The 261,837-nt window shown below is 41.5% G+C and overlaps 5 protein-coding genes across 13 annotated transcripts; 3 read left to right on the top strand and 2 right to left on the bottom strand.

Annotated features, from left to right (window-relative positions):
• Positions 1 to 18,570: 18,570 nt before the first annotated feature.
• On the bottom strand, positions 18,571 to 112,228 carry HOOK3 (hook microtubule tethering protein 3). The gene is made up of 22 exons (XM_082680324.1): positions 112,085 to 112,228; positions 103,349 to 103,434; positions 83,251 to 83,323; positions 80,302 to 80,352; positions 78,595 to 78,727; positions 75,232 to 75,299; positions 68,057 to 68,119; positions 66,752 to 66,835; positions 60,045 to 60,208; positions 55,668 to 55,808; positions 53,842 to 54,043; positions 49,126 to 49,236; positions 48,280 to 48,367; positions 42,007 to 42,076; positions 38,554 to 38,694; positions 34,119 to 34,206; positions 29,414 to 29,448; positions 25,112 to 25,194; positions 23,924 to 24,024; positions 22,573 to 22,677; positions 21,674 to 21,745; positions 18,571 to 19,056 (listed from the first exon to the last, which is right to left on the bottom strand). Exons 1-22 carry the CDS (start codon positions 112,139 to 112,141, stop codon positions 18,916 to 18,918), a joined length of 2,157 nt encoding a protein of 718 aa, XP_082536450.1. The 5' UTR covers positions 112,142 to 112,228; the 3' UTR covers positions 18,571 to 18,915.
• A 313-nt stretch (positions 112,229 to 112,541) lies between these two features.
• Positions 112,542 to 139,956, top strand: RNF170 (ring finger protein 170). 7 transcript variants are annotated; one of them, XM_082680343.1, is made up of 8 exons: positions 112,542 to 112,682; positions 115,893 to 116,022; positions 118,127 to 118,196; positions 127,303 to 127,378; positions 129,035 to 129,143; positions 132,704 to 132,777; positions 135,822 to 135,932; positions 139,672 to 139,956. In XM_082680343.1, the coding sequence occupies exons 5-8, from the start codon at positions 129,074 to 129,076 to the stop codon at positions 139,939 to 139,941; spliced, it is 525 nt and encodes a 174-aa protein (XP_082536469.1). In that variant the 5' UTR covers positions 112,542 to 112,682; positions 115,893 to 116,022; positions 118,127 to 118,196; positions 127,303 to 127,378; positions 129,035 to 129,073; the 3' UTR covers positions 139,942 to 139,956. The 7 variants fall into 7 exon arrangements, with proteins under 7 accessions (XP_082536469.1, XP_082536470.1, XP_082536468.1 ...); XM_082680344.1 differs by having other exon boundaries at positions 127,300 to 127,378; XM_082680342.1 differs by having other exon boundaries at positions 118,127 to 118,270.
• Positions 139,957 to 146,540: 6,584 nt separating this feature from the next.
• On the top strand, positions 146,541 to 151,757 carry THAP1 (THAP domain containing 1). 2 transcript variants are annotated; one of them, XM_082680337.1, is made up of 3 exons: positions 146,541 to 146,890; positions 150,238 to 150,433; positions 150,975 to 151,757. In XM_082680337.1, the coding sequence occupies exons 1-3, from the start codon at positions 146,820 to 146,822 to the stop codon at positions 151,347 to 151,349; spliced, it is 642 nt and encodes a 213-aa protein (XP_082536463.1). In that variant the 5' UTR covers positions 146,541 to 146,819; the 3' UTR covers positions 151,350 to 151,757. The 2 variants fall into 2 exon arrangements, with proteins under 2 accessions (XP_082536463.1, XP_082536462.1); XM_082680336.1 differs by lacking the exon at positions 146,541 to 146,890 and adding an exon at positions 147,107 to 147,765.
• Positions 151,758 to 192,712: 40,955 nt separating this feature from the next.
• CHRNA6 (cholinergic receptor nicotinic alpha 6 subunit) lies at positions 192,713 to 207,390 on the top strand (the record flags this gene model as incomplete). Of its 2 annotated transcripts, XM_082680240.1 has the most annotated exons (6): positions 192,713 to 192,791; positions 194,449 to 194,588; positions 203,245 to 203,289; positions 204,011 to 204,120; positions 204,222 to 205,200; positions 207,259 to 207,390. In XM_082680240.1, 6 exons carry the CDS (start codon positions 192,713 to 192,715, stop codon positions 207,388 to 207,390), a joined length of 1,485 nt encoding a protein of 494 aa, XP_082536366.1. The 2 variants fall into 2 exon arrangements, with proteins under 2 accessions (XP_082536366.1, XP_082536367.1); XM_082680241.1 differs by lacking the exon at positions 203,245 to 203,289.
• A 13,030-nt stretch (positions 207,391 to 220,420) lies between these two features.
• On the bottom strand, positions 220,421 to 236,078 carry CHRNB3 (cholinergic receptor nicotinic beta 3 subunit; the record flags this gene model as incomplete). Its single annotated transcript, XM_082680572.1, has 5 exons — positions 235,932 to 236,078; positions 233,791 to 233,835; positions 224,421 to 224,530; positions 222,986 to 223,868; positions 220,421 to 220,555 (listed from the first exon to the last, which is right to left on the bottom strand). Exons 2-5 carry the CDS (start codon positions 233,815 to 233,817, stop codon positions 220,421 to 220,423), a joined length of 1,155 nt encoding a protein of 384 aa, XP_082536698.1. The 5' UTR covers positions 233,818 to 233,835; positions 235,932 to 236,078.
• Between the last annotated feature and the right edge of the window lie 25,759 nt (positions 236,079 to 261,837).

Genomic DNA, 261,837 nt, shown 5'->3' with positions numbered 1-261,837 from the left:
ATGCCAATAAAATGGACAATCTGGAAGAAATGGACAAATTCTTAGAAATGCACAACCTGCCAAGACTGAATCAGGAAGAAATAGAAACTATGAACAGACCAATCACAAGTAATGAAATTGAAACTGTGATTAAAAATCTTCCAAAAAACAAAAGCCCAGGACCAGATGGCTTCACAGGCGAATTCTATCAAACATTTAGAGAAGAGCTAACACCTATCCTTCTCAAACTCTTCCAAAATATAGCAGAGGGAGGAACACTCCCAAACTCCTTCTACGAGGCCACCATCACCTTGATACCAAAACCAGACAAGGATGTCACAAAGAAAGAAAACTACAGGCCAATATCACTGATGAACATAGATGCAAAAATCCTCAACAAAATACTAGCAAACAGAACCCAACAGCACATTAAAAGGATCATACACCATGATCAAGTGGGGTTTATTCCAGGAATGCAAGGATTCTTCAATATACGCAAATCTATCAATGTGATAAACCATATTAACAAATTGAAGGAGAAAAACCATATGATCATCTCAATAGATGCAGAGAAAGCTTTTGACAAAATTCAACACCCATTTATGATAAAAACCCTGCAGAAAGTAGGCATAGAGGGAACTTTCCTCAACATAATAAAGGCCATATATGACAAGCCCACAGCAAACATCATCCTCAATGGTGAAAAACTGAAAGCATTTCCACTAAGATCAGAAACAAGACAAGGTTGCCCACTCTCACCACTCTTATTCAACATAGTTTTGGAAGTTTTAGCCACAGCAATCAGAGAAGAAAAGGAAATAAAAGGAATCCAAATCGGAAAAGAAAAAGTAAAGCTGTCACTGTTTGCAGATGACATGATCCTATACATAGAGAACCCTAAAGATGCTACCAGAAAACTACTAGAGCTAATCAACGAATTTGGTAAAGTGGCAGGATACAAAATTAATGCACAGAAATCTCTGGCATTCCTATATACTAATGATGAAAAATCTGAAAGTGAAATCAAGAAAACACTCCCATTTACCATTGCAACAAAAAGAATAAAATATCTAGGAATAAACCTACCTAAGGAGACAAAAGATCTGTATGCAGAAAATTATAAGACACTGATGAAAGAAATTAAAGATGATACAAATAGATGGAGAGATATACCATGTTCTTGGATTGGAAGAATCAACATTGTGAAAATGACTCTACTACCCAAAGTAATCTATAGATTCAATGCAATCCCTATCAAACTACCACTGGCATTTTTCACAGAACTAGAACAAAAAATTTTGCTATTTGTATGGAAACACAAAAGACCCCGAATAGCCAAAGCAATCTTGAGAACGAAAGAAGGAACTGGAGGAATCAGGCTCCCAGACTTCAGACAATACTACAAAGCTACAGTTATCAAGACGGTATGGTACTGGCACAAAAACAGAAAGATAGATCAATGGAACAGGATAGAAAGCCCAGAGATAAACCCACGCACATATGGTCACCTTATCTTTGACAAAGGAGGCAGAAATGTACAGTGGAGAAAGGACAGCCTATTGAATAAGTGGTGCTGGGAAAACTGGACAGGTACATGTAAAAGTATGAGATTAGATCACTCCCTAACACCATACACAAAAATAAGCTCAAAATGGATTAAAGACCTAAATGTAAGGCCAGAAACTATCAAACTCTTAGAGGAAAACATAGGCAGAACACTCTATGACATAAATCACAGCAAGGTCCTTTTTGACCCATCTCCTAGAGAAATGGAAATAAAAACAAAAGTAAACAAATGGGACCTAATGAAACTTAAAAGCTTTTGCGCAGCAAAGGAAACCATAAAGAAGACCAAAAGACAACCCTCAGAATGGGAGAAAATATTTGCAAATGAAGCAACTGACAAAGGATTAATCTCCAAAATTTATAAGCAGCTCATGCAGCTTAATAACAAAAAAACAAACAACCCAATCCAAAAATGGGCAGAAGACCTAAATAGACATTTCTCCAAAGAAGATATACAGAGTGCCAACAAACACATGAAAGAATGCTCAACATCACTAATCATTAGAGAAATGCAAATCAAAACTACAATGAGATATCATCTCACACCAGTCAGAATGGCCACCATCAAAAAATCTAGAAACAATAAATGCTGGAGAGGGTGTGGAGAAAAGGGAACCCTCCTGCACTGTTGGTGGGAATGTAAATTGATACAGCCACTGTGGAGAACAGTATGGAGCTTCCTTAAAAAGCTACAAATAGAACTACCATATGACCCAGCAATCCCACTACTGGGCATATACCCTGAGAAAACCATAATTCAAAAAGAGTCATGTACCAAAATGTTCATTGCAGCTCTATTTACAATAGCCCAGAGATGGAAACAACCTAAGTGTCCATCATCGGATGAATGGATAAAGAAGATGTGGCACATATATACAATGGAATATTACTCAGCCATAAAAAGAGACGAAATTGAGCTATTTGTAATGAGGTGGATAGACCTAGAGTCTGTCATACAGAGTGAAGTAAGTCAGAAAGAGAGAGACAAATACCGTATGCTAACACATATATATGGAATTTAAAAAAAAAATGTCATGAAAAACCTAGGGGTGAAACAGGAATAAAGACACAGACTTACTAGAGAATGGACTTGAGGCTATGGGGAGGGGGAAGGGTAAACTGTGACAAAGCGATAAAGAGGCATGGACATATATACACTACCAAACGTAAGGTAGTTAGCTAGTGGGAAGCAGCCGCATAGCACAGGGAGATCAGCTCGGTGCTTTGTGACCGCCTGGAGGGGTGGGATAGGGAGGGTGGGAGGGAGGGAGACGCAAGCGGGAAGAGATATGGGAATATATGTGTATATATAACTGATTCATTTTGTTGTGAAGCTGAAACTAACATACCATTGTAAAGCAATTATACTCCAATAAAGATGTTAAAAAAAAAAAAATTAGGAACACAACTTAAAGAGTTTCCTCTGGGCTAAGATTTATAGTCTTGTCCCTAAGCCTTTCAGTCCCTTTTCCCCAATACAAGTAGGGTCCTTTTGCAAAAAAAAAAAAAAAAAAAAAAAAAAAAAAAAAAAGTCTATTAATTAAAAATTACAAATTTAATATACTGTCATACTCAAAGTGTCTAAAACTTATGTGCCTTTTTTTCACTCAACAATTATTTCTGCGATCTGTTTCTATTATAACAGATCTAGATCCTCTTATTGGTTATATAGCATACAATTGTGTGACAATGACACATTTATCTATTCTCCAAAACATGAATATATAGCTGGTTTCCAACAGTTTGTCCTTCCAAAAAATGCTGTGAATTGTGATAGCTATCACACACAGTGCTTACTATGAGTCAGCCACTGTTCTCTTATTTCACGTGTATAACTCTCTCACCCTATAAAGTGGTTACTACTATCATCCTCATTTTACACAGGAGGAGACAGAGATAATGAGAGGTTAAATAACTTGTCCAAGGTTACAGAGTCAGTAAAGTGGTGCAGTTAGAATCTGAACCAGGTGGTCTGGCTCTGAAGTGTGTGCTCTCAGCCTTCTAGTACATGTCTTCTGATGCCATAAGCCAGAGTGAACCCAGAATGTATCATGAGAAGCAGCAAAAGGATGGGATATCATGTCAGATTACAAGGCTGTGACTTCCAACATGTTTCCCCCCTCCCCCCACCTTTATGTCTCTCAGAGTCCCCACTCTGAGGGAAGCAAACTGCTATGTTGTGAGCTGTGCTATAGAGAGGTCCACATGGCAAGGGACTGATGTCTCTGGCCACCAGTAAGGACCTGAAGCCTTCTAACAGCTATGTGAGTAAACTTGGAAGTATATCCTCCCCCAGTGCAGCTTCAAGATAACTACAGCCCTGGCAGGCACCTGGACTGAAGCCTTGTGAGAGACCTTAGCCAGAAGCACCAGCTAGGCTGCACCTGCATTCTTAAAAGAAACTGTTTTTCTATGCAGCCAACTTTGGGTTAATTGTTATGTAGCTATAAACAACTAATATAGAAAAAATATAAGGTAAAGGAAAGTGGAACAACCTTTTAAACAACTGAAAGAAAACACCCAGTGAAAATTTCTTTCAAAAATGGTGGCAAAGTAGACATTTTCAGATATATAAAAGTTGAAAGAATTCATCATCAGTAGATTTTCAGTACAAGAAATATTGAAGGGCATCCAGAAGGAAATTATAAAAATAGAATTCTGGATCTACACAAAAGAAAAAAGGCACCATAAATGATAACTGTAATGGAAAATACAAAAGGCCATTTTTTTCTTATTATACAATTCTCTTTAAAAGATAATTCACTGCTTAAAGTAAAAACAAGAATGTATTGTGGGCTTATAGCAAATGTAGAATTAAATTGTACTAGCATAAAGTCTAGAAGGATGAAATGGAAGTACACTACTGAAGGTTCTTATGCTATTATACTTGAAGGAGTATAATATCACTTGAAATTAAAGTGTGATAAATTAAAGAAGTATACTATAAACCCTAAAGCAACAACTAACATAACACAAATGAGTTATAACAAATAAGTCAACAAAGGAGATAAAATGGAATCATAAAAAATACCCAATTGTTCCAAAAGAAGGCAGAAAAAAAAAAGGAATGAAGAATAGAGAGGACAAATAGAAAATAAATAGCAAGAAGGTAAATTTTAAACCTAATCAGATCAATAATTATACTAAATGTAAATGGCTTAAAGACAGAATTAAAAGGCAGAGATTGTCAGGTTGGATAAAAAGAAAGACCCAATATGTGCTCCCTACAAGAAATCCACTTTAAAGACACAAGTAAGTTAAAAATAAGATGAAAGAAAAAGTACAAAGATGTAAAAAGACATATTAACATTAATTAAGAGAAAGGTGAAGTGTCTATAACAATAACAAAGTAGATTTTAGATTAGAGAAAATTAGCAGAGATAAAGAGGATCATTTCATGACAAAGGGTGAATCAATTCATCAAAAAGACATATTGAGTATAAAAATTTATGCACCTAATAATAGTTTCAAAATGGATAAAGCAAAAACTACAAGCAGAAATAGACAGGTCCATAATTATAGTCAGATTTCAACATCTCTCTCTCAATAACTGATAGGAAAAGTAGATAGAAAAATCAGTAATGTTCTAGAAGACTTAAAGCGCACTCTCAACTAACTTCATCTAATCAACATTTATAGAACACTCCAGCTAACATTGGCAGAATTCTTGAAAGTTCTTTTCAAGTTCACACAAAATATTTACCAAGATAGACATTATCCTAGGCCATAAAACAAATCTCAATAAATTCAAAAGGATTCCTGCCATACAAAAAATGTTCTCTAACTATGATGGAATTAAATTAGAAATCACTAACAGAAAAATTCTTGGAAAATCCTCAAATCTTAAAAAGTAAATAACACACTTTTAAATAACCCATGAGTCAAAGATGAAGTGAAAATGAAAATCAGAAAGTATTCTGAACTGGATGAGAAGAGAAACATAGCATATAAAAATCTGTACAATGCAGCTAAGGTAGTAATGAGAAGGAAATTTTTAGCACTAAAGGCCTATAGTAGAAAATAAGAAAGGTTTTAAACTAATAATCTCAGTTTTTACCTTGAGAAACTAGAAAAAGAGCAAATGAAAACTAAAGTAAGTTGAAGAAAGGAAATAATAAAGATCAGAATGGATACAATTGAAATAGAAATCAAAACAAACAAAAAAAAAAAACAGAGAAAATTAAGTAAACCAAAAGATAGTTCAAATGTATCTCTATGTGCTAGCATGAAACTGGAAATTAAAATTTAAAAAATACCATTTACAACAGCATCAAAAATAAAGAAATACTTAGGATAAATCTGACAATAGATATGAAAAACATGTACACTGAAAACTATAAGACACTGATGAGAGAAATTAAAGAAAACCTAAATAAATGGATGGAAAACTCAATATTAAGTTATTCATTCTCTCAGTTGATCTATAGATTTAATGCAATCCCAGTCAAAATCCCAGCAGGTTTTGTTTTGTAGAAATTGATGAGCTGCTTCTAAAATTCATATGGTAGGTAATGCAAAGGATCTAAACAGTTAAAACAACTTTGAAATAGAAAAAAGATGGAGGGTTTACATTACGTGGCTTCAACACTTCTTTAAAGCTGCAATAATCAAGATGGGGTATTACTGGTGTCAACATACAGATCAGTGTAACAGCCGACATCCAGAAATAAGACTCATAAAGAGAACTGATTTTCAACGAAGTTGTAAAATGCATTTCAGTGCAGAAAAGATAATTTCAACAAATGGTGCTGGATCATTCTATATGCCTACCCCAATAAACAAAAAAACCCTACAATCCATACCTTGCACTGCACCATATACAAAAATTAAGCCAAAATCGGTAATAAGCATAAATGTATTGAACAGTATCTAAACCTACCATGGGACCCAGCCATTCCACTCCAGGTGTTCACCCAAGCACATGCCCATACAAAGCTTCATTTGTGACAGCCCCAAACTGGAAGCACTCAAATGCTAATGAGCAGGCAAATGAATAAACAAGCCGTGGCATATCCACACAGTGAAATACCACTCGGCAATAAAAAGGAATGAACTATGGATACACATAATATGGATAAACCTTAAATAATGCTGAGTAAAAGTAGCCAGACAAAAATGAGTACATACTGCAGGATTCCATTTACACAAAATTGTACCCTAACTACACAAAGTAGTCTACAGCGTCAGAAAGCAGATGTGGTTGTCCAGGGATACGGGTGGGCGTAGAGGAACTGGGAGGGCCTGGGGCAATTACCAGGGGGCCTGAGAGAACTTTCTGGGGTGATGGATATGCACATTATTTTGATCGTCGTGATGGGTTCATCATGAGTATATACATCTCAAAAATTATTAAACTGCACGCTTAAAAGTATGCAGTTTAGGCCCTCCCTGGTGGTGCAGTGGTTAAGAATCCGCCTGCCAATGCAGGGGACACATGTTCGAGCCCTGGTCTGGGAAGATCCCACATGCCGCAGAGCAACTAAACCCATGCGCCACAATTACTGAGCCCGCGTGCCACAACTACTGAAGCCCGTGTGCTTAGAGCCTGTGCTCTGCACCAAGAGAAGCCACCGCAATGAGAAGCCCGCGTACCACAATGAACAGTAGCCCCTGCTCGCCACAACTAGAAAAGTCCACGTGCAGCAACAAAGACCCAATGCAGCCAAAAATAAATAAATTTTAAAAGGATATGCAGTTTAAAAATTAACAATAATTCATTAATAAAGACAGGTCGAAGATATGAGAAATAACAGCATGTTTGTATGTTAATAGGAATGATTCAGTAGAGCAGAAAAACCTGAAAATGCCAGACCGGGAAGTGGGGGAAATCTCTGGAAACAAGTCCTTTAGGAGAAGCCATCGTACAAATGGGGGGCTTTGGCTAGGAACACGGAGAGTTCATCTCACTACACAGAGACGCTCATATTTTGGACAATTCCCTTAAAATACAGTCTCAGAAATTAACTGCCAAAGTAGGGAGTAGAAACATTTTAGAGCTCATGTTACAATACAATTAGATACCTGTTAAAAGAAGTGCGTGTTTTTGTGGCTTCAAACTTTTAGCTTTTGTTCACAGTGTAGTTACGTACCTGGTGCTTCTGTACCCCTGTGGGTGTGCTTGGCACAGGGATTAGAAAACGGGGAAATATCCTGATTTCAGGAGTATGATCTTCATGGCAGAAGTGTTACTTCTCTCTGAATCCAGACAATGCAGCTGTGGTAAGTGGGTCATTCCTCCACTGGGAGGTGGAGGGTCAGCCCCTTGGATCTGGTCTTATCTGTGACAACCCTGACAAATAAAAGAGAACTGATGCTGTGCAGTTTCCGAGGCTGGGTGCTGACGAGATTTGGAGCTTTCCGCAGGGTTTCTCAGCACTCCTGCTTGGGGGAAGCCAGCTGCATCTAGGAAGTCCCTCTCCCCCGTGACTCCACTGTGTGTGTCCAGCTGGCCACATCGGGAGGTTGTGTGGGGAGCGGCCTGATCACTCTTGGGCACTCTGTCCACCCCAGTCTGGGTACCACATGTGAGAACAGTCTTCGGATGACTCTAGTCTCAGCCATCACCTAGCTGGGAGCGAATGAGGGACCCGACAGAGAGCAGCTGGGGCTGTGCCCAGCCCCGGGAGAGCACATCATCGTTAAACCCACGACACTGTGCAGCAGTCTGCACTGCAGGAATGACCGGAATGGCGCTCGAGGCCGACCGGGGGCTTCTGGCTGGGACACACTCTAGGTGGGAACTTTCCTGTGTTGTGCCCCATTTGATCACACAGCTATTTCAAGGCAGCTGCTTTAATTTTTGTTATTTACCTACCTTCTCATCCCCTTCTCCTTTGCGTCAACATTCAATACCCAGGGCAGACACTCAATAAAGGCTAAACTTAATACGGTTACCTCCATACTAATGAGTGAAGAACATTACATTTCTCTTTCTGACATTAAAATGTCATATTAAATGCAAATTAAAGTGGGCACTATTTTGGTTACGTGCATACTAGGTTTATTTGTTTTTAAATATTGGTGCTAACTTCACTCTGGAATTATTTTAATGTGAGTATAATCGATTTCTCCACTGCTGCTGCCACTTTACGTGACACTGAAGATGCCATATTTCAATCATGTCTAGGGTGGAGGTGGGGGAAAAGGGTGAATTTTAAGGGTCGACAGGCAGGAAAAGGGGCATCTATGGCTTAAACAGGGTGCTTCAACAATAATGCCTTATATTGTGAAAGAATGTAAGTACCTACCATTGGTTCTTGCTGGACTGTCTGTGGTAAGAGGGGAGAAGCCATGTTTACCTTTTATCCCTCAGAACTTTGGACAGTCAGCTTACACACATTGTGAACCAGCCTAAATCAAAACAAAACTTATCCTAGGTACTGGGAAGAAACTCAAAGACTATTCCTGATTTACAGCCAGTCAGCGGCATAATATCTAAATTGACAGGACAGTATGGCAAGCGGATGGATACTATTAGACAATTATTAAACATGCGTTTGTACGGCCTAAGAGCAGAAAAAATCTAAGCTGAATTTTTATACAAGTCTTTATTTACAACTTGTATGACAACTGTACACTTTCTGCAGCCTTGAAAACATTTTTGTACTTGAATGGGAAAATATAGTTTGACCAAATCTTAACTTTATTCTTCATATACATATACTATATGCATACATATAAACATATACATATAATTAATACCATAACAAGTTGGCAGTCATAAAATTAAAATGAGTAAGTGATATCAAAAGGAAATACAATATAAGATTTCAAAAAATTAAAAATCTGTCTTCTGGTGATTTCTTGGACTTTATGTTTTTGCGATTTTGGTGAAAATTTCTCACAAGTCATTTACCTCAGAAAAATAGTGAGAAAACCCACAAGTCGAACACAGAGTAAATGATTGGTAAACTTGGTAAACAGATGGAAAACTGCTTGGATGCCATTTATGTACAATGTTGTTAAAACTGTATTGATTCCATTTGTGAGGTGAGAGAGAAATTTAGAGTTCCACGTGGATTTCCTTTTTGGATTATGACTAAAAATGAAATCATGAAATTACGAATTCAATAGTCAACCAGAAATAAGAACATACCTAGCAATATCCTTTTTACAAAGGCTAAACTGCAAGGTGGATAACTACAATGTCAAATATCAAACTAACAATTCACAGAACAATCAGTAATACTTAAGACATGAGTATAAGGCTTTAGAGCTGGGATTGTAACCAGTACAACTCCAACTCCAATGTACTAAGGTGTTTTCCAGCTCATCTGAAAAGTTTAAAAAATACTATAGGAAAAAGAAGCCTCTTTCTATCCCCAAATCTTTGATAGAATTTGTTAATCAAAATAAGGCAAATTATTAAATTAGATATGTTTGAATTTTACCATTCATTACACAACCAGAAATTGAGTGTTATAAATGGTGGGGCAATTGTCAAAACATGAAAACTGCAAAACAAGAGTAAACCTGGAAATTATTCTTCTGAGTACAAAGCTTTATGAATTACACATAATCTGTAAACAGCTAGTGACAGCAATGGCATTTCAGTGCATCTGAATTTTAAATAACTAAGGCTATTAAAAAAACCAAAAGCCTACTATTAAAAAATTTAAAAGCCCCCAAATGATTGATTGGCATTTGTGTACAGTCATTTCCTGTATTTATACTAGCATGTTCTTTCTTATTTCAAGCACATTGAAAATCTCCCTTAACTAGTAAAATGAGTCTCTGTAGAACACACATTAGACCACCATGAAAATAATAAAACAAACTCAAATCACACCATTTACTCATCTGTACTTGAATAACAATAAGAATTTCATTATATTTGCTTGGAATTTGACACTACTGGATCAAGTCTGCTGCTTGATTAAAAAATTTAAAAACGAAGAGGAAAGCATCTGACTTCCTAACGGGATAGTTTTCACTAAGTACCAAGCTGACTCCAAAGAGTTATGATTAGTCTCTTACATTCATTAAAAGATTCAAAGATGCATTTGTGTAGATCCTTTTAGTTATGTTAAGCACTTTAGTAATAGGCCAAGTCAATTAATAAATCTTAAAAAAATGTTTCATTAAGTTGCTGGAATAAAATCTTTGCTTCATACATTAAACTTAATTTGATTCATAATCTAAGTAATTAAGAGCAAGAAACTATGAAGAAAATCAAAGAAACTATTTGGATCTTGATAAACCTTTAAGGTAGAAGATGATCAAATGTGATTTTAGGGGCAGACACAAAAAAAACTGTTGGCAACACTCCTTAGATCTATTCAGATTTAAAAGTAACAGAATAGGGCTTCCCTGGTGGCGCAGTGGTTGAGAGTCCACCTGCCGATGCAGGGGACACGGGTTCGTGCCCCGTTCTGGGAAGATTCCCACATGCCGCGGAGCGGCTGGGCCCGTGAGCCATGGCCGCTGAGCCTGTGCGTCCGGAGCCTGTGCTCCGCAACGGGAGAGGCCACAACAGTGAGAGGCCCGCGTACCGCAAAAAAAAAAAAAAAAAAGTAACAGAATAGAAAGATTTAAAGGTAACAAAACAGAGGAATATGATGTTTATCAACTTTTACTTGTAAGTAAGTTAAGCATTCATCAGTTTCTGCTGGATAAATGTTAGAAACTATGTATCATCAATTTTAAAAGACTACTTAAAAAAGGAGAAAACCTGAAGATACTAAGTTATGATCTATGAAGTTATTTAATAATATCACTTAAAAAGTAAAGTGCTAAGAATCTGTTTAAAAAATACATTGAAAACTAGTTTCAAAGAATGGGGTTTTGATTTTTCCAGGGTCTTTAAAAAGGGCTGGTATTAATTTTTATAAGAAAAATAGCTTTCTTTAACGATGCCGGTAAAATCCAAGAGTATCGTAAGTCAACTGAATATCTTTATTTTGTCCTTATTCTCTCTTTGGGCACCACAGCACTGTCAAAAGCATTTTCTGCAAAGATGGAAATGTTCTATATCTGTGCTGTCCAAAATGGTAACACACTTTCCACGGGTGGCTTCTGAGCACTTGAAATGTGGCTGGCGGATTGGGGAACTGAATTCTTCACTTTACTTAATTTAAATTAGCACATGTGGCTGTGAACTGGCTAGTGAATTGGACAACGCAGGTCTAGAATCTACTCTTAACTAGATTAACAAGCAGCCAACGGATGCTAAAGACATTTAGAAGGTGACTTACCCACTTACCATTTCGTCCTTGTGTGTGAGTGTGACTGTGTGCGTGTGTGTGTACAGGTGTGTTTCATTTTTATTTTTTTACTCGGGGAGGATGAAAGTGGCCCTTCCCTCAAAGGTCAGAGTCTAGCCTTCTCTATTTGTGCTTCTCTCTTCTAGGTGACCTGCCCACGCCAAGCATACCAGCAGAGCAGAGGGTAACGCAGAAGAAAGCACTACAGAAACTTTTCACACCATAAAAGCATTTCTCTCATCCAGAAACGCAAAATAAAAAACTTTAAGAGAAAGTTCTTATGAGCAAATCTCCCTATTCTTTGGCAGCAATCATCTGTGTCAGTGTTTATGTAACAACAAATATCTCACTCTCTTTTGACTAGGGTTGGAATACAGATATACTCAAGTACAAGCGGAGGAGTCCTGACTCCTCAAAGCATCTCTTAAAAGAATCAGCTGAAAACTCTGCTATATTTGAACTTAAGAAAACGGCCAAGTTCATAAAGCATACGTTATAGTAGAACTCAGACTATTTTTGTAGCATCCTGCCCTTGTTAGTGTCTGCCTTTTCCCATCACCTCACCCCCACCATTTTCCAGATTCTTGGACTTCACAGCTCCTGGAACCTGGCTTTGTTTCTCCTGTGTTTGAGTACATGCAATGTTGAAGAAACTATGAAAGTGAAGGACAGTTTGCAGATTTGTATTTTAGGAGACAGGTAAATGGCAGGTAAGAGCATCTTCTGATTAACCAGAAGACTGTTTACTTTGTATTAATGCAACTTTTGTTTTCAACAAAAAGTTTTAAGTGTGTCTGCATTTGAGAGAACTTGGCTTCACGAGTACTAACTTATGAGTCTTATTAATGTGAAATATAAAATGTAATTCATGCCTAGTAGCCCTAACCCAGCTTCAAAGAGAGTTCTAGACTTAGAACTTCAGATCTGACTTTAAACATTTCAGGAACAGTACATAGCCTATTTATTTGGGCAATCTTTTACATTTTTCTTAGTGAGTGTTCCAAAATAAGGAGAAGATCCCCAGTGGAAAAGATGTAAGTAGAAAATGCCACAGAAAGGTAGAAGGAAAATAATTATCTAATATTAGTAAAGTGCTGTGAATCTTGCAGTAAAGTATAAATAATACATAAGTGACTAGAAGTAGTAAATAATATTAAGACATTCATCTCTAATAGTGACATCTATAAAATAAACACCCTATAGATTGTATATACAGTAATCACTGTCCATAGGTTGACAAATACACCGAGAATAAACATGAGTTCCTTTTATAACTTTTACAATATCAATGCTAATCAAATTATTTTCCTTTGTCAATTTAGAGATCTCTAAGGCAACGGTGCCTGCGCAGAAGTCTCCCACACACATTAAAGCCTCAGCATGCTTTGCTAATTTTCTTTTTCTCACTTTGAGATGGCTCTTCTCATGATATTTAATTATTCTTTTAAGCTCTGAGTCAATATAATTTAGGATATTTGATAGCCCCATTGTCCTTAAATTTTGAGGGTACGGACACCTTCTCTGATGATTTCATCTGCAGACCCTAAACATCTAATTCAGAGCCTGGCAGTGATGTATTAGGTATATAAAGGCTCTCCTTGAATACACACACACACATATGAAGTCTACTCTTGTCTTCATTTTTTTTTTTTTTAAAGAAGATGTTGGGGGTAGGAGTTTATTAATTAATTAATTTATTTTTGCTGTGTTGGGTCTTCGTTTCTGTGCGAGGGCTATCTCTAGTTGTGGCAAGCGGGGGCCACTCTTCATCGCGGTGCACGGGCCTATCGCGGCCTCTCTTGTTGCGGAGCACAGGCTCCAGACGCGCAGGCTCAGTAGTTGTGGCTCACGGGCCCAGGTGCTCCGTGGCATGTGGGATCCTCCCAAACCAGGGCTCGAACCCGTGTCCCCTGCATTAGCAGGCAGATTCTCAACCACTGCGCCACCAGGGAAGCCCTTGTCTTCATTTTAAACAAAATTTTCTGTGGGGCTACTACGTATAATTAAGGGAGACATGGTTTGCAAACCAGACACAGCAGCGGACCTAGATAACTGCTAGGAAGTTGGTAGTGAGTTTCAGCCACCACAGATTTCTTCCCATCTCATCAGATCATCCTATCCTCATGGCTTTAAATGACTATCTTAGATTTAGTAATGGGTTAACAGTTTCAAAATGAAAATAGATGCTTTCCCCTCCACTCATAAACATGTACAGTTAATACTGTGTGCCCAGTTAATGTCCACTGAAGGGAAGGACAATTAGAATATAAATTATTTTTTGTCTGCTCTTTTTTATTGAATGATCATGTAATAAAATCAGGAGATTTTATGTGAACTATTACCTTAGGAACATTTGTTAAGACAAGTATAGGTTTAATAGTGTTAGCACTTCTATCTGCCTGGATATTTGTTCAAAATTAGGCCTCTTCTTTTTCCGATAATCGATTCTACTCACTAGGAATGGATCTGCCTTGACAGCCTTCGGTTACTTTCCGATTTCTAAGTTCACTTATATACAGCATACAAACCTACCTCACAGAATATTATTGGAAAATGTTAGAAAGCAGAAAAATACTGAAGAGAGACGTAATTGCTGAAATAGAATTGTTAGGCAACATCCATAGACCACAACTGCTAAAACTCATATACTTGCCATAATTAGCTTCGGGTCTCTTATTTCTCAAATAAACTAATGTCCCTTTCTCTATCATTTTAAGTGCAGTGTGAAGAATTCAAGCATACTTCAAGATAACATTAAATATAAGTTTTAAAGTTTTTATATTTATAAATACATGGGAATTGGATTGATAAAAGGCTGTTTAAAAACAAAATTATGAGTACGTATTTTCCAAGAACATAATCAGTGATTTAAAAGAGATGGATGTCATCATATTTGTGCTGTCCTTCATTTTATAAAAAGGGAGATAAATATTGATACTTCCGTGATTTAGGGGGATGGGGAGGGGCAGAAATTAGCTGTGTCGGTAGCAAATTAGTTTATGTTTTTTAGGCTTCTGAGAAAGAAACAGTATTTATTGCACAACTTTAGAACAATAAAATTATCTTGCTTAAATTGGACACTAAAATATTTTCAAATTTTTCCATAAAATAAACATATACCAATTATTATTTAAATATGCTTTATACAAAGTAAAAAACTGGATGACAGATACATTGAGAATGGCCTCCCTCATATAAAAACTTCATGATACAAAATATTCGAATCATTATAGTTACAAAGAATTAACTCTGAAATTGCTTTCTAAATGTAGTGAAACTGGGTTGCACATCTACTAAAATAAGCTGCCATTTTGACAGTTGGGACTATAGGAAAAGAGATTATCATTATTGAACGGAAAAGCCCTTTTAACATATAAAAAGGGAAAAATTTTAAAACATGCTAAAGTAATTTTCAAAGATTCTGAGATCCCATCTTATTTTGTTCTGTTCAGTCCTTCCTACCCTGTAAGGGTAGGACTCCTGCTCACTGTTAAGGAGTACAATCCTGCATCAGTTCAACAGCTATTTCTAGGCAAAGAGTCACTTTGTAATATAAGGATAAAAAGTCAAAACATGCTCCCATAGTTGAATGAACAGACAACAAGAAGCATGTTGTTATTCTGCCCCTAGCAAAAAGCAAGATGCCAAGCACCTTCCTCTCCCTTTAGGATCACAGGTTCTTATCCCAGTAGCTGTAAACTAACTAGGTTTACACTATCTGTGGGTTGTGGATGCTTTTTCAGATAAACCTCATGTGTTCCAACTGGGGAAAAGTGTAACACTCCTGGAGTCTGAGATCTGGATCACTGGAGATTAAATGCAGGGAGCTGGGATAAATTCAAAAATTTAGAATTTTATTTCAAGTAAATTCTTATATCAGAATAGAGATTTTCAAGTTTTCAACATAGTGTTATCTTTAAAAGATGAATGCTTGTCGGAGCGCAAGAGACACTACAAAATATTTCATATCATTAGATATGAATAAATAAAACTGCAGTTGAAAAGGAAGTGTGAGTAAAATAGCTCAAAAATAAAATGTACCTTTTCTTCAACCTAAATCCCCCTTCCCCTCACAATCACTTACTGTTGGTTTGTTTGCACAGCACCGGTTTTCATGCCTTGCTGAAGACTGCTGATATATATGGGCTGATGTTTCTGACTGGAAACATTTAGCTCAAGTTTGTACAACTGAGCTTTTATCATACAGACAAAGCAGTAAGACCGTAACAAAATAACAGCAGACAGTATTATCCTTATTATAATGAATCATCTCATTAGCCAATTTTACCAGGCTGGGCCATCAAACAGAAATAATTCAATGCTGATCAATTTTAGAAAATGGAGCCTTTGTTTTGGTACTTCTTTTTCTTGGTTATTATTAAATAATCAGACAAATACTAAAAAAGGTATGATCGAGTTTTTGCAAGTTTTTTAAAGATACGTACAGCTGTATTATGTACTCTCTTTTTAAGATGCGGTAAGCATAATATTTGCTGGATTTTTTTTCCCCTTTACAAACTTCTTAAATACACACTGCAGAATATAAATTTCATGCTTTTGTAGTCTTTAGTTATTAACTCTGTATTTTCTCACCCTGGTTAGAGGGAAAACAGAAAATAAGCTTTTTGTTCACAAGAACTCAGACAGGGGGTGATGGCTCAACCCCAACCTTAGCGCACTAACTCTGTGCTGACTCCACAGTGTGCCCAGCGTCATCGCCAGAGAAAGAGAAATGGAAAAATCCTGTCCAAAGCTGAGCAAAGGAAACGGGGTCCTCACTGGGACAGCAAAGTTCTATTCCTGACTTTTAAGAAAACATCACAGAATGTTTAGAAATAAAGTTTCTGCTATGGAATGAAAGCAATATACTAAAATTTAAACATACTGTAAAGGTGAGTGAAACTTACGAACGTAAGCACCAAAATAATGGCATGCTGAAGAAAAATAAGACGGAAAACTTCCTTCTAAAAGCTTGGCACTTTCCTCTCCCATTTAGAGAAACATATCTGAGCAGAGGGGTGGGTAGGAGACCAGGACTGGGACAGTAAATAGAGAACTAAAATTAAAACCTCTCCTCTCATGGGATATAATCCATTTAACAAACAGCTCATGGACTCTGATTTTCATCTATCTTATTTTGCAGCTATATTTCCCAATAATTTTAATTTTACCAAGGTGAGTGTTCATGCCCTGTTTTAAAACTGTTGGATCCTTACTCTGATTTGTGAAATAAAGGGACAGGGAGGGGTGGAGGTGGGGGAGGGTTACCCATCTTAAATCATTTTTAATCTTTCATTGTCAAAACTTTCTATGTTGATTAGGTCTGCTTGCCCTCCTGAAACCCCACGATGCATTCCACTCACTGGTTCTCTCCATTACTACTAAGTCTTCCTGCTTTTCTTCTGACCAGGCAGAAGCACTCACACTGAGCTCAGACTTCTGTACTTAATGTAAAAAATTAGCACAATGCATGGAGTCATTTCTGTGTATATTCTAATACCTTTCTTCAAGTACAGTTTCTGAGGACAAATGAAAACACCTAAAATAGTGTTTAGGTCAATTTCTTATAAAAAAAAGGAAATAAGGATTTAAAATCAAACACTGGAATATAGGTTCTGAAAATTCTTGATTATGTTTAGCTTGATTTAAAGTTACTCATTTGTATTTAATACACAAAACTAAATGAAACCTGAACTTCTAAATAGCAAGTATATGAAATAAAATCTTCTTAATAGGTGACCTATCCAAAACCGAAAACAAATAATCGACCTAGTTTCAGTAAATTTTTGCTTTACTGGGCTCTGGGCTATGGTGCAAGAAAAAGGCTGGAGGGGAACTGAAATATAATTTGGGGCCAATATGGAAAGTTAGGCAGAGACATTTCATGATCAAATGAATGACATTTTGCATTTATATAGCACCTTATATAGTCAAAGTGCTTTACAATCATTATTACTTGACAGCCATTCATCAATGTAAATAAACATAGTTTATAATCTGTCAACAAATGTAAGCACTTTGGGGCAACCAAATACCCAAGAGAATCTACTCAGTAGCAAACTCTTAGACTAGTACATAGAATTAAGAAAAAATACGACAGCCACCTGTCATAACATCAGACACAAGAAGTCACTTATTGATCCTAACGACTGATACTAAGATGTTAAGTATTAGGAATTATTGAGAAATAGCAGGTTTTATGTTAAGGAATAAGTAAGACAAATGAGGTGCAAGTCAACAAGGAAATTACCCCAAAGGTAAGGCCACCTATGACTCATAAGTATATAAAAAATACATCTTTTATATACTTTTATATGTGGAGGGCAGTTGCAACGAAATGTCAGCCCATTGCTAGAATCTGATCCTCAGTTACTGTGATATTCCAAAAAAAGAAGAAAAATGAACACACTGCCTGATTTTTTTTCTTCTGTAACTTCTCCCCAAATAACCTAACCAGTGCATTCACTTCTGCCAGCAAATAAGATAGTAGGAAATAATGAAATTCTATTTATGTTTTAAAAATAGTTTCCAAATCTTTGGACAAATTTAATTTCCTATAAAACAATGTGAAAACTCAGTTTTTCCCTCTAAATAGTTCTATCAGGTGCCTTAGGTAAGATCTGATTAGCACCTCTGCCAATGTATTTATGTCTTTGCAAAAAGTGCACTTGCCAACCATTTTACATAGTAAGTATGCAAGTTATTTGAAGTGCATTTGGAAAACAATTGAAAACACAGATTAATACATCATAAAAAGATTAATTCCCTTTAAACAAAGACATTCTTAGAAAGCATGGTAACACAGAGACACAATAAAGAATATAAATTGTATATCAATTATTGGCAGAAAATCTAATTCATTACAAAGCCTACACCATTGGGGAAAGGACATTTTCATACAAAGAAAAGTACTACACTAATATACAACACTTTTAATTCGGCATTTAAAAATTTTTTGGCACATTAAAAGGAACCAAAAGGACTACAAAATAAAGGACCAAGAAACTAAAACATTATAGATACAGAAGAGAGAAAGTCCTCAAATGGAAAACAACTAAATACATGAAATACAGACAAAATATAAGCTGGCTGAATTTCCTGAAATGTTATATGTAACAGAAGTATGCTTTGAATGCGGGGTGTTTTTTATTCTAATGGCAGGACTTGTCTACCTTGCTGTGGCTGGCTGGACGTGGCCCGGGTAAGACCTTCTCGTGCTGGTGGCTTGTCTCTGCCTCGCCAGGAATGACTGCCCCGAACCTGTACTAGCAAGTCTGTCTTCTGCCGCCTTTTTATGCAGAGTCATTCCCTACGTAACACGGAAAAAAAGTAATCAGTGAAAAAATAATGGAACACACCCTCACAAAAGAAAATTTCATCGCGCAGAATTTGTTACCTGACGACATAAGGCACAATTAGGAACGTTCACTCTGCTCATGATAGATTAAAATCTTAGAGACATTTAAGTTCCAACAATTAGGTACAAATCTTTTGGAAAAATTAAGGCTGAATTTTCTGAATTTACAATAACCCAAACAATAGATTATAATAGAGATGGATCTTTGGAATGCATCGTCCATACTCAATCATACATACTTCCCTTTCGAATCAAATGCATAAAGTGATTTTCCAAGAAAAAAAGGGCAATTGATTGGTAGCAGTTGATTCACGTGGGGATATGGAAATCAGAGGGTTTAGTTAGAATAGAAAACCACAAAAGCACTTGTTCTTTCTTAGGGTGGAAAGTCACACCAGGTATAATACATACCACCACGCTGCTTTTCTTCACAGGCACACTTGTTAAGGGAAGTTCCTGACGGCTGGCCCACACAGCGGGCCCAAGGAGCGCAGGGGTCCTTCCCGAGGACTGGAGAAGGAGGCCTACCCGCTTAGAAGGGGGACGAGCCCACCTGCCGGGCCCAGGGCACCTGAACGGGAGGGAGAACCTGTGGCGCTCTCTAAACGCGGAGGAGTAAACAGTGAGGACCCCGAGTAGATCCGGTAAAAAGGGTTTCGGTTCTCATTTAATAAGCTAGCGAAGAACCCTGGCCAGAGAAGCAGGAAGAACTGGGAGCGGCAGCTTTGTCTCACCGGTGATTGGAAGCGAGATGACGGGAGGAAGCGGACGCCGGCAACAGGGAAGGAGGAGAAACAGAGCCGGGAGAGAGGCGGAGCAGGCGCCAGAGGCGCTGGGCAAACCCGCACAGAAGGCAGAAGGCAAGACAAACCTCCCAACTCCCGTCAGCTCCAAGGAAACTGGGGTCATGGCTCTGCGTTTCAAACAGACCCCAATGCACAACATTCTCCACTCTCCCCACGAGAAAACCCAGGATGTGCTTTTTACTCAGTTTGGAATTAAAGCATTTAAGGATCTGAATAAAATGGACAAATCTGTTAATTTGGCTACATAAATTAACAATTATATTTTATTTAAAATATACCTTTTTAACTTTCATATTCTAAACAACTTATTCAAATTCTAGACTCCCCTTCAAGATCTCAGTATCCATCATGAGGCCATTCCCTGAGATACTTAACACCTTTTCCCAGCACTCACCATCCTCACTTCCAGTTCGGTTGTCTGGGATGCAGAACTTTCTGAATGTATGTATGAAGCTGTTACCGGCTACCCTATCTGAACATAACTTGTGTGATCCTACTGGGAGTTATTCCTTCACTCTCCGCAGAGCTGAAAACTAGGATTCTTCTTTAATACCACGTCACAGAATAAATCAGTTTTGTTCCATAAGAAACACAATATGTGAAGTCATAAAAATCAATCAGGTATATGAAATCACTAATACGGACTGAGGGGCAGAGCTCCCAGATTGCTAACATTAACCTTGAAGGAGGACGAAGAGAAAACAATGTGGGTGAAGTCAGGACTAGTTCCCAGAGACCCTCCTTAAACACAGGTTTTTCTTATTTTTTACATTTTAATTTTCAATTAATCTATATTTGTTAACAGTAATGGTAATGTAAACCCAGTATGATTTCCTTTTTTGTTTTTTAAAATTGTGATAAAAATCTTAAATATGTAGTACCAAGGCAAATATAAATGTGGACATGTCATAAAACTGTATGAAATTTTGACAAAGTTCAAATCACATTATTAGGAGACCTGGGACATGAACCTTTCAGACACAGTATCAATTATAACGGTAAAATGGTATAATTTACAATTGTAATTGTAAAACGGTACTGTGCCAGTAACACAACTACAGGGCCAGAGGGGTACGATGAAAGGAATCGGGTCCAACTTCCTATCTCAGGCAGCTAACGCTTTGAAAAGGCGGAGTGGTCTTATTGGGAAGAAGAACAAAGCAGAAAAAGAAGAAAAGGTCTAAGAAAAAAAATATTGAAAAAGTACAGCATTCTTCAAAATCCATAGCTCTTCATATCCAGAAAAGTCTTACTGAAGCCCAAAATGCTGATAAGCATTTATTTTCCCCTGCAATACATTTAAGATTTTTTGTTGTAAAATTCAATTTCAAAACCTTCAGCTGTTCAGGGTCTAAGACTGTGAACATTTACCAAAACCTGAGAGACAGTTAAACTATTTTCATTACAAGTACCGCTCCTGCAAAGGCACTGAAATAGTACCACAAAACAAAAGCTACCGTATCTGTGTTTAGATATTATTAAAGTTCCTACCACCCGAGAATAAAATGGTCCTGAGAGACAGAAATCTTTCTATCCTCTAGGACAAGGATAATGATGTGTCCACAATGTTCTAGCCCCGTTTACGGTGGTTCCTGTATCTGTTGTTTGGCCCTAAGATGAGCATTAGGGTTTTGTTAGTGTGTGTTAGGACAGTAATTACTTTCAGATTCATTTGGTAGAATTAATTCTACAGTAAAGGGAGTATAATAAATGATACATATTCACTGAATTTCGTAATATGTTTTGATGTGTTATTTTCTTACCATATTGTACCAGGCACTAACAATATATTTCTCCTCCATCTCTCTTTGACTCTTTGTTTTCTCATATTCTTTCTAAAAAGCAAGCACATGTAAGCATGTTAAGATGAAAAACAATTCAACATAAATAAAATACTCACAATAAACTATCTAAGTTCACGGGCACAACTCTACAGTCAGCTCTCTATATCCATGGGTTCCACATCCACGGATTCAACCAACCCCAGATCGAAAATGGTAAAAAAAAAAAAAACAACCAACCAAACAAACAACCAGGAAGTTCCAAAAACCAAAACTTGAATTTGCCACGCATAGGCAACTATTTTTTTTTAAAGTATGGATATCTTTTTTTAAAATTAATTAATTATTTTTGGCTGCGTTGGGTCTTCGTTGCTATGCGTGGGCTTTCTCTAGTTGCGGCGAGCCGGGGCTACTCTTCATTGCAGAGCGTTGGCTTCTCATTGCGGTGGCTTCTCTTGTTGTGGAGTATGGGGTCTAGGCGTGCGGGCTCTAGAGCGCAGGTTCAGTAGTTGTGGTGCACAGGCTTAGTTGCTCTGCAGCATGTGGGAATCTTCCCGGACCAGGGCTCGAACCCGTGTCCCCTGCATTGGCAGGCGGATTCTTAACCACTGCGCCACCAGGGAAGTCCCCATAGGCAACTATTTACATAGCATTTACATTGCATTAGGTATTATAAGTAATCTAGAGATGGTTTAAAGCACATGGATGATGGGCTTAGATTTTATGCAAATAACCACATTCACTACTTTCTACGAGGGACTTGCGCATCCATGGATTTTGGTAACTGTGACTCGTGGATGTTGAGGGACCACTGTGCACAGCAAGGCTTCTAGAATCGAAAATTTAAAAATCAAATGTCTTATCATATTACAGTAAACTACCTCCAATGAATAGAATTGCCGATCCCGTTCGTGGAGCTGATTTTTAAGAGCTTGTATTTCTGGTGCTGCTCCTTGATTTTGTTTAGGATCTAAAGTACGGATAACCTGCAAAAAGTAATAAAAGAAAAACTTTAAAAGTCTCAAACCCAAGGAGTGTAATATCTAAGGAAGCAGTCATTAAAAAAAAAGATAAACCTTATGAGACTCAAAAGTTATCTTACGTGGACACTTTAAAATCTGAATGCATAAAATGATATCCAGTTGTTACAATTCTTAATTATATAAAAATTTAAAATTATGTGAAAGAGTCAGTGATAAGAAGTAATTCTGGCTTGAAATTAATCACACTACAGCAGACACTACTGACATCAATCTTCCCTTTTCCGTTCCTCTGACTTGGTTCAGGGGCCTCTGCCTCTGACCAGATGTGCGAGGATGGAGCGGGTCCCAGTGGTCCACAAGCCCGTCTCTGTGGTCCTTCTCCTTTGCCAGACGCTGGGTTTACACACAGCCTGGTGACACAATTCTAGCTGGCCCACCAGAGGGCTTCTGGGAAGGGTCTTTGCTTTTTGGCTCAGCAGTTTTACTATCAAAAATGATCAACCCCATAGAAAACTTGAAAGAGCAGAACAATAAAAACCCATTTCCTTTAACCCGGATTGACCAACTGCAGCACTTCCACCTTTGTCTCATGACACATGACCCTCAAGCACTTCAACACGCATCTCCTTAGACTAAGGACATCCTCCCACAACATCTGTAAGAAAGTGAACCTCTCTATAAGTCATCACGATGCAGCCCAAATCCACATTTCCACAGGTGTCCCCAATCCAGGATCGCTGCATTTGGCAGGGAGGTCCCTTCGGGCTCCTTTACAGGAGAACAGCTTCTGGTGTTCCATGATGCTCCAGTGCCTATTTCTGCTTTCATAATGTGGATTCTCATCCCAAAGTCTGGATTTATCTGATGCCTTCCTGAAGGTGTTACTTAACTTGCTCCAGTAACCTCCTTTTCCCTGGGAACTGGAGCTAGGCCAGAAGCCCTGAGCACTGCCGACAGCAAGGCTCATCTGGAGACAGAGGCGGGCCCTCCCGCCAGGCACAGCCGATTTTGATAATTAGGCAAGGTGGGGCTGCCACTCATTTCCTACATAGAAGGGCGAGTCCCTCTTGGTAACGAGTAAGTAACCTGGGGCTGGGGCGACCTGTTTTGATCACGGCCTCTTGCTCTTTTTGTCGAAAGACTCCTCGTGTCCTTCTGTGTGAGAGGTCACCGTTCAGGCACTGCATTTTGAAACATCAGCGAAACACAATGAGAAAGTGCAGTGAGAGGCCCACAGACTCACACTTACACTTTTGGCTTTCTCTAAGTATTTTTTATATCTTTCTTCCATTTGCTTCATTTCCTCTTCTTTCTTCCGTAAAGCTTCTTGTAATTCTTCAATTTTTAAGGCTATCGGTGAGACAGTAAAAAATTAAAAATTTTTTAGACCTAACAACTTGAAAATATTTCAACTGACAAAATAGTAAACAGCTTTGAGAGACTGTTTTGTCTATACTTATATATAATTTTATTTTTTTAAATTCACAATTTTTTTAAACAAAAAGCTTTTCTTAGAAATAAACAAAAACTACACTATGGAAGTGCACAAATTAAAAAGTATTCATGGATGGCTGAAGGGATAAACAAAATGTGGTCTATTTACACAAATAGTTGATTATTCAGCCTCCATTCTGATACACGTTACAATATGGAGACATTATACTAAGTGAAAATGAAAGCCATTATGTGAAGTGAAAGAAGCCGGACACAAAAGGACAAATATTGTATGATTCCACTTATATGAATTACCTAGAAGAGTCAAGTGCATAGGGACAGAAAGCAGAACAGAGGCTACCAGGGGCTGGGAAGAGGGGAGGAGGGAAGTGGTTAACAGGTAGAGAGTTTCAGTTTGGGAAGATGAAAACGTTCGGGAGATGAACAATGGCTGTACAACAGTGTGAAAGTACTTAACATGTCACTGAACTATATACAATGGACTGGCCAAAAAATTCGTTCGGGATTTTCATCGCAACTCACGGAAAAACCCGAACGAACTTTTTGGCCAACCCAATACTTAAAAATGGTTAAAATGGTCATTTTTATGTTATGTATATTTCACTACAATACTAAAAAAGTAAAAGTCTGTGTCCTTCTCCCACATCCACAGAGAAGAATTGATAAAGTCAAGCTACAAACGGGTGTAAATATCAACCAAAGGAAAAGTCTGGCTGACTTAATGACACTGTGAAAAAAATTTCATAAAATATGCATTAGCATCCATCGTTAAGGAAAAACTCACAACTAAATTAGAAATTTAAGAAGTACTGTAAAGATGATTATGTGTGTGTGTGTGTGTGTGTGTACTCTTTCTGTGAACAGGGCAAATTCCTTAATTGCTAGAAAATATAATAGGGCCTATTTCTAAAAAAACCAAATTTTATTTAAACTCATCACTAGCGCTAACCAACTGAAAACTACGCTAATTGGGAAAACTCACAGCTGTTGTTGAATCTCGGCTCAAGGTCCTCGATGATGGCTCTCTTCTTCTGCAGCTCATTATTGGCCTCATGCAGCTTCTCTCTGTAACAAAAGATGTTAACACTCTTACCTACCACTGTTTTGCATTTTTTCACTTGAAATGAAAGATATAAATTCTTTCTTTATGGGATACACTAGCATAGCACACAAGTGCTATGAAACAAAGATGAAAAAACTAATCCAACATAAACGTATTTTCTAAATGACTAAAAAATAGAGACAAAAATCTCAGAGTTTGAAATAGTAGTCATTCTTTTATATAAACCTGCACAAGAGGTTAGAAATAACTTAATGATCTTTATTGTTTCTAGGAATAAGGATATCGTAAACATTAAATTTAAAACTTTGCTGAGGTTTTATAATGCAAAACTCTTGCAAAAAAATTGAAGCTCCTAAAATAAGAATAGAAAGAACAGTACACTCCAATAAAAAAGAATAAATTAATGGTACATGCACCCACATGGAGAGATATCATAGAATAATGTTGAATAAAGTCAGACACAAAAGGATAATACTATATGATTTTTTTTATATGAAGTTCAGAAAGTGGCAAAACTAACAAAGGGTGATAAGAGATCAGCAGTGGCTAGTCTGGGGATGTAATCAATTAATTAAAAGAGAGAACAAAGAATCCTGGGGTGTTGCTGGAAACATGCTATTGATCTGGGCTACCTGCCTATGTAGGAAAACACTCATCAAGCTGTAGACCTAGGAACTCAGGATTTGTATACTTTATTGTGAGGTATATTCCAATATAAAAGTAAAAGAATGAATGAACAGAAGTTTTTTCCTAGTATTTACATAATGTGTAATTCTCTATACTATTTAGTGCGGCACTCTGTAATACGAGAGGGAAAAAAGGCTGCAAAAATTGGAAAATACAGAAAACCACGAAGAAAAAATAGAGTACTTTGTTATATCTATTTCTGGTCTTTTCTATGCATAATACTTTAATAAATCTTTGTTGAGGGTATACAGACACACACACACACACATGCAGACATATGTTACACAAAATAAATATATACAGTTTAAATAAGAAAAACTAAGCCCAGTGAAGAAAAAGGTTAAGAAATAAAAATTATCCCAAAACCTTAAAAATGCCATGTGTTCCCATCTCTTTCCCAGCGGTAACCAAATCACGGATTTTAACCGTTCTCATGACTTTCGTGACGGGCCTCTGTGCATGTTCCTGAACACTACACATGGCTTAATTTTGCCCTGTTTTTACTTTACACATTAATTATACTGTATGTACTGTTCTGTGACTTCCATTTTTTACTTAACATGCTGTTCTTGAGATTCATTTATGTTCATGTGTTAGCCCTGGTTTATACCTTTTTACTGCTGTACAGTGTTCTATTGTTTGAATATATCCCAATCTATTTATCATTTTACAGTTGGTGATATTTGTATTGTTTCTGCTTTTCTGTGATTAAAAACAATGTTCTTTCTTGTTAAACACACAACTTGTGAGGAAAGAAGTGTGTCCAGACATTACCCAGCGCTCTTGAGCTCCTATGTTGTTTCTACTTCTGGCCATGAAGGTATGGATAACTGTTACTGGACTTGCTCTCCTGCTAATAACAAGTAGGAAGCTGGGCAAACTATGTAAAACAACTGTTTCAGAAGGTGGACAGTAAGCAGTACAAGATTCTGATCCTCAGAGAAAGAAAACCAGAGTGGGAACCCCTATGATCTCTCTGGCTTTCTGTCTGCAGTCAGGAGGAGATCACAGGAAGGGTGTGCCCATCCCCCTGAGCTGAGGACAAAGAGGTTAGAACGTGGGGAGGCAGATGCGGCTAGAATTTTTGGAGCACAGAGTAAGAGATGAAAGAGCTATGTAAGAAAAGATCACCATAAATTGGCATATGGGTGCGCTTAAGTGTTTGGATTAATACTAAATTGCATGTTTCTAGGAATGGACACCACGAGGTTTGTCAAGGGACAACTACAGAAGAATGAAAAATTACTGGGGCTCTGAGAGGGAAAAATCCCAAAAGTCCACACATTTGAGTTCCAACTAGTCAGAGTTGTGTTCTCACTGAAACTGAGACATTTGGTAGGGACCTCGAAGTACAGAGCTTTTCAGCTGGGGACAATTTTGCCCTCTTGGGGCTGTCTAGAGATAATTTTGATTGTCACAACTTAGGAGGGTGTTACTGGCTTCTAGTGGGGAGAGGAAAGAGATACTGCTGAATATCCTACAATGCACACAACCACCGCCTACAACAACAACAAAAAGTCATCAGAGGGAAATGAATAATAACTAAATAAACTACCTTATAGTCACTTTTTAAAAATAAATGTTTGAAACTGACAAAAAAAACCCCAAAACCCCAATGTTCTTTCACACTTTCTTCTAAATGTCTCCTGGTAAACATGGACCACAGCATCTCTGGGAATCTAGGGTATACATAGAAACGTAGAATCAATGGGTCACAGAATATATGCATGTTGCAGTTTACTGAATAAACTGATGTATATCCCTACCAGCAGTGGATGAGAGTTACCAGCACTCAACATCTCTGGCAATAGTTAGTATGTCTGATTCTTAAATTTTACCAATTTGTTGTGTGTAAAATAGTCTTGTTGTAGTGTTAAATCTGCACTGTCATTCATCTTTTGAGATGTCTGTGGGCTCTGTGGTAGGCTGAACTGTGTCTCTGAAAAAGATATGGTGAGGTCCTAAACCCCAGAACCTGTGAATGTGACACTATCTGGAAATAAGGTCTTTGCAGATGTACTTAGTTAAGATGAGGTCATACTGGATCAGGGTGGGCCCTAATCCAATTACTGGTGTCCTTATAAGAAGGCCACGTGAAGATGGAGAGAGAGGTTGCATCTATACACCAAGGAATACCAAGGGTTGCTGGCAGCCACCAGAAGCTAGTAGAGGGGTACATGGAACAGACTCTCCATTAGAACTTCTAGAAAGAACCAATCCTGCTGATAACCTGATTTCAGACTTCTAGCCTCAAGAACTGTTAGAGAATAAATTTCTGTTGTTTTTAGCCTTGCAGTTTGTGGTAATTTGTTATGGCAACCACAGGAAACTAATACAGGCCTCATCTTCACTAATAAATTCTTTTTGATGAAGATTTTTACCATGTAAATGAACACAGAACAATGGTTAGACAGTAGTTTTATGAAACCACAGGTATTCTATTATCTGCAATTAAGGGATGGGAAATGAAAAAAGGACAGAATTCAACACTAAATTCTCACTGCAGGTAACCTCACAGTGGCTGGAAGGTGATAGGTGCTGTTCTAGTATTTTAAGAACCTGCCCAGTGATAGACTTGCCCTAGGAGCGTCTCACTTTCCCATATAAGAAAGGAAAGAAAGAAAGAAAGAAAGGAGGAAAGAGAAAGAAAGAAATTAGGATAGCACGCAGCAAACTGCCAGACTATGGCCACTATGGTACCCAGGATGACTGTTTACCACAGTCTAACCCTGTAACGCTCCACCAGGCTGGCAATCCATGGGCACCCACACTCAATGTCTGCAAGGACAGAGTTTTGCCAGAAAGTGATAGGAAGGGTTACAGCAGTTACTGGGTGCAAGAAAAATTACAAAACACTCCTAAACATTGTCAACCTCAGATATGGAAGAAGGTTTCTTCTTCATGAGAAAACAACTGTAATATTTAAAAATTTAATCTTTTAGATCAAAAAGTCATGTTCAGGTATGTTTGCAATTCAAGGAAATGTTTGAAAAGCTGCTACTGATAAGCTTAATAATACTTTAAAACATTTACATAAAAAGGAAGCTTCAGCTGGCCAGACTCTAGAGCTGGAAAATTCAGCCCATGGCCCGTTCCTGCATAGAAAGCTTGGTTGGGACAGTCACAGCTCTGGTTTACATACTGCCTGTGGCCGCTCTTGAACCTCAGAGCTAAGTGGTTGTGACACAGACCACTGTCTGCAAAGCCTAAAGCAACTGCTCTCTGTTCCTTATAGAAAACATTTCTGACTGCTGATCCAGAGGGTCCCACACTCCTAACTGGGATCATTAAATACTATCGTGAAGACATAAAACCCTGGAATATCACTTGAGAAAACAGTTCTAACACAGTAATTGTTTTGATTTGAGGACCTGGGGTGAAGATGACCCTTTAGATACTATTAATGTCTCCTATAATCTTCTATACCTTCAGGGCTACCCATGCCACTGCCTAGATACTCTGTAACCACCAACACAAAACACTGATGTTTCACTGGACAATGTAACAATGAGCCTCAATAGCTTTTATACTTACAGATGTTCTTCAAGCTTCTTTTTTAGAAGAACTGACTGAAAATGGAAAATAAAAAAATAGTTTATTACTTAACATTTTAACTAATAAGCTAATTTTAAAAAATTAAGAATATAGTAGTAAATAACTGAGTGAGCCCTCAGTAAGTTCTCTGGTCAAAGAGCTGAAAATACACAATGTACCCAAGTTTATTTCTCTTTGATAAGGGAGACAGCAGCCTATAAGTGATAAAAACGATCAGTATAAAATACCCATAAACTGTATGTCTGAATTCTCTATTTATAGTCAGGGAAATGAATAAAAAAGCCACTTATGTACAGACCTAATATTCCTGGATGCAATAGGCAAGTAGAACTCTAATAATAATAGACGGTCCCTAAGACACTTTTTATCTGCTATATTTTCCTTGCATCATGGGATCAACTTCCGTAAACACTTACTGAATTAATCAGAAGTTTCTGATATGCACAGGTTGCAAACAGTTTATGTGACAGGATAGGAACGTGAAAGATGGGATATGCACAGCATTTAATATGCTGGAGAATGCAGCTTTGACTGGGTATTTAAAAAAAGAGTCTCCTGAGAAGCAGGAGATCAGAACTGACCTAAAATAAACAAAGAATAACGGCATTCCATACAGGACCACCAGGTTTCATAATTAAACTCAACGCTTGTAGGGTACACATTACTAATGAATTCTGTGAAACAGTTCACGTTGAGATAAATAGTTACATAATTAATTCAGCCAAACCCAAATAATACAGACTTAGGAAACAAACTGTCCCATCAGTCAAGAGCAGCACGGAGGGGAACATACCCGTCACACCGGGCTCTTCCATTTTCAGTCCCCTGACTTGATAGTGATTACTGTCATCGCTTATTCGAGCCCATTCTGACACAGCTCTGGAATATTCAAATGCACTTTTTTGCTGAGTATGTCAACTACAGCTAGGTTAGTGGACCACAATGTCCTCTACCACTGCTTCCCCCAAACATAGAGAAAGATGATAACCCTGTTGACTTTTTATTTTTTAATAAATTTATTTATTTATTTTTGGCTGCATTGGGTCTTCGTTGCTGCATGCGGGCTTCTCACTGTGGTGGTTTCTCTTGCGGAGCATGGGCTCTAGGTGTGTGGGCTTCAGTAGCTGTGGCTCGCGGGCTCTAGAGCGCAGGCTCAGTAGCTGTGGCGCACGGGCTTAGTTGCTCCGCGGCCTGTGGGATCTTCCCGGACCAGGGCTTGAACCCGTGTCCCCTGCATTGGCAGGTGGACTCTCAACCACTGTGCCACCAGGGAAGTCTCAACCCTGTTGAATTCTGATTACTGCTCATTCCTTCTCCAGTACAGAGGGTAAAATGAAAATACTTTAAAAAACACCTTAGCTTTAATTGTGCATTTCTGTCTTGATTAGGCTCTAAGCAAAATTAATTTTTAAATCTGAGATAATATATAATAAAATGATTATGTAATGAGCAGTTAATATGCCAGGCACTCACTCAAGTTTATCATGTGCACTGTCTCATGTCAACCTCACAACCGTGAGTGATACCAGCCCCATCTCATGGCTGAGGGAGGTGAGGCTGGGGAGACATTCAGGGGCTTTCCAGAGGCAGATCCCAAATTAAAACCCAGGCCTGCCAGACCCCGGAGTCTATGCACAGTCTTCACCTCCACTGAAGCCTCTCCAGTGGAAGACTGTTACTCATAAAATGTGGCATCAGGAGGCCAGACTGTGACAGCAAGCTAGCTTCAAAATACTTGATAAAAACAAACTAGTTATAACAATGGGGGTAGGAGCGGGATGGGAAAAAAAAGGAGCAGAGTTCCTTTTAGCCTGACTGGTTAGGTTTTTGATATCCTTTAAGTATCTTAATTGTAAAGGGCATAAACCTATAAGTAATATTGGTATATTCCTTTTGCATAAAACTCCTGTTAATTTAAAATTTCAACCACATCAACTATGATGGCAGATAATGTATAAATCAAAAAACTCTTCAATATATAGAAATGAATAGGAAGCCATACTTACAATAGCCTTGAGCAGAAACCATGCCAAGAGACAGAGAGGACATATTAGTATGAAGCAAACACAGCAGCCAATAGAAGGAACGATTTAGTAATTCATGAACAGAAGTAAAAGACACGCATTTTTTTTCAAAAATGTACATTTTTCTTTCTTCTATGGTCTCCTCATCCTGTCTTGTTCTCTGGAGTTTTATACACTGTGGCTAGCTCAAATTATCCATATGCCTGGATATAACAATGCTTTTCTGCTTCCATGCTAAAAATAAATGACATAAAAATAATAATAAAAATGTGCAAATCACGCTACTCTGACTTAAGGTCACATGAAAGGACTGTGCTTTTGATAACAGAAATGGGCAGAAATTACGTTGTTCTTTAGAGAGGATCAATTCCATTTGGCAGGCTGCTTGCTCTGTGCATTACATATTCCTGAGAAGCAACACTGTAGGTTGGGTGAAAAGAGAGGCGACAACAACATTGAACACCTGCCGTGGGAAGAACCACACGTCGTGGGTCACACTTTTCTCCACATTATGCTGAGCCCGCCTTCAGAATGAGGCAAGTTTCTATCTGAATCTTTACAGAGAAAACAGCTCTGAGAGAATTTTCAAGAATTTAGAGAAACACATCTCAGCATCTGAGCAGTCAAATAAATTGACTAATTTATGCCAATAGCACTTCTAGGCCTGGGAACTCATTTCTGAAATATGGCCTCTTAAAGCAATGACACACAGCATATTTAATTAGATTTGATAGCCACAGTGATATCTAATCAGGTTATGTAAAAAACTGTTTTACAGAATAAATACCTTTCTGTATGTTTAAATATAAGTAAGAACAGCAAGTATAATGGTTATTAGAGTCTAACACTAAGGTTGAGTGGATACTGATGTTTCGCCATTTTTACTTCCTAGGATCTGCACACCCCTCCCCTCTCTACCATAACAAACCAACAGAAAGTCTCCTCAAAGTTTTCGAGACCAAAACGAAGTCTACATTTACCTCAGTTTAAGGGACCTAGTGATTTCACTGAACTAAGAAATGTTACCCGCTTTGGTTCACTGCTAAGACCCTCTTAGTTTTACTAGTATTTTCATACACGAATGGTGGTTTTGCTTGTGATTTAGCATTCTGGATAAAGGCATGCTTGAAAGTAAACCATGGTATTTCAAACTAGTTCCATTTTAATAAGGGGATGATGTGGTTTAAATGTTGGTGAGAATTTTAGGAACTGGGAATCAATGTGGGGATCTAAGAAGAACTACCACCACATCAGAGGATAAATTACAGCCCATCATCTCAGAGAGCACGCTGCCAACATAAGCCAGATGGGTGCATAAGAAACTCATAAAATTAGGTCACCAGTGAGCTTTTTATACCTCACACTCTCAGGTTTTAAGTAATATGCTGTTTTGTTTTTACACCCTCTTACGTTACTAAGGCTGGACGGAACTAGATGTGTCTACAGTTTTGACGCTGAGTGCCCCAAATGACTCTAACAATGAAAACAACCAAATAGGTTTATACTCAAAAGCCAGAGTTACTCCGGCAAAAGGAAAAAAGTTATCAACTGACTGAAGCAAAGATTAAACTTCAGTTGTTATCCCCTCTTCACACTGGTTTTGAGCCCTTTTACAGGAGCAGCTCTAGTGTATACAGCTCATTAAATGTAAGGGATTTGCAAAACATGATTGATTTACGCCTGCATCAGAGCCTGACTACTATGAGCTGCCCCAGCTCACTGTGTGGGGCGGTGAGCATGGCGAGGTGGGGAGGACCCTGTTCCCGCCTCGGCACACTTACTCTTTTCTAGGTGAGCGCCCGCCAAGCAGGCAGGGCTAGGGCAGAGGGGCAGAGTGCTAAGCGAATATTAAAATAGGGCAGTGAGCTTATATTTGAGAGAGAGAGAGAGAGAGCGTGCGCACAAGCAGGGGCAGGGGAGTGTGTGTGTGTGTGTGTGTGTGTGTGTGTGTGTGTGTGTGTGTGACAATGTGCGTGTGAGTGTGTGTGTATCTGTGTGGCGGGAGGGGCAGGGGGAGAAAGCGGGATTCATAAACCTAGAGATGGTAGCATTTTAGAAATGGCATTATTTTCTTTTTCTTTTTGCGGTACGCGGGCCTCTCACTGTTGTGGGCTCTCCCGTTGCAGAGCACAGGCTCCGGACGCACAGGCTCAGCGGCCATGGCTCACAGGCCCAGCCGCTCTGCGGCATGTGGGATCTTCCCGGACTGGGGCATGAACCTGTGTCCCCTGCATCGGCAGGCGGACTCTCAACCACTGTGCCACCAGGGAAGCCCGGCATTATTTTCTTAAAATCAATTTTACAACAAACATTGCTACTTGAACATGTTAAGTTTCTATCAGCATTTTTTTTTTTTTGACCAGAGGGAAAAACCTATACTCTGAATACTGAGGTGAGCACATGTAAAACATAAAACCCCAATTAATTCTTCAGCTGATAACTACAAGTAAACTTCTAATTCCCAGCAGGATGAATCTGAAAGAGACAATAAAGTACTGTCTGGTCCTTTTTATAAAGAATGTTAGTAAAAGGAAAACACTGTTTCTTTTCTATAACCACTATAATTACAATTATTTTGATATAGACCATCAAATAAAAGTTATAGCTTTTCTTAACATTATGAAACTGTTGGACCATCACTGGTACATATTAAGACTTACATCTTCTGCCTTTGAGCCTTGATCCTGTAAAGATTTTTGCAATTCTTCAACTTGTGACTGTACTTCTAGAAGTCTTTGATTCACCAGCCTAGAAATCAAAGGTACATTAATTTTCCAAGTTCTGACTAAACTTATGCCTTTTGCCTTAGGTTTTCACATTGGTTCGAGAAACAGTATAATGAGAAAAACAAAGTCTCATGTTATAGTCGTAGTAGCTCACTTTTCTGGTTGTTTTTTGTATTGCTTAAAATGTCTATAATGATATCCAATGCAGTGTTTTGGTGGACACATTTTGTTGAGCTGGTATATTTATACACATATATTTATCTGAAATTCACTTCACTATAGGTTTGTTCAAACTGAGTGTCAGGCACCACACTCAGCATAGTGCTAGCAGACCCTTGCACTCGAATTTAGTGGGGAGACAAAATGTAAAGAAATAAAATACGAGCTAAATACTTCAACACAGCACACAGAGGTACACACAGGAGTGACGGCTGCTCAGAGAAGCTAGGACTGCACCTAACTGCGTGGAGCAGCTGGGCTTCACTTGAATGGAGACCAGACAGTAAATAAAACGCTTATGTGGTTAAGGGTGGAAAGGGGATTCAAGACCGAGAATTCAGCATGTCCAAAGCACACAGAAAGGGAGCGGGTACAAAGAGTTCAGGAACTGTATGGCTGAAGACCAAGTTATGAGGCGAAGGAAGGCTGGAGATGAAACCAGAGGAGAAAAGGAGAGGCTGGGACACCCCTCTGAGAAATGCAAACGTATTTTTATTTATCCTATAATCGGGCCTAAAATTTTGTTGGGATGGGAATAGCCCAGCCAGCCTTTAAAAATGCTGATTCTGGAGCTCAATCCCCATAAATTCTCTAGAACATTAGGATGCAACATTCAGGGGACCAGTAGGTCTTGGACGATGTGGAAGGATCAGACAGTGTTTCAGAAAGATCACGCTGGTGTGAAAGTGGAGGAGACCGTCTGGGAAGCCCCACCGGGGCCGGCACAGTGATCACGCCTCCCCCTAAAACAGAAGGGGGCAGAGGCGGGGTGCACGGAAAATGCAAAGGAATACAAGGAGCAAAAAGTAACTCAGGAGTCCGGTCTGAGCTACCAAGGACCATTTACTGAGAAAGGGAATACAGGAAGAGCAGGCTGAGAAAGAGGCACAAAGGACTTCATTTGGTATTTGTCGAAAATGAAGTGATGAGAGATGCCTGTCGAACAGCTGGACACCTGCACCTGAAGGCCAGCGGGAGGGCTAAGCCGACCCTCCAGACCCAAGAGCCGTTCGGCAATGACTGAAGCCACGAGCATGAGTAACAGTGGCCAGAAAGAACGTGAACCAGCTCGGAGGAGGAACAAGAGGGGCCACGGCAGACCACCAAGCAAAGGGCTGAAAGAGGAGCCTCGCCCTGGACAGCAATCCAAGGACTGGGAGAGACACAAGCGAGGGCTGTTCCTGAAACTGAGAACAAGTCTGCGGAAGGGGAACCGATCCACAATGAAAACAGTAAAGAGGCGAGGAGAGATAAAGTCCTAACTGCTCCCACTGGACTGGCTAGTGAGTACTTGAGTAAAAGCCAGATTGCTCCCAATTAAGGACAAAACAGGGCAATGAATATTTAGAATCCAAATAGCCAAGAAGTTCAGTAAGAAATTTTTTTTACTCAACAAGTGACAAGAAATTCTTACTGTAAACCTCTAGGTTCTATAATTTAGTGAGAATCACAGTAAAAAGGCAATAAATCTATAATAATAACTGATGTTTTTCACACAAAGGAATCTGTTTTTTCACTCAGTGAAAGAATTATCTGAAAACTCATATTCAATATGGAACAGAGGTACATAAGTACGTTGCTGACTGTAAATTTGTTTAATTTTCTCAGGAAGCAATATGAAAAATATATCAAACTATAAGGCTATTTCAACTATCCATCTTAGACATTTTTGAAATTAATCAGTCAAAAAATATTGTTACTAGGTGGAGGCCATCATAAATGTCATAAAACATAGTCTAACATATCGATTAAGGCATGGAGCATACATGTACACACACATGTATGAACCTATAAAAATATATCTAAATATATACGAAAATATTTCAACTACAAAATAAATGAGGATTATAATGCTGACCTCATGGGGTTGTTTAGAAAACTAAGTAAGATAATATATAAAGGGTGTGCACATAGCAGGTACTCTATAAATGCCTCTACTTTCTTTCTCCCCCTTCAAGGGTTTAGTTAATCAACATTTTAATCCAAGTCTAATTACATATAGTTGTCAAGGGGGTGTAGGGAGAGGGTGAGCTTGAGATCACAACCTACTCTGAGAGGGAAGGGAAGGAGATCACGCGTGCTTCCAGAGAGCTCCCCAAGCCGTTCCAGTACGGCTCCTCTCTCGACCCTTCATGCCTCTCCTTACATTGCTTGAGTTCAACAGGTGTTACAGATTTTAACAAATACCAACTTGTTGGGAAAACTAACTGGAAAGGACTTTGGAGGTTTACTACAAACCTCTCCTTCTAAGGTGACATATGGTGGTGAGCAAATAGTATTTAAGGTCGTACAGTTATGAGACTAAGTAGAACTGAAACTCTGCTTTCTTGGTGCTAACCCAGTGCTGTCAAAGAGTAAGAGGTTAAGGTACAGACCAGGTAATGTAAACACTTACTAAACTCAGTAAGAACAAACTTATGATAACTCACTTAAGAGTAAAGCATCCTGTGAGGAGAAGACAGGGAAAAAAACGTTTTATAAATGTGGCAGAAGATAAACTGGCAAGAAAGAGGTTAAGTAGAGGCTTTGGAGTCTGGTAGCCTGGGTCTCAGCCCAAATTCCTACATGTGTAAAACTTTAATAAAGTAAGACCGCATGTTTAAAACACTTAGCACAATGTTTGGAACAACGCTGGAACATGTTTGGAACAGCAGTTTAATAAATGTTAGCTGCTCGTATTACTAGTATTACTGTTACAGATCATAATACCCACAGATGGCTATAATCTAAAGGTAAGTTATCATCAGTGTTGTAATTTAATAAACAAACACAGCTGTGAATAACAGGGATTTAGGAGGTAACCAGTCATCTACATGCACGAGTCCTCTACGAATGACAGCTAGCTGTTCTATTTTGAAGGAGAAAGAGTAATAGCTGTAAGGTCTGTGACAAACAAGGCAAAGTGTTACAGAAAACGTTGTAGGTGTTGATTCACTGATAAGAAATTAGTGTTGGGAGAAGGCTCTCCCCACTAAGATGCTAAAAGACAGTGGAGGCCAAGGATGAAGGGGGTAACTCAAGGTGCCCTCACCATGGGCTCTGCATGACTGCCTGCTGTTTTCTACAATTCCCATTCCTCCTCCTTCTCTTTTTCCACTTTTTCTAAGTATTTTAAAAAAGTATTCATTATCTATGCTCCTAAGAAATGATATAAAAATGTCTCCTTACATTTATGCTTAATTATGCTCTAATAATCACCCTGGTATTTACAGTGTGCTGATTCTCCCTCAGCAGCTTTAAAAATTAAAGTTACAGGAAGAAGGGTAGGATATGTAAAACTATCGTAACAATTTTGACTCTCAAGACTGACTCACACCTGGGAAATGCCAAATCAATCAGGCAGAATAAGCAAAGAATCTGTAATATCACAAAAACTGTGAAACTATTTATAAAATTGTCAAATCCCTCACAAATCACAGAATATCACAGCTCTAAGAAAAAGAAAAGACATCATAGGTCTGGTATTTAAGAAACATTTCCAAAAAGGAAAAGAATGAGAGGATTGTCACAATAAAACATAAAAGTAGCCCTTGCCAGCACAAGCTACTGGTTTAAAAGTAGTTTGGACAAACTGCCTACTGCAACACTCTTAAAACTTACAAGCAGAAAAGTGATGTTTTGTTAAATTTGCAGATTCTAAATTCTCAAAATAATTGAATTGTTCATAAAATGGATGACTTCCTATCAGAGTCACAAGAAATAACAGATTAAAAAAAAAAAGCCCTATCAATTGAATCATGATGGATCCTACTGTTTTCCTCATACCAGTCAATTCTTTGAAACATTAGCTTGTAAAAACAGGGTAAACTCTACTAATATAAGCATGACTATGAAGTAAAATTGTCTCGAAAGACTGTGAATAAATCGTGACTTTTTTTAATCCTCTAGTTTTAATTAGTGATTAAAAAGGGAAAGTGGTAGGACTTTGGTATCATTTTGCCAGAAGACAAGAGCTAAAGACGGGAATGCTATTACAGAGAGACTATACTTTTGGGCAAATTTGCCCGTAAGTGGAAAAAAGTACTCTTGAAATGAAATGGAATAACACACTTTCACTTTTCAAACCACAACTCAAACCTTTGTTTAAGGGAATCAAAATCAAGGTAAATAGAGAAAACCGGTGTCTAAGCTGCTGCCACATGCCTCCTACCTGTTCTCTGTCTCCAGTTCATTCTTGCGTAGGCTGGCATCATCTAGAAGGCTCTGCAATAAGGCGATTTTTTCATTGTCTGAACCCTCTTGGTTAATTTTTAACATCTTATTCTCATGCTGAAGACGAATAAGTTTCTCCCTGAGAGCAGAAGAAAAACAGATTAACGTAGTTATCAAAATCCAGCTATGCACTGTTATAGATTTAATACATAGAACAGAAATGAAAAACAAAGTACCTGGAAAAAATTTAGCTCCTGTTGTAACTGGCTGAGACATTACATTTCAGGTCTTAAGCACTTTCTTTTTAGAATGGACAATCTGAAGATAACAGAATCCCCATACAGCATGACTTGTAATGAATGAGGTTTCAAAATCCTATTTCCTTTCTGATTTAAGCATTTAAGCTGTGAATGATTTAAGCACTTAAGCTGTGAATGCACCTATGGTATTTGTTCTTTGATTCTCGTCAACAAAACATCATCTCTAATGCTATGCTCTTACATTACCAATAATTTGGTGGCAAGATGTAACATTCAACGAAGAATGCCTTCAAGACATGCAGTCCATCCATTCCTGTAGATACGGTAAACCTGTAGTCTTGTAACAAGACAGATTATCAGAGCCAGGTTACTGGACTGCATTGTTTTGGGCTCTTTGCGTGATGCCAAATGCTTACACTGAGGGATGCTAAAAGCAACAGCCACACAAAAATTGCCACTGTGAATACTGCAGGGATGATATAATTGAACATTAATTCACATGACAATATCATTGAAGATATACGTCTTGAAGATAGAATTCGTCCTTTATGTTAGAGAGGGTCATCTCTAGAGGGCCGCATGAAGAAGATATTACTATCCATACCAGATGCTATGAAAAACTGTGCTTCTCATGGAAAAAGAAAAAAAAGCGAATATCAAACACAAAAAAAACATTCTGCTCTTATTTTGTAAACACTGTAAACCTTATAAAATACTTTAACTTTTTCTATTGAAAAGATGAGAGTCAAATCTGTAACCCAACTCAAGCAGTTACACAGAACTTGATATATTTTGTAAATTGAAAAAAATGACTTCATCATATTTGTCAATTACAAAGTAAAACAAGCTCATTGTAGGGTGAAAAAAAGATAAATGAGAAGAAAATACAAACCCTCCATAACCCTGCAGTGCAAAATAATTACTGTTGAAATACAGCCTTCTAACTTTATGCATACGTACAAACATGCAAACACTTGTAAAAATGAATCTTACAGTACCTGTTACACTGGTATCTGCTATTTACACTTAACTTTTCACAATCTTTTCATAGCATTAAATTTTATACTTTAATATTTTAAATGACATGTTAAAGTATATAGACGATCATTATTTAATTCATGCCCAATTATTGGGCATTTAGATTATTACCAATTTTGAACTTCAACATGTTATTAATGATTAGCTTTATAAATATCCTTTTGTGTATATCCTTGGGTATTTCCTCAGAATTAATTCTCAGACAAGTAATTTTTCTGTCAAAAGATAGGCACATTTTTTAGACAACATACACATTCTGCCAAACTGCTCAAAAGAAAAGTTGTACAACCACAAGAAAAAAAATTTTTTGGTAATTATGTGTGGTGATGTATATTAACTAGACTTAATACGGTAATCATTTCACAATATACACACATAGCAAATCATTATGTTGTATACCTAAAGTTGTTACACAGTTATATGTCAATTATATCTCACTTGAAAAAGATTGTATCACTTTAATCTTTTACTCCTAGTTTATGAGGTTTCCAATTTCTCCACACCCTTAACATCAGTGAAAATCATCACTTTTAACAGATTTTTGCAAACTGGAAGAGCAAATTTCATTATGCATCAAGAATACTGATCCATTGTCTATATATACATTGAGAAATTTCATCTTTGTACTATTTCATTTTCTTGATAGCTCTTCTAGACATATTCTAGACACAGAGAATTTTTTTTTTTTTTTTTTTTTTTTGCGGTACGCGGGCCTCTCATTGTTGTGGCCTCTCCCATTGTGGAGCACAGGCTCTGGACGCACAGGCTCAGCGGCCATGGCTCATGGGCCCAGCCGCTCCACGGCATGTGGGATCTTCCCGGACCGGGGCACGAACCCGTGTCCCCTGCATCGGCAGGCGGACTCTCAACCACTGCGCCACCAGGGAAGCCCCACAGAGAATATTTTAATTTGTATTGAGTAATACTCAATAAAAACCATTTTATTTGTTGAATTTTTATCATTGTTCTTTTGTCTCAGAACTTAAAAATCTAACTGCATTACCTATAAGCTTCCTTAAAATTTGTTTTTTGGACATAACCATTTATTTATAAATATTCATAAAAATAAGTGTATTTATTCATTCAACAAACTTTATTGGTCCAATAATAAAGTACCATGTCAGATGGCAGAAAAGTAAAAGGTATACAAGATGCTTCCAGAATTGGTGTTCCATTATACACCTTTTGTCTGTCCTTCTTAAACAAATGCCAACAACAAAAACCTTTGTCTTCATTTATTCAGTAAGTATTTCAATGCCTATTGCAACTTTCACAGTTTATAAAACTTTTACACAACCATTATTTTAGTTAATACCTCCAACGATGTTATGAAGGATCAAGGCTAGTGTCAATTTAAAAAGGGGGCAAATTAGCCCGAAAAAGGTAAAAGCAATATTCAGGATTACTCATTCACCTTCTGATGGACAGCTGGTGCCTCCCTATCAATTTTTCATTCTTAAACATAAAGCCAGGCATATATTGAAATAAATGGAATATTTTAAATGCTATGATTAAATACAAATGTAAGGTACTACCGAGGGAAGAGTAGTAGAGATGAGGAGATGCTTCCTCCTGTCTGTACATTCTGTCTTTCCCAGACCATCCCCTGTACTGGAGTAATAAATCTTAGAGACTAATTTTTTTTTTTTTTTTCTGTATGTGGGCCTCTCACTGTTGTGGCTCCGGATGCACAGGCCCAGCGGCCATGGCTCATGGGCCCAGCCGCTCCACGGCATGTGGGATCCTCCCGGACCAGGGCACGAACCCGTGTCCCCTGCATCGGCAGGCGGACTCTCAACCACTGCGCCACCAGGGAAGCCTGGGACTAATTATTTTGCAGGCTGATGGCTAAGCATAACCTTTGTCTTTGGGCCACGTGGTTTCACTGCTAAATGTCTGCTGAGGATGCCCAAGCACAGATATATTAGTTTACTGAGTATATGTGAGACACTGTCCTCCCAAAGAGAGAAATCAAGTCTCTGTGGGGACAGCTGAAGAAAGCCCCTAATATCCTAAATCATGGACATCTAACCTCGAGTTCGCGTTGAAAGTGTTAGCGATAAAGAAAAGGAACTGGTCCTCTATACCACAGAGTAGTACGTTTTCTCCAAGAATATTGTGCAGTGTGGCTGTGACCTTCACCATCTCCTTACCTGATTTCAGGTGTGATGATCTCTGCTGCCAGACTATCTGAAGATTCCTGACTTCCCAGAGGCATTAACCCTGTAAACAAACAATCATGGGTGCAAGGTTAAGAGAGGGCACAGCTACCTCCTTTAGTTCCTATATGAACTCCTACTTTGAGCATTAATTTTAACAGCTAAAATCTTTAATTCAAGTAAAAAACCATGTCACACTTGCCTTACATGATTGCCTTACAACATTATTATTATATCATTTTAACACTTTTTAAGGGTACAACTGAGTGGCACTAAGTCCCATGTTGGCGCTAAGGCACTATGTTGTGGAACCATCACTACTATCTATTCCCAAACTCTTTCATCACTCAAAACGTAAATTCTGGAACCATTAAGCAGTAACTCCCCATTACTTTCTCCCTCAGCTCCTCGTAACTTTAATCCCAATTTCTGTCTGTCTAAATGAATTTGCCCATTCTAGACGCCTCACACCAATATTAGTCCTTTTGTGTCTGGCTCATTTCACCTAACATAATGTTTTCAATAGTCATCTATGTTGCACCATTTATCACAACTTCTTTATATGGCCAAATAATATCCCATTATACATACATATCACATTTTCTTTATCCATGTATCTGTCTATGGACACATGGGTTGTTCCCACCTTTTGGCTATTGTGAATAATGCTGCTATGAACATTGGTATACCAGGATGTGGTTGAGTCCTTGCTTTGATTCTTTTGTATATACACTTCGGAATGGAATTTCTGGATCATATGGTAACTTTTTAAAGAACCACCAAACTCTTCCGCAGTGGCTGACCCATTTTACGTTCCCACCAGCAAGGCAGGAGGGCTCCGACTTCTCCACACCCTCACCAACACTTGTCACTTTCCTTTCTTTCTTTTTTTATAGTAGCCATCCTAATGGGTGTGAAGTGGTATCTCACTGTGGTTTTGCTTTGCATTTCTCTAATGACCAATGATGTTGAGCACTGTTTCATGTGCTTACTGGACATTTGTATATCTTCTTTGGAGAAATGTCTATTCAAGTCCTTTGCTTGTCTGTGAACTGCAAAGGACTTTTGCAGTTTCTTTTTGTTGTTGAATTGTAGAAGTTCTTTATACACTCTTGACATCAATCATCTATCAGATAAATGATTTGCAGGTATTTTCTCCCATCTTGTGGGTTGCCTTTTCACTATGTTGATAAGTGTTCTTTGAAACACAAAAGTTTTTAATTTTGTTGAAGTCCAATTTACCCATTATTTTTGTTGCCTGTGCTTTTGGTATCAATTCCAAGGAATCACTGCCAAATCCAACATCATGATGATTTTCCTCTATGTTTTTTTAAAATTTTATAGCTTTAGCTCTTACATTCAGGTCTCTGATCCATTTTGAGTTCCTTTTTTGTATATGGTGTAAGGGTCCAACTTCATGCTTTTGGATGTGGACATACAGCTTTCCCAGCACAATCTGTTTGAAAGACTTTCCTTTCCCCCACTAAGTGGTCTTGACACTCTCGTTGAAAATCAATTTATTGCATATGTGAGGGTTTATTTCTAGGCTCTCTATTCTACTCCATTGGTCTATATATCTGTCCTTATACCTACACATACTGTTTTGATTACTCTAACTTTATACTAAGTTTTGAAATCAGGAAGTATGAGTGCTCAAGCTATTATTTTTTTCTTTTTCAAGATTGTTTTGGCTATTCAGGATCCCTTGAGATTCCATATAAATTTTAGTCTGGGTTTTTCTATTTCTGCAAAAAATGCTGTTGGTATTTTGATAAGGACTGCACTGAATCTGTAGGTTTTTTTTTAATATAAATTTATTTATGTTATTTATTTTTGGCTGCATTGGGTCTTCATTGCTGCGCTCAGGCTTTCTCTAGTTGCAGTGAGCGGGGGCTACTCTTGGTTGCGGTGCGCGGGCTTCTCATTTCGGTAGCTTTTCTTGTTGCAGAGCATGGGCTCTAGATGCACAGGCTTCAGTAGTTGTGGCTCACAGGCTCTAGAGCACAGGCTCAGTAGTTGTGGCTCACGGGCTTACTTGCTCCACGGAACATGGGATCTTCCCAGACCAGGGCTCGAACCCGTGTCCCCTGCATTAGCAGGTGGATTCTTAACCACTGTGCCACCAGGGAAGCCGCCTGTAGATTGTTTTTGGTAGTACTGTCATCTTAACAATATTAAGCCTTAAATGAACATGCGATATCTTCCCATTTAGGTTTTCTTTAATTTCTTTCAGCAGTGCTTTGTAGTTTTCAAGGTACAAGTGTCTCCCTGGTTAGATTTATTCCCAAATATTTTATTCTTTTTAATCCTATTGTAAATGGAATTGTTTTCTTAATTTACTTTTCATATTGTTCATTGTTAGTGTATAGAAACGTAACTCATTTTTGTGGGTTGATTTTATATCCTGTAAGTTTGCTGAATTCATTTTATTAGTTCTCAGAGCTTTGTGTGTGTGTGTGTGTGTGTGTGTGTGTGTGTGTGTGTGTGTGTAATTTTTAAAGGGTTTCAACATATAAGATCACGTCATCTGCAAACAGAGATGATTTTAGTACTTCCTTTACAATTTAGATTTTTTTTTCTTTGTCTAATTGCTCTGGCTAGAAGATCCTATACTACATTGAACAGAAGTATAGAAGTGCTGGTCGCAGGCATCATTGTCTTATTCCTGATCTTAGAGGAAAAGCTTTCGGTCTTTCACCACTGTGTATGAAGTTAGCTGTGGGTTTTTCATATGGCCTTTATCAAGTTGTAGAAGTTTCCTTTCTAGTTCTCCTCCTAGTTTATTGAGTTTTTTTATGATGAAAGGGTGTTGGATTTTGTCAGTTGCCTTTTCTGCATCAGTTGAGATGATCATGTGGTTTTTTTCCCCTTCATTCTATTAATGTGGTATATACTACACTGATCTCTATGTCTTTCCATATGTGAGTTTCATGCTGTTCAATTACAGTAGTTTTATAGTAACTTTTGAAATCAGAATGTGTAAGTTCTCCAACTTTTTATTTTTTAAGATTATTGTTTTGGTTATATAGTGGCTCCTTCGTTTTTTTATATAAATTGTACAATCAGCTTGTCAATTTCTACAAAAAAGTCTGCTGAGAATTTGATTGGGATTGCATTGAATCTTTAGACCAATAAGAAGAGAACTGTAGTCTTAACTACAGTGCTTTTTCCAACATCTGAATGTGGAATGTCTTTACATTTATTTAGATCTTTAATTTATCTTAGTAATGATTCATAGTTTTCAGTGTAGAAATCTTGCATTCCTTTGTTAAACCTATCTCTAAGCAGTTTATTCTTTATCATACTATTATAATTTCATTTTCAGATTGTATACTAGTACTACATAGAAATATAATTGGTATTTGTATACTGACCTTGTATATTGAGACCTTGCTGAACTCATTTATCAGATCTATGGTTTTTTACATCCTCTTTTCCTTTCTGGATGCCCTTTATTTCTTTTTCTTGCCTGACTGCACTGGCTAGAACCTCCATGTTGAATAGAAGTGGCAAGACTGAACAGCCTTGCCTTGTTCCTGATCTTAGGGAAAAGCATTTAGTCTTTCATCATTAAGTATGAGGTCAGCTGTAGGGTTTTCATAGACGTCCTTTACTAGGCTGTAGAAGTTTCCTTCTATTCCTAGATTGCTAAGAGTGTTTATCATGACATTTACAAAACAGAAACAGACTCACAGACTTAGAGAACGAACTTATGGTTAACAAAGGGGAGAGTGGGGGGCGGTGATAAATTAGGAGTTTGGGATTGGCAGATGCAAGCTACTGTGTATAAAACAGATAAACAACAAGGTCCTGCTGTATAGCACAGGGAAGTACATTCAATATCTTGTAATAAACCACAATGGAAAAGAATACAAAAGAGAATGTACATAAATGTATAAATGAATCACTTTGCTGTCCACCAGAAACTAACACAACATTGTAAATTAACCATACTTCAATTAAAAAAAAATTTTGAAAAAAGAATGTTTATCATGTATGGTGCCACCTACTTTTTCAACTTAATGATATAACATACCCAGCCCTCCACGGCAGGCATATATAAGATATACTTCATTCTTTTTAATGGCTCTAAAGTATACAGTTGAATGAGAATGCCATTCCTGTACTGCTGAACTTTTATGTTGGTTCTAAATTTCACTATTATAAATGATGTTTTAGTTCATAGGGTAAATTTTCAGAGCAAAAATGCTAGCTCAAGGATATATACATGAGGGACTCCCCTGGTGGCACAGTGGTTAAGACTCTGTGCTCCCAATGCAGGGGGCCCGGGTTTGATCCCTGGCCAAGGAACTAGATCCCACATGCATGCCACAACTAAGAGTTTGCATGCCACAATTAAGGAGGCTGCCTGCTGCCACTAAGACCTGGTGCAACCAAATAAATAAATATTAAAAGAAAAAAAGGATATATACATGAATAAGGTTTAAAGGTAATAAAGAAACACGTGAAAGCTTACATAAGATGGCCTCCCTTTTCTTGATGATACAGGACCTAAGAATTAAAGCATTAAGGTTCAAGGCTAGAGTCTCAAAATTTTGGGAAAACTCATGTAGAATTGACTAGAGATACATGAAAGGACTACCAAGCAGCAACAAGGATCCAATTATGATCAGAAATCATTTGTCTTTTGGTGAGGACAGTCAAGAAAGATGTATAATTTTCTCAAAAGCAAAAATAAACAAGTGGAACTACCTCAAACTAAAAAGCTTCTGCACAGCACAGGAAACCATGAAAAAAATGAAAAGGCAACTTACCAAATGGAAGAAAATATTTGCAAGTCAGTTATCTGATCGGGGTTAATATCCAAAATATATAAAGAACTCATATATCTCAATAGCAAAAAAACCCAAACAATCCAATTAAAAATGGGCAAAGGATCTGAATAGACATTTTCCCAAAGAAGACATACAAATAGCCAACAGGTACATGAAAAAGGCTCAATATCACTAATCACCAGGGAAATACAAATCAAAACCACAATGAGCTATCACCTCACACTTGTTAGAACAGCTATTATTAAAGAGACCAGAAATAACAAGTGTTGGTGAGTATGTGGAGAAAAGGGAGCCCTTGCGCCCAGCTGATGAGAACGTAAATCGGTGCAGCCGCTATGGAGAAGAGAGCTGGGGTGTGGGGGTGGGCTAAATGGGTGAAGGGGGTCAAAAGGTCCGAACTTCCAGGTATAAAATAAGTAAGTCACGTGGATGTAATGTATAGCATGGTGTACATAATAATACAGTATTGTATATTTGAAAGTCACTAAGAGAGTAGATCTTAAAAGTTATCACAAGAAAAAAATGTTTTTCAACTATGTATGGGGACAGATGTTGGCTAACTAGACTTACTATAGTGACCATTTTGCAATACATACAAATATCGAATCATATTGTACATGTGAAACTAAGAGTATAATATTATATGTCAATTATACCTCAGTAAACAAGAAAGAAAAGGAAAAAACCAGAAAGATACATAATTTTTTTTAGCTGGCCTTGGTAATCTGGAGTACAGAATAAAACTAATTAGGGCTTGAAATAAGTCAAGAGGATAAGGAAAGACAGTGGTGATGAGAACACAGTTGAAATGGCTGGTATGCAGGCTGGGTGAGCTGGAAAAGGTGGTGATCAGTAGACGATCAGCAGAGACTACAGAGGGGGCTGAAGGTGGATGGAGCAGATGAGCAGGTTTGGTAGAAGCAGTGAGGAGGGGAAAAGGAGGCTTTTGTTGGAGTGGGAGTGAACAGAGGGTGAAGCTCTGTAAGTCAGCAACCAGGTCCTGCATCCCTCGAGTGGTAGAAGGTAAACCCTCAGCTAAGTGCTGCTCCTTTCCTGTGAGAAGGAGAAGGTTTCTACTTTGGATGTTAAGTCCCTTAGTGAATTGATACCCACCTCACATCTCAGCCGAGAAAAATCACTGATGTATAAAGTCTGATACACTTCTAAAGAGGTCACTAAAAACTTTTCAGGTGTATTATTAACAGAGATGATTTAACAAATGTTTATGCTTTTGATTTCATAAAACCCAAACATTTAAATTTAATTAAAATTAAAAAGTAGGCAAGTAAATCCAGTCCCGTAACTACAGTCATAAAATCTGGGTAACAGTTCAAAATCTGTATCAATCTCATGGCCTCTTTACCAAATTCAAGTTCTCGTCTTTGGCGCAATCATCTTAAAATGAATCTAATATTTTTCCTGATACTATCAGAAATAAGTAACCTTGCTTGGGCTACTGAAATGTTGCTACCTTGAGTTGTGAGTTGCCCTTCTTGAGCCTGAACACAACGAAGCTCTTCGATGGTTTCCTTCAGAGAATCCCTTTCTGTTCTTAACCTCTGGAGGGACATTAAGAATGAGGAAAGTTAGCTTCAAGCTTTACGAGTTTACTCATCAGTGGTCTTTGCCTTACCTAATAGAATGATAAACAGTGGTGAACATGGACATGTTACACTTTTTGACCTTCTACAGAAAGATCACAGAAGGAAACGATTACACGATTTTTTTCCCGTTTAACAATATTGAGTATCTACTACGAGCAAGGCAGGATCCTATCAGTTAATCATAAGAAACAAAACCACCTACTCCATCTTTAACAATGAGTACCTTATTATGTAAATAACTTTCTTTTCATGAAACATAAAAGATCAAACAACACAAGTCATGACAAAGTAAAAGTATTTTAAAAAGCTTCAAAATATGCTGAAATATTCATAAATCATGTATATTCATAAATCACGACAAAGTAAAAATATTTTAAAAAGCTTCAAAATATCCTGAACAACAAAAAGAATTGTGTCTTCATATAGAAAACAGAAAAGCTACATAAATTTCTAGAAATTCACAAGTAAGACAAAGGAAAAGAAGCAACAGTGGTAGAAAAGTTAAATATATTAAAAAGAAATTAGAATAGCAATCTTTTATTTTAGATCTATTTCTGAAACACAAATGTAAATCTTTTATAATTAAAAAAAAGATCTCAAATTTTCAAATTTATAAATAGAAGCAGAAATTAATGTAGGCAAAACATGAATTAAATATCATTTTCTTAACCTCAGCACTGCTCAAAACCAAAATACCTAATATATATACTCACATCCTTTTCTTTTTGAAGACTGTCAACTTTTTCTTTTAGCCGCTTATATTCAAAATCTAATTTATCTGCTTTCTTCGATTCTTCAGATAATCTATTTTGCAGTTCTACTACCTGTATAGAAAGGTACCATTAATTTTTATAATTTGAAACATTAGAAATTATTATTATTTTCTACAGATCTATGAAAAGTCTCTACAGATCTATGAAAAGTCTCTCTACAGATCTATGAAAAGTCTACAGATCTACGAAAAGTCTCTCCCCAAAAAATACTCAAAAAAATACACATGATACGGGAGCCTAACCCAATGGAGAGAACCAGGTACAAAAATCTGCCCAGATTCTATGGGTTCTAAAACCAGATCATCCAGAGGAACAAATGTTCAAAACTATGAAAACCTACAGGACTTCCACTTCCTGTAACACAGGAAACTGCAGTCTGGGAACCCTTTTAGCATGAAGCAAAAGAAATGCTAGGGGAAAAGAATACAACTGCCTCGCTAGGCTTATAACAAAGTAAGGGAAATCCTCAGGGGTTAAAAGTGGAGCAGGAAGTTTGTGAGGATGCTATGGGCAGTGTGAGATGCCACCTGGCAATACCAGGAACCCAGGCCTTTAAAACTATCGGGAGACAGGCTGCTGTTAAACTACCTCGGACTCTAATAAAAGGTGGTGAGTCAGTAAACAGGTAGGTTAGGAAAAAAAAATCCATCAGCTGGCAAAATCAATAAGGAAACCTGCCCATCTTAAAGTGAGTGTTCTGGGCTTTAAAAAGTGTAACTTGAAAATGTGTAACCACAGCCTGCAAATGCATGGATTTATGCTTGAATTTTTACCACATGCCTTGTCTGGCAAATCCTAAGGCAAGCAATTAATTTAAAGTCGTCCTGATTGGTAATGCTGTGGAAAATCTGGCATAAGAAAAACATACATTGTCTGGAGGAACACAACCTCAACCAGGTCCCCAGTATTCCCAAAGGTAAAGATGAGCCAAATGACAGAGCAAAATCTAAAATTACAAAAGTCTTAAAGAAATAATACACTATGAACAACAGTCAGCAGAAAAACATTAACAGCACTAACAACAATAAAATAGTAGAATAAGACCTCTAAGGATTTCAAATTGGAGTTACCAGACATAAAATACTAGGTTTAATACTTTTAAATAAAGAAATCTAAATTATAAAAGGAATAAAAGACCACCAATATGATCAAGCAGGTTTGAAAGAGCACCCAAAGAGAAACTGCAGAAAGAAAAATATTATACTGAAAAATAAAATATATTAAGCTCCAGATCAGAAACAGATAGAGAATTAGTGTATTACACTACAATAATTGTAAGTGCAGATTTCTTTTTTATTTATTCTGTTTGTAATTCACTGTTAATACTAAATCTGATGTCCTTCATCAATTCTGAAAAATATTCAGCCATTCTTTCCTTCAAATAATGTCCTACAATTCTTTCCATTCTTTCCTCTGGAACTCTAATTAAATCATTTCTTATTTTAATTTTATACCCTTTAATCACATTTATAGTTTCTTTGGGCTACATTTATTTTTGGTAATTTCTCAGTCCAACTTTGTTATATGTTGAAAATTTTCATAATGAAATGTTGGGAAAAAATGTATTCACCAAAAAAAACTTGCCAGACATTCATGGTGTACAGGGTTGCTCTACTAAAACTTCTCTAATTTATTATATTAAGCTAGTACAATTTTTTTTTTTTTTTTTTTGCGGTACGCGGGCCTCTCACTGTTGTGGCCTCTCCCATTGCGAAACACAGGCTCTGGACGCGCAGGCTCAGCGGCCATGGCTCATGGGCCCAGCCGCTCTGCGGCATGTGGGCTCTTCCCAGACCAGGGCACGAACCCGTGTCCCCTGCATCGGTAGGTGGACTCTCAACCACTGCGCCACCAGGGAAGCCCGTAAGCTAGTACAATTTTGATGCCAAAATCAGAAGACAAGGAAAGCACGAGATAGAAAACTTTAAGTAGACAAATCATAGAGGCAAAATATTCCAAGTAAAATGAACAAAGCAAATTTAACTATGTGAAACCACAAATAAATCTGCTATGACTAAACTAAGTTTATCTCAGGAATGCAAGGATGCTTTAAACATAGAAATCCATTAATATAATTCATCAGATTAATAGAAAGAAGCAGCAGCATAGGAGTCTCTCAATAGGTGTAGCTGATTAAATTCAACATCCATTTAAGATAAACACCTGTGCAAATTAGGAATACAATGAAATTTTGTTATCCTGATGAAAGGTGGCTACAAAACCTATAGCAATCCTTACAATATACTGGTAAAACATTTAAAGCACTGTGTATGAAATCAACAAGAAATGGTTGCCTATTATTATTGCTTCTATTAAAGGCTGTACTAAAGGTCAGCCATGTTGATTAAGAAGAAAAAAAGGGTATGCCATAGAAAGAAACAAAATGGCTTTTATTTGTACAAAATATGACTTCTGCCAAAAGAACTAATAGACATTATTAGAAATAATATGGGTGGGCTTCCCTGGTGGCGCAGTGGTTGAGAGTCCGCCTGCCGATGCAGAGGACACGGGTTCGTGCCCCGGTCCGGGAAGATCCCACATGCCGCGGAGCGGCTGCACCCGTGAGCCATGGCCGCTGAGCCTGCGCGTCTGGAGCCTGTGCTCCACAACGGGAGAGGCCACAACAGTGAGAGGCCTTCGTACCGCAAAAAAAAAAAAACAAAAAACAGAAATAATATGGGAATTTGGCAAGATTGTAAAATCAACATATAAAAACCAATTTAATCACATAAATGAGCAACACATTGAAAATGGTATCTTTTCTTTTTCTAACTGCATTTACAAAAGCAACCAAATACATAAAGTACTAAGAGTAACTATAATATAATATGTGCATGATATTTATAAGAAAATTATAAAACTTAATTGAAAGACACTGAAGATCTAAATAAATGGAAAGATACTATATTCATTGATAGGAACATTTACTGTCATAAAGATGTCAATTCTCCCTAAACTGATCAACAGATTCAATGTAATTCCAATTTCCAAAGATTTGGGGTTTAAAGGGAACGGAAAGGTCCAAGAATAGACAAACAATTTTGAAAAAGAACAGGGTGCGGGTATCTGTACTACCCAAATATCAAAATTACTAAAGATCTATAGATGATAAGAGAGTGTTTTGGTGTTAGAGTAGACAAACAGACCAATGAAACAGAAGAGATCGCCATAAACAAACCCACATATAACATGGTAACTTTAGATATATGATAAGATAGAATTGTAGGGCACCGCAGAAGAGACTGATTATTAAATAAAAGCTGCTAGGTTGACTGGTTGTCCACAAAGACGAAAAATATCAAATGGATCCCTACCTCACACCCTATATGAAAATCAATTTCTTGTGGATTAAAGACCTAAATGTACAAAACAAACTTTAAACCTCTGTAAAGAAAACAGAGATTAGTGTTACATCTTTATATAGGAAATGACTTCTTAACTGAGACATAAAAAGCACAAATCATACACCTGAAACTAACAAAACACTGTAAATCAACTATACTCCAATAAAATTTTTTTATAAAAAGCACAAATCATAAAGAAAAAGGTATTTAAAGTTCATCATGTTAAAATTATCAATCTCAATAAAAGTAAAAGGACAGGTCACAGACTGCTAGGAAATAAAGGCAACATGTGACAAAAGATTAATACCAGGAACAAATAAAGAACTTTTAGAATCAATAAAAGAAATAATCCAACTTTAAAAATGAATAAAAGATAAAAATAGGCAGTTCACAAAAGAAATGTGATCAGTAAATATATTTGCAATTAGGGTAATGCAAAGTATAATCATAAGGAGACATCATTTCAAATCCATCCTTCAACTGGCAAAATTTCAAGTCTGATAATACTATGTGTTGGTGATGATGTGGAGCAACAAGAATTCATACAAACTGCCTGCTGGTAATAAAATCACAGTGGAGGACATTTGGCAATATCTAATTAAATGAAGACTCTCTAAGGAAGATATTCCACATAGTTGTAAAACTTCCACACATGTATCGAAGAGGACATGTTCAGTACTATTCACAGTGGCCTTTCTTGCAATATTAAAGAAAAAGACAAAACATCCTATATGTCCTTCTCCAGAAAAATGGATAAATGTGGTATTGTCACTCAACAGGATACTACAGATTGGTACAAGTGAATGGGATAAAGCTACAACGATCAACAAAACAAATCTCACAAATACCACTGAGCAAAAGCAAATCGCAGAAGAGAACTTTCACTATATCATTATATAAAGTTTTGAAATGTCAAAAGTGTTATAAGTTTTTAGGGATACACACACACATATATGTATGTGTGTGTGTATGTACAGGGAAGAATAAAGAGATGCGTAGGCACAAAACCCACAAAATAGGCTAGTGGTTACTGCGATGAGGAGGGGGAGGGTGTTTTGTTTATTAAGCATGGATATTTATTGTATTATTTTTTTACTTTTGTGTATTTCTCAAGTATTACACAATAAATTAAAAATAATAAATAATAAAAGGATCTGCTATAGAGACCAACCAATAAGCCCTGGATAAGAACTAAGTTTCATAGGTGAAAAACCGAATACCATGAAAACAAGTCAGTGGACTCTGATAAGCCAGCATTACACTGGAGAGCTCAGCTGGAAACGGCGTTAAGAAATTGTGCTGCTCTCCTTACCTGTCTCTTATACGTCTCGAGTTGACTTCGAGCCGCGTTGGCTTTTCTCAGCTCCTCCTCTAGGCTAACTGTGTTCTGCATATACATAGTATTCTTCTCTTCTAAGAGTTTAACCTGACGCCTCAAATCACCAAGATCTTCTAGCTTCTTTTTATATGATTCCACTTGGCCTTCTAGTTTAGACACTTTATCAGAAGAATGTCTAGAATGAGATGGGAAACCAGAAATCACACACACATCCGCAATGGTAAGCTGCTGTAGGCAGTGCTAAACCAAGCGGATTGCCAGGAAGTAACACGTTCTAATGAAATTATAAGACCAAAGGTGAGTCCAGCTTAGTTTTTTGTGCAGGTTCAAAAGTATGACCAAAATTACAGCAAAATTTATAATAGACAACATTATAAAATTTAAGGAATGCAAGTAGGAGGGGGTAGCCAACAGAGTCACATGTAGCACAAAAGCAAAATGAATTGTACACTGTCCAAATAATTTGGCAATTAGGCTGTTATTAGTGACCAGAGGAACAGCTGTTTTGGTGGAGCAGTGGGGCAGGCAGTGGTGAATTTTAGTGGGTTAAGGAAAGAATGTAAACTTTACCTTGTGTAATCTAAATTTGTTCTGGAGGGAAGGAGAGAATAATAGGTCTCTCACTTTTTCTAAGATAAGAGGGATAGAAACATATAAATGTATGCTAAGGAGGCAGATTCAAATGTGAAGGGAAATGACAACTGATGTAGCACAGTCCTTGCAGAAGCAAGAAGGGTTGAGACCCAGAGCATTGAAGGATAGCACTGGACAGGAGGACGAGTAACAGGTCTGCACTCTAGAAGCAAAAGAGAAAAGATGGGCGCGAATGCAGGAGAAACAGCACATGGAGGGTCCATAGGTCATGGCCTCGTTCCTCAGTGCAGGAGACAATGTCATCTACTGAGACTGAAGCACAGGAGAGGTGTGGTGGGGTCAGTCAGGTGAGAAGAGTTATGAAAATACATAGCAGCTATGAGAGAAACGGGAGACAGAGCAATCTACGGATGAGCAGTAGAACAGTGGACCAGTGCTAGGAGCCCACACGGATGGGCAGTAGAATGGTGGAAGAGTGGGAGGAGCCCACACGGATGGGCAGTAGAGCGGTGGACCAGTGGGAGGGGTCCATACGGATGGGCAGTAGAGCGGTGGACCAGTGGGAGGGGACCAGTGGAGAGTAAGATCACTAGTCTGCAGTAGGACAAAACTACCTCACTGTGATTTTCCCTGTTTGTTCTCAGCATTCAAAGAGCAAACGCATAAAACATAGATGGTTGGAATGATCCAACAGAGGATAGATTACACAAGCAGAATGGTGCAGAAACAAGGTGGCAGGGAGTGAGGTGCCCAGTGAGAGAACAGTTGAGTCCAGCAAGGAAATGAGCCATGTGTGTGGGTGTGACGGTATCCGAGAAAGAGGAAGACCAAGTGACTGAAGGACGCAAAATTAAAGAACAGGAGTAGTAATGAGAAAAGCTCAGAGCTACGCAAGTATGAAGTGGTGGCCAGAGGTTAATTTCTATTTAACAAACATTTATATACAGCACTTATTTGCCAGATACTGTTCCAAGTGCTTACAAATATCACCTCACTTAATTCCACATGTCAGTCTGAGGTAGGTATGTGTGTTATTTCCATCTTACAGATGAGAAAATGGTTCCATAGAGGTTGACTAAACGGCAGCACTGGGATCTGAACCCATCTTCCTGTGCTCAAAGACCCTAGAGTTTGTAAAATCGGTGGCAGAACTGTTCTGGGGGATCACAGGTGTGAGATTCTACAAAGATGGGAAGGTTGTCTACCTAAGAACGTCTATTTCATCTTTTAGAGACTGAGCGTCATCTGCCAAAGTGGTCAGTTCATCGTTCTGCTGCCGAAGTTCAGACATCTCCTTTTGTAACTCTTCACAGCGTATTCGATAGTCATCTTTGGCTGCTTCAAGTCTGTAACCGAAACAAAACAGACCAAGAAAGCACTATTTACTGTCTAATAATTCTCCTTAGAACAGGAAAAGTAAGTAAAAAACATGAAAATAAATTCTTCTTGGATTTGTCTCCTACTTTTGTGACCATACACTGTATTTCCAAGTTTTAACTATCCTGGAAACGGATTCTACTGCTCCAAGACTTGCAGAAAGGTAACAACGGATCGCCATTCCTCTACTCAGAAAGTTAGACGCCAAAATATAGCAGCTATAATTTATTTAAAGTTTTATTTTCAATGATGAAATTAACACATATTCCTTTTGAAAATTCACAAGATGCAGAAAAGCAAAGAAGATAAAAATTATGCATTGCTCTAGACAGATACCTACTGTTAACATTTTTGGAGTATAACTTCCAGTCTGATTTCTATTCATAGATCTTTTCCCCCCAAAATATGGATAATATTGTTCCTAATTTACATTAATTTGTTTTGTTTAACATACATCCTTCCTTTGGATTTAAAAGATTCTTTCTCATGTCACAAATATTTATCATTGATTATTTACTTTTTTTTTTTGCGGTACGCAGGCCTCTCGTTGTGGCCTCTCCCGTTGCGGAGCACAGGCTCCGGACACGCAGGCTCAGCGGCCATGGCTCATGGGCCCAGCCGCTCCACGGCATGTGGGATCTTCCCAGACCGGGGCACGAACTTGTGACCCCTGCGTTGGCAGGCGGACTCTCAACCACTGCGCCACCAGGGAAGCCCTATTTACTTTTAATTTTATTTATGTAAGTATTTAATGTACAGAAATTCTTAATTTTTATGTAATTCAATTGATGAATCTTACACTTCATAGTTTCTACTTCTTTTAATTTTTTTTAACTTTTTATTTTATGTTGGGGTATAGCCAGTTATCAATGTTGTGATGGTTCCAGGTGCCGAGCAAATGACTCAGCCATACATATATAGGTATTCGTTCTCCCCCAAACTGCCCTCTCATCCAGGCTGCTACACAACATTGAGCAGAGTTCCCTGTGCTCTAAAGTACGTCCTTGTTGGTTACCCATTTTAAATATGACAGTGTGTGTACATGTTGATCCAAACTCCCTAACTATCCCTTCCCCCCACCCTTTCCCCCTGGTAACCATAAGTTCTCTAAGTCTTTGAGTATGTTTCTGGTTTGTAAATGAGTTCATTTGTATCATTTCTTTTTAGATTCCCCATATAAGTATAGTTTCTACTTCTAATGTGCAATTAGAACTTTTTTTTCCTTCTAATTCTTTGTTTTCTGTTAGTATTTATACAGTTTCATTTTTAACATTAACGTTTTCAATTTCCCTGGAATTCATTTGGGTATATGATGTAGTACAGGAATCTAACTTTTCCTGCCAAAATATCTACCAACCATTCCAAAACTGTTTAACAAATAATTTAACCTTTCCCTATTGATTAGAAAATGCCATCTTTATCACATTACGTATTTTTATATATACTTGGACTGGTTTCTGGATCTTCATTTGTGTCATTGGTGTCTATTTTGCTGCACTGGTACCAAGCTATTTTCATTAGTATATTAGTACTTGGGTGTGGCCAGTATTCCCTCATTATACTTTGTTCTCAAAACATTTTGGGAATCTCTTGTTCATTAATACTTCTAGATGAACATAAAATTTGAATTGGAATCAAGTCCAAATTATATAAGTTAAGAAAAAATGGCATTCTTACAATGTTCCATTAAAAACACCTAAAAATATGTTCTCTCTCTCCACACAGTATTATGTTTTATGTATAACTTAGAAGTTTTTGTCATCTAACTCCTTCATATTACTTAATTTTTTTTTTTTTGTGGTACGCGGGCCTCTCACTGTTGTGGCCTTTCCCGTTGCGGAGCACAGGCTCCGGACACGCAGGCTCAGCAGCCATGGCTCACGGGCCTAGCCGCTCCAGGGCATGTGGGATCTTCCTGGACCGGGGCACGAACTCATGTCCCCTGCATCGGCAGGCGGACTCTCAACCACTGTGCCACCAGGGAAGCCTGTACTTAATTTTTTTTTTTATTCTTCACTTAAATACTTATAAGTGGAAGTTTTTCCTGATGATACTAACTAGTTATTGGTAAAAAAACTTATGACCTATGCAGCAGTCTTACATTACCCTCTCCCTGTTAAATGTTTATTGGTTCTAAGAACTTCTGAGTTAATTCTCTTATATTTTCTGGGTGGACACACATATTATCTACAAATAATCATCGTTTATTGATACTTTTTGTCTTCCCAATATTTTAATCTCATATCTTTTTCTTATTTCATTTTCTAGAAAAGTAATAACAGCGAAATCTTATATAGCATCTATGTGCCAGGCAATATTCTCAAAATACTTTATATATATTAACTCATTTAATGCTCACAAAAATTCTAGAAGGTAGATAATACTATTATACCATCTTATAGTAGAGAAAATGGAGGCATGCCCAAGGTTACACAGCTAGTAAGTGGCAAAGCCAGGATTTTTAGAATGTCTAGGAAAATGTCAAATAATAGATTAATACTCATCCTCATTTCATTCTTAACTTTACTGAGAATTTCATGTACCAAGCTTATTTTATATTTTTCTTTCTCCTTTACCTTATGAATTGGGGGAGTTATAATACATTTAATAGTTACTGTAATAGATTTAATAATACTCAACAGGTTAACAATCCTGGGATAAAGCTTACTTTAGTACTGGATTGAATTTGCTACTATTTTATTCAGGAATTATTTAAAGAATACTCATAAATGAGATGTCAGTCATTTGAAAATAATAGTAATAAACCCATTATGTTAATATAGACAACATACTGTTTATGAAAAATAACTCTATTGTCTAAAACTAAAAAACGATGAGGAGAGTGGCAATATTTTTTATATTCTGTGACTCAAATCATCTGGTTTAGTAGAAGACAGCTGGGTTCCCATAGGTGTTTCTACACTGGTCTGCTGTGATGGTTTTTTGGCTGCGGTATATGAAGGAGGTCCAGCCAAGCACAGAAATGCAGTTGGAAAAGAGAGGGCCCTGAAGACTCTCTGAGAGGGTCCTCGGATCACACTCTGAACCACAGGTGTAGACCATAGGGGATGGACTGTTTGTCTAAGGTTTCTGAGAAGACTAAGAAAATTTGTTTATTTTTTCCTGTCAAGGCCAAAAAAAAAAATGCAAACATTTCATGGGGAAACAAAGGACTGAGTCACTGCACAAGTAAAAAAAACCTAATTGATATTTAATTTCTCCCAGTTTTGACACTGAAAATCTATGGTTGGGTAAGAAACAGGCTAGGATATGTTTTCTAGTAAATCACAACACAATATTTTATCATACTGCCAAGTCCTTCAACTTTGGGGTTCTATTTTGTCTTGCAGGACACCAAATTTTTCCTTTTCTTCTTTTCCCTTTCACCATCCAATCGCCAATGGGCCCTCTTCCTTCTTTGTGGCCTTTTCCTCTCCCAGAAGATGTGTCTGGAAGACTGCCCCTTTACATCAGCTCGCCCTTTAAATAGGCTTGTCTCTATAACCCACGCACCTGGCCTTTATTTTGCGTTTCTTTAAACTGTGCTCTGGAAAGGGCAACAATCTCTAAATTCCGTGCCTGTTTATTATTTTGGCATTTGGTCCTTTAAGAAGATACACTTTCTTTGAATTCCTATCCCTGCAGTTTGTGATCTAATTTCCTTTTTTGTTTTAAAGTAATTTCCGATTTTGAGTGAATTTAATCTTTGCAGCGACTGCTCCAACTCACCCTCAGGCCCCTTCGCTAGTTCTTCCTCTGTCTCTGAGTTTTTTCTCTGTCTGCCTTTACTTGCCTCAGAGTGCCTGGCAGGATGGAGGTGGGCTGGTATTTGCTTCCTTCCTTTCACTCACAGTTATTGTTCAGTTGGGGCATTCTGTCTGCAAGTCATATTGAGGGTGAGCATTCATAGATTTTCCTAAATGAGCAGTTATTTCATGTCGTGTGGGAAGACTTTTGGGAAGTGGCTAATTGCACAGCCTCCCTGGTCTGCAGTTACCCGAAAGTCCTAACACTATATTCTTAACTTTAAAAGACATTACCCTGTGCACCGCAACAAAGAGTAGCCCCCGCTCGCCGCAACTAGAGAAAGCCTGCACGCAGCAACGAAGACCCAACCCAGCCAAAAATAAATAAAATAAATTTATATATAAAAAAAAGACATTACCAAATCTAAAAAAATGAGATCTGAGTGAGTTGTCCCTTACCGGAATGTTTCTTCTTGGAGCTGTTCTAACTGAGTCTGGAGCTGCAGATGCCTTCTTCCTGCTGGACTGTTAGGATCTTCTATAGAATCAGACTGATTCAGCCTTTCCATTAATACCTGATTCTCTGCCAACAGACTACTTTTCTCCTCTTGCAATGCTGCAACCTGTTAGAATATAGGAAGACAGTGTTTATTTTCTCCAATTACACTGGAATCCGCATAATCACTTGTGAATTACCATTACGAATTAAAGCCTGTTTTTAAAGAAGTACAAGCAACCTCCACTTAAAACACTGACATTATTTTGGAATATTGCACAGGCAGAGCAGTACGTAAGAGTAAGCAAGAATTCATTCTTTATTTTACATTTGAAAAGGTAATTCACCAAAGAAGATATGTAATGGCAACTAAGCACACAAAAACATACTCATGATTAGTCATTAAGGAAATGCAAATTGAAACCACAATGTTATATCCATACACTTACTCCCACTAGAATGCCGAAAGTCAGAGAGACTGGCTGTACCAAGTGTTGGTAAAGATGAAAACAGATGGGAGCTTCACACACCTGTTCAGCACGTGAAATGTTCCACAGGCTGTGAGAAACCGGTTCGCATTTTCCTAAAAAATTAAACATGCAACTACCACATAACCCAGACATTTTACACTTAGGTATTTATTTACCAAAGAGAACTAAAAGCATATGTCCACACAGAGATGTAGAATGTTTATAGCAGCTTCATTTGTAATACAGAAAAACAAACGTTGACCACTAGGTGAATGGATAAATAAATTGCAGCACATCCACACAACAGAATACTATCTGACAAACAAAAGAATTAACTATTAATACTGATAACATGCATGAATCTCAAAATAATGAAAGAAGCCAGGCAGAAAAAGAGTACACTGTGTATGACTCCTTTCATATGCAATTCTAGAAGACACAAGCTAATCTACAGTGACAGAAAGCAGAGCCGGCACTGGAAGAGGATTACAGAGTCATGAGAACTCACTATCCTGATTGTGGTGATGGTTTCGCACGTTTATACATGTCAACATGCATCAGAACTGTACACTTCAAAGATGAGCAGTTTGTTGTATGTCAACTACATCTCAAAAAACTGTAAAAACAGAAGTCACCTGCCATTTCTGATTCTCCCTCTCCACCCCCATTTTCTTCCAGTTGGGCTATTGCCCCACCATCCTCAGGATCAGCCGACCTTGGCTTCTGTGGCTCCCAGGACACCTCCCTCTCCTGGTCTGTGTGCCTCCTCTTTACTCCAGTCAAGCCCTCTTCACCTCCCTGCCTCTGGCACACGCATGGCTTTTCCTTTCTAAATACATTGATGGCTTCCAGCTTCTGGGCTGTCAACATAATTTATCCACTGACAGCTCGCATGTTTCTATTTCCAGCCTGGAACCCCGCAGTGGGTATCACGTCCAACTGGAGGTCCACCAGGCGTCTGAATTTAACCTGTCCAGGTGGGACTCTCATTCCCCCACACCCCGCCCTGCCCTCCCACTGTCTTCCCCATCTCAGCGATGCTAACTCTGTCCTTCCACTTGCTCTGGAAGGATCTGTCCCATCTCGTCCTCATACCCACGCCCACTCTTTCAGCAAACATCAGCGGCTCTGCCTTCAGACGGATTTCAACCACTTCTAACCGCCCCTCAATTCTGATTTAAGCCAACCTAATTTTTTGCCTGATTATTGCGAAGCCCTCTGAATTAGTCCCCTTGAGTTGGCCCTCACCACCCAGCAGCCACCATAATCCATTAAAATAAAACTCGGATCACAGGACGTCTTTGCTCACAAGCCTCCAACGGCTTCCCATTTATTTACGCAGCCTGTACCAAGGCCCGTCAGGCCTCTGCAGATGGACTCCTCTCCCCAGGCTTCACTCCTGCTGCCCTCACCTTCGTGCTCCCGGAGACACCAGCTGCCCCGCTGAGCCTGGATGAGCCTGGATGAGCCTCGCAGGAAGCCTGGGAGGCCGCTTATCCACCCTCTAGGATTTACTAACTTGCTGCCTCCCCGGCGGCCTTTGCTGACAACCCAGTCAGAACTAGTTCCTCCCACCCCGTGCCCTCGCCCCCCCCGAGTCCCCCTTTCTCTAGAATACTTATCAGCAGCACACAACAGACCGTATTCTTATCCTGTTCACTGTCTGTCTTCTTTATCGCGTTCAAGCACCTTGGAGGCAGGGATGTTTTACCCATTTCTGTGTTTTCCCCTATCTTCACTGTATTGACAGCAGCTAGAACAGTGGATGGTCTGGAGTGGGTGCTCAATGTTTGCTGAATAAATGAATGAGTCTGAAATGCCAGCTCTCTAACTTGTCAGATTTCCATAAACGCACGAGTCTTTTCTCAGAGTAGAGTAGTAGCTCAATTCCGTGCCACTGGTCTATTTCATTCATTTCTGCTCTTTCATTCTTTTTAAAATAAATGTTTAAGGCTTTAAAATTTAAAAGCTCATTTCTTTGTTAATAATTTCTATCTTAAATTGCACTTTGGTCAGAAAGCATGATCTAAAGACACAGATTCTTTGAATTTTATTGGGAATTGCTTTATAGCCTGGTATGTGGTCAATTTATATGAAGGCTGAGTGCATAATGCAACACCTTAATACCAGACTCATCAGACCAGCAAATGTTGCTAAAGTAATTTAATTCAATATATTTGGCAGAAATCCTTTTCACATACACAGAAAAAGGTGTCAACTACAAATTGGTACTTGCCATCTGCCTCAACAAGGATTAAATCATGAGCTGCTGCAGCCGCTGACCTGTAACGCTCCCTGAAAGGAGTTCAGGAAGAGATCAGGAACGAGGCCCCCCGTGCTCTGGGAAAACTGGCAGAACAGGCCTTCAGATAGTTAGATATTTTCAGGAGAAGATTTTATGAGCCCAATTCTTGCATCTCCTCATATCTAGAAAAGCACTAAAATCATCAACGGTGACAACTGCTCCTCGTGACTGGCAGCCACCTTCTACCAGAACGTGTGCTTCACTGCACGCACCCTCTTCACCTAAATCACATACATACTGACCTCCATCCCACCACTTTGGAGCAGTTCCTCAGAGCTGAGATGCTGTCTCCTGGGCTATTGTCCTCATTTTGCCCCAAAGAAACCTTAACTCACAACTCTCACGTTGTGCATTTCTTTTAGTCAACAAGAGAATAATTAAAAATAATACATAAACACAATTTAAGGAAAAAAAAGCAAATAAAGCAAAGGGGCTTATAATGGAAAGCTACAGTTTCCCATTGAGTTTTTCTACTTCCAAGAGACAACTAGGTTTTTTTTTTTTTTTTTTTTTTTTGCGGTACACGGGCCTCTCACTGCTGTGGCCTCTCCCGTTGCGGAGCACAGGCTCCGGACGCGTAGGCTCAGCAGCCATGGCTCACGGGCCCAGCCGCTCCGCGGTATGTGGGATCTTCCCGGACCGGGGCACGAACCCGCGTCCCTGGCATCGGCAGGCGGACTCTCAACCACTGCGCCACCAGGGAAGCCTGACAACTAGTTTTAATGTTCCTAATTTTATTGTTTTTGGCTGTGACTTGACATCTCTCAATAACATGTTATACCCACTATTTCTTGATTTATCAACCTTACACATTATCTAGTGACTTGTCTCCTCTGACATGTGAAATTAGAGCCACTTGCGGCATCCCCCGTTTCCACAAATAGTTATGGCACTATTCCTGCTCCTTTCACTGGCCACCTCTGCAATTTTGAACAACTACTCATTGACTTGTTTCACTCCATCACGTGCCCACTCATTAGCTCACTCAGATACTCATCGTGGGTCTACCATGTGCTAGGCACTGCTGCAATTGTCCAGGTGCAAGGGATACCACGATGAAAAACGCAGAGACAGTTCTTATTCTTATGTGTTACATATTCTAAACAAATCATCATAGTAAATATATAAACAAGGACAAATCATATTAAGCAAGAAAGTAAACTAATAAATACATGCAAGACCTAGAGTGAAAGTGCTCTGCAGAAGGTTAAAGCAAGACTAAGAGGAGGGGCTTCCCTGGTGGCGCAGTGGTTGGGAATCTGCCTGCCAATGCAGGGTACACGGGTTCGAGCCCTGGTCTGGGAAGATCCCACAAGCCACGGAGCAACTAAGCCCATGAGCCACAACTACTGAGCCTGCGCTCCGCAACGGGAGAGGCCGCGACAGTGAGAGGCCCGCGCACCACGATGAAGAGTGGCCCCCGCTCGCTGCAACTGGAGAAAGCCCTCGCACAGAAATGAAGACCCACCACAGCTAAAAATAAATAAATAAATAAATTTATTTTAAAAAAAGACTAAGAGGAGAGGCTGGAGGACGACTGTAGGCTGGTGACCGAGGAACTTCCCGGGGAGGCTGAGGTTAGTACTGGGCACACCTAAGTGCCCAGTGAATATTTCATGACAGATAAACCACGTGATTTGGAGCTGAGACTGGATGGCGAGAAGCGGCCGGCCGTGTACTGCCGGTGCTCCCTCGTGGTGAGACGAGAACACGGGGGTCCCCACCGGGCCCTCACCGCCCTGCCTCGCCCTGCTTCTCCTGCTCACCTCCAGCACCCGCATCTTTACTTTCATAACACTGCTTCTCCACAGGCAGGGCTAGATGCTGAAGACCAGTGACGTTCACATCGCTACCTCAGAGGTCACATCAGCACGCCTGTGTTACGACTGCTTTCTGCAGGGCTGAGTGTGTCATGGCGCTGCCACCAATCTCCTCATAACCTCTCTGCAGCCCCGCCACTCGCTCTGCGATCTGTTCACACCAGGGACTGGTAAACTCTTCTGTAAGGAATAGGGCAGTGAACAGCTGAGCCTTTCAGAGCCACAGGTCTCGTGGCAAGTCCTCAACCCTGTCTTTGCAGCGTGAAAGCACCAGAGACAGCACATCAAGGAACAAGCCTGCCTGCACTACCACTTTACTCACGAGACAGGGCCGGCTGCAGTCTGCCAATCCCAGTGTACGACTTGAATGTTACACCGTCAAAGAGACTATTTATATCCTGCTCATAAAAACAACCAACTCTCATTTATCATTATTGTAAAATACTGCATTTGTGTATAGCTGAATTTTAGAATCTGAAAAGCAATTAACAGCACTTAACCTTATGACTAGGTAAATATTATTTACTACATCACCCAGAAAGTGTGCTCTGATCACATTTCTTCCTATCTGCATCCAAAGCAATGACCAACTCTTACGCCTTTCAAGGTAAGATGCTTCTAGTATAAAATATCACGAACCCTGTGTACCTACTACACAGCTTTAACAAGTATCGAAACATGGCCAATTATGCACCTATCTGGACTTCCATCCACTCCCCCCTCCTCCCTGATTTTGAGGTAAATCCCAGACAAACAATTTTATTTCTTAATTTTCTGTCTTTTAATTTAGGAGCGATTTCTTCAACTTTATTTTTAACTATTCTATTGAATTTTTTTATTTTGACAATTCTATTTTTAGTGTTTCTTGATCTCTGATTTTTTCTTTTTAAAATAGCATCTTGTCCTTTTTTTTTTTTTTTTTTTTTTTGCGGTATAAGGGCCCCTCACCGCTGCGTCCTCTCCCGTTGCGGAGCACAGGCTCTGGACGTGCAGGCTCAGTGCCCCGGTCCGGGAGAATCCCACATGCCGTGGAGCGGCTGGGCCCGTGAGCCACGGCCCTGAGCCTGCGCGTCCGGAGCCTGTACTCCGCAATGGGAGAGGCCACAACGGTGAGAGGCCCGCGTACCGCAAAAAAAAACCCCAAAAACAAAATAAAAAGAAAAATCTTTTCTACTACCCCAATTTCTCCACTTCCTCTAGGGCTAGTTTCCTGTTTATCTTGACCCTTCTCTTTTTTGTTACGCAGATTTTCCTCACATGTAAGAATCGGTTTTCTGTAAATTAGGGAATCCAGAAAGGTCAAAATGAAAAGGGCCTTACCCTGCAATATTAATACTCGGTCTAACCTCCTGTACTTCTGTTTGCTTAACTTCTTTAGAAGAGAACCCTCCGATTGGGAAACCAGCTACAGGTCAGGGTATCCGCAGTGGGTGACGGGCAATGGGGCTGAGCTCTCCTACAGAAGACCCCATTACACCTCGCTGCAGCCTTCCACCAAGCATGGGGCTTCTCTGGGGTTCAGCTACAGCAGCTCCCCCCCCCTTTACAGGTGTTTTTGGCACTGCATTCTTTACTCCTTTTAGGCCGTTTGGCACTTTATCCAACTGCCTTTTGGCCTTCTGAGGTTGATGATGAGCAGTGGTGTGCTGTTGCTGGCTATAACCGAGCCACTTGCTAAATATTCGGGAGTCTGGTGAGCCGACTGTTAAACCATTAACAACCTGGAATTGGTCGCTGTGACAGTGTTTATACTGTGGAAATTGGAAAACGCTACAAATCAGGGCTTTTAAAAATCTCCCCCAGTCCTCCTGAGAGCCGATCTCTCTCCTCCTTCTCTTCTTTTCTTGTGGGCTTATCCCATTTTAAATTCATTTATTATGAATTAGATGGGGCTGTGAGAAGGAAGGAAAACTCTGACCTTTGTTCAGTCTGCACTCTTTTTCCAGGCTCTGTTTCCTTTTTCTTCTCAAACTAGGGCTGTGTTACAGCCAAACTGTACCGCACGTGGGACCCAGGGCACATGGTGGGACGCAGAGCCGTGCTGCAAACAGGTGGTGTAAAACCAGATCTCTTACCTGCAGATCCAACTCATGGCACCTTTGAGCAATTTCTTCCTTGGCCGACAAAGCTTCATTCAGTTCCTCTGAAGTTTTCTTCAGCTGGGTAGAAGCAAAGAGCTACAGTGAACGTCGCAATATGACGTGGCAACAACTAATGATCGCACATGTACAATACAAAACTAAAACGCTTCCCCCTGTTCTTTCTGTGGGGCAGGGAGAAATCAAGAACCCTTCTGCACGAGTCAAAAGAAGGGTTTCTTCCAACTGCAGACATCTTTTAGTCCTGAGTCTTGTCTTTTCTGTACTTGGAAATTGGTTCTTTCCTCATATCAAGTTTTCTTATACATCTCCTAGGGCTACTTGGTTCTTGGTAATGTTGATTCTGTAATAACTAAGAAATCTCACCTTGGTAAAATATATATGTGCTAGAGGAACAGGGGTTCAATTGTTAAAATAAATAGCTAATGTATTTCAACACAATTGTTGTATGGTTTAAAAAATATTTATTCTCTCGGTACTTAGCAGTCAGGATATACGGCCAGAGAGATAGGCAGCTGGATTGGTTTGGATTGAGATTTTGCCCGGGAGAAGGTATTAAGGTAAGAGAATCGATTATATTGACAAAATCATCACAGTAATAGACCATGAAGTCTAGGCCAGAAAGAGAAGGTAACTGATTAAAGAGATGATGAAATGCTTAAGCTAAAGTATGAAGTGGGGAGATTTCCAAAAATAAAATGATGATGTTGGCAGAAGAAAGAGGAGTAGGCTTTAGGCAGGCAGAACAGTAATGTTCACCGTAGAGTCAGCAAAGTGAGGAAGAACGAACGTAAGATGATGGGCTGTCAGTGAAAACCAGACAGTTCACTTCTTCACAAAGATGAAGGGTAGAGGAGACTTCTTCAATTGAAGAATAACACGAAATAAAAGGTAAGATATCTTTTGTATTATAAATAAATCACAGGATTAAATGCATGCCATTTTCCAGGACTGCATCTATTGTGTTAAACGTGGCATACAGAAAGATATCACTAATGGAAAAAGAAAACATGACTAGAAAACATGAATTATACTAAATTAAAGAGGTTAATTTATTTTAAAGTGGGCTGTACAATAATATGTTAATTACAAATTACAAATTTAATTACAAGTGTGTAATATCCATTAGTAAAGTGGCTTACGTTCTTGAATTTTAGGTAAAAAATAAAGAATTATACCAATATATTTCATAAGCAATTTCAACTGAAACATCCTTTTCATTAATATCTAAAGTTCACCCTTTAATCTCTGCATGGATAAAAACAATGCAAGATCAGGTACCTGGCGATCAAGGTCAACATAGGCATCATTCCCAGCAGAGACAGGAGACTCTTTACTCATCAGCTGAAATTAAGATTTAAATGATTACAACCACGAGAAAAAAGTGACATTCTATATAATACACTTACAACAACAAACATGAACACCCAGCTGCCACAGAATTATAAAAATTACAATGAAATCACAAATGTAAAAGGAACATTTTCCTATACATCGAAGCTCTTCAGCCTGGAGCTTTGTTTTGCTGCAGGATTAGCCTTCACTTAAAATCACACGTGTAATTCTGGTATGCATTTTCACAGCAGGGCCAGTCACGAGAGTCAAGTATTACTTATTCTTACCACTAAAAAGACAAGTCTTTAAGTTAAAATGTGGCTAAATATTTAAAATATTGACTTTTCAGTAAGAAAAATAGTAACACTAAGTAACTATTTCTGAAGAATAAACGTGGGTCACATCAATATCAGCCCAAATTAACCGCTAATGTTCAGTGATGACACGCACATACACACGAATCTAGGTCTCAGCCTCTCTCACCCTTGTGTTGCACACAGAGAAGATCCAGAGGGTGTGTGAGGGTTTGGGGAGAAGGGATAAAATTCTGACTGTGACAAATGTCAGGGGCAGACTCAAATGTCCCAATTTTCTCCTGTTTCCTTCTTATGCTCTGTCTGAAGGACAAAAGAGAGGGACAATTAGAAACGTGGGGACAGACTATTGAGAGATCTTGTAATTTCAGCCTTCATCCCACTCTCTAAAGAACTGAAATGTTATGCTCAGCTGTACCTTCTTCTCTGCATCAGTGGTTCTCAACACTGACTGAGAAGTCCCCAAACCAACAACACCAAACCAACAACACCAGCATTGCCTAGGAACTTGTCAGAAATGCAAATTCTTGGGTCCCTGCCCAGATTTACTGAATCAGAGACTCTGGGGTTAGGGTCCAGCACCACACACTGAAGTTTGAGAACCACTGCTCTATATTAATGTCATGAGAAGAGTGAAGGTCCCTTAGCATTATTAGGAGGGAAAAAAATCTCAGAAAGAGTAAAAGAATACTGACTTCAATTTTTATGCTTTTATTGTAAGAATGTTAATAAAAAGATGTTCAAAAGATTTTTCTTCCAATTAAAAAAATAACACCCAAGGTAGAGAAGATAAAATTCAGAAAAAGTACAAAGAGAAAACACCCATTATTCTACCATCCAGAAATAACCACGTCTGTAATTTTGAACTATTCAAGAAGCTACCTGTGCCATGGGTTTCACACAGCTCAAGTAAGAAAGACAAATACAGTGTCATGTGATGACAGACATGTGTGACATGTGTGACAGACACTCAGAGAGGAAGGATCTAATTCGGGGGGTGCGGGGGGGGGTAGAAGGGAGTAGAAGTATTTTCTTCCAGTCCCCATTGTTACATGTTAGTTCTTATCATAACACAGCAGTGGATAAAACCCCTTGAACACAGCCTCCTCCCAGTCAATCCCAGCTAGGATGTCCACCTCGACGAGGTTTCCAGGTCCTATACCTCCCGACTTCCTCCCTGGTTTTCACTGACAGCCCATCATCTTACGTTCATTCTTCTTCACTTTGCTTAGACTCCACGGTGAACATTACTGTTCTGCCTGCGTAAAGCCTACTCCTCTTTCTTCTGCCAACATTGTCATCTTATTTTTGGAAATCTCCCCACTCCGTACTTTAAGTTACGCAGTTCATCATCTGTTTAATCAGTTACCTTCTCTTTCTGGCCTAGACTTCATGGTCTATTATTGTGATGACTTTGTCAATATAATCAATTCCCTTACCTTAATACCTTCTCCTGGGCAAAATCTCAATCCAAGACCAATCCAGCTGCCTATCTCTTCTGGCCATATATCCTGACTGCTAAGTACTGAGAGAATAAATATTTTTTAAACCATAAAACACAATATATAGTTTCCAGTCTCAGCTGGGCCTTCAAAGTTGCCCCCAAAGTGCAGCTATGCTTCCCCAATCAGCAGTCTCTTTGTTCCCTTTAGAGATTATTCCAAACCTTTCCTACTTCTCAAACCTCACCAACTCCCCACTACTCTTATCAGAAAACCTTGCCTCCAGGTAAGAAATTCCCCAATTTCCTGTACCTTAACCTACAAAATTGGCAGCATTCATACCCATCTTTTCCTTTTTCAATCTTGTTGTAATACACTCTCAACCCTGTCTCTTCCCAGGTTCTCAGAGACCCTCTACTAGTTATCATCCTCTCTCTTGTTATCTCAACCTCTATCTTGCTCTTTCCTGTGGCTTCTTCCTATTAGCATTTAAAAAATTAAAAGACTACCATTTACTTGATTACCAATCACATTTCTCCAAAGAAGATAATATACAAATGCCCAACAAACATATGAAAAGATGCTCAACATCATTAATCTTTAGGGAAATACAAATAAGCCACAATTAGAAAACACTTCACATCCACTAGGATGGCTAATATCAAGAAGATGGACAATAACAAGGGTTGACAATGAGGGAGAGAAATTAGAATTCTTAGCACATTGCTGGTGGGAATGTAAAATGGTGCAGCACCGGTGGAAAACACACCTGTGCTGGCACTTCCTCAAAGAGTTAAACACAGAATTACCATGTGACCCAGAAATTCAATTTCTGGGTATATACCCAAAAGAATTAAAAACAGGTGCTCGGACTTCCCTGGTGGTGCAGTGGTTAAGAATCCACCTGCCAATGCAGGGGACACGGGTTCGAGCCCTGGTCCGGGAAGATCCCACGTGCCGCAGAGCAACTAAACTCATGTGCCACAACTACTGAGACCACGTGCCACAACTACGGAAGCCGCTCACCTAGAGCCTGTGCTCCGCAACAAGAGAAGCCACCTCAATGAGAAGCTGGAGCACCACAACGAAGAGTAACCCCTGCTCACCGCAACTAGAGAAAGTCCGCGTGCAGCAACAAAGACCCAACACAGCCAAAAATATATAAACAAATAAATAAATTTATTAAAAAAATAAAATAAAAACAGGTGTTCAAAACAACCCTGTACACTCAGGTTCACAGCAGCACTACTCGCAATACCGAAAAGGTGGAAACAACTCAAACGTCCATCAAATGATGAATGGATAAACAAAATGTGGCACACCCACACCATGGAATATCACTCAGCCACGAAAAGGAACTAAATATTGATACATGCTACAAAATATTCTTGAAAATGGTAAATTTTATGTTATGTGTATTTTACCACAACAGAAAAAAAAAATCAAAGTCAACTACACCTGAATAAAGACATACAGACAATCATCTTACAAAAGCCCTTCTTCAATTCCATAATTCTATCCAGCCACCCCATCCTCCTCCACGGCCCAATCAGTCACCAAACCTGTTAAATAAAGCTCTGACAAAGTTCAAATCTGTCCACTTCTCTCCACCCAGCCGCCATAACCTAGTTCAGGCTTCCATCGTTCCTCACCAGATAATTACTAAGGTCTCAACTGCTCTCCCTTTTCTAGCCTTGTTTCCTCCAATCCATTCTTCTCACTGCCTGGATTTTCTCAAATACAGACTTCAGTGTATTTCCTCCTTAAAAAGCAATTCACTGGTTTCCAAAATTCTTTCCACAAAGCTGCTCGGCATCCTACTGGCCTTAACGCTCTTGCCTTGCCTCCAGCACCCACACCTCCCGCGCCTGCTGAGGCTTCTTCCGACACCTCCCCGCGCCACGCGGCTGCCTCCTGGACCGCAAGTGTGTGCCCTTCCTGACCTCTTCTCCTCCTCCAGTGCTTAGACGAGACGCCGCATTCTCTGAGAACCCTTCCCCAACATCCCCATGCTGAGGGACACACTCTTTTGAGGTCCTACTATCTTTTCCCCATCACGGCACTTTTCATTCTGAATGCTTTGGATGTATTCGAATTGCTCGTTTGGCCACTCTTCCCTTTAGATCACACTTTGTGAGACAAGAGGCCATGTCTATCTTTTCCATAGTTGTATCCTGAAGGCCCTCCTATAGCTCCCACTGCATTCTAGGTGCTCGATAAGTATTTATTAAATAAACAAAATGAATATGCACGTAAAATGTACTGCGTTAGTGAGTACCGGCACCATCAGCACAGAGTAGGTGTAGATAAACGCTTGCCAGTACGATTATCACCATCTAACTCTCTATTTCAGATTTCCTCAGAATAAATTCCTAAAAGTGAAATTACAGGATCAATGACAGTAAGGCAGAACAGTTAGTGGCCCCCTTATTGTTTTTCCTGTCTTCGCTTAGTAATAGAATCCTCAAATTTTGGCTGGGTCCATGACCACCTGGAAAAAAGACCACATTCCCCAGCTTCCCTGTGTGGCAATGTGAGTAACAGCTGGATCACAGGAGTGAGAATTCCTGGAAGTTTACTAAGAGGAAGTGGAGAACCTTCCTTCAGCCCTGCCTGCTGGCCGGAATGTGAATGTGAGGGCTGGAAGCCAAACAGCCACGGCTGACCACGGAGTGGGAATCACACATTAGGGATGGCAGACAACAAGATGCAAGAAAGCTGCGTCCCTGATGCCTACGGAGCCAACCCATGACCACTTGAGAGCAAATTAAACTCATATCTTGCTTGGCTTACCATCGTTTTGTTAGTTTACCCTGCTACCATCAGCCCTGACTGACAAACGGATCCTCTCCTAAAAGCTCTGCTGTGTTGAAATGTCCTGTATGATAGAGAATTTGGCTGCTCCTTTGCCCCCAGTGCCTGGGAGGCAGCCGCTAAATCTCTGGGATTTCTCTGCTGAGTGCCTTTGTTATTCATGGTGGGTCCCTAGATAGTTTAAGCTAGGAGATGACTCTGGTTGGGGGCTGGTGACGCCAAGAAAACCAACTGCATATGGGAGGGTTGGGGCTTTGAGCCACTTGATACCAGCCTGGCCTCTGGGGAGGAGACAGGGGCTGGAAATTTAGTTCAACCTTGTGGCCAATGATCCAACCAATCACACCTATAAAATGAAACCCCAACAAAATGCTGCACATGAAAGCTCAGGTGAGCTTCCCCGGTTGGCAGCTCTCTCTGTGTGTTGTCACACAGTAATGTGCTGGGAGGGTGACATGTCTTGATTCCACGGGGAGGGGACAACAGAGACTGAGTTCGGGACCCTCCCAGACCTCCATTTCGGGGGGTGGGGGGTTGGTTCTGATTCGTATCCTTTTGCTGTAATAAACCGTCACTGTTACTGAGTTCTATGAGTCATTCCAGCAAATAATCAAATCTGAGGAGGTAGTGGGAACTGCTAGATTCACAGTCAGTTGGTCGGATTTAAAAGGAAATGCTTCATAGCACAGGGAGAGCAGCTCGGTGCTTTGTGACCACCTGCCGGGGGACAGGAAGCGGGGGTGGGAGGGAGACACAAGAGGGAGGAGATATGGGGATACATGTATCCATAGAGCTGATTCACTTTGTTATACAGCAGAAACTAACACAGCAATGTAAAGCAACTATATTCCAATAAAGATATTTAAAAAAATTTTTTAAATAAAAAATAAAAAAAGTAAAATAGGGCTTCCCTGGTGGCGCAGGGGTTGAGAGTCCGCCTGCTGATGCAGGGGACGCAGGTTTGTGCCCCGGTCCGGGAAGATCCCACATGTCGCAGAGCGGCTGGGCCCGTGAGCCATGGCCACTGAGCCTGCGCGTCTGGAGCCTGTGCTCCGCAACAGGAGAGGCCACAACAGTAAGAAGCCCGCGTACCGCAAAAAAAAAAAAAAAAAAAAAAAAAAAGTACAATAAAAAAGGAAACACTTTATCTTAATTTGCATTTAGCATTTTTCATGTTTGTCTGTTGCATTTTTTTCTGTTAGTTACTTACATTCTATACTATTTTAGTTCCCTTAAAGGTTTCTTCCATTACTTCTATGATTAAAAAATTCTCCCATCTTAAGATCACTTTCACTCTTATAGTTCTATGTCTGACACCTGATGGAGTTCAGGACATGCTACCCCCAAATATGGCAGTTTGGCATGTTGAATGTTTCAAGCTGAAGGAATTTGAGAAACAGCAGGGACAGGAAAAATTTTCTGACCTTCCTCTGAAGCAGGTCTTAAGTCCCTCACGTGAGAGGCACCCTCCCTATGCTCAGAGGAAAGGAGTATCCGTATCTCCAAAGTCAGAGGGATGCAGAAGGAATCCGAACAAACAGGACTTGCTGTTTTTCGCCCTATCACATTTTTCCACGAGATTTTCCACTTTTCACCAAATCCAGCATCAAAACACTCAGGTTGAAACACCTCTTTGGGCTTCCCTGGTGGCACAGTGGTTGAGAATCTGCCTGCCAATGCAGGGGACACGGGTTTGATCCCTGGTCCAGGAAGATCCCACATGCCGTGGAGCAACTAAGCCCATGCGCCACAACTACTGACCCTGCGCTCTAGAGCCTGCGAGCCACAACTACTGAGCCCACGTGCCGCAACTACTGAAGCCCACGCACCTAGACCCCGTGCTCCGCAACAAGAGAAGCCACCGCAATAAGAAGCCCGCGCACTACAAGGAAGAGTAGCTCCCGCTCGCCGCAACTAGAGAAAGCCCACGCGCAGCAACAAGGACCCAACACGGCCAAAAATAAATAAATAAAATAATTTAAAAAAAAAAGAAACACTTCTTTGATCTTCATTTCTTTATGAAGCCTCCTGTGTTGTGTAAAACTTAAATACATTTGTATGCTCTTCTATTGTTAATCTGTTTTTTGTTTGTTTGTTTTTAACAGAGGCTGCAGCTAAAAACTTGAAAGGGTAGAGGAGAAAAACATTTTTCCCCTCCTACAGTTTCAAATAAATATTCATCTAGAAATTGCCTTGAGTCTGGCTGGAGTTGAAGACCCATTTCCTTCCAAATAAGAAACCAATACTTAAGTGTGAGGCAGACTGCTGGTTTAAGATAGATATTATTCATAATGGCTTTAGGAATTAGTCTACTATTCCTAATTCATTAGAGCATTAAAAAAAATTAGGAATTGTTACGGAATATCTATAATTCCAAGATAAACATTTAACGTTTAAATAAAAATGAGACAAGCTATAGCATAAGTGCGAAGAAAAAAATTCTCAAAAAATGAGTAGGAGAATCTCTTTTTAAAATTTCTACTTCAATTACTTAAACTCACGTTTGCTCCTTTAACTTCTCACAAACTGTAAGCACAAAGGTCCAACATACCTCCTGGATGGCTGTCATGACAACGTGTTGCACAGATTCCTCCATCATCATGATGGCTTGGATGTACTCTGAAAGTAAGAACAACCTGGAATGTCAGTGTTCAAGTTATAGACAATCAAGGGAGTAAAGGCTAACACTTCATGAATTCTGAAAAGAAGTTTCCTGTGTTTTGATTCTTCCTCGGAATTCCTCGTATATGGTTAAATACATGTGTCATAGGTAAAGTAAAGGCTGAAAATCACATTATTTATCCGTCCTTAAAAATAACTGCCCCCCCCCCATAAAGTTGAGGCTACAGCTAAAGGTCACAGGAATGGAGGATCTCGGGAATGTAAAACAATGAAACGGTACAGCCTAAGGCCAGAATGGAAAGGACTCTGTATTACTGTTCCTAAAATCTAAAAATCTTTCACATTATTCTTTGCTACATGTTATAAAACTTTGATGTCTGTGTTTTATTCTTATGTGACATCAAAGTATTGAATTGTGTATAATTTCTACCTTAATATTTTCTACAATTAAAAAAAAAAAACTTAGGGATACTGAGACCTGCTCAGGACAAAGAATTAAGGTGAATTTAAGATAGAGACTGACGCTATAGTTAAACACTGTGTAACCCTGGGCTTTAAAACAATGACCCAAGTCTCTAATAAGCTAAAGCATCAATTTCATCCACCTTACCCTCACCAATGCCGAAAAAGAGAAGGCTCCCTTAGCCGTTCAGAGTGCCAAAGTTGAAAAAAAAAAATTCTGCCTTCTAAATAAAGCCCTGGAAGTAGTTTTCATTATTTTCAAATCCAATAATAGATGAAAAAACAGGTATTAAGCATAAAAAATCAATAGGCCAGCTGGATTTCAACAAATACGTAAATATATTTTAACAAGAAACATTTTTTTTGAATTTTATTTTTTTATACAGCAGGTTCTTATTAGTCATCCATTTTATACACATTAGTGTATACATGTCAATCCCAATCTCCCAATTCATCACTCCCCCGTCCCCACCCAATAAGAAACATTTTAAAACATAAAGTCATTAGGAAATTATAGCCTCAACCTGCCTCTCTCCACTCTATACCCAAAAAATCACCAAAAAAAATTGTCTCAGCACTCTAATATTATATGAAAGAGTCTTACTGTGCAATCGTTACAGTGACCTACTGGCAAGAAACTCATGGATTTGGAATGCCAAACTGTAGTCCTTTGCTTGACAGGTAACTTGTTTAAAAAAAAAAAAGAATTTTGACAGCACTATTAAATTACGACATTCTGGTTGTTAATGCCAAAGCTTTTAGTTAAACAAAGCATGTTTTTAAGGAAGTACTGTCGTAAGGATGCTTGTACCCAATCAATGATGCATATGCAAGTGTACACAACACACTTAAACCACAGGCATCGTTCTTAGGCCCAAAGTAGGAATACTGTGCATGATAACTTAACCACTTTCCGGTTTAAAAAAAAAAAAGAATCCCTTTAGTCTGAGCTGAACTTTTTGTTTGTTTGGTTTGTTAGTGAGGAGCGTCCTACGAGCGTTGGGTGCAAGGCACCAAGCACAGAATTCCCAGGCTACAGAGCAGCTGGCACAGCCGGGATCGGAATGAAAGACTGTGAACATGGTGGGGAGAGGCAGTGGCCCAGTCATGGGAGGAAGACGGACGACAGCCCTGTGGGTGTGAAGGGTGTGACGGGGGACAGGGGGCGGAGGTTAGTCAGGTGTGAGAGGGGAAGCGTTAGTTAAGAAGCGGTGTTGCCACGTCAAGGCCCTTCCCCGCGAACACCGTAAAATGCTGGATGATAAAATGATGATGAGAACCACGTTAATGTACTAGTTTTGAAAAGTTAAAAAAAAAAAAGTTAAATCTTAAAAGTCCAAAATCCAAGTACGTATGATTACTGGCAGATCCAGGAGGCAGTGGAGAATGAGCTAGGCTACGCCAGGGAGTCTGTCCTGCAAAATGAGCGTCTAGGTCCAAAGCCTACAGCTCAGCTCAGTACAAAGAGCATTTAGTTCTAATGTGGGAGACACGTGTTTTTGTCCTCGCTAGCCTCTCACGAGCAAGAGATCTTGGGCAAGTCAAACAATACTCAGGAGTCTCAGTTTCCCAATTTGTAAAAAGTGCTGTTTGTTCTGTTAACCAGGCAGGAGGGAGAACTAGGTAAATATTATTTTTAGTGCATTTTTACTGCTAATCTCTGCTTTTTCAAATACACCACCACTTACGTGCCCCAATTTGACAAGTCAGATAGCCAAGAGAAATGCACGCTGAGCCAACGCCTCACTTCTAGGAACTGAGAAACAGCCTCTAAACACAGAGCCCTTGTGTCTGCGGTGCGCTATGGGTTGCGAAGCAAACACACACACCGTTTCACCGACTCCTCACGACGACCAGCTGTCGTGCCCTCCCTCTGCAGACGAGGAAAGAGGCCGGGCCCCCAGGGCAGTGACAGGTAACACTGGGCAACTCAGAAGTGCATTTGATCCAAGCTCTCTGCTGTGTTCCTGAGACCAGAGCATGCCCTCTGGACAGTGAGAGGTTAAAATCCTGTTCAAATTTTTCATCATTTATGTAATTTTTAGGGAAAACCTCAAGCCAGGTGTTACAGAGAACACTTGGTCTGTGTGAGAAGCTCAACAAATATTTTGATTGTCTTCCCATAGAATGACGGATATAGGTAACATCCTTGCCTTCTCCTATTCACACCCTGTAATAAATAATGAGCCAACTCTTAACAGCTATACATCTCCAAGAGCTGATGAATCTCCTAACAGAATAAATACATAAGAAATTCTTATCTGAATTCAATGAACTACATTAAATAATTTTTCATCTGCCTTTTAAAGTCAAGGGTTCTACTTAGAAATGCCCACCCCACTCAACTGCAAGTTCCGTGAGGGCAGGTACTATATTGGTTTTGTCTGACACTGTGTTCCAAGCCCCGGCATGATGCATGAATTCAGTAAATGTTTATGAAGTAAACCCTTTGCACTTGCAATCTAAAATATCGAACTTTACACTCCTATAGCTGAATTGACTATTATTAATTAATTATTAATTAATTTGGCTGGACCTTGTCCAATTAACAGTAAATTTCATTACATTCAGTGTAGTTAAAAATAATCTACTCAAAGAATTATGCAGTCTTGCAGAAAGGGGAAGAACATCATCATAATCAAATTTATTCTAACCTGTAAAACTCTTTTCAGCTTGAAAACAGATTACTAGCAAAATCACAGAAAATGGCATACTTTGTGGGTGGCCTTAAGATGTTGTTGTTTGTACATGGGATTTATATATAAAATATACAATGTGTATTACTTTACTTAACTATTTTACATGCATACACTAACGTCAAATAAATTACCTTGCTTCTGTTCACAGTTCACAGCACAGCCTAAAATGAGTTGGAGCATCCTTCCCAGCTCTGCGGCATCAGAATGCTCCCCAATAAGGTTCACATCAGGGAGAGTAAAGTCATTAATTTGCTGCCCTAAAATCTGGACAGAGATAAAAACATGAGAATTGCATTTACATCTATATGACCAAATAAAATACTTGATAGAGACTAGTTTGTCAGAAACTCACTGTTAAGAGCAGAGCAGTTAAGCCAATCTCACTCCCAATTTCTACTTATACCTCCCATACATAAATTATAACTATCCTGAGTCACAACAACTTAGTCCCTCATCTGGTATGTGGTATGCACGCTGAGCAAAGAAACTGAGTACTACTGACCCCTCCACCTCCCCAGAAAGACTGGATGTGCACTCTCCAGAGAAGTAGAGCCTGAGAGCTTCTGAACCAGGGGGCACCAGAAAGAGCAGAAGTTAAATATAGGTTCATGCCCACAACAGGAAGACTCCCCTGGCCACCTTCACTCCATTTGACTCTAAAATACTGATAACAAGACACCCACATAAGGAAAGAGAATGGAGGCTTCCTTCATGGGGAAACTGGCCCCAAATGAAATGACACATTTAGACAAACGGGTAGGTTTCTGTCTGATAACCCTACAGTGAAAAAAGAAGATCCTAAAAGCACAGAAGCAGGATGAATGTGGCTGTAGTGTGATGGGTAAGGAAAGAGCAGGGAAAGAGGAGGTGAGAAGGGTCATGTGGCATCCGGTGGCTCCTCGTAAGAAGTATGGATCTGATTCTCGATGCGACAGGAAACCATGGAAGATGACTTGGAGGATGAGAGTGACATAAATTCTCCTTTTTAAAAACTCATCCTGGCTTGAGAGTGGAGAATAGACTGTAGCGGGGCAGAAGTGAAATCAGGGCACACTCCGCGAGTTATCTAAGCAAAAGCTGGTGATGGCTCGGTACAGGGTGGTGGCAGCAGAAACAGAGAAAACTGTATTTTGGAGATTTAACTATAGGTCTTGCTGATGATATCAAATGAAGGAAGGACTGCAGGATGATCTGTAGGCTCTGGACTTGAATAGTAGGGCGGACGGCAGAGTCACACACTGAGGTGAAGACAGATAACGTAAGTACAGATGTAGGTTTAAATGCACGTAAGCTTGTCGGGAAAAAACAGTAAGGAAATAACACAGGTGTTTCTAGGCTATGTTGCGTCCACTTGGTATCTGTGATCATGAAATTTAAAGTAAAACTAGTTCCACTGCCTGATTTTTTTCCCCAGCGATATCCTGACCGTTCTGATGCAGACTCAGAGGATAAACTGAGTTAATCTAGGGGTAGGGGTTTGCCAAGGAATAAAATGGAAGTAGGCACAGGACTTGTTAGAAACTATGCATGGACTCTAAACCACCTTCACGAGTAAGGGAAGAAAGGAGAGAGTTAATGGGCAGCAGAAGGGAAAGTTCAACATAAATGAGTAACCACTCACAAACTATCCATATTATAGTGAAAAAGATTATCTAGTAAACATCTAATAGCTGGTGAACCAGCTTTTTGAACCAACATCTTAGAGATCATACAATGGAAGATAAAGCTGATTATTAATATTAAGGTAATATTTCCTTTACTTGAAACTACTGTAAAATATTGTAAGATTAAACTATCCTACAGTAATACTTCCAAGCAGAATGATAAAAACTCCTTACCTCATGATTGTAATCCAGGATTCCTTTCAAAATTTTCTTTAAATTGCTTATCTGTTTAAAGAGAGAGAAACCAACTGGGTAAAAAGCAATCACAGATGAAAATATAGTTTAACCTAAAAAATTTCTGAACCAACTAATCATTCTTGTTAATCATAAAGTAAACATAAAAAATAAAATTCAACAGTACATTTGAATTACTATCATAAAAAAGACTATCAGTGGCTTAATTTATTTGATCTAAGAGATTTATAAAGCAAATTAAGTATCCAATTATGTTAAATTTTCAATGTTCTAACCACACTGACAAAAATTCGAAGGTAACTGAACAAGACCTAACAGTAAGATTAAATTATGTAGATCTTCTGCATGGAAAAAAAAATGTATCATCCTTAGTGAAGACTTGAGCTCAGTGCTGTTTTACCCAGAAAAGTAGAGTTGCATGTTACATAGAGGGTAAGTTCTAAATTTAGAGCATTAAACAAAAATTACAGTCAAAATTACCCTTGGATATCTCCTAACACAACCTACAAATCAGGTAGTCACCTATGAAGGAATGATTCCAAATTCCTCCATGGTCAGAAAAGTGTTTTCCTTCAGCTGAGACCAAGTAAATATTTAGGAGCCATAAGGTTAAAAAAATACTACTGCATCTTTAAATGTTAGTATAACGCTCAGCATTGCCAAGATACTTGTGCTATAAAAAGCATCCCAGTAACAAGACAGGATGAGGGGCCAACACTCACTCAACTCCAGAGCGCAGGCTCCTGGTCATGTTACCTGGGTGAAATCACGGGCAGAATTACCTGCACTATTTACTGTAAACTTATTTTCTTCCCTTTTTTTTTTTTGACCCAACTCATCTGGCTGAATTTGCGTTAAGTCATATGCACACACGATATGATGCTGTTGATCATCTACCTGGCTGTCCCCAGGTAGATGCTCATAGTTGAAGATGTCCTAGGACAGAAGACTGTAGGAGTGATAGCTATCAAATAAAAGATTCCACAGCAGGGGGATCCAGTGGTTAATCAAAGACATACTTATTTTTAAGGGAGAAAATAAACTGAAAACTTCATATTAAAAAAAAAAAGAATCTCATAAATAAAACTAACATGTTTTGTATGCCTAAAAATTTGGAGACACGGAAAATATATAATATACTTTCTCTAGTTCTAGGGTGTTCAATTTTTCGTATTATAACATTTTAAATTAGAAAGTCTTAAAAATCAATGTTTTCACTTAAAATGGTAGTTTATTCTCCACTGAAAAAAGCTACAAATCTTATAATTAATCAATGGTATCTTAAAATCAATCTTAAAATTGAAGAAATATAATTGAAGAAACATAATATAGGATAAAATATAGAGAATAGGAATGCAAATCGGAATGGTTACTTTCAGTTCAGAATATTAAGAGTACAATAAACATTTCGCTTTCTCTCTGTTACTGCCTTTGCCACCCTGGTGACACTGAAGACCGTGTGGATTTACGCGCACACTGTGTGCACGGGCGTGGGACACGCAACTCCCTCTTGTGAAGCAGCAGCAAACATAAGCTGATTTAGCAGCAAGACTTTAAACAGGTTATAACGTTAAAAAGCCATCACTTTTATTGCCTGTTCTTGAAGGGTTATTGAGAAATTAAATAGCATCCATTCACTCTAGCTTAGTGAAAAGGAGGAATTAGATTTTGGCAGACCCAATATCTAGTCAGTGAGTAAATATTTTCCTCAAACACGTGTTTTATGGGGAAATATAAAGACAAACCACGCTTAGCTCATCTTAAGTCCAGGGGTTTCACACGCTCACTCACTTGCACTTCGGAGTCCCTACCAATGTGTATTAAAAATAAATGGCTCCAGAGTTTTCCAAGCTGCCAGTCATGACCACAGATCAAGGTGGTGTAAGGAAACTATAGAGATGGAGAACAAGTCAGCGGTGGCCAGGGGTTCGGGTGAGGGTGGTGTGGTTGATGGGAGAGAGGCTCCACCGGACACCTGGCAGGGATGGGGCAGCCTGCATCGCCGTTATGTGAGTCTACACGCTGACAGGGCCACACAGGGCGGCGCACACACACAGAAGAGTGTGTGCAGAACGACTGAACTGTGAACACGCTGTGGATCGTATCCACGTCGGTTCCCCAGGTTTGCTACTGCATTACAGTCACACAAGATGTCAGCCCTGGAGAAACTAGGGGAAAGGTATGTGGAACTTCTCTGTACATTTCTTTTCCCAACCCCTGTGAATCTATAATCGTTTCAAAATATAAAGTTAAAAAAATAATTTACAGATGGGTTGCAATCTATATTTCAAAAACTAAACTAAAAACATTACTGCATTAAGTAAGGTTAAAAACGTATTCAACTATTCAGGAACATGCAGTTAGGCGGGTGGGAGGCTGCAGTGTAAACTGTGTTTCTCACTGTGGGTTTCCATCAAAGATGCTTGGGGAATACCGAAAAATAAGGCTACTAGGAAGGAAATAAAAATAATCCATTCTCTGAGTGTTCTGGACACAGTTAATAATGATCAGTATTTTCTCATTATTAATAACAACACTAGCAACTAACATTACTGTCCTAAGTACATTATATGTATTAATTCATTTATCTCTGTGAGGTAGATCCTATCACAATCCCCATTTTACAAACGGGAAAACTCAGGCACTGAAAGGTTAAAGACTTTCCCAGCGGCTGTGAGTGGCTGGGCTGGGATGTGGACACAGGCAGTCTGGCTCTGAAGCCCGAGCCCTCAGTCACTATGCTTTACCAACTCAGACTATATCTTGGTGAGCAATTCCAGGTTACCCCAATCTTCAATTCTAGATTATTTCACCAAAGGCTATCTAAGTTTCTAAAGCTCACTAGACACATCAGAGCAAAAGTCAACAAGTATTATATACACCCAAGTAAAAGGTTAATTAACAAATAGGAAAATAAAAAGAAAATACCTTTAGCCTCCAATTATCTCCTACTTCAGTTTTAATTCTGTTTAGCCAATTTTCATCAAAATATGCAGGATCTCTGCAAATAAGAAAAGGCTAGCATGTTAATATCATGTAGCTTTCAAGCTAAAACAAAACCAAACACACACACACAATTGAAACCGGTCCTGTATTATCACTTAACTGCAACAAAAAGAGGTATTTGACACACATGAGCCACAAAATAATACATGTACATGAGATCGAATGCAATTACAGTAGAAATCTCTAAAATCGACTGTTATCACTCATTAAAAAACATAATTTTATCAAAAGCAAGCTAAAAGGTGAAAAGTGATAACATACAATTAATACATGTTTTTCAAATTATACACTAATCTGGAATTAACATAATTAGTAGATACCATGCTAATATCTAAAAACAGTCAAAATCAATGACAATTGTTTTATAAAGGCAAAGGACGTATATTAGGAAGAAGGTTAAAATAAGCTTTTCAGTTAATATTTCAATGACTTCCATCACCTACTACTTCAAAGGTCACCAATAATGTTATTAAAATTTCAGTTTCTTTAAATAATATAAACAGAGAACCTGTTTATGTAATACTAGACATTAGACAAAGTTGGATACCATTTCTGTTTGCAGAAGCCCTAAATCTAAGATAACACTGGTGTGGACAAACAAACTGAAACAAGGATAGACGCTGAATATACTTATGCTTATTTTTCTTAGGAAAACCTCCAAAACTTCTATAAACACGAGAAAGAAAAAAAAAAAAGGTTTTATCCTGGTATGATAGTCGCTTTAAAGTTCCTGAAATCGATGCTCTAAAAAATTAAATTATTTGTTCAAGACCACAGACTGAACACCTCTGTCCTGCTCCAGCAAGTGCCAAATCCAAAGATCTTTTCATTACACAACAACCTCCGTTCACTCAGAAAACATAATGGCAACAAGGGAAATATGTTAGGGGAAAAAAAATCTACATTTCAACTTACACTGTCACTCAGACTGATAAATACAACCGCTACTAAATTTTGGTCAAATTACCTTTAAATAAAGTAACCTGCTATGTAGAATTTTAAAACTTTATTATTAAGAAAAATATACATACTTAGGCATAAGAATTTTTTGGTAGAATTTTTTAAATTAATTGCTTGATTGATTAATTAATTAATTAATGGCTGTGTTGGGTCCTCGTTGCTGCGCGCAGGCTTTCTCTAGTTGCAGCGAGAGGGCTACTCTTCGTTGCAGTGCACAGGCTTCTCGCTGCAGTGTCTTCTCTTGTTGCAGAGCACGGGATCTAGGTGTGTGGGCTTCAGTAGTTGTGGCTTGCGGGCTTTAGAGCACAGGCTCAGTGATTATGGTGCACGGGCTTAGTTGCTCTGTGGCATGTGGGATCCTCCCGGGCCAGGGATTGAACCCGTGTCCCCTGCATTGGCTGGTGGATTCTTAACCACTGCGCCAACAGGGAAGTCCCAAGGCATAAGTATTTAGGAAAAAAGTTACAGCTAAGTTTTCTCTGTAGAAATCTATTAGGATTATTTTTGAAACCTGTATCCAAGTTAACATGTTAACTTTATTGTCTATTTCTCTACTCTTAAATTTTTAAAAATTGAGATATAATTCACATACCATACAACTCACCCATTTGAAATACACAATGCAATGGATTTTAGTACATTCACATCACCACACTCTAATTTTAGAACCTTTCCACCTTCCCCAAAGAAATCCTGTATCCATTGGCTGTCACTCCCATTTCCCTCTCTCCAGCCTCTAGAAATTACTAATCTACTTTCTGTTTTCATGGGCTTGCCTATTTTGTACATTTCATATAAATGAAATTATACACTGTGTGGGGTCTTTTGTGTCTGGCTTCTTTCACTCAGCATGCTTTTAAGGTTCATCCCTGTTGTAGGACGTGTCACCACTTCATTCCTTTTTATGGCTCAAAAACATTCCATTTATGGATACACTACATTTTGTTTATCTATTCATCAGCTGATATACATGCTTCATGTGGGTATGTTCCTAGGAGTGGAATTGCTCGGTCCCGTAATAACTCTGTTTAACATCTGAAGTGTGACCAAACTGTTTTCCAAAGCAGCTGTACCATTTTACACTCCTGCTAGCAACACGTCAGTTCCAATTTTTCCACAGCCTGTCAACATTTGTTATTATCTCTCTAAAAAGTTATGCTCATCCTAGTGGGTGTGAAGTATTATATTATCTCACTGTGTTTTTTAAAAAAAATTTTTATAATTCATTTATTTTTATTATTTTTTTAATTTTTGGCTGTGTTGGGTCTTCGTTGCTGCGTGCGGGCTTTCTCTAGTTGCGGCGAGTGGGCCTCTCATTGCAGTGGCTGCTCTTGTTGCGGAGCACGGGCTCTAGGCGTGCGGGCTTCAGTAGTTGTGGCGCATGGGCTCAGCAGTTGTGGTGCACGGGCTTAGTTGCTCCGTGGCATGTGGGATCTTCCCAGACCAGGGCTCGAACCCGTGTCCCCTGTGTTGGCAGGCAGATTCTTAACCACTGTGCCACCAGGGAAGTCCCTCTCACTGTGGTTTTGATTTGCACTTCCTTAATGACTAACAACGTTGAGCATCTTTTCATGTGCTTATTGGCCACCTGTATATCCTCTATGGACAAGTCTATTCAGAGTCTTTCCTGTTAAACAACTGAATTGTCTTTTTATTATTGAGTTGTGAGAGGTGGTTTTTTTTTCGGTTTGTTTTTTTTTTGTTTTCAGTATTCAGGGTAAAAGCACCTTATCAGATATAAGATGTGTAAATAATTTCGCACATTCTGTGAGTTATCTTTTCACTTTCTTGATGGCATAATTTGCAGCACAATGGTTTTTAATTCTTGGTAACGTTCAATTTATCTATCTTTTGCTGTTGGTATTATATCTAAGAAGGTTTTGCCTAATCCAAGGTCAGGAAGATTTACTTCTATGTTTTCTTCTAAGATTCTCACAGCTTTAGTTTTAAATTGAAGTTATGATCCATGTGCATAGTGTACGTAAAGGGTCTAACTTCCTCCTTCTGCATGTAGATATTCATACCCATCTATTTTTGTTTTAAGCTTCATCTAGCTTCTTTAGTCAAGGTTCTTTTGCTGTTAAGTCAGAGAAACTAATTTGAGCAAAACTGTGCAAAAAAAGGGAACTTACTGGAAGACCACTGATGTATGTTATGGTACATAAAGATAGCTGGGCCTCCTTGAGTAGTGAAATTAGGATCTGCAAAGCTGTTAAGAATCCAGACAGTACTCCCCTTCTGACTTTCACCTTTGCTTCTGCCCATCTATTTGTTTTCTCTCTGAAGACCAACTTTTTCTGTTTCTCCACACAACGCTGAAGAGAGCCACACACACACTCCAAGTCTTCACCATGCCAGTTCAAGAAGATAGTTTTGAAGACCAGCCATAACTCAATCCCAATTCTAAATTCCCAGGAAACTCCAAATAATACAGCTACAGTCTGTTTTTCATCCCTAGTCCGATTGTATGTGACCAAAAGGATGGAGAGCCACAAGTAGGACACCCACAACTTCAGGTCTCAGAGAAAGGGACTCCTGTAAACTGGGCAGAGAACCCCCCAAAAGTGTCCTCTTTGCTTAAAACCTCTTGTGAAAATACATAATGCAAAGAAAAACAACTTAAGTGAATTCTACTGAGATATTAAAGAATTGTTATAAAAATAGCTCAGAAAGTAAAAAATATTCCATATTTTTAATAATCAAAAAAACTGTAATCTAAAAATCATAATCATTGCCAATCAAGTAATAGTCTTTCCAATCAAAAATGACAATCATAAGTAGGGCAATCTGTGAGTCTGGTGCTAAATGGGTGATGATTACCCAAAGCCAAAGGCACTGAACTTACTAGCTAAGTGGAAATTCAGGGCCACACAGCTAAAAGATACTTATATTTCAACAGGAAACCCCTTAACTTATAAAAAAGAATGCTTTAAAATGTTTAAGAGGGCTTCCCTGGTGGCGCAGTGGTTAAGAATCTGCCTGCCAATGCAGGGGACATGGGTTCAAGCCCTGGTCCAGGAAGATTCCACATGCCGCGGAGCAAATAAGCAACCCTGTGCGTCACAACTACTGAGCCTGTGCTCTACAACCCGCAAGCTACAACTACTGAGCCCACATGCCACAACTACTGAAGCCTGCACGCCTACAGCCTGTGCTCCGCAGTAAGAGAAGCCACCGCAATGAGAAGCCCGTGCACCGCAATGAAGAGTAGCCCCCCACTCGCCGCAACTAGAGAAAGCCTGCGCGCAGCAACAAAGACCCAATGCAGCCAAAAATAAAATAATAAATTTATTTAAAAAAAAATTAAAATGTCTAAAATTATATACTCTGAGAACTCCAAGATTATGGGATACTTCATTTACAACTTAGAGCAACACTTCTTATGAATCAAAGAACTCAGAAAAATCTGAATAAAGTATTTCAAACCAATCACTATGATACAGTTTGCTTCTTGCCTAAAAGATGACCACATCAAAGCCTCAGAATGTGCCTGAGCTGGGCGGGAAGACGACAAAAGACAGCCATTACCACCATGTACTCAGCACCAGTAACCTGCCAACCATGGAGCCAGGCACTCTGCGTTCACAGTGACACTGCCAGGAAGGTATCGCTGTCCCCATGGTACGCTGAGCAATATCAGACTCAGAAGTTAAGTAATTTCCCCAGGTTCAATCACACCGTTAAGTGGCAGAGTTGATGGTACTGTCGCTTTTGTTACAAGAGATCAGCAGAGTTCAACACAAAACTGGTCCTAGCAAACACCACCAAGGGCCTGTGGCTAATTCTCTCCTTCCTGCTCAGCCATCTAGTCACAGAGAACAAAGACCCACATCGTTCAAGATGTTCTATGGTCAACAGGGGCAGGTGTCTGTCTCATTCACCACTGTCTGCCCAGCACTTCACGTCTGACGCACAGCAGTTCTCATTGATACCTGTGCACTGAAATACATTTGGAAGGTGATAGCACTTTTATTTAATAAGCTTCCAATCTGCTACTTGGGCGGAACACAGCAAGAATAGTAGTCCACAAATCTAAACTATGACACAAATTAACCTATCTATGAAACAGAACAGACCCACAGACATAGAGAACAGACTGGTGGTTGCCAAGGGGGAGGGGGTTGGGGGAGGGATGGAGTGGGAGGTTGGGATTAGCAGATGTAAGCTTTTAGACATAGAATGGATCGACAACAAGGTGCTACTGTATAGCATAGTGAACTATATTCAATATCACCTAATGAACCATAATGGAAAAGAATATTTAAAAAAAGTATATATATATATATATATGTATAACTGGATCACTTTGCTGTACAGCAGTAATTAACACAACACTGTAAATCAACTATACTTCAATTAAAAAAAAAAAACAATAGTAGTCCACAGCATTCTTCCATTCAATACTTTTCCTAGTCATGAACTTGACTCAAATATGCAGGCATCTAGCCATAACTCTGTTTCGCTAAGTAGTTTACAATTTCAGCAATGTTTTCTAAGTACCCCTTAATAAACGTTCTCAGGCTAGGATCAAACAGCATAAAGGTGATTTTCTCCAACATATTAACAGATTATAGTTCTGCACAGATACGTAAATGACAAGGGATAATCTTACTCGGAATGTTCTTCATGAGCCAGAAACCATCTTTAGCGTCTTACTATGTCCTGACTCCTGTTAAGGAAATGACACAAACCAGCCACAAAACATATGAAGCCATTTCCTCGACTTTCCCAGCACATCTATTCGGCTGTAACTTATGCACCAGTCATAGCTTAAGCTAAAGGAAAAGCCCATTGATTTTAATCCGTTAACACAATTCCAGGAATACACTGTCATCCTGCAGTCAACTGCTTCCACAGAAACCAAAAAATTAAATTTTATTTCTACTGCTTAAATTATTTAAGTACCATAATATTCTTATTGAAGTCCCCCAAATTAAGATGGGGTCCGAAACAAACACTGTATTTTGACTCAATTTCTTAATATGACATTTTTATTAGCAAATGTTACTATTTTTAAAAATAGATACGTTAATTCTTAGGTCTATTTTCCTTTTTCTTTTGGCCGCGCTGTGCAGCATGCAGGATCTTAGTTCCCTGACCAGGGATCAAACCCGTGCCCCCTGCAATGGAAGCTCGGAGTCTTAACCACCGGACTGCCAGGGAAGTCCCTCTTAGGTCTATTTTCTAATCATCTTTTCATTACCTAAAACAATCATTTTGGTCCCCTGCCACTAAATGGATATTCAAGAGTTGGCTATGACATTTATATTTCCCATCCTTGATGACAACAAAAATAAAGCAAATTATGCTTTAGCCCCTGCAGTGTTAGAAAGAGCAACAGAGGCGCAGAGGCACAGGCTCTAAACCAAGGGCAGGCAATCAGGTCCCATAAATAAAAAGAGGCATTCCACCGCTGTCCGCAGCTTGGCCTTCATTTTACCTCTTTTGGTCTCATCTACTTTCTTTTTCCCTCTTTCTTTAACTCTGAAAATAAAACATAATGGCACTTAGAGGCACAACTACTTCTGATCTTGCTCTTTCAATCAATATGCAGTTGTGGCAGAATAAAAAATATATTTGCCCTCTGTCCCTGGATCCTGGTGCTGAGCTCCTAAAACCCTGAGAATTTCCTGAGTGATGGGGTGTCTTTTATAACTCATCATGAGCTCTTTCCAGCCACACCGGAGCTTATGCTAACAGGGTGATTCACTGTGGGACCCACAGACAGCTTCAGGACGAGGGCTGGTCCCAGAGGAATTTTCAGCCCCACCCCCTGACCTCCAGGAAGGGACTGGCGGCGGAGTTCAAACACGTGGCTAACGACTTCACTCATGTCTCTTTAGTGAAACCCCCCAATAAAACCCTAAACAACAGGGTTCAGAACTTCGGGGTGGGTGAGCACATCACTGTGCTGGGAAGGCAGTGGGCTCACGGGGTCCCAGAGCTCTGCGCTGCCTCTACCCCACACGTCCCTGTGCATCTCCTTCATGTGGCTGTTCCTGAGTTGGATCCTGTACAATAAAAATGTAATCATAAGTATAGAGCTTCCCTGAGTTTTGTGTCATTCTCGCAAATATCAAACCTGAGGGGGTTCATGGGAACTCCTGCATTTGCAGTTGGCTGGGCAGAAGTGTGGGTGCCCCACGGACCCCATCCATATCTACCTGGCGTCTGCAGCGGGGACAGTCTTGTGGGACTGGGGCCTTAACTGCCGAGTCTGCCCCGAGGGTCAGAATCAAAGGACTGTGACCTTAACTTGTGGGTCTGAGCTACTTCAGGAAGCTGGTGTCAGAACATCGAGTTGGTATCAGGGAAACTGTTGATGGAAAATGACAGAGTGGTGAACTCTTCTTGGAGATAAAGGATAAAAGAAGATAAAAGTTGCTTTCTTTTCATTTCCAAGTTCATAATTCCATATTCATTCATTTAGCTAGCATTTACAGAACACCTACTCTAGAGCAGGACAAGGGGCTCTGGGAGGTAAGGGCGGCGGCGATACTGAACAGGTGGTCAGGGTGGGCTAGGTGGAGAGGCAGACAGCGCTCAGTGGGGACTGGCAGCTGGTGAGGAAGGGCAGCATGTGGACATCTGACTGATAAACATCCGAGGCAGAGGGACGGGCCACGCACGATGCCCCCAGCAGAAGGCGTGTGAGGACGAGCAGGGTGCTGCTGTGGGAAAGAACGCCAGCAAATGAGGTCAGAGTTCAAGAGGGAAGAGATATGGGAACATACGTACGTGTATAACTGATTCACTTTGTTACAAAGCAGAAACTGACACACCATTGTAAAGCAATTATACTCCAATAAAGATGTTAAAAAAAAAAATGGAATGCGGTCTGAGTGGTACCAAGGGCTCAGGTCACCTGGGCTCTGATACATCACTGTGAGTCCTTTGGCTTTTACCCTGAGTGAAATGGGGCACCAGTGCAGGGCTCTAAGCAGAAAACCTCACTGTGGCTGTTGGGTTCACATGAGACTCTGGGGCAGGCAACTACAGAAACACCGACACTGGTCAGGAAGTTACCAACATGATATGGGCAAGAGATGACGGCAGCCAGACCAATATGGTAGCAGTAAAGGTAATAATTTTTATCATAAAACTTTTTTACTCCTAAAAATTCCACTATACATCTGTGATAAGTAAGGCACTTTCCTGTGCCTTACTAACCATGGTTCTGATACTACACCTAACATAACAAAGAAACACTCCCAGAATACCACCTAATACTCAATCTGTATTCAAATTTCCTCCATTACATCCTTGAAATGTCTTTGTTCACACAAGATCCAAGCTTCATGCATTGCATTTGTTTTTGTTTTTGAAACTGTGGTAAGAACACTTAACATGAGCTCTGCCCTCTCGAGAGACATTCAAGACCAGAGTACAGTGCTATGAACCACAAGCACAGCGCTGCACAGCAGGCCTTAAGGGCTTATGCATCTCATGCAACTGAAACTTTACACCTGTTGAACAGCAACTCCCATTTCCCCCAAATCCCAGCCCCTGGCAGCCACCACTTCACTCTGCTTCCATGAGTCTGACCACTTCAGACACCTCCCAGAAGTGGAGTGGTGCAGTCTGCCCCCTGGGACTGGCTTTCTCACGTAGCATGACGTCCTCCGGGGCATCCACGCTCTGCACGCGGCAGGTCTTCCAGAAGAACCACATGATGCGTTTGGTCAGTGTCTTTCTCTCTGGACTCTGTGATCTAGAAGGATCCACCCCGTTCCTTTCTTCTCTTGACATTCACTTGCTGAAGAGACCAGGTCAACTGTCCTGTGAAATATCGCACTTTCTGGATTTTCCTGATCCTTTCCTTGTGACTCAGTTTAACCTATTCCTCTGTCCTCTGTATTTCTCTGTAATCTGGAAGTTAGATCTAAAGGCTGGATTTAGCTATATTTTAAAAGTGTAGCCTTCAGTGTTTCCTGATGGGTTGGATGCAGGATGTGGAGAAAAAGAAAGAGAGGTTTCAAGGTCTGAGCAGCTCAAGGCCAGAAATGCCAACAACTGAAATGAGAAGACTTTGACTGAGTGGGTCTGAGCAGAAGACAGGGTTTAGTTCTAGATACGATGACTCTGACATGTCTTTTAGACCCAACTGGAGATGCTAAGTAGACAATCAGACAAGTCTGGACGTCAGAGGAGAGGTTCACGCTGGAGATAAAAATCTGAGCGTCCTTAGGATACGGATGCTATTTAAGGCTAAGAGACTAGACGAAATCACTGAGGGGGTGAATGCAAACAAAAGAGAAGAGGGGCCAGGCCTGAGTCCTTAAGCTCTGCATCCTTAGGAGGGAGCACAGGAGAGCGAAACCAGCACAGGAAATGCAGATCATCCAATGAGACAGGAGAGAAACCTGGAAGGTCACAGTATCCTGGAGGCCAAATCTTACTAAGTGTCAGAAGGAAGTAATAAGCAGATGAGCATCTGTCCTTTGAACGCCGCTGCCAGTCCAGACGAGGACTGAGAACGAGCATTAGCATCACAACAAGTGCAGTTCTAACATGATGGTGGGGAAACCGTGACAGAAGTGGGTTTAAGGGGGGGTGGGGGAGAACTCTGAGACAGATGCTGCACAGGCAGGGGAACGGGAGCAGTGGCTGACAGGAGTGGGATCCTGAGAAGTCTGTTTAAAGACAAATAAGCCTGCTTCCCTGCTAGTGGATATGACCCTGCAGAGCAGGCGAAGCCGTGGGTGCAGCAAAGAGGGGAGAACTGGTAAAGCAAAGATCTTGAGTAGGTGAGAGGCAAAGGGACCCAACAGACAACGTGCAGCCGCTGACTTTACGACAGGACTGCCCCCAGCACAGCTCGAAGGCGGTAACGGGCAGCGAGGTGGCCACATTGATGCCGGTGGGGGCAAACGTAGTCGGGGAGTCAACAGAGATTCTCTTGTATGTGTTTCAACTTTCTCAAAAGTAGGCGGTCCCTTACCTTGGAAGGTAATCAGAGGAGAGAGTGGGGAAGTGGTGCTGAAGGTCTGCAGAAAGGACAGTGGGGGACGGTCACCCGGAAGAGGGGTAGTGAGAGGGCTGGGGAAGTACCAGATGACCAGGGGTTCACACTGGGAAATGTAAAATGAGACGCACCAGCAAGTCTGTGTCTTTTCCAGCTCGGTTCAGCCGCATAGGTGAGACGCAGAACTGGTGGGATATTAGATTTAACCAAGTTGTGGTTTAGCTAAAAAAGTACAAAGAAATAAAAAAGGGGCAGAGAAGCTAAAAATGTACACAGGGAGTGATTATGACTGACCACGGAATTTCAGCTGAATAAGAGGAAAGAAAGAGGGGAAGGTGAAGGACAGTGTTGAGACCCCACCTGCCCTCGAGAACGGAAGGGTGGCTGGAGATGTGCGGTCAGAGAGAGTGAGATGGAAAGAGAGGAGGCAGTGGTCAGACGGCGGGAGAGAGCAAACCGAGACCACAGAGGGTCGCAGATTACTGGTGATGATAAGCCATGGGGTATGACCTCGAGATTGAGTGGCTGAAACTGGGTAGAGGATGAGACCAAAGTAGATGAGTCAAGGAGTTGACAGGCAACGGTCTGAAGGACCATATCCAAGTCCCCAGGAATTTCAGCAAGGGTGGTACTGGAAAGAGCAGCAGGATGCCTGGATCCAAAGCTGCTGAGAAACGAGAGGGATGATGTCATAAGACTCAAAACTGGGGGGTGTTAGGGAAGATGTGAGGGGAACGGTCTGGAAGCAGCACTGAGGAGGCACCATGCTGAGCCAAGTGGTACATGAAGAAGAAACAGCCTTACTTAGAAGCCTGCAGAGGCAGTGCTGTTACGGGAGAAGAGGATTCTTTCAGGCCCGAAATTGATCAGTGCAAAGCAGTGATTGTTCTCTGGCAGGTGTACCATAGGTTCACCAAGAATCACAGGTTTTACAGCATAAACAGTCAATTCAAGTTCTTGTTGTCTCACATAGAACATGCCGTGCTCTCCAAAGTGGGTGCTGCTTTGTAAAAATCTTTACAAAGGCTAATGTTAATTTTCTTCAAACCAAGAAGTAGAAAATAGGAAAGAAAATTCTATAAATTTGAGTTTTGATAATATTAAGAGTCCCGCTCCCTAAAAACTTAAGGGTCCCCTCAAGAAAATGTTTTCATTTTGTATTTGTTGATATATAGATGTAAAAGGATAAACTACATCTTAAGTGTTTTCAGTGCCTGATCTATTATTAAAAATTACTTCAATGAACAAGAATCTAATCATCCATGGATGTTGTCTGTCCAGTCATTAGACAGTTCAACATAATCAAAATCCTGAAAATATGGGAAAGGAATCTTTGCAATAAATAGTGCAAAAAAAAAGAGACCCTTATATCATACACAAAAAGTAGTAACTGAGAATGCGTCATAGACCTAAATATAAGCATTAGAACTATAATACTTCTGGAGGAAAACAGAGGAGAAAATCTTAGAGACCCTGAGTTTGGTAAAGGTTTCTTAATACAATTTAAAAAAAAAATGTGAACTTAAAAAAATACATTAAATAATAAGTATTTAATAAGTAAAACTTTAAAAATATTTGCTCTGCAAAAACACTATTAAGAAAATAAAAAGGGAAGCCACAGGCTGGGAGAAAATATTTTAAAACATACATCTGAGAAAGAACTTGTATTTAGAATATATAAAGAACTCTAAATTTAATAAGATGAAAACAATTCAATTAAAAAATAGGAAAAACCCACAAAACACAACGAAGGACACTACATAATGATCAAGGGATCAATCCAAGAAGAAGATATAACAATTGTAAACATTTATACACCCAACAGAGGAGCACCTCAATACATAAGGCAAATGCTAATAGCCATAAAAGGGGAAATCGACAGTAACACAGTAATAGTGGGGGACTTTAACACCCCACTTACACCAACAGATAGATCATCCAGACAGAAAATTAATAAGGAAACACAAGCCTTAAATGACACATTAGACCAATAGACTTAATTAATATCTATAGGACATTCCATCCGAAACCAGCAGAATACACTTTCTCCTCAACTGCACACAGAACATTTTCCAGGATAGATCACATCTTGGGTCACAAACCAAGCCTCGGTAAATTTAAGAAAACTGAAATTGTATCAAGCATTTTTTCTGACAACATTATGAGATTAGAAATCAATTACAGGAAAAAAACTGTACAAAACACAAACACATGGAGGCTAAACAATATGCTACTAAATAACCAAGAAATCACTGAAGAAATCAAAGAAGAAATAAGAAACTAACTAGAAATAAATGACAATGAAAACACAATGACCCAAAGCCTATGGGATGCAGCAAAAGCAATTCTAAGAGGGAAGTTTATAGTAATTCAATCTCACCTCAAGAAACAAGAAAAATCTCAAAAAAACAATCTAATCTTACACCTAAAGGAACCAGAGAAAGAAGAACAAACAAAACCCAAAGTCAGTAGAAGGAAAGAAATCATAAAGATCAGAGCAGCAATAAATGAAAGAGAAACAAAAAAACACTAGCAAAGATCAATAAAACTAAAAGCTGGTTATTTGAGAAGATAAACAAAATTGATAAACCTTTAGCCAGACTCATCAAGAAAAAAAGGTAGAGGACTCAAATCAATAAAATTAGAAATGAAAAAGGAGAAGTTATAACTGACACCGCAGAAATACAAAGGATCATGAGACTACTACAAGCAACTATATGCCAATAAAATGGACAACCTGGAAGAAATGGACAAATTCTTAGAAAAGTACAAGCTTCCAAGACTGAACCAGGAAGAATTAGAAAATATGAACAGACCAACCACAAGTAATGAAATTGAAACTGTGATTAAAAATTTTCCAACAAACAAAATTCCAGGACCAGATGGCTTCACAGGTGAATTCTATCAAATATTTAGAGAACACCTAACACAGATCCTTCTCAAACTCTTCCAAAAAATTACAAAGGGAGGAACATTCCCAAACTCATTCTACGAGGCCACCATCACCCTGATACCAAAACCAGACAAAGATATCACAGAAAAAGAAAATTACAGGCCAATATCACTGATGAACATAGGCGCAAAAATCCTCAACAAAATACTAGCAAACAGAATCCAACAACACATTAAAAAGATCATACACCATGATCAAGTGGGATTTACCCCAGGGATGCACGGATTCTTTAATATACGCAAATCAATCAATGTGATACACCATGTTAACAAGTTGAAGAATAAAAACCATACAATCATGCAGAAAAAGCTTTCGACAAAATTCAGTACCCATTTATGATAAAAACTCTCCAGAAAGTGGACACAGAGGGAACCTACCTCAACATAATAAAGTCCATATACAACAAACCCACAGCCAATATCATCCTCAATGGTGAAAAACTGAAACCATTTCCACTAAGATCAGGAATAAGACAAGGGTGCCCACGCTTGCCACTATTATTTAACATAGCTTTGGAAGTCTTAGCCATGGCAATCAGAGAAGAAAAAGAAATAAAAGGAATCCAAATTGGCAAAGAAGTAAAACTGTCACTGTTTGCGGATCACATGATACTATACATAGAAAATCCTAAAGATGCCACCAGAAAACTACTAGAACTAATCAATGAATTTAGTAAAGTTGCAGGATACAAAATTAATATACGGTAATCTCTTGTATTCCTATACACTAACAATGAAAGATGAGAAAAAGAAATTAAGGAAACAATCCCATTTACCACTGCAACAAAAAGAATAAAATACCTACGAATAAACCTATCTAACGAGGCAAAAGACCTGTACGCAGAAAACTATAAGATACTGATGAAAGAAATCAGAGATGACACAAACGGATGGAGAGATATACCATGTTCTTGGATTGGAAGAATCAATATTGTGAAAATGACTATACTACCCAAAGCAATCTACATAGTCAATGCAATCCCTATCAAATTACCAATGGCATTTTTCACAGAACTAGAACAAAAAATTTTACAATTCGTATGGAAACACAAAAGACCTCGAATAGCAAAAGCAATCTTGAGAAACAAAAATGGAGCTGGAAGAATCTGGCTCCCTGACTTCAGACTATAGTAATCAAAGCTAGAGTAATCAAGATAGTATGGTACTGGCACAAAAACAAAATATAGATCAATGGAACAGGATAGAAAGCCCAGAGAAAAACCCACACACGTATGGTCACTTAATCTATGACAAAGGAGGCCAGAATATACAATGGAGCAAAGACAGCCTCTTCAATAAGTGGTGCTGGGAAAACTGGACAGCTACATGTAAAAGAATGAAATTAGAACACCCCCTAACACCATACACAAAAATAAACTCAAAATGGATTAAAGACCTAAATGTAAGGCCAGACACTATAAAACTCTTAGAGGAAAACATAAGCAGAACACTCTTTGACACATATCACAGCAAGATGTTTTTTGACCCACCTCCTAGAGTAATGAGAATAAAAACAGAAATAAACAAATGGGACCTAATTAAACTTAAAATGTTTTGCACAGCAAAGGAAACCTTAAACAAGACGAAAAGACAACACTCGGAATGGGAGAAAATATTTGCATCTGAAGCAACTGACAAAGGATTAATCTCCAAAATATACAAACAGCTCATGCAGCTAAATATCAAAAAAACAAACAACCCAATCAAAAAATGGGCGGAAAGCCTAAATAGACATTTCTCCAAAGAAGACATACAGCTGGCCAACAAACACATGAGAAGTTGCTCAACATCACAAATTATTAGAGAAATGCAAAATCAGAACTACGATGAGGTATCACCTCACACCTCAGAATGGCCATCATCAAAAAATCTACAAACAGTAAACGATGGAGAGGGTGTGGAGAAAAGGGAACCCTCATGCATTGTTGGTGGGAATGTAAATTGATACAGCCACTGTGGAGAACAGTATGGAGATTCCTTAAAAAACTAAGAATAGAACTACCATGTGACCCAGCAATCCCACTACTGGGCATATATCCAAAGAAAACCATAATTCAAAAAGACACATGCACCTCAATGTTCACTGCAGCACTGTTTACAACAGCCAGGACATGGAAACAACCTAAATGTCCATCAACAGAGGAATGGATAAAGAAGATGTGATATATAAATATAATAGAATATTACTCAGCCATAAAAAGGAACAAAATTGGGTCATTTGTAGAGACATGGATGGACCTAGAGACTGTCATACAGAGTGAAGTAAGTCAGAAAGAGAAAAACAAATATCATATATCAAAACATATATGTGGAATCTGAAAAAATTGGTATAGAGGATCTTATTTACAAAACAGAAATAGAGACACAGATGTATGTTTGGATACCAAGGGGGAAAGGGGGGCGGTGGGATGAATTGGTAGACTGGGATTGACATATATACACTACTGATACTACGTATAAAACAGATAACTAATGAGAACCTACTGTATAGCACAGGGAACTCTATTCAATGCTCTGTGGTGACCTAAATGAGAAGGAAATCCAAAAAAGAGGGGATATATGTATACATATAGCTGATTTACTTTGCTGTACAGTATAAACTAACTTAATATTGTAAAGCAACTATATTCTAATAAAAATAAATAAATAATAGGCAAAAGATTACAGCAAACAGGAGAGGTTGTGGAGAAAGGGAACTCTCCTACACTGTTGTTATAAGCTGGTGCAGCCACCATAGAGAACAGTATTCTAAAAATATCAATAGAACTACCATATGATCCAGCAATCCTACTCCTGGGCATCTATCTGTAGAAAACTCTAATTGGAAAAGATACATGCACTTCAATGCTCACAGCAGCACTATTCACAATAGCCAAGACATGAAAGCAACCTAAATGTCCATCAACAGATGAATGGATAAAGATGATGTGGTACATACATACAATGGGATATTATTCAGCCGTAAGAAAGAATGAAATAATGTCATTTGCAGTAACACGGATGGACATAGAGACTGTCATACTAAGTGAATTAAGTCAGACAGAGAAAGACAAATACCATATGATGTCACTTATAAGTGGAATCTAAAATATGATACAAATGAACTTATTTACAAAAAAGAAACAGACTCATAGACGTAGAAAACAAATTTATGGTTATCAAAGGGGAAAGGAGGTGAGGGGGGGATAAATTAGGAGATTGGTATTAGCAGAGACAAACTACTATGTATATAAACAACAAGGGCCTACTGTATAGCACAAGGAATGATATTCAATATCCTGTGATAAACCATAATGCAAAAGAATATGAAAAAGAATATATATGTATAACTGAATCACTTTGCTGTACAGCAGAAATTAACACATTGTAAATCAAGTATACTTCAATAAAGTGTAAGTAAACATAAAAATTTTCAAAATTCCTATATTGATAAATGAAAGAATACACTGTTAACAGTGTATAATGATGCCTTTAGCTAACTGAAATAATACCAACAGCTAAAATTTCTTGTAAGCTCACTACACTCCAGGTACTCTAAACATATAGGTAGTTTCCCCAACTTACAGATAAGAGAACTGAGGTACAGGAAGGTTATGGGCCCAAGGTCAAGCATCTATCTATTAAGGGACAGCCAAGATTCAAAGGCAGATGTGGCCACAAACTCCTAACCCCACCTGTGCCTCATTGGCTTGACCCAGTGCCCGCGGGTGGGGAAGTGTGCGGACGTGAGCGTGTGGCCACCAGCGTGTGGACACGGTCTGGCCAGCCCCCCCTCAGAGGGCCCCATAGTCCCAGGGATGTCCCAGATCCCAGAGTCATGGTGGGGCACTGGGCTTGCACACCCGGAAATTAAAAACAAACAAAAAAAGATTACAGCAAACAATTCACCAAAGAAGATATATATATGTATGCATATATATATATATATATATATATACAGTAAATGTATATAAATACAAGAAACACAAGAAAAGATTCCCGACATCACTAGTCATTATAGAAATACAAATAAAATCTACAATGAGCACCACTAGACGGCCACTAGAATGGTTATAATTAAAAAGAGCAATCCCAGCAAGTGCTGGTGAGGCCATGGTGCAATTGGAACACTGACACGCTGCTTGTAAAAACATAAATGGTACGTCCGCTTTGGAAGCAGTTTGGTAGTTTCTTAAATATTAAACTTACACCTGCCACATGTTGCAGCCATTTCACCCCTAGTTGGAACTTCACCCCAGAGAAATGGCAGCATGTGTCCATACAAAGATGTAGACACTGATGTTCACAGCAGCTCTATTTGTAACAGCCCCAAACTACAACAACCCAGGAGTTCCTCAGCAGCCGACGGATGGATGGATTGTGGTATATCCATACAATGGAATGTGCATGGACTATATTAAGACAGGCAACAACATGAATAAATCTCAAAATTTTATGTTGCATGAAAGAAGCCACACCCTCTCCCTCAAAAAATAAAACATACTGTAAGCCCATTTATGGGCTTAAATGAAGAGATCTGCTATTTCTCTCAGCATCCACACTCTACTGGCTTTCCCTGTGCCTCTCTGGTCCCTCTGCTGGTAGATGTTCTAACCAACAACTAAATGTCAGAGTTCTTCAAGGCTCAGGCTACACACTGTTTTCTTCTTACCCTATACTCTTCCCTGAGTGATTTAATCCACGCTCATGGCTTCAATTAAGAAACACCCAAATTGATATCTCTGGTTTGGACTCTTCTGAATGCTAGCCCTGGGGAGACAACTGCTAACTTAGAAATTTTCACCATTTCTCTGTAGCGCTTGTTATACTAGCAGTTTTGTTTCCTTGGTCATTTAACATCTGCTTTTCCCCAGGTTATAAACTCTCTGAACACAATTACCCTGTGGACTGTGGCTCATCCTTGCATCACCAGTGCTGGATGCAGAGTAGCCGTTCAATAAACATCAAACTGACAAAGGAGGAAGCTTCTGTGAAGCTGTTATTATACAATTATTTAAATAGACAATATAAAACAACATGAATGAATCACACAGACATTATGTTGAGTGAAAGAAGTCAAACACAAAGAGTATAAACTGTATGATTCCACTTATAAGAAGGATGGTGTAGAAATCAGAACCATGGCTATCTTTGAGGCAAGGGGTATTGATTAGGGAGGGGCATGAGGGGGACCATTTGGGGGCTCAAAATGTTATATAGTTCAGTCTGGGCGGCGGTTACATGGATGTGTGTATACATGTGTGCATATACATACAATATATACATACTACACACAAATTAATCACTTCTTTTAGTATGCTTTTCGGTCTACATTATACCACAACAAAATGAAAAAGGAATGCGTTTTGGGAAAAAATGTAAAAAACTAAATATTGATAAGAAATATGCCCACAAGACTTTCGTAAATGAGAATAACCACTCTGCAGAACATAATGCATGTTATGATCCTGATTTGGTAAAATAATATATTCATACAGTCTTTCTTCTGGTTTCTACAATAGAAATCCTACCCAAACTAACAAGCAAAAAATTCATTTAATGACACATACCTGGAAAGCTCACGTAGCTAGGCCCACTTGCCCACAAATAATTTTTATTAAGAACTGCACTGAAACTCTCTAGACCAGGGGTCCCCAACCCCCTGGCCGTGGACCGCTACCAGCAGGAGGTGAGTGGCAAGCGAGTGAGCGAAGCTGCATCTGCCGCTCCCCATCACCCGCATTACTGCCTGAACCATCGGCCCCATCGCTCGCATTACCGCCTGAACCAACCTCCCCATCACCCGCATTACCGCCGGAACCAACCTCCCCATCGCTCACGTTACGGCCGGAACCAACCTCCCCATCACCCGCGTTACGGCCGGAACCAACCTCCCCATCACCCGCGTTACCGCCTGAACCATCCCCCACATCGCTCGCGTTACCGCCTGAATCACCACTCCCCCACCATCCATGGTAAAATTGTCTTCCACGAAACTGGTCCCTGGTGCCAAAACGGCTGGGGACCGCTGTTCTAGACCATTCAAAAGCTAAACGTTATGAGGGCACCACTCAAAAGTGTCCACGAAAATCACAAGACCGCTCTTCTCTGTGCTAGAACCCGGGCTGGTCAGTTTCAAGTTAGCCTTCTTGAGCTCTGCCAGAAAGTCTGCATGCCTGTATGTCTGGAGAGATGTAAGGTGCAGAAGAAAGGTACAGCAAGCTATAGTTTTCAAGCATGAACCGCCAGTGTGAAAGGCAGGTAGATTCTCTGAAATGCAGGCATTTGAGAAGCTTCGAGACGGGCAGCTCTACACAGCTCACTGCAAGGGGAGCAACGGCAAGAATCCTTTAGCAATGATACTGATTCTCAACAGAGCTGCAGGGAATCTCAGCAAGTCCCATGTAAGTTCTTTAGTGTCTCAGGCTGACAAGGGCTCAGGGCTTCAAAAGACAGAAGTATCCCCCAAATCACATCAAACTTACTGACATCTTAAATTCACAGGTAATCCTCTATTTGAAAAATTCCTAGGTCAAAAGTTGAAGACAGCCATACAATATCAATTTTACAACTATTATGTTTTCACCCTGCCTCTAGGTGGAGCTTACACTGTGTGTGTGTGTGTGTCCGTCTGTCTGCAGACGGGTGTGGGGGGAAGCAGCAGGTAACAAATAAGCAAGCAAAATACGTGGTATACGATATGGTGTTACCTACTTCTGAGAAGCATACGGAAGGTTAAAAGCGAAACCGAGCACAGGGCATGGCTATCGCTTATTTTCTAGGGGTGGGCAGGGAGGGCCCCGCTGGTAAGACAACGTCTGAGCAGAGCCCTAAAGACAGAGTAAACCTCTCAGATCCTTCTATAATGGCAAAATCTGGACGCTAACAGGAAAATGTCTGCCAAGCTTACACTGAAAACCACAGGAAGAAAGAATTCTGCTGAAACCGTTGGAGTACTGCAGCAATTGCAGCCCTAACTACCCCTGCAGCCGGTCCATCTGTGCCTAAACAAGCACAGGCTGCCGGAACCACCTGTGCTGCTCAGTTCTCGGTCTCCGCGCAACACGTGTTTCATGCGAGCACTGTATTTTTTTGTCCATGTTTTCAATCTAATAAATATCCAGGTATGATAAGATACAAAAAGATAAAGCAATTTATTCTTACATCTTTTGGAGAACCTGGGCCATCACAACCCCATTCGTTAAATCTTCCACGGTCTGGCATGGTGCATCCACGTTAAATGTCTGGATCTGGAAAAAGGAAATTAAAAAAAAGGAAAAAAAGATTCCATGGTTAACCATACAGAAGAATTCTTAGACGACTTCTACCTCATCTTGGGAGTTGAATACGTTTTAAAAAGCAGAACACTGTGAAATGTGTTCCCTCACGGGAAGTTTCCCGCAGCTTGCTATTGCAACTTTTTCCTTGTGGTAAAAGAGAGAAGGTGGTGGGCACTGGACGGCTTCCCCGCATTCACCCTCCTCACAGATAATCATCTAAGAAAGTCACGGTACCGTCATCCCCTCTGCCAGTGACTGGCTCATGGGTGCACAGGCAAAGACAATTTGGACCAAACAGATGCAAACAGAGGCTTACTTGGGCTTCCGGGAAAGAAAAGCCAACCTCCCCTTGGTGTGAATAAACATGCTGGTTGCTTCAACTGCCACGAGCAGTCATCTTGTTGACCGTTAGGATGAGGCCAATGCAGTGGATGGCAGAGAAGAGGAACAGAAAGAACGGGGTCCTTGAGGCCAAAAGTGAGCCACTAAACTAAAAATCTTGAGGCCTCCTATTATGTGAGATACATTTCTTCTTTGTGCCTGGCCAAGCTGAGATTTCTTTTACTCAGAACCAAAATATCTTTATACAGATGTAGAAATCACACAGTTAGGTTAGATATTCAGTTCATTTTGATTTTCAATGTATTATGAATCAGAACTAACGTAACATAGCTGAGAATTAGTAGAAATTATTTCTGAGCAAGATAATAATACAGCTGAGCCAGCAATGATTCTACTCAGTAGCACAACCAGGACTTAGAAGGCAATAAATCACTGAGAGTAGATAGACGCAAGCCATGCTCTGCAGTTTATAGGTTGTAAAATGGAGGAGTATGGGAATCAGAAGAAGAGATAAAACAGGGAAGAGAGTAGAACGGGGAAAGACAGGGTTAAAGAAAGAAGCATCGTTGTGCAAAACCTCTCAAGTCACGTTAGGACTTCATCCTCAGAGCAAGGAGAGAAAGCAAAGGATTCTAAGCAGGAGGGTGAGGCCATGAGATCTGCATCGTATAAGGATCACAGCAGCTGCAGTATGAAGAAAGGCTTGCAGGGAATAGGCAGGGAGACCTATGTTAATAGGTTTGTATGTTAACACATGAGGTCAAACTAGGTAATGACAATGGAAACCCAGCAAATAATGGTCAGGGGACCATCTGCCTTCAATACATTTTTACTTACAGGGTTATATTCCTAGAGGTAAATTTGCTGGATCAAAGTGTATGAACGTTTTAAGGTTTTTGATAAATATTGCCAAACTGCCCTGAACAAGTGCTGTAGCAATTTACTAACAGTTGGTGAGCGTCCACTTCTCTGTGCCGTGTCATCTATCAAATCTTTAAAAAAAGAACTATTAACAAGTGCTGTTAGCAGCTTCTTCATATTTTTGACAGTCTTGTGGGTTGAGATGGTTATGGCGGCGGAAACTAAGGAAATGGTCTTAAAGATCACATAGCAGGTGGTTTCTACTTAGGTGTCTACTTGGGAGAGGTAATGAAAAGAGGCCCTTGCAGGCTACCCCCTGACACTAACCTTATACATGCAGAGGTTCAATATATCCTTAGTAACTGAATAAATGGACCAAATAAACATCATCTGTAGGAAATGATACTGAATTTCACTCCACACTCTCTCCAGTCGCCTCGTCAATAACAATGTAGTTTGAAAAGAAATAAGCACCCATTTTCATTTTACAATTGCTGAATTCATCTCTTTCTTGTAGGCTTAGAATGAAAAAGACCACAGGTGAGGGCCACACCTCACTCATCTCTTGATCACCAACCTGGCCCGGAACAGCCCTCACTGAACACGCTCTGCATGTAAACTAACTCCATCCCCAGCTTTGCTCCTAATCTGCTGGCTGTGTGACCTTGGATATGCCACTTTACCTCATTTCATGTCAGTTTTTCAATCTAGAAATTGGGAAAAATACCTTATGGAGGGGTGTGTTGCTTAAAGAGAAAATAAATGGACATTATGTATTTGTAAAAGTCTTAAGCAGTAGTTCCCAGACCTGGGTGTACACCCGAATCATGTGGGAAGTTGAAGAAGACTGGGAGTCTATTTTTAACAAGTTCATCAAATAATGCTATGTGGCGGGGCACTGGTTTGGCATTTGGAACCCTCTGATCCAAAGGGTTCTGATCCAAACCCACTACCAAATGTAAAGGATGAAAGATCAGAAAACTGCCTCTGGCCAAGCATAAGGAAAAGCTCAATAAAGCAGGTAATTCAATAATGCAAGTAATTTACTTGTAAGACTCCATCTGTTTCTCTCTTGGGACTTAAAACTATTTTCATTTTGATTTTTTAAATGTGGCTTCCAAACAATTATTTTCTCTGAATTGGCTCTTGAGGTAAATAGTCGCTCATGAAGGCTAGAGGATGTCCACCTCTGCTTTGAGATAAAGGTAAAGCAGATCCCAGAGAAACTCTCTCTATGGAGTTTCCTTTTGAGGCGATAAAAATGTTCTTGGAATTAGACAGTGGTGATGGCTGCGATCATACTACAAAGCACTGAATTGTGCACTTTTAAAAGAACTTTATGGTATGTGTATTTTAATTTTTTAAAAAATCTCTCACCTACCAGTTCTCATAAATTCTGAGTTAAAATCTACAGGGTGTTTCAGGAGAGCAGTAAAAAAAAATTTTTTTTTAATGTACTTATTTATTTTTGGCTGTGTTTGGGTCTTCGTTGCTGCACGCAGGGGCTACTCTGTTGTGGTGCGCGGGCTTCTCATTGCGGTGGCTTCTCTTGTTGCAGAGCACGGGCTCTAGGCGTGCAGGCTTCAGTAGTTGTAGCATGCGGGCTCCAGAGTGCAGGCTCAGTAGTTGTGGCTCATGGGCTCTACAGCACAGGCTCAGTAGTTGTGGCTCACAGGCTCTAGAGCATGGGCTCAGGAGTTGTGTGGCGCATGGGCTTAGCTGCTCCGCGGCATGTGGGATCTTTCCGGACCAGGGCTCGAACCCGTGTCCCCTGCATTGGCAGGCGGATTCTCAACCACTGCGCCACCAGGGAAGCCCAATAAGTAGAGTAAAATTTAAAGATAATTGCACTTAACCACATTAGGGCGTGACATGCTGCTGGAAGGGTCATAACCTCTCTTTTAATTCCAAGGAGCTCTATTAACACCATCCAACTTCCACCTCACCTTCTCCCACAAAAGCATGAGAAGGGTAATGCATGAGATCATCTGGAATTACTACCTCTAGAGTAGTGATTCTCAACCAGGGGCAATTTTGCTCCCTATGAGACATTTTTAGTTGTAACAACTAAGTGGGTGCTATTGGCATCTAGTAGAGACCAGGATGACAGAGCAGTGCCCAGAACAAAAATGATCCAGCCCAGAATGTCAGTAATGCTAAGGTTAACAAACCTTGCTCTGGAGCAGTGGTTCTCAAAGTGTAGGCCTCAGGCCACTAACAGCGCCACCTGGAAACCTGTTAGAAATGAAGACTACCAGGCCCTAGCTCAGCCCTACTGAATTACAGACTCAGGAACTGGGGCCTAGCAGTCAGCATTTTAACAAGCCCTCCAATTATGCTGATCAATACTAATGCACAGGAAACATTTCTTAGTGTTAAACTGAATGCAATCAAAACATAGGTGAAGTTTCTTGTCCAAAGCTACCCACAGTTAGTAGGAAGCAAAGTCAGGATTTGAACCCAGGTGGTCAAATTTCAGAACCTATACTCTTAACTAACATGTCATATTGGCCCTCAGTTGAAAAAAAAAAAATTAAAGCTTTAAAAAATATACATGCTTTTGTATATCTGATTCCTTTATTCCTCCATTAGAGGACCTAAGAGTTAGGAAGGACAGAGAGAATGGAATGGGGGAGATACCACCCCAAAAATTATACTCTCCCTAATTGTAAACGCCAACATGCCATTTTACAGGCTGTTAAATATGAAAGTTACAAGGATATGTTAATGTTGCTGGGTTTCCCAGAAGAAATGTACTGAACCTGTGTGGTCATGATTCTTGCTCCACTTAGCTTCTTGCCATTAGTTGGCGGCATTCCAGATTCTTTCTGGTTTTTCAGTCTCTTAAACCTAGGAAAGAGCAATCTTTCCACGTACCATACAAGAAATTAGGCTTGACAGGTGTAATAGGTAGGGCAGATTTTTGCGTCCGGAGGCTCAGCGGCCATGGCTCACAGGCCCAGCCGCTCTGCGGCATGTGGGATCTTCCCGGACCGAGGCACAAACCTGTGTCCCCTGCATCGGCAGGCGGACTCTCAACCACTGTGCCACCAGGGAAGCCCTAGGGCAGATTTTTCCTAACAGGTAAGAGTACATTTTGACTCAGAGGGTGGGGAGAGAGGTTAAGAGTGGAAACTTTCCAGCACATCCTGCTGAACTTTCTTACTGCATAAACTTTGATTCGGAATTTAAGCTTAAACCATCTTCCCTTGGTAGGATGATACTTTGTCTCTTAACAAGCATTCCTCTTTCAACAAAAATGGGGAACATTTGGTTCTTGGGCTAGTAACCTTTCTGATACAATAGCAATTTATCCAGCATTTGGGACACTGAGATGTTCCACAGAAATGAATTCTGCATAAGTGGCTAATAGGCATCCCTCTAAGTGCCTGAGTTGTTATTTTAACCATTTCTGGTGGAAGAACTTCTAATATGTACTATATACCTCTGATCTCAAACTAAATGCTGTGTAGTGAAAATAAACTTTTATTTGATATTCAGGATCATAATTATGATCTTCGGTAACTGAATGTGGAGGCTCTTGATGTATACAAGGCTGTCAGCTCAAAGACTGCCCAGGCTGAACCTTCACCTCTCTGGTCTTCTCTGTCACTGACAGCTGCCTGCATTTTGCTGAATGTGGCAGTTACCTTCTCACTGGCTGTGTGCAAAGAAACTGCACAACCAAGTTGGCTAGAACTTTATGCAAAACAAATTATTCTAAATGGGGGTCCTTTCTTAGGAATGTATAGGATACATTTTCCCCCCTTACTTTTGGTTTTGGAATTGTGTTCAGCATTCATCTGGCCTTCAGCTATGAGGGGAGCTACTAGAGTGAATGCACATTTTCAGCTACCACAGACACGTTCCACATGAACATTTATTCTGCTTTTCTTTTTTAAGTATTAAAAAACATGTATTCTTGAACAGTGATTTGGATGGAAGTAGTATTCTGAGAAACTTTTTTTTTTAAGGATAATGAAGCTATTTTAGTATTATTTAAAATAAGAACAATCTTTAAACCGTATGAAGTGGGCAATAGGGGAGAAGCACGCCTTCCTGAGAAGGGTCCTCCGAGAAGGGTCTTCTCAGGGGCAAAGGCAGCAAGGGTGGGTGGGCAGGAGAGAGTGCAGGCCTGGACGTCAGCGGTGCTTCCTCGGGGCAGGCTCTGCAGGTAGGAGAGGTGGCTCTGGGGCTTGGCAGCTCCTGGCTGTAGTGGAGGGAGCTGGCCTGGCGGCCCGTGCCAGTGACTCTGGCAGGGGTAGGGCAGGGGTCAGCTGAGTAAAAGAAATGTGGGTTTGAGTGTCAGGAGGAGGTGGCCTTGGCTCTCAGGACTCAAGGGGGACGTCAGGCTGCAGGAGGCCCAGGCCCGGGAGTGCTGATCCGCCCCCATCTCTCCAGCGAGGCTCTGTGACTGTGCCCTGGGTGGGTGGGGGGTGGGGGGGGCCTCACAGCAGGGTGGGCGGCAGGTAGGGAAGGCTCAGGCAGGGCTGCTGTCAGGCCGGGGCTCAGTGTCCTCTTCTCGGAGGCGCTTGCACCCGGAGCAGATGCTTCTTCTCAGAGGCCCCGGCCTGGGCACAAAGACAGGGACCACTCCATTCCTCATCACGGGCCGGAGGAATGGAGCCGCCCAGGACAGCCTGGGCTCGAGGCTCTCAGACCTGAGAGGCCCGTCGAGCCGCCTTTGTCCTTCCTCGCATCGGCTGAGGGCCCTCAGCGCGGTCTCCTTGGCACAGGGGTCCAGGGACTCCTGGCTGGGCGGACACGGGGACAAGTTGCTTAGGCTTTCAACGGGGGCAGTACGGGTGTCCACCAGGCTCTGTCTCCTGTGTGGCAGGAGAGGCGGGCGTTCCACTGGGACCTCATCGTGAAACCGTTGCCATGGCCGGAAAACCCCAGCCCCGAGGGGGTGCGGAGGGGCGGCCCGCTGGGAAGGCGCCTCCAGCCCTGGGGCACCGAGGACCCGCGGACCGGGTAGTACTTCCAGTTGCGCAGGGCGGCGGGGAGCGGCCGCCTGCTGCGGAACCAGAGCCCGTGATCCTGGCAGCAGCGGCGGTAGCACAGGATTGGGCGCCCGGCCCGGCCCATCGGGAGGCAGGTGCCACGGGCGGCCCGGTCCATGAGAACCATGGGGACCGGCGCTTCCGGGCGTGGGCTGGCTGCGTGGCCTTGGCCGTGCCCAGATACATGCTCAGGTAGCTGCCCATGCTCGCGGGTCAGCGGGGTCAGACCTTCGACGGGCTTTGGCTTCTGGGCGGCCCCGAAGTCTGTAGACGCGAAGCTTACGGCGCTGAGGCGACTGTTGGCACCGTGGGACGGTTCGTGGGGCGTCGAAACCTCTGGGCACGAGGTCCTGCGCGCACCAGGCCGGGGCCTCGCGGACTCACTCGGGGCCTCGCGGACCCACCCGGGGCCTTGCGGACCCACCCGGGGCCTCGCGGACCCAGGGCCTCGCGGGGCACCGCTGTGTTCTGAGCACAGGGGATATTCTGCTTTTTATAACTAAAAGAACAAACCCAGCGTTTAACCTCAACTTTATTTTGAAACATTTCAATGTACAACGTTTTAAAATGTTTCCAAATTTTAGAATTGTATACCTTTGTTTGGACTCTGCCCTCCAGTTTTGTCATTGATAATCTCTTCCCCAGAAATTTTCCTGGATGAGCCTTCCAGTGAAATTTCAAAAAGCCTTTTTTTCTACAAAACCAGACTCCTTGACCTCTCTCTATAGCTGATAACCTGGATTATCTCTATTTTCTTAACATTTTACCAGATTTTAAATAGATGTGGCCATAGTGTGCTTCTGTTAGTACCCCTTCAAACTTCTCTCTGTGATTCTTCCTCTGTATTTTTATTAGCGTTTCTCACCCAAATAACTGCACTGACCACCACCTTCTGGCAGATGCCCTTCAAACACACCTCTTTGTTTCCGTGACTCGTCTTTCTAGACTTTAAACAATGTAACCCTACTTCAGATTCAATGTTTCCTCATCTTTGCCCTCTTGCCTTTTTTTCCTAGCACTGAAGGAGGTACAGACTCAAAAATGCATATCTTCAGATCCTCAATCTTCTGTTTACAACCTCTGCCAAATCCATTCCTTCCACAGTATCAAAGAATGTGGTAATTCTTTCCTTTATCTCTCCCCTACCTAGTCAAACTTTGGCCACATTATGCAGCTTATCTGTTTCTTCTCTTCTCTAAAATGCAGCAGGGGAACCCATTTCCCCACTTAAGTCGGAACCCATTACAGTTGTAAGCTGTATGTTAACTATATATTATTGCAAACGATTTGAAATGCCAAGAATGCCCTAATACAAAAGTTACTGAATAGATCAAGCTCTATCTACCCTTGTACATATTCTGTTTCAGAAAACATAATTTGATTTGTGTCATAAGCCAAATTGTGAAAATCTCAAGACTATTTTCATTATGTTTGTTCCAACCAGCCTAGGACACTGGCCCTCTCAGCATTCCACCCAAATGTCCCCACACAGGGCAGTGATGTCTGTACTCTAGGGATCTAAGCTTATCGCCCAAGGCACCGCTAAACTGAATCTGTTTGGCATCTGTCTTACCTTGCACATTAATACAAATGCTGTAGTCACCTCCCTAAATAGATTAGTGCTGCATTCTAAAAGTGGTATTTAACGTTTTAGCAATGAGTAAAACGAAAGCTCCCCAAAGAAGCACCAGGTTTATCCTGTAGATACACACACAGGCACAACCCTGGAACTGACACCGCACTTAGGGAAACACACAAGCTTGGGTTTTACGTCCACCTGTACAAGAGGCTGCTAAAGGCACGACTGTTGGCATTAGAACGGAACACATATTTACATGCACATGTGAGAATCTTAGTAAGCATTTGATAATTTAAAATTAGAATGGCATAACGTTGCCCCCCAAATGTCGAGTCCCACTACACCTTCCAGACTTATTTTCACCTCGAACACCTTCCCTAGGCACCTCCACGCCGCTCACTTTCTCCTCTCCTATCGCGGAGGCCGGGCTGCGGGTCCTTCTCCTACCCTCCGCCCTCCCGGCAAGCCCTCTCCCCCCGCGCCCCGCGCCGCTCGCCCTCCAGGGCTGCGCTGTCCCGGCGAGCGGGACAACAAAGGCGGCAGCGTCGGGCCGGGGTCTCGGGTGCCCCTCCCGCCCCCCGGAGGCGCGGGGAGCCGCCTGGTGACAGCGCCGCCCGCACCCGTCCTCGGCCTCCGCCCGGCCCCGCGGGCCCCGCGAGTTTCCCTCGGACCCGGCCGGGCCTCCCGCCGTGGACTCAGCCCGCACCGGCGTCCCGGCCCCCGCCCCGGGCCCCGGATGTGACGGCACCGGCGCCCTCGGCACCCGCCCGGGGCGCGGGGAGATCCCAGGACGGCGGCCTGGGGGAGGGGGCCTCCGGACCGCGTCGCCACCTACCCAAGTGAGAAGGCTCTCGCACAGCTCCACCCGCTCCAGGGACTCCACGTTGAACATCTTCCCGCCCGGGCTCGCGGCCGCCCTGCCTCGCCAGGAAGCCCGCGGCTCGGCCCGGGGCTGCGTCCGAGGGTCGGCCTGCCCGTCCTCCGCCCGGCCGCCGACTCCGTCCGGAGCTGGCAGCGGCACCCGCAGCGTCACCGGCGCCCCTCCTCCTCCGGCCCGTCGGGACCGTGCGGCACCGCGCGCGCGCGCGCGCGCGCGCCCGCCCGCCCCGCCCGCGGACCTGCAGCCCTGCAGCCCTGCAGCCCCGCAGCCCCGCAGCCCCGCTCCCGCCGAGACCCCAGCCCGGCCCGAGCCGCAGTAGCCCAGCACTGCGCACGGCCGCGCCCGCCGCCCGCTGCGTGTCGCCCCCGCGCGCTCCCCGCCGGCTGGTCCCCGCCGCGCCCTCACGGAAGCGCGGCAGTGCGCGTGCGCCGTGCCCGCGCGCCCGGCCCGGAGGAGGCAGCCAGTGGTCGCCCGCGAGGGTGGCGGGCAGCCCCGGAAACAATCTGTGCCCTCGGTCACCGGGAGCTGGCGAGGTGTCCTCCACGGTGCAGAGGTACGCGCGGCCGAGCGCCGGCGGGGCCCCGGCCTGGGCGGGACGGCGGGGCGCCTTCCGCGGGGAGCCGGGCGGCCGCGGGCGCCGGCGCTGTGAGGCCGACGTGGCGGGCTCGGGTCGCCGAGGGCAGCCCGCCGCTCCTGCTCGGGCCGCGCGGACCTTGCAGCCCCGGGAGGCGGGGGTGGGTGTGCGGCGCCGGCCAGCCCGGGGGACCGCGACGGTTCCCGGGGCCTGTCCTTCCTTCCGCAGTGGCCAGGGGACCGGCCTCGAGCTGCCCCCGTTCCAGTGGGTGAACCTCTGCAGGGTTACCGATGAATCGTTAGGCGATACAGCATGTGCAGAAAAGTGCACACAACGGACATGCCTAGAGAGTAATTAGTAATAAAACAGGCAGGTAAAAACAAAGAGAACTGCCCGTACCTCAGGAGTTCCTCCAGCACCTCATGTTCCTTTCTGAGCATCGTTCCCTCCCTAGACTGACTTTTATGATGTTCACTTTCTTGCTTTTCCTTATCTCTTTACCACCTACGTATGCATGCCTAAACAACACAGTTTTTCTTTGCCTGTTGTTGAGCTTCAGTCAGTGGAATCATTGTGTTATTTTATAGCTTTGCATTCATAGTAAGTTTGTGTAGATCCATGGGTAATTTTCAGTGCTGTCTAGTACTCCACTGTATGAATATAACAGTATATCCATGCTACTGTTGATGGGCATTTTACTGTTCCAGTTTGGAGCTAACTAAGAACAATGCTATAAGATTCATACCCCTAGAGACTAGTACCAACGTGTAAGTTTCTTTAGCGATATGCCTTGGAGTCCTGGGATTGTTGAGTTATAGGTTGTGCGTCACTTTACCAGATGATGCCAAACTTTTATGTGGGGTGCAACAAAGTTAACTTACCGGGACACACCTTTCTGTGGTTTGCAGTTCCTGGAGCCCCCTTTCCCTGTTAAGACTAGGTTTTGTCATTGAGCTATCAGAACTGCCAAGACAGCATTGAGTTTTTCATGATGCTTTTCAGAGTCCCAGTTAACAGATTTTTCATTGTGTGAATGTAGAAGATCTTACCAGAAGTCTTCTCAGTGGTCTTTTAAACATTATTCCCTACACCAAGGGCAGAGAAACCTTTAGAAGTGATAAAATGTACCTCACCTGCCTTTGTTTGGTGCCTCTGGACCTTTGTCAAACCAGAGTTTCTACATTCCAAGCTAGGTTATCTCTGTAAGGATCCCTGGCACTTTAAGTGAACATTACCCTTGTTAGACATGTAAAGTCATCAAGTCAGCCTGATGCCCGTGTAACCTGTCTTTGGATGTGGAGCCTTGTTGGAAGGCCTGTAATGGGTGAGCACCTTCACGCCAGCTGCTCTGGTTTTTAGGACTTTGACACAGTTGACCTCAGCCTCCCTTCTCAGGTTTGCTCGCTCACCCACAATGCATTTGTGCATGATGTGCAGTGTTCTTGAGATTTCATTACGTAGCTCCAGTTACCCTTCATGAAGGAAATTATATTAAAAACTTCTTGAATGTGTGTAATTGTCTGCAGAAGCCATGTGGCCATCATGTTTTTACATGAGTTTGGGTAAAAAGACATGGAGTTTCTCCTTTGAAGTTACGGAATTTCCCATATTTCCCTTATTTGTCTGTGTTGTTTTGATTCATTTTTCCTGAAAGCTTTGGAAAAGACCAAAGAGAGGTGAGTGGCACTTGTCTTAGCTGTCTCCTTACTCCAGTTAGTTGGAGGCTAATTCTCATCTACAGCTGTTTATCACATTCAAGTAAACAGGGGAGTGTCCTTCACCGTAGTGTGCCAAGTTTATCCAGTTTCCCAGGGAATACATACTTAGAGCTTAGATCAAAGCGAGCTTGAGATGCTACTTAGTGTAGCTGTAAGGAAGGCATGGCCACATCTTATCATGGTTCTGCAGATTCCTTGAGGGTTGTTAATAATAGTAATCAAAATATTATAGCTTCCGTTAATTGAGAGCCTGTATGATGTACCAAGCAATATGTAAGTGCTCTACCTTTGTTATCATGAACTCCACAAAACTAGAGTGGTTTTGTGGGGTTTTTTGCCTAAAAAAGTGGTTGCTTGATATAGTTCAAGTTAATTTTATGTATTTTACACATGAGGAAGCTGAGACCCAGATTTTGCACAAGTACACAGTTGTCTGACTGCAAAGCTTATGCTTCTTCAATGTATTAAGCTACTCAGTAAGACTTAGCCAGCTAAGCAATAACAAAGCCAGTGCTGGAAATCATTCCCCCTTCTCTCAATTATCAATTTTTCTATCAATTATCAACACCGTTTGCAAGATCTATGGTGTTTTGTTTCTGTAAATCTCAAATAGTTAACAACAGAGTACTACTAACTTGTTTTCATTTGATAGGACCCTATGAAATAGATTAGATGCCATGTTTTATAAATTTAATAACCTTGCTTTGGGGTTTCAAGCGAGCAGCATTTAGTGCAAGGCCCCTGCAACATGTAAAATCCCCTGTGCGCTGCTCAGCGGGGTAAGAGGTAGCCAGCGCAGGCGCCTCCCTGTGCCAGTCACTGAGGTCTGCAGAGGGCACCATCAGGAAACTGGGAGGGTCTAGGGTGCTCTGTAAGAATGGTGCTGGGGAGATACGTCTTAAATCTTTGAGCACTGAAGTCTAATTTTCATCTCTGAAGGAAGGAAGCAGACACTGGCTTCTATTTTTATTGCTAAAGTAATACGTTCTTGAAAAGAATTCAGACTATAGAACTGTATCCTGGGAAAGGTGAGGATCTGGCTCTCCCAGGCCTGCTCCCCACTTGTAACCATTTTAACCTTTGGTTATTTAGCTTTCCTGCCTTTTTTTTTTTTTTTCAATTCCAGAAAGCTCTGAATCAGAGAAATGTAGTGGTGGAGGGAACTTAAGAAATCTTCAGATCCAGCTTTCATATTTTGCAGAAAATGAGGAGTCCTAAGAGATTAAGCGGGGTCCCAGTTGTGGTAGCAGAATTGGAGGTAAACTCCGGGGCCTGCATGCCATGCAGCGGGGCTTGGGCTTGCCTGTGCCCTTGGTCCAAATCAGCAGCATTGATTTGTTCCAGATGAGCAGAGGTTGGAGGACTGAAGTTCAGGTTGACATTGGAATTCATTTTCAAGATTGGGGTATAAGGTCAACTCCTCAAGTAGAAAATTTTATTTCTTTTTATTGTTTATCCCCTGTATTCTTAGATTGGCTTCTTTCCAAACTGAGGTGGTGGCATAATACCTCATTTTTGAGCCAGCAGCACCTGCAGTTCCTTTTTGGACTCCTGTGATAAGAAAAACTACTGGCGGAAGTTAACTACTGAAGCCCCGACAGGTTGGTCAGACACCATTAGTAATTATCCATGTGAGGGCTGGGATTTCCACATGGCAGGGAAGTGCAGCTGACCTTTCTGTTCCTCTCTGAGACTTACCAGCAGTCTCCTCCCTTCCTACCCTCTCTCAGCCTTCAGTGTCCTTCAGTTCTTCAGTGTCCTTCAATTCTAGTGTCCTTCAGTGACACTAGAATTTGTGGCAATAAAAAGTAACTCTTCATTTCAACAACTTTGGGAACTTTTGCTATAAAATGATGCAAATAACATTACATGGTCCTGCAATACTTAAAGTATCCTGGATCTCTGAGCTCTTGGATATGTGAATGAAGCAGCGTCTGAAGGGTGTAATTGGTAGAAGTATGTCTTTATACAGTAGAATATATATATATAATTTTGATTATTTTATTTTTTTATTGAACTATAGTTGATTTACAATATTGTGTTTCAGGTGTACAGCAAAGTGATTCAGTGATATAAGCATATATATATATATATATATAAAATGTATAGAGTAGAATTTAGTCACATGATCACTGATTACACTTGGAAGGACACAGAAACAAATGTAACCCATTAAAACAAGAAATAGTACAAAGTAGTGAAACAAATGTAACCCATTAAAAAAAGAAATAGTACAAAGTAGTGAACTCCCTAAATGTACAGCTAGGAGAAAATCCTCCGAACTGGATTCAGTAATTGGAGGCTGGGACTCTCCACACAGGATAACACTTTGCTGATCTCTGAGCAGATGCAAGTGGTTCTCACTGACAGGACTCCTGACAGCCACAGCATCTTCAATTTAAAAAGAGGAAACCTGACAACATAAAAATCTAGATTGACTACATGGCCCACCCCAAGATTACTTGAGGCTGTTTTCTTCAGTTTCGTTTGGCAGTTCATTTGACTCTTCTTTTGAATAAGATACTGAGGTTAGAGCTCCTTCTCTGAGTTTCTGGTGTGTGCTTTCATGAGGGATACTTGAAACCTGTCATTAGAAAGTTCCTGATACATCAGGCCATTACCATGTGTAAAGCTGATGAAAGCCACCTTTGATCTGTTTGTTTGCTTAAGTTTCTTCCATGAGAGGTAATTTTCTTACTAGCAGCCAGTTCAGGTTCTTTTCAAAGGTGTTAGACTTTCACACTCAAAGTTTCCTTTTAACAGAAACTCACCTGATTAATGATGATATTGAATAAAACTGTTTTCAGTGCAGGACATTACATAAATACAGGTTAATTATGATTAGTCATGTATATTTAATTGAATTTTATTGCCTTTATTTCCCTTTAGGTGTCTTACAAGATTTTAAGTAACTTTAGTGTTTGCCATCAGAAAAAAGTAGGAATAACCTGTGATATTTGGATTCTGATGTGGTTGGACCATCTCCCCTCATATCTATAGAAATTGGGTATTACCATTTTCCTCTAGTTTAGTGTATGGGAGGGAGAGTTTCATATCCTCCCTTTTCTCTTCATAAGGAAATGCAGCCTCAGGGTGATTCCATATTCCAGGCAGTTCCCAGAATTCTGAACCATAAACTGAGCTTAGTTCCAAGTGAGGCTAATCATTTTCCAAGCAACAGAATTTTCATTAATTCAAGTAGTCTCAGTATAGCTATAAATGTTCTATAGCCTCCATGTCTTTTACTTTTCAAATTACTAACACCATAAGTAAGGTAAGTCACTCCTATTTAAACACATATTTATTAGGTCCTTCTGTGTACAGGGCAGTGTGCCAGGTAATACAGGAATATTTACAGAAGAAGACAATATATTTCCTTCCGTATCCGTACATGGTACATTCCATGACGCACATTCAGTGCCATGAGGGAGAAGAGGGATGTGATCTATGTGGAGAATTTATTTGGTATTCAGGAATAAGAAAAGAGCAATTGGGCATGAGAAATGTCTTTTCTTCTTTAATGATTTTAAAGAACTCATTAATGGGGCATTCCCCACTGGAGATGTACTTAATGCAACCTACCTCAAGTGGGTGCTACAAAAAACTACATATATCAGAAGTCAGCTACATTTATATCGTTTTTATTAATATAATTCATTTTCACTGTGTCGTTTTTAATTTTCATCTTATCTCTTTTTCTTTTAGACCTGGAATGGCCAAATATCAAGGTGAAGTTCACAGTTTGAAACTGGATGATGATTCAGTCATAGAAGGAGTAAGTGACCAAGTACTTGTGGCAGTTGTGGTCAGTTTCGCTTTGATTGCTACCCTGGTATATGCACTTTTCAGGTGAGACTAAAGGACAAAAGAACTTAAATAATACGTATTTCCAAGGGCCACTGACTTTCTGACTGCTTCTAGTAATGTTTAATACTTAATATTAAAAGCAAGTAATAAAGCTGATTCACTTTGTTATAAAGCAGAAACTAACCAAAAAAAAAAAAAAAAAAAAGCAAGTAATGAGTTCAGTGATTGTATGTATTTACTAAGGTATTTTATTTTCCACTAGGCTCTAAATGCTACTGTGTATTTTTCCCGTCATCAACTGTCTAGTCAAAAAAATTTAGATTTATCACCCATATTTTGAATAAAATGTTAATATTTTCTGTTGGAGTATCACAGTTTTAAAATGTAATTTTCATAATTGAATTCATCAACTTATAGGTGATATAATAGGTGCAAATATATTTTCAGTGTTTAAATGAAAAAAACTGGGACAAAAAAATCTTGGACAGTATGGAGGGATTAAGATTAGAATTTAAATTGCTGTTATGTAGGATTAAGTGAATTAATAAATGTGAAACACTTAGAACATAGGGTTGTTGAGAGGATTAAAGGAGTTAAAATATTTTTTTAAAATTACTGTTATAGAATCAGGAATACTATTTAAAGGTCTTAGATGTCTATGTACCAATAAACAGAGATAGGGTAATAAAGTAGAAATTTAAGTATTAACACATGGAGATAAATAAAATTTTGTATATATTGTTGAAAACAGAAATGACAAAAGTATAAAGTAGAAAAGAGATTACAGTAATTCCAAAAAGTACAGATCTGTTAGTTTCTTATAAAAATTATAGAAAGTATTATTAAACAGAATATGAGCATTCTCTTTTACCTCTGCATGGTTAGTTTCTTATTAGGGTGACATTATCTTGATTTCAGTAGAGTATTTTACACGGTACCTGGTGATGCCCTTGTGGACATAGTGGGGAAATGATGACCAGATGATAGCAGATTTAAGTGAGTTTATAACTGGTTGACAGATCATTCCCAGGAGTGCTGACTAATGTTTTAGTGTAAGCCAAAAAAGAAGGACACTGAATTGTTGCAGGGCTCTGCTTCTGAGCCTGTTCTTCTCATTTCTGTTAGCAACTGGGATGAAGAAGACAAAAGAAGCATGTTTGTTAAATTGTCAGTTGGGATGGATAGCTAATGTATTGGTACAACAGAATCAAGATTTAAAAATGGGTCATCCCATACATCTGTGGTCAGCTGGTTTTTGACAATGGTGCCAAGACCTTTCAGTGGGGAAAGATTTCAACAAATGATGTTGAGACAACTGGATAGCCACATGCAAAAGAATAAAGTTGGACCCATACTACATCATATGCAAAAATTAACTCAAAATGGATCAAAGATTTAAATGTAAGGGCAAAATTATAAAACTCTTATAAGAAAACATAGGAGTAAATCATGAAGATTCTTAGATATGATGCCAAAAGCATGATCAACAAAAGAAAGAATAGACAAATTGGAATTCATCAAAAGTAACAACTTTTTTTGCTTCAAAGAACTTCATCAAGACAGTGAAAAGTCATTTCACTGAATGGGAGAAAACATTTCAAGTCATATATCTGATCAGGCCCTTATATCTGAATATGTAGAGAACGCAAAACTCAATAATAAAAAGATGAGTAACCCAATTAAAAAACGGGCGAAGGACCAGAATAGACATTCCTCCAGAGATATACAAATGGCCCATAAGTATGTGAATAGATGCCTGACATTCTTAGTCATTCAGGGAAATGCAAATCAAAACCACAGTGAGATACAGCTTCATACCCACTGGGATGGCTAGGTCCAAAAAGTCAAATAATAACAATTGTTGAGGATATGGAGAAATTGGAACCCTCATACACTACTGGTAGGGGAGTTAAAATGGTGCAGCCAGTTTGGAAAACTATCGGTTCCTCAAATGAGTAAACATAGTGCTACCATATATGCTAGCAATTTTATTCCTAAGTATATATACCCATGAGAAATGAAAGCATATCTCCACATAAGAACTTGTACAGGAATGTTTACAGCAGGATTATTCATAATAGCCAAAAGGTGGAAACAGATGAATGGCTCCATCAATAGATGAATGGGTAAACAAAAGGTGGTATATGCATGCAATGGAATATTATTCAGCTTTAAAAAGGAATGACATACTGATGCACACATGCTACCTTATGGAGGAAACTTGAAAACATTGTGCTAAGTGAAATAAGTCAGACGCAAAAGGCCATATATTTGAGTCTGTTCTTACGTCCACAATCGGAAAATCCATAGAGATAGAAAGTAGATTAGTGGTTGTGTAGAACTGGAGTTGGAGATATGGGGGCAATAACTAAAGGGTACAGGGTTCTTTCTGAGGTAATGAAAATGTTCTAAAATTGACGGTGGTGATTAATTACACCTCAATCAAGCTGTTTTAAAAATGGGTCATGACTAGGCAAATACCAAAAAAAAAAAAATCTGCTCTTTACCTATTAAGAATGGGATGCAGAAGATATGAATTTATTGTCATTTGAAAGTATCCATGATAAATTGTTGAGTGAGAATTAAGTAAAAGGCACATGACAAAACCATAGGTCAAGTAGCCCATTTTGTTTAAAAAAAGGATTTTTATAAAATTAATTTTATTTAAAAATATTTTTCTTTTCCTTTATTTGTTTTTCTAATTTCTCTACTATGGATAATTATTACTTGTAAATAAAATATTTTTCCTCACAGACTGTAGTGATGTGAAGCCCAAAATAGAAGTTTCTATTAATAAGGCAATTGTATGTTGTAGATGCCAAAAACTTAACAGCATCAAGGTGTATTAATCAGAATAATCAGATAAAGGTCACATATAGATCATATTCAGTTTGGGTCAAGAATTTTAAATTGGAAAACATTCAGGGGAGGTTATCAAAATGGGTAAAGCTATGGAAACAAATCATATAAAAATGCCTGAAAGAACTGGGGCTATTCAGCTTAGGGGAAAAGACTGTAGGATGCAAAAGCTTTAAATACGATGAGAGCTTGTTTTGTTGAAGAAGAATTAGGTTAATTCTGTGTAACTTCATGGAGAGAACTAGGGTGTAAAGGACAAAACCTACAGATTTTTCCTTCTTATGTAGTGAAGGACCCAGTTCTTCCCTACCGTTTCTCTCCTGTGTCTCCTTTATATTTACACAGAACTCTTCACTTCTGGTCACCAAATGTGTGTGGGCTTTTCCCCTCCAGGCAGTTCTCCATGACACCAGCTGGGTGTCCCACAATTTAACTCAGTTCTGATCCTGTCTGCCTGGAGATGGTGTCAGCTCCACAGGTTAAGGGCTCAGTCCCACAAGCCTGCTCGCCACCACACTTCATATGCCAAAGGCAAGTAGTCGGTCCCCAAGTCACCCCCAGCTTCTGTCTGATTTCTGTCCCCAGGTTACCCACAAGAAATCGGAGGTTCCCGTGACCCCCTCCTCAGGTTTGATTAATTTGCTAGAGCAGGTCTCAGAACTCAGGGAAGCAGTTAGGTTTACCAGTTTATTGAAGGGTGTGATAAGGGATACAGATGCACAGCCAGACGAAGAGATGCATAGGGCGAGGTCCGGGGGGTCCTGAGCGCAGGAGCCTCTGTCCCCGTGGAGTTGGGGTGCGTCACCTTCCTGGTGTGGACGTGTTCCCCCACCTGAAGCTCTCCGGACCGCACTGCTGGGATCTCACGGAGGCTCCCTCACGTAGGCGTCATCGATTATTCACTCTGTTTCTGGCCCCTCCTCTCTCTGGAGAATTGGGGCAGGGGTGGCGGATGCTGAACATTCCAAGCTTCTAATCAGGACTTTGTCCTTCCGGGGAGCAGCCCTCATCCAGGAGCCCACCCAGAGTCACCTCATTAGAGCAAAAGACACTCCTGTCACCCAGGAATTTACAAGGCCTTCAGGAACTCTGTGTGAGGGGCCAGGTCAAAGACCAAATCTTAGAATACAAGGTACTCCTAGTACTCTTATCACTTAGGAATTTGCAAGTGTTTCTGGAGCTCTGTGCCAGGAACCAGGGGCAGAGACCAATATCTATTAATATATATTTTCTATTATCTCATACCGGGCCAATAGGTGGAGCTAAATGATGAGATTTTGGCTTAACCTAAGATACAACTTTTCAAATGATATAAGGTGCTCCCCATTACGTGGATGTTGTCTTGAATCTGTCATATGATTGGATGGGAGGTCAGTTTAAGTTGCTGTCCAGCTGTTCAGATTCAAATTCAGTTGGCAATTGTCATCCTGCTACTTTAGCTGAAGTATTCAATTAATGAGTTAGGGGAGGGGTAACATGCGTACTAGAAGATTCAAACAAAGGAACTTTTTGTCTCTTTTCTGTAATTTCTTTGATGTCTGTAGTCATTATAATTCATCCTTTGTTTCTATTGTGGTAACATATCCATAACATAAAAGTTATCACTTTAAGTGTACAGTTCATTGGCATTAAGAACATTCACAATGTTGTGTAACCATCACCATTGTTTATTTCCAGAACTTTCTCATCATCCGAAACAGAAACTCTACCAGTTAAATAATAACTTCTTATTTCTCCTCCCCCTGCTCCTGGTAACCTTTGTTCCACCTTCTGCCTCGAGAAATTAGGCTATTCTAGGTACCTCATAAAGTGGAATTAGACCGTGTTTGTCCATTTGTGTCTGGCTTATTTCATTTAGCATTCTGGCATTTTCATTTAGTAATGCATGCAAGGTTCATCCATGCTGTATCATCTACCAGAATTTCATTCCTTTTTATGGCTGAATAATATTCCATTGTATGACCAAATTGAGCTATTTGTAATGAGGTGGATAGACCTAGAGTCTGTCATACAGAGTGAAGTAAGTCAGAAAGAGAAAGACAAATACCGTATGCTAACACATATATATGGAATTTAAGAAAAAAAAATGTCATGAAGAACCTAGGGGTAAGACAGGAATAAAGACACAGACCTACTAGAGAATGGACTTGAGGATATGGGGAGGGGGAAGGGTAAGCTGTGACAAAGCGAGAGAGAGGCATGGACATATATACACTACCAAACGTAAGGTAGATAGCTAGTGGGAAGCAGCCACATAGCACAGGGAGATCAGCTCCGTGCTCTGTGACCGCCTGGAGGGGTGGGATAGGGAGGGTGGGAGGGAGGGAGAAGCAAGAGGGAAGAGATATGGGAACATATGTGTATGTATAACTGATTCACTTTGTTATAAAGCAGAAACTAACACACCATTGTAAAGCAATTATACCCCAATAAAGATGTAAAAATATATATATATTCCATTGTATGTATATACCACGTTTTGTTTATTCATCTGTTGATGGATATTTAGGTTGTTCCCACCTTTTGGCTATTTTGAATGGTGCTCTGTGAACGTTGGAGTACAAGAATCTGAGTCCTTGCTTTCAACTGGAATTGCATGATCATGTGGTAATTCTGTGTGTAACTTTTTGAGGAACCTTCAGTCTGCTTTTCACAGCAGCTGCTCTGTTTTACATTCCCACCAGCAATGCACAATGGTTCTAATTTCTCTACATCCTGGCCAACAGTTGCTACTTTGTGTTTTTTTGATAGTCATCCTACTGGGTGTGAAGGGGTATCACACTGTGGTTTTCATTTGCATTTCACTGATGACTAATGATGTTGAACATCATTTCATGTGCTTATTGGCCATCTGTATGACTTCTTTAGAGAAATGTCTATTCAAGTCCTTCGTGCATATTCGAATTAGGTTGTTTGCTTTTTTGTGTTTGAGTTATTTCTATATTCTATCTTAATCACCTATCAAATATATGATTTATAAATATTTTATTTCATTCTGTTGGTTGTCCTTTTATACTCTTGATAGTGTCCTTTGATGCACAGAATTTTTAAATTTTGATGAAGTCCAATTTATCTATTTTTTCATTTGTTGCCTGTGTTTTGGTGTCATGGTTAAGAAATCATTGCCAAATCCAAGGTCACAGAGATTTCCCTCTGTGTTTTTTTCTAAGATTTTTATAGTTGTAGCTCTTAAGTTTAGGTCTTCTATCCATTTTAAGTTAATTTTTGTATATGGTATGAGGTAAGGGTCCGACTTCATTATATTTGCATATGGATATCCAGTTTTTCCCACACCATTTGTTGAAAAGACTGTCCTTACTCCACGGAAGGGTCTTGGCATCCTTGTCAAAAACCAATTGACCAGGGACTTCCCTGGTGCGCAGTGGTTGGGACTCTGTGCTCCCGATGCAGGGGGCCTGGGTTCGCTCCCTGGTCAGGGAACTAGATCCCACGTGCATGCCGCAACTGGGAGTTTGCATGCCATAACTAAGGACCCTGCCTGCCGCAACCAAGACCTGGTGCAGCCAAATAAATAAGTAAATAAATATTTAAAAAAAAACAATTGACCATATATGTGAAAGTTTATTTCTGGTCTCCATGGTCTATTCCATTGGTTTTATACGTTTGTCCTTATTACCAGCACCACATTGTTTATACTATAACTTTGTGGCAAGTTTTGAAATCAGGAAGTGTCTTACAACTTTGTTCTTCTCTTTCAAGATTATCTTGGCTATTTGGAGTCCTTTGAGATACCATATAAATTTTAGGATGGGTTTTTCTATTTCTGCAAAGAATGCTGTTGGGATTTTAATAGGGGTTGCACTGAATCTGAAGATAGATCACTTTGGATAGTATTGACATCCTAACAATGTTGTCTTCCAATCTATGAACATGGGATGTCTTTCCATTTATTTGTGTCTTCTTTAATATCTTTCAGCAATGTTTTGTAGTTATAATTAATTTCTTTTTAAATCTTTTCTATTTGGTCTTCCTTCTTAAGCCATTAATAATAGCTGCCATGTGTTGACATACCAGAAGCCAGTCAAAAGGGTCTGGTAGGCAGGTTAACCTATGAACCACATGCTTGCATATTTGTAAACTTTGATTCAAACTTCCTTTCCTGACCCACGCTTTGGGTATCATTGCTTTCCTCATATCAGAGGTTCCTGGCTCTTTTCCAGGGCTACATATAACTTAACTGGTTTGACAGTTTTGGTTTCTCTTTTCAGAGAACTTAGAAGGACCATAAATCGTTGATAAATACACTAACAACACATGTACTTCTGTTTCATAGCAGAGCCACTGTTTTCCTTGGCATCTCACTTTAGACCTGCTTAGTGTCAAATGCCATCATTTTCTCATAGCTAAGGTGATCATATTGTTAAAGAACAAAAATTAAACCAAGTAAATTTGAAGATCTAATTGGCTTTACTAAGCTATTCATGAATCAGGCAGCACCCCATCCAGCAAGTAGAGAGATATTTCCGGGAGTTGTATGAAATAGAAGGTTTTTATAGGCAGAAGGAGGGTGGGGCAAGGAAGTTATTAGCAAAAGAAAAGTTAGGATTATTTCAGGCCAAGACTTCTTCTTCTGGGGGAAGGAAATGGCAGGGGTCTTATCATGCAGGCTACCTCCTTGGTACTGACCAGGAAACCCCAGATTGACCAATTCAGATCCCATTCCTGGGGAAGGTGGAAGCTGCAGTTGGGCCAGGTGTGAAGTCTCGGATTGGTGGCATAGGCTTTAGCACAGGTGATGCCATTTGAGGCCTGAGGTTTTCTCTATAACAGTATGTTCCTGGTCTTCTAATCTAGCTTTCAATCTATCTTGATTAGATTTCTAGATTTTTGGTTCTGTACTCAAAGTTACCAGTCACAATTAGCTACCTGAGCTACAGGCCATGTTTAGCATCTTGGGCTGTTTGTTCTTGTTCTTGGCTATACTTTGACTTTTCTAATATTCTACTATCAGATTTAAGAATTTTATATCTTCTCTTTTATGGAAAGAGACCAAAAGAAAGACCTTCCAGTCACATGGTTTATATCAATCCTCAGAAAACCATGACTGTTTTTTTCCAATGAAAAGGGAATGTTTTTTCATTGTCAAAGAGCTGAGAATTTCCAGTTAGCTGGGTGTTTCCTGGTGTGTAAATAGGCTGGTTCCTGAGCTGTTCCTTGATAGATTGTTTTTCCCATAGAGTAGCTTTCTTTCACTGATTCATTTATTCAGTCATAAGAACGTAACATTTTAAAATAAATAATCCACCAAAATTTAAGGTGTTTAAACAGAATTCAAGTAGTTTCATTATATTTATGTTGAGCTTCTGATTAGATATTTGACTTTAAATTGTTTTTATGTCGTCTCTGAACTAATGGTTATATTTTTTTGGCTTTCTTTTCTAAAATTTAAATTTTTTACTAAAAATTAAATAACCCTGGGATGGATTTCTTTAATTTTCCTTATCCCATTAGAATATTGATTTAGAATTCTTATTGCTGTGCTATATTGGGTCAGCTAGAGAGTAAAGGCTCTTCTATAGATTAATAACACCGACACTGAGTAGACTTAAAATATTGCTGTTAAAGAGATTTACGTTTAGAAAAAACTTCTATAGCCAAATGAAACTAAACTGATTCAGATGTAAATCTTCACCCCTGACCCTACCAACCTAACCACTGCTTCTAGTTTTCAGTCCTTACTTCAGGCATCCCATCCTTTTATATGGACCTCTAACTTCCTGCCTTTGATTCTTCATTTTAATTGTTAATGTTAAGAGATTAGTGGTATCATAGGTTTGGGCTTTTCTACATTATACATTTTAGGTTTTGTTTTTCTCTGTCCCTCTCACCTCATAGGTGAAAAGTTGGGAGAAGGACCTAATTAGATATGGAAAAGTGTTCAAATACATAATAATACAAGAAATCTTACAAAAGAAATAAACGTGTTATATTATATGTAAGTCTGAAATTACATTCAATCCCCAAGGTACTAGGCCTCTGGATTTCATCATTTGCCAGTTAAACCTGAAATGAGCCAATAATCAGTGATCTCAGAATAGCCTAGAATGTTCAGTCCTACAGTTGGAGTACAGTTGTAGGCCATCATTTACATTTCTTATGTTGCTAGTAGTCTAGGTCAAAAATTAGACCCATAAGGAAAATGGATTCATCTAACAATATTTTATATTAAAACCGTATTATAATTTATTCAGCAGAAATGCACATCAAAACATTCACCCAGAAAACCAAGAGCTAGTACGGGTGCTTCGGGAACAACTTCAAACAGAACAGGTACTGTTGTGATATAAATCTGTGCATTTGTATGAGGAGTACATGTTATCATTCCCCTTGCATAAGAAATTGCGATGATGTATCAATAAATTCCTTTTTGGAAGCATGTGCTTCTTTCCTGCTTGGAGTTACCTTTATTATTCTATTGATTGTACATTTTCAGATAAAGCAAATGACTAGTCTAAATCTAATCAAGATGTTTTCATGAATTTAGTTTTAACTTGCTTTAAAAGACAACAATTTTCCTATTATTTACTTGTGAGGAAATAATTACTGTCTAATTGGCTTTAATGAAATGTAGTGGAAAAACTACTCTTTCTAAAATATATTCCCGGGCTTCCCTGGTGGTGCAGTGGTTAGGAATCCGCCTGCCAACACGGGGGACACGGGTTCGAGCCCTGGTCCAGGAGGATCCCACATGCCACGGAGCAACTAAGCCCATGTGCCACAACTACTGAGCCTGCGCTCTAGAGCCTGCGAGCCACAACTACTGAAGCCCGCGCACCTAGAGCCCGTGCTCCACAACAAGAGAAGCCACCGCAATGAGAAGCCCGTGCACCGCAATGAAGAGTAGCCCCCGCTCGCAGCAACTAAAGAAAGCCCACGCGCAGCAACGAAGACCCAATGCAGCCAAAAATAAATAAATAGATTTAAAAAAATAAATAAATAAAGTATATTCCCCTAAGACCTTCAAAGAAATGACTATAAGGGATGGCTTTTTTTCCTTTTCTTTTTCTTCAGTGATCAAAGTTGTTAAAACTACTTAGGCAAAGAAGAAAACTTTTCTCCTCTGCCTCTTCTTTGCTTTTAACCATATGGATTCCCTAAGAACCAGAAATGTAATATATTTTATGAAAGCTGGTTTAAGTAGGACATTGTATGCCTTCATGCTGAGATACCTAATACCAAAAAAAAAATTAAAAATTGATTGTCTACCCACCAGTCAAATTTTAATTCCAAAGAGGGTTTTTATGATTTATCCATTCACCAAATATTTATTGAACATCTACTATATGTCAGACATTGTTCTGGGCATTGAGAATTCATTTGTGAACTAAACAGACAAGAATTCTTGCTTCATAGAACTTAAATTCACTGATGCAAAAATGGTTTAAGCATATTAGTGGTACTGTGTTCCAGAGCTCTTGTTATCAATAATTCATGCTGGCCTGGTGTTTTATAATTTACAAAGTGATTTCACATACAACTATCTCATAATCTTCAGACATGTAACGACTATCAGGAATGTATGAATGAAACAGATGTTAAAAATAGAAGAAAGCTAACACCTGGGGAGTAGTTTGACATTTCTTATTGTTCAGCTAATGAATGCATGAGCTCAGCCTGTGTTACCCAGAATAACTTACTCTTTCTAACAGAGTAACTCCTGAGTTAATCGGCTTTTTATCTTTGGATATATCTTTTTATCTTTATCTTTAGACTGTGTTCAGGAAGGAAGGTAGAGACCATGCAGTTTAGGCAGAACAACACTGGAGCCTCATAAGTTTCTCAAACTTGTAAGACCTTAACTAGTGCACATCTAAAATTTGAGGATTACACAGTCCTGACTGTATTGTTAAGTATCTTTTAGCATGAAGGTGAATTTTGAAAAGACTGTGTGTGTCGTGGCTCAATATGCACTTGTCTTCTCACCAGGATGCACCTGCTGCTGCCCGACAGCAGTTCTACACTGACATGTACTGTCCGATCTGTTTACATCAAGCTTCCCTCCCTGTTGAAACAAACTGTGGACATCTCTTTTGTGGTAAGCAAACAATGCTGTTCTTGGTGAAAGTGACTATTTAGACCAAGACCCGTGTGTGTGCACAAGCCGGATTCCTGATTTTCTCTCTGTCACATTTTGTATTTTGTGAGTGGGGCAGATTGCTTCTGAGATCCTGCTCTTGTTGTCAGCCACTTTTATTTAGTGTCCGTAGTTCAGAGATTAAAAAGACTGGTTATTCAACCCCCCAATAAACAGAAATGTGTTTCTTTGAATAGTGAGTTAAGGATATCTGTACCATGAGGGAGTCACTGAATTCCTCATTTTCATCGCTTTCTGGTGGTTTCATTTATTACTCCTCCTTCCCAAGGCGGCAGTGTTCTTCTCCCAAGGACCTTGCCCGAGACCTTCCCTTGGCTCTGCCACCTCTTTTTCACTCTGAGTCGGTGCAGAAGTTCTTACCTCTCTTCCTCCGGGACTTCCAGAGGCTTGGGAACCCTAGAACACGTAGAGGGATGAGAAGGGACGTTGATGTCGCACTAACTTAGTGTCAGGAAGGGGTGCTATCCACCCCTGGGCATCTCCTGACCTTCCAGGAAGAGTCACAGAGAGTGATGAGACATACCGCATAGCCACTGCTGGCTGTGGTCACGTGAGATTGGCAGGAGTCGGTTATTATGGGCCTGCTGTGTGCTGGACGCAAAATACTCCATCTCATCCCAGCTCACAGGTGAGGAACCCCGAGGCTCAGCAGTGCTAAGAAATTTTACAAACGGCAGCCCAGCTGCAGACGGACAGAGCTAGGTTTTAAACCCGGGTCTGACTTCACAGCCTGTGCGCAGTTCTGTTGGGCTAGCCAAAAAGTTCGTTCGGGGTTTCCCATAAGCTGTTACCAAAAACCCAAACGAATTTTTTGGCCAACCCAATACTATGTGAATGGTGGTTTATACAACTACTCTCTCCTTAAGGTTTATCTCATCATTAGACCTATTTTTAATTGGTAGTATTTCTTTCCCTTCGAACAGCTGTATGCAAGATAGGGTGCTAATTGCTCCCAAACCGTACTGATTTAACATGTAGCATACAGTGATTTGTGCTTTGCTTTCTCCCCTTTGTATCTTTTGTCTAAGAGTCAGAATTCCAAGGTATACAGTGTTACTGTTCATGCTGTTGGGGGTGAAATAAAGTATCTGGAATCCATTCCATGCTATGCAGGGTTTTCTATACCTTGTGCCCATTTAGTCAGTACTGACCAATCCCATCATTGCCTCATCCATGAATTTCAACCTCTTCCCTCAGGTTTTTGTCTAAGTAACTAACAAATTACAAAGCACTATTTCGGTGTCTATCCTTAATTATCTGTTGGAAGTGCTAGTGAGCAGCCAAATAATGAAAGATCAGGTGCTGGGGCAGGGGATTAAATGGCCATCAGAGAAAGCAGACGTTCCCCCTCAAACCTCTGGCCGACGTTCCTTATCGATTGTGGACTTGCTCTGGGTCTGGCTGTGCCTCGGCCGTCCCCTAGCACAGCACCCGAGGCAGGGGTTGGGAATCAGTGAGGTCTGGCAGGCTGGGCGAACTCTATTTGCCAGCCCAGGCTTAGGTGATGCACTGTGTGGATAACCCGGTCAGTTGAAAGATGGCTGTGCTGTGCTCTTGGTTTTACCTCTGGGTCTGGGGTAATAGGGTAGATTCCTTCCGATATCCTGCTCTTCTTGTCGGGACACTTTTATTTACTGTCTGTAGCTTCAAAGGTTAAAAAAAAAAACAACACTAGTTATTCAGCTTCTTAATAAATAGAAATGTGTTTCTTTGAACAGTAGTTCAAGGATACTGATACCATGTATATGAAGAGCATTTCAGCTTAGCTCCATGTGTGGAACTACAGTTCTGTTCCTTTACAGCAAGTCAAGAATAACAGCAGCAACAGAATTCACCTAACTTGCATTTGTAACCCACATTACTTTATGTAATTCCCCGGCAGTCTTATGAGGTCTTATTCTCATTTTACAAATAGACAGATCTAGAGAGATTGTGCCCCGGATTCAAGTCATTGAGTCATCTCTCCCGCCATCCTAGTTAAGGGAAAGCATCAGGCACATCACAGCAGATGTGTATGACCTGAAGTGTTTGATTTGCTGGACCATAGTTTTCCAGTGCAGGCAAGTGGCCACTACATAATTTGCAAACCAAGGACACCTGTACTCCAATCTGTGGAAAAAGTTACGGAATTAAATAAATTAACATATGTCAAAACACAGTGGACTTTGGGGTGAAAAGGTAGTAGATAAATCTAGGGCATCATTACAGATGGTAATACTACTAACGTATTTATGATCAGTTTTGCTTTCATATGGTTTCTGTATGAAATTAGACTGCTCAAAGTAGTTAGTAAATATTATCGAATTAACACAGCACCCTGAGAGCAGGAAAAGATATCAGATACAGATGGTTTAGCTTTTTAAACTTGTCTTTAAATCATCGAACCAGTTTTTCCCCACAGTCACTAATGGTCAGGTTGGGCGGCCTTGGCTTCAGCCAGTGGCCTGCTCACCAGTGGCCTCGTGTACCATTATTTCTGCCTCTGGGATTTGTTCCTGCCATCGCAAAACCCAGAGTGTCCTCGCTCCTGTCTTCTGCCTGTCTAATCTTACCACCCCTACAAAGTTGGGTTCAAATTCTGTACACCTTTTGTACTGAAATTTAATCTTACACACCTCAAGATGTAACTACTTTCTGAGTCATGTAAGTATGTTACCTTGGTCCCCTCAATTTGATTGAAGGAGCCAGGAAGCAGTTAGTTCAGATTCACAGTGGAACCTGGATGATCTGAGAAATGGGGGCCTGCAGAGAAGAAACTGAATTGGCTCCTTAAATATCAGCCAGTATTTAAAAATACTCCTTCTTCATTTGTTACTGGTCTGAACTTTAGTGCCTATACACTTAGTGCACCTACCACCACTTTTTCAGGTCTGTAAATCCTCTCTCTAGGCTGTGTTTACCTGTTTCACTGCTCATCAATGCCTTCAAGAAGAAAAATCAAATCCATCCAGTACAAAAGTTGATTCAGTTACTTAACTGGATTATGAACTTTGTTAGGGCAGGAAGCGTGAAATCTTTGTATCCTTTGGCTCCTTTGTGCATACTACCTAATTACTATTATTGACACTTAAGTGACTTGGTTTTCTAAACTTTTAAAAAAATGGAAGTTGTGTTTCTGTAACATATATATCAAATTTGCAACAGAAAATTTATAGTGTGATTTGTTGGTTGTCATATGTACAGTAATGTTCAATTAATTACTGTTTTATTTATTCACATAGGAAATGCAGTATTTTCTATTAAGCCTCATAGCATTGAAGCAGTTAATGCATGCTTGCTTTTGATTGTAAAAATGCTTGTATCTTAACAGGTAGTTTAAATTAAAATATTTCTCAGTGGCTGGGAATTGTTATTAGATTTGAATTTGCCTTAAGACTTGGTTGGATAAAGTAAAAAAACATTTTAAAATAGGTGATGCTGTTAAAATATTTCAAATATATGAAACTTTCCCAGGATATATGGACTTAACAACATCAATATTAATGTTTTCTTCCCATTAGGTACCTGCATTGTGGCGTACTGGCGATACGGTTCATGGCTTGGGGCAATCAGTTGTCCAATCTGTAGACAAACGGTAATGTTTGTGCCCAGAAAACATCATTTGTACTAGCTCATTTTGTAAATTTTTATAGTTTCTGTATCTAACTCTTGAATTATTTTTATGTTTTTAGCAGAACTTCATTTATCCAAAGCTTCTCTGATGTTTCTCCATTATTTTTTTTAATGTCTTTAAGACACCTCAAAAAAAGGGAATTCCCTTTGATATCACTTCAGTCATAGTGAAAAACAGCTGGTACATGAACCCTTCCCCAAATCCTAATAAGTCTTTGTTGTAACACCAGCAAGGGAACAACTGAACTGGCAATCAGGCTTAAGCAAATATGCTCTGCATAGACTTCTTTTGAAAAAAATAATTTTTTAGTTGTACTTTCTTTTTAACCTGCCCATCTGTGGTGAGGGTCCAGACAGCTTTAAATGACGAACAATGCCTTTGAAAAATGTCTCTTGTGGAGCCGTGGCCACGTCGCATCACCCAGAGCAGATTAGCCTGTTACATCAGTACAGATGCTGCCTCCGAGGGACGCAGTGAGGTTTTACACACGCGTGTCGGAGACTGAAGTGTCAGTACGCTATCAAACGGCTCAATTTCTTCGACAAACTGGAGAAACAAAATTTTGTTTCGTTTGAAAAATTTGAGAAACTGATATTTGTAGTTTTTAAGTTAATAAATATAGCCAAATGGGATGTTCTATTCACTTTTCAGAATTTCCTTTATATTATTCTTTTCATTTAAAATATATGCCTATCTGATAATGACTCACGATCAGGTACACAGACAGCCTCTCCTTGGGAAGTCTTCCAGTGCAAACGGACGTCCCGACCAGGATGTAGAGCTTCCAGGTCAGGATGCTGAACTGAGCGCACGCATTTACTTTTGCTCCCTCTGGCAACCCCACCGAAACAGGAAAGGCGTAAACCCACAGGGACCACAAAGTAAAATAAGATTAGAGAAGGCACAACAGTTGTTGAAAAATTCTTCGTACAATATAACACGTACAGGAAAGCACACAAAATAAAGAGGTACAGCTCGCTGACTTGTCACAAAGCAACACCTGAGTAGCCACCACTCAGATGAAGAAACAGAAACTGGCCACAGCCCCAGAAGCCTCCTCGGGACCCCTTCCAAATCTCCCCCCCTTCCTTCCTCTCCTAGAGGTAGCTACTATTTGACTGTTAGGATAAGCATTTCCTTGATTTTCTTTACAGTTTTATTACCTTAGCATGCTCCTCTAAAGATTGCTGTTCAGTTCTGCCTAATTTGGGGACTGTATATAAATGAAACCATATCGTGTGCGCTGTTAAATACATGTACACATACACAGAAATGCACACACGTGTGTGTACCTTTCAGCCATTGTTCTCGCTTATCCACTTCCCCCACTGCTGCCTTTTTTGGTTGGAGAGAGGAAGGTTCAAGGCTTTCTCTTCTTTCCTTCTTGCTTCTATCGATACATCCCCAGATTCTGCCTCTTTCACACTTTTTACCACATGGTTAGGAGGAAGATCATTTTTTGGTACCAGCTCTCCGGCTGATTTGATGTGTGACACAAGGCAGTTGGCCCTGAAGCTTATTTGCCAGTGCCACCTCTCATCTTTAGCTCTCTGCCAGCAACACGGAGACCAGGCCGAAGGTCTTGCCATAAACAATTAGTTCCACCACCTGCCCCTCTTTCTCGCACCACCTGTGGCTTTTCGTAGGGCGTATGCGCATTAGCAGGTGGTATCCTTTGGACCACACATAAATTGGCTAGAGGTGAGAAAGGTGGAGATAAACTTGCGGGTTCCCTAACTGCAGTGCGTTCCCACTGCAGTTCATCTACCTGCCCCACCGCCTGCTTCACTGGGAACAGTGTGCAGGCTGCTGCCTGTGGCTGGGACATGGTCACCACGTCTCCCCTGGGCGCGCACACTGACACGCCAGCGGTCCTACCACGTCCCTAGGGTGAGTGCAAGTGTCAAGCTTTCTGGACATCCCAGACAGAGGAAGTCCTTCCTCTCCAGCATCACTATAACGCCTACCCCAGTGCCTTATAACGGGCTGTTGAACACGTCTCCCTCCCCTTCTATCCTGGGGATTGTGATCACCAAGGCGCAAGGCCACGTTGTCCTTTTTTTGTACGTCTAGCACTTAGCGCAGTGCCTGGCCCATGTACGTGGTCAGTTAACATTTAGTGAAAGAATTCATCTTTATTAACAAATTTGTGAAGAGATGGCTGTACCTGCTGTTCCTACCACCTGCTGCTCTTAGGCACTCCTGTGTTTGGCTGTTTGGGAAGCACCTGAACAGTGGGGTCCTGGTTTTACAGCTGAGCTGAGGGTCAAAACAACAGTGAGATGATTTAAACCCAAATCTATCACGGCTCCTTCCCGTATTTATCTCTTTGTACAGTGGCCATTTCTATAGGAGGTGTTATATTTTTAAATATACTTGTTTTTCGAGGTACCGTCATCTTCAGATTACCCGAGTATAGTCCAGGAACATTTGTGTATCCTCCTTAGCTCCGCCATGGAGGAATCAGGGTTAAATGTATTATGTTATATAACAGTATCAAGAATTACCTTTTTGATTGTAGTAGAGATGGGTGCTTGAGAGCTGGTTCCTGCAATAACTTCAGCTCTGTGTGATGCTGGTAGCATTCAAAGATCATTCAGATACCAGAGAGGATAAGGAATCATGATTTTAATCAAAAAAGAAAGCCCTAATTTTCCTCTCTCAAAGTGATATGTCACTTTGCTCCTGAATATTTTCTCATCATTCTTATATCCTCAAATGTCTGTTAGCCCAAACAGCGAACTACTAACTTGATCCCTGGTGTGGATTGAAAAGTACTTAAACCAGTGCCCATTTTATTTTACAGGAGTTCAAATAACATTTTGAATGGATTTTATTGTAAGGAAACAGTAGCTTACTTTTCTCCCCTGTGTCGCCTTTGTTAAAAGAAACGAGGGAAATCTAAATTCAGAAGCTTTTCTCATTCTATTGAATAATAACACAAAATGAAAAAAAATTAATGCTGCAGAAAGGTGTAACAATTCTTTTTTTCTGTAAATCTACAGGTAACTTTACTGCTAACAGTATTTGGTGAAAATGACCAGTCTCAGGATGCTGTATCATTGCATCAAGATATTAATGATTATAACCGGAGATTCTCAGGGCAGCCCAGATCTGTAAGTAATGTTGTAGCGGGTGCAAAGTTAGAGTGTGATGATACTTCGCTTTTGTAAAGTGAGATTTACCAACAAATAGTCAATGTGAAAAATCTGTGTGTGTTACGTGAAGTCTTTACTTTTCATTGTTGCTGTCATTCACTGAGTTACAGCTTTCCCAAGGACTACAGTTTTCTATCTTTTAAAAAATGGCATTATTAAACTCTTTATGAAAGTGATACCAGCAAAAAAAAGCAATAGAAAAACGTTGGAGGGAAAGGTAAAATTATTGACTCCTACGTGATTCTAAAATAGGGTTTGTCTTCCAGGAAACTTACAACTGAGAACTTCTGGAGGGAGTTTTACCTTGTGTTTTACTCTATTTTACCCTGGCCCCATTTGAATTTGTTCCCTTAAGTAACCCTAAGTGTTGGGGGTTTTGTATGTCAGGTATTCAAAAGCATTCTATTTTTAAAGAGCACATTAATTCTACAGTTGCCCCTCCTCCCCAAAAAGGCATTTGATAGATTAAAAACCCACACTTTACTGACTCATCCCAGTTTTCTCAAAATTTAACAAAGAATTCTAGAAGTGTATGACTAAATATGTACTTGAAAACCCAGAACACACTCAGTACAAATTCGTACTGGAAGCCCAGACTCTGCTCCACGCTCTAGGCTCTGACGTCCACTTGCTCAGGGTACATCCCACTGGCGCGTTCCTGGCGTCTCGGACATGAGATGTAACATGCACAACACTGACCGATCCCTCCTTACCTCAGCCTTACTCAGCTCAGTGCTGATGTCCTCTTCTCCCTCATTCCCCTTCTCTGATCTGTAAAGAAGTCCTAACGTGTCTTTTCTTTCTGGGGATGCTGTCATTTCTGCCTCATAACAAGTCCTGTGTCTGTAGCCATCAGACTAGGCCAGGCCACCACCATCTCTTGCTTAGGACAACTGCAGTGGCCTCTTCACTCGGACCTTTTCCTCTGCACAGCAGCCCAAGTAATATTTTGAAAACATAAGTAAGACCACGATGCTCTTGTGTTTTGAAACTTCTGAATTTCTGGACTAATGTCCCAACTCCGGGCTGTGGCTTTCAAGGCCCTGCATGGCCTGGTTCCCCCTCCCCTCCCTCGGGATGCAGCTCTCAGAACACGCTCCTGGCCTTCCCACCTTCGTGCCTCACTCGTGCCATTTCCTCTGCTCGGAATGCTTGTCCCGCTGCTCGCCTCCTGGCTGACTTCCTCATCCTTCAGGTTGGCCCTAGTATATCTCCCTCGGAGAGGCTGTCCCCAATCAACCAGGGCAGTCTCTCTCATTGCCCTCCGACCTTGTTCATTACCGTTCTCTCAGGAGACGGAAAGCTTCATGAGGGCAAGGACCGTGTATATTTAGTCACTACTATGGTCTCAGTGTCTGGAATACAGTAGGCCTTAATGCTTGTAGAATTTATGGTTATCCTTAAGATAGAAATGATACTCCTCCTCCCAGCCAAGAATATAAGCTGTTAAAATGCTTCTGTATTACACAACTGCGTAGACTTGTGCTCCCTCGTACATGCTGTTCCTCATTCTGGGACGTCAGGTACATTTAAAGGCATACAGTCTCGCCTGCTGTGGATGGTGACAGGCAAAACTTTTAGTGACAAGAAAAGCGTGACCTGGTCCCTGTTGCCCTTCGTGGCTCTTTGGGAGCCTCTTCTGCTGTTTCTGATCCGGCAGTTTTCTTATGTATCCTCCAGGGGCATCTTAGGACGATTCTTCGAAAATCAGTTTCAAATTCAAGAACTACCACTGAACTTAAAAAAATCATTTTAAGATGTTCATTCGTATTTTAAGGTGTGAAGCATACCATTGCTCAGTTATTTTGTGTGCGTCAGATATATACTTCATGAATAAGAAAGCTTGGTATGTGATGAAATTACAATATAATAAAGACATGTAGGTTTTACTTTGATATTCTGCCCCCGAGTTAGAGTCAGATTGTGATTAGTACACAAACATTTCTTAATAACCCATGCCATATTTCTTGTCTAATCACTACAGATTTTGTATAAACAACACCATATGAGAACTGAACAAAATAGCCCTGATAAAGGACAGAACAGTATTCAAAAGACATACTGGCTGGTCATTAGAATATCTTAAGTAATTTACCATAGACCTTGTGAAAGCTGTATAGCTGTTTTGCTTTAAGTATTAGTTTCTTCCACAGAGAACAGAAAATCAGCATGAGGAGTGATTCTAAAAAGACCATTTTTGTTCTTTTGTGATCCGTTTTCCAAAAGGAATTACAAGATATTCTTTGTCTGGTGGGGTTTTTAAAACCGTTTTCTCATTGCTTGCTCAGTTCTTCCCATTTTCGTCTCCATCTCCCTCTTAACTTATTCGGCATTTGTTGGACAAAATACATACTTAGAGTTGGATTTGTGATATTTATACAGATTGTTAAAAACAGCTGAACTGGCACTGGAATGACCACAGGAAGTGATTTACTTCCTCTGGCCAGTTTCTCTTGCATCTCCCAACCCCTGAGAAGTAAGACCTCAAAGAAGTTAGGTTCAGGAGTCGTCACGGTGCCTCATTACTACACGCGGCCTTATGGTCATGCAGTCAGCTAAGAGCTATGCAGAGGAAGTGAGAAGTTTCCAGTCAGAGACGAAACTGACTTGCTCAAGGTCATACAAATAGATACTGGTACTGTCTTTTTTTAAAAAAAAAACTTTATTTAGATGTAATTTACACACCATATAGTACCCCTGTTTAAAGTATACAATTCAGTGGGTTTTAGTATATTTACAAAGTAAATATAATCTAATTATTAGTCTGTATATATTCAGAAACCATAATCATTTCCAGAAAGGGTAAGGCCTGGCATTTCAAAAATTTTTGTGGCAATTAATAATTCACTTAGGGCTTCCCTGGTGGCGCAGTGGTTGAGAGTCCGCCTGCCGAGGCAGGGGACACGGGTTTGTGCCCCGGTCCAGGAAGATCCCACATGCCGCAGAGCAGCTGGGCCCGTGGGCCATGGCCACTGGGCCTGCGCATCCGGAGCCTGTGCTCTGCAACGGAAGAGGCCACAGCGGTGAGAGGCCTGCGTACCGAAGGAAAAAAAAAAAATTCACTTAAACTCAAGCTAAGCAGAATAAACATCCTAAGAAGGAAATCAGTTTCATTGCTATTCTTAGATGGTCAAAGCCATCAAAGTTGATGTGTCTGTATATACTTATATATTCTATATATGTATATACTTATATATTGTCTGGCAATTTATCAAGGTCTTTTATAACAATATCTCTTCTAGTTCTTAATAGTCCTTGTGGCACATACTCAGTGTTGTTGACTTATCTCTAGTAGGTTAAACAACTTTCCCCAAGATCACTTGGCTAATAAGTGGTGTGTCCAGCTTTAAAGCTCAAGCCTCAGCCTAGTTCAGTACACTGGCTTCTTTGTTGGTTTATTTTACTAACTCAAATTAGAAATAACTTGAGTTTTGTATTACTATATCCTGTGTTTCAAATTTGTTGATATTTTAGTTACTTTTCAATTATCTGCAATAAGACCTATTTTATAAGAACCTAGTAATCAAAGAACTATTTTTAAATAAAATGTGTAACTAGAAAATATGGTGTTCAGTGAATACATGAAACTCCTTCATTCATGTTAACTGAGTTTGTCTGCACATTGTAAGAAAATTATATTATTTTTAAGTCTAACACACTAGATACCAAATCACAGTATTTGTTCTTCCCCTACCAGATTATGGAAAGAATTATGGACCTACCCACTTTACTGAGGCATGCATTCAGAGAGGTGTTTTCAGTCGGAGGCCTTTTCTGGATGTTCCGTATCAGGATAATACTTTGTTTAATGGGGGCTTTTTTCTACCTTATATCGCCTCTAGATTTTGTGCCTGAAGCCCTGTTTGGAATTCTAGGCTTTCTCGATGATTTCTTTGTCGTATTTTTGTTGCTCATCTACATCTCTATTATGTACCGAGAAGTAGTAACACAGAGACTCAACAGATGAGAAAATGAGTGCACTAAAATATTTGAGTCAATGTGTAAAATCAAACAAAAGGACCATGGCAGTTTAAAGCATTTGAATATTATCTTACAAGTTTAAAACCACTGTATGACAAACATTTGATTGTTATTTGCAAATGCCTAGCAATATATGACTGGAATTTTTACATGTTGCAGGTCCCAATAGTAAGGTTAGAATTATAGTGATTTACAACTGTATCTTCATTCTGTGTTGTCTATAAAGTTGTGGAAAAATATGGAATTATATAAAATGGGATGCTTCTATATCTTCTCCCCCACCAAACTATTCAGGTTAACTGGATGTATAGTAAGGTGTTGTCAAACGTACAGTTTATCCAATTCATCCTTCTCGGTGAGTACCCACATGATAATATATTGCTGTGAGACTCACCTAAGTATTTTGGTTACAATAAAATATTGTACAATATTGGGGAAAAATCAGTGTTTCTTTGAGTAGCTAGGTTTTGTTCATTTGGAGCAGTTCTGCTTTTCCATTCTGATATAATTCTTTGCTACCAGCTGAAGGGGAAAGAAGAAACTTGAACTTTGTTAATTTGATTTTATATTCTGGTTTACAGAACACTTCCTTAAGTGACAGGAGAATTAACAAGTTGTGAGACATTGGACTCCAGCCAGCACTCTTGATATTCTCAGTTATGGCATTTCAGTAAGAGTTTGGTCCTTTTATAGGAACAGTATATAAAAGTTACTTGTAAAGGGAATTTTTGTTTCAGGAACCTGGGTGATACTGCAGACACATAACAGTTTGGTACATTCCTGAGGAAGGTGGTTCTCCGTAGCTGTGAGCATCAAAGACCTGAGGAGGGTACTAGGAACACTAAATTTGACAAGAGAAATTACTGGTGAGCTATAGCGACAGAATGTACAGATTTGGTTAGTTTTCTCTTGTCAGAACACTTTTGTAATACTGTCCCTAGATGACAGAATGTAGCCCAGATTCATCAGGCCTTGTGCAGAATGAGATGATTCAGCAGGAACGTTATCTTGGTTTTTGGATGACTACAGCATAAGTACTTAACGCTCTTTTATGCAGTTTTCTGTTTGAGAAGAATCAAAACCGCAAGTATTACGAAATCTTAACTCCCTCAGCTGGCACTGCCCTTGAGTGACCTGGACAGCAGGGTAGTCACTGATCCCCAGGGCTCAGGCAGTGTCAGCTCTGCGCCTGGCAGCCACTGCTAGTCATCCTGTCCACTCATGTATCAGTGAGCCTCACTGTCAGTCTTCCAGGTGAATCAGAGGCCATCAACTGATGAGATGCTGAATGATACATCAGTAGTGTCTTGTAATTTGGGCCTAAGACAAAGCTGCTGCTAGTCACAGAGAAAAACAAAATCCTTAAGTATAGCACATTGTAATTAAAGCGATTTCTTGCATACCGTTCATTTAATCCTCAAGAGAGTTAGGTGAAGAAGACAGGGCATTACCTTCCTTTTCATAGATGAAATCCCTGACGTAGATGAAAGGGCTTTTTTTTGTCTGAAGCCATGCACAGATAAGTGACCGAACTGGTATTAGACTCCTAGGACTCCTACATGGGGAGAAACTGGGATCCTTTGGAAGACTTTTGGAATATACTGGAGTAGAACAGCTTGGGTTCTCCTAAGAACAAAGGTTTAGAAAGATTACATATCAAGACTCCACGAATCCTGATTCACCATGTCCAAATCAAACTTCTCATAGAGTGGCACACTTCATAGGAAAACGTTTCAGCTGCAGTCACTAACTTGAGAAGCTAATGAGTAGGAGTTCTTTACACCACCCTTTATCAGTCTCGAAACGCGTTGCCTACCAATTATAAATTTGGTGTGGGGCTACAGCAAAGCCATTTTTGAAAGGTTTTAATTTTCTGTGCATGTGTTCTGCTTCAAGTGTCACACTTACAGTACTTTTATTGTAATATTTGGAATTCCTTCTAAGACTTTCCTGGTAGAGGCGTATTGTACCAACTTTTGTAACATACAAAAACACTGTAGGAAGTCTTACTAAGTTGAAAAGGGAATATGCTGTCTTCTCAGAAGTTTAGACCTGTTTATTATGTCATCTTTATTGATCAGTGATAATAAATGTAGAAGGGATCCGAGAGTATTTAAAGCAAGTAGAGTCAATCGGTGTTTTAAATTTTTAAACATCATAGTAATACTTCTGTGATTCAGAGTTAGAGCATATAAATCAAAGCAACAGTTTGGATTTTCGTAAACAACAATATTGTAACTTTCAAAAAACAGATGGTCCAGCCCCAGGAGCAGATGATAACTTGGGCAGCTCTGTGGGGAGGGAGACACAAGAAACAGTTGTTCTAACTGTCCACTAGAACAGTGGTTCCAGCTGCTATAGTTCTCAGCACTGAAAGTAACACGGGAAGAAAGGACTGTGCTGGTCCCTGTGGCTGTGCGGATACCTACCTCACAGAGCTGTTTCAGAGGACTGACAGTTTGGTTCAAACCTTGTGATTTAAGAGTTTGTCAAGCAGTGACTCTTTTGAATAAAAGCAACATATCTAAAATTAAAGAGTAGCTGTTATTGTCTGGTTTCTTTGACACTGCTTTAAAATTCGAAACTCCTGAAATAGCATTCAATACAATGGTTGCAGTGGCTTTCTTTTTCACCTCATCACATTTCTAATTAATTTTAAAATTTTAAATGTAGAAATGTTTTTGAGAAAAATTATTTAATGTGGGCAATCTATATTAATTCTGGACAATAAGGGTGAGATTGGAATCAGTACCCTTGCACCTTGATTCCCCACCCCTATTTCTTTTGAGTGTGTATTTTACTGAAACTGTATAGTTGATAACTGAAATGTTCTTTTCTGAGTTTGAGGGATAGGAAAAGGGCACTCAAGGTTTTAAGGCCCTAAGGCTTAAAGAGTTTCCCAAGACCAGGTTAGTAGGCTTTAAGGGCTGCCGACAGGAGGCGATCCTGTCACAGAGATAAAGACAATCGTAGAGCTTTTGCTGTTCAGTCAGAACCAGACCATCTTCACAGCATCAGTATTTGTTTGAAGCATCGAGTTCCTGACTGCAAGCAAACCTCAGGTGTTATCAGTCACTGTCCCCTCCACCCACTGCCTCCTCTGACTTGTCCCATGTCCAGAACGGGGCATGAGGGGAGTACACACCCGTTAGACAACACTGAGCATGTCTGAACACTGTCCTTTTTCTTCCAGACTAGTGGCCTTTTAAGGGGAATGTAGTATGTGACATAGGAGAGGGCTATGGGCTAAATAAAGATGTTTTAAACTTCACTACATCTAACAGTTTAGATTTTAATTAATTTTAAAACAGAAAATTTAAAAATACTCAAAAATATCTAATAATTCAGATCAAAACACTCACCCTGCTAATCGGTCTTAGAGGAAACCTATAGTTAACATCTACATGGAAATTAATCTTTGTTTCACGAATCCTAGAATGTTAACAGCTGTAAGGGACCTTAGAAACTGACTAGTTTTTGTGTTTTCTCTGTGAAAATCAGATAAAACCTATGGATAGCTCCCCCAGAAAAATGCATATATACACATACATATAGTTTTGATTCATTTTCAGAGGATTCAAAGAGCTGACCATTCATGGATTCCAAATTAGAAATTCCTCAGTCCTACAGCCTAACTCTACAGGTGAAGATAATGAGGCCCAGAGAGAATGAATGTGAGGGTATTTTAAAATAAAAACTGTTTATAGAAAAAGCAGCATAGTTGGATAGAAACTAAAATCTAAACTGTTAGAGATCAGTGAGTTTAAGGCATCTTTAGGCCTTAGTCTTCTCTAACATCAAAAAAGTGGTGTATTTTTCTTCAGTTTATCAAGCAAGAAGACAAAGTGTACCCTGCTAGAAAAACTGAGACAAAACCTACCCTTTTAAGGTCAAGGGTTAAATTTTCCTTTTTCCCTAAAAAGTGTTCTATTAGTAAATGAATTAGCTCCCAGCCTCTGAAGACTCTGAAGAACATCAAACTTCTAACTATCCTTCAGTTCATCCCTATTTATTCCCTTTCCCTTAAATGGTCATATAAAGCTACGCATATATTCACTTTCGATATTTACTGAAGTGGTCAGATGAAGAGATCATAAGAGCATATAAACATCTCTCTCATTCTGTAAAAAAAATGGCAGTTTTGCCTATCTTGTGTGGCCCTTGTTTGCTTAATAAGCTATTTTATTAAAGTAGAACAAATACCAAACATCTTATAGAGGTCAGATGATGAATTATCATAAAGTGAACACACTGTTTAACCATCACTTTGGTCAAAAGATGCATTACCACCACCATCCCATAAGCCCCCCTTCATTGCCTCTCTCCCCAAAAGTAGCCTCTTCTGACTTTAGTTTTACCTACTTTTGTTTTTTCACTCTACAAAAAACAGAATCATATAGTGTATTTCTTTTGTGTCTGACTTCTTCAACATTATGTTTGTTAAGAATCATCCAGGTTGTGGGACTGCTTTATTTTAATTGCTATATAGTATTCCACTGTATGACTGTACCACAACTTACTCAACTATTAATGGACGTTCGGGTTGCTTCCATCAACATTTTTAAAAAGCAGACAATCATCTTTGAAAAGTAAAAATGCTTCCTTGAAGTCACCCCTTGACAAGTAAGGAACAGTTATTCCAGCCTTAGGAAATGTTAAGAAATGGGCAAAGGAGAAGCCAATGATGGGTGCAGGTTAGTTTAGAGGTACTGAAAATTATTTTTCTGTTAAGCAAATAAATTGATTTGCAGACCACACTGTGAAAATTTAGTTCGGGGGACTGTTTTTTTACAAAGAAAAATACAACCTTTAGTTCAGTTCCGTAATATATATATTTTAATTACATTCAATTCACCTTACCAGTAAATTTACCATTTTCAAGTAAGGAAACATTAGGATGATAGTCAACACATAATAAAAATGTTTATTTCATTTCCAAATTATGGAGAGCTAGAAGATAGAAGGGGAGGGGAGAACAGAACTTGGCTGAGGGAAATCCAACCAAACGACTGAAATGACTGGATCACAAGCCTCAAAAGGGCACCCTGGACTGGCTGGGGAGCTTCCATGCTTCTTTAGTAGCCTGCATTCCCAACCTCAGAACTATTTATACTTTCTTTCACGTCTGACATTCCTCAGTCCTACAACCCCAAAGCTTCCGGAATCACTCCCTCCCCTCCCAGGCCTCTATCCTGTTGGGGGACATAGTTTTTTTTTTAATTTTTTTTTTTTAAGGCCGTCAGCATCTCAGTAAAAGGCACCACCGTCCATTTATCTTAAGTTGCTCCAGCCAGAAACTCACGCTCAAGTCACCCCCGATATCTTGATCCTTTTCCTCCTCATTCTCGTTTTCATCCATCAGCAAGCTCTGGTGCTTCTGCCCCTTACACATGTCTCTGCTGCCACCACCTCAGTCCAAAGCTGCCAACCTCTTGCTTGCCTGAAACAGCCCCTTAGTTGGTCGGCTCAGTTTCGCTGTTGCCCCTCACTGATAAACTCTTCCTTTAACAGCCAGAATGACTTTTTCAAAATGCTTAAATGGCTGAGCGGCTTCCCACTGCGCTAACATCCAGACCAACAACTTGCTGCTCTTCAGCCTCACTTCATGCCCTCCTTCCCTGGCTCATGGGCTCGACCACACAGCCTCCATTCATCTCCCAGAAAAGACAAAACTCCTTCCTGCCTCAGGGTCGTAGCACACATTCCTTGGGCCAGGAACGCTCTCCCCAGCCTGCCCACCTTCCTTCTTTACACCGCTACATGTTTTTCCCTTCCTCTGGTTCTCAGATTCAACGGCCCCCTTCTCAGACAGTAGGCAGTGACCTCTCCTCCGCCCTCATTCACCCTTCCAGCGTTCTAACGTATTCGGGCATCTTCGCACAGTGCGATTCTTTTATATTTTTTATTGTACGCCTTCCCCTCAGTAGAACATAAGCGCTATGAACACGGGGGCTATACTAGTCTTGCTCACTTCATCACGAGCCACGAGATTACCGGCACCCACGGAAGAGGCAAAACCTCCCTCCGACTGAAAGGCGCGTCAGCTGTCGGCGATTCCCGACGCAGCACCTGGGGACGGGCTAACTGAGATCGCTACAGCAGCCAACAGCCTCGGCCCGCCGGCTGCGTGCGGGCGTCCGCCCTCGCTGCTAGGCGCCGGGGCCTGGGCTCCTGAGAGCCTCGCGATACCTGAAGAGGCAGGTAAGGCGATGGAGGCCAGCGGGCTGGGAGAGGAGGAGTCCACCTAGTTCTAGGAATCACGCCATCTGTGGCCGCGCTTTCAGAGAAAAGAGCGCAACTGCCCAACGCCCTCAGGTTTACACCTGCCCTACTTAAGCCCAGCGGACCCAACAGACCGTCTAGCTCTCCACCCTACACCGTCCGAGATAAGTAACCCAGCGAAGCACCGTGGGGGCGGAACCGGCCCTGGGCTCCCGCCCACTCCCCCTCCCCTCCCCCCAGGCAGTTCCTTCTTCCTTCCGGAAGCTCGGAGGCCCCGCCCACTTGCGCAAGGCCGAGCTCGCCTCGCGACACGCCGGGCCTCAGCCAATGGCCTGCGTCCCAGGGAACGTTACCTCTGACCTCAGGGCTAATCAGAGACAGTAGGACGAACTCATCGCGAGAGGTGAGGTTGAAGCTGCCTCCGCCATTTTGGAGATGGGAGACGGGCGATGGCTGTGGTCCTTCTGCTAATGCAAACAACAAAACGAGCACATGAGTCACTCCGAATAAGGCTCTCATCACTCTAACTGCTGACCAAAACTACAGAAGCAGTGAAGGTGTCAAAGCTGAGCGCGGCGACATCGACAGCAGCCTCAACTGCCTGCTGGGGCGGCAGAAGTTAAGTAACTGAGGACCGGGAGGATGGTGCAGTCCTGTTCCGCCTACGGCTGCAAGAACCGATACGACAAGGATAAGCCCGTTTCTTTCCACAAGTAAGTACTCTGCGCGCCTCGTGGGCTCGGCCCCTAGTGGGGCCGGGGGCGCGCGGCCGTGCTCGGGGGCGGAGCCAGGCGCGTGTCCGCGCGAGACCTGTGAGAGGGGCGGGGCGAGGGGCGGAGCTAGGGGCGGGGCGCCGTCGGCGCTCCGGGCCAGGAGCGGTGGGCTCGTCCCCGGAGTAGCCGCCGGCGCCCCGCCCCGGGTGGCGTTCTCGGCGCGCGTGGCCGCGCCGGCCTGTCCTCGCGCTTAGGTTCGCGCGCCGCTCGGGGTGGCAGGTTCGGGGCCCAAGGGCGATGCCTGGAGACCCGGCGGGTCGTGAGGTCTCCAGACCCGGAGGCAGCTGGTTTCATCACCCGGGTCGCGGAGTAGGCAGGTGGTAATGAGTCTTTAGAAGGGAGGCTGAAGCAGCAGCAGCGACGGAGAAGGCCCGCGTTTCCCTGCCTGCTGGAGGGGTCGTGGGGCGGTCCAGCGTCACAGCCGTTAGGACTGACTTGGCCAGGCGTCCGGGAGGATGTTTTGGACCCAGTTTCTAGGACCCAACGTTCAAGGACCAGTGAGTTTCCCAGAAGGGTTCAGGTACTGCCAAGATGAAGAGCTGTGTTTCGCGCACAGCGGCAGCGTGGGCAGTAGCAGGGTATCGTGCGTGGGGAAGAGCACTCTCGGAGGGAACGCGGCCCACCGCCCTCGGGGCTGCTTCATCCGGGAGGTGCCGCGGCCGGAGTCCGAGGAGGGACGGTCTTCTCTTGAGAAGAAAACCGCAGAACGGAATGATAGTGATCGTTCGATGTCTGCACGGTGCCATTTTCATTCAGCCAAATTCAGTGTTCACAAGTTTTACTACGTTAAGAAAATGTGGCCGTAACTTACGACTGTAAGTGGATAATAGCTAAAGAAATGAGAGTTAGTGGTAAATCATACAAATTATTTATAGCTAAGTAATTACAAAAGCAAAAGCAAATATTCAGTTTGGGGGTGGGGACCTTTTTAACAGGGAATGTGGGCGCATTTTATAGGTTTGATAGAATATGAGAGGAACAGAAATAAGAGTGTCTAGAGCATAGAGAGAACTTTTTTTTTAAGATTTTAATTAAAAAAATAATTTTTTATTTTTGGCCGCGTTGGGGCTTTGTTGCTGCACACGGGCTTTCTCTAGTTGCGGCAAGCGGGTGCTGCTCTTCGTTGCCATGCGTGGACTTCTCATTGCGGTGGCTTCTCTTGTTGCGGAGCCTGGCGCGGGGGCTCAGTAGTTGTGGCACACGGGCTCAGTAGTTGTGGCTGACGGGCTTAGTTGCTCCGCAGCATGTGGGATCTTCCCGGACCAGGGCTCTAACCCGTGTCCCCCTCATTGGCAGGCGGATTCTTCTTATCCACTGTGTCACCAAGCAAGTCCCTTTAAAGAGATCTTGAGTATTGATGTTTCCCCTTCCGAGAAGGGGATAGAACACTTAACACTTCCAGGATTCGGTTCAGTATGTCCTTCTATTACCTCTTGATTTATTAGAATTTCTGAAAGCTGATGAATTGACCTCCAGGACTTCCAAAGTGAAGGAGTAGGTCTGGAGATGGTGATGTGATCAAAGGCATTCAGTTCCCACCTCCCCATTTCTAATGATATGGCAGAGGGAATCTAAACATAGGGAAGACCCTTCACTGGCACTGCAGACTGGTTAAGGATGACATTCACACATCAGAAATACTGAGTTTCTGCTGGCTGTTAAATCGAAAGAAGGGCTAACCTGCCTCTAAGCCCTTATCTAAAAGAACAGTTTGGGGAAGTAAATGGGAAAGATCTTGACCTCAGAAAGAACCTGCATTGTAGTCCTTGAGTCTGGAGGCCCTGAGTGCTGAGTTTTATCAGTGATTGCTACCATGTTTGTACTTCTAGAGGCACTTCCAGCAGGAACCTTCTAGGAGTCCTTTTCTCACTTTCTACCTGATGGCAGTGGGAACAGCTATGCTGGGCAAAGAAAAGGGACTGCCGCAACGGTGGGTTAGAGCTTCCTGATCCCAGCAGAGTCAGGCTCAGGCGTACCTCACTTGGAAGAGGAACTGTCGAACACAGATGCAAAGCACCCTTTTTTGGCTTCTTTCCAATCCCCCAGCTCACTAAATCCTTGACCTGGAAGAATAAAATCACAATAAGTTTAAGCTCTTCCTAGCTCCCTTTATCTGGGCCTAATGGACATATTTCAGTTGATTAAGAGGTAATTCGAAATGAATACTTTTCTCTATTTCTTTCTCACTATGATTTAACTAATTTGATTAATTCATATTTGTCATACTGATTCTGAGAATCAAAAGCTTCTTTTTCTCAGTACATAGTTATAAATGTGCAATTTTGTTTTATAATATGCAGAAAATCACTGGTGAAAAAATAATTAATACAAATTCACTCTATAGCCTGTATTTTTACCTGAAACTTTTAGTGTCTTCAGTATAAAAGTTAAGCATGAAAAACTGAGATAAACAGATAGTGGACCTATACGATTTACCCTTGTGTGTTTAGATGTGTGTGGAATCCCTGTATCTGTTAGTGAAGGTTATTTACAATATCGCTGCATGTGGGCCTCGACCCCAGCCTCCCATCACTTAACTCTGCCACCTGCGTGCATCTATCCACATGGCTACCTTTTAATAAGAATATTTTTTTATAATGTAAATTCTTAATCAGCCTGTCCTGTTTAGATTGTATATGTCATTGTATCTGACATTCTTATAGCTGTTATGTGATCAATCAGATTCCTGTAAGAAATATTGCTTTTTAAGAAGAACAAAGATACCATGCTGGGAGGGATGACTTATATTCCACATTAGTGGTGGTCACTTTAGTTATAGGATTTTAAAAGAAGTACATTTTTAAAAAATTTACTTGATTCAAGTCTAGTTGATTTATAATGTGTTAATTTCTGCTGTTCAGCAAAGTGATTCAGTTATGCATATGTATACATTCTTCTTCGTATTCTTTTCCATTATGGTTTATCTCCGGATATTGAATATAGTTCCCTGTGCTATACAGTAGGCCTTTGTTGTTTATCCATTCTCTATATGTAATAGTTCGAATCTGCTAATCCCCAACTCCCACTCCATACCTCCCCCTCTCCCACCCTTGGCAACCACAAGTCTGTTTTCTATGTCAAAACAAGTACATTCTCAACAAACTAAGGTAATAAGGACACAACTAAACACTGTCAAAAAAAAAAGATTGGCAGGGCTGGTTTTTTAATCAAATGCCTCCTTGGTGTGTTAACACCGATGTAAGCTAGTTCTTTTCTAAGCAGGAAAGTCTGGGTGTGCCTTTTTTTTTTGAATAAGGTTGGAAAACTGAATTATGTCGTCTTCTTAGGTTTCCTCTTACTCGACCCAGTCTTTGTAAAAAATGGGAGGCAGCTGTCAGAAGGAAAAACTTTAAGCCCACCAAGTACAGCAGCATTTGCTCAGAACACTTTACTCCGGACTGCTTTAAGAGGGAGTGCAACAACAAGTTACTGAAAGAGGATGCTGTCCCCACAATATTTCTTTGTACTGAACCACATGACAAGGTAATAAGTGTTTTAAAATATTGGGTGGTTTTCTGTTTATAAAATTAATGTGTTCACTGTGGAAAATCCAGAGTAGTGTTAAGAAAATAAATGTTGCCTGGAACCCATCACTTGTAAATAACCACTGTTCACAGTGAAATACTTTTAAAAAATACAAAGTGCAGTTTATTAAAGTTAAATATCCTCACACTAAGAAACTCAGTCTAGCTTCATAACTTACTTTGAGATCACTCTGTAGTCCTACTTACATGTTGATAAGGTTTGATTTTTCTTTGTCAGTGATAGTTCAGTTTCAAAGTATTTTTCCCCTCAGTTTTAAGTGCTTAATATTTAATTAAATCTTAATAATCCTTCTGTGTTACTTGCATCCCATTTCTACTTCAGAAAGAAAAGTACAATTAAAACTTGAACTGTTTTCTCATTTTAGAATGTTTCTATACCGAGGAGACAGAAATGAGTCTAGTATTCTTAAATTCCACAGATGAGTTCTTGTGAACTGTTTCGTCATGAAACTGAAACGTGCTCTGCATCTTTGTTTTAGAAGGAAGATCTTCCAGAGCCCCAAGAACAGCTTCCCCGACCTCCTTCAACACCCCCGGTTTCCCAGGTTGATGCTGCTATCGGGTTACTCATGCCTCCTCTTCAGACCCCTGATAACCTCTCCGTTTTCTGTGACCACAACTACACTGTGGAGGACACCATGCACCAGAGGAAGAGGATTCACCAGCTCGAACAGCAAGTAGAGAAGCTCAGAAAGAAGCTCAAGACCGCACAGCAGCGGTGCAGAAGACAGGAGCGGCAGCTGGAGAAGCTAAAGGAGGTCGTGCACTTCCAGAAGGAGAAAGACGACGTCTCCGAGAGGGGTTATGTGATTCTACCAAATGACTATTTTGAAATAGTTGAAGTCCCAGCATGAAGAGTGAAATTTGTGTTGGTGTTCAGTGGGGCAGTACCACCTACCCTCTTCTAGCCTGTAGAGGAGTTTCATTTGAAAAAAACTACACTTGGTCACTTGTATAAAAACAATTCAGAATATTTTTTTAAAAGAATAAATTAGATATATACTGTAAAATTGTAAATGTTTTGTTTGTAATTTCAGGGTTTTTACATTTTAACAAAATATTTTAAAAGTTATAAACTAACTTCATTGTAAGTTGGTTTCAAGATTGGGGATTTTTGTTTCTTAATTTGAGTATTTATAGAAATGATATGAAAATAAAAAGTAAAGAGAATGATAACAGTGCAGTAAGGATGATTTAAGTTTAAAGTTTAAAATTTTAAATGAACACTTTATTCATTTAGAGAGAGAGAACTTAGTCACATTTTAAATAGAAGCATGCGACAATAACTTCTCAGAATATATATATATATATATATATATTCTTATTCACATATTCTTATTTGTAAAGTCAGCAGATTCATTTATCTTTCTTAATCATTTATCAAAGATAAATTGGCAAGTCAATACTTAAAAAAAAAAGATTGGTTGTCTTTAGAGCAGAAAATGAGTCATTCTATACCTAATCAAAATGGTTAAAAGACTTTAAAGAATGGATTTTTAAAAAGTGGACCCTTCTTTTCCCCCCACTGTCTGGCATTCTAGAATTAGAAGTGTGTCTCCACTGCAAGATACACTCTCCAGTAAGCAAAGTAGGCATTGTTATCAGTGAAGTAATGACCAATGACCAATGGGGGCTGATCCACGGCTTGCCTTTTTCTCTCACTGCGCCGAGCTAAGGGACATCCAGTCCCCAACTGTAGGTGTACCTGCATCCAGATCTCTGCCAGATGTGTTGTGTGGGTAGAGTTTGACTTGTTCCATAAGGTGAAAATCTTGCACTTGACTAATTGATTTTGGTCAAGCCTTCACTTAAAAAAACGATTTCTTCACTTTTACCACAAGTTAGAAATTACATCCCATTTACCTTAAGGAGTGATTTGCATTCGAAAGCATCCTGCTAGGTAATGTTTATTTTACTTAATGCCGAGACTCAAATACTGAGGTTTCTGTTCAAACTGTGAGTTGTGTTCTGACTTTGTGAGAAAGTTTACATATATTTGAAATGAAAACAGTTCTGAGTAAACAAGTACTGCTGTAGGAATTACCTACTGAGATTTAGAGTAACTGCTCCAACTGTAATTATTTCATATTTCAAAGTGCTGCACAGACCTTTGAAGGCTGTATTAAAGATACTCAGTGATGATGTCCAAGAGTGTCTTTTGTAAACCTGATTTTCAGTGTAATTCACTGCCATGCCACTACTTTGATTCATGGAGATTCGATTTTTTATGAACCAGTATTTCAAAAATAGAAAATTATGATTACTTGAAATTATATCGTCTGATAACACTTAGAACTAACTCTAAGGAATCAGGATTTTTTTCTAGTTATTCGTGAGTCTCATCACTGTTTTTAGAAGCCACAAAATCTCTAAGTAGTTGTTTTTACATTTCATCTCTCTTAACGATTCCTGGAGAATATGTGGGTAAATATTTTGCAAAGTGTATATCTTAAATCTAAATTGTCATCTACGTAAAAAAAATCTGTGTGTGTGTGCGTCCATGTCCTCAGAACCAAGAATCCAACATTGAATTGTAAAAGAGATCATCATAATTACTTAGTGTCTTAGCATTATGATTTAACCTGAAGCTACTTTTTTTTCATGAGACATAAATCCCTATTTGGAGAGAACTGAGCAAGCAGCATGTATACCAACTGTTTGCATTTAAATCATTTATTATCTTTAACATAGGGAGTTTGAGGTACAGGCGTTTATTTCTGAATACGAAAGGAACATTTGTTGAAATGTTTTAAAAATTCATTTTGTTAAAATTCATTTTGTCTATTGTATCGTTTATGACATTGCCAAGAGAAGGAGAACATTTAGGCTAAAATAGGTCCTCTTCAATCATAGTGAAACTTAGTCTGAAACAGCAGGGACAAGGTCTCAGTCTGGAACAAGTGGGGAGGAGACCCTTGTGAGTTTCACCATAGCATAAAAGATGACATTTATTCTAAGCACCGATAGTGACATCCTAAAGTTTCCATCTATGAATGATATAATTTGGCAATAATAGAAGAAATAACTGTTTCTTAATAGAACTGCTAGGAAAACTGTAGAATTTTAGAATTAGAATGGACCTGAACACTTGCTGAACCTCCAAACCCTGCAGAATCCCTTTGTGAAATACTCCTGACAACTGGACATCTGTTCTCTGTATGCCATTTACATTTAAGCAATTCTGTTTAGATTCTTTAAAATGGGTTTCTGGAATAGAGTAGAATTTGTTACCAGTTTTTAAAATACTTGTTTATAATGCAACTATAAACTTTGCTTTAAACTACTGCATAGTTTGAACTATCAAATTCCAAATTAAAGAAGTTTCAAAATTTTGTAAAATAATCTAATGTTTATTAGTTGTGTACCTGTTATGTGTACTAAAAATAATTCTGTCATTACAGTAAAGAAACATTGGTGTCTAAAGTTATTAGCAAAAATTTTTGCTTGGAAATTCAAATACATGAGGAGATTTTTTCTTTTAACTATAATTTGTGTAATCCCTTTCTTAGAAGTATAACCATAATGGTGAAGGCAGTTGAAAGTTTCACTTGATGCGGGTTTTTTGTTTTTAGGTTGAAGTAATATTCTCTGATCATCTTTAGTTATTTAAAAAATTATGCACACATACACATACCCACAACCTATGGCTTTTATAAAGTCAGTCATAAGTGACATATCTAAAAGTCCATGTGATCTATAAAAAGAAAACTCCAGCTGTGCTCCAGAATTTTAAGAAGACAGCCAACTATGAGTAGCATTTAAAGGAAAAAGAGAACAGATTTGCTTCTTTGGTTATTACTCTTCCTGATATTGGGGACCCTGTGAATTGGATAAGCAGTGAGTGAAGAGCATTGCTCTTGGTTGATGGTAACCGGTGTTCCTGGACATTACGGTTTTATATAGTTGTGTATTAAAATGCAATCCTTGATGTGAAAGAAAAATATCCAAGCAAACTGATATACACACAAGCAAAAAAGCAATTATAAATTTGGCCTTAAAATAACAACAGTTTGCTTGAAGTAATATTCTCTTACAATTCCATGTCTGGATACATTTTTTTTTTTACCTTGGATGTGGTTTTACTGAGATTTTTTTTCTGAATGATACATATTTTTTAAAACTCTCAAAATTTTCAGAATTTTTATTCTTTCCAAATTCATAGTTTGGGTTTAGAGATTATAAAAGTTTCATTTTTTAAACGTCATAAGGGATATGAATAAACTTTCATTGTTTTAAACTATTTTTGGTGAGACAAACTGTACAGGATTAACAATAAGTAGGTAAACAGCTTCTGGAATGACTACACGAGAAGCTCTGAACTCCTCCACACCGTAACTACTGTAGGTGGTGAAAAAAAAGAAAAAAACATTTAAATCTGTGCATGTTGTCCTAAGGGCATACAGCAGATGAACATTCAGGAACATCTAAATCTCATAAGAAAGTTAAGACTGTGTGGCATATATGTTTCTTCTCCTCCCAGTTCCCAACCATGGGCTATAGTATGTATCTCCCAGCGAGGGGAGGCTGCCAGTATTTCTCAGGCCCCCCACCTTTGTGTTGCAAAGGCTAAACTCCAGGTGAGTGCAGCCAAGAGGTCAGGACTCCCTTCCTCCACTTAGCTCCCACTATAGGATGGAGGCTCTATCTCAGGTGCAGCAGGCCAAGAATACTGGGACCCTGATCACCTTCTCCCAAATATGCTCAAAGGGTGAAGTTTCCATGCCAGCAGGGGCAAGTCAAGGGGACCAGAGGCTACAGTACAAGCTGAGCTCTGCTCATAATGCAGGCATATGAGTGCTAGAGAAGCAGGCCATGGGCCCCACTGCCAGCCCCAGAAGGTGTCTGAGGTTTTTTCCTCGGGGCTGCGGCAGGCTATAAGGACAGAGAACTCTGAAGCTCTCCCCAAAGGAAATTATTTTATTTGCAAGTGTGTAGTGGAAGTTCACGCCTAAGGCGCTCTCAAGAACAATGGAGAACCACGTGGTTAGCAATTAAGAGGAGGGTGGTAGCTCCACAAGAGCAACAAGCTAAATTGTACAAGAGAGAACAAGCTAACTTACCAGAGAGAACCAGGGAAAGAGGCAGGTAAGAAAAGAAAGAAAGATCTGTTAAAACCTGTCACCCCAAGTGACTGTGTGCATGCCCAAGGCTGCACCTTCTAAGGAATGAAACCAGAGACATCACACTGAAGGGAAAATAAACCTCACTAAATTAGTCCAGCCAAGTGATTAAATAAAAAAGAAAACAATCACAGCAAGCCAGAGGTGGGGGTGGAGAGTAATTGGAATCCGTGTTCAGAAATCCCACAATATATAAAATGCCCAGTTTTTAACAAAATGTTATGAGACATGCAAAGAAACAGGAAAACATAACTCATACACAAGCGACAGAGTAGGCAATAGAAACTGTCTGTGAGAGAGCCCAGGCGTCAGAATTAACAAAGACTTCAAAACAGCCATTGCAAATCTGTTCAAGGAACCAATGGAAACCATACTTAAAGAAGTAACGGAAGATATAATGACAATATCTCATCGAAAAGAGAATATCGATAAGGAGATACAAATAAAAAGGAACCAAATGGATATTCTGGAATTGTAAAGTACAATAACCAAAATGAAAAATTCACTAGAGAAACTTGATAGTGGTTTGAACTGGCAGAAGAAACTCAGTGAACTTGAAGGTAAGTAGAGATGATGCAAGCTGAATAATGAAAAAAAAGAATGAAGAAAAATGAATAAAGCATCAGAGAAATATAGTATACCATTGGACACACCAATATATGCATGATGGGGGTCCCAGAAGAAGAAGAAGAGGAGAGAGAGAAGCTGAGGAGGGAGGGAAGGAGTGGGGAAGGGAGGGAGAGAAAGAGACAGAGAGAGGAACAGAAAAAAATATTTGAAGAAATAATGGCTGAAAACTTCCCAAATTTGAGGAAAAACGCTACTCACACAGGAAGCTCAACAATTACCAAATAGGATAAACACAGAGATCCACACCCATACACGTCATAGTAAAAATGATCAAAAGCAAAGATAAAGAGAAAAATTAGAAAGCAGCAAGAGAAAAGTGACTATATACAAAGGAACACCAATACAATTAACAGCTAAATTCTCATTAGAAAAAATAAAGGCCAGGAAGCAGTGGGATGACAAAGTGCTGAAGAAAAAACCTGTTAACCAAGAATGTAATTATGTAACTATGTAATGTTACAAAACTATCTTTCAAAAATGAAAGTGAAGAAAGAGGTTTCTGGGAAGCTAGTAGAGTAGGAAGCACCAAGAATCTGTCTCCCAACCAAAGCAACAATAGTACTGGCAAAGTCTATCTGATATAAGTAATTGGAACTCCGGAATCTATGAAAGGCCTGTAACTTCCAGGGGAAGGCTTGGATGGTAAACAGTGGTTAATTTTGGTCAATTCCAGCTCTTAGCTTAGTGACAACTACCCATCTCACACCTCCAGCCCATGCAGGCAGTGGAGGAGTTGCAGGAGACCTTGCACACAGCTTGTGAGAGCCATGGTGGGCAATCAGGTCCTTTCCTCCAATATCAGAAGTCTGTGTTCTGTTTGCTGATTGCTCCTTCTGATCACAAAGGTACAGACACAGAGGTGGGCAGCCATCGGCACATGCCCCTCACTACTGCAAGCTGCTCCGCCTCTGGCTAAAGTGACTTCAAAGGATTTAAGGAACTGGCACCTTCTCCTCCCCACTTCATTTTTTTCTCCCATTTTCGGAACCAGGCATTAAAGACTAGGGCACTCAAAAGCAACTGCACATACAAGGAAAGCAGAAAGTCACCATGCATACCCAGGGAAAGGCTCAGGCTCAGAAAAGGCCTGAGATGATCTTAAGTTTACACTTCATGTTGATCCTTGGCAGATCCTTAGGAGACAGCCTAAAACAATAAAAATATAACAAGCAAACAAAACAAAACCAGAAAAACCCCAAACCCAGGAAAAACCAGTAAACCCTGAGGAGGAGGTAGAATCTCGTTACCACATCATTAGATCCAAACGTCCAAAAAAATCATAAAGCATTCCAAAAAATAGGCAAGTATGGCCCAATCAAAGGAAAAAGTAAACCTACGGAACTGTCCCTGAGAAAGACAAGAAACCAAACCTACTAGACAAAGACTTTACAACTGTCTTAAAGATGCTTAAGAACTAGAAAGGAAGATATGGAGAAATCAAGAAAACTATGTATGAGCAAAATGGAAATATCAATAGGTAGAAAACATTTAAAGAAACCAGATATAAACTCTGTAGCTGAAAAGTACAATAAGAGAAATGAAAAATTCACTAGAGGGGTTCAAAGGCAGATTTAAGCAGACAAAAGAAAGATTCAGCAAACATGAAGCTAGGACAATTGAAATGATCAAGTCCGAAGAAGAGAGAAAAATGATTAAAGAAAAGTGAACAAGGCTAAGAGACCTTTGAAACAACAATTAATACAGCAGCACATGCATGGTGGGAGCCCCAGAAGCAGACAAGAGAGAAATAAGACATGAGACATGTAGAAAACAAAAAGCAAAATGCTAGACACAAATCCAGCTATATCAATAATAGCATTTAATGTGAATGGATTAAACAATCCAATCAAAAGGCAGAGATTATCAGAGTGGATAAGAAAAATAAGCTCCAGGGCTTCCCTGGTGGCACAGTGGGGGCTTCCCTGGTGGCGCAGTGGTTGAGAGTCCACCTGCCGATGCAGGGGACACGGGTTCATGCCCCAGTCCGGAAAGATCCCACATGCCATGGAGCGGCTGCGCCCGTGAGCCATGGCCGCTGAGCCTGTGCGTCCGGAGCCTGTGCTCCGCAACGGGAGAGGCCACAGCAGTGAGAGGCCCACGTACCACAAAAAAAAAAAAAGAAAAAAAGAAAAAGAAGCTCCAGCTATATGCTGTCTATAGGAGACACACTTTACATTAAATATAAAAAAGGTTGAAAATAAAAGGGTAGAAATGACATACCAGGCAAAGAGTAACCAAAACAGAGCTGAAGTGGCATTGCTGACATCAGACAAAATAGACTTTAAAAGGAAAAACAAATTACTGAATATAGAGGAATACTTCATAAGGATAAAAGGGTCAATCCATCAGGAAGATATAACCATTATAAACATATATGCATCTAACAACAGAGCCCCAAAATACATGAAGTTAAAACTAATAGAAATTAAGGAGAAATACCAATTCAATGCTAATAATTGAAGACTTTAATATCCTACCTTCAATAATTAATAGAACTAAGTAGAAAGATCAACAAGAGTATGGAAGACTTTAACAACAATATAAACTAACTAGACCTAGAAGACATCTATAAAACACTGTACCCAACTACAGTAGAAAACATATTCTTTTTAAATCACATAGACCATTTCCAGGATAGATCATATGCTGGGCTTTTAAAAAGTCTAAAGAAGTTTTAAAGTATTGAAATTGTACAGTGTGTTTTCTCTGATCACAGTGGAATTAAATCAGAAATCAATAATGGAAATAAATTTGATAAACTCACAAGAATGTGAAAAGTATGAGACACTCTTAAACAACCAATGGATCAAAGGAGCAATCACCAGAGATATTAGAGAATACTTTGAGATAGATAAAAATGAACACACAAAATACCAAAACTTATGGGATGCAGTTAAAACAGTGCTTAGAGGGAAATTTATAGTCTGAATTTTAAAAAAGAAGAAAGAGCTCACTCAAATCAGTAACCTAACTTTAAGACACTGGGAAGACAAAAGATCAAAATGAACCTAAAACATGCAGAAATAAGGAAATAATAAACATTAAAGAGGAAATTAATGAGAGAATAGAAAAACAATAAAGAAAATCAAAGAAGCCAAAAGTTGGTTCTATGAAAAAATCAACACAATGGACAAACTTTAGGAGACTGATCAACAACAATTAAATGCCAGTTTGGCTGCCTGCTAAAGATATGAACAGGAATTTCACAGAAGTGGAAACACAGTTAGCTAATAAACATATAAGGAAATGTTCAATGCCATCAATAATTAGAGAAATGGAAACAGAAACCATAATGAGATATAATTTCATACCTATTTGATGATTAAAAATGAAGAAGTCTGACAATACCAAGTGTTGGAGAGAATATAGACCAATGTGATATTTTATATATTGCTAGTGAGAATGTAAATTGGTACACCCATTTTGGGAAACACTTTGGTATTATCCTGTAAAGTTTAATATTCAGGTGTGTATAAATTAGCACATCCATTATATTTATATGCACAAGAGAAATTCTTGCACAAATGCACCAGAGACATGTACATAGAAACAGTGTCAAAGAAAAAAGGAAAAAAGGAAACAGTCCCAATTCCCATTGATAGAATAGATAAATTGTGGTTTAGTCACATGATAGACCATTATACAACATTGAAAATAAATGATTTAGAGCTCATGAAATAACATGGATAAATCATTGTAGCAAAATAACGTGCAAATCTTATTTTTTTAATGTATTGTTTTAAAAGTCTTTATTGAATTTGTTACAATATTGCTTCAAGATTGTGGTTATCTCTGGGAGGGGAGAAGGCTAAAGAATAGGACAAGATAAGAGCCTTTAACTAGATGCAAGTTATTAGCAATATTCTAGTTCTAAGACTGAGTGGGTTAGTGTGTGTCTGCTATCGTATTAAATAAAGTTAATATACAAAAATTAACACAAATTAAATAAAATGAAGGAAACAGTACCATACACAGGCCAATAAAGATAGTGAGTTGTGAACCAAGCATTCTGATTAACGTTGTACACCCGAGGTTCCAAAAACAAAAGGAGAAAAATAAAAACAAATAGCTGATTTACTAGTGGTTAATGTACATAAAAACCTTGCCAAACAGTTCATGCCATTTGATCCTCAGGACACCTCAATGAGTCAGAGAGGTACTATTATTATCTTCCTGTTGTAGCTGGGACCACTGACGTAGGATTTGAACTCTGGCAGCCTGACCCCAAATCCTGCACCCTCAACCATCATGTTACACTGCCTCCCTAAGAAGTAAAAAATTAGTCCTAACTCTAGATAATAGAAGAATAGGGTGAAGAAAACCAGACCTATTAAACAGGTTACTATATTCTTTACGAAAGTGAACAATTTGAAAAATCATGGCCTGACTAGGGTTCCAGATTCTTAAGAAAACAAAATGGTTACACATTTTGAACACGCTGAATTCCAGCCTCCCATGAGGAAGTATTTTAAATATTAGAAGCACATTGGAGATGACCTCAGGTACTTACTTGCACAAATTTCAGGACCTGTGGGAAGCTTATGAGTATCTGAGCAAAATTAAGAAACATCTATGAACCCCATCTCCAAACACTCATTATTTCTTGGTGTAATTTTCTACCAGAGCTTCTGACGAGGCCCTTTCAGCTAAAAACTGCTAGCAAATGAATCATGCATCTGAGGACACAGGACTGGACTTTTTCTTCTATACTGTTTCCTCAGGGAAGTCTCCCAAGGTCTGCACTGCAAGTTGTAGGCAGTTGAACTTGCTTGTAATGTCTCTGGAGAACAGGCTGACAGCTATGAAAGAAGAGTGAGTTTGCCTCATTCCTAATCAAATGAACACTCACAAAACCTGGGACAAAGAATAGCCCTTCCCTATCTTCCATGTCACCAGATTTAGTCAACGTTTTTAGATTATTTCTAGAAAATGTCAATGATCTTCATTCACCAATAAATATGCGTTAGAGGCTAAAACACAAGGTATATGGATGACAAAGTCAGATTTTAACATCTACGCTACCTTAAAATTTTGTCTTAGTTGTAAGTTGCTTAAATGTTGGTCTCTGTATTTTTATCTTAATTGAAAAGAAAATTTAAAATCTTTTCAATAAATAGTACGTGCAGGTGGTACAAAATTCAAATGATACCTTTTGACATACTTTCTACACTCCCCGAGATCACTGTAAATAATTTCTTGCATATCCTATAAGAATTTCATTCATTTGCAGAGAAAAAGACATTTTTGTACCACAACTCCTTTTCTATAATCATTATTCCCAAAGAAAAGTGGTTTGTGGTTGCTTAAAAATAAAATAAATGAGGACTTCCCTGGCAGTCCAGTGGTTAAGACTCCACGCTTCCACTGCAGGGGCTCAAGTTCAATCCCTGGTCGGGGAAGTAAGATCTCACATGCCATGCGGGGCAGCCAAAATAAAATAAGTGAAAGTAAATTCTTAGAAAATGTGGAAATTTTACATAAGCATGGACTAGTCTGTTTGTGTGTCAGACCTTGACTGAAAGAAAGAGCATCGTCGTGAGAAAACACTGGTTTGAGAACTAGTTTAGCGGCCATTGTGCTAGATCAAGACTCAGGACACTGGATTCTAGTGTCAGTCTCTGAAGTCCTATGTGAAATGTGCCCTATATTTAGAAATTCTACCTTCTGAGCCTGTGTCTCCCATCTTGCTCTGTTCTTCTTAGGTAACATTAAAAAAAAAAAAAGCCTTCCTTCCATTTATAAATACAAGTACAAAATTTTACCTGCCAAATTTCATGTTTCATCTTATTAATTAAAATATCTCAGGGACTTCCCTGGTGGTCCAGTGGTTAAGACTTCGCCTTCCAGTGCAGGAGGTGTGGGTTCAATCCCTAGTCGGGGAGCTAAGATCTCACATGCCTCTCAGCCAAAGAATGTGAAAACAGAAGCAATATTGTAACAAATTCAATAAAAGACTTTAAAATTGTCCACATCAAAAAAAATTCTTAAAAAAATATACCAAGGAGTGACCATATAATTTTTTTTTAAAAAAAGGGACTCACCTGGTGGTCCAGTGGCTAAGACTCTGCGCTCCCAAAGCAGGGGGCCTGGTTCCATCCCTGGTCAGGGAACTAGATCCCACATGCCACAACTAAAGATCCTGCATGCCACAACTAAAGATCCTGCATGCCACAACGAAGACCCCACGTGCAGCAACTAAGACTCAGTGCAGCCAAATAAATAAATAAATATTTTTTTAAAATGTCTTAGTCTGAAACCACCTGATTTAAAAATGGTTGAAGGACTTGTATAGACTTTTCTCCAAAGATGATATACAAGGATCCAATAAGCACAGGAGAAGGTGTGCACCATCACTAATTGTTAGGGAAATGCGTACGAAAGCCACGAGATACCCATTAGGATGGCTATTATCAAAAAACAGAAAACAACAAGTGTTGGCAAGGATGTAGAGAAATTGCAACCTTTGTGCACTGTTGGGAATGTCAAATGGTGCAGCTGCTGTGGAAAACAGTATGATGGTTCCTCAAACAATTAAAAATACAACTACCAAAAGATCCAGCAACTCCACTTCTGGGTATACAACCAAAAGAATTCACAACCGAGTCCTGAAGAGATATTTGTACACCCATGTTTATAGCAGCATTATTCACAATAGCCAAGAGGTGGAAGCAACCCAAGTGTCCATCAATGGATGAATAGATAAACAAGATGTGGTCTCTACATACCATGGAATATTATTCAGCCTTAAAAAGGAAGGAAATTCTGACACATGCTACAACATGGATGAATCTTCACAGCATTATGTAAGTGAAATAAACCAGTCACAAAAAGACAAATACAGTACAATTTCACTAGAGTAGTCAGATTCATAGAGACAGAAAGTAGAATGGTGGTTGGCAGGGGCTGGTGGGGACAGGAGCATGGGGAGTTGTTTAATAGGTATAAAGTTTCAGATTTACAAGATAAAAAGAGTTCTGGTGATGGATGGTGATGGGAATGTACTTAGTACCACTGATCCGCACACTTAAAAATGGTTAAGTTGGTACATTTTGTTATGTGTATTTTACTACAATAACATAAAAAGTGATGTGGATTATTGAAGCCCAGGCTGGTGAAACAGGTCACACAGCTGTCATTTTATGAAGTGTCTGCTATTACACCTAAGTCTCACTGTATCCTTGTGAGATGGGTTAATATTAATGCTACAGTATCGTAGAGGACTAAGCACAGTCCAGGAACACCCTCCCACCAGCACCAGGACCAGCTAATTCCTGGGGGTGGGGACAGCTGGCCTGGAACACGTCTTTCCTGCACAGACTGGCAGATCCAAAGCCCACCCTACCCATCCCCTTCTCTGCTCTCATACACACTGAGAACATTTCCCCTGCCCTGAATCACCCAGGGCCAGGAACGGGATGACTGGAGACCACCCCTGTAGCCCAAGCCACTGGAATAATTCAAGCTAGCCAATCCTAAGTGAATACTGTGCCCTGTCTTGCCTTTCTCAAGGACATCCCAGTAAAGGCTGTGGCCTCTGCTTAACCCTGAGCTTAACCCTAACCCTCCTCCTGTCTGCTGCCACCTGATCAGACCCGGATTTCCCCCTGTTGCCTTGCATGGCATGGTGTCCCGTTCTCTTGGGAAATGTAATGAATCCTTCTTTCAGTGGTTTTGACCCTCTGTCCTGGCACTTGATCACCGTCATAAATTAAAAGCCCGCAGGGGGGGCTTCCCTGGTGGCGCAGTGGTTGGGAGTCCACCTGCCGATGCAGGGGGCGCGAGTTCGTGCCCCGGTCCGGGAGGATCCCGTGTGCCACGGAGCGGCTGGGCCCGTGGGCCATGGCCGCTGGGCCTGTGCGTCCGGAGCCTGTGCTCTGCAACGGGAGAGGCCACAACAGTGAGAGGCCCGCGCACCGCAAAAAAAATAAAAAGCCCGCAGGGGTAATTTTAGAACACAGGTCTGACAGGTTGGCCTCTGGAGGTCCCTCATTCCAAAAGGCCATCCCCTCCTCTAGGAAGTTCCCACAGTTATGGCTTCACCTCAGTGTCCCCTTTGACCCACCCCCCCTTCTCCCACACACTCATAGCTGGAGAGTAATTATGGGACTGGAGGCCTATTGGTGCTTCCACAGTGCTGCCAGCTGTCTCAGCCCAACCAGCCACTGACCTGCAGGATGACAAAAATGCAGGAACTTTGGACTCTGCTGCCTTCCTGCCTGTGAGCTTCCAAAGAAACACTGCAACCTCCAGGTGCTGGTGATGGGTGGACTCTGGACCCTTTTGCACAAAGGAATCACAGAGGGGGGTTATTAACTTACCCAAGGTCTCCCAGCAACAGGTGGTTGCACTGGGATTGGAAACCAGGTCCCAAATGTCAATTTTCCTGATTTTCACAAATCCCATCACTGCCCACACTGCCTCTTACGCACAGGCTCCAGACGCGCAGGCTCAGCGGCCATGGCTCATGGGCCCAGCCGCTCCACGGCATGTGGGATCTTCCCGGACCGGGGCACGAACCCGTGTCCCCTGCATTGGCAGGCGGACTCTCAACCACTACGCCACCAGGGAAGCCCGCCTCTTACTTTTTTTTTTTTTTTTTTGTCTTAACACTTTCTCTGCCTGGCATTTCTCCACTCCAAGCATGAAATGTCGCTATTGCATGAAATGTCTCTATTGCACAAAGCAGCTAAGTGACAGTTCAGGACGGTATGTAATTAAAGGGCATAATCAGTGGTTATGACAAGTCAAATGACTGGCTTTTAAAAACTTCTTGCTTTTGATGACTCTCCTCCTCCCTGGAATGGTCTATTCTCCCCAGCACCTGGGAAATAAATGCCTCTGGTTCCAGTAGACCTGACTACACCCTCCCTGCTACTCAGGAGACCTTTTACCATAGTACCTATAATACAGTAGTGAACTTAGTTGTTACCATGGCTGTCTCTCTCTGCTGGACTGCATGGTCCTTGAGAGCAAGGGTCCACTCCCTTCCCTCAGTCCACTGGTAGGTATTCAGCACACAATAGGCATTCAGTTGTGTTCTCACCACAAGGAAGAAATATTTTTTTCTTTTTCTTTTATTTTGTATCTATATAAGATGATGGGGCTTCCCTGGTGGCGCAGTGGTTGAGAGTCCGCCTGCCGATGCAGGGGACACAGGTTCGTGCCCCCGTCCGGGAAGATCCCACATGCCGCGGAGTGGCTGGGCCCGTGAGCCATGGCCACTGGGCCTGCGCGTCCGGAGCCTGTGCTCCGTAACGGGAGAGGCCACAACAGTGAGAGGACTGTGTATCGCAAAAAAAAAAAAAAAAGATGATGGGTGTTCACTAAACTTACTGTGATCATCATTTAATGACATATGTAAGTCAAACCATTGTGCTGTACATCTTAAACTTACATAGTGCAGTATGCCAATTATGTCAACAAAACTGGAAGGAAAAAAAATTTTAAAGAAAAGAAAGAATATCCAAAACAAGGAAATGAGGCAAAGAATGACTGCAAGTCCCTCCAGTGTCCTAATAGAGCGTTACCTAATAGACCCACCAAAGACTATATAATTCTCTAAGGAACTGTAAATTTGTTTGATTTACTATTTACTACTGATTGTGAAACGGAGCAGGACCCTATGGACCTTCTCTCCTATGTCCTCCGCCTGCCTTTTGTCTATAGAAAAGTTTTAGTCAAAGAATAAGTTTAGGGACTTCCCTGGTGGTCCAGTTGTTAAGACTCTGTGCTTCTAATGCAGGGGGCCAGTGTTCTGTTTCTGGTCTGGGAACTAGGATCCCACATGCCACACGGCCAAAAAAAAAAAAAAAAAAAGGAATACATTTAATCAGAGAAGTGAGAAAATGCAGAAGCAAAGGAAAGTGGTCAAACATGACAAAATAATAATAACTTAGTCATTAAGTAAATTCAAGGACCTTTAGTTCCTCTTCAAGAGCTATACAGAATATTCTGAGCCGTATCCTGTGAGCTGTTTTGTAGATACTGAAACCTCCAGCAGGTGGAAGAAGTTAACGACACGATGACCAGGCTGTAGCCATGACATAAGCTACTCCATCTTGCAAAATTCCAAGAACTGGTCTCAAAGAAGTGGGAATAAACTGACCCTGGAACTGAAGATTAATTGTACTTAGTCAAGATGACGCTGATCAGACCAGTGCAGGATCAATTTCAAGATGACTGTCAGAGTTGACTGTGCTGTTTCTACACGTAGTCCCTTCCCTCCGCCTGTACACCCCTGAAACTCCCCTTTCAAAGCTCTTGCCCTCTGATCGGCCGGGGGGGAGTTGGCCTTTGGACATAAGTTCTCCCTCTCCCCTGGTTGCCTGCCCCCTGAAAAAAGCAAACTTTCCTTTCCACCAACTTTGCCTCTCGAGTATTGGCTTTAGAGCGGCAAGCAGCTGGGGTCCACTTTCTGTAACAATTCGGGCAAAGACTCTTACCTGTAGGGCTGAATGAGATTTCTGTCTGGTAGAAGAGATCACCTCGAAGGTTGCAGTTTTATTGCCTGTACAAACATAAGCCTGTTTTGCATCCAATCCAGCCTCCATATTCCAGCATCTGTAGTCAGTACCTATACATCAGTCTTTCACAGGCTCTGCTGGCTCCCTCGTGGAGTTAAATAAATCTTTGACATATGCTCACTTTCTATTTGTGTGATGTCATGCTCTTAATTAAAAAAAAATTATACTTTGACAATTTGGAGGCCCCACCAGGATGTCCACGTGGACCCACCTGTCTGAGCCTAAACTGTGTTGCCCAAGAAATAGACCTCATGGGCTGTTTAACCCCAGACATATCTTTTCTTGGCTACCAGAATGAATCCCAAGTGGAAACAGAACTTTCCTTTCATTGACTTTCTGATTCTTTCTCTTTCTTTTTTCTTCTGATTCCGTGTTTTTGATTTTGTTTCTGGTTCTTGGTCGTCCGTTACTCCTTTCCTGGCTTGGGCTCTGTCTTTTTCCATTACTGGGTCCAAGGACTGGCATGTAATGGACTGCTAAGTCAGCATCGATGAGTGGCGAGAGAACACCCTATGTGTTGGGTTGGCCAAAAAGTTCATTCGGGTTTGGTATCATGGAAAACCTGAATGAACTTTTTGGCCAACCCAGTATATGGGACTATGGTTTGTTTGTGGCCAGCAAATTGCTCCCCACTGGTGGCAGTAATTCTGGGAACTGTGTTTGGCAGTGCTTGGGAACCTGATTTTACGGTCCACATATTTGGTGATCTCTGTTGAGATGGTGGGGGTCTAGGCTCTGTTGGGTGAGAGATAACAGATAATCTGCTTTTGTTTATTTTTTTAATCTATTTGTGAGTCCAAATTAATTAGGAGGTTATCTTCTTATTTGAACTGGTGAGGGTTTTGTTGTTGTTCACTTTTGATTAGGGACTGATGCTGTAGAATTGAAGCTGTAAGTTCTCCGGGTGTTTGTGTGACTGTAATTGAGAAAAGGCTTTTCTTTTCTTTATGTGTATGAAGTATTTTCTTATCTCTGGAAGGCATGCAGAAATTAGATGACAGTGTCAAAACAGGAGCACCATTCTGGTTGGTTTATAGAGACTAATTAAGCACTTTCATAAATATAGTGCTTCCAGAATTCCCAGAAAGTAAAGAAACAAAACTTCTAATATGTTAAACCTAACAGCTTTTGAAGAAAAATCCTTCTCACAGAAACTGCTAGCTCAGAAGCAATTTTCTATAAGAAACCAGGTTCATGTAATCAGTGTTAATCCTTGGACAAATCAGACTGGTTCCCTAATGTTCTATTTCCTCATGGGCATACAAGGAAGCCCTTTCTCTTTTTTCATAGGCTTCTCTAATATTTAATTTAGTATACTATACATTTGTAAAGTGAAATGAAGTATTACTTACATGTTCTCACTGCCTCTCAGAATTCAGGAACAAATATTCCTACTAAATCTTTAGTTTTTGTGGCAGAGAACAGATAATGAGAATATGCCCCAATTCATTTTATGTGACCACTATAACAGAAGTAGACAAAAGAGTGTAAGAAGGAAAATTACAGGCTGAGCTCACTCTGAAATAAATTCAAGTTATGTTTATCCCTCAAATGCAAGAATGGTTGAAGTCTGGGGGAAAAAAATCTATTAATGTAATTCACTAGATTAACAGAATACAAGAGACAAACCAAATAGAATTATCAATATGTGCAGGGCCAAAAAAGATAAATTTTTTAATAAATTTATTTATTTTATTTTATTTTATTTATTTTTGGCTGTGTTGGGTCTTCGTTGCTGTGCGTGGGCTTTCTCTAGTTGTGGCGAGCGGGGGCTACTCTTCATTGTGGTGCGCGGGCTTCTCATTGCGGTGGCTTCTCTTGTTGCAAAGCACAGGCTCTAAGCGCCTGTAGTAGTTGTGGCTGCAGGCTCTAGAGCACAGGCTCGGTAGTTGTGGCACACAGGCTTAGTTTCTCTGCGGCATGTGGGATCTTCCCGGACCAGGGCTCGAACCTGTGTCCTCTGAATTGGCAGGCGGATTCTTAACCACTGTGCCACCAGGGAAGTCTCAAAAAGATACATTTTAACACACATGATTTTTTTTAAAAAAAGCAAACTCTTAGAAAACGAGGACTGAAGAGTACTTCCCGGTAAGATCAAGGGCTGTAACAAAGGTGGTGGTTTTCACCATTCCCATTCAATGCTGTGTTACATCCCAGGACAGTGTAATAGGAGCAGAAAAATTGTTAAGAGGAATAAGAATTTGAGAGGAAAAAAAAAAAATCGAAATTCTTAGAAAATACAATTGCCTTTATAGAAAATTCAAAAGAATCTACAAATAAAGTCTTTGCCGTTAATGAAATAATTTAACAGAGTTACTGGACATAAAATCAATATAAAAAATGAGTTGCATTAATATACCCATCCTAATACCAAAAATGGTGCGTTAGGGAGCCTCACTTCAAAACTACACACTTATAGTAGTCCAAAAATATGAAATATCTCGAATCTAATAAAAGAAATGCAAGATCTTTGTGGAGGAGATTATAAACCCCTATTCAAGATGACCTAAACAAAACATATTTGCCAATAGAAAAATTCCATAGCAAGGGTTCTCCCCAAGATGGTTCATATATTCAATGCAAAAGTCCATCAAGGGAATGAAATGAAGCCCTCTAGATGTATCACTGCACACGCATCATAACTGCAAACATTCAGAAATCTGACAATGTCAAGTGTGGATGAGGTTGGGGAGCAGTGGGAACCATTATACATTGCTGGTCAGAGCATACATTGATAGAATCGTTCTGAGGAACAATTTGGCAATGACAAGAAAGACAAGATGTGTAAGGATTATGGCAAGACAATTACAATACCTTTATCTAAGAAACTCAACGTTTACACATGGCGACATATTCTAGAATGGTCAGAGAAGGAATGTTTGCCGTAGTAAAAAATTGGAAGCTATCTAAAGACCCACCAAAAGGAGTATGGGCAAATAAATTATGACATGTCCATTAAATAGAAGTCTGCATAGCTGTGAAAATGACTTCACTGGTTGACGAGGAAGAATCTCACAAACGTAACGCAGGTTTAAAAAGCAAACTGCAGAGGATTTCATACAAGATACCATACAGCATGATATCGTTTATGTGCACCTCAAAAATATGCAAAACACCAGCATTACTTAGAGATACATATATATGTAGGAAAATTATAAAGAAGTGTGTTAGGATGATACAAATATAATTCAAGATAATGGGTATTTCTGAAGAGGAGGGAGATGCAGTCAGGAGATTTCACACTTTATTTATTTATTCATTTTCTTTTGCTGTACGCAGCCCTCTCACTGCTGTGGCCTCTCCCGTTGCGGAGCACAGGCTCTGGACGCGCAGGCCCAGCGGCCATGGCTCACGGGCCCAGCCGCTCCGCGGCATGTGGGATCTTCCCGAACCGGGGCACGAACCTGTGTCCCCTGCATCGGCAGGCAGACTCTCAACCACTGCGCCACCAGGGAAGCCCTCACGCTTTATTGATAATACTTTGCTGCTAAAGCTGGCACATTAATGTTTGTGGTGGTGTTCTTGATACTTTATCTTATTCAAAGTTGTTTTAAAATATATATATTTATTTATTTAGGCTGTGCCAGGTCTTAGTTGCGGCACTCGGGATCGTCACTGCAGCATGCGGGATCTTTAGTTGCAGCATGCAGGATCTTTTTTTTTAGTTGTGGCACGAAGACTTCTTAGTTGTGGCATGCACACGGCCCCCCGCATTGGGAGTGTGGAGTCTTACCCACTGGACCACTAAGGAAGTTCCCAGATTTTTTTTAAAAATTGCATCCAACAGCCAGTAGGTGGCAGGGAAAGCTTGGTATTTGCAGCGTCTGAAAGAGGAATAATGCCTCCTTTAAGTGCCTGTGATCACATGTCACTCTCCAAATTAAAATGAATTAACTGAAACCTTTGTTTTCCCTTTTTGTATACATTTGCATTCTGGTATTTATCGTCCCTAATAATAACACTTTCTTTCAAAACTTATTTAACTTTCCGAGGAGGCAACTCTGGCTTTTACTTCCCTAGTGTAACTACCGCAATGCTTTGCTGAAATGGAGTTGCACAGAAAGTTCATGATAACAGAGGGTTATTGCAGCACTTGCACACCACACACACACACGACACACACCACATACACACACCATACATACTCACGCAGAATAAATCACTGTGAGTTTCTCACCATCTTCCTCTCCTAAGGTGCAGACCACCAGCCATATTGCTGAAATCTGCTTTCCTACTCACTCCCAAGAGTTTTCTCCGGTCTTTAAAAAGTTTTTTGGCCCTGAAATTCCACAGAAATCAAACATTTATCTTATTTGTTACGTAGAGCAACTAGGCAGTGTAACCTAGCTTAGCAACAAGATGCAGCTGCGTTTTCTTGAGTGACACAGCAATCCTCTCCTTAGCAGACACCGTTTTCCCCCAGAGCAGAGTTAGAAAAATGAGGGTTATGGTCTGATTCTGGCCAGCAGGTATATTTTGTGAGGCCACCAGCAAAATAGCTTTGTCCAAATTAAAAATCGAGAGTGATCCCGTAGAATTGAAATTTTGCATTTCTCTTAAAAAATCAGAAATTCTGGCAACATCATTCCATGTGGCCCAAGGGGCAGGGGCTGAGCAGGGCATCGGGCAGCCTGGAGGGGCAAGTACAGGTCAAGTCCCCCCGCCCTTTTAGTCTTGGCTGTTACTTATTTGGCTCTAAAGGTGCTTGAGTGGCAGTCCTTGCCTAGAGCCACAGGCTTAAAAATAGTGAATATTTTTACTTGCTTTTAAAAATAGTGAATATTTTAAAACAGTAAATATTTTAAATCAGCCGTAACAAGAATGAAATAATGCCATTTGCAGCACATGGATGGACCTAGAGATGGTCCTACTAAGTGAAATAAGTCAGACAGAGAAAGGCAAATATCACATGATATCACTTATATGTGGAATCTAAAAAAAATGATACAAATGAAATTATTTACAAAACAGAAACAGACTCGCAGACATAGAAAACAAATTTACGGTAACCAAAGGGGAAGAGGGGTGGGGGAGAGATAAATTAGGAGTTTGGGATTAACATATACACACTACTATATATAAAATAAATAATCAACAAGGACCTACTGTATCACAAAGGGACCTCTACTCAATATTCTGTAATAACCTGTATGGGAAAAGAATCTGAAAAAGAATGGATATATGTATATGTATAACTGAACCACTTTGCTGTACACCTGAAACTAACACAACACTGTAAATCAACTATACTCCAATAGAAAATAAAAATTAAATTAAAAAATAATAAAATAAAATAGTAAATATTTGCTTGCTTTTTAAAATATTTTCTCCCTACTGCCCTACGTTTCCCTCACGAACCCTGTGGGATGCGGCAGGTGGTGGGAAGCTGGGTTCTGTACACGCTGCCCTATCTCCCTGTCTCTCTATTAGCAACAGTAGGAACAGCTGAAGAATAGCAGACCAGGGTTTTCAATCGTCTCCAGTTTTGTTGCCTTAAAAAAAAAGAACTTGGGACTTCCCTGGTGGCGCAGTGGTTAAGAATCTGCCTGCCAATGCAGGGGACATGGGTTCGAGCCGTGGTCTGGGAAGATCCCACATGCCGCGAGCAACTAAGCTCGTGCGCCACAACTACTGAGCCTGCACTCTAGAGCCCACGAGCCACAACTACTGAAGCCCTCGCACCTAAAGCCCCTGCTCCGCAACATGAGAAGCCACGACATTGAGAAGCCCGCACACCGCAACGAAGAGCAGCCCCCCTCACCGCAGCTAGACAAAGCCCACGCGCAGCAACGAAGACCCAACGCAGCCAAAAATAAATACATTTATTTATTTATTTTAAAAGAACTTTATTATATTTTTTTAAAATCAGAGAGACAAGTAATATAGTTTTCTTCTTTTCTCAGATCACCCATTAACTTCAAAAGCTTAGAAGATTTCCAACATCCTTTTCTTCTGTGAAACTTTGAGTCAGTTCCTTCATTAGGAGGTCATAAACTCATGGGTTTGCTGGAGATGGGCATCATATTTAGAAATTTATTATTTTTTTCACAAGTGCATTGCACATAAAAACTGTGATGTTGCAAGAAAGTACATCTTAGCATCAAGATAAAGGACATGTGTGAAAAAAAGTACTAAAGTGTTTGCACTACTTATTTGTGTGCAATTTAAATGTAACCCATTGTGCACTTTTCTTATGAAAAAAAGGAGCCTCTTTATTCTCTTATATTCTTTCCTAAACTACGAGGTTTTTGTAGCAGGCAATTCAGAAACTCTGCCCTTCCATGTTTTTTGCTTGTTTATTTTATAAGGCAATATGACCATGCCTTCTATTCTCTGTTTAATAAATGGACTTTCTCTTAAAATTTCATATTAAAAAAGCTTATGTTTAGGACAAATTTTAATTTCAGACAAAAAATTCACTTGATTAAATTTGTTAGAGGTTCTCTAAATGTCTTGCAGAATAGAACTGGGGGTTTTCAAATGAGTGCCATATATATATATGAATGTATGAATGCCATGGTAAACAAAATAGCTCAAACTTTTCAATCTCGTCTATTTTGGCCACTGTTATGTATATATGACCTTAGGATTGGAGTCCTTGAAGTAATTTGATTTAGTATTCAGCTTGAGAGCTATCATAAGCCTGTCCTGTAGCTCCTTGACATTTAAATGCCTCTTTACACAGAAGGAAAGGGTCACTGGCTAGCCCAGCAGGATTCAGGCAGTGTAAGCACAGGCTCTAAAGCTTTCCTCCCTCTGTGATTCCAGGTCTTGTCTGGGTGGATCACCTTTATAATCATCTTGCCTTTACTATCTCACTGGTTTGTGCACAAATATAATCTTCATACGCTGTATTTATGTACTAGATCATTCCCTCAGTCAAATAAACACCCATACTCACTGCTAAAGATGGAGCTATCAAACATGACCACAGCCTTTAAGAGGTTGTCTTCTGGTTCGGGTAAGTGGTTTGGAGTTGGCGTTTCCACGCCTTAATTAAGGTTCCTGAGGGTGAACACTGTGGTTGATCTCAAACACCCACTCCACCCTGATGGTTAGGCTTTAAGTCACTAGTCAGTTCCATGCTCCTTGCCTGTGATTGATTTAGGATTGGGTGGATGACTTGGTTCTGACCGTTGAGATGAAGGGGAAGTCTTCTGGCGGCGGGGGTCTTTCCTTAGAGAGTCACAGGAGACAGACTTCTGGTCAGATGTGGTGGGCTGGAAAAATGCCTCTCACCCAACTGAAACTCCGTTAAAATGCTAAAAGGGATTAAAAAGGGGATAAGTTCATAAGGGCAAAGATGATGGAAGAAAAGGACAACATTTTGGAAGCTAGAAGAGAGATAGATGGATGATAACCGAATTAATGAAACCTAAGCCTACAGCAGAGAAAGGCCTTAGTCAGTGGACTCTGCAGGGTCCCAGAAAGGCCAGGAATTGGAAGCACTGGACACTTATGAAATGAGGGATATATGTGAGGTAAGAACAGGATGATTTCGGAGTGTCTGCTCCTCACCTAGCTCAGCCTAACAAAAGGTCAACTTCAGAAGGCTGGAGCCAAGAAGACAGGGCCTATATAGGCATAAAGTTTCTACATCTCACTAGAATTAAGTTAGTAAAGATCTGAAGTAGATTATGATAAGTTAAAATGTATATTGTAAGCTCTAAATCAACCACTAAGAAAATAAATTTAAAATATAAAAGAGAAATAAAGTGTTACATTAGAAAAATTCACTTAATACAAAATATGACAGTGAAGGAGAACCAGAGACCAAAAAGGACACGACAGAGACAAAAAGCGAAATGACAGAGGTAATACCAATAATAACATGAGATGTAAATGGATTAAATAATCCATTAAAACGCAGAAAGTGTCAGACTGGGTAAAAAAGAATGATCCAACTATGTGCTGTCTATAGGAGATGCACTTTAGGTTCAAAGATACAAATGGGTTGAAAGCAAAAGATGGAAAAGATATACTATGCAAACAACAACCAAAACACAGCTGGAGTGACTATATCAGACAAAATAGACTTTAAAACAAAATGTTACTAGAGATAAAGAAGGACATTTTAGAAAGAGAAACTGGCCAATCCATCAGGAAGATCAAACAGATAAAAACATATAGGTGCACCTCATAACAGAGCACCAAATATATGAAACAAAAACTGACAGAAAAAAAGGTAGAAAGATATAATTCAACAATAATAATCGGAGACTATTAAAATCATATAACAATGTATATTCTTTGATCACAATGGAATTAAGTTAGAAATTAATAACAGGAGGTAATCTGGAAAATTCAGCAAATATGTGGAAATTAAATAATACTTTTTTTTTTTTTTTTGTCTGCACCACACAGCTTTCAGGATCTTAGTTCCCCAACCAGGGACCAAACAGTGAAAGTGCCAAGTCCTGACCACTGGACCACCAGGGAATTCCCAAATAATACATTCTTAACCAGTGGGTCAAAGAGGAATTCACAATGGAAATTAGAAACTTTTTTGAAATAAAAGAAAACAATAACACAATTTATGTGATGCAGCTAAGGCAGTGCCCAGAGGGGAATTTACATCAGTAAAAATATATACAAAAGAAAAAGAGAAAGATCTGAAACCAATAATCTAATCTTCTATTTTAGAAACGGGGAAAAGGAGAACAAACTAAACCCAAAACAAGTAGAAGGAAGGAAATAATAAGGACTAAAGTGGAATTACTGAAGTAAAGAATAAAAAAATAAGGGAAAATAGATGAAACCAAAAGTTGACTCTTTGAAAAAAAATGACAAAATTGGCAAACATTTAACTAGACTGACCAGGAAAAAAAGACAGAATAATGAAATTACTAAAATGAGGGTTGAATGAGGGGAATGATTACTACTAATTTTACAGAAATAAAAATAATTATAAGGGAATATTTTGAACACCTGTATGCCAAGAATTAGATAACTTGGATGAAATGACAACTTCCTATAAAGACATACAGATCAATAAGAAGTAAAAAGATTGTTAGTAATAAAAATTTTTCTTTATATCTCCAACAAAGGAAAAACTAGGATCACTGGTTTATTCTACCAGAGAGTTAAAGAATTAACATCAATCCTTCATAAGTTCTTCCAAAAAATAGAAGAGGAGGGAACCCTTATCAATTATTTTCTGATATCAGTATTACTCTAATACCAACATCAGACAACAAACTACAAGAAAACTGAAGTCCAATATTGCTTATAAATATAGATGTCAAAATCTTCAACAAAATACTAGCAAACTGAATCCAGAAACATTAAAAAGAGGATTAGACCCTACGACCAAGTGGGACTTATCCCAGGAATGCCAGATTAATTTAACATCGAAAATCAATTAAAATGGATTTTTTTTGCAGATACATGTGTCTTGCTTTTTTACTTTTTAATTTAGTATTCCAATCTCTGCCTTTTAAATGTGTATTTTGATAATTTACATTTAATGTATTTATCAAAATGGTTGGATTTAAATCTACCATTCTACTATTTGTTTCTGTTTGTCCTATCTTTTATTTACTTTCTCCTCTTTTCCTACCTTGTTTTGTATTAATTGAACATGTTTATTATTCAATTTTATCTCTTTTCTTGGCTTGTTATCTATGTCTTTTTTGTTGTACTATTCTAGTAGTTGCTGTAGGTTTATAGTATACATCTTTAACTTACAGCAGTCTGTCTTCATGATTTCACACATAGTATAAGGACATTACAACAGTATATTTTCATTTTTCCTCTCATGACCTTTGTGCTATGGTTGTCATATAATTTACATTCACATATGTTACAACCCTCATAATACATTTTTTTTACTTTTGCTTCAAAAAGGTGACTATCTTCTAAAGAGATTTTTAATATAAGAAAAAAACTTTTATATTTACCCACATATTTACCATTTACCAAACTCTTAATTTCTTTGTCTAGATCCAGATTTTTAACTGGTATTATTTCCCTTCTTCTTGAATAGCTTTCTTTAATATTTATTGTAGCACACGTTTGTTGATGATGACAGCTTCCCTGCTTTTACGTGTCTGCAGATACATTTATTTCACCTTTGCTTGTGAAACATATTTTTTAACATCTTTATTGGAGTATAATTGCTTTACAATGGTGTGTTAGTGTCTGCTTTATAACAAATTGAATCAGTTATACATATACATATGTTCCCATAGCTCTTCCCTCTTGCGTCTCCCTCCCTCCCACCCTCCCTATCCCCCCCCTGCAGGCAGTCACAAAGCACCGAGCTGATCTCTCTGTGCTATGCAGCTGCTTCCCACTAGCTATCTACCTTACGTTTGGTAGTGTATATATGTCCATGCCTCTCTCTCACTTTATCACAGCTTACACTTCCCCCTCCCCATATCCTCAAGTCCATTCTCTAGTAGGTCTGTGTCTTTATTTCTGTCTTACCCCTAGGTTCTTCATGACATTTTTTTCCTTAAATTCCATATATATGTGTTAGCATACAGTATTTGTCTCTCTCTTTCTGACTTACTTCACTCTGTATGACAGACTCTAGGTCTATCCACCTCATTACAAATAGCTCAATTTCGTTTCTTTTTATGGCTGAGTAATATTCCATTGTATATATGCGCCACATCTTCTTTATCCATTCATCCAATGATGGACACTTAGTTGTTACCATCTTCGGGCTATTGTAAATAGAGCTACAATGAACATTTTGGTACATGACTCTTTTTGAATTATGGTTTTCTCAAGGTATATGATGAGTAGTAGGATTGCTAGGTCATATGGTAGTTCTATTTGTAGTTTTTTAAGGAACCTCTATACTGTTCTCCATAGTGGCTGTACCAATTCACATTGCCACCAGCAGTGTAAGAGTGTTCCCTTTTCTCCACACCCTCTCCAGCATTTATTGTTTGTAGATTTTTTGATGATGGCCATTCTGACTGGTGTGAGATGATATCTCATTGTAGTTTTGATTTGCATTTCTCTAATGATTAATGATGTTGAGCATTCTTTCATGTGTTTGTTGGCAGTCTGCATATCTTCTTTAGAGAAATGTCTATTTAGATCTTCTGCCCATTTTTGGATTGGGGTGTTTGTTTTTTTGTTATTGAGCTGCATGAGCTGCTTGTAAATTTTGGAGATTGATTCTTTGTCAGTTGTTTCATTTGCAAATATTTTCTCCCATTCTGAGGGTTGTCTTTTGGTCTTCTTTATGGTTTCCTTTGCTGTGCAAAAGCTTTGAAGTTTCATTAGGTCCCATTTGTTTATTTTTGTTTTTATTTCCCTTTCTCTAGGGAGTGGGTCAAAAAGGATCTTCCTGTGATTTATGTCATAGAGTGTTCTGCCTATGTTTTCCTCTAAGAGTTTGATAGTTTCTGGCCTTACATTTAGGTCTTTAATCCATTTTGAGCTTATTTTTGTGTGTGCTGTTAGGGAGTGATCTAATCTGATACTTTTACATGTACCTGTCCAGTTTTCCCAGCACCACTTATTGAAGAGGCTGTCCTTTCTGCACTGTACATTCCTGCCTCCTTTATCAAAGATAAGGTGACCATATGTGCGTGGGTTTACCTCTGGTCTTTCTATCCTGTTCCATTGATCTATCCTTCTGTTTTTGTGCCAGTACCATACTGGCTTGATTACTGTAGCTTTGTAGAATAGTCTGAAGTCAGGGAGCCTGATTCCTCCAGCTCTGTTTTTCGTTCTCAAGATTGCTTTGGCTATTTGGGGTCTTTTGTGTTTCCATACAGATTGTGAAATTTTTTGCTCTAGTTCTGTGAAAAATGCCAGTGGTAGTTTGATAGGAATTGCGTTGAATCTATAGATTACTTTGGGTAGTAGAGTCATTTTCACAATGTTGATTCTTCCAATCCAAGAACATGGTATATCTCTCCATCTATTTGTATCATCTTTAATTTCTTTCATCAGTGTCTTATAATTTTCTGCATACAGGTCTTTTGTCTCCTTAGGTAGGTTTATTCCTAGATACTTTATTCTTTTTGTTGCAATGGTAAATGGGAGTGTTTTCTTGATTTCACTTTCAGATTTTTCATCATCAGTGTATAGGAATGCCAGAGATTTCTGTGCATTAATTTTGTATCCTGCTACTTTACCAAATTCATTGATTAGCTCTAGTAGTTTTCTGGTAGCATCTTTAGGATTGTCTATGTATAGTATCATGACATCTGCAAACAGTGACAGCTTTACTTCTTCTTTTCCGATTTGGATTCCGTTTATTTCCTTTTCTTCTCTGATTGCTGTGGCTAAAACTGCCAAAACTATGTTGAATAAGAGTGGTGAGAGTGGGCAACCTTGTCTTGTTCCTGATCTTAGTGGAAATGCTTTCAGTTTTTCACCATTGAGGACAATGTTGGCTGTGGGTTTGTCATATACGGCTTTTATTATGTTGAGGAAAGTTCCCTCTATGCCTACTTTCTGGAGGGTTTTTATCATAAATGGGTGAAGAATTGTGTCGAAAGCTTTCTCTACATCTGTTGAAATGACCATATGGTTTTTCTCCGTCAATTTGTTAATATGGTGTATCACATTGATTGATTTGCGTATATTGAAGATTCCTTGCATCCTGGAATAAACCCCACTCGATCATGGTGTATGATCCTTTTCATGTGCTGTTGGATTCTGTTTGCTAGTATTTTGTTGAAGATTTTTTGTTTGTTTGTTTGCAGTATGCGGGCCTCTCACTGTTGTGGCCTCTCCCGTTGCAGAGCCCAGGCTCCAGACGCGCAGGCTCAGCGGCCATGGCTCACGGGTGCAACCACTCCACGGCATGTGGGGTCTTCCCAGACCGGGGCACGAACCCGTGTACCCTGCATCGGCAGGTGGACTCTCAACCACTGCGCCACCAAGGAAGCCCTTGTTGAGGATTTTTGCATCTATGTTCATCAGTGATACTGGCCTGTAGTTTTCTTTCTTTGTGACATCCTTGTCTCGTTTTGGTATCAGGGTGATGGTGGCCTCGTAGAATGAGTTTGGGAGTGTTCCTCCCTCTGCTATATTTTGGAAGAGTTTGAGAAGGATAGGTGTTAGCTCTTTTCTAAATGTTTGATAGAATTCGCCTGTGAAGCCATCTGGTCCTGGGTTTTTGTTTGTTGGAAGATTTTTAATCACAGTTTCAATTTCAGTGCCTGTGATTGGTCTGTTCATATTTTCTATTTCTTCCTGATTCAGTCTTGGCAGATAGTGCATTTCTAAGAATTTGTCCATTTCTTCCTGGTTGTCCATTTTATTGGCATAGAGTTGCTTGTAGTAATCTCTCATGATCTTTTGTATTTCTGCAGTGTCAGTTGTTACTTCTCCTTTTTCATTTCTAATTCTATTGTATTGAGTCTTCTCCCTTTTTTTCTTGATGAGTCTGGCTAATGGTTTATCAATTTTGTTTATCTTCTCAGAGAACCAGCTTTTAGTTTTATTGATCTTGGCTATCGTTTCCTTCATTTCTTTTTCATTTATTTCTGATCTGATCTTTATGATTTCTATCCTTCTGCTAACTTTGGGTTTTTTTTGTTCTTCATTCTCTAATTGCTTTAGGTGCAAGGTTAGGTTGTTTATTCGAGATGTTTCCTGTTTCTTAAGTAGGATTGTATTGCTATAAACTTCCCTCTTAGAACTGCTTTTGCTGCATCCCATAGCTTTTTGGTCGTCATGTCTCCATTGTCATTTGTTTGTAGTTATTTTTTGATTTCCTCTTTGATTTCTTCAGTGATCACTTCATTATTAAGTAGTGTATTGTTTAGCCTCCATGTGTTTGTATTTTTTACAGATCTTTTCCTGTAATTGATATCTAGTGTCATAGTGTTGTGGTCAGAAAAGACACTTGATACAATTTCAATTTTCTTAAATTTACCAAGGCTTGATTTGTGACCTGAGATATGATCTATCCTGGAGAATGTTCCATGAGCACTTCAGATAAATGTGTATTCTGTTGTTTTTGGATGGAATGTCCTATAAATATCAATTAAGTCCATCTTTTTTAATGTATCAATTGAAGCTTGTGTTTCCTTATTTATTTTCATTTTGGATGATTTGTCCATTGTTGAAAGTGGGGTGTTAAAGTCCCCTACTATGAATGTGTTACTGTCGATTTCCCCTTTTATGGCTGTTAGCATTTGCCTTATGTATTGAGGGGCTCCTATGTTGGGTGCATAAATATTTACAATTGTTATATCTTCTTGGATCAATCCCTTGATCATTATGTAGTGTCCTTCTTTGTCTCTTCTAATAGTCTTTATTTTAAAGTCTATTTTGTCTGATATGAGCATTGCTACTCCAGCTTTCTTTTGGTTTCCATTTGCATGGAATATCTTTTTCCATCCCCTTACTTTCAGTCTGTATGTGTCTCTAGGTCTGATGCGGGTCTCTTGTAGACAACATATATAAGGGTCTTGTTTTTGTATCCATTCAGCCAGTCTGTGTCTTGTGGTGGGAGAATTTAATCCATTTACATTTAAGGTAATTATCTGTATGTATGTTCCTATTCCCATTTTCTTAATTGTTTTGGGTTTGTTATTGTAGGTCTTTTCCTTCTTTTGTGTTTCTTGCCTATAGAAAATCCTTTAGCATTTGTTGTAAAGCTGGTTTGGTGGTGCTGAACTCTCTCAGCTTTTGCTTGCTGTAAAGGTTTTAATTTCTCTATCAAATCTGAATGAGATCCTTGCTGGGTAGAGTAATCTTGGTTGTAGGTTTTTCTCCTTCATCACTTTAAATATGTCCTGCCAGTCCCTTCTGGCTTGCAGAGTTTCTGCTGAAAGATCAGCTGTTAACCTTATGGGGATTCCCTTGTGTGTTATTTTTTGTTTTTCCCTTGCTGCTTTTAATATGCTTTCGTTGTATTTAATTTTTGACAGTTTGATTAATATGTGTCTTGGCGTGTTTCTCCTTGGATTTATCCTGTATGGGACTCTCTGTGCTTCCTGGACTTGATTGACTATTTCCTTTCCCATATTAGGGAAGTTTTCAACTATAATCTCTTCCAATATTTTCTCAGTCCCGTTCTGTTTCTCTTCTTCTTCTGGAACCCCTATAATTCGAATGTTGGTGCATTTAATGTTGTCCCAGAGGTCTCTGAGACTGTCCTCAGTTCCTTTCATTCTTTTTTCTTTATTCTGCTCTGCAGTAGTTATTTCCACTATTTTATCTTCCAGGTCACTTATCCGTTCTTCTGCCTCAGTTATTCTGCTATTGATCCCATCTAGAGTATTTTTAATTTCATTTATTGTGTTTTTCCTCATTGCTTGTTTCATCTTTAGTTCTTCTAGGTCCTTGTTAAATGTTTCTTGCATTTTCTCTATTCTATTTCCAAGATTTTGGATCATCTTTACTATCATTATTCTGAATTCTTTTTCAGGTAGACTGCCTATTTCCTCTTCATTTGTTAGGTCTGGTGTGTTTTTATCTTGCTCCTTCATCTGCTGTGTGTTTTTCTGTCTTCTCATTTTGCTTATCTTACTGTGTTTGGGGTCTCCTTTTTGCAGGCTGCAGGTTTGTAGTTCTCGTTGTTTTTGATGTCTGTCTCCAGTGGCTAAGGTTGGTTCAGTGGGTTGTGTAGGCTTCCTGGTGGAGGGGACTAGTGCCTGTGTTGTGGTGGATGAGGCTGGATCTTGTCTCTCTAGTGGGCAGGTTCACGTCTGGGGGTGTGTTTTGGGGTGTCTGTGGCCTTATTATGATTTTAGGCAGCCTCTCTGCTAATGGGTGGGGTTGTGTTCCTGTATTACTAGTTGTTTGGCATAGGGTGTCCAGCACTGTAGCTTGCTGGTCGTTGAGTGAAGCTGGGTGCTGGTGTTGAGATAGAGATCTCTGGGAGATTTTCGCCATTTGATATTATGTGGAGCTGGGAGGTCTCTTGTGGACCAGTGTCCTGAAGTTGGCTCTCCCACCTCAGAGGCACAGCACTGACTCCTGGCTGGAGCACCAAGAGCCTTTCATCCACATGGTTCAGAATAAAAGGGAGAAAAAGTAGAAAGAAAGAAAGAAAGAAAGAAAAGAAAAGAAAGAAAGAAAGAAAGAAAGAGGATAAAATAAAATAAAGTTATTAAAATAAAAATAATTATTAAGAAAAAAAATTTTTTAAAAAGAAAAAAAACACGAAAACGGACGGATAGAATCCTAGGACAAATGGTGAAAGCAAAGCTCTACAGACAAAATCTCACACAGAAGCATACACATACACACTCACAAAAAGAGGAAAAGGGGGAAAAATAATAAATCTTGCTCTCAAAGTCCACCTCCTCAATTTGGGATGATTTGTTGTCTATTCATGTATTCCACAGATGCAGGGTACATCAAGTTGATTGTGGAGCTTTAATCCACTGCTTCTGAGGCTGCTGGGAGAGCTTCCCCTTTCTCTTCTTTGTTCTCTCAGCTCCCAGGGGTTCAGCTTGGGATTTGGCCCCGCCTCTGCGTGTAGGTCGCTGGAGGGCCTCTGTTCTTTGCTCAGACAGGACAGGGTTAAAGGAGCAGCTGCTTCGGGGGCTCTGGCTCACTCAGGCCGGGGGGAGGGAGGGGTGCGGATGTGGGGCGAGCCTGCGGCGGCAGAGGCCAGTGTGACGTTGCACCAGCCTGAGGCGTGCCGTGCATTCTCCCGGGGAAGTTGTCTCTGGATCCCGGGACCCTGGCAGTGGCGGGCTGCACAGGCTCCCCGGAAGGGAGGTGTGGAGAGTGACCTGTGCTTGCACACAGGCTTCTTGGTGGCGGCAGCAGCAGCCTTAGCGTCTCATGCCCGTCTCTGGGGTCTGCGCTGTTAGCCGCGGCTCGCGCGTCTCTGGAGCTCCTTTAAGCAGCGCGCTTAATCCCCTCTCCTCGCGCACCAGGAAACAAAGAGGGAAGAAAAAATCTCTTGCCTCTTTGGCAGGTCCAGAGTTTTCCCCGGACTCCCTCCTGGCTAGCCGTGGCGCACTAACGCCCTTCAGGCTGTGTTCGCGTCGCCAACCCCAGTCCTCTCCCTGCGCTCCGACCGAAGCCCGAGCCTCAACTCCCAGCCCCAGCCGCCCCGGCGGGTGAGCAGACAAGCCTCTCGGGCTGGTGAGTGCAGGTCGGCACCGATCCTCTGTGCGGGAATCTCTCCACTTTGACCTCTGCACCCCTGTGGCTGCGCTCTCCTCCGCGGCTCCGAAGCTTCCCCCTCCGCCACAGGCAGTCTCCACCCGCGAAGGGGCTCCTAGTGTGTGGAAACCTTTCCTCCTTCACAGCTCCCTCCCACTGGTGCAGGTCCCGTCCCTATTCTTTTGTCTCTATTTATTGTTTTTTCTTTTGCCCTACCCAGGTACGTGGGGAGTTTCTTGCCTTTTGGGAGGTCTGAGGTCTTCTGCCAGCGTTCAGTAGGTGTTCTGTAGGAGTTGTTCCACGTGTAGATGTATTTCTGGTGTATCTGTGGGGAGGAAGGTAATCTCCGCGTCTTGCTCTTCCGCCATCTTCCCCTAGATCCCAACTTTTCCATGATTTAATAAAAGTCTCAAGAGAGTGTCTGAATTAAATGATAAAATTCAGGGTTTAAGGTGGCCACTCTAAGACAGAAAAAAGGTGGAGCCGGATCAAGGATACACCATGGTGGTTAATTAATTTCACTGTGTGTGTGTGTGTGTGTGTGTGTGTGTGTGTGTGTGTGTGTGTGTTTACTTGTAGCTTTTCTGTGTAGCTGGGTTTTACCAGCTGATAGAATATGTGCTCTCGTGATTTTTGGAACGTGCTTGGATGGCTTCCTCTCTTGGATCACCCTGCTCGGCCGGGGTGGCGGCCTTGGGAATACTCATGCGCAACTGTAATACACTCTTCATATTGCTCACCTGGTTTGCTTACATTTAGGAAGGTCTAATTCTAAACGTGACATATGGCAGCTCTCTTGCACGACTAACTCACATAACTAATTCTTTGTGCATCTCCAGTATCATTCCCTCTCCAGGTAAAGTTTAGAGAAGGGGAGTGGAATTTATGTAATAATGCTCTGATACCTTCTTTTTTTTTTTTTTTTTTTTCAGTAGTTGTGGCTCGCGGGCTCTAGAGCACAGGCTCAGTAGTTGTAGCACACAGGCTCAACTGCCCCGCAGCACGTGGGATCTTCCTGGACCAGGGCTCGAACCCATGTCCCCTGCATTGGCAGGCAGACCTCCCAACCACTGCGCCACCAGGGAAGCCCCCTTGTTATATTTTTTAAATGACAACACTAGCGCATTAGGCTACCACCGTGTATCTGCTCTTGTCACTGTATTGAGTACAGCTGAGAGAGCTGGATAAGGCCTTGCATCCATCCAGTCGCGTCACCCCATCTTAAGGAAGAAATGGCAGCCTGGTCAGGTAAGGTGACTCCATTAGGGTCTCCCTGTGAAGGGGGCCGGTGGTGGTGTCAGTAGATCTCTCGACCCCGCCATGGTGGCCTCCAGCACGCTGCCTTGACGTCTCCTTTTAGGCCAGAGTCCACTTCCTTTCCCACAGTTTTGATCTCCTCTATGAGTTAATCTATGAGCTGGCATCTCTGCGTCTGGACATGGGGCTTCCCAGGCAGCATCTCTTTTCGATTCAAGGAAGAGGGAGGTGCTCTGACGTGAGAGCTCCAGGAAAGAGCGTGCTGGGGTTTGCAGATGGAGGCTGTGCCTGGCCGGTGGCACGGCTGACACCCTTGTTGGAAGGTTTATGAAAGTCTGGGTGAGGACTCGGGCACGAGCAGCCGTGCTCTATCACGTTGCTGGGGTCATTGGTGGAGGGGGGGTTCTTTCCGGCGCCCCCTGCCCGGACTCCTTCTGGCCCCATCCCTCATCCCTCTCCCCCGACCTCAGACCCATGACGGCCCTGGCTTTGGGAAGACAGCCGTGATCAGCAAAGAATCGAGAAGGCCTGGGGTGGCCAAGCTCCCCCTGGGGCCCCTGACAGCAGCCTGACAGGCTTGCAGAGTGCAGCTCTCTGCACGGCTGGTGCAGATAAGGACCTGAGATTAACAGGATCTCAGTTATGCTCCAGCTGGTGAAACCCGAGCCCTAAGAGTTCTGTTCATTATTAGCTTTACCTCCTCCCAACCCTAAAATATAAAAGGTGGAGATAACATTTAAGACCTGCAAAAAAGGGAAGTTGGGGGAATTCTCTTGGAATTGATGTTCTATTTTGCGTTTTTATGGACGGAGAATCTTCTGTACGGTATATATTCTTTGATACTTGTTGAGACTTTGTTGGTTCCTAAGAAGAGTTTAGCTTTTGTAAATGTGCCGTGAGTACTTGAAAAAAATGTGTATTTTCTACAAGTATATTTCAGTATCTATCACGGTGCCCAGAACATAGCAGGACTTAGCCAATACCCAGGTTGAATTAGCCTTTTTTACACACAACACGGTGCCCGTATGGCAACTTCAGACTATCTCTAACATTTTTATCTTGTGACATGCAAATTTGCTGGGACGCGTGTGACCCAGAAACGTCTGACCCTGTAACATCAGAACTGCGCGGGTGGGCTGTGGGGGATCTGCCGGCAGCCCTCCAGAGGACAGGCTGCCTTGGGATCAGCTGGGGGGTTTTTTAAAGATGCGGCTTCTGGGTCCCACCCCAGGCCTGTGAATCGGAATTTCTGAGGACGGCGCCGGAATCCGACCTTTTAAGGATGCCTCCTACTCTCGATTCTGCTGCACACTGACAGTTGAGAGCTGCTCACCAGAAAACGTCATCTAAGTGACTTTTCAGGTTTTCTTCTTTGAAAGAACAAGATCTGTATCATTTTAGGTAAAAGCAGTCTGACTTTCTGGGCCTCCCCACTGGTCCCCAAGGTTTGCTGTACACGTGGAAATGTTGCTCTCTGGAAGAAGAAAATCAGTGTGCGTTGTCCCTATGGTACATCAGTAGCTGCTATTATCTACCTTTTCCGATTAGATCCTCACCACAATCCTGTGGGATGCTGTAGTGGGGTGAATGGTGGCCCCCAAAAAGATATGTCTGTCTCCTAACCCCTGGTACATGTCAATGCAACCATCTTTGAAAAAGAGTCTTTGCAAGATGTGATCAAGTTACAGCTCTCGGGATGAGTTTACCCTGGGTTACCCAGTAGGATCTAAATTGAATGAACGGCTTCCTTACAAGAGGCAAAGAGGAGAAGGCACAGGCAGAGAGCAGAAGGCCGCGTGAAGACAGAGGCAGAGGTTGGAGTGATGTTGCCACAAGCCAAGGAACACCTGGAGCCCCCAGAAGCTGGAAGAGGCAAGGGAGGATCCTCCCCTAAAGCCTTCAGAGGGAGCATGGCCCTGCCCACACCTTGATTGTGGACTGCTGGCCTCTGGAACTATGAGGTTGCATTAAGCCACCAAGTTTGGGGTAATTTCTTAGAGCAGTCGTAGGAAACTAATAGCGATTGGTACTGTTGTTCCCATTTACAGTTATAGAGCTGGGTCTACTCTAGTGGAGTACATTTTATAACTGCTGGGTCCTGGGACAACGGTAACCTTGAATTGACTCTTCCTTTGAGGAGATTTATGATTTAAACACATTTCTTTCTTCCTTGTTGGGCCCAGAGATAATTGCTGCTCATTTACTGCAGTGAAAAGGCTGGGGAAGTTACAAAATCCCCAAAGTCCTGTGTAGGAATCACCCTGGCTGGGAAAGTGTGGTACTTAGTGATGTGCACGGCACAGCTGGCAACAGCACCCCCAGACGTGGATGTGGCTGTGATCCCATTCTCCCGGAGCAGGGAGCTTGCCTGATGTCAGCCTGAGCCCTAAGCAGGGCAATCTCCTGGGCTTTCACTTGTCTCTGGTACTGTGTCCATCATTTCAACTCCCTGTACAAATTAGCCATGGCCCCCTCAGCTCACGTGAGAGATGCACCGTGAATGATAATGAAGTTAGTGCTAACTGTGGCCCTTTTCAGTAACAACCTTCTAAAAATATATTGAACTTATAAAGTATTCATGGATCTAAAAAGCACTTGAGTATAGCTTTAAGGTGAAAGCATTGCCTTTAGAATCAGACAGACCTAGATTGGAATCCTAACTCAGCCATGCAGCCGCTCTGATGGGCCTGTAAGCAAGTTACTTAACCAGCCTGAGGGCCAATGTCCTCACTTCCAAAACTGGGTCTCACCTCTTAGGGATGCTGTGAGGATTAAAAGAGAGATGGTACAGGGCTTAGCCTGGTGATTGGCCGAGAAGTGCTGAGTGAGCACTGTCACTCTTATTCAACGTCTGAACGTTTCAGTGAGCTTGACCCCAGCCCAGGTCCTAAGGCTTTCTCTTTTTCTTAAAATGTACGTGGACAAAAGATTGTACAGTTCATTTGAGCCTCTCTTATGAGCTATTTATTAAATGTTTCTTTGGGGATGTAAGGTGGCTTTTTATCCATAATGATAAAGTGTTGTCCTGACGCCTTCTCTCTTTGTGGTCTAAAATGATCATTGAATTTGAATACTCCCCTTCTGCTATTTTATTTTTCTAGGGTGGGAAATGTCAATTGGGGTGGATTTGAAATACTACTGACTAGGGATATTAAACATGTGAGTGTTTAATGACAGTGGGTTTTTTAAATATAAAAAGACAAAGCCAAGCAGATGGGATCATTAAATTATTGATAATGTTTTGCTGCAATGATTTATAAATAATACATGTTTAAAGGGTTGTTTCCTTTACATTTCTTTAGGGACAACTAAAGAGTCTTCTTGTTTGGAGTTTAAAAAGAACAGACAGGTGGAAAAAGGTCAGTGAAATGTTCATTCGTGCAGTTTCTATGCCCCAAACCCCTGAAACTTCCAATAAAAACATAACAAATTTTATGCAACCATATCAAATAGTCTCCTTTATTTTTAGAGTAGAATGAAGCAATGGCTTTAATTTAGTATCTAGGGAGGAAAAGCTTAAAATATATTAATACAAAGTTTCATATTAAACAGTATCACTTTTTTTTCCTCAGAAAACCTCCAAATTGAAGTTCGCTTCTATGAATAAAAACCAAAAAGAGCCCAACAATTAGTCTCTGAAGGCTATCAATTTCCAGACACATTAGCTCTTTAGAATATGTTATTTTAAAAATGGAAAATGTGGAGTGACTAGGGACAGATCCTGGGAAACGATGAAGCCAGCTACGGCTACTGTCTGCCCAGCTGCCCTCCACGGGTCTGGGGCCCGCGGGTATCATATGGCGCATGGTGTTTGATGCACACAGGTGGGCAGGGGGGAGCAGAGGATCCATAGTTTTTATCAGATGTTTATGGTCTTGAAGAAAGTTAAGATCCATGGCTTCTTCCTTTTTCCTTTTGGAACTGGCTGAGAGGAATAAGGGGGTGAGAGGGTGCAGGTTATGCGAGGAAGGAAGAACGCCCGGCCAGCTCGTCCCGTGTCAATTAACCTCTCATCTCCCGGCAGCCTTTCCACCTCCATAAACCGTGATCAGCACTCAAAACTGGTTCAACAAGGCTAAACAAGACAGGAATAAAGACACAGACCTACTAGAGAACGGACTTGAGGATATGGGGAGGGGGAAGGGTAAGCTGTGACAAAGTGAGAGAGAGGCATGGACATATATACACTACCAAACGTAAGGTAGATAGCTAGTGGGAAGCAGCCGCATGGCACAGGGATATTGGCTCGGTGCTTTGTGACCGCCTGGAGGGGTGGGATAGGGAGGGTGGGAGGGAGCGAGACGCAAGAGGGAAGAGATATGGGAACATATGTATGTGTATAACTGATTCACTTTGTTATAAAGCAAAAACTAACACACCATTGTAAAGCAATTATACTCCAATAAAGATGTAAAAAACAAAACTGCTTATAGAACGTGAATGTGAAATGGTATCCAGCAACCGCAGGGAGAGAAAAATTGTCTTTAAATCTTTTGTTACTTGAATTAAAAAAAATTCTTTTCTTTGGAAGTGTGCTTATTTTTTTTTTCCTGTATATTTGGTTTTAACCTCTTTCTCTGCAATTTTCAAAAGCGGTTTGAAGCAGGCTATAAACCCATAATTCAGTGACAAAACTCAAGCATTTTTCTGATGATGAGGGGATAGTTTAAATGTTTTCTTTGAATGGGAGAATATATTTTCTTTACAAGCTGTTAAAATATATTCTTTCTGAATATATTTTTTAAATATTTTAAGATATATATTTAAAGTATATTCAGGCCTGAAAGTGACTTAGTTGTATTACCTATTTGTACTGGTAAGAGAGGGAGTGAAAATTCCATGAAAAATTGGGTAGGGAGAGATTAAACGATTTATGTTACCAAATTTAATCACATTTCTCTGATGAGGACAGGGCTGAGGGAGCTTCAGTAACTTGCTCAGCATCTGCCAAGTGAGCATCAGGGCCAGGGTCCAAATCCGGGTCTGACTCCAAAGTCCACATTCTTTCCTCTGCCTCCTTCCCCTCTGGTGAGGTTCCTCTGTGACACTCCTCCCCTCCGGTGAGGTTCCTCTGTGACACCCCTTGTTGTCCTTGGCAACAAGGACAGATGCCTGCAGGTTCCTGGAGGAAAGGGGGACCATCCCAGAGAATCCTTCCTCTACAGGGGTTCTTTATGCTGACAGGTGACGGCCACAGAGAAGGATGGTTGGATAAAACAAAAGACCTGAGACCACAGTTTTCCTGAAAGACTGTATCCATTAGAAAGTGTGAAGAACAAACCAATCAAAGTCTGGGCAATAGAAAGTGTTGGAGCTTTGAAAACAGCCAGCCTGATTTGGGTTTTACCCTAAAAACTAGGGAGGCACTGCCCCATTTGGGGATGTAAGGTGGCTTTTTATCCATAATGATAAAGTGTTGTCCTGACGCCTTCTCTCTGCAAACTCCACAGGACACTTCAGCAAAGGACAAAAAGCCCATCTGCTAAGAGGAGAATTTGAGTAACATCTTAAAGTGACATATCTGAGGCACCCAGCCCAATGCCCGGTCTAAGTTTGGTGCTAAATAAATGATCGTTCCTTTTTCGTTCCCACAAGAGATAGGAGGCCAATAGAATTTTGAGGGAAACCGTTAGTCTGAAGTCTGCACGATTGCCAAGTGTACAGTTTCTGTGATGATGTCATGGAATGTTTTGATAGGAGGTCCCTGAGAGACCATCTTAGGCTCTGACTCCTTTCCCCCAGCTTTATTGCAGTATAGTTGATGAATAAAAAGTGTGTATGTTTAAGGCGTACAATGTGATGATTTAACATATGTTACATTACGAAATGCTCACCACAATCAGCCCAACACATCGTCACTCAGTTACCGCGTGTGTGTGTGTGTGATGGAGAGGTGGTAAGAACACTTGAGGTCTATTTTCGTAGCAAATGTCAAGAATACGATAACTGTAGTCACCGCCGTACTGTACATTAGATCACCAGAACTTGTTCATCTGGTGACTGTAAGTTTGTACCCTTCAACCGACATCTTCCCGTTACCCGCACCCCAGCTCCTAGCAACTACCGTCCTGCGCTCTGCTTCTATGAGTTTGACCTTTTTAGATTCCACACAAAAGTGAGATCATACAGTATTTGTCTTTCTCTGGCTTATTTCACTCAGCATAATGTCTTCCAGGTTCATCCATGTTGTCGCAGATGGCAGGATTTCCTTCTTTCTCACGGCTGAATAATATTCCATCACATATATGTATATGTATATTACAACTTCTTTATTCATTCATCCATCGATGGACACCAGGTTGTTTCCATATCGTGTGAATAATGCTGCAATGAACGTAGGAATTCAGATATCTCTCTGAGAAATTGATTTCATTTCCTTTGGGTATATTCCCAGAAGTGAGATTGTTAGATCATATGGTCGTTCTATTTTTGAATTTTTTGAGGAACCTTTAAACTGTTCTCCATAGTGGCTGCAGCAATTTACATTCCAAACAATGCACAAGGGTTCCCTTTTTTCCACGTCCTCACCAACACTTCTTACCTCTTTTCTTCTTATAATACCACCTTAATAGGTGTGAGGTGATAGCTCATTGTGGTCTGATCTGCATTTCCCTGATGATTAGTGATGCTGAGCCCCTTTGCATATACCCATTGGCCGTCTGTGTCTTTGGAAAAATGTCTGTGCAGGTCCTATTTTTCAACTGGGATGTATTTATTTGCTATTGAGTTTTATGAGTTTCTTACATATTTTGGATATAAACCCCTTTCCAGATACATGGTTTGCAAATATTTCCCCCCATTCTGTAGGTTGCCTTTTCATTTTGTTGCTAACTCCCCTTTAACCAACACCAAAATCTGACCAGAAGGCCTAACTCATCAGAATGTTACTGACACTAAACTTATAGAGGAAAGAAGCAAATGATAAGAAAACCAGTTTGTGACAAGGATGTATAAATAAACATAGAACCGTCTAGACAGCATCCTGTGTTCAGTATTTGTTCTTCTCATTCTCAGACAGCTAATCTCTAGTCTTGGAGGGTGATTCCTAAACTCAGAAGGACGAGGCATTAGAATTCAGACAGAACCAAATTAATCCTGTTCTCTGTGAGGCGCACTTTACCAGGACTCCTATTCTACAACGTTTTCTGGTAACAAGCTTAAGCCCTGATGAGCTAGAGATCTCAGTGAATCAGAATACACTGGTCGGGACCTGGCAGGTGCTTTACCTACAGCTGGAGCTCAGGAGACGTGTGTTTGTTCCCCTCAGGACCGGGGTTGGGAAAAGATGCACTACAAAGATACACTAAGCACATCACAGTTTTCTGTCCCCTCCCGGTGCTGTCTGCCCAACACCCCCATCCTGCTTCTCTCGTTCCTGCACGAGAAGAGATGTAGGGTGTCAGGAAATGGGCTGACTCATCTGACATCAGATTGAGTCCTTTTTATCTGCCCTTTTGGTTGACCTTAGTCTCTGATATTGGGAACGACCATGTTATGTTTATGAAGGTTTTCATTTCACAGAAGACACTTGGACTGCAGGGGACTCTGGTGATTTAAAGGTCCGGTGTGAGTGGCTGCCTGATAGCTCTTTGTTTTCCACAATCCTTTGACTAGAAAAAGAAATCAGAGTGTGTTTTAAACATGCTGCCCCGCGAGGGACAGGGATTCCTTCACTTTGGGCTGTGTCTCTGGTGGTATGTATTCACACTTTGCTTCAGAGGTAGGTTTTATTTCTGCTTGTTCTCATATTCCCTTTTTAGCTACATGTATTTCCTGGTTTTATTTTCCTCCTTTTCTAGTTGTGCTTGACTGAGCAGAGATAAGATATGCTATGGATAAATATGTAGAGTGTCTGTACAGGAATTACTCCTCTTATAACTGCTAATTAATCTATTCATTTTTAGTTGTCTGGCTTAACATGTAAAATGAGATTTCGGGGGGATGGGATGGGGAGGACAAGGAAACATTGTAAACCATGTTTTGTTTTATTTTCCCAATGAAAAATAGGCAAAAATAACAATGGTACAGTTTTCTCTCCATCTCCACTATGGATGTATTCAAGTTCTTTACCTGTATTTAATATTTTTTCAAAACTGTGGTTTATTAGCTGATACTATTCCTCAGTCTGTGAACCCTTCCATTTTGTAGGTAATCATCTTCATTTTGGGAAATGTGTCCTAAGAGTAAGATCATTCATTTTCAAAGTTAAGGCTTAGAAACGGACAGCTGCTGCTCTGTCCATGTCCACAAAGCCACATTTCCACGTGCTGTCGGCTTTGCAGGGACTTGCTTGTCAAGACTCAAGGAGGGTTTATCTGAAATGTCTCAAAGGAAAAGAAAAACCTCAAAGGAGGAAAATGGGTAACAGGAGGATTTTTTACTTATCTGTTTTATGTAGAAATATTTCTATCTTTATTAATTAGGATGGCAGACAATGATGTTTTACACCTAAAATTGCCCTTTCCTGCTGAAATCTCAGTGTTTCCAAATGCATCTGTCAAACAACACTTTTTATTTAGTAATATAACAGCTGTCTTTTCCTTTGTTTTTGCCTAATGAGTTGTTCAGCCCCTTAAATTTTTTTTCTTTCAGGGTATAAATCCCTTTGGGAAATTTATAGAATAGTATTTCAGGTATCAAATTTGAATTCTATAAGGAAAAATATAGAGGGGGCCTTAATGAGATGAATTATGTCAAATGAAAGCAAGTAACCTACATTTAGTGCATTCTTGGGAAAATACAGAGACATGCGTTACATTATTGTCTAAATTTAATGACTGAAAGTGCTATTGTTTAAGAACTTTGGAGATTCTATAAAAAATATTTTAAGTAAATTTTCCTTAAAAACTTTGCACTCTCACACATCTCCAAGAATTGAAATTCAAAGTTGATTTTAAAAAGGAGGAGGGCTTAAGACCTTAATGAAATTACTAGTTATTTAAGTTTGATTGAAGAAGGTTCCCCAGCTACACACCCTGCTGGTTGTAGAAACAGAGACCAGTCAGATCAGTATTTTGACAAGAAAGGGCAGGACTTCTCTTTAATTACCGGATCAGTAAGACGGTGAGTTCTGTTCAGTGACATAACTGAACAGCTCAAGCCTGTGTCTATCTATCCCTTTACACTGTGCTGCCATAGACTTTAGAAGTGCTCTTACCAACATCATTTTGTTTGCTAGCGCAGTAGTCCTGAGATGCCGGTATTACTCTTTTCATCTCGGTGGTGAAGGGGAGTAGCATGGCCAGGAGGGGCAGGTGCAGTGGTGCTGGGGAAGCTGGTGTCCTGCACCCGCCTTCCCGGATGGAAGCCCCTGGAACCTCCCCACCAGCCAGCATCCTTTCTGCTTCTCTAACCCCTCTCTCTGTATGGTGCCGCAGGATGTGCAGGCTGTGCGTCTGAGGAGAGGCTCTTTCACAAACTGTTTGCTCATTATAACCAGTTCATCAGGCCCGTGGAAAACGTTTCTGACCCAGTCACTGTGCATTTTGAAGTGGCCATCACACAGCTGGCCGACGTGGTAAGTGCAGGGTGGGCACCACGAGGCCTCAGAGGCCCCAACTCTGAAGGGTCCAAGCAATTCCCACTCACTGCACTGGGTAAATAAAGGGATTTTTGAACACAAACAGGCAAAAATCTACAGAGTGCTGCCCTTCAAAGCCAGCCCGTTGGGAGGGATCCACTCTTCCCAGGGTTGCTGTCATTATTCTCCTTAAGGCGATGTTTTTCTGGAAATGCTCTCAGAACCAGTTTATGAAACAAAGAAGCGCAGGGGCATTTGAAGGGGGAATACAAAGGGAGCTAACTTCATTGTGCACCTATTACGCACCAGTGTCCACACTTAGTGGCTGTCATCTGCATTTTACAGCTGGGGAGAGGAAATCTCAGATAAGAAACTTTCCCAACGTCATACAGTTACAGATGGTGGCACTGCGGTTCAATCAGCACTGTTCAACCCCAAAGCTCATGCTCTTTTGACTCCGTATAAGAAGAATTGCTTTAAGTCTCCTTTGTTATAGAAGAAAGAGAAAATTCACCTTGTTTCACATAGGGTTCCATCCAGCCCTGAAAATCTGATGGGAATTTGGAGATCTTAGTTTAATTTATTGCTACCCTGTTTAAGGGGCAAAGAGGACTAGAGTTCTTTCTTTTGAATAATCTTCACACCCTAGTTGCTGAGAGAGGAGGTGTGGGACCCGATACCCTAACAGAGGACAGGGTTCTGGGCTTCAAGGCATGGCAGGGCGCAGGCTGGCCTGAGGCACTGGACTTGGACCAAGTTCCAGGAATAGGCAGGCTCAGGACGTAAGGGGTAAGGGACGTCCCGAGCATCTCTGAGACAATGGTGCACAGACCGAGGGAGCAGCCCAGACCCTGGACGGAGGCAGGGGGTGCCTCCTTCCTCTCAGCTTTGCCTGGAGAAACAGTGGTGGCTCCAGGTGCACCTGGGGGAAGACCTCAGTTATGGATATGAAGTCCGGGCTCACCATGTTTCTCCGGTCCGTGTTTCCCAGTGGACTGGGCTGACCCTGACCTGATCCTCTAGCTTCTGGCCCAAGCTGGAAGTGTGTATATGCTGATAAATACTGGTTTAAAAAAAAGTAAGCCAGACATTTTATCTCACTTAAATGGGCCCACTAATTCCTTTAATAAACATTTATTTAGTACCTATTCTGATCCCGCCTCCCCTCTCCCCTCAAATAGCTTAGCACTGGTTACTGGTCTCCTACCAGGCTGGAAGCCACACTTGGTATGAATCGGGCTGTTATGAATGGAGAACTGGACTGAGTGACCCCTAAAGTTTGTGATACATCATCACTTCAAATCCATGATCTATACACCCTTTCAGGACATTGTTCTGAAGATGGTGGGTGGAGGATTGCTAAATACAGATTTTGGTATTTGCATTTGGCCGCTATCAGAGATTGAAAAACACACACATGCTCTCTCAGCTTATATAAAACAAGTTTATTTCTTTCTTATGTAATAGAAATCTAAAGATTAACAGCCCAGGTTAATACCAGGTGGCTTCGTGGTAGTGGTTGCATCACGGTGTTTGGTTGCCCAGGTTGTGCACTGCACAACTCCTGAGGATGTTAATCACATGAGCTATGATGCTAAAAGCATAAACTGTGACAGGAACCAAGGTTCCTTCTATCTTTCTATGTCACCATCCTTAGCATGTGATTTCTTCCCTCAGTGTTGCCTTGTGGTCCAGGATAACTGCTGATTTTCACTCATCATATTCACATTCTTGGCAAGAAGCAGGAGCAAGAGAGAAAGGGGCACATACCAGACATCTGTGACTTCCTTAAGGAGTTTTATTAGAAGTCCTACTGACAGCTTCTGCTTCCTAGCTCATTGACCACCACTAGCTGCAAGAGAGTCTTGAGAAATGTAGTTTTTTAACTGAAATTTTATTTATTGAAATAATCATAGATTCACTTGCAGTAAGAAATAATAGAGCCCTTGTATACTTTCTTTGACCAATGGCAACAACTACTGTATCTTTCATTGCTAAAATTTTGTCGTTTCAGGAAAGCTATACATAAATGGAATCACACAGTATGTAACCTTGTGGACTGGCTTTTCCACTCAGCATAATTCTTTAGAGATTCATCCAAGTTGTTGCTTGTATCAATAGTTCATTTCTTCATTTTTTTCTTCCAGTTTTATTGAGATATATTTGACATGCAACACTGTATAAGTAAGGTGTGCAGAATAGTGGTTTGACTTCATGCATACATCATGCAGTCGTTGCCACAATAAGTTTGGTGAGTCATTTCTTCTTACTGTGAGTAGTATTCCATGGTATTGATGGAGCACACTTTGATTGACCTTTCATTGGTTGAAGAACATTTGGGCTGGTTCCAGTTTTGGTCTTTTACAAATAAAGCTGCTATGAACATTTGTGTACAGGTTTTTGGGTGAACATTAATCGTTATTTCTCTGGGATAAATGCCCAGGGGTGCAATTCCTGGGTCATGTGGTAGTTGTGTGTTAGTTTTAAAAGAAACTGCCAAAATGCTTTCCAGAATGGCTGTACCCTTTTACATTCCCACCAGCAATATGTGAGGGACCAGTTTATCTACAGCTTTGCCAGTATTTGGTATTGTCACTGTTTTTTATTTGAGTTATATTAGGTATGAAACGATATCTCATTGTGGTTTTAATTTGCATTTCCCTAATGATTAATGATATAAAACCTCTTTTCATGTGCTTATCTGCAATCTGCATATCCTCTAAGGTGAAATGTTTGCTCACGTCCTTAAGCCCATTTTCCAGTTGGATTGTTTGTTTTTACTATTTAGTGTTGAGAGTTCTGGCTATATTCTAGATGCAAGTGCTTTGCCAGTTTTGTGGTTTGCAAATATTTTAGCCCAGTTTGTAGCTTATCTTTTCTTCCTCTTCACATGGGCTTTCACATGAGGTTTTTAATTTTGATGCGGTCCAATTTATCAATTTTTCCTTTTATATGTCATGCTTTTGGCATCAAGCCTAGTAATTCTTTGCCTTATCCCAGATCCTATAGGTTTTCTCCTATGTTTTTCTAAAAGTTTTATTTATGTCTTATGTTTAAGACTGTGATCCATTTTGAGGTAATTTTTATATAAGATATGAGACCTAGATTTTTTTTTTTAGACCTGTGGGTGTCCAATTGCTCCAGCACTATTTGTTGAAAAGGCAATCCTTTCCCCACTGAATTGGTTTTGCACCTTTGTGAAAAATCAGTTGAACATATTTGTGTGGGTCTATTTCTAGGTCCTCTATTCTGTTTCATTGATCAGTGTGACTATCCCTCCACCAACACTGCACTCTCTTGATGACTGTAGCTGTAGAGTAAGACTTAATATTGGCTAGAGTGATTCCTGCCACTTTGTTCTTCTTTGTCAAGATTGTCCTAGCTATTCTGTGGCCTATGCCTAGAATAAGCTGCCTACGTCCACAAAAAGCATTGCCTTGATTTTGATAGGAACTGCATTAAACCTGCAGATAAGTTTGGGGAGAAGTGACATCTTTACTCTGTTGAGTCTTCCAGTCCATGAATGCGGGATGTTTCTCCATTTATTTAGCTCTTCTTCCTTCAGGATTTTGCAATTTTCAGTACACAGATCCCATACATGTATTGTTACATGTATACGTAAGTATTTTGTTTTATCTGGGAGTGACTGAAAATAGTATTATGCTTTTTTTTTTTAAACCCCACATTTGTTTATTTATTTATTTTTGGCTGTGTTGGGTCTTCGTTTCTGTGCAAGGGCTTTCTCTAGTTGTGGCAAGCGGGCGCCACTCTTCATCGTGGTGCACGGACCTCTCACTATCGCGGCCTCTCTTGTTGTGGAGCACAGGCTCCAGACGCGCAGGCTCAGTAGTTGTGGCTCACGGGCCTAGTTGCTCCGCGGCATGTGGGATCTTCTCAGACCAGGGCTCGAACCCGTGTCCCCTGCATTAGCAGGCAGATTCTCAACCACTGCGCCACCAGGGAAGCCCTATTATGCTTTTAATTTTGGTTTCTCCATGCTCATTGTTAGTATATAGAATTTTAAGACTTTTGTATATTGATCTTGTATCCTAAGATCTTGCTGAACTCACTTAGTTTCAGCATTTTTATAGATTCCATGGGATTTTCTTTGTAGGCAACCTTATAATCTGCAAATAGAGACAGTTTTATTTCTTCCTTTCCAGTCTATGCCTTTTCCCCCTTTTTCTTCCTTCATTTCAGTGGCTAGAACTTCCAGTACTATGCTGAGTAAGAGTGGCGACAACAGACATCCTTGTCCTTTTCCCAGTCTTAAGGAAAAAGCATTCAGTCTTTCACCATTTGGTATAAAGTTAGGTGTAGCTGTTTTGTAGATGCTCTTATCAAGTTGAGGAAATTTCCCTTTATTCCTAGTTTCACAGAGTTTTTAATCATGAATTGATGTTGAGTTTTGTCAAAAACTTTTTCTTGGGCTTCCCTGGTGGCGCAGTGGTTGAGAGTCCGCCTGCCGATGCAGGGGACACGGGTTCGTGCCCCGGTCCGGGAGGATCCCATATGTCGCGGAGCGGCTGGGCCCGTGAGCCATGGCCGCTGGGCCTGCGCGTCCGGAGCCTGTGCTCCACAACGGGAGAGGCCACAAGAGTGAGAGGCCCGCGTACCGCCAAAACAAAAACAAACAAACAAAAAAAACAAAAAACTTTTTCTCCATCAATTGATATGATCACATGGTTTTTCTTCTTTAGTTTGTTGATATGGTAAATTACATTGATTAAGTTTTGAATGTTGAACCAGTCTTGTATCCCACTTAGTCATGGTGTATAACTTTTTATACACTGTTGGATTCAGTTTGCTAATATTTTGTTAATGATTTTTGCATCTAAGTTCATGAAAGATATTGATCTGTCATTTTCTTTTTTCATAATGTCTTTGGGTTTGTGTCAGGATAATATTAGCTTCACATAAAGGATTTGGAGTTGTTTCCTCCTCTTCTATTTTCTGGAAGAAATTGTGGAAAGTTGGTATTGATTTTTCTTTACATATTTGGTAGAATTCTTCAGGGAAACCTACTGGGCCTGGAGATTTCTTTTCCAGCAGCTTTTTAATTATAAACTCAATTCTTAAATGGCTATAGGGTATTCAGACTGTCTATTTATATCACTTTTCAGATTCTTTTCCCTTATTGTTTATTACAAAATATTAAGTATATTTCCCTGTGCTATACAGTAGGTCCTTGTTAGTTAGTTTGTGGTTTTTGAGGAATGGGCCTATTTCTTTTAAATTGACAAATTTATGATAAAATTAAAGTTGCTCATGGTATTATCTAACTTTTTAATGGCTATAGGATCTGTAATGATAGCTCCTGTTTCATTCCTGATATTGGTGGTTTGTGTCTTCTCTCTTTTTATTTTTGTCAGTCTGGCTAAAGGTTTATCAATTTTGTTATTTTTCCCCCAAAAAATCAGCCTTTTGTTTCATTGATATTCTTTATTGTTTTCCTTTTCAACTTTATTGATTTCTGTTTTATCTTTATTTTTCCTTCCTTGTACTTGCTTTGGGTTTATTTTGTGCTTGTTTTCCTAATTTCTTGAGGTAGAAACTTGTGTTATTGACTTGAGACTTTTTCTCATTTCTAATGTAAAGCATTTAGCTTTAAATTTTCTTCTTAGCACTTTTATTAGCTATGTCCCTCATATTTTGATATATTGTATTTTTGTTCCCATTCAGCTCTATGCGTTTTAAAGAATTTCCTTTGAGACATTCTCTTTGACCCATGGATTATTTAGAAGTTCAGTTTCCATGGGTTTAGAGATTTTCCTGTTGTCTTTTGGTTATTGATTTCTAGTTTGATTCCATTATGGTCAGAAACACACTATGATTCCAATTCTTTTAAATTTGTTGAGGTTTGTTTCATAGCCTATGATAAGGATATGCTCTGCGTTGGTTAATATTATATGCATGCTTGAAAAAATGTGTATTCTGGTGTGTTTGAGTGGAGTATCTCTATGTGTCAATTAAATTCTGCTGGTTGATTATGTTGTTCAGATTTTCCCTATTTTTGCTGATTCTGTCGAGTTTACTGAGTTCTGTTGGTCACTGAGAGAGGGATATTGAAGTCTCTAACTGTAATTGGAGATTTGTCTGTTTTTTCTTTCAGCTCTATCAGTTTTTGTTCCATATAATTTGAGACTCTGCTGTTTGGTGCATATATGGTCAGGATCATTGTGTCTTCCTGGTGGATTGATCCTTCTTTCATTATGTAATGTCCCTCTTTGTCTTTAGTAATTTTTTTCCTCTGCATCTGCTTTGTCCAGTATTAATATAGCAATTCTTATTGGTGTATTAGAGTCTACTTGTCCTCATGTGGGGCACCAGCAGTCCCTATGGGCCATATTCATTGTTGTCACTGAGCCATGGTGAGGTCTGGGAGTGACTGTGATGCAGTACAGCCCAGATGCACAATTACCAACTCCCTTCTAGAAGACTGTAGGCCGTCTGCTGCTGTTTGGGCCTCAGGCTTGGCCTTAGAGCACCAGAGAGCTCTACATGGAAGGGTGTTTGCTGCTGCATAGAATGAACTTGGCCACAAAGTCTAATGAGAGGATGATCTTCAGAGTAAGTGTATTTCCACTGTGCCCCTCATGGGGCCAGGACAAAGGCCCTGCCCAGTGTTTTCGATGGCCTGGCATATCTGACATGACAAACATGAAGGCTTTGAAAATGTAGCCCACCTGGCCTTTCTGATCTCAGTCTCTGGGTCTGTTGCTGCTCTCCAGAATCTAGTCCATTTGAAATTGTAACTCCAATCCTTTAATTGAACTAGGTGTCAACTACTTTATTTTCCCAAGAAGGGGACGCAGGGTGATGGTCCCAGGAACGTGGGGTTTTACTGTGGGTCTCTGGTCTCCTTCAGCTGGGCTGTCTGATAGCAGTTCCCATGACCATAGGTGCAATCTGGCATTGGATGGAGAATGCGACTTTCCAGACCTGGTCCTGACCCATAAACTTGGCTGAGACCTCTGAGGGTGTCCATCCACCATGAAGCAGGTCCACACCACATGGAGGTTCACCAGGCTGTGGAAGTATAGATGGGGAGGCAGGAATACTGTTGGGATGATATTGCCAAATGATTTTAATTCTCAGAATACAACGTTCTAGTTCATAGTGTGCACTAGTTCTTTAAACAGTGTATTAGTGGACAGAGAGGAAGCAGTTGTTGGAAGATGCTTATGACTGTTACCTCCAAGACATTTCTGGACTGCTAGAGCTAGTCCATTCCTGACTGACAGCCAATGGATTTATTGACATGGCCCCTGCTTGAATCTGCTGGTGACAAGGTATGAGCAGAAGACACTGTCCTTAGACTTGGGTAATTGTAAAGTCATGGTTAAGTAATAGTCCATTTCTTTGCTTGCCCTGACCAATAGAAAACCATGAATGTAACTCCTTTTGTTGACCTTTTAAAACCCTGGGGCTTATCATGACTTGACACAAATCCCTTTGAAGGAGGAAGCTGGTGAGGTCTCCAGGTAGCGTTTTCTGGGGGGCATGGAGAACCGCAGAGCAGCAAACCAGAGTGGGCTGGTGTCCAGCCCTGGCCACAGCTTCCTCAGCCAGTGTGAGGTGTTTACTCTCGAAGGTGCTCATGTGTCTGGGGAAACAAGGTTGGTAAGTTTTGGGAACCCACTGCCGGCCACTGTGTGACCATCAATAGCCTCCAAGTGTTGCGCTCTGAGACTGCTGAAGGTTCTGGACGTGTCTTCAGTAGCTGCTCCACTGAGAGGTGGTAGCTGATTAGGAACATATTATATTTGGCATGTCATCCTGGAATGCTTTTATTCAAGAGACCCAGGACTCTTTGCAGGTCATTTAGGTACCTGCTTAAACCACCTCCTAAGACAAACCTTTCTGGATCATCCTGTCTAAAAGAGACGTGTGTGCGTGTGTGTGCAGACACACACACCACTCAATCCCTCTTTATTTTTTTGCATGGGACTTATCACTATCTTACATTATACCATGTATGTATTATTGATTTTCTGTCTCCCCAGCTAATAGCTTAGGCACATGTAGGTAGGGATATTTTCCATCCTGATTACTTCTGTAGCCCCAGCATTTATAGAGCACACAGTAGGCACTCAATAAATGCTTGTTAATGAATGATTGAAGCAATCGGCAGTGGTGTGTGTGGGAGCAGTGCTCTGGGGAGTGGCAGGTTCCAGCTGGAGAACTCCATGGTGAGCTGAGGCTGACACCTTGAGGGGCAGTGGGGCTCAGGACTCAGGACCTAGAGGGTGCTGGGGCACAGCTGAGGAAGAAGATAGCAAAAGCAATGATACCCATCGCCATCTGCAGGACTTCCTCTCCCTCCCTCCCACTCTCTCTTCTCTCCCTTCTTTCCTTTTATGGGATCAGAAATGTTTATGGGCTGCAGTGGTCAGAAAGGCTTCACAGAAGTGGGACTTCAATCAGATTTGAAAGACAGTCATAAAGCCACATTTCAAAGTCAACAGGGTTGGGACCAGTGTGGAAATATTGTATTTTGGGCCTTTTATAAATTGCCTTTTCAGTCTGCTTTTTTTCCCTCCGTTAGCATGAATAACTCAGATTGGCTATTTTTAGTTGTAATTTTTGCTCTAAGATTCACTTCTATTAGCAAGTACATTTGAGGCTAAAAAATATTGTTTCTTCTTCCCAGGATGAAGTAAACCAGATCATGGAAACCAATCTGTGGCTACGTCACGTACGTGTCTATGTCACACGTTCTTCTCTTGGAATTGTGTCACACTTGTGTGTCAGTTTAACAACGTCAAATGGATAAAATCCACTAGCACTCCCTCTTTGCATCTCCAGCTTATGATAGAGCATAAAATATTAACTAGCTCCAAAGCCCAAAGTTCAATCTGGTAACGGCTGGCTGGGTGGAGGCTTCATGCTGCAGAACTTAGTGACAGAGTTCTCTCTGACTCTGCTTCGGTGGTTTCTGCTCTCAAGTCTCCTATTTTTGTCTGAATCTCGAGCTCCAGAGCCAGATTCTTGACCACTCTTTGATCCTGCTCTGGGTTAGATTCCCACCGTCTGGTTTTATCAGTCATACCATCTTGTTCTTCCTTCCTGTCTCAATCTTTTATGCAGATTTTGTAACAAACCCATCATCATACACTTGAATTATCTTTTTAGTACTAGAAATGGATTGCTACTAGAGATGGAACATAGTCCATGGAATATGGAAGCTGAGCCTGTAAACTTGGCTAGCTAATTAATAATCAATAGATACTTATCTAATATCTATATTTACCCCAAATCAGCTCAGCTACCTTGTTCCCCATGGATTTAATCTTCCAACTTTTGGTAGGAAACCAACTCTTTAAATAAGAAAATTTTCAAAAAGTTGTTGAACCAACATAGAATTAACATTGGAAGAAAGTCGAGAATTTTTAAAAACTGACTTCTATTCCCTTTAGATGTGGAATGATTATAAATTGCGCTGGGACCCAGTGGAATACGATGGCATTGAGACTCTTCGCGTTCCTGCGGAGAAGATCTGGAAGCCTGACATTGTTCTCTACAACAAGTATGGGCATCTGACAGCCAGTGTCTTTCCAAAGTTGCCTTTGGTACAGGCTGACCCAAAGCACAGAGGGTGTTACTAATGGTGTCTGGTTTACTTTGCAGTGCTGTCGGCAACTTCCAAGTCAAAGGCAAGACAAAAGCTCTTCTTAAATATGATGGCATGATAACCTGGACTCCACCAGCTATTTTTAAGAGCTCCTGTCCTATGGATATCACTTTTTTCCCTTTCGATCATCAAAACTGTTCCCTGAAATTTGGTTCCTGGACCTATGACAAAGCTGAAATTGATCTTCTAATCATTGGCTCTAAAGTGGACATGGATGAATTTTGGGAAAACAGTGAATGGGAAATTGTCGATGCTTCTGGCTACAAGCATGACATAAAATACAACTGTTGTGAAGAGATATACACAGACATAACCTATTCTTTTTACATTAGAAGATTGCCGATGTTTTACACCATTAATCTGATCATCCCCTGTCTCTTTGTTTCATTTCTAACTGTGTTGGTTTTCTACCTTCCTTCTGACTGTGGTGAAAAAGTGACGCTTTGCATTTCAGTTCTGCTTTCCCTGACAGTGTTTTTGCTGGTGATCACAGAAACCATCCCATCTACGTCTCTCGTGATCCCCTTGGTGGGCAAGTACCTGCTGTTCACCATGATCTTCATCACCTTGTCCATCGTGGTGACGGTGTTTGTGTTGAACACCCACTACCGCACCCCGACCACACATACCATGCCCACGTGGGTGAAGGCAGTCTTCCTCCGGCTCTTACCCCAGATCCTGATGATGAGGAGGCCTCTGGACAAGAGGAAGGGGACAAGATATGACAAAAACCCCGAAGGCTTCTCTGGCAGGCCAGCCAAAGTCAAGTTCGATCGTCGCAGAGAGCCCAAACTTCTTAAAGAATGCTGCCACTGTAGTAAGTCCAGGGAGATCGCCACCAGCAAGAGACGGTTAAGTCATCAGCCTTTACAACGGACGACTGAAAATTTGGAGCCCTCACCTGAAGTCGAAGATGTAATTGATAGTGTTCAATTCATAGCAGAAAACATGAAGAACCAAAATGAAACAAAGGAGGTAAATGTATGGGTCTTCTAGCCTGTTCACCCGCAGCAGGCCTGGGGGCCCTGCATAGACATGTCAGAGCTTCAATGTGAGTTCTGTTTGCAAGACGGTCAGGGAGTGGTGCCCTAAAAGCCAGCCCTGTGATGATGCAGTTATGGGTGAACCGCCCTGCGGAGGGGGTGGGGTAAGGTGTCGCCTCAGAGCAAATCTCTGCCTCCAGAAATGTCAACTCAAGTAAAATCTGGTTAAAATCAACACTCAGGGCAACCTTGGTTTATTAAACTGAGAGCCCCTGCGTAAGGAAGGGTGGGAGAGGGAAAAGCCGGCTGAGGGGCAGGAGGAAAGCCTGCAGGGCTGGTCACAGTCTGGGAGCCTGGGAGGAAGGTGGCGTGAGCCTCCAGCAGCTCCAATCCCACTTACTCCACTTGACGGGGATCCAGGTGCTGATTGAATGAACCTCAGTGTTATTTTTAGCATCAACACAGTCCGCTTCTGCGGCCCAGAGTCTAACTATAGCAGCTCGGACCTCCTCATCCTCCAGAGAGAGAGAGCTCAAGAACTTTATGCCAATTTTCCATATCATCAGGATGACTAGCTGGGGGGCCTCTGAAAACTCCTGCCGCCAGGGGTCTGGGTCTGACCTGATGGCAGTAGCCATCATCCTTATCTCCTAATGACAGGACATTGCAGGCCTGAAGTCCACCCATTGGTGCTGAGGCGGACATGGGCTGCATGTCACACAGGTCGGGGAGGGGGTACATCGGGGCCAGGTGAGCCTAGGACTCCCCTCTGTTGTGACACCTTCGTCAAACTAGGGGACAGTTGCTGCTGAATTGATCACCACCAGGTAGGGCTCTTGGAGGTCGGGAACAGGAAGGACACGAGAGATGTAACGAGCTCTCCCTGACCAGCGTGATCCCGAGTTCTAGAGGGTCACCTATTCCTGATGGGGGGGGGGCCCATCACATCGCACATCCTACACCCCCCGCCTCAAACCCATTTCCCAGACTTGCCAAAGAGTCAGACTGTCCCGTGGTGTCCATGACAAGAGTGGATGAGAAATGTCACCTGTCCTATTGATAAACGAAGGACGTTGCACCCGTCAAGCCATCAACCACTGCAGTCACCCCCAGCTGTGCACGCTGAGGGGATTCAGGGTGGAGGAAAGAAGGATGCTGGCCCTAGAGAGCTAAGTTGCATATCAAAGGAATGATTTCCGTGAACCCAGACTCTTGCCTCTTCCCATACATAGAAAAGCGCTAAATTCCTTAACTTGAGATGTCTGGTTTTCTTTAATTAACAGTAATCTTTTTTTAAACGTTTTTAAAATTGAAGTATAGTTGATTTACAATGTTGTACTAATTTCTGCTGCCTAGCAAAGTGACTCAGTTATACACATATATACATTTTTGGGGTATTCTTTTCCATTATGGTTTACCTCAGGAGATTGGATAGGGGGGAACCAGGATACATAGGAGGTTTTGCCACAAAATCCAGGTGGTCAGAACATCAAAGGATTACTGTTGCAGTCAAATGCAACAAAATGCTCTACAACTAATCTTTTGATGTTCCGGCTACCTGGTCTTTGTTGCAAAACTTCCTCTATGCCCTGACTTTTTTTTCCCTTACCTCTTCAGGGCAGTCCCTCAGAGCGATCTGAGAGGCTGCCTCCCGGGCTTGAATTCCTCAGAAAATCCACTGAATAAAACATAATTCTCAACTGTTAGGTTATGCATTTTTTTTTTCCAGTCAACGCAGAAGTGGAGCTCTCCGAGCAGCTCTTTCTGGGGTGCTGCCTGCAGTCAGGAGAGGTCCTGTGTGCCCACATAAGCCTGCTCACTCTGCAGCCCGCTGTCCCAGGACTGATGGAGCACACGCACCCACCCTCTGCAGACAAACGGAAGTTCCCTGTGTGCTACAGAGGAGACACGGGTTAACCAGGATCACGGGGATATTTGCTTTAAAATTGCCAGGAAATCTTCTGTGAAAAGGAAGCAGCTTATTTATGAGACAAAGCTTATCTCCCATGGTTTTGATTTTTTTTACAGCTGCTTGACTTTTGTCTTTCAGGTAGAGGACGACTGGAAATACGTGGCCATGGTAGTGGACAGGGTGTTCCTGTGGGTGTTTATAATCATCTGCGTGTTTGGAACTGCAGGGCTGTTTCTCCAGCCACTCCTGGGGAACACAGGACATTCGTAAGATGGATTTTCCCTTTATCTTCAGAAACTTACAAGACACTGTGTTTGTTCCATGTTTCCCCCACCACAAGGAAAGGGATAGAAAGCTTCGCACCAAGTCCCCATCTAGATGGAAAAAGAGGACTTTATTGCCAACCAGGAGCCTGGATGCCCTCCCTTGGGGCACAGAGGAGTACTTTATGATCCCAGTGTCTGGGATCTGACACTGGAGCCCAGAGCTGGCAGCACCTGCAGGCTTCTCTTGTCTGTACACGTTTGGCTTCCGGGGACGTGACTGACCCACAGAACAGCAAACCGTGGAATCAAAGTCAAGCCATGCTAAGAGCTTCTTTTGCTTCTCCAGTTTATGGGCTTCTCAGTATAATGACACCTGCCAGACGTGAAACTCTGGACCTTGGACATGCTGACCTCTGCAGCACCTGTGAACTCGTGTATGCTTGCTTTCTCCTGCACATCTCTGTGATGTAGAGCACACACTGCAGCATTATTTGATACATTATTTAGTAAAAAAGTAACAGCAGGTAGTCAGTCTAACCAACAGGCTGTATTTACTCCCCTTCTAAAAAATCTTATTGAAGTAGAGTTGATTTACAATGTTGTGTTAATTTCTGCTGTACAGACAAGTGACTCAGTTATGCATATATATGCATTCTTCTTCATATTCTTTCCATTTTGGTTTATCACAGGATACTGAATATAGTTCCCTGTGCCACACAGTAGGACCTTGTTGTTTATCCATCCTATATTTACTAGTTTGCATCTGCTAACCCCAAACTCCCAGTCTTTCCCTCCCCCACCCCCCATATTTAATTATCATTCATCTGGCAAGAGACTTGAGTGGTGACATTGCCACAGTCACAGAAATAGGTTCTGTCCATGCACTTGGAGCTTTGTAGGAAAAGTCATAAACACAGAGATCTCCAGGACCAGGTATCATGTGGGGAATGTAACCAGAGCAACGAAAATAAAGCATGACGTGGTCTGGCCGGACAGACCTGAAGCAACCTTTGCCGTGGGTCCAAAAGGTGTCTCTTCTCATCAGCAGTTTCCATTTGCTCTTTGTAACTGAGATTGAAAATAAAAGTGTTTCTTCTGTAGGAAATGGTGATCTTGTACCTTTTAGAGCAATTCCTTTTCTGAGAGGGAGAACGTTGGGTATTCTGTTTTATTCAACCCTCGTTTATTATCTTCTTATTTTTTGTATACACTTATAGTAACAGTTTTAAAGATGCATTTTAAAGTAGAAAAAAAATCTACGCTAACACAGGAACTAATTTCACTTTGCCTTTTCCATTCTAGTCCTTGTCTAAATGCACACATAATTTGACACCTCAGTTTTACCTTTCGGTTCTGTATTTTGCTCTTTTCTCAATATCATGTCAGCAGCATTTCTCCGAGATGTTACGCAGTCTTGAAGTATAATTTTTGTGGTTGCATAACCTCCATTGTGTTGATACCCTACAACTTCTATTACTGATACTAACCAGGGTTCTTGACCTTCCCTTAATCAATAGAAATTGATAAGAGGCCAGACAAGAAACTCAGGCAAGCCCTTATTGGGGCTCCCGAGGCGGCAGGAGCAAAAGGAACGAAAACAAGTAACAACTTCCCTTGCTCACTCACCGAGGGGGGCAAGCTAGTTCCTTATATGGGGCGAGGGTAGGGGTGTGTCCAGGGGTTGGACAGGAAGGGGGGTGTAGGTGGTCTGCCCACCCCTTAGGTGGTGTTGAGAGCAGGGGGCGTGCACAGTACCCTGCTTTTGCTCCCGACACCCTGCTTTTGCTCCCGACACCCTGCTTTTGCTCCCAACTCATCGGAAGTGGCAGTTGGGTTTTTTTTGGGTCTTTTTGTATCTTGTTGTCCATAATTTGCCCAACTGCACATATACGCAGTTATTTTTACTCCCTTATAGTTTCTTTGTATTTTTTTGCTCAAGGAGACGTTTGTCCAGGTGAAAGCCCTGCAACAAAGGGTCCCAGGTCCCAGATCCCAACCTGTCTCATTACCATGTGCTAATTCTTCCTATCTACCTCATCCTGGAGCTTAAGGCCGGCTGTAGTACCCCAGGCACAAGTTACTCTGTTTTAAAGTATTTTTACTCTCTTCATGTCATGTGATTGTAGCACCTCTATTTTATCTGTCTTTACAGAGGGTTGCTTGTTTCTTGATACTTTTTTTTCTATTAAGCCAGATCACTATTTCAAGTCATTGTTTAAAAGTGTTCATGGTGGTAAATACGCATAACAAAATGTACCATCGTAACCCTTTTTAAGTGTGCGGTTCAGTGGTATTAAGTATATTCGCATTGTTCACAGTCATCAGCACCATCCAGCCCCGGAACTCTTTGCATCTTGCAAAACTGAAACTCTGAACCCATTAAGCAATAACTTTTACATTTTTTTGAGGAACTGTCACACTGTTTCCCACCGCAGCTGCACGATTTTACTTCTCGCTAACAGTGAGCAGGGGCTTCATCTTCTCCACACCCTCATCAACTCGTGTTAGTTTTTTGATGGTAGCCATCCTAATGGGTGTAAGATAATATCTTGTGGTTTTGATTTGCTTTTCCCTAACGATGAGTGACGGTGAGCATCTTTTCATGTACTTATTGGCCACTTGTATATCTTCTTTGGAGAAATGTGTATTCAAGTCCTTTGCCCTTTTTAAGATTGGGTTATTTGTTTTCTTGTTGTTGAATTGTAGGTGTTCTATATATACTGGATATTAACCCCTTATCAGATATAAAAATAAGACTTTTAAGAACTGCAGAACAGGAAGATGAGAGGAAAGTGCTCCCAGCTTGGGGCAGGAAGCCAGGATCCTGACTTCTTAGCATATTCTTTTGTGCATGAACGGACATCAGCCTTCCCAACCCAGCTTTCCAGAAGTTGCTTGGTGATCCTCAGGGGCAGTGACAAACTAACAACATATATATATATATATATATATATATATATATATATATATATACATATATATTTTTTTTTTTTTTTTTTTTTTTTTTGCGGTACGCGGGCCTCTCACCGCTGTGGCCTCTCCCGTTGCAGAGCACAGGCTCCGGACGCGCAGGCTCAGCGGCCATAGCTCACGGGCCCAGCCGCTCTGCGGCACATGGGATCTTCCCAGACCGGGGCACGAACCAGTGTCCCCTGCATCGGCAGGCGAACTCTCAACCACTGCGCCACCAGGGAAGCCCAACAACATATATTTTAAAGAAATAAGCATTTGAATAAAAGGGGCATCACAGCATGGAGATGTCTTTGTGTATCAGGTCTGTAGAATCAATGACTTTGAGAGATGGAACGGAACTCATAGATTATGTAGTACAACTCTTTTTTTAATCTCAAGAGGTAGAGTAGCTTGCCCATGATCACGTAGCTAACAAATTCAACTCTGAAACCCACGTCTCCTGACTCTTAAACCATTTCTCTGCCCCTGGATGATTTAGTCTCTCTCATGAGATGGGAATCGAAAACGACAGAAAATCAACTGATTTGGCCCATCTCCTCCCTTCCCATCCGCATGTCCTCCCAAAGGCCAGGGAAAGCACCTTTCACTGTCAGTAATCAGAAGCAAAAAAGTTTCTAAATGTAAACAGGTTAGAGAGATGAAGCAGCAAATGCTCTCTCAGTTTAGGAAGGTCAGGACTCTTAGTGCCAAAGTTTATTTGAGCCGGTGTAGGGGATACAAATAACTTTTGTGGGCTATATGTGAGTCTTCAGAACGAGATCAGTCATTGCTGAGTTGAACTGCAGACATTCTTGGGAATGTAAGTCCCAGGTCAGGTGGAAGCATTTTTCTCCCTCACTGCCCCATCTGTTCCTGCTTCCCTTGGCTGAGGTAGCAGAGAGGGGGCAGAGGAGAAAAGCCGGACGTTAGCAGCTGCTGAAGCATAAAGAGACTGACCAAAGAGGGGCCCATCATGCAGGGTCTGCTCGCTGCAGAGAGGCTGATTTGCCCCCCACTGGGCCCCGGGCCCTTGCCATCATGCCAAATGTGGACTTGGGTGCTTGATCTTCTGATTTTTCAAGATACACTGAAAATCCAGCTTTTTATGTAGAATCTCCAAGTTTTAAAATGTGGCAACTAAATTAAGAAGCGAAAATAAAGTCTTGGTGTCAGCTAAACAAAAACTCCTGCCTGCAGGGCCCTGAGGTGGCAGCCTTTGGCTAAACAAACCAGGGCTTGATCCCTTCCGGCCGGCAAGGTCAGGCAGGAGGGGTAGAGTCAGGGGCAGGGAAGTGCTGGGGTCGGGGGGGAGGAGGTGGACCCCGGGACCACGGAGCTCCATCTGAGGGCCTAGAGAGGTCTACACGGGCTGTCCCACTGGCCCCAACCTGCCCCGAGGCCTAGGGGTGCCTCTTGGGTGTAGTGAGGGCACAGCGAGATAAGAACAGGAGCATCTCCCCTCGCCCATCCCCACTTTTGACTTGGGAGCTCTCATCTGAACTCTTCAGCAGCAGCATCAGTTTTCAGCCAGAGCTGCTATTGTACCCCTTACACACGCACACACACACACGCGCGCGCACACACACACACACACACACACACACACACACACACAGACAATTTCCAGCTGGTGTTTGGAAACGTCTAAAAGGGTATTTTGGGTTGTCACAATGACTGGGGCGCTACTGTCACTTAGGGTCTGGGGCTAGGGATGTAAGCCTCCTGCAGTGTGAGGGGCAGGTCAGTGTAGAATTGTCCCAAACAAGAGACCCATAACTCCCAAAGGAAAGTCTGACCCTCTCAGGGGTGGTCAGTTTGGGGCACAGGCCTGTGAAGACCCACACTCTGTGGGCCTGTTGAGGGCAGCCACACACCACACCCAGCACACACCACACCCAGCACACACCACACCCAGCACACACCACACTCACCACGCACTCCACACCCTCTACACACACCATACACCACACACATTACACACACACCAAGCCCACCACCCCCCTCACACATTGCACCCTCACTGGGTCCTTGGTGCAGAAGTACCCATCCTCCTGGAGAAACAGGAAGGCTCCTTCCCCACTGTATGTTCCCCTGAGGATAGAGTTTTGTAGGTGGAGAGGACTCCATCTGTAAACATGGATGTTGATAGTGCTTTCCACACAGAGCTGTTTGGAAGATTGCCTGGGTCAACCTTCACATCGTGTACTCTTCCTTTCGACCTCCCTGTGGATACTGCGCTCTTCTGGCCTGGCGGAGATGCCCCCGGAGTGTTCAGGGGCACGTCTAATCCTGCAGCAGGCCAGGCTGCTATGCCCTACCGCCGCTATTCTGCCTGCCCAGAGGGGTGTGGCAACGCACACCAGTGGAAATACTGCTGCTCTCGGCTAGTTTGCCTAAAACTAAGATTGTCTATGAACCAAAGAAATAACGTTACTTTTATTTTCACTACTATTTTATTGACATACTGAACAGAAAGTCTTAATACAAAGAAGGAGTATATGTCAGGTTAAACATAAATGGTAGTCACCATGGCTATTAAGTAAACAAATTCACATTAATACATAAGAGTAGGTGCTTCCAAGAAAGAATTATGACACAACCAAAAAAATCCAACCCAGCATAAAGATATTACTCTTTGGAAACTACAGTGTTCTAATGTAGCTAGTTAGAGACCATTTTTAAAAGGACCAAGGTCACAGGTAAGAGTCTCTGTAACTTTGCTGTGTGTTATGGCCACAGGCTACACTTCTAAAATTACCAGTGGATTAAGGTGGACAGACCACCTTAATCCAGGGATTAGTCTTAACACTAATGGTGAGATAGCCCCATAGCATGTCCCCTTGTACGGTAAATAGAAACTACACATCACCATCTACGATGTATTCTGCCAACAATATTGAACTAGATTATAGCTGTAACTTCCAATTTACAGGAAATACAGGACACAGGGGGACAAACTAAATGACACCAGAAGCAAGTAACAAGACAACCTGAAAATGAGACATTCTTGGAGAAAACTGATCTCCTCCTTTCAACAAGTTAGTGACAAGAAAGAAATTAAAATAGATTTAAGAGGCATAGCACTATGGATTGAATCCTACTGTAGACAAGCTATCTCTTAATTTAGGCTATTCTTGAGATAGTTGGGGAAACTTGAATATGGAGTTATTGATTCTTCTAAGTGTGATCATAGTATTTTAGAATTCTTTTAACGTAAGAAAATGGTTCTTTAAGGGGCATACTGAAAATTACACATGCACACACACAGAGCTGGAAATATTGGGTGGAACTGAGCAAGAATACAAATTTGTCCTCATTTTAGACAAATAACCCAATCCAAACTTTGTGATACTGGTTTAATCAACGAACAAATATGATTTAAGCCTTGACCACGTACTCAACTCTCTTAGATGCTGTTGGGGATGTAATGGTGGATATGCTACAGTACAGCTGAGGAAATAAAATTCACAGAACAAAGCAATAGAGAACAATTATGTTCTAAACTACATATATATCAGAGACTGAAAACACCACAGGCTCTCAGAGACGGGGGCTCCGAGGGGGCTGCGTGTTCCGTGAGGACTTCATGAGGAGGGGGTGTGAGCAGGGAGCTGAAGGGTGAGAACAATTGAGGGCAGCTCTCTGTGTGCCCTCACCTGTGTGTGCCCACATGTGTGTGTTCCACACCTGTGTGTGTGCCCGCATGTGCGTCCTGCGCACTCACATGTGGGATGCAAAGTTGTATGCGTCTTCCAATATCCACTGGTTGGAGTTAGCTGGAACATTTTGCCCACAGATTTGTCTTGCTAAACATTTGAATGTAAAATTGCTTTGCTTTAAAGTTAGGTTTTGTAGTTACTCCTTGGGGTGATCCTGCTATATAAACGTTTATCCTTCCCCACACTTGAGACCGTTATCCCCTCCCGGTCTAGCTGGGACGAGGCTTAAGCTTTGTGCACACATAGAAATGCTTGACCTTTGCTGTATTTGTGTCTGGTCAGAAAGAGGCTTGATGTGGAAAGCGTTTCACGTGGCATTTTTCATAATTTAACAATGAATTCAACTCGAAATACATCTTTCCAAGATTAGTACTGCCATTTACCCAGCAAACTAATGAGCTAAACAAAGTTAAGTAATGAGTTAAGTCAACAGTGTTCTCAATAAAAGGAAGAACACTGATTTGCCCTTTGAGTCCATAATCCCGTCAGGGATTTAAGGCAGGGAATCCTTGATTTTCATCACAGTGTAGTCCAGCAAATCCTGTCCTAAAGCAGCAATAAAGCAGATTATGTTTTCCCAAAGGAACAAAGTTACAGTTACAAGTTGTGTGGTTTAAAATTGTGAAAGTTCCAGTATTTAATCTCTAAAGTACAGAATTTGGGGGCAGGAGAGGTCTTCAAAAGCATAACCTCCGGAGTCATAACCTCTTGCTATTGACAAGGAAACTAAAGCCCAGAGAGGACAAGTGACTCACCGAAGACCCCACAGTTCACACAGCTAGGTAATGGCTGGTCTAGAACCCAAGAGTCCTAGTGCCCTGGCTTCTGCTTTGTCATGTTGCCTCCCTTTAAAAATTCAGCAAAATATGCAGAAAAGTAATGACTATGTGGACCATACGAGGAGCCCCATTGTTCCATAATGTGAGCACATAAAAATACAATTCTATAGAACAAAATTTGGTATCTATTGAAAACAAATGCATTGACCACATTAAATATGATTTAAACACCTATAATATATGAATATGATTTCCTTTCTTTTCTTTTTTTTTTGAATTTCTTTTGAGGGTGATTTGAATGGGATAAATTTAAAAAACAGTCCAGGCTATTTGAAAAAATTCTATCATTTCTGTTCACTATGGTTCTGTGCTTTGTTCTAAGAATAGAGCAGATCTGGGTACTTTGTAGGAAAGGAAGCTGCACAAGACAGGAGGGTAATTAAAGGAAGCATTTCCAGGAGGAGGAGTCAAGGGCACAGGGAAGGAGAGACAGGTATGAAGGAGAAGGGCTGGTTGGTGTGAACAGGATGGAGATCTGCCTGGAAGCAGGAAGGGCAGTTTGGAGACTTCAGCAAAGGTCCAGGAGACTGAAACAGCCAGGCGTGAAGAGCCCCACGAGAGTGGATGTGGTCCTCCTGCCATGTCTGACAACACACGTGGATCATTACCTTCAAGACACGCCTCACTTTTTTTTGGCCAATAAATTTGCAATTCTATTCCCAGCAGAATCATCTTTCTAGTCCCCACCCATGTCCAGCACCTACCAGGCTGCAAAGTCAAGATCATTCAGTCCTTAAAATAGACCTCACTCTTCTCATGGTGTGATCCCACTCTGGGTGATTTTTCAGTGTCCATTTGCCATCGACAATTGAACATGTCTATAGGGGTTGGGATTTAGAAAAAAGGTTTAGTATAAGTGACTGGCTGATGTGTTTCCTTCTTCTTCTTCTTCTTATTTTTTTGTCCTCCAAATCCTACTGATATTTCAGAAGAAACGTGAAACGAAAACGAATCCGTAGGAGTACTGGAAAGTTGGCTGAGGTATCTTCATAGACTGGATCGGTGGGGATGGCTGAAATATGTAGGACAGATGAGATCAGATTTATGGAAAAACCTAACAGAGCAGTGGAATTTGTGGTCCCATGCAGAAGAGTTGGGACCACCAAAGAAATTATTTTTTTCTAGCAAACCCCACTATAACCCTAAGATTCTATATGGGGAGATGAGTGAAGGGCGGAGGACAAGCTGCTGTGGTTCTCCACCCTCACAGTGGCTTCTGCAGTCTGTCCCCACTGAGGTGGTCATTCTGACACATGGAGAACTACAGTAGGCACCAGATCAGAGAATTAGGGCAGTGCCCGAGATCACTTACAGCTACCGTGAAGGAAGGGGTGTCCCAAATGTAGAAGATGAACTACATGCACACCCTAGAGAAATGCTTGCTTGGACACTAGACAGTAAAGGAAAGTGACTGAAGCTAGGTTTCCTGTAACTAGAAATGTTTTCCACTGTCAGGAGAGTAAACAATATCAAAACTCACCAAACATCTGAATAAAATGACCACAGAAAGCATCAAAAATCAGCAGAAGAATTAACCACTACAGAAAAATTGTTATTGCAGACAGTAGAAGAAGACTTTTTTTTTTTAAGACTTTTTTTTTTTTGGCTGCGTTGGGTCTTCATTGCTGCATGCGGGCTTTCTCTAGTTGCGGTGATGGGGGCTACTCTTCGTTGTGGTGTGCGGTCTCCTCATTGCGCTGGCTTCTCTTGTTGCAGAGCATGGGCTTTAGGTGTGCGGGCTTCAGTAGTTGCAGCACTCGGGCTCAGTAGTTGTGGCTCATGGGCTCAGTAGTTGTGGCGCATGGGCTTAGTTGCTCTGCGGCATGTGGGATCTTCCTGGACCAGGGCTCGAACCTGTGTCAGCTGCATTGGCAGGTGGACTCTTAGCCACTGTGCCACCAGGGAAGTCCTTAGAAGAAGACTTTAAAGTAACTATTCCCCTAATATATATTCCAGAGGGTATGACATCCAAAAAGAAGAATTAGAGTTGTTGGAAATCAAATACATGATTTATCCACAGACAAACCAATCCCCCACCTGGGTAGGTGGGCTGAATAGAAGACTAAACAATAACTGAAAAGCAAATTAGTCAGCTGTAACATCAAACTGACAATGGAAAGAGTTAAAGAAATAAGAAGTATGAGAGAAAAGTTAATAAGTTAATAAATATGGAAGACATCTAGGAATATTAAAACCCTTCTGTTAGAAATTTCAAAAAGAAAGGGGAGGGGCTTCCCTGGTGGTGCAGTGGTTGAGAGTCTGCCTGCCAATGCAGGGGACGCGGGTTCGTGCCCCAGTCCGGGAATATCCCACATGCCGTGGAGCGGCTGGGCCCGTGAACCATGGCCGCTGAGCCTGCGCGTCCGGAGCCTGTGCTCCGCAATGGGAGAGGCCACAACAGTGAGAGGCCCGTGTACCGCAAAAAAAAAAAAAAAAAAAAGAAAGAAAGGGGAGGAAGAATGGAAGACAGGAAATAATGAAAGAGGACAAGAAAATTTGCATGAGTTGAAGAAAGACAGTCACCTCGTGCCAAGACAAGGAGAGAGAAAGTCTTACACTTAGACACATACGGCATACAGGTGACATTTCTAAAGTCCAAAGATGAAGAGAGAAGCTTAAGCTTAAGAAGTTTAAGGAAAACACAGGAATCTGTAGCAATGAGAATAAGAATCATCCCTCACCATAGTTCTCATCTATAATGGGGGATATTGTAGAATAATGTCTTCAAAGTTCTGAGGGAAAATGATTTTGAACTCAGAATTCCAGGCCCAGCCAACCTATTCTGTGAGGGCAGAATGAACTACAATTGCAGAAATGCAGCAATTCAGAAAGGTTACCACACTCAAAACTTTCTAAAAGAATGGCTTAGAGATGGATTCCTCTGAAATAATGAAATGCATCAGCAAAAGAGAAAAACAGGATAAAAAAAAAATTGGAAAATGTAGGATTAAAAAAAACTGGTAGGGCTTCCCTGGTGACGCAGTGGCTGAGAGTCCGCCTGCCAATGCAGGGAACACGGGTTCGTGCCCCGATCTGGGAAGATCCCACATGCCACAGAGCGGCTGGGCCCGTGAGCCATGGCCGCTGAGCCTGCGCGTCCGGAGCCTGTGCCCCGCAATGGAAGAGGCCACAACAGTGAGAGGCCCGTGTACCGCAAAAAAAAAAAAAAAAAAAAAAAAAAAAAAAAAAAACCCGGTAAACCAAGAAATGAATAAAACGATTAGTTGTTTAGAATATGGTTGTGGACAAAATGTATTGTCAAGACATTATTCAGAAGAAAGAGACACATAATATAAAAATTAATAATCTGGAGCTAAATTATGGATGATTTAGAGAAAATATAAAAGGTGATCAAGAAAGAGGGGAAGTGAAGGTGATTTAGCATCCTGTTTTGTTTAGAGGGTAGGGGACAGGTGTTAATTCTCAACGCTGGTAAAAGAAGTTTGTATGTGTTTATTAATAAATTAGTAGAAAAGGGTGCATACCTTTCAAATCATTAGAGAAGAAGAAGAAACAGACAAATTCAGTCAAGGCTGAAAAGGAGCAAAATAAGAAAGAACAAGAAAACATTACACAGAAAACACAAACAAAATGGCATAAATAAGGCTAAACATATTGGTGGTAACAATTTATGTGAAAAGGTTAAATACTTAAATTGGGTTTTTAAAAGTCCCAGCTGCAAAGAGTTTATACGAAACATGCCTCGCACAAAATAATCCAGAGAAGGCTTGGATTTAGAATTGGGAAAGGAGAACAATTATTTCAAGCTAAAATCCAGGATTTGGCGTCATCGAGAGAGAAGACTGTCAGCCTCTCCCCATGAGTCTCAGAGAAGGAGTCGGGCTGGGTGGGGGAATGAGGTGCTCCCAGAGGGCAGGGAGAAACATGCAGACAGAATGGGAAGAGTCTTGGTGATGGTTTCTTTGGATCTGACACCAAAAGCAAAGGCAGTAAAAGCACAATAAACAAGTGGGACTACATCAAACTAAGAAACGACTGCACAGCAAAGGAAACCATCAGCATGAAAAGGTAACCTATAGAATGGGAGAAAATATCTGCAAACCATATATTCGCTCTTCAAAATATGCAAGGAACTCAGACAACTCAGTAGCAAAAAGCCAAGTAACTCAATTAAAAAATGGGCAAAGGATCTGAATAGATATGTTTCCAAGGAAGACAATCAGGTGGCCAGCAGGTAGAGGAAAAGGTGCTCAACACCAGGGGATGCAAATCAAAACCACAATGAGGTAGCACCTCACGCTTATTAGGATGGTTGTCATAGAAAAGACAAGAGATAACAAGTGCTGATGAAGGTGTGGAGGAAGGGACCCCTTGTGCACTGCTGGTGGGAATGGAAATTGGTGCAGCTACTATGGAAATCAGTATGGAGAGTCCTCAAGAAATGAAAACTAGAACTACCATACGATCCAGCAATGCCACTTCTGGAAACGAAATAATTCTCTTGACGAGATATCTGTACCCCTATGTTCACTGCAGCATTATTTACAATACCCAAGACATGGAAACAACGTAAGCGTCTGTCGATAGATAAATGGATAAAGAAAATGTGATATATATGCAATGGAATATAATTCAGCCATAATGAATTCAGCTGAATATAATTCAACCATTTGCTGACAGGACAGCAAATGTCCTGTCATTTGCGACAACACAGATGAACCCAGAGGACATGATGCTTAGTGAAGTAAGCCAGATACAGAAAGACAAATACTGCATGATCTCACTTATAAGTGGAATCTAAAAAAAAAGAAAAGAAAAAGAAGTTGAACTCATAGAAACAGAGAGTAGAGAAGTGGTTGCCAGGAGCTATAGGGGGCGGGGAAATAGGGAGAGGTTGGTAAAAGGGTATACATTTTGGGTTATAACACAAATAAGGTCAGAGGATCTCATGTAAAACGTGACTACAGTTGGTAACACTGCTTTGTACAATTGAAATTTGCTAAGAGAGTGAACTTAAATGTTCTCAGAAAAAGAAGAAGAGAAGAATACGAATAAGGAGAAGGAGAAGGAGGAAAAGAAAAGAAACAGAATGGAAAGCCTGGAGAGTGCAGCTGAAATGGATTAGATTAGATGAAGGGACATAAAAAAACATTATCAGAGCATGTTCAGAATTTCAGTTTTCTAGGAAAAGACCTGGGTCTGCCCACACCTCCTCCTGGAACTCTTCATGGGCCACTGCCACAGTCCTAGTGTGTCTTGGCCACTGAAACAGTCCTAGTGTGTCTTGGCTGGTGACCTCAGGGCTGGACACACGATTCCTCCCTGAATGTCTGCAGAAACCAAGGCAGGGGTCTGAGGAGGGTCTGCCTGATGTAAACCCAACTCACTGTCACGGCAACCAAGGTTCAACCTCCCTGAGGATGACACAAGACGCCGTCTACACTCGGGGCCTCCTGATAAGCACGTGCGCCTGGATGCTGTATACACATGGGGGCTGGATGTCAGTTCTAGGGTATAATTCTGTCTTTATGTGTGCGGTTTAGATTGCTCTGGAGACGTCTTCCTAATGGTAACTGTGTAGCCACATCTTCAAAGCAGGGGTGAAAATCAGCACTGAGCCGGTGACAGACGCGATCAGAAAGAGCCAGAGGAAGATCCGGTCGAGAACTTGAGCTGCGAACTTCCAGTCTTGCACCACCTGCAAAAGAGAAAAAGACGCCTCCCATTCAGGATGCGGGGCAGCTGCTCTGAATTCATTTCAAGGGACTTCAGAAAGAGTCCTATTCAGATTTACAGCCCTGCAGTTTTCCAAACGCACCTGACACATCCTCTGCAATATAGGCTTCCTGGGACCTCACTGACCGTGCCCAAGAAAACAGCCCATAATTCAAGTTCATGGGAAAACACTTTCATCACTGTTGAGGATGTAAAATTGAAAGAACAGAATCACTGATGCGTTTGTAAATGTTACTGATTGAAATGGGAAAAGCCTGATTTTTACCCAAATAAAAAGCCAGCATCACTCACTGTGATGCTTCCTGATATGACATAGGAAATAAATCACAAATTTATAAATTAAGAATTTTTGTGGTCACTTGACTCAGGACCTCTTTTCCTCCACTCCCCAGGTGGGTGGGTCTACAATGGATACTCCTGGAGGAGATGACAGGAACTGGTGAGGGAGAGAGGAGACCAAGTCCCTCTGGAGGAAGGGAGGCTGGGGAGACTGGGCAGTGGCCAGTGAGGGAAAGTTCAGAGCAGGACAAGCTGCAGGGTCGGCGGGGGTTGGGGGGAGCCTCAGAGACGGGGCCAGAAATCTTTCAAGGGAAAATAAGTGTCCCATTTCCAGTACATGGGGATTTGGTAAAGATGGAACCAAGCAGGACGCCTGCCGTTCTAGAAGGAACATAGAAGCTGATGCAGAACTTGAATGTATTTTGTGCACATAGAGGTTTAGAAATAAAACCTTGGGGAAAACCACGAAGAAGACAGATGAAAATGTTAAAAGTTTCAAACTTAAGTGGGGGATTATTAACAATGTGAATCATCTTAAATGTTTTGTATTTTCCAATTCCCTATACTGATGATGTGTTACTTTTATAATTTTTAAAAAAGCTATTTAAATTTTTGTATTAGAATTTCTAAAAGGCACCAGGAACTATATTCAACATACTGTGATAAACCATAATGGAAAAGAATATGAAAAAGAATGTATATGTATGTATAACTGAGTCACTTTGCTGTACAGCAGAAATTAACACAACATTGTGAATCAACTATACTTCAATCAAAATAAAATTTAAAAAAGAATTTCTAAAAGATATAAAGAAAGAAACAAACAAAAAACCCTTAAGCATAGCTGTAATGTTTTTTCTATAGCAGCATTTCTTCTAGTGCTGTTTAAAAATTTTTTCAGTGGATGAAAAAATGACAAATTGTTAAGAGAGGAGAGATGCTAGGCAGTGTCTACATGAAAAGTAGAGGATATTTCTAAAAACCCCTATTCTTTCATAAGTTTGTTTATGAGATCAGGATCTTGGCACTAATTTTTACTGATTTTAGAGTAAAATAATTAAACCCTATAAACTGGTGTAAGTATTAACTCATTTTAAGCAACAGACCTGTTTTTGTGCTGAGTATTTAAATGTCAAATAATATTTTCCTTCCACGGGGGAAGGACCATGTAGAGGAGGGAGGGAAGACGGGGAGAAGAAAGATGAGGATTAACATTTATTTTTTTGTTTGTTTGCTTGTGTTTTTTTTTTTTTTTGCGGTACGCGGGCCTCTCACTGTTGTGGCCCCTCCCGTTGTGGAGCACAGGCTCCGGACGCGCAGGCTCAGCGGCCATGGCTCACGGGCCCAGCCGCTCCACGGCATGTGGGATCTTCCCGGACTGGGGCACGAACCCGTGTCCCCGGCATTGGCAGGCGGACTCTCAACCACTGCGCCACCAGGGAAGCCCGAGGATTCACATTTATTGACTGCTTACATAATCATGAGACCACGTGCGCTAGGCACACAGTGCATGTTTTATACATGATGTCACTAATTCCTCACAATAACCCTTCAAGGGAGGTTTCAGAAAACTGAAGTTCAGGTTAAGTAGCTTTTCTCAAGTCATAATGAACATGGGTAGCATCTGCATGCAGGACCGTTTTGAGTCTGAAATCCACACCCTCATCACATTTTAAAAAATAAATCTCTTTAAATTTGTGAACTAAATACTTGTTGTTACACCATGTTTTTGTATAAATTTAGAAATTGATTCCTTCTGTTTTCTGTTTTCCAAATATGCTGAATAGAGATATCCATCATCCCACTAAAAGTGAGAGATAAATGACCAGAGACCAGGACAACCAACTTAAAATGTAGAATTGAATTATTTTAGATAGAATTAAGTCTACTTATAAGAAATAGTGCTTAATCTATAGTTGCTCCTCTTTTGCTCATTCTGTTTTTGTGAACTTCTCCCTGAAAATCCACACTGAAGTCTCTATTTTGTGTCAGGGCTTGTTTTAAGTTTTATGTGTGTCAAGCAGAGAGCTAATAAGGTCACATGTTAAACAAGGACGCATTTGCTGTAAACAGACATTAAAATCTCAGTCCTGGCTTGCGGCGGTCCCCTCACCTGACTGATGAAATGCTCTTTCTTCACGTGGCTGGAAATGTATCTGATGGAATCCGCAGCCTTTTCCAGGAAAGCGACCAGAGCTTTTTCTCCATCGCTAATCTGCTTTTGTTTCCTTTTTTTGAGGACTTTACCTCCCACTGCCGGTTTACTCTCCTCTTTATCTGGGAAAGAGTAGCCATCCACGTGGTCCTTCATGCAAAGTAATTTAGGAAGTTTTTGCAGAAATAGCCGCTTAACCCAGGGGGCCATGGGGTGGTAAGTGGAGGGAGATCTGTGGTGGACGTTGATGACAAACACGGTGACGATGATGGACAGGGTGACAAAGACCATGATGAACAGGAGGTACTCGCCAATGAGCGGGATGACCTTGGAGGAGGACGGGATGATTTCTTCAATCACCAGGAGGAACACTGTCAGGGAAACCAAGACGGACGTGGATAAGGAGAGCTTCTCCCCCTCGTCAGAAGGCAAGTAGAAGACAAGCACTGTCAGAAAGGACAGCCCCAGGCAGGGGATGATGAGGAAGAGGGTGTAGAACAGGGGCAGGCGGCGCAGCACGAAGGAGTAGGTGATGAACGGGTACTGGTACGCGCCGTCTCTCCGGCTCCCCGCTGTGCCCTTGGCGTTGAGGATCTCCCACTCTCCGTTGTCGAAGAAGTCTCTTCTGTCCACGTTCTCGTCTATCAGGACGAGGTCAACCATGGTCCCGTCGTAAGTCCAGGATCCGAACTTCATGGAGCAGTTCTGCCTGTCGAATGGGAAGAAGGTGACGTCCATGGTGCAGGAGCTTTTGTAACTGGCGGGAGGCATCCACACCACGGTCCCGTTGGATTTCACGATGGCCTTGGTCATGAGCGAGCCTTCGAACCGTCCGTCAGCGCTGTCGAAAAACGGTTCACCTGATGGTTAGTTGAACACATATTAACTTTTTTTTTGTTTTTCCCACCGTCGTACTATTTGTATTTTATGACTTTCCTACCACAGGGTCAAACAATATTTCCAAAAGGAATAATTTTCTCGTTAAAGTTGTACCTTTCTCTTAATTATTTTGGCACAATCAGGTTTTTCTATTTCTTTTTTTTTTCTTTTTAATTAGTTAATTTATTTATTTTTGCTGTGTTGGGTCTTCGTTTCTGTGTGAGAGCTTTCTCTAGTTGTGGCAAGCGGCGGCCACTCTTCATCGCGGTGTGCGGGCCTCTCACTATCGCAGTCTCTCTTGTCGCGGAGCGCAGGCTCCAGACGCGCAGGCTCAGTAGTTGTGGCTCACGGGCCCAGTTGCTCCGCGGCATGTGGGATCCTCCCAGACCAGGGCTCGAACCCGTATCCCCTGCATTAGCAGGCAGATTCTCAACCACTGTGCCACCAGGGAAGCCCAGGCTTTTCTATTTCTACTCCTAATCCGACCAGTGCACTTTTCTACTGTGATACTTACTTTTCAAAGAGAACTATGTCAGGAAGCCAGAGAGATTCTGACGGAACTTTAATTGAATGAATTCCACCGTATTCATCTGGATTCCAGCGTAATTTGTGGTCTGTCCATTCCTGTGTGAAATTAATATACTGTTCTGAAAATTCAAGGTATTAGAGTTTGGAATCTTCTAGTTTATGTTAATTTACTAATCCAGTGTTTTATTTTAAAAGGGAAATTCATCCACTTTAGACCTTATGACCCTCTCCGTGACTCAGGGCAGGTCAAGATACAGTTTGAGCCAGCCTGGTCTTTGATGGTGCCCAGACTCTCACACTTGTCCAGTCTGGGATTTCCAAAATTGTCGTATCTACCTCACAATCTAGAGGCTCAGCAGCAAACACCACTGATTCATGACCTATTTTCTCCTAAGGAACAAAAGAAAAGCAAAGATAGCTCTAACTTAGTTTATTCTAGGAGAGTTGGTCCAGTGATATTGTAATCTCATGATAATTGTATTGAGAGAAATGATTTTGAATATCAATCAAGAGTCTTGGACAAAGATGCATGCAACATGCTAATATGAAACTTCCAGTATCTGCTGACTACTCTTGAGGACATTATAACTTTTATCCAATGATAAAATATTTCCCAAGAATCTCCTTTTAAGCTCTAATCTGAATTTATTTTGCGAGTACCAAATCCAGTTTTAAATTATATTCCTAATGTTGTTAGCCTCCAGATGCTTGCATATTTTTCCTTGTAATAGAATGTAATCATTTAGCATGTTTTACAGGGGTTGGTGGATCCAGATTAACAAAACTGACCGTTAATTGATTGAATTATGAAGGATGATGTATGGATGACCCAGTTACAGCAGAAGTGGACTTAAAAAGATTTAGGATCTAGAATCTTATGAAATCTGACCTGAAAATTAATTATTCCACCCTCTGTCATGTGGACAGTTGAGGAATGATATAGGAGAATATTAAATGACATTTCAGGAGGTTGAGAGGGTATGCCCAGTGTGAGGCTTCCTGGAGCCCAGTGGTGCCAACTGTCATTAAAAAATCAGGAGTCAGCAGATAGATGGTTCACTAGATGGTAAAATATTGAAATATGCATGATGCCTGGAAAAGGACGGAACTATACACACCAGATGAGACATCGTCTCTCTTAGGCAATATTTGTGAGGCTTAATCCTTGAAAAACAAATTTTAAAAGATATGGGTCTTTAAAAGTCTACGCTCTAAAGGATTAAAAAAAAATTGCATGACTACTTATGGAAAACCATGCATATGAAGACTGACAGTTTAAGAACCCAAACTAATAAAGCATTTATCATGCTTACTTGGTACTCACAAGCTTCTCTCTTCCTTCCTCTTCCTCTGCCCATTTTGAAAAGCAAATATAATTTCCTTCCTATGAATTATTTGTCTCCTGCTAAGGAGATTTCTACTACTGGCAGCAAGCCTGAATCCCAGAAATGCTGAAGGGAACTCAGAGCAACATTTATGGTTCGTTTTCACTTTTACATTTTAAAATTTTCCTTACAATAAAAGTCACTCTACAGTTCCACAGGCAAACAGTTGGATAATCACTAATGCCATAAAGATACCAGAATAGCTCTGCTGCCCCCAAATTTTCCTCGGGCTGCCCCTTTGTAATCAACCACTCCCATATCCCCAGTCCCGGGCAACCACTGCTCTATTTTCTGATCCTATAATTTTGCCTTTTCTAGAATGTCATATAATGGAATCATACAATAGGTAGCCATTCCATCCTGACTTCTTTTACTTATCAGAATACATTTTGGATTCTTCTAGGTTGTATTAGTAGTTTGTTCATTTTTATATTAGTGAGAAGTATTCCACTGTATGAATATACCACAATTCTTTTTATCCATTCACCAGGCAAAATATCTGGATTCTTTTCAGTTTTTAATGATTATAAATAAAGCCACTATAAACATTTTGTAATTTTTTGGGTGAAAACCATTCTTTTTTTTCTTTTGGGTAAATACCTAGGAGTGGGATGGCTGGGTCATAGAGTAAGTGTACGTTTAACTTAATATGATACACGCCGGAGAGACTGAATCATTTTGCATTCCCACTAGCAATGCATGAGCATTCCAGCTGTTTGGCTCATCTCTAGTACTGGGTTTTGTCACATTTAGATGTTTAACTATATTATAATAGTTGTAAAGTAGTAACTCATTATGGTTTTTACTATGCATTTTCCTAATGACTAAATGATGTTGAGCATTTCTTCATGTGCTTACTTGTCATCCATACATTTTATTTGGTGAAGTGGTTGCTAAATCTTTTGCACATTTTTTAAATGGGTTGTCTGTTTTCTTATTGCTGAGTTTTTAGTTCTTTATATATATGGAAAGTATATTTCTATATATAAAAATAGATCCCGAGCAGGGAGCGAGCTGCAGGCCCACAGGCGATGAGCCCCAGGGACAGACGTGCACTCGGGCAGACTGGCTGGAGCTGGGCTCTTACACTCTGGCTCCGTCTTTAAAAATCAGTGTTAAGCGAGCACAGTTAGGAGTCCAAACCCACAATTCCTCCGCTTGGAACCTAAAGATCTGGAACTCAAATTGCCTGCTTCTGGAATTCAGTCTTCTCTCTTCTGCAGGCACTGCCCGTCTTTACCTAAGCCCGGCTGTACAGCCAAGGAGGAAGCGGGGGAGCTCACATTCTGGGGGCACATCCCAGCAAACGGACACCGGCCACACAGACTGTGCTCAGGGAAGTGGGCCAAGCCCCAGAGGGAGAGACTGTTCAGTCAGAAAGATTTGTCTCGCTCACCGGACAGCAAGATGAACAGCTGTGGCCAGAGACAGCAGAGACAGTGCTTTAGGACGCTCACAATTTGAGGGGAATTAATTCATTCCACAAATATGCGAGGCTTATACCAGCACTGAGCAGGGCCGCCTTGCCCTCCTGGCCTGGGACTGTCTCAGACAAGAACGAGTAAACTAACTGGCAAACCATTACCACACCCTGTGGTTATTGCCATGAAGGGCGCGGTTTGGGTGTGAAGATGCAGGACAGTGAGTGGACAGGGAAGGAGGTTCGGATTTGACGACATCGCAGCTGAAGCAGAGGGTAGGAAGGGGCAGTGGGTGCTGTGGAGGGCAGGTCTGCTGTGGACGCTGTTGCAGGATGAACAGCAGACGTGAGTGGATGGATGAATGAGGGACACGTCTCAATCCTCGAGGAGGATATAAAGACAGCTCCAGTGGATTCAGGGTGTGCTCTTGACCAGTAAAGGAAAAGGGGCAGGTGGGACTCGCGGTCATTGCCGCTTACTTGGGGGTACCTGAGAGAGAGAGAGAAAGAGGGAGGCAGCACTGAATTAGAGTTCCACCCCTGCACTGTTCTTTTTTTTTTTTTTTTTTGAGGTACGCGGGCCTCTCACTGTTGTGGCCTCTCCCGTTGCGGAGCACAGGCTCCAGACGCGCAGGCTCAGCGGCCATGGCTCATGGGCCCAGCCGCTCCGCGGCATGTGGGATCTTCCCGGACCGGGGCACGAACCCGTGTCCCCAGCATCGGCAGGCGGACTCCCAACCACTGAGCCACCAGGGGAGCCCCCTGCACTGTTCTTTACTAGCTGTGCTCCTCTGCGGGGTTAGGGGAGACATTCCTCACCATCTTGGGGTCCTTCTGATGCTAGACCTGGGGAGTCGGAGATGCTCTCCCCCTGGATGTGCCCATCAGAGCGGCTCACAGAATTCCCAGCAGGTTGCGGTCCACCATGATGCTGGCTGAGCCCCACAACCCAGGGCCACTGCCCGTCTTAGGGTCAGCTGGGTCAAGGTGAGGATTCAGAGCCCAAATCCCCGGTCCTGCTCTCTAAGGAGCTGTGAGGCTTTCTGGTCACTTCCCTGCTCTCTCTGAAACCGTGGAGGCATTTGGAGATTGATCTCCTGTCTCCGCCTTCTTAAAGCAGTAGATTAGAAACAATATCCAGTGTTCATGGAGCATGTCCTGGCCAAGATTCCCAAAGCCCTGTACAAACATCAGCTCCACTTTGCAGCAGTCCCGGGCTTGAGAGCTTGTTATTACAGGAAACAGGGGAGCGCAGGGTAGGTCAGGGCCAAATACCAAAGTTAATCTCTGACTGAGAAAAAAAATGGAAACATACTCCCAGTCTAGCTCTCTTAATTCTGAAAAGTGCAACTTCAAATCCATATCACATATATTCCCTTAAAACTGTCTTTTCTTACATATATTACCTGAAATATCACCCATAAGTGTCGAGATATTACCAAATTTCATTTAAACCTAAATCATAAGACTTTTTAAAACTATGTCATGACTTCTTTATAATAAATAGATTCTTCTAATTATTCTTAATAATTAGAAAAAATATTATTATAATAATTAGTAATTCTTAATCCCAAGACCAAAAGATAGTAAGGAACAAATATTCCTTGCTGGTGATTGGCAACCTCTGGGACACCCTTGGGATCGTCAGTTATCTCAAAGTCAGGTGTGAAATTCCTAAAACTGAATTAGTGTTGATTCACTTTAAAGACAGCAACATGACATCTTATATGTCTCATATTCCCATAATATCTATGAGTTGTTGAGGCCAAGAAATGGGCTTTGTCATTAAGGATGAGAAAGCCTCCAAAGGTGGCACCAGGAAATGACATGTATTGAGTCCCCACTACGTGCCAGACCATGTAGGAGTCACATTCATGCACACAATCCCGTTTAACCTCCCAGCGATACTGTGAGCTAGGCATCGTCTCTATTTGCTAGATGAAGAGACTGAGGGTCAGAGAGGGGAAGTGACCTGCTCAAGTTTATACAGCGAGACTTTGGATTCCTGACTCACTCTGCTTGAATCCACGTGAATCAGAAGACCACACGGGTCTCCTCTGCTAAGGTCAGAGTGAGGCTGTAGAAAAGGAAGGAAAATAAGATGGTGAGGGAGGTCTGAGGTAAACTCCTAGATGTACAAGTGCCATTACAGGTTGTGGAAGGCTTTGGGAACGTGGCCCGGACCTTACGGCAAGGCCGTCCTTTCCTTGGGTTTGTTATGAAATAAACCAGCTTCTTGGTTTTCTCCTGCAAGCCAGCTGCAGGGATTTATCCAATGAGGCCTTCATCATGTCTCTGAACTTTTTGTTGATCTAAAACAGGAATCAGCTGTTGGAGAAACAACACCAGTCTAAGGTGTTGGCCTGGGCAGAGATTAAGGAAGCTTTGTTTCCCCTGGGGTCATCATGGGGCTAGGATAGCAGCCGGCTCTCAGCGACAGTGAATCTTACTGGTTCATTGGAGTATGCCTCCAGCGGTGCAAGCCCAGTGCCCTCCACCATCCCTGGCACGTAGTGGGTGCTCAGGAAGTGCTAGTTGAGTGAATATACTTGACATCTGTCGTCAGAGTGATTATTCACACAATAACATCTAGGCAAAGGGCCAACCCTCCTGTCATTAAAGAAGGGATATTTTCATCTTTCATTCCTTTTTGGGTACCTACGGTGCAGTTTTCCTAACCTTGACAACGACGAAGCAGAATCTGAGCGGCTAGGGAAGTGAGTATTTCTCACGGAGTTTTAGTGAGTTAATAATCTATTTATGATTTATATGGTCTTGAATACTCTCTGGAAGTACAAAGGAGGAAGACAAATGAGTTTGCAAAATAAAATCAGTAACATAAAAATAGCTCCACGTAGAGGACTTTTTCAGGATGTCACTAAATTTGTGCTTGTAAAGGTCTGTGGTTGAGAGGATAGAAGAGAAATGTCTAGATATATCAGACGAGAATGAAGGAAATAGAAGACACAGCAGAGGAATTGGGTAAACAAACAAACAAACAAACAAAAAAAACCAAGCATCTCAGTTGCATATGCTATCAGGAGACATGCTTTTGGTCCAAGTAGGTAGAATTTTATTCTCTCTGTGGAAATGAACTAGGGAGCATTTTTCAGTGTCTGAGAGGGCAATCACAAAAGAGGAAGGTTTGGTCATTTTTGTCTTTATTTTGACTGAGGTAGACACGGATGATTGGAAAGAGTTTCCTGTAGCTTTGCTCTGGTGTGAGAGCTTTGGGAAGTCGTGTTATTGAGAAGCCTATTCAGGTGGGTCACAATTTCTCCACTTTTATGGCTTGTAGAACTTCTACTGATCCTGCAAGAGCCAGTTTAAATGTCTCCTCCCCTTGGAAGCCTTCCCTGATTTACTCCCTGTTTCATTGTCATTATTGTAATGACCCAGTTCCTTATGTATATACTTTCCTTATGGTGTTTATATTACAGTAGTTATTTTTTACACAACTAACACCAGATCCTCTCCTTGAAGCAGGGCTGTTTTGTGCTCTGGACATCCAGGATCTAGCAGAGTACCTGGCCCTTAGCAGCCTCTCAGTAAACCCTGTGGAATGAATGGAAGGTGGAGCGAACTCTAGCCTCATTCTGTCCCACATGTCTTTCTAGACCAACTCCATGAGACATCCCAGAGGTTGAGGAATCGAAGCCTTAGAAGGCCAGGATTAGGAACCGGACTCTACAGGGACAGCCCTGAGAGGAGCGCCAGACGTCTCCCGTCAGCTCCCTCCAGTTTGAAGAAGAATATGGTTTCTTTATACAAGCCAGGCTGCACCTGATAGTGTGTAGCCCGAGGCAAGTCACTCCAGTCCTCCAATCCTCAGTCTTCTAATCTGCAAGGTGGGAATAATAACAGGCCTGTCTCAGGAGGCGGCTGTGAGAATTGAATGCATTCATTCCTGTGACACAAGCGGCAGAGTGACTGGGCACTTGGCAGGCGCTCAATAAATCTCAGTATTGTTGTTGGCTACTCTGAAACTGACATCTGTGTAAAACACTAAAATGGTAGGGTTTTTTTTGTGGTTTTTTTTTTTGCGGTACGCGGGCCTCTCACTGCTGTGGCCTCTCCCGTTGCGGAGCACAGGCTCCGGACGCGCAGGCTCAGCGGCCATGGCTCACGGGCCCAGCCGCTCCGCGGCATGTGGGATCTTCCCGGACCGGGGCACGACCCTGTGTCACCTGCATCGGCAGGCGGATTCTCAACCACTGCGCCACCAGGGAAGCCCAGTAGTTTTTTTTAAACATCAATTTTATCTTCTTTTTATCATCCCTTCTGTCCTTTCTTTTACCTTTTTTAGTTTTAAAAAGCTTTAAAAAAAGTATAAAAGTAACATTATGGTGGAGCTCCAAAGCCTCCTCTTCCATGCAGCCTTCCCTGCCTGCCACCCAGGCCATAGATTCTCCTTTCTTTTTTGTTGCCATATTGTTTGCGCCACAACATAGCCCTTATTGATTAATACCTATTGTGACGTTCCCGCTCCAAATCCAACCTGTGTGAGTGCAATAGTTTCCTAATACTCTCGGTGGTTTCTCCCATTTTGAATCCTCCTCTAATTTAGAAACAGGCCTTGATGTTTTGTGCAAAGCTGGATGTGCAGACAAGGCCCTAACTGGGGAAAGCTGGTTCCAGCCAGGTGAGGCAGTCTCTTCAGTCTCTGGTAACAGGGGTAATGATACCTGCTCTGCTAATTCAGAGAGGTTGAGAAATGTAAGTGGATAAGAGCCATGACAACCCATTGCAAATTAATGCAATGAAACCATGTTACTCTCGTTACTTCTATGACATGGGAACCAAAGTCCCCAGCTGGCTTTTCTAAGTGTCAGCTAGCAAGCCCCCACCTCCCCCTGGAGATTTCTCTTGCTCTGTTTTGGGTGTTGGGGGTTTTCAGGTGTTGGTTCTGTCTTGCCCTGGAGGCTCCCACCAGGCCACCGTGATTCTGGGGCATAGGTTTGCGAGAGGTCATTTCCAAAGTACAGCTAGAAACCAAGGAGCAGTGATTTCTTCCCTTCGTGTCTGACATTGTTCTCTTTGGCTGAAATGACTCCCTATTTCCAAAATCTCAAGAAAAGTGAGAAATCCTTACTATCTCAGAGGCCAAGGTCCTGGACCACTGTTTTAAGTGTAAGAGCTTAGCCTCAAGGGGCAGCTGGAGGAGGTGTGTGTGAATCAGTGAGAGTCTGTTCGTTTGTTTTATTTTTGCCAAATTCCCAAGCCTATTTACACTTTAACAGAAAAGTTTTTCTTCTCTTCCCTGAAAGCTCAAATACAGGACTTCTTACTGATTTTTATGAACTCAAAATACCTCCAAATTCCACTTTAGAAAGTGCAAAAGTAGGATAAGTTCTGAGGAATGAGATAGGTATATCAAAAAATACATTTATTTAAATTGTATTTTTATATCGACATTCCTAGCTTATTATTTTCTCCTGGACATTTTTATTTGCAAGTAAAAAACTATGCAGATCCATTTCATAACATGCTAACATACCTACCAAGAAAAGACTCAGAGAACTAGGAACTAGTAAAATTTATAATGATTATCCAACTCTGATCAAAGTTTTTGGGTAGGAGAAATTTGATGACACCAGATGAAGTCTAGGGAATGTCCTTACAGTCTCTTTTATCCATTGTTCCTTATAAACAAACCATTAGCAGAAAGACCTGAACAAGTCTACTAAACCTGAATAGATAACTAATTCATTTCAACATAAACAAGTGAAAACTATTATGTTTGTACATTAAAATTAAGTGAGATAATTAACATATCCCCACTGGGAAGATTTTAAATCTCTGGGAGATGAGGCAACATCCCGTAAAAAACCCAATAATTGCTAACAAAAATAAATAAGCAATTAAATCAACCTTCTCACCTCCTATCAAGGAAGTGCCAATATTTTCTCCTTTACACGACATATGCAAACTTGAATGGTAATTATTTCCTGGCAACTCCAGAAAGAGCAGGAAACAGGCTATGGCCAAGCTAGGAGCTGAAAACAATTCACATGCTTTTCTAGTCATATTAGGAAGACGGAGGTTCATCATTTTGACTTGGGCTTCACCTTGTTCTGAAGTTGGTGGTGAGTGGCCTCTGTCATTCCCTGTTTTCTCTTTCTAGGGAACAACATTAGGGGAAGGGTCATCCCAGGGAGGACCAGGGGGGAAGAGGGAGAATTTAACATCCCTGATTTTCTTATCCAGTTGTGGTAGCTTAAATGAGGGTAAGTTGCACCCTGACACCTTTCCCCCCTTTCTGCAAGTAGCCCAGGGACCAGTGCCCTGGACTCAGTGTCAGAGTCACCCTCCTACCTGCCCACTCCAGAAGCAAGAAGACAGAGCAAGGTGTGCCTACGAGCTTCCAGACTGACCTCTGACTCGTGCAGAAGAGAATACAAAAGAATAAACCCTTCCCCAAACACTCCCAAATATCTCTCTGAAGAACTCAATATGCTCTTTAAAATAATTATTTTTCAACGGGAGCCTTTCTCAGTAGAAAAGAATGGAAACAATTGGGGGGGAGCTACAGTCCTTGGACTGACAGTTACCTGTTTGAGCCACACGTTTGTTGTCATCAGCTGATTCTTTTCATCCTAAGAGAATGAAAATTAAATTCAAATTAAGTGAAACTACAGCAAAGGAAACCATAAACAAGACCAAAAGACAACCCTCAGAATGGGAGAAAATATTTGCAAATGAAGCAACTGACAAAGGATTAGTCTCCAAAATTTATAAGCAGCTCATGCAGCTCAATAACAAAAAAACAAACAACTCAATCCCAAAATGGGCAGAAGACCTAAATAGACATTTCTCCAAAGAAGATATGCAGACTGCCAACAAACACATGAAAGGATGCTCAACATCATTAATCATTAGAGAAATGCAAATCAAAACTACAATGAGATATCAACTCACACCAGTCAGAATGGCCATCATCAAAAAATCTAGAAACAATAAATGCTGGAGAGGGTGTGGAGAAAAGGGAACCCTCTTGCACTGCTGGTGGGAATGTGAATTGGTACAGCCACTATGGAGAACAGTATGGAGGTTCCTTAAAAAACTACACATAGAACTACCATATGACCCAGCAATCCCACTACTGGGCATATACCCTGAGAAAACCATAATTCAAAAAGAGTCATGTAGCAAAATATTCATTGCAGCTCTATTTACAATAGCCCGGAGATGGAAACAACCTAAGTGCCCATCATCGGATGAATGGATAAAGAAGATGTGGCACATATATACAATGGAATATTACTCAGCCATAAAAAGAAACGAAATTGAGCTATTTGTAATGAGGTGGATAGACCTAGAGTCTGTCATACAGAGTGAAGTAAGTCAGAAAGAGAGAGACAAATACCGTATGCTAACACATATATATGGAATTTAAGAAAAAAAAATGTCATGAAGAACCTAGGAGTAAGACGGGAATAAAGACACAGACCTACTAGAGAATGGACTTGAGGATATGGGGAGGGGGAAGGGTAAGCTGTGACAAAGTGAGAGAGTGGCGTGGACATATATACACTACCAAACGTAAGGTAGATAGCTAGTGGGAAGCAGCCGCATGGCACAGGGAGATCAGCTCGGTGCTTTGTGACCGCCTGGAGGGATGGGATAGGGAGGGTGGGAGGGAGGGAGACGCAAGAGGGAAGAGATATGGGGATATATGTATGTATATGTATAACTGATTCACTTTGTTATAAAGCAGAAACTAAAAAAATTAAGTGAAACTGTGTGTTGGATTTTTCTTTTTGTCCGAGACTTCCTGAGTCTTACCTTTGAGGGGTCCAAAGTGAAAAGGATTCTCAACTGAAGGGCAGTTAAATGGCATTGAGACCCTAAAGCATTAGGCATATTTTACTTAAAATGAAAAATAATAATTAGAGCAAGTAGTAGTTCACTGTGGTGATATTTATATAAAATTGCCTAACCGAAGGCATGGTAAGGGCGTGAAGTAGAATGAAGTATTAGCTAAATGGGAGATGGGCTTTGCATGATTTTCTAGAAGGAATCCTGGGTGATGAGTCAGCTGGGGGGGGGGGGTGCGTGTGTGCACTTGTAGTGGGGTGGAGATTTGGGCAATGGCGGAGGATTATTCTGTGACTTTGGGGACCACGGCAGAATGATTCTGCAGAATCGGGGTTGTTGAAGTTCATGGATTTCCCCAGGGACATCATGGCAGTAATGTGAGCCCGACAGGAAAATTAGTAGAGAATGTTAAGGTGTGGTGTGTCAGGGAAAGGTATGGGGTCCTGAGGGGATCCGGGAGGGGATGGGGTCACCCAGGCACTCACTCTGGTGCTGTCACCATCTGCTGTCCCTCCCCGCAAGCAGCCCTGCCAGCCCTGGCTCAGCCCCACCTCTGCAGCCCAGCCCCTCACCCTGATGCTCACCCTGGGGGCTCCAGCAGAACTGCCAAGGGTGATGCCCTCCTAGCAGGCACATCCCACCCCCCCCAGAGGAAAACGTCCCTCCTCCACGCCACCCACACCCCACCAACAGTGTTGCAATGAAAATGACGTTCTCATTCTTTCCGTGGGTCATTTCACTGGCTTCTTGGGGCAGGTTTTATTTTTAAAACTGAAATGGCAGACATGTGGAAAGAAAACAAAATCAAATTTTAGCCTCGAGAATGGGCGAAGGAATGCATGTTCTCTGCAGCTGAGGGCCGAAGATTACTCACCACATCTACCAGCTGAGATATTTTCAACCCAAAATATACTTTTATGGTGTCATTAGATTGTAATACAGGGCGAACCCATTTCTGGTAACCTTGGAATAAATGTCTGAGCAGCACATCTTCTTCTTCGGCTATGGGCCTGAATCCTGCAGCAGCTGTAAGACATGAGGGGACCCGAATTAACCGGGGAGGCGGGACGGCTGGGCCCACATTCTCCAGCGGGACATCGTGTATTTCTAAACAGCCTGATTCAGCAGAGGCAGGGTTGAGGCTACAGGGGTTCTCTCTAAACACTCTCCTTACCCACCCCAGCTCCCTCCCCAAACGCACCGCTCAAGGTAGACTCTCGTTCTACTTCTTTAATGTTGTATCTGTATGAGGTGACGGATGGTCACTAAACTTATTGTGGTGAAATCCTTTCATGACGCATGTAAGTCAGATCATTATGCTGTGCCTCCTAAATTTCCACAGGGCTGTATGTCAATTACATCTCAATAAAACTGGAAGAAAAAAATAAAAGTAGAGTCTATACCCAGAGCTTTGCCTTCTTACAGGGCTTTCTCATCAAGAGGTCAACACCTCCTGATGGAGGTGGTCTCTGCCTGCTTGCACTGTCCATCACTGCACCTGGTCTGGCCCCTTCACATCCCTGATCACAATTTGTCATGCATTTGTCCCTGTCTGTCCTCCCCTTGGGTGCCACGATGGCAGGCACAGTATCTGTGCTATTTGGTGATGTTCAGCCAGCACCTAGCACGGTGTCCGGGCACAGCACTAGCTCATTTGATGTTTACTTAATGAATGAACCAATGAAGGGAGAGCCAGGCCATTTTCCATACGTTCAGCAGACGTTCACAGAACACCTACCACATGCCCCGCCGGTTCCCTCCCTTCCTCCTGGGGAAGTCCTCCCTTACGAAGAGCCTCCCTGGCCAAGAACCAGGTTCTAACAACAACTCTTTTCCTCCCCAAGTGTACAAAAGCCTAAGAAGCACCCTAATTTCAAGCTTTAACACTCAAGTTGAAGAAATGGTTTAGGAACGTGGTCTAGAGGTAAGTTTTGTTTCTTTTCAGTGCTATGCTATCCAATTTCAAACCAGGAAGCTCTTTGTTGTTTTAAATATGGCCCCTTTTTTCCTCTGTCCAGCACCCTCTGAAATCCTACAATGACTCATTCTGCACCATCCGCTTTCCCACAGAAAACCTCTTCTTCCCACTGAGAGACGCACGTGGCTGGCAAGGTCACACGCAAGACACACCCCCACGTTTACCCAATGAAAACCCAGAGAGTCTTAGTGGGAAGAAAAGCAAAATCGCACACAGGCTCCACGTGTGCGTGAGACCTTCACTTTACTGGGGAGCCATGATTCAAAATGTAATTCAGAATGCTCCTCCTGGGGTGAGCAGGGGCAGACACAAGGCGCTGCGTGCCGTGGCTGCCTCCACCCTTTCTCTTCCGCTCTAGAAAGCTGGTGACGATGAAGATGCTGAGGAGTGGTAGAGATGTAACCTTACGTCTGTGCTTATTTACTCAAAAGCCTAACGGTTCTCAGACTTCGATACTTCAACTACTCTTAGCCAGCAGAGGGGCATCAGGAAGCAGGTCAGCGGGTGGCAGCCAGGACAGCCCTCTGTACAGACCCCAAAACCTTCCTGGAAATGTGGGCAGTGGGAGGATAGGGAATTGAAAGGGGAATAGGCTGAACTTCCCGAATTCCCTGCCCACACCTGGGCTTAGCTTCCTAAGCAGCACGGCAGCTCTGATGGCTTCCAGCTCCTCCAGGGGTACCACCCTGATCTCAGACTCCATCATCTCCCTCTTGGCTTCGTGCGCTGCCTCCTAATTGCTTCACTCTTGCCCCTTTTATAGTCCATTTTCCAGCAGCTAGACCATTGCTTAAAAGCAGAAGAGGATTATGTCAGTTTCCTGCTCAAACCACCCCCATGGTTTCCCCTCAAACTTAGAAAAACACCCCCAGTTCTTACCGTGGCCTCCCAGGCCCTAGAGGGTGCCCACCCTCTCCCACTCTGGCCCTGCCCCTCGTCCCCAGGCCTCAGCCCGTCTGCACTTTTCAGAACTTGCCCGGGAAGCTCCTGCCCTAGGGAGCCCTGCCTTGCTGACGTCTCCTCCTGAAGAGGTCACTGAGGTTACACCGTCTACGGATCCTTCCGCACACTGCGTATGTACTTCATACACTGTACCTTTAAATGTGGGTGCCTTATCCCGCATCGGAGCTCTTGATGGTGCTGTGTGTGCTTCTGTTTATCGTCTGGCTCCCCTACAGCACGCCGGCGCTCAGGACAGTGCCGGCACTGCGGCTGCCGAGCTGATAGCAGCGCAGTTAGTTGCCATGTGTTTGCCGAGTAGCCTTGGAGAGTTTGGGCCGGAGCCGGACCCCCAGGAGAAGGAGAAGCAGGGGGGCCGCGGCTGGGCCTGCAAGTACCTGCCTACCAGCTACTCGACCTTCTTCCCTGTACAGATGCTAAACGGCGCCAGCTTAAACCCTCCCCTCGTGGCTCCCCTACAGCCAGGACGCTGTGACCTTCCTAAATCCCTGTGTCCCAGCTCAGCCCATGAGAACAAGTCACTGAGGACAACATCTCATAATGGTGGAGGTACACCAGGAAGGCTGAGGACAACTGCACGATGTCTAAACACACACACACCACACACACCACATACACCACAACACACACACCACACACTACACACCACACACACACACACCCATACACATAACACACACACACACCACATACAACACACCACATACAACACACTACACACATACCACACACACACCATACACATAACACACACACACCACATACAACACACACCACACACAACACAACACACACTACACACCACACACACACACACCCATACAACACACCACATACCACACACACATCACACACTACACGCCACACAAACACACCCCATACACATAACACACACACACACCACACACACCACATACAACATACACACCACACACACCACACACAACACACCACACATTACACACCACACACACACCACACACTACACACCACACACACACACCTATACACATAACACACACACACACCACACACACCACATACAACACACCACATACTACACACACACCACACACACACCATACACATAACACACACACCACATACAACACACACCACACACACCACATACAACACACCACACACACCACACACTACACACCACACACACACACACCATACACATAATACACACACCACATACAACACACCACACACACACCACACACTACACACCACACACACACACCCCATACACATAACACACACACACACACACACACACACACACACACACACACACCATGGGCTTATTATCTGGGACAGCCCTGCATTATCATCATTTTGGACATGTGAGAAGGATCCTGAGACTGCACCTTGGACCTTCCTTCCTGGCAGGATAACTTTACTGTCAGTTTGGAGGCAGTGGGAGTTACATGTTGGGAAGGATCTCCTAAGACTATGACCTGACCTCCCCAGCCCCTGACACCCCATCACCAGCATCCAGAGGGAAGCAAGCAGATCTGCTCTCAGAGACCCGTGTGTTTGTTTTGACCCTGTTGCCCATGTCAGAGGGTGAGCTGCCATCTGAGTCAAGGAGGAAAAGGCCTAGCTCTGTACTGGCTCTTACAGACTGGATGTGTGTCCCTTCAAATCCATATGTTGAAGCCCTAACCCCCAGCGTGACTGCATTTGGAGACAGGCCCTCAAAAGAGGCAATTAAGGTTCAATCAGGTCATCAGGGTGGGGCCCTAGTCCAATAGGATTGCGGTCCTCATAAGAGGAGGAAGAGAAACCAGAGATCTCTCCCCAAGCAAGCACAGAGGAAAGGCCATGTGAGGACACAGCCAGGAGGCAGCAGTTTACAAGCCAGGAGGAGAGCCCTCACCAGAAACCGAGTTTGCTGGCACCTTGATCATGGACTTCTAGCCTCCAGAACTGTGAGAAAATAAATTTCTGTTAAGTCACCCAGTCTGTGGTATTTTGTTATGGTAGTCTGAGCTGGCTAGTACAAATCTGCATTGCCTAAAACAGACCTTACCAAAAAAGAAAAGAAAAAGGCCAAAGGTTGAATGTTTTCTGCCTAATATCTTCCCCAAAATAGAAGCTGAAGTCACTGATGTTATTGGAGCAGATGTAGAGACAGGCCCAGAACTGCTTCTGGTTTGTTCTTCTTGTAAAATAGAATGTTATGAGGAAGGGCAAGGGCTTCCATGTTGATTCTTTGAGGCTAAGGCCTCAGTAAACATTAGATGACTTTAAGTGAATGAGTGAATGAATGAATAAATGCACAAAAGGCTATAACGGCACTTTCTGTGCACAGGAGACCGGCTCATGGCTCCAGAGGATGTGGAACCACAGATGTTCTCAGGATTTCCAGAACAAGTGGTCTCTTAAGAAATAAATGGATTCCTTCTAAAATATGACACAAATGAACATATCTACAAAACAGAAACAGACTCACAGACATAGAGAACAGACTTGTGGTTGTCAAGGTGGGTGGGTAGGGGAGGGGTGGAGTGGGAGTTTGGGGTTAGCAGATGCAAACTATGATATATAGGATGGATAAACAACAAGGTCCTACTGTAGAGCACAGGGAACTATATTCAATATCCTGGGATAAACCATAGTGGAAAAGAACATGAAAAAGAATATATACATATATAACTGAATCACTTTGCTGTGCAGCAGAAATTAACAAAACATTGTAAACCAACTATACTTCAGTAAAATTTAAAAAATACATTAAGAAAAGAAAAAAGTGGATTCCTGAAAAGTTGTGTGTAAACCAAATTTTTGCTAATGGACTTCTATTTCAGCTTAATTAGACAAGACCACTATTCTAAGATACATCTCAATGATTCATTGACAAGTCAGGAAACTGCTCTTGGAAGATGAGTGAGTCTCCCACCCCCCTCTGCCATGGGGGTTTGCAGTCCCCAAAGTCAGCTTCCTAGGGGAGGGACGGGAGGACATTTGTACTCGTAAATAATTTCAGCATTAATTAAAGAGGAAGAAAAGAGAAATGATAAAGACGTGAAGACGACAGAGCCAGAAGGGACTTTTATGGTGATGTGAGCCCCTAATTTTATGGGTGGAGACCCAGGGGACCTGCGAGGGGTCACCCAGCGAATGGGGGTGCAGGCTGGTCTTCTGAATCCCAAGCTTCCATCTTTCCACCGTCCCATGAAGTTCACTGAGGATTGAGGAGGAAAAACACTGTTCCCTCCACCATGGTCTTACTGCCACATAAAAACTGTTCCAACAATTCACTTCTATGAACACATATTGGTTGTTACTGCTCTTTCTGCTGCTGTGTTGTTAGCACTGTATTCTCCAAACTGTTGCTTCAAGCTGTCTATCACGGGGAAGAATGGTGCTCTAAAACCAGGTCCCGGGTAGTATTTGTTTGGTCAAGGGGAGACACTCAACCCTGCTGAAGGTGTTCTGTAATCACCCACCCCGCCTCCCCGGAATCTCCCTCTGCTGCAGGTGGCACCTGGCAGGCTGCTTTACTGCGGGGTTGGTTGGGGGGACTCTTGAACAGGCACTGCTCTGGGGTCACTGTCTGGGGAGGGGGACGTCCAGTGCTTTACAGTCACAGAGCAGAGCCACCCTGCTTCAGACCAGACAAGGGTCTCCCCGCATTTCCCTGCAGCTCCTCCGCAAAACACACACACACAACACACACTAGGTCTAACGCACATCTTCAGAGGATGTGTGCTGCCTGTTAGAGATGCTTTTCACCATCTCTTTTGGTAAAAAAGGAATTTTTGTTTCTTCCTGAAACATCTTTCTCCCCCTTTCTTCTCTTCTCCCTACTTAATTTTTAAATCTTTTTTTGCTTCTGTGCTGTGCTGCTTGGAAGATCTTAGATCTCCAAAGAGGGATTGAACCAGTGCCCTCAGCAGTGAGAGCACAGAGTCCTAACCACTGGACCACCAGGGCAGTCCCATCCCTACTTAATCTTTGTCTCATTTTTCTTTGTCAAAATCTTTCCCTTGGGACCAGACAAGCGGCCCCGCAGGCAGAGGGCAAGAACAGGGAGAGACAGACAGCAAATGTGTACAGACGGACAGACAGACAGAGATGCAGTGCCCTGCCTGATTCTAGTGATTTCCTCCACGTGGAACTGGCTGGGGCAGAGCTGCAGGAGGGTGCGCTGCTCTTGGCTCAGGACCCCGAGTCTCCTGCCAAACTCATCACTCGTTAGAACGAGGGTCCAATGAATATTTATTCAACGTTGAGAGGCCCTGGACTCAGACCCAGAGACGAGAGGTCTGGTCCTGATTCCAGGCTGTGTGATCTCAAGTAAGACCTTTAACCTCTCCCAGTGAAAATAGGGAGCAGTGATGGGGAAGGTCCAGCCACTCACACGCCCAGTGCTTCTAGGTTCTTTACGTCCATGAGACAGCCACAAATGTGACCTCTTAATGCCATATCTGCTCTTCCAAAGATACACAGAGAGCTCAAGATTGAGATGCGCCCTTGATTCGAGAACAGCCCTTCACACCTGGCTGCAGCAGAGAAGGCGTCCAGGTAACGGTGACCAAAGCTACCCCGGGGCTAGACACTCCCTGGGAGGAGCTTAGCGCTCTCTCGACCCCAGTGAGTGGAATCACGACAGATTTGGATGGGGCGCCCAGAAACAGCTGGAGACAAATTTTTTCTTTGGAACCCACGACTTGAGTTTCTGGTCTCTTTATTCTTCGTGCTCCTGTGTCCTTACCTTTCTTCAGGTGCTCAGACCCTCTGCTCTCTCCTCACCCCCATATCAACAACTGCTTTCAGCAAAATTTTGACAAACTGTCTTATACCAAAGTATAAATAATTGATAAAACTTAATAGATGATAAAAATACAATAAACTAGTGAATATAACAAAAAAGAAGCAGACTCACAGATATAGAAAACAAACTAGTGGTCACCAGTGGGGACAGGGGAGGGGTATCATGGGGTAGGGGATTAAGATGAATAAACTATTAGGTATAAAATAAGCTACAAGGATATATTGTACAACACGGGGAATATAGCCAACATTTTAGTAGCTATAAATGGATTATAACCTTTAAAAATTGTGAATCACTATATTGTACATCTATAAGTTACATAACATTATGAAACAACACTACTTCAATTAAAAAAACTTAATGGATGAAACTTCCCATGATTATTTACGACTTTGTGGAAAACAATATCATTGTTTATCCTCAGCTAGGAGAGTAAAGAAGTAATTGAAGAATTTCAAACCTCAGCAAGTATGGTTGGGAGAGGCGTATTTTTTGTTTGACACTTTTTGGTATATTTGGGGTTTGCCTTTCATTATCATCACCTCGTCCAAAAAAAATCATACCACAAATAGCCTCTTCTGCCCACACGCAGAGCTAGCCCTCAGGGTGGACTCAAATAATAAATATTTCATGGCTTCCTGCTAGCATGAGATCTCTTAAAACAACCTTGTTTTATTCCTCCTTGCATCCCACATACTGGAACGATTACTACAGTATGGTAGATCTTCAATAAATATTTTTTGAATGAATAACACACGTCCTCAGGTGGTAAGAGTGATGGGAAGATGAAGAAGACACAGTCCCTATTTCTGGGAGCAGACACAAAGCGTGGCCATGACAATGATCCTGCCACCAAAACCAGAAATGCAGAGATGAGGGCTTGTCCCTTGTAATTTGAAAAAGGTAGTCTTGTGTAACAAAAAGAAACTGTTTTCTTTACAATGAGTAGTCAAGTTAAAGAACTTAAGGAAAGGTGGTGCAGATCTAAAACTAGCGATCGGCTCCAGTGGATCTAGAACCACTGACAAATTCCAGAGTTACTGCCGGTTACTACATGGATTTGTATAGATCAGTGATGGATGTATACAGCTCAGTCTACATTCCCAAACTCTTGCAGCCCACACGGGGAAGACGTGTGACCAGGCCCTCCTCCGATTCCAACTTTCTGTGTAACTTACAACGCACAGAGGAGGGGTCAGAGGTGAGCCAGAGGGTTCGTGCTAACTGCCCCTGCTAACCAGGGGGTGGTTTCCCTGTGGGCAGAATGGTAGGAATCAATTCTTTCATAGGAAATAGGATGCTCTCGTAATTAAGGCAGAAAAACACCAGACATTAATTGTACAGAAACTGATTATTATTTTCATGATTAATTGATGTTAAAACACACAGAAGTTGATTATTATTTTTATGATTGGCAAGTTGCACTTAAGACTTTGCAGAGACCAAATTTAATGATATTTGAAAGTGGGTTTGCCACTCTCTGCACTTAGAAGTGACTGTGTGTTTCTGAGCCCCAGGTACGTAGCAAAGGCTACATTTTTGAAGATATAATGACATTCAGGTGTGTATGCCTCACAGCCTTATGACTTTTAATTCCAGGATTTATTTCAGGACTTGGGCAAATCTATCTCAGTGCCTCTGGTTCTCTATCTGAAAATTACAATAATTAGATGTGGCAAAAATACTAGTGACAAATAAATACAAATTGCTAAAGAAATAACACTGTTTTCCCACCATCTGGCTCCTGGCTCTATATGGTTTCTGGTGTCATGGAAGAGCGTTCTGTTCTTAAGTTACAGGAAAAGTGAAATGATTCCAAAACCCAGAAAACTGGCAGGTGACAATGACAATTTTTCCCTAAACTTTTCAGTTATTTTCTCCCTCTTTCCTTTTCACTCTCTCTCTCTCCTTTTATTTGCCCCCATTCTTTATTAAGAACCCTCTATTTTCTGGTGGATAATAGTCACAGAAGACTCACACAGGTTCATAGACGTTTGATATATATTTCATTTAATTCTGTTGTACATACATACTAAATGTACCTACATACACAAATTTATGAAAATATTTCTATGTCTACCTGATATTTTGGATAATTATCTGCACACAGATACAGTGATTGTTAATAGATAGGATATTAAAATGTTGATATAGTCAATTCCTATGCTAAATATTTTAATAGTTCTCTGAGTACCATTCAGTGCATTTGGTAAGATTTTCCCTGCTTTTATATCTCTGTACCAAGCTGATAACGATTCAAAAGGAATAACGCAATAAATGACAAAAGCATAAACATTATGGAATTCATAGATATGATTTCTTTAGCAATATACAGATTTCAAAGACTTACTCATCGGAGCCACATTCTAGAGGTTATCCTAAAGATACCTACACATTACATTTTGTAATTCTAACATTATCAGCACTAACAGTGATCAAGTTTTCATTTATTTTAGCCTGAGCTTACCTGAGCTGGTGACACGGAGGGCGCTGAGCAGCAGGATAAAGTCTGCCAGCATCATGATGTCAGCTTGAGAACGATAATTCCTTCCTTTGTAACAACAGGGTATTTCCATTGGAAAGGACAAGAAAATGCAGTGCTTCAAAGTTCAGAGCAGAACCCGGGGAAAGTGGACACCTGGAGAGGGTAAAATGGGGTCGAACCAGCTCACGTCAGCGCGACGTCTCTGAAAGCACACCTCGTTGATTTCTAGTCGGCTGTCAGATCGGTTAAGTCTGAGAAATATCTCTGGGTCCTAACTCCTGACTTATTAATTCACTCTCTCGCAAAGAGATGCAGGCCAATGGAGAGAAGATGAACCCAGACAACTTCTGAATGTTCTGAGCTAGTTTTCTCATGGTTGGAGAGCTGTGTGAAAGGGAAAAACCACACATGAAAACATGCAACATGGAAGCTGGTGAAAGTTTCTCCTAAACGGTGTTCCTCCATCACCCTTCATTTTGGACTTGGAGCTTCAGAATAGTGAACACGAGGGGGTCAAAAGGTACAGACTCCCAGTTATAAAAACAAGCCCTGGGGATGCAATGTGCAGCGTGGCGACCGGAGCTAACAGCACTGCGCTGCACATTTGAAAGCTGCTTAAAGAGTAGATCTTAAAAGTTCCATCACAGAAAAAAACTTTGTAACCACGTGTGGTGATGGATGTTAACTAGACTTACTGTGGTGGTCATTTCACAATGTATACAAATATCAAATCCTTACGTTGTGCTCCTGAAACCAACATAATGTCATATGGCAATTGCACCTCAGTTTTACAAAGGAATAATGACCATGTCCTTTAGGGCCCTCATCTAGCAGTTCTCATGTGCTTTAAGGTCAGAGCATCCTCTGTGGTTCCCTGGAGGCGGCAGGTCCAGCGGACCCTCCACAGGAGAAAGGACAGTCGGAGTGTCATCTTGTTCACCACCCTTGGATTCATCTTGTTCACAGTTGGTCCGATTCTCACCTAGCTCAGTGCTGTCCACACACAGAGGCCCTCAAGAAATGCAAATTTGGCAAGAGAAAGTTAGGGCTGGAAAGAGAAGCGGGCCAGGTGGGAGCAGAGTCACCTGATGGGGCCCCAGTTCTGGAGCAACACACTCTGGGCACTGACAACCGACCTGAGCTACACTGATTTAATCCAATTTAAAATTTCCCTGTATCTCATTCAAGTCCCCACTGTGTGCATTAGCAACTTCCAAGGTGATGCTCAGCAAGGTACCAGCACAGAATCAAAACAGCCCTGGCCAGGGAGGGGCAGGCAGGACTGCATCCCCTCCTCCGACCCCTTCTCCGCTCCTCCCTCAGAGACCCCCTCACACCATGTGGCTGTCCCCTCCCCAGACCACAGGCTCCTGAGGATGGGCTGTGTCCTCTTATCCTCTCTCCGTGGCATCCCCAGCGCCTATCACTTGTGAATGCTTCAGAACGAAGAGGAAGGAAACAATTAGACATTGATTTCCTATCCATCTGAATTGCATTCCAGGCCCGCAGTGAATTCACAACTGTCTCAGGAATTAATTAGCCACTAACCCAAGGGTGCAGGAAGTATCACCTTTCTTTATTTTCAATAAATCAGATAAAATGGAGCTTGCCATTCCACTGAGCTGGCAGGAAATTCTGACACTGTCATTACAGGAATTCCAGTCCCTTGCCTAGGGTAGCAAAAGAATTGGGAAGGCTTTTGTGGTCCCCCCAAACACAAGCAGGCCTGTAGCCTCCAGTCCGTCTTGACCAGAGCAGAGGGTCAGTGGCCGGCCACATTCTGCTACCCTTTCCTGGTCAGGAAGTCTGGGTGACAGGATTCCCCAGTGGCTGGTCCCCGCTGCTGGAGGGACCAGCCAGTCTCTGGGAATTTCTGGCCTATCTCCCTTTACACCCCCCTTTCCCCCTGAAAAGACACTCACCTCATCTCCATCCAGCTCTAGAAACCTCAAATAATCTCTTCAGTGAGTTTAGACTCTTGGTGAAAGCGGACATCAAACAAATAGGAAGAGAGGTTGTCTTTAAGGGGCTTCTGCCTTTGGTCTCTACAAATATAAGGAGTCCTAGCTCCTTTCTTGGGAAATGTAGGGGAAAGCAAATTCCAGAGAACAAAACAAATTCATATCCCCCAAATCATCCTGTTCTGAGCCAGTGTGTGCTCTTTCCCTCACCTGCTCTATAACCAATGATAAACATCAGCTAGGTGACTGCCTGGGGTGCCGGAGTGGGTCCAGCAATGCAGAATCATCAGAAGGTCTCCATCGTCAACAGGGGACACGTTTGCATCCCGGGAGCCCGAGCAAAACCGCTGCTCAGCCATCACTGACCAAACGCGCTCCCCGTGGGGAGTGAGCTGGCTCCTTCTGAGGACTCGGGAACACTGCCCAGACCACTTCCAGGACAGACATCATGAGAGCCACAAAACAAAACTGAAGGTGCCGGGAAACAGATGTACTTTCACTTGATGGTTTAAAAAGTTATGATTAGTATTTTTTAAATGGTAAAAGTAGTATAATCTTAACAGTAAATTTTAAGAAGATTTATAATCCATCTTCCTAATCTAACCACCATCAAGGTGTTGGTCTATTTCCCTCCAGTGCACATGCCCCTGTGGGTATGCGTGTGTGCACACACACACACACACACATGCACACACAATCGCATAGTTGCTATCTAGTTTGTATACAAGTTTAGCCTTCAGCTGAACTGTTACTGACTATAATATAAAATTTGACACCATTAAAAAGGAGAATGTTCTGATATCGACTTTGAGAACAGAACTTTGAGAAAGTATTTCCTGATCTTTATGTAGACAAAAAGAATTGTAGACGCTTCCATAGTACAAATAAGTAAACTCAAGGCTAGTTGAGCAACCACAAACAAGAGTGTTGGTTAATAACTGATGTCAGCCTGGAAGGAGGTCTCCAGCAGTGGTCTCCCCTATGGCAGCATGGCTCTGACACATTTAAATCTCTCAAGTATTTTCTTAAAGGCATGGAAGATATGCTTATCAGTTTTGCAAATAACACAAAAATAAGAGGATCAGCTTGACTTCCAAGGTCTCTTCCAATACTAAACTGTACCAGCTCGTCATCCACTGTGAGGGACAGAATCAAGAGCCAGAAAAAGCTATAAAGCCTGGGATGTTGGGCCCATACGGACAAGGTAGAATAGCTGAAAGTGACCACATCTCTGTAAATTGGGACAAAATGTGTCTGTTACTGAGTTCAAGCTCATACTGCTCACCACATGACAAGCCAGTAAATTGAGAGATGAGATGTTGGGTCAAGGACTAGCAACTTTACTCTGAAAACCAGCAGACAGAGGAGATGGTGGACTAGTGTCCCAAAGAACCATCTTACCCGAACTAGAATTCAGGCTTCTTTTATACTAAAAGGGGAGGGGGCGTGGTTAGTTGTTGTAAACTTCTTGGTGCTGGAATCCTTTGTTCTTGCTGCTGTCCCTGTAAGTCAGGTCACGATGTTCCTGTAAACCTCTAACAAGACAAATGTTATTCTCTGTTCTGCAACTTCTTACCTCTATGTGAATAAAAAGTCTTCAAAGGGTCTCTGACCCTTTGAAGGTCAGAGTCTTGAGAATGGGTCATCATGTATATTTCAGGTTTGTTCTTCTCTGTTACATGTCTTTCTTATTTAAGATTTTATTCTACCAAAAAATCTTACAGAGTTAGAAACACTAAATTATACTGAGGTGTTCAATTAATGAGTTGCCTTTATCACAAAGAATACAATTACACAGCGCTGAGTCTGAGAGTCCCTGTAAGAATGGCGTCTGGGACACTGTCTTTGTTTAGGGCAATGTGTTTTAAGACAGTTAAATATGTTCATCCAGGGGGAGCTGGGAGACCCAGGGTCCAGAAAGGAGGTTTTATGAGAAAAATTAAAGGGCAAGGAGCTTAGATCAGAAAAAAATGTCTTAGGAAGCTTTCTGCTATGAAACATTTACACTCGATGGCTAACCCCTCTGCACCAACACCATTTTACAGGCGAGAAAACTGAGGCCCAGGGAGGTGGAGTCATTGTCTCGGGTCGCACGGGCAGAATCGGGCCAGAATCATGTATGATGCCCCCAGGCAGACTGTACCAGCTCATGGAGAAACGGGAGAGGAGAGGACACGCAACCTGCCTTCTGAAGGCCCATCCGTGCCATTCCTGCCCCGTCACCCATCAAAGAGGCCCCAGCCCTCTTCCGTGGGCCCTCCCTGCACCCTCGGACATTCCTGCAGCCTGTCTGCCCATGTCTAGCCAGTGCCGCTCCGCCCGAGTTTCCGATGTGCACCCACCAGCAGTGGGGATGTTGTGCGGGAGGGATGGGTGACTGACTCCGGAGTCAGAAGGGCTGAAATCTCAGTGCCTGAACTTGAAAATCTCATGCCCTCCAAAATAACCTCTCCTTTGATAGCTAAAATTTCACTCTAAAGAGAATTCCTAATTTGAATTAAAACTTATAAAGAAGCTAATTTACGTTAACTTTAATAAGTTAACATAAATTAATTCTTTAATTTGGTTTAAAACTTACTAAATCCAAGACCCTGGGAGGTGCAAAGCCTCAACCCTTTTTCTTCCTCTGCACCTGTATGACATACTCCCGGTAGTAACATTCCTCATTATCCGTAGCGATTTGAAAATCATGGTTTTTACGTGTCAGTTTTTTTCCTGAGATCGAAGGATGAGCGCCAAGGGCTCCTGGGAAGCTTTGCGGTCCCCCAGGTGGCGCAGCATAGAGACCAGGACCAGCGGGGAGCCAGCGGCGCGCACGGTGCGGTGCGGGGCTTGGGCGCCCCCTGTTGGACCGTCGATCAGACTGCAAGCTAAGGCCGACAGGCCCCTTTTTAAAGGAAGTACGCTTTAGACGTTGTTCCTTAAAATTTAACTTTAAAAATAAAATAAAAAATTTTAAAGGCTGCCTGAATCCAAAACTAAGCACTCGAAGGCAGTGGGGTGTTGGCGCGACAGCTCCACCCACCCACGCACAGCTCTCAAAAGAAGGGCGCTCCGGACTCAGCCCGGAGAACTCGCTCAGGGGATGAGTTGGTACCCCGCGCGCCCGTGGAGTGAGCCAAGCCCTGGAGCGGGAAGCGCCCACCGTTGGAACCCTGGCGTTTGTCCAGGAAGGGGGGGGGGGCGTGGGTTAAACAAAAAGAAACCATCTCTCAACGTATCTATCACGCCAGCGTTTCCCAAACATACCTGTGCATCCCAGTCATTCCGGGAGCTTTTGAGAAACACGAATTCCGGGATGCTTTCCCTGGCAGTTCTGGTTCGGTGGGTCTGGAATGGGGCCCGCGTGGTTTACAGACCACAGACCACCGACCGGCATCCTCTTCCAAGTTAAGGCACCACAAGGACCAGTAGAAAACACTTGATGACAGGGGAACAAACCACATTAAACCACCGCAAACGAGGAGGCGGGGCAGTGAGGGCCCAAAGCCCCAGCGCCCTAGAAGCACCGTGTCCTCAGGAAGCCGGCTGTGACACGGGGAGGGGGGAGGAACCCCCGGGCTAAGGGTGGGCTTCTCATTGTTCTTCTGCTAAGAAAATGACTTTAGAAGACAGTTGAGGTGATACAAACACTTGACACTTCATGAAGTGGACGGTCTCCTTTTGGAAATCTGGGCAGAAGGCAGGAAGCTTTTATAGGATAAAGAATAAAAAACAAGGAAGAGAAAAATGGAAAACATCGGGTTGTCGGGGGCCCCAGGGTCAACCTGGTTTGGGATGAGAAGCCCAGAGTTGGCGTGGTGGGTGGGGACAGCTGACTGCATTTACCCTGAAAATCCAGGTCACGTGGGCCTTTACAGGGACACGAAAGTTATATGTGCCATGGCACGCCGGGCAGGAGAGGCCCCATCTTGGACCTAGAAATCTCCTTCAACACTGCCAATTTCATCCTTTACGTGTTCTTTTTTTTGTTTGCTTGTTTCTTTTCTGAGGGTTTACATCATCCTCTTTGAGTGACATGAACTTCCTTCAATGCTGTCATTTTCCGGGGCCTTTTCCTGGTCAGGGTAACAGCTGAGCCCTTCCTGGCCCGGTTTGCTAGGGCCCTCACCAGTCAGAGACGTTATTTCCTTCTAGGCTCTGCGTCCTCAGCAGTGGGGCTTGTTTCAGGCTGTGGAGCAAGTGGTCAGCCAGCCAAGCTCCCCCAGGCATGAGAAACAGGCTGCTGTGGCTTTTGCTTGTTCTACAAAGTCAGCTCTGTAGTTAAAGGAGCTTCATCTTCGCCGCTGCCGGTGGAGGTGCCGCCAGGTGGTCCCTGGACCCAGGTGACTGGTCCCAGGTGCCCAAAGCAAATGCGCTGAGGGACCTCCGGAGGCTGAAGGGAGAGAATGCCGGGGTCAGAACTGCGGAGGCCAAATCTGCAACCAGGGGCAGAGGGCATCCCTGGGCCAGGAGTAGGGGCTGGGTCTGAATCCTTCAGGAGCAGCTGGGAGGGAGGAAAATTGGAAGGAAGCAAGAGAAGAGAGTGTTGGATCTCAGCCGTGAGCACACAGCTGGCCGCTCAGGGGGTCAGCTTTACTGAGGCCCAGACAGAGGGTGTGGGGATGAGTTGTCTAGTTAATTGCCCTGGGCGGGGGCTAATTGCAGGTAACTCATCAGTTATTATCTACAAAAGTGCTGTGTGTGGGTGCAGAACACTGGCCCTACCGTCAGGAACCCTGAGTTTGCCCCTAATTAATTGTGTGATGGTGGACAAATAACTTTTTGTGGCGTCAGATTCCTCCTCTATTGGGTCAGGATGTTGGATTAGATTAGTTGTTCTCAATGCTCCCTTGGGGAGCTTTTCACAAATACTGCCGCCTGGTATTGTACCCAGGGATACTGATTTTAACTGGTCTACTGTGAGGCCCAGGAATCCTATATTGTTTAAGCTCTCCAGGTGTTTCTCATCTCTAGCCAGCGTGTTGAACCACAGACCAGAAGAACTCTCCTTTTGCGTTTGAAATTCTATGCGTCTGGGTTATAAGTAGGGTGACCAACCATCCCGATTTGCCCGGGACTGTCCCAGTTTTCAAACTGAAAGTCCCTGGTCCCAGAAACCCCTCAGTCTCGGGCCATGGTCTACATCACTCCCCCTCTGACATCAGTATAAAAAGAAAGAAGAGAGGCATGCTCAGAGCTCTCTGGGGTGTGTTGTGAGTGTGGGTTTTGTGTGTGACGTCACCAAGCCTATCATAAGCAAACGTATGACTCGACCACTTACCCGCTACATAATTGCCGTGTGTGCAGTTAAGTACACATTTGGATAAGGCCTACCTCGCGTGGATTTCTAAAGATTATATACCAGCCATCCTAGCTTGTTTCCTGTTCTCCAACCTGATGCTTTGAGAAAGCAGGCTTTTACTTTTTCTTTCTGACTCTAGTAAAACGAAGAAAAATTAAGAGCAGAACAGTTGTTGGTTTTTTTTTACATCTTTATTGGAGTATAATTGCTTTACAATGGTGTGTTAGTTTCTGCTTTATAACAAAGTGAATCAGTTATACATATACATATGTTCCCATATCTCCTCCCTCTTGCGTCTCCCTCCCACCCTCCCTATCCCACCCATCCAGGTGGTCACAAAGCACCGAGCTGATCTCCCTGTGCTATGCGGCTGCTTCCCACTAGCTATCTATTTTATGTTTGGTAGTGTATATATGTCCATGTCTCTCTCTCACTTTGTCACAGCTTACCCTTCCCCCTCAGCAGAACAGTTTTAAAAGGCATTCATTCACTCAAATCTATTCAACCTCTGCCTGTTGTTCCCTCTTCTCTACTCTGCGTCCAACCTACCACCCAGTTGTATTTTCTCCACCTTCAAGACATATTCTGAATCTCAAACATAGCCCTTCTGACTGCCCCACATCTATCACCCTTGGGCAGCGGTTCCCAGACTTGAGGGACATCAGAGTCACCCTGCAAGCTTGTTACAACTATAATGCCAGAGCTCGAGTTCCTGATTCAGGAGGTCTGGGGTGGGACCGATTATTTGCGTTTCCAACAAGGTCCCAGGTGTTACCTGTTGCATTTCAGGGTGATGCGGGGAGATCTGGCAGTTGTGACCCTGGACTCCAGAAGGGGGACGTGAGCTGTGGGCTTTAAAAAAAATTGTGGTGAGATACACACAACATAACATTTACTGTCATAACCATTTTTAAGTGTACAGTTTGGTCGTGTTAAGTACATTTACAGTGCTGTGCAATCATCACCACCACCCACCTCCATCTCGAGAACTTTTTTCGTCTTGCAAAACTGGAACACTGTACCCATTAAACTGTAACTTCCCATTCCCCCCATCCCAGCCTTGCCAACCACCCTTCTACTTTCTCTCTCTGAATCTGATTATTCTAGGTACCTCATATAGGCAGAATGATAGAGCTTATATTTGCATTTGTCTTTTTGTGACTAGCTTATTTCACTTAACACAGAGCTCTCGAGGTCCATCCATGTTGTAGCACGTGTCAGAATTTCTTTCCTTTTTAAGGCTGAATAATATTCCATTGACTGTATAGACAATGTTTTCCTTATCTATTCATCCATTGATGGACACTTGGGTTGTTTCTGCCTTTTGTGAAAAATGCTGCTATGAACATAGGTGTGCAAATATTTCTCTGAGTCCCTGCTTTCAGTTCTTTTGAGTATATACCCAGAGGTGGAATTGCTGGATCATATCGTATTTCTATTTTTAATTTTTTGAGAACCCTTTATACTGTGTTTCACAGTGGCTGCACCATTTTACACTCCCATCTGCAGTGCGCAAGCGTTCCAATTTCTTTTTCCACATCCTCACCAACCCTTGTTATTTTCTGTTTTTTTTTTTTTTTTTTTTTTTGATAGTAGCCATGCTGGACTGTGGAGCTTAAGCTAAATGATTAAGGAAATTTGAGAAATTGCCATTTAAAAAAATCCTTAATGGGAACTTAATGCAGGAGAAAGTATAAATATACTTTGAAATAGAAACATTCTGACCTATGTTGTGATGAGACTTCTTTCATCTACTCCCTTTGCCTTTACTCTCCCTACTTACTTTTCTTCTTCTATTCTGTTCCCATATCTGTGCATTCCTTAGTATTCAACAGCTTCTATCCAACCCTCCATCTTATAGGATAATCATCTTACCCACAAGGCAGCGTGTCCCTCTCAAAACTACTCAAATCTTTTTTGACCCAAGAGCCAGAACGAACTCAATTAATCAGGTTTTAAACCTGAAGTTTGGGTGAGTCCTTGGGAGCTTCTTAAACCACACCCATCTTTTTCCAAAATGACAAAGCAACTGTACTTTGGTTTATAAAAGGATGAATAAGGCATGATAATATGAGAGTCTAAGGTAGTACTTTTTTTCTTTGCAACTTCTGACAACAATTTATAATTTCTTGCAGTTCAGAGGCACAGATCTTAGAATTGCTTCTCCCTTGCATTAACTAAGAAGTTAAGACATAAATATCGGAAAAACAAAGATGGCAACTCATAGAAAAGAAAACAGAGATTGGCCTTCTTCTTCATGGTTGATTTTTTTTTTTTTTTTTTTTTACTTTTTTGTGAGTTGTGGATTCTGGAGTGGTCAGAGGACTCAACCGACCGCTGAAGGATGAGACTGGAAATGTCGAGTCTTCTGTCCCTAAAGGGTTGGCGGCAAAAACCCTAACAGTGGAGAAATGGTCTCAACAGATGAAGAAGCTGGACCACAGAGACCACCCACCAACACAAGCTTTTTGGGCCCCATGAGTGATATGAGAAACATTCAAATAATTGGAACTTGAGGGTCGTGGAATGAGTTCTCGATTTCCATGTGCCATCTAACTAGACAGAATTATATGTATATATAATGTACGTATTAACTGCTAATTAAATACTAATATAGGTGTTAAAAAGTAATATTATCCATGGAATATAGGCAGATATACCCATGATACAACAGTCCTTCCATGCTTTAAAGATTGTCCTCTTAGACTAACCAGCCTCAGAATGACCCTCATGAAGGGAGGAAGGTCACCATGTCCAGGATGTCAGCCAAGTCACCTCGGAGATGAGCAGGGTGACCTGCCACAGACAGGCTGTCCTTAACTGCGAGCACAGTTCCTCTCAGGCAAGGCGAAGCCATGTTGGTTTGGGGATAGTAAAGCAGGTAAATGTCTGGCTAGAACATTCAGAATTAATCAACAAGTGTCCCTTGAAAACCAGTTCTGAGATCCATCCATGATAGAAACTGTGAGTGATAACAAAAATGGTGAGACAGGATCCTGTCCTTGATGGCGTTTCCAGTCTAGAATCACCAGCACTTTCCTGGTTACAATGGATGAGACTCCAGCTCACACCTGCTTAGAATAAAAGCGGGGGGCACTTGCTGGAGTGACCCTGGGGATATTATGGACTCAGATGAGGCTCTGCATATGCAGGAAGCCTGGGGTCAGGACTGGGCAGCGTGGAAGCCAGGACCAGGGCTCAAAGTCAGCAGGACGTCCTCTCCCCAGGTGATGCTTTGGTCCTCCCGATGGAGACGGGTTTCTCCGCGTGATGAAAAATATAGCACATGGGACACTCAGCCTCACGTGTGCCTTTCAACAGTCCCTGACCAGAGGGGAGAGGAGGCTTCTCTCCCAACTTTGAAGATGTCAAAAAAGGATTTTGGCCGAGGGTCACTGTGGCCAGGGGTGAGGTATTATGATGCATCCGGCCTGGTCCTTTGCCCTCTCTGTAGCTAAGGAACTAGCAGCGTCCTTTCTAAAAAGGAGAAAGGATTTGGGGTCAGACAGAGTCAAGTCCCCACAGTCACTGTGGCAAGATGAGATGGGGGCACGGAGCAGCAGTGAGAGCTGCCATCGTGGCCGTGGAAGGGGCAGCGGCACAGGTGAGGGCCATCTCCCAGCCCATGCTGCCACACCCACTGTGGCTCTCGGGCTACCCAGGCATTGCAGACATGCAGGGTCATCTCTGAATCCAGGAACTGAATCACAGAAAGCATTTAATTAGGGAGATTTCATGTTCGATTCCTTCTACATTAGAGTGACCACAAAGGAGATGCTATAGCTCTTAGATTTGATTCGGAAAGTTTGGTTAAATGCACTCCTTGATCTCACCAGCTCTGCAATCCTGTGTGAGTCCTCTGTGGCCTGGCTCCAGGCAGAAGAGCTCCTGGACACCAAATATTGTCATAAAATTTGCATTTTGTTACCTTCTTATATCTGACAGTCTCTACACCTACCCCACCCAACGGCTATCATGGAGTCATGGGGTTCGCTTTACTGCCCCCTTCCCAGGGGCTTAGCAGTAGAAGGTGTTGGAAGTTTGGGGCAGAGACAAGTGGGAGCCTGTTCCTGGGTTTTGAGTATAGGCCCTCATATCTGGTCAGTTTAATCCAATGCTTCTCAACTGGGGGCCATCTCGGTTGTCGTACTGGGACCTCCAATGGGTAGAAGCCAGGGATGCTACAAAACACCCTACAGTGTGCAGGAAAACCCCACAACAATGGGGGTCCTGCCCCAACAGTCGATGTGCTGAGGGCAAGTTCTGGTTCTGATCCATCATGCAGTAGGAGTCCAGTTCTCTGGAGGGTTAAGGATAGGTGTCAGATAAAGTGAAAGAACGTTCTAGATGTTCTAGGAAGTGGCAAAGAGTAGGTAGCCATGGGTCTTCCTTCCTCAGCCTGTGGCCTAAGGACATCAGCAGTACTTAAGTGGACAAGGGTATCTTCAAAAACACTCCTGTTCTGACTTGTGGTTGCCAAGGGGGAGGAAGGTAGGGGAGGAATGGATTGGGAGTTTGGGATTCGCAGATGCAAACTATTATATATAGAATGGATAAACAGAGAACTATATTCAATATCCTGTGATAAACCATAATGGAAAAGAATATAAAAAATGTATATATATATATTTATGTATAACTGATCACTTTGCTGTACAGCATAAATTCACACAACATTGTAAATCAGCTATTCTTCAATAAAATACAGTTTTAAAACAACAACTCCTGTTCTAACAAACTCTAGGGACACAGCAGCAGCCTTGCACCAAAGAGTTCCCTTCCACTGTCCCAGGCTGAGCTTTCACCAGCCTGGAAGATACTCCCAGTCATCCCACAGCCCTCCCCTGGGTGGAGGGCCCTTGACTTGCCCAGGTCCCAGGCTGGCACGGGCTGGCTCTCAAAGAGAACTTCACTCTTCTCAGGTGGAAAAGCTTGACAGTTTGATTTTTATATTAAGCCTTTGGTGAAAACCCAGGTATCCATATTTTTTTGTATGTGTATTTCAAACTAACTTGACTCTTAATGTTGCCAATTCCCGTGAGAAGAAAATGTGAGATTATAAGCCAGCCCTTATCACTGGAAAATTTCACCATGGGACACAAATCATGAGAACAGGACGAATTCCAACAAGGAGGAACACTGAGAAAAATACCACTTAGATATAATTATGTTTCATCAAAGACACAAATTGGAGGGGAGGGGATGAGAGAGGCTTGTTCTAACCGTGAAGCCCCGAGAAGGACCTACCACGAGGAGGACCCACCACCAAGAAAACACACATTTAGGAAGGACCGTTAAGCTGCTTTACTGAGGATGTAAGGTTTCATCCACCCCTCCGTCCACTACGCGTCATTCATGCATTCATTCATTCTGATTTTCTACTCTGTTCAGGGAAGCCAGTGCTGAAGGCACAAAGGATAAAACAAGGATTAGATGATAACTCCCACCCTCAAGAAAGTTAGAGCTGCCTGTGAAGCCGGCTGTGTGCTTTGACGTGAGAACTTCTGTTTTCCTGATGGGAGTTCTGATCTCACTCTGTCGCGTTCCAACTGATGATCCATAAACTGAGCTAGATTTCCCTCACTCACATGGGAAATAAGAGGCTGAGAAATTCCCTTTCAACTGGATCTGTTTTGTGCTCCAGGGGGCGCCATCATACCGAACACACCTAGGTGGGGGGCTCACCGCAGAGTAAGAACACGGCTTTCCCTGCGCCAGATATTTGGGGATCAGGGAGTTTTAGAGAAGTTTGCTGTCTTGGAGGATTCGGGAGGGAAGGTTCTCTGAGATTTTATAAGTGAAAAGGTGACATACATCAAGGAAGGTATACAAATACTAAATACACAACTCAGTGAATCTTTGCACAGCTACACACTCAGGTGACCACAACCCAGGGGAAGATGCAGAGCATCTCCAACCACTGGAGGTTCCCTACTGCCACTTCCCAGACTACACCCCCTCCCACAAGGATTATTCTGATTTTATCATCATACATGGTTTTACCTGTCTTGAACTTCACAAAAAGGGAACTATGCATATGTACTCTTTTTTCTGGGGAGGGGGGAGTCTGCTTCTTTGGTCCATGTTCATGTCTGCCATCGTCCAAATCGATGCATTTATCGCTAGTCCGATCTCTTTACTGTCCCACAGAATTCCATTGAAGGAACGTACTCTGATTTATTCATCCATCCTCTCACTGATGGGCATTTAGGCTGTTTGCAGTCTGAGGTACTATGACCAACAAGGCATGCACATGGTTTTGGTGCACACTACTCTTGACACATACATACGAGTAGAGTCTGAGAGTCTGAGAGTATTTTTAGATTCTAAAAATGTTCCTAGATAAAACACACTAGGGGGCTTCCCTGGTGGCACAGTGGTTGAGAGTCCGCCTGCCAATGCAGGGAACGCGGGTTCATGCCCCGGTCCAGGAGGATCCCATGTGCCGCGGAGCGCCTGGGCCCGTGAGCCGTGGCCGCTGAGCCTGCGCGTCCGGAGCCTGTGCTCCGCAACGGGAGAGGCCACAACAGTGAGAGGCCCGCGTACCGCAAAAAAAAAAAAAAAAAAAACACACACACACACTAGGTTTTCATCTCTGAATATGTATACAGATGTTTATATATCTGTATACATATATATGTACGTGTATACAGCACGTGTGTTTCTTAAAGAGACAGCTATCTGCAGCCCACAGAAAATGGATTTTCAATTGTGAGTGACCCCACTCTGGGCAAGGCACACTGCTTTGCTCTAAAATCATAGGATGGGGAATCCCTGGCAGTCCAGTGGTTAGGACTCAGTGCTTTCACTGCTGGCCTGGCTTCAATCTCTGATGGGGGAACTAAGATCCCACAAGCCAGCATGGTCCGGCCAAAAACAAATAAATAAGTAACAAATAAAATCACACAATGAGCAACATCGACATTTATGTCGCACAGTGGACAGGTGAGACCATAAGGGGAGTGGTGTCCTTTGTTCCTTAAAGTTAATTGGTTAAAATTAATTGGTTAGAAGCCCGTGTGTATGTGTATACACAGAGCTGGCTCTGGAAAGCATGTGTTTCTTTTGACAATGACAGCTGGGTGCCAGTGGTTAGAGCCTTGAGGTCCTGCTGATCTGTTATCCTGGAAAACGTGAAGACACTGTGAAGGTGGGACCTACAGGCCTGGGTGACTGATGGGATGAGGCATGGGAAGAAGGGGGGCAAAGACAACCCGAGGTTCCAATCTGGAGGAGGAGGAGGATGCTTATGCTATTAAGAGAAGCAAGAGGGCTTCCTTGGTGGCGCAGTGGTTGAGAGTCCACCTGCCGATGCAGGGGACGCGGGTTCGTGCCCCGGTCCAGGAGGATCCCACATGCCGTGGAGCAGCTGGGCCCGTGAGCCATGGCCGCTGAGCCTGAGCGTCCAGAGCCTGTGCTCCGCAACGGGAGAGGCCACAGCAGTGAGAGGCCCGCGTACCACAAAAAAAACAAACGACAAAAAAAAAGAGAAGCGAGAAAATCAAGAGGAAGAGGCGCAGCACCAACATTTACTTGCCCTCCTGTGCTGAAGCATAAACAAAATGTATCCTCTTTATTTCTCCATGACCAATCGTGAGACCTCACCTTCTGGAAAGTTCTGGAAAGGACACCTGGACTTCCAGCTTGCCAGGTGGAGTCTTAGTGTCTTTGGATGATTCACTGTCTGGGGCAAATGCTCAGTTCCCCACCCCCAGCTGCCTTTCCTCTGAGAGGCATGTAGGTACGGGGTGTTGGAACTGGCTGCATTGCCAGGACTCTTGATAATCTCATGAAGGTTAAACTGATTATAAAGTTTATGACCATATAAACTATAAAAAGAATGAATAGTTTGTTTATTCACTAAAACATAAAAGCAAAAATAGCCAGGAAGCCCCTGAAAAAGAACAATGGGGGAAACAGGAAAATATTATAAAACCCTGTAACTGAATCAGTGTGGTATCAGCACAGAAATAGACACACAGACCAAGGAACAGACTAGAACATCCAGAAAAAGATCCATTTGTCTGTGACAGTTTCTAATGAAGGAGGCCTTTCAAGTCAATGGGGGAGAAATAGAAGTGTCAATAGGTGGTTTAAGGATACCTGGACGGCCATGTGGAAAAAGATGAAATTAGATCCCTTCTTCACATGGTATACTGACATAAGTTCCAAATGAATCAGAGATTTAAATGTGAAAAATTAAGCCCTACAGCTACTTGAAGAAAACATGGGTGAATTCCTCTGTAACTTGAAAAATGAGAAAACTTTCCTAAAGCTTAAAATCCAGAAACAATGAAAGAAAAGATTAGTAAATCTGATTACATAAAAAAAAGTTTGCATGGCAAAAAATACCATAAGCAAATTATAACAAACCAGGAAAAAATACTATAGACAAAGTGTTATTATCCCTGATATAAAAATAGCTTCTAAATTAAAAAAGAAAAAGGCCAAAAAATCTATAGAAACATGGACTAGAGAAATGGAGAAGTCACAGAAAATAAAATCCAAATGGGCCTTACCCATATGAAAAGATTCTCAACCTTGCCTACAATAAGAAAAATGCAAATGAAAACTCATTGAGATACTATTTCTCACCTAGCAGGTTGACAAAAGGCAAAATGTTTGACCACATATTCTGTTGGCCAAGCTGTGGGGAAACAAGCATTCTGATACATTGCTGGTGGGAATGCAAAATTCCCACCAGCAATGTATAATTCCTATGGAGGGAAACTTGGAAATATCTATGAAAATTACATATGCTTTTTTTTTTTTTTTTTTTGGCTGTACGCGGGCCTCTCACTGTTGTGGTCTCTCCCGTTGCGGAGCACAGGTTCCGGATGCGCAGGCTCAGCGGCCACGGCTCACAGGCCCAGCCGCTCTGCGACATGTGGGATCCTCCCGGACCGGGGCATGAACCCGGGTCCCCTGCATCGGCAGGCAGACTCTCAACCACTGCGCCACCAGGGAAGCCCTACATATGCTTTTATTCACTGAACTGGCTTTCCTACTTTTAGGTATTTGTCCCAAAGACAGTGTAGCATGACTATGAAAAGATGCGTTCACTGGGCTATTCATGCAGCACAGATTAACAAAAGTTTGGTAACAAAGCAAATGTCTGTCAACAGGGATCTGGTTGAATTACTTACATTTACAAAATGAGGAGGTATTCAAATGAAAAAAAGAAAAAAGAAATGTTTCTATATACTACTACTGCATAGTTATTTCTGGATTATATCAATAAGTGGAGAAACATTAATATATCATTTATATGATAAAGGGGAGGGATGTGAATATACACACACATATTCTTTCTATAAATATAT

This window comes from Grampus griseus (genome assembly GCF_964374135.1).
Source record: "Grampus griseus genome assembly, chromosome: 21".
NCBI classification, from domain to species: Eukaryota; Metazoa; Chordata; class Mammalia; order Artiodactyla; family Delphinidae; genus Grampus; species Grampus griseus.
Note: the sequence above shows the minus strand (reverse complement) of the source record. Positions and strands in the feature narration are given on the sequence as shown.

What these genes read in the sequence shown, in the direction of transcription:
- THAP1 (XM_082680336.1), top strand. Translation starts at nt 147,482, where the DNA reads ATGAAGAGCTGTGTTTCGCGCACAGCGGCAGCGTGGGCAGTAGCAGGG. An exon ending in TGTGGCCGTAACTTACGACT is followed by an intron (nt 147,766 to 150,237) that starts GTAAGTGGATAA and finishes TCGTCTTCTTAG; the next exon opens with GTTTCCTCTTACTCGACCCA. An exon ending in GTACTGAACCACATGACAAG is followed by an intron (nt 150,434 to 150,974) that starts GTAATAAGTGTT and finishes TCTTTGTTTTAG; the next exon opens with AAGGAAGATCTTCCAGAGCC.
- RNF170 (XM_082680339.1), top strand. Translation starts at nt 118,134, where the DNA reads ATGGCCAAATATCAAGGTGAAGTTCACAGTTTGAAACTGGATGATGAT. An exon ending in CTGGTATATGCACTTTTCAG is followed by an intron (nt 118,271 to 127,299) that starts GTGAGACTAAAG and finishes TAATTTATTCAG; the next exon opens with CAGAAATGCACATCAAAACA. An exon ending in AACAACTTCAAACAGAACAG is followed by an intron (nt 127,379 to 129,034) that starts GTACTGTTGTGA and finishes TCTTCTCACCAG; the next exon opens with GATGCACCTGCTGCTGCCCG.
- HOOK3 (XM_082680324.1), bottom strand. Translation starts at nt 112,141, where the DNA reads ATGTTCAACGTGGAGTCCCTGGAGCGGGTGGAGCTGTGCGAGAGCCTT. An exon ending in ATGTTGACCTTGATCGCCAG is followed by an intron (nt 66,836 to 68,056) that starts GTACCTGATCTT and finishes GCTTCTACCCAG; the next exon opens with CTGAAGAAAACTTCAGAGGA. An exon ending in AAGGCTCAAAGGCAGAAGAT is followed by an intron (nt 29,449 to 34,118) that starts GTAAGTCTTAAT and finishes TTCCATTTTCAG; the next exon opens with TCAGTTCTTCTAAAAAAGAA.